Here is a 288,358-nt window from a genome sequence, read left to right as displayed (position 1 = left end):
TTTTACCCCAAAATGGCCTATATGCTATAGATAGCATTTCTTGAGGCCCATACATACAATAGAAATATAGAACACGTGTGCTTATACTCATATGTACACACTGGGAAACAAGAAGGCAAAACCTTTGTTAGGCTTACAGATACTGAGCCAATTCCAGCTGACTGGACTGGAAGTTCTGTGTAATATGAAAGAATTTTTTTTTTTTTAATTTACATGCTGCTGTTAGGTATTTCCTCCTTAGAAATATTTGAACATAACATTCGTAGTTTGTGACATGTGACAATGAATGAGGAGGCTAACTGGGTAAGGAAATGGCACAAAAAATACTCTGCCACTGCTAAACCCTAGCTTCTTTCCACCTGGAACACAATGATACAACATTCTTCACTATAGCACATAGTCAAGAATGACACTAAGACAGATAACAAGGCCAAAAAAAAGAAAACAATGCAGTACAAATGCAATCTACCCTACTAAAAAAACAGCAAAAGAGTTTAACTTAGTCCATGCTTTTTAATGAAAAGCCAAATTCAAGAACAGTCTCTGTAGCTAAGGCTGGATATGTCACATGTTTTTATTGAAAAAAATAACTCCAGCCCTACAAAATACAGCTGAAAGTGATTATGGACTACTGAGTCATGGTGCATGAGATGACTGTTCACTTTTGTAACCCTGAACCCTTGTCATAGCAAATATGAGGAAATAATGAAACAGATGTCTTGCAAACATACTTGTAGGTCACCAGAAACTTCCTGAACAATCTACCCCTTTAACAGTACAGTATCCCATTTTCAGTCCACAGGGAACAAATTCAGAGATTCTGAGAATCTTTAATGTGAAACATAGCAGTGCAAAGAAGACTCAGTTTGGGGAAGCTAAATAAATCTTAGAGAATCCCTGCTTGCTCTTGCTAACAAGAAGGTTTAGGTATGAGTAGAAATAACTGTCAGGAAGGAAGTTTTGTAAATTTGCATACGGAGACTCCTCTAAGTCAAAGATTGCTTTTTCAATACCTGAAAAACTGGAGGAAAATTGGTCATTTTCAAAGACAATGTAGTATTTCAGGTTTCATAAACTTTCCGAAAATACTCTCTGCTCTCTTCTATTTGCAGAGAATATGATCATCATAATTACATGTGACAGAGCTAGAATCTAGAGCTTCTAGTATACAAGAAAACTGTGCGAGAATGCAAAATAATCTTGATATATCGGAGAACTGATTTGAAAAAAAAATGGCATTCCAAAGCCAGCTACATAACTCTGAACTTCAAATTTACAAGCCTGTGTGTAGGCTGAAACTGGCAGCTGCACAAATACAGAATGTAAGCCAACTGCTTGGGCAACAGTTTCCTAGAACAGCATGTGAGTTCATAGTGGTTTGCAAAGCTGACCATGTGAGTAGTGCCGTATAGTTGGAAAAAAGAAAGAATGCAGATTCAATAGAAAGAAGCAGAAGCTCTGAGACTGTGAAATGGTCTTTTCCTTCTTTTCCTGCAGCAGTAAATTATTTGGGCATTGATAGGCCATTTTGGCACCATGCTTCAGGTGGATCAATAAGGATGAAAGCTACAGAGGTATTCAAAGGCCTAAACAGCATGATCTACAGGGGAAGTTTGAACAGCTGCAGGAAAGAAAAATGAACAGGAATATAAATTCCCAAATTTGTAAAGGCTTTTGCTAAAAGTAAAAAGAAAATTTGTTCTACATGTCCAAGCTGAAACACACATTTGCTACAGGGAAGATTTGGGTTAAACAGTGCGATAAATGGGTCAAAAATAAGGACTGTAAGGAACTGGAACAGATTTCCTGATGTTGCTGTAGTGTTTATATCTCTGGAGGTCCTTAGGACCAAGTTAAACAAACCTTAGTTAGATATGCTAAAGGTATAGTTTAACATGACTTAAGGCACAGAGTTAGATCAAGTGACATCTCAAGATACTGTGAGTCCAGGGCTTTATATAGTTCTGTGAAATGTTGATTAATTTTAAATGGAAAATGCTATTTGAAATGAAAAATTGAGGAGTTTTACCAAGAAACTTTCAGAACAAATAATCCTCACATTTTCTTAATCATCCCTATTTTTTTAGTCCAACTACTTGATACACTGAATCTCATTTCATGATTCTTTTCAGCTATTTCAGAAGTGGGATTTTTCTTTTCAGCATAGACAAAGGAAGGCAAAACTATTCCGTATGGCTGCACTTTTGATCTTGAGTTTGAAAAAAACAGCTGACAAATACATTCTGTTTTTCCTTCTCTGTGATGACTGTAGTACCACTAACCAGATACTCCAACCATTAAGTTTTCATTATTCAGTTTCCATCTGCACGATTAAGATATTGAGACTAAGGGGTAAATTTGGAGTAGCAATTTCATATGCTAGGAACAAAAGAAACACTGGGAATTCAGACCTGTTTCAGCAACTTAAGGCTCTGTGAGAATCTGTTTTAAAATTCTTGAAAGCAAGATGGGATAGTACAGTATGTTTTCAGGTGCAGGGACCGGATTAGAAAATTGCTTATTGTCATTCTCAGGCATATAATCAGCTATTTAGGAGGCATTTACAACATGCACTTCAGTGCACACAAAGGCCTGAAATACTCTTCCAATTAGCTGTTGTGTGCTGCAGGCAATTTCAGACCATAGATTGATGCTGTGCCGCTTGTCTGTCTTTGCAGAGAATGTAAACGGAGAGGAGCAGTGATTCTCACAGAGACAGAGTGGCCCACAGAATTACAGAAAGGAGAGCTCTTGTGCATATGGAGCCTTGTTAAAGAGACATAGAGTGTCCTGAGCTTGGCTATGGGGAGGACTTTGACCAGAGGGAATATGAAAGCGTTTTCCCACTTGTCCCTGCCATGTACCCTTGACTGAAGAGAGGCTTTTCTTTTTCTTTGGGGAGGTGCTGGTATTAGAAAAATTTTGATGGGAGCCAAGGGTCTATATGTTACCCCCATCTCATGATAACCCTGCAAAAGCTTATAAAGGAAAGAGCATAATGCAGAGCTTGTGTTTGCTACTGCTACTGTGGAATAGCACGGCACATTTTTAAAGGGAGTTCCTGGAAACAGTTAAAGGATGATTTGATACTGAAACTGGATTAAAGGGGAACAGACAGGATTACAAAGATGGAAGTGCATAACCAAAGAGTGTCACAAGCCTGCCCCCAGAAGAGCAAGGCTTTCTGTTTTCGATACAGATTTGGCTATGAGAATTTTTCTTGCAACTATTCCGTAGATAATCCTCAATATGATATTCTACCAAAGATTTACTACGGAAAGAAATAGTCTAGCCTAGGATAAGGGTCTTCGTGGCATTTCTGTGTCTGTTTAGGCTTCCAGACACTCCTTAAAGGAAACATACATTCTTTTACTATCTATTTATTATTTTACTAGTTACCTCATTACAAGAACATCACTAAAATGATGGACAACGAAAAGCATGAGGGTGGAATTTTGACCATGTGATGACACAGTGGGACTCTAACTGCACTTTGGGATGCCTGTGAATCACAGATGGAAGGTAGATTTCATTGCATTCTAGAAATGTTTCTAATCAGTTCATGGTGGCAGTTAGGGAGCACTGCAAATTGCAGTGATGAAAACTATGTCATACCTGGTATGGCCAAAATGACATGAAACATTCTAAGGAAAAAAATTCTCGACCTCATTCTGTTATGAAGTTGGAAGCATGTCAATGAGCATGAGAAATTCCAGTTAGTATCAAAGACAAGTACTTCCACTGAAAATCTGACATGTATCTCTTTGTCAAGCTTTGTACTACCACAGTGATGCCTATGCCAAAAAGCTTTTCATAATTTTGCTTTTAGCTTACATGTGTCAAGGAAGCAAGCTGTAGCTCAACCTAGTTTCATAAACTTAACTCTTTTCTCTATATTTCCTATTTTAATTTGATCATAGTAGATACTACGGATTGTTCTTTTCCTGAAGATCACTTAAATTATTGTTTTAATATAACTTTTAAACAGTAACAGTATCTCTTCGGAGCTGAGGTAGACTTCTAACTGTAACAAAATGCCATTCACAGAGAGGTAGAGGAAAGACAAGAGAAGAAAAAGGGACTATTGGGACAATAGTCCCAATTCCCGACGAGAATTATACAGCATGTGACAAAGAACGTGGATCGACTGTTGTATTTTCTTTACTTACCACAAGATGGCATCAAATAGTTTTTACTGGCTAGGGACTCTCCACTAAAGAATTACTTTTGTAGTCCACAGCTTTGGAGAATGCATCAAAAGGGGGGAGTTGTTTGCGTTTTTCTAATAAAATGCAAAAGCTCTCAAAATAAATTCTAAATTTATCAATGTAATATTAAGAATATTATTAGTTAAACAAACTACTTGGAGAGCTTTGTATGTAAGCTGGTTCCAAAAATGTGAGGGAGCACAAGAACCCCGATGTTAAAATTTATCAGGTTTATACTGCTTCAGTTATTAGCACTGGCCTAAGGGATATGCTACTGAATATGGCTAAACATTCAAATGAAACTTAGGAGCAGAATATATTGTTATAACATACCATCCTGCTCCGCAGCAAGGTCACCACAATTTTCATAAATGTAGCTTCAACTAAGGAGTTTGATTTCAGCTCCAGATTTCCTGAAGCTGCATAGATACTTGGACACTGAATTTCGTATTAAAAGAAAATTGCTTCTCTGGCTTTTCTTCATTGTAGTTTTCCTTTATAATTTTAAATTTCTTTCAACGAGCTTTTCTTGGGCTAGAGGTACACACCTGTAACCTCTTGAATTCTCAAGGCCAGGAGCAATAGATATAGAGGAAGGCTTTTAAGAATAACATCTGTCACAAAAGTAATATCTTTGAGGGCTGTATTAGTGTCATGACCCAGACTGGACAGACCAGGGAGTCGTGTTTAATTCAAAATTCCCTTGGGTTAAATTAAGGTGAAATGACACCAAACAATCAGTTAAAGATTTTATTAATGACAGAAGCAAACTGAACTGGGGAGGTATGGTAGTAGGTGGCAGTGTTTCTCACAATAGGAGTTGGCATAAGACTACTTCTGTAAACCATGTAACTCAGGGTAACCATATACATCAATTCAGAGAATAAGGAGATCCCTCCCATTGAGTCACGAGGTTCAGAGCAGACCCCCTTGCTTTCTAGACTCTTCCTCAGACAAGGGTCTTAGGGCAGCTGGATCCACTCTTAGTCTCAGACTAGGTCAATGGTTTATGTCTTGAAATGGATGAGGTGTAGGGATTGTGGCAAAGGAAAAGGAAAGAGAGAAGAAGACAGAGAGAGAAAAAGGAAGAGAGAAAGATTTCACCGGTCCTGGGTCCAGCATTGGTTCAGTCAGCCGAGGGGTCCAGTTCCAGTGAGCTTGCACACCTGGGGCTTCAATTTGTGTCCTTTTATCATCCTTGCCCTTCCTTCGGGTGGGCGCCCAAACTCATCAGGCTAATGAGCAGTTTGTGAGCCTTTGGGCTTGGGGGTCCTGTGGGGACTAACTTCTCCTTCCCTGCAGATGTGGCCATTGTTTGATCTTTGTATCAGAACAGCTTATCAGAACAGGGAGCTGCGCACCCTCCAGCATGCCCTCCCCATCCTGTTGCTGATGTCTGAGCTGATGGGCTTTTCACCTTGGTTTCTTGCTGTGCAGGGTTTGTCTTTAAGCAGAACTTGTCCCACCACAATATTTGAGACATTAACTCTTTCAGTCTCTCACATTTAGGAAAGCAAAAATCTTGATGTAAGCATGAAAGCAAGAAATAGCAAGGAAACTCTTAGAAGTCAAGGAGAAGGAATTAAATGCTAACAAAGAAAGGAGAAATAAGAGGAGTCTCTGAGCAACAGAAACTATTTCAGTTGGTTTAAATAACTGTACTGGTATTTCAGAGTTTATCCAAACTTCAAGACTTGGGATTGCCCACATATAACACTCAAATTTTATTGTCCAAACTGTTGCAAAATGTTAGCAGGGACTGACCATCCATGACAGGTTTGGTCTTTACTCAGCCTACAAAGATAAAACAGAAATGGAGAAACTCTAATCTGTAACACAGAAGTAATATGCGGAATCATTACTCCCATTATAAAAGGAAGTAATAAGGGAAGTCCCCTAGAAATATCTTTACAAACTTGAAAGAACAGGGGTTTTGGGGAGGGGAAGGCTTGCTGTTGTTAATAAATCAGGCATCTGAAAGCAGATGTCTGGACATTATATGCTGCATTAGCCATTTTTTGGAACAAGCTACATCATCTCCTTTAATATCCTTTACAACTGCTAGAGCTATTATAATTATACAATATCAGGGTGCTCTACTTCTCCTTAGCTGTGTGGCACAGTGATTCTGTTCTCTTTGTCCAGTCAACTGCATTAATGAAAAATGAGAATATCTCACTTGAAGTCAGTATTATTGTAGTGATATAGAAGTAAAAGAAGACTTGGACTGTTAACAGCCAGAATCTGAGAGCTCTTCAGTGACATACATCTTTGTAGACAAAACCAGATACTGCCAAGAATTGCCCCAGGCCCCTTTTAGAGGCTTCCATTGTTTACAGGTATAATTTTTATGAAGATTCTTTATTATTCTTATTATGGGCATAAGAGAGCTTTGTTTAATCTCAGGTTAAACCTTTGGACAGTACTGGTTGCTGCAAGCTGGCTCCAGTTTGAGAAGCCTGTAGTTCTGAAATCCAGCACCACCCCTTATATTGGTTATTGCAGATTATGCACAGGAGAGGCTTCAAGTAATAGGTCTACCTGCCGCACAGTATCTCAGAAGCAGCCCTCAAAATTGGACAAGAGGGTGCAATGGCTCATGCTTCAAGAAAAGAATATTTGTGGCTGATTCTTTGGATATCTACTGAGAAACAAAAGGCTTAGCATGAGAAGTAGGAGAAAAGAATAAAAGTCAGATTGGCAGAAGATTCAGGAGGCTTCTGATGCCTGTGGCTTAACTGTGTCATTTTCAGTTGAACTAATGCACACATTTTCTATATTTAGACAGCCTTATATACTAAACGACAACACTCAATTACATTTATTTACTGACTATTAGTGCACTTAGAAGTATCTCTGCATGAGTAAGCAAATGTATTTCTCAAAATTGCTTAAATCTTTGGAGAGATATAACTGCAGCATTTCACCACTGGAATTTACATTTCTTTCAGCAAGTAACAAGATTCTAAGTGGGAAACAGAGACAGAACAAGAGAGGGAAATTAATGTCTGACATTTATACCTAATTTTTGAATGGAAAAACACCTCTTCAGCAGTGTGTCTATTCTGAAGTTAATCTGTGTTAAAGATTATGTAAGTGCTTTTTCTGATTGAAAATATTTTCCCTTGATCTTGGATGGTAACACCTTGTATAACTAGCATTAGATTTAGAACAAGTAGGAAAATTTATATTACAAATAAAGACCATTTTTCACTAGTGGGTCAAAGCAAATGATGCAGTTACTTAGATCATGCTATCTCCCATATCACTGAATCTGTAATAAATATTGTGTTTCCTGGTTTGTTTAACATGACAAGAACATAACTGTCAGTTGAAGTCCCAATGGAAACAGAAAAGCTAATTGTAATTCTTTTAATCAAATAGTTGGCAGAATGCAACACTTTTGTTCTGTCCAGATGAGTGAGATAAATACATTGTTATTCTTCTGGCAAAATACTCTATACTATTGAAAGCAATATAAAAATAAAAAACAAGTGCAAAACTTCATCACTCTATTTGAACAGACAATTCGGTTCCTATATGTTGGATTTGGTACTTTTCCTTGTAAAGTTGGTAGAAGTATTTCCATCGCTTTTGGTAAAACCAGGACTGAGTCCACTGTGATAGTGAATGACAATATGTCAAGAGAGGATCAGATGGCCGTTTTGATGTGCAGAGGCTGCCACTTAGAATTACAGGGTCATTCATACAGTTCAGCTTGAAAATAGGACAGACACATTTACAATGAGAATCCATGCAATATTTTAATTAAGGGATAATGTAATTTGCATACAATTCTGTCCCTAGGATAACAGTCTCCTGTTGCTGGATGGAAGCCAAGAAACCAAGACAGTTGCTGAACATAAACACTGAGATGCAAAGGTTTCCGAAGAGTAGACATTTATCCTTGGGATATCATTTCATTTCAACTGTGTCTGTTAGAGCTGGTGGTTAAAAAATGAAATAGATCAGTGAACATGGATACATCATAGTGACAATTTTTTACTGCTAACCAGACTATGCCCACAGGAAGGATATTCCTCCATATTATTTGTTGCAGAGAGAGGCTTTTTTCCTTCATATAGAAGTAATATGTTCTGACCCTGGACCTCAAGATGTCCTGAAGACTGCCTTACTTTGACAAAAGCTTTTGCCATTTTCTTGGGGTTATTTGCAGCTCTGATCTACAGCCTCGCAACACAGATGTATACAGCATCTTCCCATCTGCTTTACCTATTTAAAATGACACCACATGGGTCTGCTTTATTATTTATGTAGGTCTGACACTTAAGGGGCTCCACCATAAACAGGGACCTGATTGTCTTACAAATACATCACAGAAAGTTCCCAGAGTTTGTTCTCTACGTAATTTAACTGTTTGCTAAATGTCTGTATGCCTCCATATGATTAACAGCTGTTTGTGTTGCTATGGCTCTGCTGAAAAAAGATCTCAATTTTATCCGTAGATAATCTTGGTATTCATGAATCTGGGCATTAGTTATGAATTCTGTTACTAAATCTTCTTGCTTGAATAATAAATTTTGACAACTGCATGAAAACAAACAATAAAGCAGAAGACAAATACCTCTTCATAGGCATACAAAGAACTAGAACAAAGAAGCCTGAAGTAGTTTGGCCTGCTGATCAGTTCCTGCCAATAAAATATTTGTTTCAAAGCATAGGAATAAGAAGTGGGTATCTAGCTCTTTTTGGCTTTCTTAAAAAATCTCTGAGGCTTCATATCTTCTGTAAATGTCAGTGACAACAGCCTGGCATTAAACAATCCCTTAAAAGAACTGGAAGTTAAACAATTTAACATGGCTCTAAGGAAAACATAGACTGTCTCACTGGAAAAAATTTTCTGGCCAGAAGATTTGCAAGACTGTGGAACAATCTCCATATGAAAGTGATGTAGCATTATTTTACCTTAGATGCTTCCAGCTAAACTGAACAGATCTCTGGTAAATAGAACTATGTGAAACAAGCTCTGTTTGGAAGAAGTGCATGTAATCTGGTAATGAATTCAGTGGGAGTTTTGCACAGTCTTCAGTGAACCCAGGTTTGCATCTTTAACATAGTAGACTTACCAATCACAACTGTAGGGGTAAGAGGCTATTTTTATAAACTAAAACCAAAACAGGGCTTTCCTTTTTGTACCCATTTTCACTGCATAAACTGTTCCTAGTGCCAGAAATTCATGTGCAACATGAATAAAGTGGAAAGCTGCACTCTGGAATATTTTTTTTTTTCAAATAAATTCAGATGCTTTTTAAAGGATGACATTCAGTTTGAAAATGCTGGGAATGTTTTTAATAGCTTTCAAAAGACATTTTTACAGCCTTCTTCTGGAAGTCTTATAAAATAAGAAAGAGTCAATATTTGGAAAGCAAAAGTAAATAACTGGCAAAAACATTTTTCCATTCTTATTTATGATTGCTTTGAAAGGTATAAACAAGATGCCTAGAAACCCCACTGGCCTTGATTTCTCACTTGCACTGTCATACTGACAGTACACAAACCCTTTAAAATGGAAATAAGTTAACAGACTGGCTCAAAAGGTTCTTGATGTAAACGAAAATCAGGTCTACTGAGTTCAAAGAAAGCTGAGGAAATTAACCCTGGAATCAAAAAAGTTAAATGCATTCTCCTGAAATAAATGCTGATTACACAGAGGAGAGAAAGTTCAAATGAGACTCTGAATCTCAATGCATAGGAAGCCAAACATGAGCACAGGTGGGTATCACTGCAACTCATGGGTTACTCTAAAACAGACAAGCAGTCCCCAGTCCCCTACCTATGTCTATGGATTTTACTGCTACGATTGGGGGGGGGGGGGGAGGGGGGGGCGGGGGCAGGGCTGGTGGTGTTGTTCCATATTTTATACAGTGCTTTTTTCATTTCACAGAAATGATCAAAATCTTGTTTTGAATCACATCCAGAAGAACTTGGGCTACTATCCTAAGAGTATTTAACTCATTGAGACATTAAATGCATTCCTGACTGCACTGTTCACAAAATTGTAACCATACCAGGCAATCTAACAGGGGAAACATACTAAATTCAGGATGACACTTCTTTTTTCTTTCCACAAAAAGTCAGAACACAGAGCAAGTGGCAAGCGTTATTAGTTCTCTGACTGTTTATCGACTCTTGGGGGAAAAAAAATACAGTTCAGGAATAAGGAGAATTTAGTATGATCTTTGCCACCAGACCAAACAATAATCAGCAAGTGTCCAAGAAAGATCAGTGCAAAAATGGATAAAATTTTCAAGAATTTCTTAAGGAAATGTTACAGAGGCTGTCAGGCAAACTATTTCATTTATTGCAAATAAATTGGCTGTCTTACTTCTGAATTTGGACTGTCCTTTTCACTTAAGCCTATATGCTTCAAATATCAGAAGAAAGGGTTGTTACATAGTAATTAAAACTAAAACATTATTAGTGACAGTGGGAGAAACTAGGAATATTAACAAACCTCAGTAATCTTGACCTAAAGCAAAATCACCAAGATTTATTAGCATGCTTCTTTTTTTTTCCTTTATAAGAGCATAAAAATATAACATAAACCTCTATAAGGCCCCTGTAAACAGACAAAAAAAAACCCTCACTGAACTACACTTTGGCAAATCTTAGATTACCAAAGAAGCAAAAATTAGAGCATTATCATTGGAAGTTTGATTCTCCTACATGATTTAGCTGCATACATTCATATATATGTATGTACTTGGGGAAGGGTTTTCCTAGAGTAATAGCAGTCATTCAGAATGGTTTATTTAAGGAAATTTTCCCAGCCATTTCAAAAAGTAAACCTACTATATATTCCTAGCGATAGCATTCTGTATTTCTGGAAAAGTCTTGGACTCTGCTCCCCACTTATGAAAAGAAATCATAGCAAGAGTCCTTTTGGAGGCATATGCTATGCATTCTCAAACAAGCAACAGATTTCATTACTAATTTGTTTTTACCATCTACTAAGCTAAGCTATGTAATAAGTTCCTCACTATTTGCCAGGAGTTAGATAAATCATTCATGATCTCAAAAATGAATTTTGGTGGTACAAAAATAGTAATTCAGTAAAATCAGAGCTGAAATGAAAGGCATGTTTCAGTATTACAATCTGCCTATCTTATAAAGAGGCACCACCTGTATATCTACTTGTAACAGGGGAAAAGAATTTAAGATTAGTAAAGAGTTTAAAGAAAAATCTCAGAATAATCAGCTGAAAGATCCCTGATCAGACAGATGTTTTAAAAAGTAATACAATACAAGTAAAAGATAACAAGTTAAATGGCATTTTGAGGGAACCCATCAATGCCTACTGCAAGACCTGGTTAATATTAAAGAACTGGTTCTCTCATCAAGGGAAGGGACCCAACAAACTGAGTTAATCAACTGAACAATCAGCTGTCCACAGTAAACTTTTAAAATAAAATTCCATGTTGTGGAAGGCATTTATTGGTGTGATACTTAAATCCACATTTGTGTAAGACACATTTGTGTATGACTACAACTTTGCTGTGAACTCTGTGATACTTACTGCTTACAGAACTGAAAAGAAAAAAACCTTTTCAGTAATTCAGGAGTGAGAAGATTCTATTTCACTTGTAGTTTGAATCAAGCAGTCTACAAAATGAAGTCATTTATAAGACTGTAATTGGTCCATTGGTGACAGATGAGAATAGCTATCTGAGCCTTTCTCCTTTGAAGCTCATTACAGAAGATTTAACATAATGAGTGACAGCATACTCATTAAGAAATAGAGGTGTTCGGAAGATTTAATCCAAATGAGAAAAGTTTGCAGCCATTAACATTTCTGTAGAAAATGTTGCCACACAAATCCCCACAGGAACCTTAGATTCAGATTTGTTGTTTCTGCTGGGTTATTAATGAATGTGTGCGGCTGATGCAAATGAGTCATGCAGAGCTGCAGCAGATTTCTGTTTTCTTAAATGTCTCATTACAGTATGTGTCAATAAGGCAAGGTTACAACTGCTAGGCACAGAGACACCAACAGACATTAACATCTGAATTTCAGCAGTAATTTTTAAAACCCTAAATATTAAGCAGTGTTTTCCATACAGAAATTAAATAGAATCTGAACAGCATGGTTTATTGCAGTGCAAAGTGTTTCATTATGTAAGACTCAGTATCTAGAATTAGATTGTTCAAATTTGGATTTTTGTTAAGATTTCCAGAATAAATAATAAAAAATAAAGCTTTGATTGCCAAGAAAAAACGTCTTTTTAGTAATTTCAAAATGTTATTTTTTTGATGCCTGCATTTTCAGAAAGGATCGCATTTTGTTCACACGCATTATAAAATCATTAAATAATCTTTTCAAGATTAAATAAAACAGAAATGTAGCACTTTCAAAGAACTGTTTCAGCATTAGTCCTGTGAGAAGTGTACTGCACTGTAGAAAACATGAAGAATGAAATATATAAGACCTGCCTGTATCAGGAAGGTTAAACTACAGATTTTTTTTAAAATGTCAACAATGTTATGCAAAACAGAGTCATTGACAGTCTCCTGCACTGAGGAACCCTACACAGTTCTGTACATGATAAGCTATTCTTTTTAGTTAGACATATAAGAGGATAGATTAGGCTGTGAGTGACTGACTTTATAAATACCAAGAAAAAAAATAATTTTGTTATGCCTGCTGGAACAATCTTCCCTCTCTTACTACATGCCTTTAATATGTCTTCTTAATCCTCTTCAGAACCATGAGAATCCCAAGGGATCTCACACACAACATGCTCTGTTTCCTTTAAATATACACATAGCTGTGTTTCACAGATTTTTTTCATAAAGGATAATAGGATAAAATTAGACATAAGACACGTTAACGGTTTTCATGGAAGCATGACAAAACTGCAAAAGAACAAGGAAATTTGAGGAAATCATTAGTATTAACATTTCACTTGGTCAGTCTACATGCACATTTGAAAGCACTGAAACCGAAACACGAAAGCACAAGAATTCAAAGTAAAGAATGGTTAAAATGTATCAGTTATATTATTTGAAAAGTACATTTCCACAAGAAATGGAGGAACAATTTTCCATACATCCATTATTTATTAAGTTCAATTTATTGAATTTTGCAAGTAAAACTAATAATTACATGAGAATCAATGCATTTTTAATGCTATTTCAAGTATAGTTATTTTTTACTGCAATAAATCTAAGGAAAACCAAGATTTTTAAAGAGAATAAAATGTTTCAAGATGCTATGACTTTAAATTAATTTATGTTGAACACAGTGGGTACCAGAGTCAATTCCCGTTGCCATGGCAACAGACACTGAAAATTTAAACATCCAGTGACAGACTGAATTCCCTGCAAAGAAGCTATTCTGCATTAAAATGATATATTGGTGAAACATTAAACAGATCTACATGCAAACTATTTATTTTAAGCAGACAGCTTGATTATAACTTATAAAGAATATCACTATTCAGACACTAAGTTTATTTCAGTTTAAATTTCTCTAAGATTTAAATAGTGACCTGAAGACCAGTAAGTAAAAAGATCAAGTAGCTAATTAACAAAGATTCTTCAAGGAAGATTTTTTTTTTTAGGGGGAGTGCAATTGCTTTATCTGTCTGTCACATACATTTGATTAAACCACCTCTGCAATATATATCATTCCATACACAAAATGAAGCTTATACATACTGTAAGCTGTGCTTTGCATATTCATTATATGCAGAGCATTTGGAAGCCTGATAACGCATAACTATTTCTTAGAAGGTTCTTTAAATTACTGGATTTGAGAATGAATATGCTCTGCTTGCACTCCACTAGAGTTTTATATTAACCAGGGTCATGTATTCTAAATGCAGAAGAATTTTTTTGTACCTGAGCAGAAAGTTTCGAGTCATAGGTATAAACTAAATGAAGGGGAAAGCATTTTGGTATCTGCCAGTCAAACCAGGAAAGGTAGGCACAAAATGAAATTACTACCACAGTTTATACTCTAAAAAAATCAGTATTTGGCAATATATAGAGCAGAAGAGGCTGTTTTTGAGCTGGTGGGCAGAATCCCTCCCACAATATGACACCTTCCTTTAAGTAGCTGTCCTTTAAAAGAATCACATTAGTGCAGGTCACTCTGACAAAGCTGTGCCTTTTTTTGTAAAAAACAAATTGGAGATAGCTCTAACCTAAGAGGATTTAATTAACTGTTCCTACTTCATGGTGTATTTAGTTCATACATAATGCTATGGAAACATTACCATGACTTATGTCTAATTTTTAATTTCCTTCCTAGTATTCCTCAGACACTCTTTGTCAGTTCCTGACACTCCCAGTCTTCTGTGAGATTGGACAGGAAGTTCAGACCTTTGATAAATCCATCTTGGAGAATTCCAAACATTTATGAAAATAATAATGTAATCCTTCTCAATATCAGCTTGTTAAGGCATTCATAAATGGACTCCTTGCATACTACCTTAGTCATTGTTGAAGCACAACATTTGGAGAAACACTAGCATTCAGTGTTGGCCTCCAGTGCACCAACAGGCTCTGCAACTTCTTTCCACCCATCCATCTCCTCTCCTCTGGGTTTGCCCACCTGTGCTCAGCCAACTCTGACATGGTGCAGATGTGCTCCCAAGTTGCTGGGAGCAGAGCTGCATGAGCAGCAGCTGGGAGAAGCCTTGTGGGGGACTGTCCCTGCTTGGACCTGGCTTGAGCTATGCTGCAGATATCCCTGTACTCCCGTGCCCAGCCATGAATGTCCCTGCACCCAACCCTGACCCACAGACTTGACTTCCCAGCTTTGCCTGGGACCTGCCTCATCACCTTGTGTGCGTCGGTCCTGCTGTCTGTCCCTGGCTACTGTTACTGCTCCCTGCTCTCCCCATCGCCCTGGGCACTGTGGGACTGTGCACTGTCTCCCTGCCAGTTTCGCTGCCACTCTCAGCGCCTGGCTCCCCAGCCCTTGCACATCAGCCCCCTCCTGCTGCTCCCTCATACCCTCCTTACTGAACCGCTGGTCTGAGCTTTTACTGTGTAAGTTTCTTGGGCTACTTAAAGGAGAAAACACTATTATTTATTTACATGGGATTCTGTAGCAGCACAAGGAAGAAATGAAGCATGAACAAAAACATTGCACAGTTACTAGATTCAGTTATCCAGCTGAATCATACACATGCCAACACATGCTTAGCCCAGGTGTCTTCCTAATGCCTGTGAAGCACTCCAGGCATTGCACCCAGTAGCAGCACAGTAACACCAACCACATCACTGCAGTGACAAACCCAGAATAATGCTCTTTCCCAGTTGTAATGGAGGTTTGGGGCTTGCAGCTTCTTTCACAATTCAGTCAAATTTTTGTTTGCCTTGTGGACTTCTTCCTTGGACAGTGTGAGCAAGGTCTTTGAGGAAAGGTCACCTTTGTTGTCTTGCCATGCTACTGCTGGTAATATATGGTGGGTCTTTTTTAACAATTCATCCCTAGTTATGCAGCAAGGACAAGACGGTAGCCAACTACCTCTTTTCAGGGCTTTCAGCAAACACAACTTGAAGAGAGCTGCCCACACAGAGAAACATTATGTGTTTGTGCTGACCTTTTGGGAATGCATTGAAAAGATGAGAAAACTGAAACATTTTACCAGCAGAACAGGGCAGCTCTGGGCAGAAGCAAAGTAAGGCAGCAGATTATCTGGAGTAGGAAAACATCTGGTGTCCTTCAGTGCTCCTGCTGAAGGCGAGGTCAAGACTGGTAGGGTACCCCTGTGGATATGAGAGGGGAAGGAGAGCATCCCTTCTCAGAAACAGATGCTCTGATTGTGCTCTAGAAACTACGCCAGGAACAGCAGTGAAAATAAGCTCCATTTTCTGCTATACTGCTCGCCTTTTCCTCCTCTTCTGACTACTGTTTTCCTTCCACAGCAACTGTAGACAAGCTCTGTCCCCTCTGCCCCATCTCCAGGGCAGAAATGCTGCCCGCTTGCACCACTGAGAAGCCTTCAGTAGGCAGGATCCGTCTTCACCACCTCTGACCTGCTGCAGAGAGGAAATCGTTCCAACTTAATCTTATCAAATGACTCTCCTTGGTTTTTTTTTTTTGCTAAAATGAAAGATACATTAAAGTACAAACACCATCAACATATCTGTTTTCACCTGTCAGGGCACTGCACGGGCTGGGGGCTGAGGGGCCAGAAGCACCAGGGGCTGCCCTAGCAGCCAGGGCCTATCCCACAGCCAGGAGAAGGGCAGAGAGGGGCATGGGGGCAGCGCCAGGCCTGGGCATAGGCCACCTTCGTGGGGTCAAGCTGAGGCTGGACCAGGATGTGGGCCCATGGGTGAGCCCAGCTTGGTGCAGCCCATGGACCACCAGGGCAGGGCTGTGGGGAGCTGGAGATGGTCCCTTCTGTGGCATTGCTGGGGCAGGGGCTGACAGCCCTGGGGGGCTGAGCTGGGGTTCTGGGCCATGGGCAAGTGAGGGGAGCCCCAGGGGGGCTGGGTAGGGACAGTCAGGCCTGTCGGTGCCCTCAGGGCCAGGACAGTAGTGACTAGCATAGCCTGCCATTCCTAGGCAAAATGTACAGTTGCTAAACAATGCCATTACTTTCTTGCCAAGGAAAAACAAGGCTATTCAATGGATTTTACATCAATTTTCTACTTATATTTAAATACAACATTTTTTTCATTAATGTTGCAAATTTTCCTGAAGGAAATTTGTGCCATTCAAAAAATGTTAAGGCTACAGTGTCCTCAGCAAAGAATACCAGTCCTCCTGCTCCTTTTCTAGACTAGTTATCAAAGGTATAAAAACTGACAAATATGAAGCCTTGTTTTTATACGTGTCATGGATGAAATTTCATTCAGGGTTTACTGTGCCAAAAATCTAGTCTGCCAATGCTTTTCATTTTTTAATTACACTACAAACATTGCTATATAGCTCTCTTAATAGTGTAGTGGATTCAATTTTCCCTAGCAAGCTCACACATTCTTATGTCTCACAAAAAAAATTGTTTACTAAGCCAATAAATTAACATAGATATTCTTCCTTTACTTTCAGATTATGAACAAGACTGTGATTTGCCATGACAGTCACTTATGGCATGAAATATCTCATAATAACATTAGATGGCACACAAAGAACAGCAACGATGACTTTTAATTAAGATAAAGATATGGGGTTGTGCAATGTAGTAATGAAAGTTGCATCTCAGAAACTAAACATCCATCAGCGGCTCCTGCTGGAAGTTTTCAAGGCTGTTGTAGGAACACTAAATCCAACAAATCCTCTTTTACAGTAAGTACATTAACCTTAAAGACTTCAAGAGATTTTGGGGCCCTTTTGGCTAATTTAATTACCAAACATTTGGACAACTTCCTCTTCCAAAGCTATTGCAATTGTCCAGAACTGCTGAGTAAGCCAGTGAAGTATACACTGATAAAATGCCCCCTTTTTTTTTTTTTTTTGCAGTTAGACTTTTAAGATTCTTCAACATAAACCAGCCCAAATTCAGTAATTGTAAAATTAGCCCAATCATTTTTAAATGGAATATATATTTTTTCTTCTGACTTCCTGGAAGGGTTCCATATTTTCTTTGTGTAATGAAGAAACAAATCCATCAGATGACTGAGAGGAAACATCAGCTTCAATGATTCATTCTAGCTCAAGAATGAGCATGTACAAAACAAAAGAAAAGAAAGCGTTTTCTGGAGATCTATTTTATAGCAACAAAAACATATCACTCACAATAGGCCTGTGACAAAGCAGAAGTAATAATAGCATTGTGTGTTTTTTATCTTTCCTGTGACTGAAAATAATGTGCATTATTCAGGGATTGCTTACTCTCCACTGAAATGCAGCCACTTCAGGGACATAACACGTTATTACAATGTCCCTTGGGAAAATGGACAACAGCAAATTTTCAAAAGTAGAAGTGCTTTCAATGAAACAAAAAGCAAATGGTGAAAAATATTATAATGGACATAAAAAACATGAAGTTATTATCCTTTTCATTGTTTTTGAACAGATAGCTTGTTTTACTGAAAGCAAAGTGAGCTATTTTCACAAAATCAAATGTAATCTACAGTTATGTAGATTTTGTGGAAAACAACTCAGTTTTTATATAAAATCAAAGATCATTATTTTTCTCTGTTTTATACTTTTGCCTGATACCATCCTGCTGATACTGCAGACAGCTATAGAGATATCTGAAACAGGTGGCCTTCAGAAATTCTCTTATTAAGACATGGAAGACGGCATCAAAAATCCACTGTCAAATTTTATGATCCTTATACTAAAATACGTCACCAGCAGAGACTTCCTTTGTAGTCATGTCTTTCTATATGGAACATTGCACTTTGACCCATGACTGAGAGAAAATGTCTCAGATAATAATGTTTCTTAATCAGCTGGAAAACTTGCAATTAACCCAAGAATGATACTCCCTCCCCTGCTTTTCCTAAGGCTGTATACACTACATTTGATGAACTTCCAATCTGTGCAGCTGGCACACTTATTTTTCTAGCATATCATTAAAACCAGCTAGTGGCATAGACTGTTGTCACAGGATAATTCAAAGTGTTTCTGAGCAATGTTTGTTGCAAGTCAAGTCAAGATGCTGCTGTCTAAGCTGCAGAGACTGATGGTATGATAACGTTCAATTACATTTTTGGGTCATTGAAATGGAACATATATTTCTTTATGGTTGGTAAAATGAACATTTATTATGGGAATGATGCAGAATTGAATAGTCATACTCTTGATCTAAACCTTGGTAAATAATGTAGAAACTAAATATGTTCTTGTCATTTTGTGAACTTGGCTCAATGTGAAACATTTGAGGGCACTCCGATTCTCTTTTTTAATGTATATTTCTCTTCTGTATAGAAGATACATATATATCTGTATAGATAAATTATGATAGGGTGCTAAACCTGAAATAAATGGTGTGAACAGGTCACTGGACTGTTAAATTAAATGAGTAAGTAGTGCTAGCCAACCTCATAAAAATTCTGACTTCTCCAATACGCGCCTGACAATATTTGTTCATCCACTGTGTTCCTCTACTTAGGCTTGCATGCATGTACAACACAGCAGACAGAAAAACAATGCCAAAGTAAGCTAAAACAACATCTATTACCTTATCACAGAGAGGCAGCATTTCATGTGTAGACCTTGAAGTTCTCTGCTATAGTGGCTTAGCATTATAAATCTCACTGGCTTAACAAGTTTGGAAATTTTAATTAGTTTATATAAAGGCACTGTGTTCCAGAGGAGAGCGTTTGGGCTGGCACACCAGAGAAGAAGGTACTTAATATAGCCAAAACTGTCTTTTGGGGCAGGGGTCATCACAAGCACATTTAACATGAATCAAGGCTTCTGCCACTTGAGATAATATGAGACAGCACCATAAAAGGCTTAAGATACTTCTCATAGAACAGGCAGGATCTGTGTTTTAAAGACATAGTAAAGAATTTTGTCCATGAGCTACAAAATACTATACAAAATTTTGGAACGTGCAACAGTGAGTGAATGAAAGAGCCATGTGTCTTTGGAAACAGAACTGAGACTAGAAGGCTTCCATAATCACTGTCAATTCATTGTGACTGTGTTAAATACCAATTTTATCATCTGGCCTTTTTGGATTTTTACTTGTCAGAATAGAAGGAGATACTAGGCTGAAGTTACTCTCAGTATGTCGTGAGTAATGGGAATGCAGCGATTTGGAGCTGTCCACATGCTAACTTGTCAAAAGAAGAATAAAGTAGAAAGCAGGGGCTAGAATTCAAATTTTCATTTATTCTGCAGAAAGAGAAAAAAATGGTGAAGGCAATTCTCCTAACTAAGGAAAAAATTTAAAACAGCTTATCTGAAAAGAAGGCTTGAGATGATTAATTTGAAAACAAACTGCAAAAACTGTGGCAGACTTTAGCAAATTATATATATTAACACTAATTTGAATAAATCTATAGAAACTTCAGCTACAGCTAGACACTAGAATCAGAATTTTACTGGTAGTTTTGAATCTTTTCAGTTATATGTCACAATGACAATGTTGAACCTTAAAATAAAACTACAAAATGGTAAAAGAAATAGAGTGGTAGGGATAAATGCAGGCATGGAAATCCCAAGGACCAATTCGTCTTTTTTCCACATCAAGATGTTCCAGTGATACTCCACAATGTATGTCATCCTTGTACTGATGAACCACCTCTCCAGGCTACAAGATAATTCACTTTCCATACTGTATTATCAACAAGGAGCTGACGAGGTGTTCAGAGTCAGATCTGAATCAGGTTTTAAGCTGAAGCTTAGTGTCTGGGCTCAAGGCCAGATCATGCTAGGGTTCATATTCAGAGACATAAATCTGATGAGCTCTTTTCACAAGGTATCAGCTAAAAATGACACCCATTTGAAGTAATGGAAACCTCACAATATCTGCCAGTTGTGCTGCTTGTGGGTTGTATTCCTACCCTTAGAACAGCACAGAGGTTAAAACTCATAAAGAGAACTTCAGCCCCAGTTCAGCAAAACACATTATGATGTACATGCTTAAGTTGGTCTTAATCAAAAAAGCACAAACTAAAGCACATGTTTCTATTTAGTCATTTGCTAAAGTGCTTTCCCGAATCAGGGCCCTGATTCTGGGAAATTATGTTCTTGCAAAACCACCTCATTTGCTTTCTATATCAGTCAGCCAAAATATTGCCTTGTTTAACAGAGGGTTTAGATTATGAATAACAAAGAATTATCATAACAATTTATCCAAGGAAATTGTCTGCATGTATAACAGGTTTCTTTTAAGAATACCTAATAACAAAGCAAACTGAAAGAACTTTGTACAGTATAAAGCTTGTATTTTAGCTTGTAGTCTAATATTGATGCCATTTCCAAAATGCTCTGATTTATCCCAGACTCCCTTTACAGCATATAATGGGTATTTACATTTTCTCTGCAGTTGCTGCTACCATTTCAGAAGAATGGATGACACTCATACTGCCAGATTTAAAGACTCAGCTGGAAAATAATACTCCACAACTCCAGTCACAGTATTTGTGTATTAACGAGTTGCTAATTTAAGATCTGGAGCTCATCTTTCAGTTCCAAACTTACTCAAAACCAGGCAGTGTTTAGAATTAGTATTTTAGATTAGCTCATTATTTGTTTGTGTCTTTACTCTTGAAGATCTGTCCTTGGTTGAATTTTAGTTCTATATCTACTTTAACAGTTGGTGGTCTTGATTTACTCTTCAAGTCGTGTACAGTATACTTGATATGTTTATCCCACAAAAGATATGAAGTATTATTGTGTTTCATTGATGCAGTAGCAGCATAGTCTCATACCTCACTTTTATGGAAAGTAAAGAAAGAAGAAATAAAGAAAGCAGAGGCCGAGGGTAAGATATTTTCAAAAGCAAGAAAAAGGAATGGTCATAGCTGTACAGTGATTTCCTCAGAGTAATACAAAGAAACACACTCTTGTAGAATAATTGAACAATAAAAATATTTAAAATACAGTAAAAGCATAAATTAGGGGACGTTGATACAGAACAGATTAAACTAAATATAGGAGAGGAAATACGAAGTAAAGAATTGACACGGCAGAGAGCTGTGCTGATTAGGAAGTGGGCAATTTAATTTCTTCACGAGCAAGAAACTCCAGCATGAATTAATTTTCTTCATGCAGAGTCCTGCTGTTTTCTTTTCTTTCCTCAATCACTGTTTACTACATAAAGTCACACCTCACCTATCTTCTTTGATTGTTTAATTTTAGCAGGATTTTCTTTTCATGGCACTATTAGTAGAGCTAAGCTTTACTCTGCATGTAATACATAAACACATCACTTTGGGCCCCAGGACCACTGAGGTTATTTCAAGTTTGAAACAGTATTGTTCCAATATTTTGCTTTCAGCAAATCATTTCACTGAATTTTAATAAGGTATCCAAGCCATAATCCAATGTTACTTTTGCAACAACTCCCACCTTCTTCAGTGGGTGTCCTGGATTTCTAATGAATAAATTAAATCCCAAAGAAAAGCAGGCAGATGAGCTCGCCTCAGTAAGTAAGATTAACTTCTACTAAGCTAGCAGGGCTACTTTTACGATGTGACTAAAGAAATCCGATGGGACCATATCATGATTATGGGACAGAACAACAGAGAGAGCACTAAAAGGCTTTAGAAAGTCTTTAGAAATGTTTGGAGAATACAAATTACTAGAGAAAAGTGATCAAATTTTAAATGGTAGGCACCCAGGGGCTCGAAAGTTTTGGACTGTGTATTCAGAAGCTAACAATGTTCCTCTTTTGGACCATTTACAGGAAGATCTATACACACTTACAGACTGCCAGTATAGAGTGACCTTTCCTACTGAGCCCAAGTAGCCCAGACATGTTTACATGTTTACAGATTCATTAGTTTATTAACTGAATATATAAGCAAATATATAAACCACAATAAATTCTCAACAATTCAAATGAGAAATTACTTATGGTCAATCATAAAATTAAACTAATTAGTATAATAATCCTACTAGTTTTCATAAACTAAAATTTCATTAAAAGACCATTGTAATGACAGCAGTTTACATGTCAGTCCACCAAGTACCACAGAATTATGTTCCTGAAATATTAGAAGAAAAGTGAGCCCTATATATGCAGAAATCTGCCCCACATTACTGAAAGATGCTTGTAAATTCCCCTTTTCTGTCATTCAATAGATCAACATAGCCCAAACTGTGGAAAGGCTGGTCTTCAAACTGGTCAGAAATTCCTCTTCACAATGTGGGGGTAATTTTTTATACCAAGTCCTGTCTCAAAGATGCCTGTCATTGCCAGGAGACCTTAGCTGCCTTTTGCCAGACTGCTAGATGTAAAATTATGGTTATCCTTACATAGTTTTAACTTACACAGCATCTGAGAGGTTTTCTATTGTATGCCTACTCAAAGTAGGTGTCAGTCAGTCCTGCCATTATAATTGTCACAGGAAAATATTGTGCTTGACCTCTGAAGAAAATGAAGTTACTTGCTTCATTTGCCTTTCTCAACCCTCCCCCACCAGTAATGGAAAATGACAAGATATAAGCATTCATTTCTCTGCCTTGCAATCTGGCATCAACATTCTGGAGATGGGAGATGCTGTTAATGGGTGGGGGTAGAGGGGAAACTACATTCCTGAGTAACCAGGAAAACTGTATGAGGAACCCCCAAGAACACAGTCTGATTTTTTGCTCCAGAAGTCCCTCCCTCTAATTTTCCCCACTAGAGAGAGGGAAAACAGCAGGAAGTTTCTAGGGTAGTTTTATCTAATAGTCTGGGAGCTAGCTGTAAATTTAACACCACGTTCAACTAAGTCACCTGGGCTAAGATATAACAGGGTAACTGCCAAATCCTGCATTTTGCTACCTCTCAGGTGACAAACGGTCCCTTGGGAGCAGCCCACCACTCATGCCTTCACAGCAGTCTCTGGGTTCCTGCAAGCGTTGGATTTATACTGAAAGATGGCACTGACCACAGAATCACTGAAGCAGGTTCCTGGCAGCTTTACACTTCTTTGCCACTGGACACTACAAAAAATTTGACCTGAAGCACTTTATATCTGATTTGTAAATTAATGGTGAGATATTTTCAGACTAACCTCTGAACTTATGTGAAGGACAATGCCTGCAGGAATAGAACTTGAGCACAACAATAGTGGCACTTTCTGGTGTGGTATCTTATAATAATTTTGATTTATTCCCCAAAGAGAATCAGCAACTCCTGTGGTGAGTGGAGACAAGTGGTAAAAAACATATTTCCACATAAGGGCCAGCCCTACCCTCGGGTGCATTAAGCACAGTACAGCTAACTGATCAAAAGTGATTGTCCCACTATACCCACTGTTGGTGTGGCCTCACCTCAAGTAGTGTGTGCAGTTCTCATCTCCACAATATAAGAAGGATATAAAAATATTAGAATGTGTCCAAAGGAGGGCAACAAAGATGGTGAAAGGTCTAGAGGGCATGACTTATGAGAAACGGCTGAATATACTAGGTTTGTCCAGCTTAGAGAAGAGGCGGCTGAGGGGCGACCTCATTGTTACCTATACCTTTCTCATGAGGGGGAGTGGAAAGGGAGATGCTCATCTCTTCTCTCTGGTGTCCAGTGACAGGACACAAGGGAATGACTTAAAGCTGCTTTAGGGGAAGTTCAGATGGGATATTAGGAAAAAGTTCTTTACCAAGAAGGTGATCAAGCACTCAAACAAGTTCCCCAGGGAAGTGGTCATGGTCCTAAGCCTGCTGTGTTCAAGAAGTGTTTGGATAACACATGGTTTAATTTTTAGGTTGCCCTGTGTGGAGTCAGAAACTGAACTCAGTGATCCTCGTGGGTCCCTTCCAGCTCAGGATATTCTATGATTTTATGATACTAAGAGCTCCTCCACTCTTCAAAGAAAAGAAAGATCCATGTAAGCACCAAATAGCTGCATTACCACCACTCTAAATAAAAGTACCTCTGTTGTTTTCCAGCATTTTTTCTATGTGCATAAGTAAATCTGGTCATGTAGTTAAAGACAGTATCACAGTGAATATACTACAAAGAACCTAATTCTGCTATTTCCTACATATTCAGTGATTCAAGTGAAAACTCATTCCTGTTAAATGAATTACCTTTTTCTATACTGGGTTTTTTTCAAGAATTGTTTAGTATAACAGACATTAGCATTTTAAATATTCAGATATCTGAGGAAAAAAATTATGATTAATTATCTGTTAGGACCACCTTTGATTCTCTGCAAGGAAGTTTATTCTGAACTTCAAAATGCTTTCCCAGCAAACAACTCTAGCAACTATAATGGATGCCTTTGCTTAACACATAAAATGAGGTTTATGAATCAAACACCCACTCTGAAGCTATGACATTAGCCCAACAAGAATTATTCTTGTTCTTTAATCACCTTGCTTGTTGCAATCTCAGTATAGAAAGGGAAGGAAATAATTCTATGGCAAATAATTTGCAGCCACTAAAAGAAGTAGAGCAGGCACTCAAAAAGGATTGACAAGTGACTATAAATTGTTCGTATCTCTTTGAAAGGGAGTCCTTATAGAAGCAACATCTTATGTTTCTAACTGATTCTACAGAGCAGGTGAGCATCTTCTTGCCATCTGCTGTAATTCTAAGTCAAGAGCCCTTGAGGAAGTCACTGCTGCAACAGTAGGCTAATGAACAATTGCGGACATTAGTGAAGAACTGCATGAGAAGAAATGAATTATTTTTCAGAGGTTTTTGGTGTGCAATCCGTTCTGTGGCTTCAGAATATTAAGGCTTACTGCACAACAACTTCAGCATTTTTTCCAGAGAGCTTCTAGTTGAGTAACATTTTTTCTGTTTGCTTTGCAAAATAGGTATTTAGTGGTTATGTCTTCATTTCAACAGGTGCTTAGCGCTCAGGCCAAAGGAAAAGACAAAAGAGTACTTTAAAAGGTACTTCCTCTTTTGTACTAGAATTGACTGAAAAAGGGTGGAAGGGTGATTTTCAGCTTAACTGATGCAACTGCCAGAAACTTTTAACCGTTCCTTCACGTAGTAACCAGACTTTCAAATAAGCCCATCTTGGGTAAAACAGAAGCCAAGTTGCCTGGTTTTTCAAGAGTGAACCTAGTCTGTCCTTCATGACGGATATACTCCTTCTGTTCCTTCCTCTCAATGACTGCAGGGCGATTTGCAAAGGAGGGAAGGGACACACAGACGGTACTAGCAATTGGCTTAACATCTCCATATGCTTCACTGCTCCTGCAAAATTTAAGGCAGGATACTGCATCAAATAGCTGTGTTCCCATATTGCTCTTGCCTCCTAATTTACTCCTGAAGTGCATCTGATTTCTAGAGGACTCAGTGAAATGCACTGAATATGTATCATCAGGATGATTATTCTCATGTGCCATATGGGTGGTTTACAGCTGCCTGCAGTAGCTGGCATGGTAATAGACTCCTGACATAAATTGCCTTTAATAAAAAATAGGGGATTCAACATAGAAGCTTATCAAATTTTCAGTAATGCCCAGGAGACAGAATATCTTAGTTCTGACCAGAACTTTGTAAGCTAAAGCATGCAGACAGCTAGCCTTGGAAAGAAAGGATTAGAACAAAGCTATTTTAATCCCATATGTCCTGGGACAAGCAGTTTAATGACCTCCATTTGCATTGTCTGTGAAATGGGGATAAATAATATTTATGTTACAAACCCGTTAAGGTATATATGAAGTGTGGAAACAGACTCCACAATCAGTGAGATTGTAAAGTAGGTATGTTCATTTAGCGCTGGGCAGCACGGGGGGTAGTCCCACCAAAGTCGTGCGCGCCTGACTCGGCAGTTCACTTCAAATTTATACAGTCAAGAGTTACATATACATAGAGTTTCGCAATACGCCTATACATAGGCATGACCTGTCCCTGCTTCATATTAAAATTAGTTTTAAAAAGTCACAAGGCTGGTCTTGGCTGGTTTTTGGGGTCGACTGGTGTTTCTTACCAGGGACTATCTCCTGTCCCAGCCAGCCTCAACAATGCAAACGTTAAGCATCACTTCTTATCCCTTTGGGCCAACAATGTAAACGTTAAGCATCACTTGGGGCATGTCTACCTCTAACGAAATTTCTTTTAACTTCACTACAAGCTAGATAATTATTAAACAGTTCCTATTTACATCCATATATCTACTATATCTACTAAGGTTCCTTTGGCTCCCTGTTTCATATAGAAGTACCCTTACTGAAAATCCTATATAAAAATCATGCTTTACTAACATTTGCTATTAGGATGAAATTGGTTCTCAAGCTGTTCTTGGCTTTTGCATGAATTTGGTTTCAAGCCAAAGAAATATTTTTTTTCTTCTGTTTAATTTGTCTTTGCTTATTTACTTTAAGGCTTGCTCTTCTGGATGAAGGTTCAGCCAGGAGCTCCATGAAAATGCATATGTTTCTTATTTGCTCTATATGACAGTTAGCTGTGCAAACTGAATGTTGTGTCAGCGGGCACCTTGCCACTTAGTGTGGATGGATGCTTCATATTTGGCTTCTTTTATTTAGTGTGGATGTTGTCTTTCTCCTTATGACAGTATTGCATTAAAGCATAAACATCTTGGATAGAAATACAGAATTTCAAAGAAATTCATGGTCAGCATTTTAGTTTTTAGTTCCGTGTAAAGTAGCATGTGCTTTTATCTATCATACCTCTAGTTACCGTTTTATCAAGCTTCAGGTGCATGATATATTAAGGAAATAAATAAGTTCCCCAGGCTGACCTGACTCTCTTGAGCAGGGCATAGGGACAAAGATATTTCAAATGTTGGGCTTATGCATAGGTCTGCCTTATTTTACATTTAATTTACTCAGAGCAGCCAGAGCTGGAAGAGCACTTACACAAATATACCCTTTTATAATAGCTTGGTGTGCTCCTGGCATATATTTGTGATGGAAGCTAGGAGAGTGTAGAAAAGACCCATTTATGTATTCTGCCTAGCATTATACTCCAGGGATGTTTCACATGAATACACTAGACTTCTGAACCCATTATTTCACTGAAATTCATTAAATCAAGTCCAGAGCTGACATATGAAAATCTTGTTTGGCCCTTTTTTACACTGTTAATTTTTTGCTCTTTCACTATCACTATGGGATATTTTTATACATAAACTAGTCATGCTACTGTATTTGTTGAGACAGCAGCTGTGCTTAGAGAAAGATTTTAAATTAACATTTAAAGACTATCAGAGTAAACTAAAACACTTTAGAGTTATACAGTTGCAAACAAGGACAGAATTGTCCTTAACTAAGTAATATTTGAACTCTTATCAGATTAGGCATCTACTGCCACATATGCAGTTTATGAAGAAGAGCCACTGCGATGCTAAAAATGATACAGATGTCAAAAACATGTATTAAGTCTACTATATATGCATAGTACCCGAATTCAAGAGTATTTGAAATGAGGAGCTTACAGATTTAACTAAAATCATAAATCCTGAATACGCAGTCCTGTAAAACACTTACGACATTGAATTTGCCTTTAAATTTCATGTAACAACCAATTTGCTGGATAGGGGCCTAAAAAGATCTGCATTGAGTTCTGAAGACAGGAAGAATTTATTTTTAATTTTTAAGTTGTAAAACAAATCCTGAAATCATTTTTCATTTCTAATTTACTTTTTAAGAAGTGATTGTATTCTAAATGTTATCTTAGCCTTTTTCTTTTGTTGCTCATTAAGGGGAGGAAGCAATGAGTTAGAAGAAGCTGATACTACATGTGATCTTTCAGTTATCTGGCAAACATATGCCAAAGCATTTTAGGGATGATTTATGCTCACTGCTGCCCTAGGCTTGAGAAAGGATTAACAGTCATGCTAGCCTGCATAGTGGTTTTCTTATACTGACAAGTCTCCATTAGGTATTACATTTAAATGCTCATTTATTTCACTTGCTGGCCTGAGGAAATATTGAATTGTGGTTACTGTTACCACTGTGTCAGAGGGCAGACTTCTCATCACAGTTCTCCTTATGCTGCACTTAGTAATGTAGGAGACATTTTTGTCAGGTCTGGAAATAACATAATATTATTTTGTCAACCACAAAGAATTGTTGCAAAGAATAATAATTTATAACTATATTTTAAAAGATACCTCTTTAACCATAGTGTGTAAACTTGAGTTTCTCAGAACACAGAAACATCTGTAATATTTTGATTGTGCTTTAAAATCTGGAGCGGGGTGGGTGTGCAGGTGTGTGGGTGTGGGTGTATTCATTCTGTATGGAGACAGTTTCTGCTGCCTGTGTAGCTGCCATCACAAGGTTTTTCTTGGACAGCCACATGGTCCATATGTTCCTACCCTGGATAACTACCACCAAAACTTGTATCACTCCTGAAAAGAAACCCTCATTATAGGAGGAAAAGGGTTTTGTTTAAATTATGTCACAAATTACTCCCTTCTAAGGTTTCATCTTCTAGTAAAAAAGCATTTCATTCAGATTGACCTACCTTGTTACTGCATGAGCGTGTAGTCTCAACAGAGCTAAAATTCTTGCATCAGTGTCTGTGATTCAGTACATAAAGCACTCTCCACTAAACTTCCCTGCACTTGACCATTTTTTTTCTTCTTTTTGGCAGGTAGAAAAATTGAGAACAGACAACAGGTGAGATAAGTGTCGTATTTCTTCTAGTGTGGCAAAGAGAGCTGTCTGTTGCTAGACAACACATTTCAGCTCAAGACAAGAGAAGTAAGCCGCCCAGCCACAGGACTCAAGTGTTCGATGGAGCTGACTGAGAAGGCTGTAAACCTGCCACTACAAATCACCATGCAGAGGAATTATCAACTCGGGGGTGGTGGGGGGGACCAAATACCTCAACCTTCCTTTACCCAGGATTCTGTGCCATTCAGGAAAAAGAAAAAAAAAGGTAGAAAAAGATGTTTTAACAAGGTTTATGTACCACACCTGATTATTTACCTTCAGATAAGCTTTTGAAAATGTTGCCCTTAATCTTTGTGAAATAATTTTATATTTTGGACAGAAGAAATTACTGTCAAAGTGCTTACTACTATTAATACCTGTATAGAATTTTAACCAAGGTTGGTTGGTTGTGGTTTTGAACCACATGTTGGCAAACGTTGCTGGTCCTTTGCATTTTCTAACTTCTGACTAACAAAAATACCCTCCGACCTGAAAGTATCCAAAGCGAATCTCTGCCTGAAACTGCTGACCCCTGAAAAATGTGGTGGATAATGGAAACCTTAGCATAACCCCCTAAGCAGAGATCTGCTACTAGGTATCTCTAGAATAGCCTCTGTTAGGTGAAATTATCAAACTAATGCCACTGAAGCTCTACTCATTTGCATTTAGTAGTTTTCCTGCTTCATTAGTTCCCAGTCCCTCCATCAGCTGAGTGATTTTCTGTTTCAAACATGAGATGTTCATATTTGTGCTATTGTTTTTTGTAAATGCCAGGAAGGAGAAATGTGAGCACAGACCTCTTTTATTTGCAGATTTACTTGAAGAAATCCACTGTGATTTGTGCTGCAGAGCCTGGGACTGCTGTGATTTATCCTTGCATACAGGTGGCTTTTACCATAGCTGTAGGTGATACAGTATGTATTTAAAGGGGGGTGGGGTGGGGGGGGAGAGAATCCTATGGATAAGGACACAATTTGTGCTCCTGAAGGACATAGTTGGATGCCAGACTTTCATTTGTCTAATCCTCTTACATAACCTATTCCCTGCAACTCTTCTGTTTCTGCTTCCTTTATGTGACATGACAGCCATGATGGGTTTGGAACAGTAAATACATGCTATCAATGCTTAAGGATTTTTTTCCCTGTTATCGTTGTATTTATCAGTCTAAGTGTGATGCTGGATATATTCCTCTTCCTAGGCAGATAACAGTAGCACAGCAGCACAAATGTCACCCCCTCTGTCTCCAGGGATGATCCTGTAGTACAGATTTGGCATTTTAAAAATTTGCTTCATATGGCTCAATGAGTTCAAGTGCATTCTATAACGTGAAGCAGTAGCTTGAGTAACAACTGCAGTATATGGGTTACATACATCAGCAGTTTTCTCTGATATTTTTCACATTGAACTGAAAAGAAAAACAGCTCTTTTTCTCCACTTCCTACTACTAAGTAAGCTCATTGTAGGAAGTAAACTAGGCAGGCTTACTGAGTTCAGACTGTGTGAGAAAGCAGTTTCTCTTCCCCTGGGGAAAAAAAAAACAAATGCAAGAGAAAGGAGCAATTCCATTAATTTGGAAAGCAGTTCCTGTCAAAACTTTCCTAGTTTCAAACAAGAAAAATAGTGATTGTTTCTCTTTTTTTTTTTTTTTTTTTTTTTTTTATAAAATCACTGACCTAATATTCTGGATTAATATAAATAGCTGATGACTCCATTTGCATTGCCTTTCATGAAGCTCTGTTCCTGGTATTTACTCCTCCTGACTGGAGCAATAAAATTTCTGCTTAGGGTCACACAGGAAGTCTTTAGTAGAGCTAGAAGTGGAAAGTTAGTCCAGTGCCTTTACCATAAACCAACACTTCCATCCTTAAACATACTGGCTAAGTGCACCACATTACAAATTGCTGTATTGGTCACCAAGATAAAAGCATTTCAGGAATAGTGAAAGTTTCTTTACTACGGCAGTGGAAACATCATCAGATTTCACACATTCTTGTTAATTCTGCCTTCCAGTGTGGCTCATTTCTGTGGCTTCTCCCCAGAAAAGGCACAAATCCACTTGTGCCATTGTCCGAGCAAGCCTGGGGCTATTTGAGTTTGCTAAGGCGTTCTGGTGTAGGGATGTGACTGCTTGTGAGCCTGGGGCTCTGCCATCTCCTGGGAGCGCTGGGCTGTTCTGACTGGTCTGGGCACCAGTGAAGCCTAGCACAGACTTCTAGCAATACCTGTTCCAAAACCCACAAAACTGGAAAAATAGACAATCATTTTTCATATTCTCACCCTTCTCCTTTATCTCCACCACAGTGTATAGCAGTATTTTTTTATTCGCCTTTGTCTAGTTTAAATAACAGAAGTTCGATTTTCTATTACATAAATATTGACACTTTATAATCCCTTTTCCTGAGCAGAAGGAAAACTGTGGAGATAAGCCATCGATGAGCTCTTAACTTCCATCTAATGACTTTCGTTTCAACATTAAAGCCTTTATCAGTGGAATGTGTACTGGAAAGCAAGGTTCTGTGCAGGGCAGCCAGAACTCAGCATTTGCTGCACTGACCTGCCAGAGGCTCCTAGGAATAGCAAAAAAAAATAGTTGTTTACAGAGCAGTTGAGCTACTGAGGGTTGTTTTCAATGAGTTGGTTAAAAATCTTTATTTCATTCAAATAGGAATGTGACTGCAGTGTCTGTCTGCTGGAATACTATTATTTATTTTCTTCATTATTTCTCTGAAAGTACTTGGCAGAATACTTAAATTTGCAGTCAGTGTCCTACTGATACATTCATCTGCAACACTGATGTCTTTTCATCTGTTCTGCTCTGTCTCAACTCTTTAAATTCAATCCTCTGTTTCCTCTGCTACCATGGTTGACTTTTTCTACACTGCTGAGAGCCAGCCAGATGGTGTTTTCGGCTGGCTCCTAGAAGACAGATCTCATTAAGCCAGGAGTCAGTGCCTTAACAGGTCCTTAACCATGTTGACTTATGATAAAGACAGCAAAGCCAGATCAAATATCTTAACCCAGTTAGATGCTGCTCTTCAAGACAAGTTTGCAATTTTGTCTCATTCCTTCAATAATAATGTGTGTGATACGTGTGTGTGTCTGTATGTGTACACGTGCACACATGTGCCTACCCCCAATGCTTTTTTCCTTGTGAATGCAATTTTAGCTTTTCATTTATTCTACTGAGGCACAAACTGCTTTATCCAGCTGTCATATTACTTGCTCAGATGGAAAATGCAGCTGAGTGAATTGTATAACAGTACATCTGATTTTTTGATTTTCTGAATGTTACTATATTAATTATGGACTGTAGGTATCAACACCACCCTTTCTAATTTTCATGCAGTATATACAAAATAACTATAAGAAGGTAGGTAATTAATTCAAAATCTTATTATTCTTAGTGGTAACTAAATTTGGTCTAGTTATTTTTACTGCTTTAGAAACTGTTGAATAATTTGGAGCTATGTTCTTTTTTCTTTAATGTTTTCTACTTAAGGCATAAGGTTTTAAAAAGAGCTACATTTCATGTTTAAAATAACAGGTTGGAAACATTGTTGAAAATCTACCAACACAATTTTTATTAATCTGTGCCTCTGTGGATCATTTCCCAAGTCTGTAAGATCTGGTGACACTCAGATTGCTGTCCAAAGCTAAGTTGTGCCTTAACATAAGAAGTCAGCCTCCTGCTCATAGAGGCAAATTATTATTATTATTGTTATGTTTTGCTTTATTTTCAAACAATTAAAATAATGAGATCTGTTTCTCTACTTTCCAATCCCCTAAAACAAATCCCAAAGCAAGAGAAGTCAGCTACTGCTTTGCTTACTTCCCCGCTTGTAACCTCTAAGACTTACATATTCGTGCCATCAGGGCAGCATGCTTTGTCTGCATTAAGTGTATTTAAGCTTTTAAGAAGCAGTTCTCTAATCTGTACATGATCTAGTTCATTCTCTGTCATTACTTGTAAACTGATCGCTGGCTTGAACTGATCTCCTCTGTGTTTCTCTGTAAAGAGAGATGCAAAGTTAAGTGTTTAACAATGCTGTCACTGTTACAGTATCTCCTGCTTATAAACTGTCTGGTATCAATTTGAAGTGGCCCAGTGGTTTCTTTAACCCTTTGATTAAATCATTCCAGGATAACATTTCAAACGGTAGCAAAGCTCATGTCATTAATATAGAGGTATATGTGCTGTGCACTGTTTGCTCTCACTCCAGCCCGACATAAAAAAGCAGGCAGCTTCACGTACAAATGGATGCATACAAAATATCTTGTTCCACAGAAGCAATTGATTGCTCTTCTCCTGCACATTGATTTTACTGCTGTGTAAGCCTCAGACATCCATTTTGAAATGCTTTGAGACTATCTGAGATTTGCAACAGGCAAGGCCCCAAAACCTTTCTTCTTAAGATCTGTTAGGTTAGTTGTATGTAAAAATCAAGGAATTTTTTAAAAAAGAAATATCAGATTCAAACTTAAAATTAAAAAAAGCTATGACAACACATCATGTACTTGTCATATAGGGTTGTGTCACACAGATGGGAGAGACTGTAGAGCTACTCTGCTGACATGTAATCAGCTACATGTATTGCACCAGGAGGCAGGGCAGACAAAACAATAGCATCATTAATACCTTGGATAAAACTAGTCCTGCTTGTTCTTCATGCCCTTTTGATTAAACAGGGGATAGAAAGAAGAGATTCAGACTGATGTCTGTGTTTTTAAGAGGAATTTGTGTTGCTGTGCTTGACCTGCAGACATCTTGATTGTCCTGCAAAGAAAATCACAGGGATTGTAACCAGAGCTTTGTAAGAATGAAGGAAAGAAATATCAGAACTTACCATTTATTTCTAGATAAGAACTGATAATTCATCTCAAAAGGTAATCATAAAAATCAGATTACCTCATTTTTAAATGTTTTTATTAGCTAAATAACAGCATTTTTCTCTGAGCTTAAATGACACAAACACCAAGATCTGAAAAAGTTAATATATAGACAGCATGCTTAGGAGGACACATACTGAGAGAACAAGAGGATCAACCTGCTTTAGACATTGCATTTTCACTGGCTTACATGCTTGTGAAAGAGATTAATTTTCTTCTTTCATTACCTTTAAAATGGAGTGCACTGGATCGAATGTTTCTCTTCTCTGTTTAGAAGTATTTTTAAGCTAAAATAAGCATGTATGAGTTTTCAGTAGAAAACTGTCTGCTGGAAAGTCTCTGAATATTAAAGTCTTCTCACTGAGCACAGCTATGATTCAACTTCAAAACTTGCTCATGTTTAGTTCCAGTTGGTATTTAATATGCTTTTCTGATTTTTAAGTCTTTTGCTTATGTTCTTGAAAAGGACATGCTTTAATTTCTTCTTCATCAGCCATTTTCTCCCTATTGGGACCTTGGTATCTTACAAGTTTCTGGGCTTGCTCTGCCACTGAGAAGGAAAAACTGGAATATTTGTGTCATAATTTTTTTTCTAAGGCAGAGTGACATCGTCACAGACATCCTGTTAAATTCCTTGCTGGTCACCAGCTTTATGTCTTGAAGTTGGCATTGTGTGGAGTGGTTTGAGTAATATGTTATGTTCTCATTTTGCAAGCAACTAATTAAATGTTTAAATTCTACATTTCTGTTATTCTTACTATATTTTGGTATATTATTTCTAATATATGACAGATTTGCTTCCTAGATATTATAAAGCTGAGATCTAATATTTTTTTCTGTATCATATAGCATGTTTCCCTGTAAACTGTGTGTCAAAATATGGGAAATATTTCATTGCATTACAGTTTAGTAGAGTGGGTAATATTTAAACCAGTCTTACAACCCACTGTGTGACTTTACTGAAACAACTCTTACTAGTATCTACAAATAAGATTCCTATGTTTCTCAAGTTTGCATGAGGTTTCTACAATGTGACTTGTCTCCTCCAGGTTCTGTGCCTGGTTGTGTCATCCTACATAAAATACAGCAACAGTTAGAGAGCAGTGTAAGAAAACCACCTTTCAAGGATTCAGATTCTCTTTATCTAGTCACCAGCCTTCTTCAAACAAAATGTCTATCTTTGTAAATGAGTCTCCAAAAGGCATGTGTTTAGGATGGATGTTTAAATGTTTGAGAACAGGAGAAGAAAAAAAGAATTCTTTGTATCTGCCCACAAATGAAGACCTATATGCAACATAATACTCAGGCTGAGTGAACCCTGAACCTGCATGGAGTGTCCCAGAAACAAATTATGAAGCAACATGATTCAGCTTACATGGAAAAGTTTATGAAAGGATAAGGTGATGTGGTTGCTTTTGATAGCTGTTGGTTTTAATGCATTTTTAAATAAAGCAAAACTGTTTAAAGACAACCTGTGGAATAAACTAACTGTGATTATGGGGAAAGAGGCTAGAACAGATGAGCTCTGTGCTGAGACAGACCTTAGAGGTACATTTCTGCCACAGAAAACAAACACTGTAAATGCAATAAGTTAAATAAACAACAGGGTTATAATGAAGGTGCTTGTGGATTCTTGTTTCAAAGAGGAAAAACTACAACTCTGTCCTCTGGAGTCATAACACAGAGTAACCAAGTAATGTAAATTAAAGAGGAGCTGGTAGAAAGAATTTCACAAGACTGAAAGTCTGCTTCCGAAATGTCATGTACTATCTCCCTCATTTCCATATACACCAGTGCAATGTGTTGGTTCTAGCAAATTTCTGCACACTTAGCACCTGAAGAAAAAAATGATCAGTTTGATGTGACGTAACTGCCTGCAATCCCCCTCTTCCTTTTTTAACTGCTCTTCCTCTCCTTTAACCCACACCAACGGAATCAGAGTGTCAAGTCACACATTAATCCCAACTCCAGGCAGTGCTAGAAGTGTCACGCTTAATGGCATCTTGGCCATACAGGGTCTCAGCTCATGTTTCAGCCTTATAATAGGCTGAGTTTTCCTACAGTTAATGTATGCTATACAGGCATTTTAAAAGAAATTACTGTTCCAGTCTCCAGTCTCATCTGCATTCTCTCTCTCTCTCTTCCTCCTAAATTGCAGCAATTCAGATTGCAAATAAAACCAATAAGGGATGAATGTGCAACACTGGCAGGAAATGGGGCAATGTATTTCATTTACCTCCAGGACAAATTAATGCACGTGCTTAGTGATGATTATTTAACCATCAACATTACTAGCTATTGCACTGTGGGTTTTTTTCCTGGTAACTGATGCCTCACTGGTGCAAGAAGCAGCTGTTTTGTAAGGGGAATGCCATCATGTTTTCTCCCCTTACCCAAAAAGAAGCACTTTGCAAAACTGGAGATAGGAATGGAAGTAACTTGAAGGAAAGGTGAGATGATATAGTGTACAAATTCCATAGTACACAAACAGCTATAGCTGCACTACATTCTCCAAGTTCAAGCATTTTCTTATTTTTGGCAATTCATTCAGAGATTACTGTGCAGAACCTGAAAAAGTTCTACACTTTCCACAGCAGTCTTGCCCAAGCCTGTCTCTGCTTCTTCTGTAGAAGCACAGTTTGCATTTTGACAGATACAGATGAGGTTTTTGCTGTCTTGGGGAAAAGTCTATACCCTTCCTCTTCAGGGGTCTTCTTTAAGCTCTGACAAGCTCTTTTTAGAGGAAGTAAGCACACATGCACAAACAGCATTGAGAGGAAAGCTGTAAGCACTGCAGAAACTTTAGAAGCTCTTACTCATTGTTTCCTAACTCTGGACTTCTGAAAAAAGACCCCACATTTTTCATTAGTTACACATGTTGATAAGAACTCTTTATAGCTAATACCTTAGTAAGAGTGAGGATGTTATTGCAGCCTAAAGACACAGCCTTGCTATTTCCTAACAGAGGATGACTAACCTTCATACACTGTACAGCAACTAAATATACCAACTGATGTTCCAGAAGATGATGCTGCCACACATACAGTTCTTGACACTGACTGATGAGCATTATACAATGCAAATTGGAAACAAGAGGCTACATTGTCAAAAACAATCCCGTGAACATTAATTCACATACACATAATTCTTTCTACCTACCATTAGCATTGTAGCAGTAAATAAACCAGAAAGAATTGACTAGCACAAAAATCTACATGAGATTAATTTACTATAAAATAATTTTGACCTTTAACAAAGGGATGCACAGTGTCATCTTGCTGTGTTCTTTTCAGTAAGTGAAACAATCTTAAGAAACAAAATTGAAGAAAATATATCTGGCCAGAAAAAACCTAGTCTATGTTATAATAAACTCCAATGATCCTTTGAAATGCTCTTGATATGTTTCAAGCTACTCTTTAGTTACTGCTCAGAGATGAATAAAATACTGAACTCTTTTCTGGATCCAAGACAAATATTGTGGATTTCTGGAAACAGAACTATAGGAGAGGGTGTGTGTGGAAGAGTGTCTTTCTGATTTGGAAATAGGGGAAAATGCTGATATTCATTATCAAGACAGACATGTGGGAATAAAGCAGTGTTTCCTTAACTAAACAGAAAAAATGAGGGGAGATTATAAAGCAGAAGTCAGAGAAGTTGTAAACATGAGCTGGAAAACAGATACAGAAAACTAAACTTAGAATGGTTTCTTCAGTTTAGTTTGAAATGTTGGTAAAACTGCACGGGGAATAATATAGCTGTGATTCTATGCGTTATTTTTAGGTCACTCAACCTGTGAATAAAGCAAGAACCCCTGGGGAGAATTTTCTTTTGTAGACCTGGCCTCCTGCTAAAATACTTCTGTTCAGCTGCAGTGGCATGGGCTTTCTACAGGCTTCTGTACTAGTTCCACTTACTCTCTCAGAAAATAATTCATTTTAATTATGGATATGGGAATAGACACAATGCTTACAGCATCTCAGGGAAAGAGAGAGAAAGCAGATGAAGCCTGAGCAAAATACTGTCCTGTAAGTGATGAATTAAGAATATTCTAGGTCATAAAAAGGAAAAATCAGTCTTATCTCTGACCTTGTAGCACTTTAATTTGGATGAAATATCATACATGTTGCACCTGTAACTAGCATAGCATCCAGCTGTATTCTCCTTAAATCTTTTTCACAATGGTAGTTGATGTTCTAATTTGTTCCTAGCTGTGGAATTTTCCATGACTTCAATTCTGCAAGCAAAGCAAGATTTTTCTGTTATTATTAAAATGGTGGTGGTGGGGGGGTAACTGTAAGGTTAACTTATCAGCTTCATCCACAGCTGTAACTTCAAGGGATGACTGAATTGGTTAGGACAGGACAGGGCTGAATACAAGGCTAGAAAATGAAGATGATAGAATTGCCTACCATGAAACTCTACAAGCAAGCAGTAAGTCATAACAGCAACAGCAAGCAGGATTGTCCCTAGGACTAAGATATTAGTATGAGATTTAAAAGATACAGGAAATGTGGATGCTACCAGTAGTACTAGAAGCTGCATGACCTTAGGAAGGCCATTTGACCTCTCATTTCCTTAGTTTTCAGTCTCTTTCTGCATGAGATTTCATTTTGCCTCCTCTGTTTAAAGTAACAGATTCCTTATACTTCTTGAGTGCTAAGCAGTTAGTGCTCTAACATATCATGAACTGCAACTAAAAGAAAAAAAAAAAGGCTTAAAGATGCATCCAGCTTCCATGGGCTACAAAAGAGTAAAGCTGTCAAATATTCTTTTTAGCACAGGCCTGCCCACTTTCAAAGTAAGTCCTCTTCCTCTGCTCTGCTCAATGGCAAACCTTCATCTGCCCCGAACAGCTAAGATGGGTCATGCAAAACAAAAATGTTCAGCAGTACATGATTGCATATTGGCTGGGCAAAAGTGCATTACTAGGGAGGACAGCTACATATGCTGTTTGATCAAAAGGGAGGGTTTTGATGCCAAATTATGAAGCCTGTAAGTAGACTTGTATGAAATGACTTAACAAAGTAACTCCATTTTGAGACAGTGAAAACCACTATTGCCATACTTTCTTGGCCAGCTAAATAGTTTTAGAGTTAATGCTCCATCTACACACAGGAATATAATTTATTTTCTGAACATATATTTTGCTTGCTATACGTGGCTGCATACACAATTGCAGATTATTAGGAGAGGCCTTCAACTGTGGAATGATTGACACAACCAAGTAATTTTTTTTTTAAGTTTTTCCTTTAGGTACAATTTATTCACACACACAGACACACACAGACACACACACGCTCTGAGATGCAGAGCATCCTAAGTCCTTCCATAGAAAATCTCATTCACCTGATTTGCTATGTCCATCAGGAGAAATAACCTTTATTCTGCAATATCCTCAATATCAAAACATCATCCCCTCCAGAATCTTATACATGAATAAACCAGCTTGCACAAATCCCTTGCACTTAAAAGAACGGCATTTAGGGTGTTTTCTTCCCTTAGGTCGTTTATTTTGTAATAGGTTGAGATGAGGGGAAAGAGGGAAAGAGACATAAAAATATGCTTTCCCCTCCTGGAAGTGGTGCTGCAAGTTAGAATCCCCAGGGTATGATCCAGGCAAGCAGTGGACTGCGGAGGTCAGAGAGGGGCCTTGTCCCTGTTGTCCCCAGTGCCTGGGCAGGTTCACCACCCTGGCCACATCTCCCCAGGCTATACGCAACCATCAGGCGTCAGTGATACAGCCTTTTCCTCAGCCCCCTCTTGGTGTGAAACAGCTGTGCACTGCAGTCTAGTCACACCGGAGATACTGCACTACAGCTTTACACATCTAGGTGCATGGAGTGGAGAAAAACAAAACAGCACCAGCTCCACAACCTTGAGAATAACCTCGTGACATGACTGACAGCTGACACTGTATTCTCCATTTTATCCCTATTCTGTAAGCTCTCCTACCTATTTCCTATTCATTCTATCAAAACTTCAGTTCTCTTCTGTGTTACTGTTCTTCATGCTTTGTGTTCTTTACTTCCCCTCCTTTCTTCCATTTTGAACCATCTGTGCTTTGTTCATAACAGCATGTGGTTAAGCCTGATCCCTGGAAGCTATGTACCAGTATGAGTCTCACTGACAGTTTCCAAAAGGAAGATGCATGCCTGATTGCTCAGTGGAGAGATATTTGCAATGCTCATGAGGGCACATTTTCTCATTTTGGCCACAAGTTCTGGCTTGGTTGCCATCATGGGCTATGCCCCTCCAACAGAAAGTCTGTTTGACTGATGAAGTGAGCAATTAATTTGCTCTTCAGTGTCAGTCTATGCAGGGTATTTTCAACAACAGGGTTGGATTTAGCACTCAATCACAAAGACTGAGGGTATCAGAGAATTTTATGAGGTGCAGTCACTTTTCATGCATAAGCATGCCAGCAATATAGCAGAGGCAAAATTACTTAAGAAATGATTGTTACACAAGACACTTTTCTAGATTATTAAAGTCATGTTCCCACTACAAAAGTCTCTTAAACAAATATGAAATAAAAACAATTAAATTTTTATATAACTAGAAGCCCCATGTAGTAAATTGTGTAATATAATTACTGAACTACTGCCTAATCTGTTAAATGAACCAAATTCCTAAATGAGTGTATTGGTTTTGTTTGGCAAGGTTTTGGTAGCGGGGGGGGGGGGGGTTACAGGGGTGGCTTCTGTAAGAAACTGCTGGAAGCTTCCCCTGTGTTCGAGAGAGAGCGAGCCCATACTAGCTGGCTCTAAGACGGACCCGCCGCCGGCCAAGGCCGAGCCAATCAGTGATAGTGGTAACGCCTCTGTGATAACATTTTTAAGAAGGAAAAAAGTTGGGACGGAGAGAAACTGCCGCCGGAGTGAGGAGTGAGAACATGTAAGAGAAACAAGCCTGCGGACACCAAGGTCAGTGAAGAAGGAGGGGGAGGAGGTGCTCCAGGCGCCGGAGCGAAGATTCCCCTGCAGCCCGTGGGGAAGACCCTGGTGAGGCAGGCTGTCCCCCTGCAGTCCAGGGAGGTCCACGGTGGAGCAGATCTCCACCTGTAGCCCGTGGAGGACCCCACGCCGGAGCAGGTGGGTTCCCGAAGGAGGCTGTGACCCCGTGGGAACCCCGCGCTGGAGCAGGCTCCTGGCAGGACCTGCGGATCTGTGGAGAGAGGAGCCCACGGAGCAGGCTTTCTGGCAGGACTTGTGACCCCGTGGGGGACCCGCGCTGGAGCAGTGTGCTCCTGAAGGACTGCACACCGTGGAATGGACCCATGCTGGAGCAGTTCGTGAAGAACTGCAGCCCGTGGGAATGGCCCACGTTGGAGGAGTTCGTGGAGGACTGTCTCCCGTGGGTGGGACCCCACGCTGGAGCAGGGGAAGAGTGTGATCAGCCCTCGTCCTGAGGAGGTGAAGCGGCAGAAAATAACGTGTGATGACCATAAACCCCATCCCTGTCCCCCTGTGCCGCTGGGGGGGGCTTGGTGGTGAAATCCGGGAGGGTAGTTGTGCCCGGGAAGAATGGAGGGGTGGTGGGAAGGTGTTCTGAGATTTCATTTTACTTCTCATTACCTTGCTCTGGTTGATTTGTAATAAATTGAGTATGTTTTGCAAATTGAGTCTGTTTTGCCCGTGACGGTAATAGTGAATGATCTCTCCTGTCCTTATCTCAACCCGCGAGCCTTTTGTTATATTTTCTCTCCCCTATCCAGCTGAGGATGGGGGAGTGATAGAGCGGCTTTGGTGGGCACCTGGTATCCAGCCAGGGTCAACCCACCACAATGAGTAAATCTGCTGGGTATTTATATATTCCAAGGCAAATAACCTTGTGGTTATATCATTAAAGTTGAGAATGCATTGCCCTTTAAATTGGTGTTAACAGAATGTTTGTTAAGTTGCACTACAAATTTCCAAAGCATCAAGAATCACATTACTATGCCAGTGTCAATTTTAAATGCATCCTCATGTTCTCTTCTGCCTTACATCAAGAGGAAACCCACAGCATGCACATCTGCAAGACAGATCAACAACAGTCGTGCTGTTCCTGGCCTGCTATATTCTCCTGATCTAGTAATGGTGTGCTATTACAATATCTAAGCTATAAAATACATCACTGGTATAAACAGCTATAAAAAAATTCTGTTGATTTGAGGCAGTATGCCTAACCCTGAAATAAGCTACAAGCACTCGGAGAGGTAGCTACAGAATATAGCTTTCCTATCAGCTTTCCCTGGACAACCTGACACACTTTGTAAGTCAGGTAACCCACTTCCCTCAGTTTTAACTGTGGAAGAAGAACATACAAGCACTATGCTGGTACCAGTATGAACATAGGCCATTTTGGGGGATACTAAAATCTCTGAATTTTTGAAATATTTCTAAATATTATCCAAAATTAGTGATGCATTTTAGCATGAAATGTGATGAAGAGTCAGTTTTAAATGTTCAAGGTCCCCAGTAGATATACAATCTCAAGCACAACTGGTGTGAGTTGAAAATCACTAAAAAACTACAAAAGTTTTTGAACAGATATTCATCTAGTAAGGCCCTGCACAGTACGAGTTACTTCTTGGCTAACAATGCAGTTTGTATGAAACTGGCAGAGCCTTAAAAGCAGAAATATTTGCAGTTTTTGAGTCGCATAGTTCATATTCCTAACTATTTCGAATTTTGGTCTTGCACGTTGAATATATTGCCTTAATCAAGGCACATTCTTTCTCTTAAATGCTGCAGTGAATCTACCCATCCAAAGAAACTTTCAGCCATGTTCATTTCAATAATTTGGTCTTTTTTTGGACTCTTTCCTAGCAAATTCATCCTCCCAAATATATATATATATATGTATATTGAACAGTAGATAATAGATAAATTCTAGCCATACAAGCAGAATTGGAACTGGTAGTCTTTCTTTGTTCAGTAGTCTTTATCCCTAGTATTGCTTTCATACTTCAGCTAATAGGGCCAAACTTCACGGCCTTTGGAACAAGCTTCAGTCAAGGTAGAAGGGAGGTGCAGGTTTGCTGCAGCTTGTTTCTTTCCCCTAAGAAAATTTACTGTCCATTTCTGTCCCTGCCAGCTACTGCAACCTGGCAACTTTTTCCTCTTTTCAGGCAGTCAAGCCTCTGACTTCCTAGACTTCCATGTCAGAAATTGTACTAGTGTTGCAGCCTGACAGTATGACAAGGATGACAAAATCATGACAATATGACAAGGATGACACTGAGTCTTTCCTTTTATAAATTAAAACAAACAAATAAATAAAGTTTTAACTGGCAGATGAAGCTGCCTGTAATTCTCCTGTATGTCTCCTACATTGTCTCAGAGTGGGACCTCAGTCTGAGGCTGAGGGTAACAGAAAGAACAGACAGAAAAATTATATTTGAAAAGAAAACACCTTGGAAAATAAGAAGCAGTTACAAAATATCTCCAAAAGGTTCATTTTTCTCTGCTGACAGAGAAAACTCTCTGTCTTATGGCAGAACTCTCTTTTTTTTTGTCTTGAAAAATCATGTGATTTTGAGACTTTATCACTTTTTATAAGATTTTGCTAGGGATTTCATCACATAAACTTTTTAAATAATCTAACTTGTCATTGCTGTATGTTTCTACAGAAATCCACACAAAAAAGCAACCTGCAATTGGTCTCTGATTTTTGATCCAGAAGCTTAGCTTTGTGCACAACTTCTCATACATTACCCTTGTTTTGATGTAAGAAGATCTACCGCTGGGAACTGTGGCACTGGAGACAGGTCTCCAGTCTAGCTGATCACAGAGGAACCTTGGGATGCACCACAAGGCTCCCCAGAAGGTAATCTGGATGCTGCTGTTCTGCACCATATCGGGTATGAATATTTATTCAAGGAGTAGTTAGTTGTTTCATTTTTATCCCTTCAGTGAAGAGAAGCCAATATAATGAACTGAAAATTATATTTTTATTTGGCTGGGCCTCTGCCAGCTGCTACTTGTAAGTATTCAGATTTCATATTTGTTTTTCTTTGTCTATGGCAGATCAAAGCATCCTCTGGTAGACTGTAAAGTACATCTATTAAAATCAATGGACCTATGCCAGCTTATATCTGGTGAGGATTATCCTAAACCACTGCAGTTCCCTTTATCAATTGTAAATTTTTGTGAAATTCAGAGCATTAAAGCATGATGTTTGAACACTATTTACTTATGAAACCATACTGGTTATAATCTTCAGAAGTATTTCAATGAAAAAGTATTCATTTTAGGCACAGTGACCCCGCTCTGAGGCAGTGTAATGGAACAGGTGGCTTTCTGGACTCTCTTTCACTCCATGATTCTACATGCACAACCAAGGCATTAAGATTTTACTGAGGAATTTCTGTTCCTGCTAATAATTTTGTTATCTTTTTACTACTTTGTGCTGAACAGGCTGTACTGACAGACGCGTCATAACATCAGGACTCTCTGCTCAATACTTCAGTTACAAATACTAAAAAACATGGAAAGAAAATGGTTTAAAAATGCATTGGAACTGGACAGATTTTGGGTTTGTTGACTGTCTTCATCCCATGATATCAGAGGGATGTCTGAAGAAATCTGTCCAGCTGATTTCCAGAGAAAGTAAAAATTATAATTTAAATTCAATATAGCACAGCAATATAACCACATAAAATTTTGTAATAGGATTCTGGAATTAAATTCTCCAGCATGGGTTATACCCGTGGTGATATATCAAAAACTGAGTGAGGGTGGGCACACATGTTTTAGATACGTTGTTAACCTTACAAGTTTGATCCAAAGCCTGTAATAGTGAATTCCCCTTGTCCCAGTGATGTGATCTTTCAAGACAGTTTGTTTTAGCTAAGTGTAGCTGACCTTGTGGATAACCACGAACAGAAGTCTGAACTGGCCTCAGCCACCCTTCAGCTCCTTCCAAGCTGTAGGAAAACCTGGCCATTTATCCTGCATGTTCATTAGTCTAGTAATGTTATTTAATTAAAAGAGTTTTCAAATTATTTTCATGAAAGGACCTGGCTATGGGACATGAACAAATATGAGACATTCCAATTCTCTTTATCAAGATAATGGTTACAGTGTTCCAAGGAACTTCCAAGGAACAGCAATGCCATTGAAATGAAACACATTTCTAACACCTTCTAACTTCATAAAAGCAAAAATCAACAAAAATTTTTGCAAAAATAAGTAGAAGCTAGCACTGATAGTGTTAGTACAGTCTACGATACAAAGACATGGAAATGACTGGACAGTTATCTACAAAATCATGGCTTTTTGTTTGCATGTATAGTGTTGAAAGCAGCTATATTTTCACAAACTCTTTCTCTATTTTAAGAGTCTTTACCATGGAAAGCTTGTGGGCAGAAATACGCCTGGATTCTAACATGTCAAGTGCAATGCTTGTGTGTTTTCTTGGAGTGAGACCAGGCTTACTTCAAATCTTTCCAATGTGTGAACAGAACAGCTTATTTCACCTTAAGGAAAATCCATTATAATAAAACAGAAAACCGAGACACAAGCTCTTCAGGAGTTTTTCACTTCCAGAACTCTAACGAGAAAATAAATGGGCACCCATTAGGGACTACTTAGAAGTCCTCAAATATATTTTCAGAGTATTTGACACAATGTTAAAGCATTTCTCAGTTCTTACAGTGTTTCATCTGTTTTTAGCTTGGTTGGGTTGGGTTTTTTTGAGACATCAATTAGCAATTTTGTCAGTAAGAATGCTGCTTCAGAAAATGAATCTTTGCTTTCTCAATCAATGAAGCCTGCACATTGTATACTATGGGCAACACATCTCTTGCAACATGTCTCTTTCATTTCTTACACAAAGGCCATACTAATAGCACACTAATTCACAGTTATGAATAGAATAACCTTCTACACTGTTATTTCCCACTGCATTCTCCTCTGTAGTTAAAATGAAGAGTTTAATGGCAGGTTGTCTGAATTACGCAACCCCACCCCTGCTGTTAATAGAGTTTAATGGAAACGTAGCTAGTTCATTTTATGATCGGCAGTATAAAGTTCACAAAGTGACTGACTGTGTTAGCGTTTTGTAACTCTGCCATCCCAAACAAGAGGTTCACTATTAGAAATTGTGGTTTAATAGAACTAATATTTTCTTTCCTAAAATTGTGATTGTATCTGTGGTATGAAGGAAAGTTCAAGTAAGGGAAGGCTGGCTCCAAATAACTTGTACAAATGCAATATTTTACAGGTTTAGGACAAGACCTAGCAGTTAAGTGCAGCACTTCACTTAGTTGAATTAAAAACTCAGGATTATGCTTAGCCACCTGGGCTCCATATATAATGTGGGAAAAGAGTTAGATGTCCTAAAAAATCTATAGCAAAATGGTGACCTGAAACATCTACAGTCTGAACAGGAAATTCTCTAACTTTAACCTACAGGTAATAGAAGGAAAGGAAGAAAGAAAGTCAGGCACCTTGAACCTGTAATTTCTCCAAGGTTTACACGCTGGAATCAGGGCTGAAGGCCCACCTTTACACTTAAGAATACAGAGATAGGAATCTTCTCAAAAGGACACTGTAGGGCTCTTTTTTTTTCTTCTTTTTTTTTTTTTCTTTAATTAATGGATCATGACACAACTTTCCATCAAACATACATGCTTGGATGCTGTTGCCATATTCAGTGGTAAGACAACTTCCCAAGAGACCTCCTACCTGGAGATTATTACTACAGCAACACATGAACACAGAGAAGCTTCAGCCATACCGTGTTTTGATCAGAAGACAGACACTGATGCTACTTACGTGTTTCACTGAACCTCTACTTAACTATCGGCTCCTGAATGCAAGAAAAATAGTGTAACAGCAGTTTTCATCCACAGGCATTTTTTTCTCCCCCTCACTTGCTTCCATAAGATCCAAAAGATCTGCTTAAGCACATGTAATTCTTCTATCTGATCAACTTGCAAGTTTTGCTAACTTTGCACTCAGGGCTATTGGTCTTTCTGTCTACTCTACTGTTTTCCTGGGGGGTCTGGGCAAATATCACTCTACCTCCTACATCCAGAGCAGTCCAGAACCATGGCAGACCCATCCCTCAGCACACTTTCCAATACCTCAGTAGAAACACTGTACAATCTACAAAAGAGGACTGACTTGGCTGGCTGTGGAGGAAGCATCTAGGTTCCTCCTAAACCAGTTCATGACATGGAGGAGATTTAATAAGACTGTGACAAGTATTTCTCACCAACCTTTGAAAAAAAAGACAAAGCTACAAGAATTGTTGTTAGTTGTTCTGATGGCTCAGACAATTATAGCCTGTCATCAGCAGTCTACCTACACTTGCATAACTGTGGCTCCTGCTTGAACTTAACATCCATAATAAGGAGCTGCCATGACAGAAGTCTTTAAATCTCTGCTGCATTGGGTTGACTGAAGATGTGTTTTTGTTCAAATGCAAGCAAATACCATTTTGACACAGAGGCTGAGGAATTTAGTACAAGCATTTATACAAACATCTGCTCTGAATGCATAGAATATTTACATATAAAAGCACTGCTGAAATGTTCCCATATTTCCATTGTTCATTCACTTCTAGGAATTTGCACCAAATGCCAAAGGAAATTCAAGTAATTAAAGTAATGTGGTACTTCAAATAGCAATTATGTTAGGATAGATGTTGCAAGTCTTCATTGCCATGCAAATATTCTCATGTAATACAGCAGATCTTTCATCAGCCAATGACTGAATTGGATATAATTTCTTGATTTATAAACTATAAGGAAGGTAAGCTGATAGCAAATCTTACAAAAAAGAAACATTACTGTTTCCAAGAGGACTAGAAGAAACAGAGGGGAAAATTTTGAAATCTACAAGACAAGATTAGGTGTCTCACAAGGGATAGGTATCTTAATTTCATGCCATTAAAAAAAAAAAAAAAACCAGACCAAAAACCCCAGTTTAATTGTGGTTGAAAAACTATCCTGCATCTTTGACCATGACAGGTATTAAAAGCAGTAACTGCATTTTTGTTAATATTTAGTCCAGCATTTCCCCATGGAAACAGGCAATTTATAATCACGTTTATGTTAGAGTTAAAATGGATTGCAGAATGGAGTTAAACCTTTTTGTTTACATTTACAGGACTCCAGATACATAATATGAATGGCTACATCTGACACAATGTTAGAAATTAAAATGGATGAAAAATAACTTAGCTGGCTCTAGCAATCCTATGTTCAATTATTTCAGAAGAATCATATATCAAGGCAAAAATTTACTCTTATATGTTGTTATCTGCTCTGTTGCAGGATAAAGAGAATGGATTCCATTTCTGGAGACCTGGCTTCACTGTCCACAGAAATAAGGACATAATGTATGAGGGAATCTCAAGTAGGCTCACATAAATTGCTCAGCTTTCTGCATGTGAGCCAGGAAAAAATAGGTTTTGGTGGAATGCTGTTGGAGTCACATATTCCAGATTTACTCAGTGGCTTGCTGTAATTTTCCATAGGTGATGATTGTTCACTTGAGGGACAATGACCTCTGCAAAGATATATCTAATAATTAACCTAAAGACCATCTGCCAGATCTCAGCACTTTCTCCTGCTGTTTTCTTAAACTGGTTGGATGTGCTTCCAGGAGGAATCTTCTGGCAAGCAAATATCAATCAGATGTAAAGGAAGTGAACCAGAAAATGAGTAAATACATTACAAGAAAGGGAAAGATGTGTTCCTGTTTTAAGGATTAAATGCATTTCTAAGGCTCTGTTTAGAGAGGATGGAGTAAATGTCTGAAAAAAATGGTTAGATATCTTTCTTTACAGACCACAAGCAATGGATGAGTTCCTTTGTTAGATGTTAGAGTGAAAGTAGATGTCAGAACAGGTTGCCCTCTTTTCAAGAAAGAGCAATTTGCACATCATCCTCAGACATTTCATGTTGATGGGATTCTGCCTCCTTCATCCTGGAAAAGGGGGATAGTTTGAGACCTCTGCTGTCTGACATGATTCCTAGTGACTCTTTTGCTCTCTAAGGGACAAATAAGTTCTAGGTTAATGAGGAATAAAGAAAATAAGTTAACCAAGTCTTAAAATAATCGAATCATAGAATTATGGAATCATAGAATCACAGAATGGTTTGGGATAGAAGGGACCCTCAAAGATCATCTAGTCTGAGCCCCCTTGCCATGGGCAGGGACATCTTTCATTAAATCAGGCTGCTCAAAGACCCATCCAACTTGGTCTTGAACACTTCCAGTGATGGGTGTGGTGGGTTAAACCCAGCTGAACGCCAGGTGCCCACCAAAGCCATTCTATCGCTCCCCCTCCTCAGCTGGACAGGGTAGAGGAAATATAACAAAGGGCTTGTGGGTCAAGATAAGGACAGGGAGAGATCACTCAACCAATTACTGTCACAGGCAAAACAGACTCAATTTGGGGAAAATTGTCTTAATTTATTGCCAATCAACCAGAGTAGGGTAATGAGAAATAAACCCAAGTCTCAAAATGCCTTCCCTCCACCACTCCCTTCTTCCTGGGCACAGCTTCACTCTGGGATTCTCTACCTTACCCCCCTCAGCAGCACAGGGGGACGAGGAATGGGGGTTATGGTCAGTTCATCACACATTGTCTCTGCCGCTTCATTCTCTTCAGGGTCAGGACTCATCACATTCTTCCCCTGCTCCAGCATGGGGTCCCTCCCACAGGAGACTCCCTCCATGAACTTCTCCAACGTGGGTCCTTCCCATGGGCTGCAGTTCTTCATGAACTGCTCCAGCATGGGTCTCTTCCACGGCATACAGTCCTTCAGGAGCACACTGCTCCAGCGTGGGTCACCTGGGGGATCACAAGTCGTGCCAGAAAACCTGCTCTGTGGGCTCCTCTCTCCACAGGGCCACAAGTCCTGCCAGAAGCCTGCTCCAGCGTGGGCTTCCCACAAGGTCACAGCCTCCTTTGAGCATCTGCCTGCTCCAGTGTGGGGTCTTCCACGGGCCGCAGGTGGATATCTGCTCCACCATGGACCTCCATGGGCTGCAGGGGGTCAGCCTACCTCACCATGGTCTTCCACACAGGCTGCAGGGGAATCTCTGCTCTGGCACCTGAAGCACCTCCTCCTCCTCCTTCTTCACTCACCTGGGTGTCTGCAGGATTGGTTCTCTTACATCATTGGTCCTCAATCCTCTCTCCGGATGCTGTTTCTGTGTGCCCTGCAACTTTGTTCCCTTCTTAAATATGTTATCCCAGAGGTGCTACCACCGGTGCTGTTGGGCTCAGCCTTGGCCAGTGGCAGGTCTGTCTCAGAGATGGCTGGTATTGGCTCTGTCAGACATAGGGGAAGCTTCTAGCAGCTTCTCACAGCGTCCACAACTTCTCTGGGCAACCTGTTCCAGTTTCTCACCACCCCTGTCGTAAAAAATTCTTCCTAATATCTGATCTAAATTGATTCTCTTTAATTTTAAAACAGTTGCCCTTTGTCCTGCCACTACAGACCTTGGAAAAAAGGCCTCTCTCTTTCTTATAAGCCCCCTTTAAGTACTGAAAGGCCACAGTAAGGTCTTCCCGGAGCCTTCTCTTCTCCAGGCTGAACAACCCCAAGTACCTCAGCCTTTCTTCGTAGGAGAGGTGTTCGGTGTTTCAGCCCTCTGATCATTTTTGTGGCCCTCGTCTGGATCCGGTCCAATAGGTCCATGTCTTTCTTTTACTGAGGACTCCAGATCTGGATGCAGTACTCCAAGCCGGGTCTCACCAGAGCAGAGTAGAGAGGCAGAATCACCTCCCCTGACATACTGGCCGTGCTTCTTTTTATGCAGCCCAGGGTACGATTGGCTTTCTGGGCTGCAAGCACATAGTATCAGCCCGTATCTGTATTTTCATCCACCAGTATCCCCAAGTTCTTCTCCACAGGGCTGCTCTCAATCCCTTCATCCCCCAGCCTGTATTGATATTGGGGATTGACCTGACCCAGGTGCAGGACCTTGCACTTGGCCTTGTTGAACTTCACAGGGTTCATGTGGGCCCACTCCTCAAGCCTGTCAAGGTCCCTCTGAACGGCATCCCATCCCCCCGGCATGTCAACTGCACTACTCAGCTTAGTGTTAGCTGCAAACTTGCCAAGGGTGCATTCAATCACACTGTCTATCTTGTTGATGAAGATCGTAAACAGTATTGGTCCCAGTATGGACCCCTGGGGGACACCACTCACTGCTGGTTTCCACTTGGACATCAAGCCATTGACTGTAACTCTGTGGATGCAGCCATCCAGCCAATTCATTATCCATCTAACAGTCCATCCATCAAATTTCTCCAGTTTAGAGGTAAGAATGTTGGGGAGGAACATATCAAAGGCCTTAGAGAAATCCAGGTAGACATATCAGTAGCTCTTCCCTTGTCCACTGATGCAGTCACTCTATCGTAGAAGGCCACTGGATTAGTCTGGCATGATTTGCCCTTGGTGAAGCCATATTGACTGTCTGTAATCACCTCCCTGTCTTCCATATGCTTCAACATAACTTCCAGGAGGATCTGTCCCATGATCTTACTGGGCACTGAGATAAGTTTGACTGGTTGATAGTTTCCAGGGTCCTCCTTTTTACCCTTTTTAAAAATAGGTGTGTGCTTTGGGTTTGTGTGGCAGGGGTTTGGTAGTGGGGAGGGGCCGCAAGGGTGGCTCCTGTGACAAGCTGCTAGGAACTTCCCTGCTCCAAGTCAGACTGGCCTCTGGCCAAGACTGACCGAATCAGTGATGGTAGTAGCACCTCTGGAAGAACAGATTTGAGAGGAAACCTGCAGCAGGGAAGGGTTTTGGGATGTGAAAGAACCCCCTCTGCAGACAGCAAAGTCAGTGAAGAAGGAGGGGGAGGAGGTGTGCCGGAGGAGGCGATGTCCCTGCAGCCCATGGTGAGATGGCAGGCTGTCCCCCTGCAGCCCATGGATGACCCCATGCTGGAGCAGGTGGATGACTCCATGGGAAAGCCCATGCTGGAGCAGTCTGTGCCTGTAAGACTGCAGCCTTCAGAAAGGACCCATGCTGGAGCAGTTCATGAAGGACTGCAGCCTGTGGGAAGGACTCACATTGGCAAAGTTCACAGAGGACTGTCTCCTGTGGGAGGGACCCCACACTGGAGCAGGGGACAAGTGAAGAATCCTTCCCCTGATGAAGAAGGAGCAGTAGAGACAATGTGTGATGAACTGACCACAATTCCCATTCCCCATCTTCCTGTGCTGCTGTGAGGAGGAGGTAGAGAAAATCAGGAGTGAAGTTGAGCCAGGAAGGAGGGAGGAGTAGAGGAAGGTGTGTCAAGGTTTGGTTTTATTTCTCATTATCCTGTTTGATTTGATTGGTAACAAATTAAATAGATTTGAGGGTTTTTTTTCCAAGTTGAGTCTGGCTTTTGCCTGTGACCATGACTGGTGAGTGATCCCTCCCTGTCCTTGTCTTGACGCACAAGCCTTCCATTATATTTTGTCATTCCCATCCCCACAGGAGGGGGCGGAGTGAGCGAGCAATGGTGCTTTGTTGCTGGCTGGGCCTAAACCACGATAGTGTGATACTCCCTTTTGTCCAGTCACTGGGGTCTTCACCTGGCTGCCATGACTTTTCAAATATGATGCGCAGTGGCTTAGCAACTATGTCTGCCAATTTCCTCAGGACCCTGGGATGCATCTTATTGAGTCCCATAGACTTGCATATGTACAGGTTCCTCAGGTAGTCTCGAACCTGATCTTCTCTTAAGATGGGAGGGACTTTGTCCACCCAATCCCTGCCTTAAGGTTCAGGGACTTGAGAGATGTAGGAAGAATTAAGTACCCTGGCCTTCTTCCTGTCAGTTGTCACTTGTTCTCCTGTGTTATTTTGGGGTGGTGGTGGTATATTTTCTTTAATCTTCCTTTCTGACCAACATACCTGTAGAATCCCTTCTTACCGTCCTTCACATTCCTTGCCAAATAACTTCCATGATGCCACCCCTCCACATCCCTGCAGTGTGCCTATATTCTTCCCAGGATACGTGTGCCTGGTTCCATTGCCCATGCATTTCTTTCTTACACTTCACTTTGACCAGGAAGTCCTCACTCAGCCATGCTGGTCTCCTGCCTTCCTTGCCTGATTTCTCACACATGGGAATTAGAAGATCTTGTGCTCTAAGAAAAACATCAGCTGCCAGCTCTGTTCTGCCTCTGTATCCCTGAGGGCAATTTCCTAGGGGGTCTCATCCACTAATTCCTTGAACAACTGAAAGTTTCCTCATCGAAAATTTAGGGTCTTATTGACTGATAGCTCAGTAAAGGTACAATACTATGGTGAGTTTGGCAGATTATTTAATTAGTTCTATATCCACAGTTGGATATCTTCATTTTTAGTCTTAGAGAAATTAAGAGTTTACTAGATTCTGTGGAACAGGGTAGAAATGGGGAAAAAATGCCTTATCTTCTTTACACTGCTGTTGCAAAGCTCAGTTAGTTAGTATTTAAATACTCAATAATAAACCTAAAGTACTAAGTAAATATTAAATAGAACCATTTCATTTCTTTCACTGTCTCTCTTGCCAGTGTCGTAACTTCATTCTTCTTCATTAATTTTGAACAGATGAGTAATTTTACTGAATGAAGCAAAGCAAGAGCTGGCATCCATCCTGCATCCCTCCACTGTTGTGGCACACACACTCTTGGTCACGTTATGTATTTGTGGCTGAATAATGTCCCCCAATGTTAATTCTAAGGCTACATCCTTGTCCAGAATATTAAGTTTTATGATGTTGCATTGACTATGTGTAATAATTAGCTTGTAAGGAACTGACCATGGGTTAGTCCATGACAAATCCAGCTACCTGGATTTTCAAAAGGTGTGGATGCATGACTCAGCCGGTTAAAAAGTGCTTTAAGCCTGGCACAACACCGGCAAATTTACCCCTAGATAAATCATGACTAAATGTTGCCACTTTTTCAATTGCATATTTTTCAGTGTTTGTTTTGCACATTTTGAAACAGAAATCTGCTTATTTATACACAGCTGCCACAGCATGATTTGCTCTGGCTTTAAGAATTGCCTCTCCGTTCATGTGTTCCTGGATGCAGTTACCTTTAAGAACCAACGTTAGCATAGAATAAATGGCCTTTAAAAGTTAGTTAAACAGTTGTTGTTTGTTCAGTAGATTTTGCTGGCAGATTTTATCTTGTTCTAGGCAAACAATCATTTATATGTATAGTCAATTAGGGATACATATGCAAAGGACAATCTGGCATCACTCCTCCCTTTATCTTCTTTCATCTCCTCTGTCTATAGCTATTTTTTCAAGGTTTTGTAACCAAAAAAACCCCAACCCCCACCTGATCTCCCTTCTTTTCAGTGTGCCTGTGGTTACTTTTCTGAAATCTGGGATTATTTTGTAGTTTTATCTTGAAATTGAGTAATGGAAATACTACTTAAACTCTTATAATATAGCAGCAGCACAACCCTCCAACAAGCAGAAAGGACTACTGCTAGACTTTCTCAAAACATTTTAAAGTTTACTGTTACTTCTCTTTCTGTAAACAAGTATTCTTGCACTAGGAAAAATTAACCTTTTAGAGTGAAGTATCTCACTAGAGACCATATCTGCAGCTTAGTCATCAGGTCTCTCAGTAAATACAGCAGAATTTAGTGGTGAGCTGGGATCTACCATCAGTCACTGCTTAATGCAATTAAATACAAACAATGAATGTCAAACCACTGTTCTCCTACACCAAATTCTTAGGAGACAATTTAAAGATAGAGTTGAAGGTCTAGTTCAAATCTAATTAACATTTTTTTCAAGTCTCCTTTCGTTATTACCATAGGTATCTGACATTTTTTTCTCAAAACAAAGAAAAAAATGTTAAGTACATGAAAAAACCCAACCTTTCAGTGAGACCTGTGTAGACATCCCAGAGGCAAAGAGGCAAGAGTAAAGTTATTTAAAGACACACGAAAAGCCTCAGGAGAAATGTAGATAATTTTCCAAGGACCGTTATCTGAGTTGGCACATTCAGACTAATGACAACTAACTGAATTACCTGCACCAGGGCACCAGTAATCACTTGCACAAATATTCAGCCATGTCGAATTTCTCTTATGCTTTAAGATCCAAAGACTAGTGTATGTCTAGGGTAGCAACACTCACATAGATGAGATAGCTACAACTATAAATATTTTCTGTTCTGAAACCATGTCTTACTAGAAACCATACTCAATGATACGTAAAATATGGCACCACCCTAGTTAATACAGGGTTATGAATAATTTGTCTTCAAAACATTGATATGATTTATTGTTTTATTCTTTAAGTATTGGCCTAGCAGAGCTAGAGATGAACATCTTTCGTTCATGGGAAAGGCATTATATAAGCAGGAGTGCCCCCAAAAAGCTTACCTCATCTGCAGTCTGCAGAGACCACTTATTGCACACAGGAGTTACAGTTTTGCTAAGTGTGCTAGCTGAGGTAACTGGATTTGTGGCATATTTCCATCTGCCTGGATAAAATTAAGCCTTCGATGTAAAGATATTTCTTTGTAGTATTTTTGCATTATATTGAGGTATAAAAAGTGCATTAACTATAGCTGTGTTACGTATCTATATAATACATATCCAGCTCACTGGGACTCATTTTTAAATTGGAATTTATCTTAGTGTTTGAAAAATATCTTGGAAATAACAATGAGTAAGATTGCAGCCTGAAGGAGATCATGGGCTGATTTCTATCCTCAAAAGAGCTCTTCAAAGACTTTCATCCTTTATGCTGCCAGCATGCTACTCCATTTGCAAAGTAAAATCTCCATGCAGATCTCCAGTGTCTGATGCAGTCTGTGCTTTTATACATGCTAAAGAATAAAGGGAAGGGTGGCATTTTGTTTTGCCTAAAAAAGAGGAAAAAAGGAAGTAAGTATCTCTGGCAAAAATATAGTAAATGGTGCTCAAAGCAAAGAGGTCAAAGCCTAGAATCAATCAATCTATCTAAAATACTTCATCAAGATATATACTACAGACCTTTATGATTTAATATTTATTATAGCTGTTTGCCAGTAACAATATTGTTGTTATTGAAGTATAAGCAAGAGGACTGCATGACTGAAAAGCTTTTTGGACACATTCAAACAATACTTTCTCATGTATCTATAAATGGCAGGTGGTGATTGCCTGCATTGCTCAGACATAGATAATGAAAAACTTCAAGATAAGTTTGCCACAATGCAAGAGCTCAGGACATTAAATAAAGTCCAAATAAATCTTTTGATATAACTCTTATGTCAAAGGTCTAAATGTAGTTGCTTTAGCACGTACCTAATTTCCAAATGGTTAAAGTCCTTGCTGAATTGGGACCTAATGCAGAAGTCTGTAGATTTAAAGAAACGATTTGCAAGCTAAAGAAAACCCCACACTGTTTTATTTCCCACAAAAAGCATTATATTAAGTGATCTTTTATGAAAAAAAGAACATTCAGAATACTCCGGTTTTAATTAGGAAGTCATTAAAGTAAAAGTAGATACCTAATCACGCAAGATGAGAAATACTTTTTCAACTCAGTGAAGCCAGTCTTACAGGAAGCTTAGTACCTTACAGAATCTAGCGTGTGGTTATTTTTCTGCACTTTACACTAGGAGGTTACAGCATAAGTCACAAAATGAAGTTTAAAAGTTATTTTAGTTTTCTATGCTAGGAAATCTCATACTCTAAGAAAAGGACACTGTAAGTCTAGTCTTGGATTTCAGAAGAGGAGGAGGCAAAATTAAACACCACATTTTAATGTATTAATTTTTATTGCCTTTATGAAGCAATATGAAATCACTTGGCAGAGAGGTCACCACGTGGGTAATACAAATGAAACTAAAGTTAAAAAGCATTCAAACAACACTCAAAATAATGAAAGCAATGTGATCAAATGGGTGTAAAAACAGTAGATCTATTTACAGAGCCATTAAACATGAAGATTAAGGTAGATTGCCTTATGTTTACCATAACGAAAAGTAAAAGAGTTGGCAGATTCTACTCAAATTAATGACTTCAATACAAAGGTATTCATAAAATTTTAATTTAATATCCCTTCTCCAATTTTAAAGAAAAAACTTTTAAAAATCAGAAATGAAACATTAAAGAATATCCTCTTAGTAGGCCGCAGGTTCATTCTACTTCCCACTAATTTTTCAGAGGTGATAATAAAATTCTTCAATGCTTTTCTCTTTCTTTTTTTCAAATACTTTGATACCTTTTTATTAATACCTGTAAGCCAGATGTTCTGCACTTACAGAAAGGACTGGCTTTGTAGGGCCCTAATATTCTTATAAAATAGGACCTTCTAACTCAGGGAACATTCACATGCTAATAAGGACTATTTTCAGCTCCTTCTCCAAATTCTTGTCCATTGGACAATTCTTGTCCAATCTCCTTTACAGAGATTGCTTTGAGAATATAAATTAATCTACGCCAATTAAAGAATTTGCATAAGAGCAGCTAGCATGGGAAACATTGCTAGCAGAGGATGTAGTCCCCTGTGAGTGAGAGACTCTGAAGCTGCACCTTTCTGTATGCCACACCATCCCAGCCAGAACAAAAGGTGGAGGCAGGCCTTTGGGCTGCTCCTGCCTTGGCAACAGATGCGTATATAGGCTTGCCATTTCACGGAAGCACCACTGAATCACTTCGGTCAGGGTAAAGTCTGAAAACCTTAGACCAGGCCTTTGCAATTACAGTGTTCAGTTTCATGAGCTAGATCAATAACGTAAGGGAAGTCTGGCACAAACTTACACGAGCGCTTGGTACAACGAAGAGCTCCACAAAGAAATGCTGGCGTGACTCTGCAAATCATCTGGAGCCAGCAAGTCATCATTTCTGTTCAAAGAGCTTAATATTTCCTGTCATCAAAGAACGAGAACATCTTTGGGACACATTAATCACTAATTGCTTGCTATGTCCTATGCCCCCACAAAGGCGAGTTTTCACCTTCTGAAGAAAAAGGACCAAGCACTTAAAACCAAACAAAAAATCCACTGATGTGTTTTAATTTGGGAAATGTGAATAGGTTTTCAAAGAATTAATTCACGAAGTCTGTGTATTTTGTACGAATAGGGAAGATCCTTCATCACAGTAATACATGTAGCCTTTGTGGAACTACTGAAACATCCATCCCAGGCCCAATTACCCAAATTTGTTTTCATAAAGAAGTCAGTAGAAATGCTTACAAAAAAAGGTACTAGTTTAACCTGAAGGTGGCAGAATCACGTCTTACCATATGTATTTTTTATATTTTAAAGCACGATTAAGACAGTGCCACTTAACAGATGAATGCTTCATTACAATGGCCCTGAAATAGAGTACAGATTTGGGTCCCAATTCTTCCAGTTGACCGACGCAGATGGATCTCTCAGAGGTCTCCTGCATAAACCTGTTCAGCCCGAGATGCTGAGCAACGTTCACACGCAGTGGGTACGTGCTGTTAAGATACAGCTCAGTACAAGACATGCCCAAGCTTCAGCTTGCTGTTCTATGTTATGCATTCCACTGAAATCGTCATCTTACTCAAGTACACTGGAGTACAACAAGCCTCCAACAAACAATCGGCATCTCTGGCTCGCATTCGTTGTGACCAGTAACTGACTGTGCTATTCTCGGCACCCGCTCTTCCTCGGAGGTTCCCTTGCTCTGGCTTCCCATCATCTTGAGCCAGTAACTCCCAGGCGATAGCCACCGAAACTGCCCTCGGCTCTAGACGGGGCAAACCCTCTCATCCGAGCAAAAGCCTGCCTGCGTCCTCCTCTGAGCCGCAGGCGCCCGCCGGGCTCTGTTGCTGTTCTCCAAGGCAAAGACTGGACAAAGCCCCGCGTCCCGGGGTCTCGCGGATCGGCTTTAAGCACCCCCCGCCCCCGCCCGAGAGAGAGGGTCTCGCGGAGCGCTGCCCTCGCTTCGCTTGCCGCAGCTTGCGACCCCGCGGCCGCAGCCTCTTCGCCCCCGGCACGAAGGGGCTCGGCCCCCCGGGGACTGACAACACGTGGACCCACCGGCTCCTGCTCGCCAGGGGCGGCGAGAGCGACCGCAGCCGGCCCTGAACGCAGCGGGGCGTCCCGGCCCACAGCGGGGGGATCCCCGCTCGCCCCACCGACCCACCCGCGGGGCCAGCGCTGGCTTCCCGGGCGGAGCCGCGGCTCTCCCCGCGGCGTCCGAGGCAGGACCGGCGGGCAGGCGGGGTCGGCGCCGCTGGGAGGGCAGCAGGCCAACGGGCCCGCCCGCCCCGCGAGGGGACGGGGACGCGGACGCGGACGCGGGCGCGGGCGCGGGCGCGGGCGCGGGCGCGGACGCTTGTGCTCGCTCCCTCCCCCGCGGCTCGCGCCCCGCCAGGCTGACCCCCAGCCACTTCCCTCAGTCCCCCAGCCGCGCCGCCGGACCGCGGGCGCCGCGCCCCGCCCCGCCCCGCCCCGTCCCGAGCGGAGCCGCGCCGCGCCGCGCCGCGCCGCCGCGAGGACGGGGAGCGCCCCCCCGCGCCCTCCCCCGGAGAAATGCGCAGGCAGACGTGAGAGGCGCCTCGTTCCCCGCGCCGGGCGGGGCGGGGTCGGGCCGGGCCGCGGCCGGGGGGCGGGGCGTCGGGGGCGGGCGGTCCCGCGGGGGGGCGGGGCCGGCGCGGCGGCAGGAAGGGGGGTCGCGGCGACAGCGCGCGGCAGTCCGCGGTGTCGCCGGCGCTGCCACACCGCTGAGGCAGCGCGGCCGGGAGTCGGCGGCGCGGCGCGGTGCGGCGCGGCTTCCTCCCGTGAGTTTCACGTGCTTCGCGTTAGCCCGGGCGCGGGGGCTGCGGGGAGGAGGAGGAGGAAGAAGGGAGTTGGAGTTGCGGTGACCAGCCCCAGCCCCGCGGCGGGGCCGGGGCCGGGGCTGGTGCCGGTGCCTTCTCCGGGTGGAGGGGCCCAGCGGCTGGTCGCTCGCCCCACCCCCCCACCGGCCGCGCTGCCCCTTCCCAGGCACACGTGCCGCGGCGCCGCTCGCCGCCGGGCGGGCCGCGCTGCCCGAGGCGCGGCGTCTTCCCGCGGGTGCCTGAGGGAGGGCTGCCGGCCGCGGCGCGGGGGAAACTGCCCGGGGGCCGCGGCTGTCCTGCCGCCGGGGCTGCGGCGGCTGTCGGGCTGCGGCCGCTGTGGGGCTGCGGCCGCGGGGGTGGCAGAGATCTGGCAGCGCCTGACGGGGGGGGCGCGTCGAGGTCTCTCTCGGAGCCCCCTCCTCCGCTTGCCGGGGCTTTGTGTCCCGTGTAAGGGAGGCGGGAGGGACGAGCTTCCCCGGGGCGCCGGGGGGCGGCCGGGGCACGGCGCGCTCCCCTCCCGCCAAAGTTTCCTGCGGCGCTCGGCGCCGTCAGCCCTTGCACCGCCGGCGCGGCGCGGGGAACGCGCGGCCGGCTCCGGGCCGGGCGGGGGCCGGGGGGCGGCGGGGCGGCCGTCCCGGGAGCCAGTTCCTCCCGCTTGTCATGGGGTCCGGCTTAAAGGGACAGCAGCGGCTCGGGGGCGGTGCGCCTGGGCGGAATCTCGGCCGCCTGCTGCGGTGATGGGGAAAGATGGCTGAACGCGGGAGAGGCAGAGCCCCTTCGGACTTTGGCGCTGTTCTGCTGAGGCTGTCGTTTTTTCACCTCTAGATGTCCAGCCATGGAAAGCAGTCAAGTGTTGACATTTGGTTAGTCTTGACTTCCAGCTGTTTTGAGCTGTGCTGTTATGGTTTCCATTAGTCCTTGGGAGTGGCTTCTTTTTCTTTTTCTTTTTCTTTTTCTTTTTCTTTTTCTTTTTCTTTTTCTTTTTCTTTTTCTTTTTCTTTTTCTTTTTCTTTTTCTTTTTCTTTTTCTTTTTCTTTTTCTTTTTCTTTTCTCCACTGCTCATTCTGTTAATTCTTTTAAAAACTCCCGCATTAGATCACATGTGTTAGTTTTGAAAGATACATGTTTTCTGTGCCAGTCCCTCACAGTTTTGAGTGACACATGTTTCTGAACATACCAAGTAACTATTCACTTGCTAGTGTGTGGCTGTGCCGTGAGAATTGGTGTATGAACGGTGGGTCCCAAGTCCTTCTGGAATGGTAAAACCACTGTCAGTTCTCAGACGGTCTTGTGGACCACCAACATGGAGGTGCGGCATTGACAGGTTGGTGTGTTTTACCGTAGACTGTTTTCAGATTGCCTACTGTAGGCTTGCAGATAAGAGTTCTTACAGGCTTCAGTGAAAAAGAGAAATCACTGGCATTAACTGGAGTTTTTAAGCTACTTATTAAAGACTAAGTGTTTGTTTGACATGGAAGTGGACGTCATCTTGTAAGAAGACAGGCATTTTAATATCTCAAGTCTCTTCATGACATTTCACTTGATATGAAAAAGGCCTTTTGTTTCCTTTTTGATTTGGGGTACTCCTTCTGTGTCTTTAGAGGTGTTCCAGCATTAAAATAATCAGTAATAAATCTAGCTTTCAGAAAATTACAGTTCAGTCCAAAAATCTTAACCGAACTTAATTTTTTTAGATGATTTTTATGTTAGACTCTTATTTATATTTCTGTTTTGTACTGTAGATCTGAAATCAGGAGTCTGACTTGTACGGTAGATCTGAAATCAGGAGGTAGTTTTTAAAAATAACTTTACTGGAAGATTGATGCATGTTTGCCAACTAGTGCTTGCAGAAAAAATGGAAAGCAGGCTGAATACAATCCTCACGTACTTAGCTAGTTTATTTGATGTGGTGATCCCATCACTGGTGCAGGTGCAGATGGGAGATCTAGGAGGTAAGAGCTACAAGTAGCCAAAAGCAGGTGCAGAACACACAGCCTCCCTTTGACAAATGGAAGCAGAGATCTGCACAAGCATGTGTGCAAGCAGGCTCAAAATAATCTTAGTGATCTGGTCCAAAACACAAACCCATCATTTCATTGCTCTGTCTGCTTCCTTGTCAAGTGAGAGAACCTCCAGGCTGCTAAGTGTCAAATAAAACAAGATACAATTGAATCTGCTCTTCTGGAAGTTATTTCCTGGCATGTGGCTGATAACACAAAATGTTCAGTTTGAGAGGAGTTTTCTTCTTGACTCCTTACATATGAATCCTAAGGAACTACATCTTGAAGGCAAACTTGTTCTCAGCATATTGTTTCCATTTTACATGTAGTCATGGCTCAAAGGGAGCTGAGAGGTTGGGATTCGTTCTGCAGTCCTCATTTCACAGATTGACAGAAGTATCCACATTGCATACTCAAGAACAATGGCTTGCACAATGAAATGAAGACTATTTTTAAAAGTCATTTTATAACTTGCCAGTTTTCCATTTAACACTTCATTGGATCTGACCATTACTGGTGATATTTGAGATGAATAAATCTAGGGTGCTTACACATATAACAGTTCTATCCAAAATTACAGCTATTAGTACAAACAAAGATTTGAAGAGTATCTCAAATGAAGCCAAGCAAACTAGAAAAATTATTTCTGGTCTACACTGGAAAAAAATTTATAAGAATTAGGATTAAACACTTTATGGAGTAGGTTATACCGTATCTGCCATATTCCATATGGTAGGTTATACCACATGAATCATCTTGTATCTTGAGAATGATATCTGGTGCTGGCTGCTTTGAGCAAGTTGTTGCTGGAATGTTTTACCAGTCTGGCCTAGAATGACAGCTTATATAGTGAAAGTATTCCGAATAACTTAAGAAACCCTCTCTACTTGGGGCGTTGTGTTTTCAGTCTCATGTTAAAGCAACAGAAAGAAACATTGGACATCCTCTAACTAGTGAGCCTCGTTGAAATTCTGGTTTTTGATCCTGCAGAACTTGGATCAAACAGATAAATACAGGGTGTTTTCCCAAGGCAGAGCTAAGTATTTTCTGACTACATAGAACTGTAGTTTAGAAGATGGAACCATTGAGACATTTAATATTTGTAGGATAATGCATGGTAGCTTTCCTATTCCCTCCTTTTTCCTCCTTTCCCTTTTTCCCCCTGCCCTGCCCCCCCTTTTTTTTTCTTTTGTAAGGCCACAAGAATATATAAAATTGAAATGCTTTGGGTTACTGAAAGGCAGTGAGGATTTGCAACATACTCCTTAATGAATAACCCCCTTAATTTCTCTGTGGTAAGTGGAGGACTCTTTTCTAATTTTTTTAAAGTCCTGTCAGTCTTACCTGTACTCAGATTCAGTTTCTTCCAATTGGCCAAGGTAAGGAGGAGGGGGTGTTATTTATATACTGCCCGGGGCTGTTGAATCAAACTAAAAGTATTTTTGAAATAATGATTCAACATGTTCCTACAGAAAGATCTAAAAATTTTACTTGAAAAATATTTTGATTAAGTATATCTTAATTTTATGTGTTATTTCATAATCTGTGTTAAAACATGTATTTCAGTGCGATTTTGTAAATTTGCTATTAGAAGTATGTGGGAATGAAAGTGTGGAGAGCTTTGTATGTTAAGATTATGATAAAATTCTGGAAGCGTAAGGTGGAATCAAGAAGATTATGAGATACAAGTCGTGACCATGTGAGGAAAGAACAATGCTGACAAAGAAAAGTAGTGTAGGTATAAACAGTAAGCAAAATGCATGGTTAGTGCTGGCTTTTGAAACTTGCTGTTCTTCAGGTATACATCTAAAATTTTTGGGTTTATTATCATTTTTGAGAAATGCAAGTTGCATAGAGAATCTCTTTTCCATCTCTATGAGAGAATGTGAATGAAATGTAAAAGTAGCCTCTTAAAAGATATATGCAGATTATATGTGAAGAGATGCTGAAAGAAAGCAAGCTTTTTCAATTCAGTTAATAGAAACAAGCTGCCTGACCTCCATCTGAGGAAGATGCTTAACAGTCATTAGTTGGAAGAGCTCTGTCATAACAGCACTCCATGCACTGTGAGCACTTACTATACTTTTTACAGTAAGGGGTTTTCTCACCCTCCCTCCACCCATCAACGTATTATGTTATTGTTAATGAAAATACTCAATTAGAGGAATCCACCATTTTATGCAAATAAAAAAAAGTGTGTTTTGCTGAAACCGAAAGACGGTAAATGATAACCGGGGCTGTTCCTGCTGCAGTGATGAACCTCCTACATTTTATGCAACAGATGTCACTTGGCAAATGGTCTGTTTTAAGATATCGTGGCTCTTCAACAGCCAAACAGGGTGTATAACCAGATGAAGTGAAAGAGTTTAAAGTGCAGCAGCTCACAATGGATCACTGGATAGAAGGGAACATGACTTTCATTTTGAACAAAACCAATTTCAGTAACTTTTATGTGTTATCTCATGGATTTCTTTCCTCCTTTCATACTCATGCAGTCCTACATTTATGAAGACCAGGAGAGATGGGTATCTGATTAGTCTGGCCAGGATTACTTGCAGTGACAAGGGGAGCAAGGGATGCTGGCTATCAAGTCCTCATCATGTCTTTTGACTGGTCCTCATCTATTCTTGACTGGTAATGATGCTGCCTATCTTTGCTGCATTTATGTTCACTTTTGACAAAGAATGCCAAGGGTGATGTTGAGTCATATCATATATTTGCGGTTCCATGTGTATGGTACGGTCTCACACTCCACCAATGCCTGCCAGTTCCTTTCTGTTATCAATATTCTTTCTTGGATTTTATGACTCCACTTGATCACTTCATTTGCAGCAGGTGTGCCATTCTTCTTACTCCTGCTCTGTTGTTTTAATCTGTGCTGTTGTACATTCATGGTCCTGGTGTACTAATACAATATTTATTATATAAATCTCTACAAAGGAAGGGTATCTCAAAACATTATAGACTGTTTTAAAATCATCTATCTCTCTGTCATGGTCCCTCATGTGTAGGGTTAATCAAGACTTAAGTAACTTAAAAACCCAAAAGTTTGCTTCTGACACTCCCATTGGATGTTGCAAGTGGCCTACTCATTTTCAGAGTCTTCTGTGTTAGTGTATGCCTCAGGTCTTTCATACTTAGCAACAAAAAGGGATTATGAATAAATGTTTACGTTGAACTTAAGATTTGTGAAAACTTTTTTTTTTTTTTTTAGTACAGGACTAGATTTAACCCTAGAGGACCACTGTAAAAGTATAGAAGATGTGTTTCACTTTTATCCCTTCCACTCAAGTATGCAAATGAGTTTTTTGTTAGCTGTATGTTTGCTTCTGTTACAGGCCTGTAAATAATGTTTTTCAATCCATGTGATAAAACATTTATTCATCTTGGGGGATACTGTGGATTATAATTTTTTTTTTTTTTCTGGCTTGTTTAAAAATGTCCGTCTAATTTACAGCCTAAATTATTCACAGCCTTCATATACTCATTTGTTCTTGTTTAGTATTATTCAGTAGCTTAATTCTTAGTTCTTTTCCTGTGATTGGTATATACTTTGGTTTATTTATAGAGAGCAATCACGACTACTTTTAGACTTTATGTTGCTAGGCTGAATGATCCAGGCTGTCTTTGTCTCATTACATACTGGGAAAATTAAGAGCTTGTTGGTTTCAGCCTGGAGAAGAGAAGGCTGAAGGGGGACCTCCTCGCAGTCTACAACTTCCTCAAGGTGGGCAGTGGAGGGGAGGTGCTGATCTCCTCTCTCTGGTGACCAGTGATAGGACACGAGGAGATGGAATGAAGCTGTGTCAGAAGAAGTTCAGATTGGACATTAGGAAAAGGTTCTTCAATGAGAGGGTGGCCAGTCACTGGAACAGGCTCCCCAGGGAAGTGGTCATGGCACCAAGCCTGTCAGAGTTCAAGGAGCACCTGGACAATGCTCTTAGTCTTATGGTTAGGTTTTAGGACGTCCTGCAAGGAGCCAGGGAGTTGGACTCGATGATCCTTATGGGACCCTTCCAACTCAAGATACTCTATGATTCTAATAGCCCTTTCTCCTTCTGCTTACAGTTTGAACACATCTTTCTTGTACATAGTGACTGCGACTGTACTTGATGTTGCATGTGAAGACAGTGACACTAGGATAAGCAGATCTGTAATGAAGTTGAAATTACTAAATACCTCTTAAAATTGCTTTTTATTGTTGCTCTTTGTTATTTTGAGTACATCATAGTAGCTATGATCATGTAATCACTTGATACTATCTGTTCTTTCCAGCTGATAAACAGGTAGCTAAGAGCAGGCAGTCCTGAAGTGTTTGACATAAAAGCAGAAATTAAGAAAATAGATACTTTTGTTGTTTTGATCCTCAAAATTACCCATTTCTTTCTTATGGCACTCTGATCTTCCTGTGAATGAGTAGTACCTCTTCAGCCCTGCTTCAGCAAAATTCTGTAGGTTCTTGCCTGTATTTTGTGCTAGTTTCCTTTATGCAAATACTAAGGCTGTATTTTTGAAACACTCTTTGTTAATGAAACTCTTATCACTTCACTCCTTTCAATGCTACAGTTGTCTTTGTTTAACTACTCATACTGATTTCTTTTTTTTTTTTTTTAACATCTTCTAATACAGTTTCTTCCCGTTTTAAAAATATTTGGTGTTGTAGTATGGATGAAAATATACCGAATTCCCACCCCACCCCCTCCCCAGACCAGCTCTACTGCATTTTCTTTTCTCTGGGGGAAGGACTTTCTATTTCATCGAAGAAAGATGGTATAATCTGCCAAGATAATATAAGTAAATTCATATTTAATTTTTTCTGTCACTCCATTTTTCATTTCCCCAAGTCTCTAATTATTCTTTACTTCAGAATCTGTTCCATTTCCCCTTCTCTTTGATTGTTTTATTAAGAGCACCTTCAGTGAAACTAAAATGAATTCATGTACAGGTGCATAGACGTTAAGCAGAAGTAGCTCCAAGCTACATTTCTAAATTACAGGATGATGGTCAGTCTTCTACACTTAAAAAGGCTGATACTTCCCACAATAAGTTTCTGAGGTCTGTAACTTGTAACGTCAACAACTTATTAAGTATCGGTGGTAAAGTCTTCCATGTCAGGGGAGAGGTGTTGCTTTGCTGTGAAGAGAATAGAGGACTGAGAAGCTGAGGTTAGAAGAGAAGTTGAGGAGAACTAGGTAAACTGAGGAGAAGAGGAAGAGTTGAGATGAATGTAAGTCTGCTGAAGCAAGCCAGTGTGCAAAGAAATGTGGCATCTTTAGATACTCTGGGGACCATGACCTGATGGGGATGTACAACCAGGAGAGGGAGAAATCCTGTGAAGTCTGGGGATGGGCTGACGGCAATTTAGATCAGCTGAGGAACTGGAAAACTGGAATAGGGGAAGGGTTTATGTGAACTATTGACCAAAAAACTGAAGTGAAAGACTGAAAGATTGAAGAACAGGCTAATGTGAAGTGAGGTAGAAGAGAGAAGGAGACAGGAAAGACAGACTGGAATAGGTCATGTATCTAACCTGTGTTGCAGCAAATAGATTACTTCTTATGCCTTTGTTAACAGGTATTTAAAATGTTACATCAACAATTACTGAGCACAGTTGGATGCTTTGTTCTGTGAGGTTCATTAATGTGCATTCATATTCCAGCATCAGTGATACACAATTATACTTGCCTTCTTCATCCACAACTTTCCAGGAGGCCACAGCCTTTTCTTTTAGAAGCAGATACCTGTCTATTATCTGTGATTCCTCCCTGTACCCCTTCACAGTTGAGTCAGCTCTGTGTGAAACTACTCCTTTACATCTGTTTAGGTACTGAAATTGGTTGTAGGCCAGTGTTTTATTCACAACAGTGCTTAGTGCTTTGGGACTGGTTTTGATTCGAGAGTGCCAGTGATTATTTTGTTTTACAAGTCAGCTTCCTTTAATAGAGTTCTTTTCTCCTTGAACCTTGTTCATGGGCCCTAAAGCAGGATATTTCCAGGAGTGAAGAAAAGGAACTTGAAAACTGATCAAGTCAGCCTTGTATGTTTACAGCAGTCCATTTAAAGAGGAGAAAAAAAATTATGAAAGCTAGCATTCGTTTTAAATCAGCAGTGCTCTGTTGCAGACTTCTATGCTATATTCTTTAGTTTTCTGTGGATTATTTATATTCAGACTGGTTAAATGCAGTTGGTTTTAATTCCTTTCATGAGCATGTTCTACCCTGAACTCAAGTTAAGGAGCTGGATTACATAGTACTAAGAATCCCAATCTCATTAGGGAAGAGATTAAGGATTTCTGGTGGATTTTAATGCATCTTTTTTATCCTGACTTAAAATAGCTTTTGCTTTCTGCTTGTTTACTGACATTTGGATTGAAACAGTGTTAATGTATTTTGATCACAAAATTACTCATTTTTTTTAAGTATGTTAATTTAGAGTGGTCCTTTCGGAAGTACTTTCTGTGATATCTAATTTTAGACAACCTAGCTGTTTCTATATAAGCTATTCCTGCATAACATAGCTTTTATTACGTGACAGTTATGAGAATGTTAATTAAACAGTGATTTCCAGTTTTGTTTCTTTTTGACAGCAAAGATGTGCTTACTAATCCTTTTTTTTTTCTTTTTCTTTTTTTTTTTTCTTTGACTGTTTCACCAGGCTTTCTCCCTGTGAGGTTAATACAGAATCACAGGATGGTTGAGGTGGGAAGGAGCCTTTGGAGATCATGTAGTATAATCCCTCCCCCTCCCCCCAGTTAAGCAGGGACAGCTAGATCAGGTTGCCCAGGACTGTGTTAAGTCAGGTTTTGAGTACCTCCATGGATGGAGACTCTACAACTTCTCTGGCCAGCCTTTTCCCATGTTTGACCACCCTCATAATAAGCAAGTGTTTTCTTTTGTTCAGACAGAATTTCTTGTGGTTCAGTTTATGCCCATTGCCTCTTGTCTTGTCAGTGGGCACCGCTGAGGAAAGTCTGGTGCTCTCTTCTTTGCTTTCACTCCACACCAATCAAGCTGATATTTATATGTATTGATAAGTTCCATGCCCTCCCCAGCAAGCTGCCTCCTCTTCAGGCTATAAACAGTCCCACCTCTTCTCATATGGCAGATGCTCTAGTCCCTCAGTCATCTTTGTAGCCTTTTTCTGAACTTGTGCCAGTATGTCCATGTCCCTCTTGTACTGGGTTGCACAGAACTGGACACAGTACTCTAGGTGTGGCCTCACCAGTACTGACTGGAAGCTGAGGGATCATTTCTCTCAGCCTGCTGGTTGATGCTGTTCCTCAAGCAGCCCAGGATGTCGCTGGCTCCCTCTGCCATGAGTGCACATTGCTGGCTCCTTTTCACCTTGTCCACCAGGGCCTTTACTGCAAAACTACTGTCCAGCTGGTCAGCCCCCAGCCTGTCCTGCATAGTGCATGGAGTTGTCCCTTCCCAGATGCAGAATGCCGAGTTTCTGTTGGTTGAACTTCATGAGGTTCGTGTTGGTCCCTTTCTCCAGCCTGTTGAGGTCCCTCTGGATGGCTGCATGACCCTCTTGTGTATTGACCACTCCTCCCAGTTTGGTGTCATCAGCAAACTTGCTAAGGGTGGACTCTGCCCCACCATCCAGATCATTAATGAAGGTGTTGAACAGGAGTGGAGCCAGTATTCACTCCTGGGATATACTGCTAGTGACTGGCCTCCGGGTGGACTTTGCGCCACTGATTGTTACAGCCCTTTGAGCCTGGCAGTTCAGCCAGACCACCTGTTTTCTAGGCCATACTGTGTGAAATATGGATACTTGGGTGACTAAGTCTGTTTAGTTAAAATAACAGTTCTCCAAACCCGTGTGTTAAACGGCTATTTTGCAGAGTCACAGAGAAGGAGAAAGCTTATCCGGAAGTTCTGAGTCCACCTGCTGCTACACGCTAAGGGTCCAGCTCTAGCAACAGCTTGAGGTTGTTTTTGCTGACAGTAGCTTTGCAGGCCTGAAAATGTGTTCCTTTAGGATGTGATCTTAAAATCTAAAGTGGGCTTAAGTTGTTAGTTAACAAGACAAAGTGATTTATGTGAAAATACCTTCTAATTCCCATAAGAAATCGCCCATTTAATTTGCTCAGGAAGGACAATTATCTTTTGTATTTTCCACAAGTCACAAGCTGTGATGATAGTGGCAGTGAGTTATTATGGTCTTTCTTTTGTGGAATGGGCCTTAATAACTCTATCATGGAAAAGATGTTTTAACGTTATAGTTTGTATGAAAGGAAGGTAGTAACTCTTAGAGATGAGAACGATCCGTACTTCTCGTTGTAAGAGGTCAGTATTACGTAGCAGTGGTTATAAAGCAGTCTCTGCGAGGCTCATCAAGGCACGGGGGTCTCCCCCCCCCCCCCCCCCTTTCCTGGCATCCTCGGGCGTTGACCAGCACAGACCTCTCCCAAAACCTGGCCTTGTAGTTCCCCGCCCCGAGTGTGCGTTGTCCCAAAGCCACGCCGGGGCGGTGGGGCTCGAAGGGTGGCTGTGAGCCGCAGGCTGCCGACAGATGTCGCTGCGGGCTAGGGCAAGGCCCAGGCTGCCTGGGGCGGAGGGAGGCCCGCATCGGGCGGTTTCTGCGGGACTGGTGGGCGGCGCGGCCTCTTGTGAAATGCATGTGGCAGAACGTACCGAGGAGTATCGGCCGAGTGTTCGGAAATCAAGAGCCTGCTCCCCAGCACCTGGGCCAGCAGCAACAACAGCCCGAAGCCGTCGTAGTTCTGCATTGATGGGGGCGACCTCAGAGGCCAAAAGCCCAGCAGTATGTGCCACCCGTCCCCTTGCTGCCAGAGGCTCCCCTAAGCCACGTCCTCAGCCGATACTAGGGCTTTGAGCTTGAAAGGCTCTTTGGCTAGTTCTTAACCTAAAACTACTGCGTGGGAGACTGCTCTCTGTGCTTGTTCAAAGGTGACTCTCACCTTTTCCTCTGGAAAGAACTGACCTTTTTTTCTTTTTTTTCTTACCACATTATATAATTATCTTAATATCTGGGCCAAGTATGGTATGAATTGCCTCCGAAACCCACAAGGACCGATAATCCTCTGTGTTTCTACTTTGCTCTGCGTTTCTGCCATATAAAGTATGGTTTGTTTAGCTGATTTGGGCATTGCTCTGCAAAGTCTCTGCTAGTTTATCCTTCCAAATTTTACTTTTGTGGAAGCTCTCTGAATTTTTGGGGGCCTGATTTTCCAACCACTAACGTTACTCGATGCTTCTCTCACTTCTTGCTCAATGGTACCAGTGGTCCCTCCAGCGATGTGAGTAACATCATCCGCATAGCTGAACTATTTACATTGTGGGGAAGTACTGAAATCTTCCAAACGCTGGGCTGCCAGCCCACAGCAAATTGTGGGGCTGTGTGGATACCTCTAGGGCAGTACTGTGAATGTGTACTGCTGACCCCAGCACCAGCATGCAGATTGCTTCTGTGGTTCATTAGCAGGTGGAGTGCCAAAGAAAGCCTTCGCTGGATCCCATGCAGCATGCCACAGCTTCAGATACAGCATGCTGGAGGAGAGTGATAACATCGAGCACTGCAGCTCTGAGTGTGGGGCAGCCTTGTTTAGTGATCGTTAACCAGCTGTCATTCTCTGCGAGCTGTCAGGCATTTTCTCTGCCCAGATGGGGCTATTGAAGGGGGAGAATGGGCTCTCTGAGTAACTCCAGCCTCTAAGAGCCGTAATCGTCTGGGTGATGTCTATGTAGCCTGTACTGTTTGGATGCAGCCCATTTTGAGGGAGGCTCAAAATTAGCAGGAACCTTAACCGCTTTTCCCACAGTGATAGTATGACTCCCAAAAGAATATTTGCCCCCTGTTTTCATGAAAGTTTTGCCTGCCAACAAGTCATGTCTAGTAATGTATTCATATACTTTAGCTACCCATACTTTTGTCATAAAAGGCAGGTAGGAACCCAATTTTAAAAGCAAAGGTATTTAACAAGCAGGTTCTTCTACCTTCTTCTCCCCCAGCTCTCCCAAGGGATTAATTTTAATCAGTTTATTTTTAAGGTAAAGGGATGGGTCCCTGTAAATTACAGTGACCTCAGGCCTGTAACCATTAGAGCCATCACTTGCTGATGGTTATGACTCCTCCAGTGTACTGTCAGTGGAATATAAGGTTTGTTACCTCCCCATGTGCCCCAGCCACCCACTGCACTTTGTGAGAGAAAGATCCAAATCTAGTCAGTTGATAGAGGTTTTGTACATGAACCACTAGATTGCGGTAACTAATTGGTCCTGGTGTACTCTCCCTTTCTCCGCTGAATGGGGAAGCAGAGGGTATAATTGCTATATCTGCTGGCCTGATTTCTTTTTGTGGTCTGGTTTGGTTATTTTTTTTTTTTTTTTCCCTTTGACTTGTTTATATTTTTCCTGTAAATAGAGAGTGGTTTTCTATCAATTTTGTCTTTTGGGACTCTGGCTGGAGTAAAACTAAAAATATCTCCTTTTGAGTAACTCTTTTCTGTTGCAGAGGATGTATCCACAAAGCATATACAAAATATCTTCCCCTGACAAGCAAGAGGGTTTTTTCTTTCATGATACCCACCAGCACACAGCACAGGCTGGCATGGGGCGCTCCAGCAGACTCCCTTGCAGCAGCTGCCCATACTGACATACGGGCTTCCCAAGCCTTACGTACAAGGCCTGATAGATCAGATGCGGCTTGGCCAAGATCGCTAGGTCCTCAAGTGCAATGTCTTCCAGAGGGTTACCATCACACCTCATGGTTTGTTGAATTTGAAATTATTGGGTCAGGGTTTAAAGAGCAGACAGTAAACAGAACATTTCAGAGCAGGCTTCTTTTTAGTATAAAAAGAGGGGTCTTGTTCACGTTCATAGTTGATTCACTTTTGAAAGCAGAAGTGCAGACAGTGAGTATTTGTACATTGACATTGTATGGTGAAAAAGCTGATGAAGCTGGGACTGTATCTGACCTGAAACAAAATCAGTAATGACCAGATATGGAAAACAGCATGTTGCAGTGAAACTTTCTCATCTTTCTTTCTTGAAAAGAGTTGATCAAAGCAAAGGACATCATAGTTGTCTGCCTCAGTTTTGGACCATGTTTGGCTTATATCCTGAAAAGTTTGATACTGGCTTTTTCACCCCATGGGATACAGAATGCTCATTGCTTCTTTTTAACTGCTTTTATCTAATGTGATATATTTCATCTTCAGAAGAAATTGAATTGACCAAAGTGAATAGCTGCCCAATCTTTTGTTTTCACTTGTGTCAAAGAAAAAAAAAAAAATCAGAACTGCATTTAAAGACCCATTACTCTTTTTATGTGGTCTTCAAAAGATATCTTGGATTTGGAAGTTGGTCTTCTAGCAGTAGTCTCAGTGTCATGTGATACTTGGCTTTTTATTCCTAAGGTTGTGTGAGGGTAGTACAGACAGATAATGCAATACTACATTACCTATATTATTATATCAATTCATGTACTGTTGTTGCACTCATCATACATATCAGTGGAAATTCTGAGCATGTATAGCAAATTGGTGATCAATTCAGTTGTTCTGCTTGCCTTAGTTGGCTGGAAGCAAAATTGCATACTTAGTCTTTTTCTCTTTGTTTTTCTTTGTTTGTTTTTAAATAGGCATCAGAGCTAGCAACATGTTAAGGAATTGGGAATGGTTATTGGCCACTTGCAAAATTCAGATCAGCTTGTTGAATATACTTCTACCATTGTGATAACCTTGTTTGTGCATTGTGGTAATGATTCTTTTTAATACTGTGTTGTTTCTTTACCATCCTTTTGCCTGCTGGTAAAGGTATTCCATAGTTGGCTAATGTGGCAAGGAGTTGTCTGCTCATTTGATTACTTGTGACTATTTCTTGCAGTAGTTGCTAGTTCAGAAATTAATTGCAAGCATGATTTTGATTGATCAGAAGCAATCTGTTTTGGAAAATTTGCTTTGAAGTGATGTAGCTTTCCTCAGATGTCTGTACTTCATCTCAGACCACTGCTTGATCATGGGAGAGGTTGTTTGATCTGTGGAAATGCTTGGTTCTTTGGTCTTCCCAAGGCTATACTGTGGCTTTTACTGAGGTTTGTCTTTATCCTGTTCTTCCTGCTTGGGAGAAAATAATTAGCTTCTAGCATAAGTTCTCCCAGTTTCTAGATAATAAAGAGTAGAAAACTTGCTGGTATTCTCAGTGGATTCATTATGTGAATGTTTTATTCTTACCATATTGAGTTTTGCAGCCTTGAGCTTCAGGAAGATGCCTAAAACATTAACTTCACTTTTCCGTAAGAGTCTAAATATAAATAAATATTCCTATGTAACTAATCTTTGGCTTTACTGAAAATATCCTCATACTTCAAAAGAGGATTTCTTTGCACTGCTGTTGATACAAAACTTGTTAGCTGTGCAACACTTAGAGATGAGCCCATAACTGTAGAATTAAGAGTGCACTGTAGTTGGGAGGTTTGGTGGCATATTTTGAGCAGGGATGTCATCAAGATTGTGTGAACTTTTTTAAGCTAACATGGGATTTAAATGATTATCAGGGCTGTAAAAGAAGCATGTCCTATGAGAACTGTGTCACTCAGTTTGTAAGTTCTGTTTAAAATGTATTTTATAATACAGTAGTTAAACTAAATATTTGTGTAGAATATGATTTTTTTTGTTGTTGTTTGCTACTTTTTTCTTATTTCAGGATAGTTGCCATTGCTAGCTAGTTTTGTTGTTGTTGTCATCCCCCCCTCCCTCACCCCCTGCCCAGTTTAATTTATTTTTGAAATGACCTTGCTCTAGATCTGGAAACTGTGACTAGGTAGGAAACGGATCTAACAGACCTAGTATAACTCTGTCCCTTCAGGGAAGTCAATTTTCATTACAAGTGTTTCCTTTATTGCCATCTCTGACACTTGAATTATGTAAAATTAAAATTGGAAAAATAGATTACTAGTGTAAGAGCTGTGACACTGATGCTATACCTCAAAGATAAAGTGAAATAAAGCTTCAGCGTAATGTACCAATATTAAGCAAGTACTCTCAAGTCACCATTAGTGCTTAGACACCTTAGAAAATCTGCACTGGGTCTTTTACAGTTGCCACATCACACTCCCAACAGAGCTGGAAGTATTGTTTTTGTATGAGGAAAGTACCTCTAGGTGAGGTTAGCAGTGTTCTATAGTATCTAGTGTTAGAGCCTAACAATGTGAATGAAAAGCAGCTGGCTTTGGTCAAGCATATTCCATTGGTTTTATTAGTTTCAGGAGACCTTCCTCCTAGCGCTTCATAGCCTAACACCTTTGCTTTTTTCAGGATCCTGTATGACCTTAAGGAGTAAAAGAATAAGGTGGTATCAAAAAGGTTTTAAAAGGAGTTCACATTGGAAATAAGATTTACTGAAAAAAAAAAAAAAGCTTCAGAAACTGCAAACTAAGTATTTTTCTTATGAATACAGAAGCAACGTCAAAGTGTTGAGGATGGCATGTATAAAATATTGCACATACATTACTTTCCTAATGTCAAGCTGAAGTGTTTTCTGAAAACAACTTGCAAACAAAAAGGATTAATGATTTAATTAATCTCAAACCCAACTCTCTTTATTTGCATAAGTGCAGTTTCCTGTCATCTTTGGGCAATTTGCAGGTTTTTGCTGCTATAAATAGTGTTCTCATTATTTAGTTACTCTATTTGACCTCTTTTATTCAGATTTTGTTCTGACTATCCATTTAGTGGACATGTTTGTACTAAATACATTTGGAAAATAGGCTATAAATCAGTATCTTGTTATACTTAAGTGCTTTTTGAAGAGTTTGTATTCACTGTGAAATAGAACATGAAAGTTTCTCAAGGTTCGTGTTTCTTGGGCTGTTGGCAGTTTCAGCTATAAGATACCATCTATAGTTACTAAGGTTTGTTGGTAATCTTAATGGACAAATATATGTGTGCCAGAAAAAGGGGTAGGCATGGATTAAAGCCACCTTTGTTGTTGAAGTTCTTGATGCTGCCCAGATTTTCTGGACACAAGTTAATGGAGCCTTCTGGCTGTGGGCAGAGCTGCCTGCCATTCCTGCCCGTTACTGCCTGTCCCCATGGCTCTAGATCCCCATCCTCCCTGTTGGCTCTTACCCAGACTGACTTATTCTCTATCTTGTTCAGTCTCTCTGTTTAGGCGGTCTTGGTTTTTCACTTCTTCAACCAATTGACTTTCAATGTAGACCATATTTTCCTCAAAGTTGTTCCCATTAATTTCTTTCTCCCTTGCGCTGGTCAGGCAGTCTCTGATTTGAAATTTGGGCGTTTCTCCTCTGTTACAATGGCAAGGAAGTTGGGGGAGGGGGGAAATAAGGGAAAGATAATTTTCCTGCTTTTAATTCAGGTAACTGGATCTGTAATGTGACCTTTTCTTGTCAAAACCTTTTATTTTATGTCTGGTGGGAGAGGAGTGGTATTTTGACAATACTGCCCACAAGTATGAGAATGTTAGAGCTGTTGAGCTGTTACAATTTGTACTTGTAGTCTTGTTGATGTGTTTCAGTTTTTCCACCAGTCCCATTCCGAACAATTGCTTATCAACAAATAGTATTACTGGAGGATAATCTCATGTGTTTGCCACATTTCTGAGACATTTTTCTCCCCCCCACCCCCCCCACCCCCCCCTTTGTTTTTTCCCCTTTCATTTTTGGAGGCTTTTAAAATAACTCTCAGCTTCATAATTATGTCCTCAAAATATTCTTTCAAACCAGTTGGTTTGGAAAACTGTAATTGGCTTTTCTAAATTGGGCTGGTTTTCTGTAGTTTTTTGTTGTTTCACATTTCCATTCTGTTTATAGTTCATTAGTTTTGTGCCCTCTTTTGAACTTGATTTACTTCTGTCATGCAGTAGTTTCATTTAATACTGGGTACTTTTTTTCCTTGAGCAACTGAGTTGTGGAAATCAATACAGAGTTACTGCTTTATTGAAATTTAGAAGGCTACTGCTGAAAACTTTATTTAGGCTGACCTAAGCTTTTGAATTTGTGTTTTTATTAGATGCTTTCAGGGGCAAATATTTCCAAAGAATGGAATAAGTTTTCTAGTAACAGCGCTAAGAAGCTCTATGTTCACAACAGGGCTCTGTCTTCCTATAGTTATTGTGTGTTTTGGTAAACACTAAAGCTTTTCCTTGGATGATGTTCAAATCATGAAGATCTCCATCTGTGTCGTATTTCATCTTTTTCATCCCTGTCGAGACAGCTTGACCTACATACAACCACAGTAGTTTGTTTAGGAATATTTTTTGAGTTAGTATATATGTGTATATATAAATTGAATATATAATATCTTTTCAATTATAATAGCATATATTCAGTTATTAGTAATGAATTGACTCATAGACTGTGTCCTTGAGATCTTTGAGGTAAGATTTTTGTAAGGCATTACAGTATCTGGTTACTAGTTTTATTTGAAGTTGGAGGGTGTTGTTTTATTTGTTTGTTTTTTTTAAATGAATGGATAGTAGTTGTCAAAAGCAGAAATTACCACTTGCTGACCTTGCTCTGCACTGCAAGTTGAAATTTCACTTGGGGCTAGATTGGCATAGTCGCATCTGAAAGTGACTTGCTTTGTTTCACAGCTGTGTTACTACTTCAGCGAAATCAAAGTCTGAAGAGTTCTGTGAGTCATTTACTGTGAGTATGGCCTGTTTCTTTTAAATTCTTAATGCAGTATGATGTGGGTTGACCTTGGCCAGCTGCCAGACCCCCACCCAGCTGCTCTCTCCTTCTCCCTACTCAACAGGATGGGGGAGAAAGTAAGATGGAACAGCTCATGTGTCAAAACAAAGGCTGGGAGATCACTTGCCAATTACCATCATGGGCAGACAGACTTGACTTGAGGAAGATTAAATTAATTTATTGCCAATTAAAAATGGGGTAGCATGGGTTCTCCATAGGCTGCTGCTTCCTTCAGGGCATGTCCACCTGCACTGGCATGGGGTCCTGCACAGGCTGCAAGGTGGATGGATACCTTCTCCGATGTGGGGCTCTCTAGGGGCTGCAGGGGAATCTGCACCAGTGCCTGGAGCACCTCCTCCTTTACTTCACTGGCCTTGGTGTCCACAGGGCTGTTCCTCACACTTTTTCCTCACTCCTCTCTTGCACACTCTGCTGTGCAGCCGTTTTGTCTTTCTTAAATACACTTTCCCAGAGGCAGCACCATCTTGGCTGCTGGGCTCAGCCATGCCCTATGGTGGGTCCATTGAAGCCAGCTGGAGCTGGCCGTGTCTGGCACGGGGCAGCCCCGGTCTCTCCTCACAGAGACCTCCCTGCAGCTCCCTGCTGCCAGCACCTGGGCATGTAAACCCAGTAAGACTGTCAATGACAAAATCAAAACTTGATTAAAAATAACATGGATAATCCATTTTGGGGACACTTGTAGTGCCTGTTGGTTTGCATAGTCCTATAGAATGAGTTACATAGAACTAGTTAAATGGTTCAGTGTTTCCTGATTGTGTTTGCAAGTACATCTCCTGCAGTTGAAAATGCCTGGTGAAGGGTAAAATAACTATTAGTTTTCTTTACAGAATCACAGAATAATCAAGGTTGGCAGGGAGCTCTGGAGGCCATCTTGTCCAGCCACACTACTCAAGCAAACCACCTAGAGGACGTGACCAGGAACACATCCAGATGGCTTTTGAAAATCTCCAAGGATGGAGGCTCCACAGCCTCACTGGGCAACCTGTGCCAGTGCCTGGTCACCCTCAGAGGTGATTTCTTCAGTGCTTGAGTGCCTCTCCCAGTCGCCTTGATTGATCAAAGATTATAAAGAGTGGGCTTGCAGTGACATCAGCCTGCTTCTTCAGCACTTACAGGTGCATCCCATCAGGGCCTATGGACTTATATATGCCATTGGCTTAAGTATTCCCTGACTTCCTCTGTGATCAAGGGTATGTCTTCCTTGCTCTAGACTTGCCCCCTGGTGTCCTTGCCTGGAATGTGATAATGGGGAGATATTTAGTATGACATTCCCTCTCATTTTCTAACATAAAAAGAGACCAAGAGATTGGTTCAATTAAGGTTCAGTATTTGCCTCTATGTGGACATAAAGCATTTTACACAGTAATTCAATGGGTTTTATTTATTTCAATGGTAGTTGTTGCTGCTGTTAGCAGTATTAGCTCCTGCTCTGGGTTAGCTTTTGTCTAGTACGTGAGAGAGTACAGCTGCAGTCAGTTGTCTGCCTTGGAGCAGTTTTTTTGTGTGTCAGTCTGGTGTTGATCCACAAGCAAGGAATATGCTTTTAATGAAAAGGTGATATTTAGGCCAAAGCACATTCACTAGGCAGGTGAATGGGCAGTTACTTCAACCCTTGTAGTTCGTCAGCTGCATTTTTACACAAATGAGTTGCTCCTTGCCTGCTCTTCAATTTCAAACACAAGCTTTGTTTGTGTGTCCTCAAAGAATGTCCTCTGAGCCCAATTAGAACAAATATTATTACAGTCAGGATTTTTGTCTTTGATTTAACATAGCTTCCCAAAAAGGGATGGTAGCACAGACTTTGTAAAGGAGCAAACCAGTTCTCATCTTAAAAGCAATTCTACTATCTTGCATAACTGAATCTTCTTAAGGTCATTTCCCTTGCTATGCATGAGCTGTCAGGTGTTGTTTTGTTTTATTTTTCCTTGCTGTTAATCTTTGAGGTGTCTGTAGCAGATCTTAAATATACATTTTAATAACTTTCAATGAACTATACCCTTGTTATTTCCTTCTTTCAAGGGAGGATTAGGGAAAATTTGATTGTTTCAGCTTAATTGCATGATATTAGATCGGATTAGGCCTGGCATATCCAATTTTGTGACTCTCATTAACTTACTTGCAAGCCACAACTTTCTTTTAGAAGTGAAGCCTGTCATGTATCCACATTTAGAAAAATAATTTATTGATTAGTAATATAATGAAACTTCAACATTTATGTAAAATACAAAGCAATCATGCTGCACCACAGATGTGAAGAATGGTACACCTAGTAGGACCATACTGTGATGATACTTCGACATGAATTTTTCATTTTTATCATATTCTGTCTTTTGTAAGTTCTTGTGAGCTGTGTCAAACTGTCCTTTCTTTCTCTTATTTTGCTAAAATTTTAATGCATCTCTCTAGTATATCTTGAGGTTCATTTTGTAGACCAAGCACAGCAGCTGCATAAGAGGTACCCTATGGTTTTGGGCCTCCATTAAGCGCTGTGTTGTCAGCTCTCAAATAGAAATGCTGAAACTCTCGGGGGGTGAGATATTTGGGTTTTGGTGTGGTGCATGCTGCCTGAAGGAATGCCTCACACATCTTCCTCCTTTTCATCATTGGGAGCTAATAAGAGCATATTCTGTGAATTTCTGTCTCTGCTTGGGTATTAGGGGAAGAGTTCATCAGCTATTGTTGTATAGTGCTACCTGACAGTACTACTTTTCTCTAAAACAAAAATATGATTTACTCAGCTCATGTTCTATGTTTAGTTAGCTCATTGTTTTGTTTCCAAGCAGTCTGTGATTGCTCATGATCTTTAGGGGTGGTAGTGTCATATCTGTTGTTTATAGTTTTGTTAGAGCTTTGTTAGAGTTTTGTTAGAGCTTTGTTGGTGAAACTCAAACCGATTGTTACAGGGAGTATTTTGTTTTTATTTAAATTGGTGTTAAGGGCAAGAGTTGCATATGTTACCAGTAGACAGGGGTTTAGGATTATAACTATGTGGGGGTTTTGTTGTTGTGTTTAAAGGAGAGCTAATATGTTAGAGGGATCTTTGCTTATCTGCATATAAATCTATTAAAAAAGGTGCTTTGTTTGAAGGCCTGTTAAAGTGCTGCTTCTTTTAGCATGCTCTGTCTTTCCAATTTAATTTAAGGAAAATCTTTTCACTGATTCTGTTTACTTTTTGTTTTCAGCACACTGCCAAAGCAAATTCCACTTAAATGACAAATCCTCATCAAAAGCAATTTTCCCTATGTTTTGTGCTCTGGCAAGGAATTATAAATTTGCATTCTTGATGCCGATGTAGTTTTCTTTTTTATATCTGTACTTTTCGTGTTTATATGTAAACCTTCCTAGAGAAAACATTACAGCTCTAGATATTGCTCTTTTGATTTTTTTGTGAAGATCATCACTGTAACTCATTTCACTATCCACGGTACAAATCCTTTATTATAATTGACTAAATCAAGCATATCTGTCTTTTTGTAATAAATTTGGCCACGTTGAGTCATCTTGAAATACAAATAAACCTTCCCTCATAATCTGTACTTGCTCACCTGTAGGGCCAAGATGGAAAAACAACTGGCAGCGTAAGGTGTTCATTTCACTGCGAAGTCTTGCCTCAGCTGAGCTAATTCAGGGAACGTGGCTTGCCTTGCTCAGCTTGTTTACCAGATGTTCTGCAAGGCATTCCCTTGTCCTAATTAAATATTAAAGGTTCCTTGATCAAAATTTACCTTTTATATTTCTGTGTAAAAGCTAGACAGGAGCTACTGGACGACACAGAAATAACACACTCCATCTGTAAAATATCCAGTGTGGAGATTTGCCAGTTGTAAAGTGCTGTGCAACTGTAAATCTCTTCAGCATGAAAACGAAGTCAGATATTCAAATCCTTCTTACATGCCCCTCTCTTAGACTTTTTGTGGTTACAGGAGAGGAGATTGTAGCCACAATGTTAGATTTTCTCATTTTTCTGTTCAGTTTGGGGTTGCTTATCTGAAAAAGTAACCCACTTAATTTGGCACAGTGGCTCTTTTAGTTGTCTAATAGTGATTGAGAGTGGGAGCATCTACAGCAAATAATTTACTCTTGTGCTATAAGCAGGCTGAGGTCTTTTCATAACTCATTTTGCTATATAAAAGCTAGAGGCATCTTAAAGTGTGGTGATTGTGGAAAGGTCCTTCTTCTAGAGATAAGTTTCTGACTCAGGAAAACAAGGTATGCACATGTCACTGAGACCTTTTTGAGATTTGGAAGCAGTGTAAACTCAGTGTGGTCCTTGAAGTGGAAGTGTTTTACTGCAGGACAGTACAGTGGAATGAGGAGTTTAAAAGAATCAGTATTTTGATTCTCTCAAGCATTTAGCTGACCTTTGGTGCACTTCAGTCTGTTCTTATGCCAGCATAGCAGTAAAGAAACGGTGGCAGTCAATGACTGAAGGATAACCCTATTTTAGGGCAAAGCAGGAAATTTTGCTGTAAGCATTGAATGAAAAGCTGTGTTGTCATTCCATTGGCAGAGCTGCAGAAGGTATCTGATAATTGAACATGCATGTATATAGCTAAGGGGGTGGAAGGAGGTTAATGTGTATTTCTTTTTCTGTGTCTCTGTGAGGAACAGTTGGAAGAGCAAGACTAACATTTTTAGGTGATGGAAAGTTGAGATTTACTTCAGAATTCTTGTCTGAAATGCAGAAATGTAGAATGAAACAGAGTTTGAACAGTAAAGAGAGCAGTCTCGACAAGTGCTTCATTTTCTGGTCTCAAACAGGGTGATGTGAACTGCTTCACCCTTACAAATATAAGTAGGTACTATTGTGTACACTGCTGTTCCTTTTAAAGAAATATATCAGAGTTACAAGAAGTTTTGTTTTCTACAGAAAAAACTGCTTGTGTGTTTCAAGGATCCGTGTTTACAAGCATTAATTGCATGTAGGTATTGTGGTGCAGTGTTATATGTAGACCTTGATCTTCAGAGCTATGCTTGAACTGTAGAAAAGATCTACTGAGCATCTTTCTTCTTGTATTATTTCAAAAGTTCACATATCAATACCAGTGCCTAAGTACATGTTGTCTGTAAATACGTTACACCATAACTATTTTAGAAGTAGTAGTATAGTCCTGTCTCTTTCTGATTTCATTTTTGTAGTTAATCCCTGTGTATTACATAAAGTAAATTTGCCTAGAACTCTAATTAAAGGAATGCACAGACTGAGAAAAAAGGATGTGTTCCAGACACTTAAGGGGAAAAGATTTGTGTAGCTGGAGATGGACGGAATCACCTGTTGAAAACAGAGTTGTGCTGCTGCTTTGTTGTTTTTTTTTCTTTCCCTTCCTTGCCTTGAGAGTGTCCTTGAAGAGATGGGTGGTGTCTGGTCATTCCAGAAGTGTGTTCCCTCAGCATTACGACATTGGAAAAGATGTTTGTTATGAAGATAAGTGCAGGAATAAACAACATCTGAAAAAAAGGAAGTTGTGTTAGCATTCTGCTATTAATGCTGCTTCTGTGAAAGCCTTCTAGGACTACCCAGTTCATAATATGCTTGAAGTGGGACTGGTGCTAAATAAGAGACAGATTTGCATAGGTTTGGTAGTAGAACTGCATGAAATTATTAAAATACTTTGCTTGGCCTGTAACAGCTGTATATTATTTCTGTGTTTGTGCTCCGTGATATGACCAAGTTCAGGAATTGATGCTATAAAGTAAGGAGTTACTGCTTGAGAGTACTTCCCTCCTTTTTACCACTAGTGGTGGTGGTGATGATATGAATTGTAGTTCTGTTTTGGCAACATATCACTGTAGAAAATTAGAGAAAACCTTCAGCTGGAGATGTACAGATATGAAATAAAACACAGTACTTTCCTAATTCAAAATGTTTTGTAATTTAATTTGGTATTCATAATCCCTTACATTCCACCATACTAATAGTATATTTTTTTTGTGTAATACCAATTTAACATTTCCTGCTTTGACAAATAACATTCTGATGGTTTTCATCAATATTCTATTATATGGTAAATGTTCGTCACTATATAAGCTGGTATTTGTAGCTTGTCCTGTACCTACCTGTTTAACAGTTACTGATTTAAATGGCTTGTGCCCAAATTTCAGTATGGATGAGAAGGTAAAAGTTGCTGAAAATGCTCTGGAAAACCGCGGTAAATGTTGTGTGTGTGTATTCTTGATCTCTTTCGCAGAAATTGTGTGTGTGGGAAGATCTGCAGAAGAGATGGGAGTAAGTAGGTTGGAATGCCTCTTAATAAGAACAGGACTTCAGAATATGCTGTTGTGATTGCTTGAGCTATTCTCTTTCATTCTTTCTATTGCTGTAGAAATGAGATTCCTGGAAGATTATGGAGTGTTAGTCTAATAGTCTTAGAAGCTTAAGCATATGAGGAAACCATTACATGTGTCTGCAAAAATGAAGTCAAGATTGTTCTTCTACATACCAACCTTAATGTTTTTTAGTACTTGACTTTTTGACCTTAAGAATTTGAGTGCTGTGCTTGCATCATTATTTGCAATCCGATTTTAACCTATGCTGATATCCTAACCTTGTGCCTGTATCCAGTCATCCAAAAATAATATGACTGCCTTTTTTTTTTTTCTTCCCCCCCCCCCCCCCCCCCCCCCCCCCCCCCCCCGCTTGGAATCCACGTTTTATTCAGCTTAAACAAAGGCTCTTAAGAAGCATGCAAAACTGTCATTTGGCATATTCCCCCCCTCTACCCCCACCCCCCCCTCACCACTCGCCTTTCATATTGATACTTGTATCTGACCTAAATTGCTTGGGTTTCTGTGGGGATTCCAAAAGGTACATTGTATATACAAACCCTCTTGGCTGACAATATCGACTTTCCATACCAAATTAAGTCAGTGCCCAAGGAATGAACAAGCTAGTCTTTAATTTTCCGTAGTTTTTAAAGCGGTTATGTGAGTTAGCTTGAGATGGAAGAGGAAATTGTAAAATTTGCCCAGAGAAATACTTTCACATGAGATTCTACTTTGAAAAAACTGAGATTTAGCTACTAAATCAAGACCTCTGAGATGATGGATTTATTTGATTTATTTATTATACATCCTCTGAGGGGACGGATGTAATTTACTAGATATGTCAGATACTGTCTGTTCCTTCACTTCCCAAAACAGAAAGGAGATTGTGAGAAAGGTGTTTTGGATAAATGCCTCTTTAAAAGATGTATGTGTCATCTAGTAATTTAAGAATGTGTAAGTTTTAATTTTCATCCTTTTTAACTACATTTTCAACTTTGTAGTCAAGAGATAGTACTTCAATTCTAGAACAAGCTTTTATATTTGGCTTCAGGCTGATCTATTTAGGTTTGGGTGTTTTTATTTTTTTATTTTTTTAATTATTCACTTGAGAAATGTTATTGGAGACAGTAAACACCCTTGCATCTTTCACAGCTTGGCTTTAGAAGAAGTTTCACTGTTAATATTGCTGTGGCCATTTTGACTTTTAGGCTTCCTAACAAGAGCTAACTAGCTTGTTATGTCAGTCTCTAAAGGTGAAGTTGGAGGGAGCAGAGTGGGTACAATTCTCTGTTGAGCTACTATTTTGAGCTGCTATCTGTCTCTACCTACGCATCCACATAGATGGGTGCTGTTAGTGTCCTTTAGGGACCTAATATGTGTCTGAACAAAGAATCAACAAAAAACCCCACCTAGTTATGGCCTTCTACATTGCTGCAGCTGGAGAGAACTTATTTGAGTTGTATATATAACTTTATGATAAAGACAATTCTCCAACTGTTTTCTACTTCTGTTCTTTACCTTTTCTTTTCCCTAAAGTGTGCATAGCATTATATGCATAAAGCAACACAGACTGTGATGGAGAGCAATACACTTCTTTGTACCTTAGATCGATGGTTTTGAAACCAGGTGTGTGTGCAGAAAGTTTGCTATGAAAAGCAGTCTATATATGTGAAGTATCTGAGGCATTTTGCACTTGTATTTGAAAAAGGGGCCACAAAGTGTGCTGCTTTTTTTTAATTTATTTTTTAAAAAATGTTGCAAAATCTAGTCGACAAGATTTGTCATGTTGAATGACGACTAACTGTGGAAGTGGTTGGCCCAGCAGCATTCTTAATCTCATGATCGGAGTTTTCAACCTAACTTTGGAAAATGCAGCTTCTTTGCAAGGGTTTGATTGATGTTGGAATTGAAACAGTGACTTTCATTAAGCAACCAGTTTACAGCAGCTCTTCTAGACACTCCAAATCGGGCAAATCCTAACTAACTGTGTGTCTAGAATCTGTGTGTGTAGGTAGGAAGCAGACATCAGCCTTCTGCTTAGGAGGTGATGTTGATTACCTTAGAAATTTTTGTATTGGTAGGCTGCAGTCTAAACAGAACTATGCATGTTTTAATCAGCTCCTTGTACTCAATACTGAGTAGCAGTGGTTCATAACAAGGTCAGATTGCTGGCCATACAGTTCAGCATGGTATGCTGTGTTCTTTTCCCCCATATATGGAATATGAACTGACTGTCTCAGCTATGATGTAAAAGAACTTGTGTAATGAATCATCCTATGAACTACTTTTTTCTTTGGAATGGGTTTTCCAATGAAGTTTTTAGACTTCTAAGTATTCTAGAAATTAATGAAAGCACCGTAGCATTACAGTTGTGGTTTGTTTTGTTTTGTGTGGGTTTGTTTTTTTTTTTTTTTAAATATCTAACAGTTGTGGGGAGGGTGAGGTTAGGATTAGACTGGAATAGAAACTGTCAAAGATTACCCAATAATCTGATCTTCAAGGGAAAAATAAAATTAATTTGAAGATTGTAACTTACAGCTTTGAGCCAAACCCAATAGATAAAACGATTGATTCTGTCTTTTCTGGGGAAATAGTATGCTTCTAAAAGAAGAACTGTTAATTGATCATGCTGCTCAGGCAGAACATTAACTGCGGAAATGACCAGTAAGGGGAACTTGAGTGCCTAGAGAATTCAGAACTAGAGTGTCTGCATCATTGTTCTCCAATTTTTATCATATTTGTGTTAAAGCAGTGAAACTGATTTCACAATATCCCTATCATAGTTAAGCCAGACCTACAGACAGCAATTTCCTCCCCAGCATGCCCTTAGCAATTGAAAACCCAAACTTGTTGGAACTAAAAACTAAAGCCAATGTGACTTGGAGGTTTCTTTGGTCCTTTTTGCCTTTCATCCGCTACACTTCCATTTTGGTTTTGTGTAGTTCAGATTGGGTCATTCGTCTTGTGGTTATTCTTTAGTTTTGAAAAAAACAAATAAACCTCAGCTGAGCTATTTGTATGCAAGATGCAGAGATAATACTGCAGTTTTCTGGAAAGCATAGCCAAAACTTCTTATTCAGTTACCTGTTGGCTATATCATGTCACCGCTGGTAATATTTACTTAGGCTTTGTCCTTCATAAGTGGTGTATTGGCAGATAGTCACTGAAGTTGAGACAGATGTGATACCAGGATAAATACCTCATTGTGCAGCATGTCAGTTTATATTATACCTGAGTCTTAGTATTAGGACTGCAGGTTCTGTTGTGATCAGTCTTTGACCCTCGGGTACAGTAGAACCCTATAGAGACCCTCTATATTTAAAACTATGCTGTGACGTGAAGAAGGGAACATCTCAATGTGATAGTATCAACGTGTGCAAATAGAGAAAACAAAATACAAATGCTTATAAAATTGCTACCTGACAGTATTACTTCTGGACCTGTGACTCCTGGCAGATCTTGCAGATGTCAGAAAATTTCATTAGTGGATTCAGGCTATGACACTTGTCATTTAAAAAGTCACATCACAATTAATAGATTCAGGATTCAGTGATTTTGTTTTTATTTTTTTTTTCTGCAGTGTCACATTCGTTGCCTCTGTGACAACCTTCATTTTCTTCTGAGCAAATGGAAGCCCAGTAGCACGAACCTCAGGAAGTTGTTAAAGCAATTAAAGGCTTCTCTCTCAGCACATTGCATGGTTACCATAGTATCCTCTGCCTCCAAGTCTTTACTGATGATGTCAGTATGCATACAGGGGCTATTCACAGCATCTACACGAAGATGATTCAGCCCTTGCTAAAGAGCATCTCTCCATATGTTCTATTATCTAGTGTCATTTTAGGAATTCATGAGACTGGAAGGTAAGTGGCTTTTGCCTCACATTTAATAATTTTTATGTATCCTTGCACTGTGAGGTGTCAGGATTGCTTTTTTTAATCCTCTCTTGCATTGTTCACTAAATGCATAAAGTGTGGTTTAGCTGAACCAATTGCATAGCTTATGTAATTTAAACTTGGCAAAGTCTAGCTAATCTTCAACAATGTGAAAAGAAAGCAAACTGAAAATTCCTGAAGTTAAAAACTGTTTTTTTAAGTAATTAGAGGTTTTTTACTAATTATAATTCCCAGACCTTTTTTTAATCATAAGAGAACACAAATTATGTAATGGGAGCATTACCTGAGAGAAAAACGTACAAGGTTTTTTTATTAAAACAACAAAAATTAACCCTCAACTCAGATTACCTTTTCTTTTTTCTTGTCTTCTGTGTGTGGGTAGTAGAAGAGTGGATGAACATACTCTCATGCAACTACTTGCCATGCAATTTTATTTGTATAAGGAAATGAGAATTCTTACTGAAATCTACTGTTATTCTTTAGGAAAGCAGAGGTTCTGTTTTTTATCTTGACTAGTGGAAAAACGTAATAAAACACTGGGCACTGGAGGAACTGATTTTAGGAGAAACTCGGAGGACTCCTGCGTGTTTTGGCCTTGCAAGCTAAGTTTATTTGTAAGCCTGAGATGCTAAGCTGTTAACTGTTTGGTTTCACAGTTGGAATTTTTCTCCTTCTCCCAGTCCCCTTCCTGCATTGCTTTAGATTACTGTAGTTGCAAATGGCTGTGCCCAGTATATGAAGTGTCTGATTCTGTCTTTTACCAAAACAACAAAAAACCATGCCAAAACAAAAAAACTCAACCCTGCAGGAGCTAAGCTGAAGAACTATAATAAATGTCCTTTTTAAAGTTGTCTTTTAATGCCTTGTAACTTCATTTTGGGTTTATTGTATTTTGATTTCTTTACCCTGAAAACTCTGCAGGGTTTTACTTATAAAAAAACCCTATGTATTTAATATTTAAAAGTAGAAGAATTTTGGGATGGAGGTGGGGAATGCGGAAAGAGCTTTTAGTGTAAATGGAACCAAATTTGTAAAAAGGGAGTTTGGTGTTGCAGGAAATTCTACATGATGACAGTATGTTTTGTACAAGCCCACCAATTTACCATTCCCACCACCACCCCCTTAAGTATACAGTAAGCAAATAATTTTTCTTCCCATCTACCTAAGTTTCTTTTGGGAACGGGGTCCTTTACTGACATTTCTTAAGCTAAGTGCTTAGTATGCACTGACTAATATTAAAGACACTTAGGCAGTCTAATGCTACATACAAGATGAAATGTGGAAATACTGTTAATCACAATAGACATGATGTATTAGAAGAATGAGGAAGATAGTCTCGTGACAATATTATGGCTTTTTGAATATTTTTAAGTCCATGTAGACTGAGGATTTTTTCTTTCTAGTACAAAGATATATGTGGTATTTTTTATCTACTTGGCTGCCTAGCTATTAGTTTGGATATTAATATAGAGAAGAATAATATTTGGGATAAACTAAAGAAGCCAACTACCCTTCCAGTGCTGATATCTATTAACTTTCATGTTTAATACTTTAAAAAAAAAAAAAAAAAAAAAAAAAGTCTGTTTATGTATTAAATACAATCTCTCATTGGCCACAGTGTACTCCTTTATTTTATGTCTTTAGGAGTTGTGCATCTTTTCTGGTTTACTCTGGAAGGTTACCTAGCGAGAAAGGACAACAAGATGCATAAAATGTTCAGGAACAGAATATTTAACTATATTAACTATTAGAATTTGAATTAGTTTAAACTTGCCTTCCAGGATTTTGGGGTAAAAAACCACCAACCCTGAGAGTTCTATAGTCAGAGCTTTGAAACTGCTTTGGTTAAATGTCACAAGTTTTGTATAATTATACAGAAGAAATTAAGAATAAAGATCCATTAATGATGTCCCCTCCTGAAAGCTCTGGAAAATGAGCTAACTCTGAGGATGTTGTCATTTTCCTGTTGAATTTCATTTGAGCAGTTCCATGTTATGTGAATAATGAACCATATTTCAAGTTGTTTATGTGTGTTGGTTGTCTCATGTCGCTTCTCATGAAGTTGAGAAGCTTGATGGTGGGCTTAAATGCAGACAAGATTATGATCCCAAATAGTAGGAATACCATTTTTAAACCAAAAACTTTTAGAAGACAGGTGAAGATTTCAGTTGGGAAAAAGATGCCTATCTGGAGTACATGTAAATGGAACAGACTGTGTATACAGTGGTGATTTGCAAATCAAGTCGTCATATATATGAAAGAACAAACTGAATGCTTTGAAAAAAGTAAAGTCTTATTATTCAAAACAAAATCATATGCTAAATTTATCATAAATCAGTGTAATTGTCACTTTCGAAGTAAAAATTAATACAATGTTTTATCATAGAAAGTGTAACCTGTTTATTTTTCCTGAATAAACACTTTAAGTGTGCAATAAGAAATACTTTACATACAAACATAAATACTTCATCTTTGTCAGTACAGTTACTCATTAACATTGAATACCAGCTGTATTTAAATGTAAATGGACCCTGTTCCAGCCGCAAGTCAAAGTTAAATATAACTACATTTTGGAAAGTTGTTAAAGTCAGCTATTGATTCCAAATATCTCACTCAGATAGAAATGGAATTTAAACTTCTACCCTATTGAATCTAGATATTAGTAATTACTGTTGTAACGTATTTAACCCCTGAAATGCAATTAGCAGTTTCAAGTGTTATTTTTCTGTAGTATGTGCTAGCAGCAATGACATTTTTATAACTTTTAGGATTGTATTTCTTGTCCCAAAAGACACCATTGTATTAATTACCTTTTTTATGATTGTATTTTCTCTGAAGCATGCCCATTTGATTTTAACTATGGTCCCAGTTAGTAGGAACAAACTATGAATCATCTTGAAGTTGTGAAAATGACAATTAGCTATTGATTGTTACTTCCTAAATTTGCTTTTAAGCTGCTTTGATTGTGTTCTTTTGTGGATGCAAACAATGTTATATGGTTATCACTGAATGGAAACAAAGGTGTTTGTTTATTTAAAAAAAAGAAGTAATTTTGGTCATTGGAGAGAATTTGTTGAAGAATGGTATCGTAAAGGCTAATGATGCAACCACAGATTATTGACAGTTTGCTGATGATTTGTGTACATAGATGGAGATTAAGTTCAGTTCTGGTTAATTTTAATTCTTTATAATTATATCCTGAGCAGTTCTTTAAGTGACTTTAAAAAAGCAAGGAAAAGTAAGCTGTGTTCAGCTAGTTGCAGACATCTGGCAGTTCCTGTGTGGGAGGAAGCCTGATTTTATATTTTTCTTCTCTTGAGCAGTTCTTTTATCCTGGTACAGGAGGAAGAGTGAAATTCTGTACCCATTGAAAACTATTTAGTGTTGTTTTTGGGGAGCAGTTGTAAGTTTGGTGTTTTTTTGTTTTTTTAACTTCGGCACTTTAGACACAACCAGCCAGTGAGTAATACATGTAGCAAAGGAATAGTGATTGTCCAAGATACAGCTGTTTCTTTAATGATTCTTTCTGTCTAATGACATAGCAGTTGTTTGAGGTTAGGGGTTTCTTTTTTTTTTCATCTTTATTTATAGGCTTTTTTTCCCCACCAGGGCTTTTGACTCTTATGTTCAGATTCCACATACAAACAATTTGTTACAGAAACAAGACTTCTGTTTGTTCTTCCACTATAATTCTGTTAGGTCATTTATAGGGGTGCATGTTTGCATGTACACTATTTGTATTTTAATTCTTTTAGAGGTACTTGAGATCTTCTGTTACAGTGGTGTCATTAATCATTGGCATGTTTTCTCCATTCTGAGCAGAAAACAAGCAGGATTATAGGAGGAATGAGGGAAAGGGTAAAGACTACTTTTAAAACGGAAACATGCCTTTTTCAAGTCTGTAATACTGGCCATACAGAAAGATGTTACAGAATTAGAGGGAATTTCAAAAGGATGTTGAGAATGGAGAGATGGAGTTAATTACCTGAAAAATGGTCTGATGGGGAAGTTATTAAAGAAAAATAGGCTTGAACAGGGCAAATTGGGAACCCTTTCTCTTTCTATTCTATAATAAGAAAACAAGCTTGGGTAGCCTAATGCTAATAAATTTTGGTAACGTTAAGTCAATTCAATGTCTGGCTATTGCTGAAAGGAGTGCTCTTGCTCTTGCTTTCCTGGGCCTCACTCTCCTGGTGCTCTTCTCTCCCTACACAGCAGTCATAGGGTGAGTTCATTGAGCTGGCTGATGCAACAGAAACCTAATCTGTAACAGAACAAATGGCTTTTCCACCAAATTAGCGAGATAGACCTATTCTACTTGAAGCTATGGACTCACAAAGTCTGTCACAGTAGAGAAAACAGGATCAACTGCCCTGTGGAGCATGAGCTCTGAGCACACTCTGCTTTATTAGCTTAGCCATAAAGTGGAACCATACCCTAAAACTGTGGTGGGCTTTTACGGGATTTTTAAAATCTCTCTGTTCAAACGCAACTTGTGAAATAGAAGAGCCAGTTGACACAGGAGATTTTAGTTAGTTGATTTAAATGGATGGTTTCTGAATGTTTTCCCTAAAATTCAGGAAAGTTACTATTCAGTTAGAAATCTTAGATATTGAACAAGGGAATTCAGTTCAAGATCTGACATCAGGAGTGTGCTGTTTTGAAATGATGACGCACCCCACCCCCACTCCCCAAATCTTTCAAGCAAGGGCAGGGTAGAAGATCACTGCAGCAAAACTAGTGTTAATATTTATTTTCTATGTGTTTGATTAAAATCTGAAGTATTAGGTTATGTGATAAAAGGTGGTCTGCACACCCACAAAGGAGTAGAGAGACAAAGGTAGGTGGGGGAACCTGAGTAACATCCTTCCTTGGCTATGCCTGGGCCCTTGACAGGAGTCATCAGCACATTAAAAGCCTGGTCTCCACAAACCCAGAAGAGCACAAAAGCACAAAGGTAGGCAGTGGGGGGTACCCCAAATTAGGGGCTCAAAGGAAGGATACACCCTGTCTGGGAACCCTCCCAGGGATGTCCCAGCAGAGTTTCAGCTCCAGTGTTTAGCTGTGAAACCCATCAAGATGAATAACACAGGAGCACCTGAGGGGAATTGCTGCCCAGGGGTATGGGACACATGGGATGCAAGTATTTTGGGTTTGCACAAAGCTGCTTACGAGATGTGTAGGAGGGGAACCAAAGGCAGGGAAAGGGGTGGACTGAGGTGACCTGAAGATGGACAAGGGTGGGAAAATAGAGAGGTGAAGGGTTAAAAAAGGGCCAGTCACGTGCAAATAGTGTGCTGGTCACTACACTTGTCTGGCCATGCCCTGCGCCTGGTCAGCGCAGTCTGTCCTGTCTACTTGTTAAATTCCTTTCTAACTCTTTCCCTGGTGAGGGCTCTGCTCTGTGTGCACATGTGTGCCTGGGGTCCAAGTGCAGCCACTGGGGTCACAGCACAGATTGGAGGGACCACATCTCAATGGTGCAGGGGCTGGAGAGACCAGAGTGAGTGGATTTAAGTGCCAATAACTGGAGTGGAACCTTGGGTCATGAGGGCCTGTGTGTCCCTGGCACCAGCAACTGGGGACAGGGAGCTGCGGCTGCCTTGCCTTTCATGGCCAGCTCGGTCTGGCCAGATTTTCCCCTAACACAAAATTTTAAGCTGTTTTGCATAGTTACATCTTTAAAGCATGGAGCTTCCGCCTTTTTTCCACATAAGTTAATTATAATGGAGGAAATGCGTAGTCTTTCAGAATCAATCAGTGATGTTTACTCAATTGCCTCCTGTCTCTTACGACATTATTTGTACATCTGTACGTGGAGTGGGGAGATGAAGGCCATAAAGCTTGTGCTTTAGTCAATAGGAGAAAAATTGTGCCCTAATCTTGCTAAGATTTGCTGACAGGATGTATGTAATATTTTTAGTCATGTCAAAATAAATGAAATTACTTAGAGATAAGCAGTCACGTAATTCTGTAAGATTGGATCATTTAATCAGGAGAGCTACAAATGTACAAAAATCTATATGCAACAGTGGTGTGTCTGGGTTTTTTTTGCGTTATTCCAAAAATCTCCCTTCTGCTGTGCTCCTGAGATATAGAATTTATCCTCTGTATCTGTACAAAAATGAAGAGCAATCTGCTAAAATCCCTTTCACTAGCTTTCTTTTAAGCACCTTTCTTTTGTCTGGAAGCATGTGTACAGGTTTGTCTAAATGTGTGTAAAAAAAAAAGATAATAAAACAGGCAGAACTGTTAGTTAGAACTGGTATTCTCCTGAATGGATTCCTCAAGTTCTGGGTTTTTTATAAATACTTCCAGTCCATATTGACTGGTAACCAGTTTTCATTCCACTAGTGTATTGATTTCCAAAATTATGTTCTTCTGTTGTAAAAATACTGCTTTCTGGTCTTGGGAATATTGTGATATCCTGTAAATTTGATTATTTTGCAATGGTGGGTGGCTTAGGTGATAGTTCTTTAAGAAGAAAAACTATAAAGGCAAATATACAACAAAAAATAATAGCGTACTAAGAAAAGCATTTTAGCATTCTGTAGAGCTTGTGTTATCCTGAACTGGCTATTTTGTGTCTGCTGTGTTTATCTACAACACCTAATTCTGGAGAACTTTTTAAAAAGTGAAAGAATCCCTTGACAGTATCTAGCTTGTTCTGCATGAGGCGGAAGTAGGATTTCACTGATTTTTTTAGGATTTAATTTGGGGCTTGTATATTTTTTTGCTTGTATTTTGGTTTTCAAGCCTCCTGTTCCATATCCCCCAAGTTGCAGTGCTGTTGGTTGTTGGGTTTTTTTCCTGAATAAAAGTCAAAATTACGAAGCCACACAATTATTTTGCCTTCTTGCTCTCAATCTTTTGACTATTTAACTTCAGAATAGAAACAGTGCTGTGCATCTAGCAGAGGCATTAAATTATGATTCAATTAAGTACTGCTGTTCCTGCAGTTCCATCATGTATTACCTCAGAAAGGTTGTAGATGAGTGTTTTGGGTTTTGGGGGGTTTTTTTCCCCACCATTTTAAAAAATAAACCAGTGATGTCATTTTCAATGCAGTAGAATTAATATGAGGGTAAAAGGATTTCAGCTGGAGGTGTTGCAATAAATAATGTCGGCTGAAAATAAATTACGTTGACTTAAGTGAAAGCTGCACAGTTTATACTGGGAGTGAATTTGATTTTCGGTTTTCTGAATGTAAATCTGTGAGTAATTTACAATGGGAAGGAGTGGGAGCCAGAAGGGAGCTTTAAGTCCAGAACTAAACCAGACTGGGTTTCTGCAGGGACGAAAGCGTCTTGGATCTCTGCAATATTTCTGTGTCTGACTTCCATTACTTATACAGCAAGTCCAGGACACCCCCCCCCCCCCCCCGATAGAATTAGGCTGATGAGTCTTTTTTCTTGATGGTATGTAGGGAGTCTCTCTCTTACCAACTGTTTGTGTCCTTACAACACACGTGAAAGAAGCTCTAGTGAATGAGGAGCATAGTGGATCAGTCATTCTTGTTCCTTAAATGCTTCAGCTGCAGAGAAAGACTGCTGCTGGGCTAGTGAAGAAGGATCAGATTGCTACGATGAAAACAGTACTGTTAGAATCACTGTACTACTTTTAGACTTCTGTTTTTTCTTTAATTAAACATTTAATGTAACATGAAGGCTTGAGGGCTTTTGCTTTATCAACAAAGACAACCATGAAAAGAGCACTGTAGTTTATTCTGTAGTGCTTTCTTTCAGAACTGCACTTAGGGAAGTGACACATGGAGTTGAAGGGCAGGAAAGGAGAAAGTTCTTCAGAAAAGTAGTGTAGAACTTCAGTGTTGCAGTGACTTGGTGTTTAAAGTGGGCTTTATAGTCAGTCATGAAGGAGCATAAGATTCCTTGAGGTTCCCCTGAGTACCCTAACAGAGATCTGAAGAGTTGTGAAGTACTCCTTTAGTAGTATGCCATTCCTCCCTCTCCTACTTGGGAGGACCCTACCTGGAAACAGGGTTGCCTCAGGGGTTCCCTGGCTGACAACTCTGAGACTGGCTGCACTGCCACCTCAGAGTAATCGCTGCTGTAGACCTTTGGGGTGTGATGACTGTTTCGTGCATGACCAGAGCAGGCTGGGGTGAGGTGCTTTTTTTATGCTTCCCCCCTCCCCTCCATGCAGCTGAATTTACTAAATGATGAGTGAATGGGTTTACTGATGAGTTTACTTAAGTAGGTATTTGCAACATACACGTTAACAGAAAGCTGTTTTTTTTCGGGAAGCTGTTTAGCTTTATCTATATTTCAATATTTTAACCTTTTTTCTGTGTAAACAGTGCACAATGGCAACTCATGCGTAACCTTTATTTAAAAGAGTTTATCTTGTAATGTTATAAAATAGTGGAGCCATTGGAGGTATAATGGATGGTTTTGCTATAGTAATTATAACACAGATGGAGCTCATAACTGAAGTTTATTTGAATGGCAGTCAGTGTTACTTGGTGCTAAACATAAGCACCATCTGCCTTCACCCTGATTGAAAGGGTGTTCTCAGGAGAATTTTTTATGATTATCATGAGGTAATTTTAACTTCTCTGCTTAGCAAAATATCTATCTCCTGCCAGAAGATACTAAAGATAATTGGAAGACAAATCTACACTGTTGGGTAAGACAGAAATTTTAGGGTTGTAGTATTTATTAAAGTGACAGTTCTTAGTCATGTCAGTAAAATGATCAGTAGCTTTTTTTTGAACATTTAGTATCCACTGTTGCATCAAGTAAATGCTGAGTTTGTAATACAATAAAATAACAATGAGAATGTTTCCAATTTTAGGCAATGCCATGGACTACACTTTGTAGATTTTACTTAAAATTTTTTTTCGTTCTGCACATAATATATTGTAAAATTCAGAGTTTATCACCAGAAGAGAACTTTTCTGCATTTTTGAGATAACTTAAGATCAAGTTTAGACTGAAAAAATCTGTATAAACATTTACTTGTTTTTTGGTTGTTTGGTGGTTGTTTTTTTTCTTCCCAGTAGGGAACGGACTTAGTTGTCCTTAAACTTCTCCCTTGTCAGTTTTATTTTTTCTTATTCTCTCAAATCTCAAGTTTTGTTTTACTATGTAATATAAAACCTTTCTGTCCTTTTTGTGCTTTCCTGGACATCCTTAAAAATGTGTGTTAAGTAGAAACAATTCAGTCATGTCTATTAGATCTGACAGCCTGAGACAAAAGATCAAAGACGACAGTGAAGTAAGTATTTATGCTTTTCATTTCAAGCAAAGACTGAATTAACTCAAGTACAATGTTTTAAACTTCAAAGTAACCATTTCTTTGCTGATCAAAGCAGACAGAAAATAGCCACTGTAGGCAAAGGTTCAAACTGTTGGGCTGCAGTTTCCCTGTTTGAAATGCAGTTGGTTTTACAGATTTTAGCTTGTAAGTAATAGTCTGCTATCTGGGCTGAGAAGCCAGACCTGTTTGCTCAGGCAGCTTGATTTTCTCAGCTCAAAACATGTTCATGACCATCACAAGCTGTGGAAATGAAAGCAGTGTTTGCTATTTCTACTTTTCTTTCTTACAGCTTAGTCCAGTTTTCAAAATGGGCTGAACTTAAAAATACTGACATATTTAACTGGGAAAATCCTCCACTCTGCTCTAAAGATTAGATGGCTTCTTAAAATTAAAATTGCTGCTTGCCTTGTTTTAATTTGGGCTTGTTGAGTCTGCTGACAGACTGCATTATTTAGCTGCGATCTTTGTTTTCTCTTTTCAGTCAGCACAAAGCTGCTTAATTTTACTGCCCTGCTGGAGCTTACCTCTTTCCTGTCCTGCTGGGGTAGGCCAAGAGCTCTGTGCACAATTGGGAAGGAACTTGCCTAAGTTTGAACAAACTGCTACTTAAAACCAAACAGAATACAACCAAAAAAACTCTTCAGTGAATTCAGCTAGCTGTTATAAGGATGAAGATGTTTCTATTGTCTCAGAGGCACCATACACAAACAAGCATTTGATTTCTTATGGGTGAAGTACAACAGGGTATGGAAGAAAAATCTGTGATTGCTGACTTTTAGTGGGAATAGTTATAGCTATCAGTGAAGCGGTTTTGAAAATGTTTGTTCTGGTAAGACTGTTTAGAATGAGAAAACAACTTGACCTCTTTTGAACATATTTTAAAAAGTAGTCTTTGTATCGCTTGTGTAAATACATAAACTTTTATGAATAACTGGTAGATTTGCTTTATAAATCTACTTTTTTCGAAAGAAAGTTGTGAGATTTTAATTTGTCAATTAATTTTATAGGCATTATTATTTATTTGCTGACTCTTAGTTTGTACAACATTGACTGACAAACCTGGAGGTAGGGCTGCTACTGAATACCTGGTTTCCCATTACGTTTGATAATGGATTTTTATGACTACTTTGTTTTCTGTCTTTAGAACCTGCAAATGCTTCACAGGAAAGCAAACTTCAGATATACACTGCGTCTGTTTTCAGAGCAGTGTCTTGGAAGGGCAGTTGTAGTTGATGTCTTTTTGCTTAAATTTCTGAAACTGGATGATAAGAAAGCACATGGTGCAAATACGCTTCAGTGTAAATCTGTTGTCTGCAGCACGTCAGCAGTAGCTGCTGAAGCCCCCTGGAAAGCTTTCTGTTTGGTACTGCCAGTTTTGTGGCTTTTATTTGTGCAGTGCTAAATACAGCTTATATTAACACAGCTGTGTGTTTTGGTTTTTTGGCTTCACAATGATCATCAAATTATATCGGGCCTCTCTGACTGCTAAATAATGTAAGAATGTAGAAAATCTTTTTCTTTGCAGCTTAATGCAGAATCCGATTTGATTCTCTTTAGGCAAAGTACAGTGCCAAGACTGATAAGTGATGCAGCTGTTCTGTCATGTTGTACATCTGATACAAAATACCTATGAAAGTACTGGATAAGTAATTAGAGATTAAATAGAATTGCCTATTTTGAGAAAGGGATGAATAGGAAAATTCAAACATGGGGAAAGCAAGAAACTATATTAGAACCAATTCTACCTGTTCTTATTAGAGAATGCTTGCAGTATCCTGTGTTTCTGTCTTCCTCTTTCAAACCTAATGGCAATTTCTTCAAAAGTATTAAAATCTGTTAAAACTGTTTGAAAACAAATTTGAGATGACTCAGCTGCTAGACATGAATTCTGGAAAGTTCTGCCATGTGGTGGGTATGTGGCAAGGAAATGAAGATCACTTTCCGTCTAGCAGTTATGTTAAAAGCACATGAAGAGTACATGCAACTTAACAGCGTTAGGGATTTTTGCTGTGCCACCTTTATTCTGCCTACATGCTCTTCCTCTGCACTGCCCAGCTCCTTCACTTCTGTAGAAGTTAAGCTCTGTGTTTGCAGCTGTCTCCTTATTTAACTGCCTTTAAAAGGAGCATGGAGCCTGAGTAAAGAACAAAGCAGTCTGTGGCCGCTGTGAGACATCTGGTTCCAGGTATAATAGTGACACTGGTGCCTGCTGCTTCAAAATTGCTTCTTTCCACTTGGTGCAGATAGTTTGTTGTACTTCAGCAGGTTGCTTATAGGAAACTATAGCTATGTGACACATTGTGAGATTTTATTGATCTATTTTGTACAGTTACAGCACTAATAAATAAAGCCTATACCTGATTGAAATCCCATGCAAATACAGTGCAACGGTGCAGCTCAGGCTTCTGGCAGCCTGGCGCAGTTTGTCTCATGGTGCTTGCGGAGCAAGACATTGAGGTGCTGGAGCATGTCCAGAGAAGGGCAGTGAAGCTGGTGAAGGGTCTAGAAAAACAAGTGCTATGAGGACTGACTGAGGGAGCTGGGGTTGTTTAGTCTGGAGAAAAGGAGGCTGAGGAGAGGCCTTATCGCTTTCCACAACTACCTGAAAGGAGGTTGTAGTGAGGTGGGTTTCGGTCTCTTCTCCCAAGGAACAAGCCATAGGACAGAGGAAATGGCCTTAAGTTGTACCAGGTGAGGTTTAGATTGGATATTAGGAAAAATTTCATTACTGAAAGGGTTGTCAGGCGTTGGAACAAGCTGCCCAGGGAAGTCACCATCCCTGGAGGTGTTTAAAAGATGTGTAGACATGATGCTTAGGGACATACATGCTTCAGCGATGGACTTGGCAGTGTTAGGTTAACAGTTGGACTCAATGATCTTAAGGGTCTCTTCCAACCTAAATGATTCTATGATTCTATCTGCCTACCTTTAGTGTCTGTGGCTCTCTGGTGTCTGCATATGACTCCTTAAAGGAGATGCTCTTGGCTGTTCCCGGGCTCAGAGACAGGCATGGCAATAACTTAGACTGAATGTGGGAAGGAAGAGGCATAATACAGGAGAAAGTTAGGAGGTTCTTTACAAGGTAATGACCATTTTTTCCCATTCTTTTCAGTATTATCTTGCTAATGAATAGTTTTATTTCATCATATAGACATCATACATAGACATCTCCTAAACTTCTCTGTCATACAAGTGCACAAAAAAGGTGTATCAAATTTTCTGATAAGATGACAACCAGTTACAAAGTGTTTGCATTGGCTCAGCTTTCAAGTATTATCTGAAAAAACAGCATTAACGTGTTATATAAAGATTTAATAAAGTGCTGTGGTTAATTCGTATATCAAGTGGCAGATGTGGGGTCTTTGATAGTGATGTAAGACACCATTTCTCCCCTGAAGGCTTTACGTAGAAATGACATTTATTCACTGTGGAAAACCAGTCTTCTGTAATAATTCTGTATTCCTCACAAACAATGTGACTATAAATAAACTATTACATACTCATACAAAGATGGTTGTGAAAATGAGTTACCAAAGGAAACTGGGAGTGCTTACTGGGCTGGCATGGGTACCTGTTAGAGTAATCCAGCTTCACGTACAGAAAATTGACAGAGTTCTTAAGCCTGATTTTCAGAAGAATGTGCATATCTAAAATCAATACTCTTACTTTTAGTTCACAAACAGTTTGCAATGCCCTAATCATTGGATACAAAATGCAGTTTGGACCATGGAGTTTCAATGGTGAAATTTCCCATGTCCCCCTTTCCAATTTCCCCTCTAGTATCTCTGGCACATATTTGTATTTTGTTGTCACACAGGAATTCCTACTCCTGAGAAACTTTCTTTTTCTCAGCTTAAAACATCCAAATTTAAGTTTGCCTTGGCATTGGTGAATCCTCTAGACAGAAGGCAGAAGAATGCAAACCTCAATCGTCACAGCACTGTGAGCGTAACCCTCTTGAATAGGTTGTGTTGCTAACGTGCACTGGCACTTTTATGGATTGCTGTACCAGATTATGTCTTCGTACAAAGACAGATGTCCCTAATGTTACAAAAAAGTTTGCTAAAAAGGTGACTTGAAAGGCAGTCTAAAAGCCAGGTCTGTCATCTGGGTTTTTGTGACAGTAAGGGTTTATGGGTTTAGTTAAAAACTTGGAAAGATAATTCTGCTTATGATGCAATGTATAAAATGTAACAGCTTTACAGATGCTACCAAAAGTGCTTTGAATCACAAAAGTATTTATATTATCCCTTCCCATTGCTAAAGGCTGAATTGAAAGATAGAAGCCCACTTCTGGAGGATAAGGGAAGATGGAAATACAAAGTAAAAACATTTGAGTCACTGAGGCTGTCATCTTTGATGAGAGCAAACAGCTGTATTTGGAAAAGAGCTGCACATCATCAGACCTGCAGTCCTATCTTGCGGAAGAGCCAGAAAGGACTCTCTGAATAAAAAGAGGGAAGGTAACCATAGGATGTGATTTGAACCTGGGAAAAAGACAAATCTCTCTTTTTGCTGGTGTGGAGGTTGTGCTCTGAGCTATGCCCTTGTTTCTTATACTTAAAATGTCTTGATTCCAGCTGAAAGAGGCCATGCCAATTACATTGTTTAATACAGAATTACTGTCTTTTTTTGTTATTTGGTCACCTGGCTTCCACCTTTGACTTGAAGTTTGATCTTCACCTCATTACACCATGTTCTTTAGTACCTTGATTTCAAGCCTGTATTGCCAGAAGGCAGTTCAGGTAAAACCACAGATTTATGGTATGTTTGTAACTGTGGAAATTGCAAATTTAATTTGAAAAGGTAAGGGCAGGTAAGCACTGTACTCCAAGGTGAGTTTGGAGTATGTTGTATGTTCCCTGCCAAGCTGTACGCATCTGTACAGGCCTTATAGTATCAGAAGCAGAATTAATGTGTAATACTAAAGTCTTTCTCCCCTTTCCATGACAGTTGTTTGGCTATGCAGTTTCTGTGGGCTAGCTGGTGTAGTTGGTTTTTTGAAAACACTTTATTACAATTACTATCTTATTTTTATTTTACACCAATTTGTCTTATTAGTCAGTGAAATAACTTGCCTTATTTTGAACTGTCAATTAATGTAATCCATTGGAAAAACAAGTGTTTCTTCACTTGAGATAGTAATAGTGTTAAAAACTTTAACTGTTCTCAACAACTGATACAGGTACTGACCTTTCTGATAGTGTGCTTAAGTCTGCTGATAGCTGACCTGCTTCTCCATTATCACAAATTGAGCAAATTTTGTTGTACAAAATTCTTGTCATATTTCACACCAAGTCTGGTTTCTTTCTATTTTATCAATTATTAAGGAGAACTTACAATATGACAATGAAATATTTATCGGAACAATTTTGAATGTTGACCTAAAAAATTAATCTTTGAAATTTTTTTACTTTGCTCTCAGATCTTTTTTCTAGCTGATTACTTTCAACTACTGCATCTCTGAAATCTTTTGGGATTCAGTTTTTGGGACTCAGCTTGAATAATTTACTTCTGAGTAAAAATGCATGTCTGAAACTAGAAGTAACTTATGCTAAAAATCTGTATAATGTTTTGCTTAGCACATAAGAGGTAGGTGAAAGAAAAAAAAAGCTGTAATTAGCTCAATATGTAGTCTTTACGTGATTTTTTTAATTGAGCATTTTGGAAAATTCTATACTGATTTTTATTTTTTCTTTTCCTGCAAAAATGCATGTTCTTGTCCCAAGAGGAACAAAATGTTAAAAAAATAGTCTAATTACAGAGTAGTAGACATGTAAAAAATGCTACAAGCTAAAAAAGATTCTGTTCAAATTCCTGTTCTTTTTTTTTTTTTTTAGAGCTTTTCTACTGATAATTCTGTACAGCATATGAGTGACTCTTATTTCTTCTCTTATTGACCCATACCCCCCCCCCCCCCCCCCCCCCCCCCCGGGTTTCACCCTCTGTCAGAAAAATCAGTCCTGTGGAGTGGGGAACTGGGAGTGGGGGATTTGGGACTTATTGCCAACAAAGCAGATGATATAATGCTAGGAGGAGCTAATATACTACTTCGAAAAATTGTTATGTGGAGGTAGGTGAGCCTGTGATGCATTTGGTAAGACTTCTAATAAGCACTGCAATATGCAAGAAGCCTTTCAATCAACTGTTTTTTCATTATCAAAAGGTTCGGTAGTGTGCCCTTAATAAGCATTAATAAGTTAATTAAAAAGTATCTCCCTTTACTAGTCTAAAGCTTTATTTTTATTACAGGTTCATAAAGTTCACTGAACTAATTTGAAGGTTCTGTAGTTGAACTAGACAAAATACAAACATGTAAATTAGTTTCTTCACAAATCTTATTCTGGAAGAACAGTTTTACCTCTAGTTTGTAGTTGTTTCATGCCACTGCATTAAAATGAAATATTAAAATGTATTCTTAATTAACTAATTAAAATTAATTAAGAATAACAGTTTTATACAATTTTTTTATAGCAAAGTAGTTTTCTTAGGTTTTAATTGAACTAGCCAAAACAGTTTTTCTTTATGGGAACTTTATTATTAAAGTAGAAACCAGAAAATATAGTATCTGTTATACTACAAATAAAAATCATTCCAACATTCCTGCAAGCATACTGTGTGCGTACCATTTGGTGATTGTTATACAGCCTGGTTCATGACCAGGTTTCCAGTGCATATGCACATGAGTGAGCTTTCTCATGAGTAATCCTACTGAGTTTATGGGATTAGACTTGCACTCATAGACAAATCATATCTCTGCTGATTCGGTCTCTGTAGGCTGTATTTTTAAGAGTGTTCAGTATTCAGTATGAGGATTGCCTTGGAGAATCTAGCATAAAGGAATTGTGAGACTTTCTGAAACTTGGCTTGTCGACATTTGTGCAGAGAGCTTGAATCTCCTTCCGCGTACTGGCTAGTTTGAATAGTGGACTGTCAATCTTACATATTTCCTTTTTTGGCTAACTGAAAAACTTGCACAAAAAAAGAGGCATCTCTTCTGTGAATAAGAAATGTTTGTGATGCTTTGTCATTTTTTTAATGTATCAGAGTAAAGAGTCCGTGGGCTGCAGTAGCTCTGATACCCTTTCATGGGTTGTGATTATGGTTTGGGGTTTCTTTTGTTTTGTTTTGTTTTTTTAAAGGCACTCAGTTGGTCTTAATCTTGGTAAAGTTTGTCACTGTCATCTCTTCACAAGCCCAGAAACATGGTGGATATCAGTGCCTCTTCTCTAGGACTTATGACCAGAAGTGCTTGTCTGTTCCCTGTGTCCCAGTTTACCTAGGAATCCATGTTCTGGCCGTAATGCCAGGCCTTTCCGCCATGTCTAAAAATGTCTTGCTTATCAGGGTAAACTGATTTTTATGTAGGAGATTAAGAATTAATGCAACTGAAGACATTCTGATTACAAACTGAAATAAACCTGTAAGTGATGAAGAAAAAAATAACTTAAATGTTTTTCCTCTCACTATTAATTTTATTTAAAATTTAAACAGATTAGACCTGCAAAATAGTACAAGTAAATGTCCAGGTAAAAGAATGCTACCTTTCTTTCTGACACTTGTCAGACTGTGACACTCTCCTCAGGATTATGTTAAAGCTAGCTGTAATTGAAGCGAAACAAAACAAAAAAAAAATTATGGTATTTGATTACTACTTTCTAGGCAGAATACCTTCTTGAGGAAAAAAATGATGAGCTGAACTGAGCAGCAATGCTGCTCAACAGCAAACTTGAAAACTGTTGAACATTTTGTAGAAGATCTTTGGAAAAGCTTGCATGCAGCTTGTTCACCAGCTTTCATGTCCCTGTTTTGTGAATGCCTCCTGTTTTCTGTTAGAGTGCATCCAAAACTTTTAAGCCAAAATTATAGCTGTGAACAGCAGAATAGCATGCCCTGGCTTTCTCTGAGTTCACATCTAACCTTACCTGCCACCACACCTTTCTCATTTTGATTGCTCATCTACCTGCTCGGTACCTTCATTTTCCTTTCCCCAAAAAGTCCCCACCAGTGTAGCAGATCTCCTGGGACTGTCCCCTCACTGCTGCCTGTGCGAGAGGCAGGACTTGGTATTCACAGGGCTGAACTGACAGAAGGGGTTGAGCAGGAGGCCAGGCTGCAGCCCTTCACAAACTTGGAGTGTGTTGAGAAAAGGATGCACAATGCTGCTGCATAAACCTTTCTCTTAACCAGGTTAAAAATCTTTACTGTTATAACCTGCTGGTAGCAAGCATAGGAATTATATGGTTTCATTTTATGTTTTTAAATGTCTAACTTTATATTAAAGTTCAGTATGTCGTATTCCTGTAAAAGGAAAGAGTCATCTGTGGCTATATATGTGTAATTTGTCTGACTTCAGGTGTTAGTTCTCAGCAAGTTCTAACTTTGGCTTCTTGGAGTGCTTGCAATATCAATGAGGATGTTAAACTCAACCTCAAAACAGGAAAAATGGTGAAGTAGATCAGATCTTTGTATCCATTACTGTCCTTTAATTTTCAGTTATCTGCTATTCTTGCCATAGTTTTATTGCTGCTTTGTGGCTGAGTCTGAGATGAACTTTTACTCTGGAGTTGTTCTGTAATGCTGAACAATTACCTAATTAAACAGTCTTTGGTTGTCTCTAATGAGTTCTTCCTAACTTCAAACATTATGGTCTGATATTTGGAAGGCCAGTTTTAGTCATAGGTAAGTCTGCTTTGAACTTATATAATATTCTAAAAGTGTGTGGGGATTGGTGGGTGCAAATCGTCTGTTCTCTTTTATTCCCACCTCTATTTTTAAAGCATGGTGTTCCTGACTGACAAGTGGTGAATATTCAGAATTAATTTTATGTGGGAAGAGGTTTGGCATGGCTTTTATCTGCCACCTTTTCATCATATAGAATTATTTACTTCAGATTAGTAGAGCAGTATTATTACAGCTCCAACATACATCTTATACTTGAGTTGGTATATTAAAGGTTACTGTTTTGGACGGTTGCTATGTCATGGTTTAATCCCAGCCAGCAACTAAGCACCACACAGCTGCTCGCTCACTTCCCCCCTACCCAGTGGGATGGGGGAGAGAATCAGGGGGGAAAAAAAGTTAAACTCGTGGGTTTGAGATAAGAACAGTTTAGCAGGACAGGAAGGAAGAAAGTAATAATGATAATAATAACAGTATTAAAGTGAAAAATAATAATAATAATAGGATTGGAATATACAGAACAAGTCACGCACAGTGCAATTGCTCACCACTCAGACCAATGCCCAGTTAGTTCCCAAGCAGCAATCCCCCCAGCCCAACTCCCCCCAGTTTATATACTGGGCATGATGTCACATGGTAGGGAATACCCCATTGGCCAGTCTGGGTCAGCTGCCCTGGCTGTGTCCCCTCCCAACTTCTTGTGCCCCTCCAGCCTTCTTGCTGGCTGGGCAGCAGAAGCTGAAAAATCGTTGACTTACTCTAAACACTATTTAGTAACAACCGAAAACATCAGTGTGTTATCAACATTCTTCTCATACTGAACCCGAAACATAGCATTGTACCAGCCACTAGGAAGAAAATTAACTATCCCAGCCAAAGCCAGGATATACTGTGCGCTGAACAATTTCAACCAAAATATGTGGCTGCAAGATAGATGTGTTATACAATTTGTAATTACTCTGTCATTTATTCCCCTTAAGGGTAAAGACTGTAACTTAAGTGTCATGAGATTTATAGATATATAGATAGATATTATTTTTTTTTAAGAGATTTCCAGAATCACACCTTTTTATTCTAGTTGTGTATTAACTTGCCAGTTTATTTGGATCATTAGGAAAATAATGGAACAGCAATAAATGTGGCTTTGGAGAGTGTATCTTAGGAAATCTTCTGAGGAGTTTGATGGAACTGATGAAGAATGAATGAGGGACAAAGGGTAGGCTTCTGCTTGAAAGTACAAAGCAGTTTCCCTGAGGTGTGTTTTCTGCTGGGGTTTGCACTGTCTGAAGTCTGCTCTGCACTATAAACCCAGAATTTACTCATTTGCGTTTATGGGATTCTTCTGTGGTTGTGATTTAATTCCATATCTTTCCATGAGCTGGACAAAAGGCTTTGTTTTAAAGCATAGGTGGAAAAAAGAGTTACATTAAGTCTGCAAGCAAATGTTCTTCCCCTCACACCTGCTTTTTTGAAGTATTTGACCTTGTAGCCTTGTAATCTAAGTGTTTTCCTAAAAGCCTGACTCGACACCAATATCTGCTGTCTTATGTTGTGACCTTTTTAAATTATACACAAACAGGGAAATTTTATTCTTAGGTGTTTGATGGTTTGCCATTTCTCTTGATTCTGTTGAATCTGTTTTGGAGAGAGAGTTGAGGGTGAAAGTTTCTTGGGTCTGTGTCCCTGCACTGCTTCTGGTATGGTATTGTTATGGAGGCATGCACAGTCAAATCCAACATGTGTTAAAGCTCAGATTTATTCTTCAGTAGAAAAGTTAGAACTCTGGTAACAGTAGTGAACTACAGGCTCAATGGTGTAAGGGGGATTGCCTACACAGGCAACTTAAGAATCCCCGAGATTTAAAGTGATGGCTCCAAAATGCGCCTATCACTCACCTAAAGGCTGAGGGGTTTCTCCTTCAAGGAGTTACCTTGGGCTGTGCCCTGACCCAAGGGGTAGTCCCCAACTGCAGACCCGCTGCTCCGAGGAGGACTGATTCCAACATGTCCTCCGGTGGGACCCCGTTTATAGCCCTGTCAAATCTGACCTGTGGTCATTTAATCCCTATAGGCCAGGAGGGTCACCTCAGTGCACTTGGCGCGTCTCGACTGGCCAGTTCAAATTTCAACCTGCGGCCTCCAGGGCTTCCTTCCCCTTCTCCCTGCCTGGAGAAGTTTCCTCTCCTGCTGGCAGGGGGAAGTGTACTGCCACAGGTATTCAAGTATACTTTGTTATCTGTCTCAAGCTTTTTGTTACTACTAAAATTTGTCGGAGTAGCAAAATAACTTAATACTGTTTTTTAAAAAATTATTGCTATTTTTGAGAGGTTGTGGGATTTCTCTTTGTGTCCTATTCCAGTAAAGGCCAATCTTCTTCAAAGATACCCCTCTGTTAAATAAATAGTAGTATATTGTTAAATAAACTAGTAGAAAGATTGGTAAAAGATCCTAAAAGTATAGGTTTCTGTCTTGCTACTTTTATCCTGTATTTGACTACTGACAAAGGATAACAAAATATATCCAGTTAGAAGAGTGAACTATTCCAGGGAAAGGTAATTTTGACAAATGAAGGTGCATCATGCAACTTTATTGTAGCCCATAAGCTGTATTGTCTAGGCTATTCTTAACTCTGTTCTGTAAAATGAAATCTCTGAATAGACTGATACTAGGGAAAAAGCTGTAGGGTTTTTGTTCAAGATCTGACCTATAGTTAAAATTATCTTTGAAAGGTGTTTAAAGGCTTACCTCCTGTGATGTTCAATTTGTTGCCATCATCTGTGAAACCATTCTGTCCCATGCTCCAAAGGTGGATCGATTCCTGATAAATTCAGTGGTTCCAAGTCCTTTCTGGCTCACTTGCTTCTTCCATAGGAGTTGTTAGTTAACAAAGGCCATTCAGAGCAGTGTACTGGCATAAATCAGTTACACGGTGCTTAACGAAAGACTGTTTTGGCATGACAAGTCACCAGTAAAAACAGCCTTTTTAATTTCTGCCTTTTCAGAGAATCAAAATAATCACCTGAAAGATGGAATAGCACAGGAGAGAGATTGTGTTCTGAAGAAAAAGGCAAACAATGCAAAATAGATAAAATAATTAGCAGGTAATTTTTTTTTTTCTCCTCAAAGTTGATTAAACTTTGCATTTAAATATATACCTACACATTTACCACTGTTCTACTGAGTGTGGGGAGAAATCACTTGCAACACCAATATAGGGTCTGTAAGAGTACTAATAAGCAATGAGACAAATACTGAGACACAGAACTGAGGCCTTTCTTCAAAACTGAAGGGATTCATTACAGCTCTTGAACTACCTTCCCTTTCTATCTCTGTAGTAGAATTTGAGAGTCCAGAAATCAGTGGGATTCACATGTACCTAGGTGAGGAAAGGTACCAATTTTTGCTGTTTCCTAAGTGAGATTTCTGTTACCTCTTAATTTTTTTTTAAATTTTCAATAAGCAGTGGTTGAACTCTGACAGCTAAGAAAGCTGATTGTGTCCCAGCATGTTCCAGTTTCTCTTGCCAGGTGTCTGCAGACCTTAGCAAGGGAACTTGTGTAGTAAAATGCAAAGCTTAATTTTTTTGCTTTCTGATATACAGGCTTAGAAGGGATTAAACCAGAATTCTTGGGTTCTGTCCTCCAGGAATGCTTTTCAACTGATTTGTTGAAATTAGTTAACGTAAGGACAAGCTAAATCTTGTCCTTAGTTTTCTTTTTATTAAAGTAGATTAAGATTCTTCCTTGTTCTTAAATCACAGCCATTGTGCAGGAATCAGAAAACAAAGCTTGAGATTTTTCTAGAGTGGTATAGGAAAGGCAGTGTGATGACCAGTTTTATACCCACGTCTGTCAGAATTTTGTGGAAAATAGCAATAAACCAGTATGAAGCAAAGCTATTGCCGTTGCTTCTTGTATTATGGTTCTCATATGTTCTGTGCAAGAATGTGGGTCCTCTCCACGGGGTACAGTCCTTCAGGAATGCACTGCTCCAGTGTGAGTCCCCTGCAGGCCACACGTCCTGCCAGAAAACCTGCTCCTACATGGCTACCTCTCAATGGGCCACCTCTCCTGTCAGGAGCCTGCTCTGGTGTGGGCTCTCCAAGGGCTGCGGCTTCCTTCAGAGCTCCAGTGTGGGGTCCCTCCTACTGACTTCTCCCATGTGGTTGCACATCATATTATACAAAGTAATAGATCGCAGTATGTTCTCAGCATTTGTTTCTCACATTGGCTTTGGTTTCTGCTTTTTTTCCTTTACTCTTCCTTTTGCAGTGTGCTCTGTTTTTCTTCCATTTTCTCCTGTGAACTACTCTCACTTTCCCATGTGTAAAGGTGACTTCTAGCAAAGAAATTTGGGGTTCTTCTTGATTATGCATCTATGTCCTATATATTCCACATGTATAGCCACTTTATAGAAAAACCTAGTGCCAGTGTAATCACAGGTAATTGTGTTGTACTTATCTTTTTACTTTTAAAAAATTCCACTTAGTGTTAAGACTTGTTCTGCTGCAATACTGGTCTATTTTAGTGTGTTCAGTTACCTTAGTAATACCTAATAACTTAGTATTAGAATTAATGTATTTTGTGATATTGAAAATCTGAATTTCTTTCTAGAGATGCTAGATTTCGAGCATTTTTCTTTGTTTACAGAATTATTACTTTCATGGATACTAGTTTTGAAAAATACAGTATTCAAATAGAAAAAAGTTTGTCATAAAAAGAACAATAATAGTTGAGAATTCACTTATCTGGTTTTAGTATGGGTCTTGTATTGCTCAGTTGTTAACTAACACTAAATTGAATTAGATTCAATGACTTGGTTTTCATCTTCCACTCTTCTCATTATCTTTAAGAGGTGTTGTTATCTGAGCCATTTGGAATAAGGGAAGACTACAACATTAGTTTTGTAATGAAGTCTAACAAACTTCTGTTGAATATTTTCATTAAATGAAGTTGCTTGTGATTTTTATGAAGCTACAATGCTGTAAATCTCAGTTTAACTACATAACTTACACTGAATCTGTGGGAGGGTATTCCAGATTTTAATCTGAAATGGCTGTGACAAGTGTCCTACTACATACAATTCAAGGAAAAAAAAGGTTCTGTATTTTTTTTGGGGGGGAGGGAGGGAATGCCAACAACCCTCTCCCCTACATTTCTCTCAAAATACTCTGCTAAGAGTATTGACTTATAGCAAAACTGTAACATAACATAACTCTACTTCACTGATAACATGCATTTTTCTTATTTTTTTTTTCCTAGCACCCATACCTTTTGATATTTAGTAAGGTTAACTGATTTTTGAAGTACATTCCCAAATAACAGTAAGCCTCCTTTTCTTTCCTTTATTGAAAGTAGTTCCCTTTTTCTCATCCGTCTAATGGTATGCCCCTTTTGAAGAAAATTTATTTAGGTGGGTTTTTCCAGAGCGGGGTGAGGGGGTATCTTGGATGGTGTTTGGATTGACAGGATGTTCCAGCATCCTATTCAGGTGTTAAGCCAATAGGAACTGTGGAAATAATCACTGCAGTGTACTCAGAAGTGTGTTGTACCGAACCAGGAAACACCATTTGCAGAACACCATGCATAAAGGTGCATTACAATTGCATGGCCAAGCAGAGCTAGAAGCTCACTAGCATTAGAAGTTCTTCCCACCCCTGCTGCTCTTCTCACTCCAAGCTACATACGGCAGTTTCTTTTTTTTTCTAGTGCTTGTGTTCATCCAGTACCTTTGGGAAACAGTTCAACTCCCTAATCTGACAGAAAACTACCCTAGGTTTAACCCCCCTGCAGTGGCCAGGAACAGGAAAAAAGGATTGAAGTGTCCTATTTGATGACAGTGAGCAACTCGCATGGCTCCACAGTCTCATCAGCGGTGTAGTATGGCTGAGTTTACAGATACTCCAAGCAGCAGATGTGCTCCATTGCCTGTTGTCTGTGCTATGTGAATTCAGCTGCTCACCTAATTACCTCCTAATGTATTTTAGTTAGAAAGAACAGGTTTAAAATAGACCAATAACCCTACATGGTGGGTTGACCTTGGCTGGCCACCAGGTACCCACCCAGCCCCTCCATCAAAAAGGCATGGGGGGAAAAAATGTGATGAAAAGCTCATGGGTCAAAATAAGGACAGGGACATCACTTGCCGACTACTGTCACAGGCAAAACAGACTAGCTTTGGGGAAATTAAATTTAATTTATTGCCAATTAAACAGAGTAAGATAATGAGAAACAAGAAAAAAAAATCTACAAACACGTTCCCCCCCTACCCCTCCCTTCTTCCCAGGCTCAACTTTGCTCCTAACTCTTCTATCTCATCCCCCTGAGTGGTGCAGGGGGATGGGGAATGGGGATTCTGGTCAGTTCATAATGCTTTCTCTGCCTCTCCTTCCTCTTCATCCTCTTCCCCTGCACCAGTGTGGGTCCCCCCCATGGGATACCGTCTTCATGACCTTCTCCAGCGTGGGTCCTTCCCACAGGCTGCAGTTCTTCACAAACTGCTCCAGCATGAGTCCTCTTCCACGGTTCAGTCCTTCAGGAATGGACTGCTCCAGCATGGGTCCCCCATGGGCAGTAGCTCTTGCCAAGAGCCTATTCCTGCATGGGCTCCTCTCCACAGGCTGCAGCTGCTGCCAGGAGCCTGCTCCAGTGCGAGCTCTTGAGGAAGTACAGCTTCCTTCAGGGTACATCCACCTGCTCTGGCATGGGGTCCACCACAGGCTACAGGGTGGATATCTGCTCCTCTATGGTCCATCATGGGCTGCAGGGAGACAACCTACTTCACCATGGTCTTCTCCATGGGCTGTAAAGGAATCTCTTCTCCAGCACCTGGAGCACCTCCTCCCCCTCCTTCTCTGGCCTTGGTGTCTGCAGGGTTGTTTCTCCCATGTTTTTCTCACTCCTCTCTTCCAGCTGCTGTGCAGCATTTTTTACCCTCTCTTAAATAAGTTATCACAGAGGCATCACCAGCGTTGCTGGTGGGCTTAGCTTTGGCCGGCAGCAGGTCCATCCTGGAGCTGGCTGAAACTGGCTGTGTCTGACATAGGGGCAACTTCTGGTGTCTTCTCACAGAAGCCAGCCCTGCAGCCCCCCCCACTACCAAAGCCTTGCCACGTAAATACAATACACCATATTAACAAAGTTCTACACATTTTGACTGAAAAAAATTGTGCTTTGCTCTTGTTTGAGTATATACCTTGTACACAGGGAATTCAGAGAGCTTGATTTGAAGTCCTTAGTGAAGGAGCATGAAATGAATTTGATTCGTAGTTCATACGTAGTGTGTAGTTGAACTTAAATATTTTAAATGATCTTTCATTTGCTTTATCCTTGGAGGCTAATCCTAACTGCATAAAACTTTCTCCCTTTTAATATTTTCTATTTTTACATTACAAAGGGAAAACAAAGGGCACTTCAGTGAACCTTTATCCTTATTACATTGTGCTACTGATAGTGATCTGGATATTAAAATGAAAGCAGAGGCTTCTCATGTGTTTTCCCTTTTAAGCAAGTAATTAGTACCATCCAACTTGTTCATTTTTTTAGAATATGAAATTAGCAATTTGTCAAGATGTCATCTTTCAATGAAAAATGTTGATCTTCCTTGACAAGAGAATTTTACATGTTTTGATACTTAGTGTTGTGGTTTAGGTCCAGCCAGCAACTAAGCACCATGCAGCTGCTTGCTCACTCCTCCCCACCCATTGGGGAGGGGAGGATTATCAGAAGAAAAAAGGTAAAAAACTTGTGGGTTGAGATAAGGATAGTTTAATAGGACAACACAAGGAGAGAAGTAGTAACAACAATAATACTAATAAAAGAATATATCAAGAGAGTGGTGCACAATGCTATTGCTCACCACCTGGAACCTGATGTCCAGCCTGTTCCTGAGCTGCGATCCCTCCTTCCCCTTGCCCCCCATCATGGTCAGCTGTCCCAGGGTATATACTGAGCATGATGTCATATGATAATGAATATCCCTTCGGCTAGTTGGGGTCAGCTATCCTGGCTCTGTCCCCTCCCAGTTTCTTGTGAAAATTAACTTTATCCTAGCTGAACCCAGGACATTATCCACCCCTTGCTCTATACCATCTACATCATGCCCAGATCCTACATTTCCAATTAATCACCACAACTTCTCCTGTCTTTAAGATAGATATATATATATATATAGACACATACAGATATCATTCCCTTAGTCTATGGGCCATCCCTCCAATGTGTCCGTTGAGTTCATTTAATCCATGACTTTGGGGCTCCATCTGTTGTAACAGTCTTTCAGGGCAGGAGAGCTGGTGTGTGGTGTTGGATTGTTGCGTGCTGCATCTGGAGCTTGTGGCTGGTTTATTTGGCATGGCCAATGTCCACGGACTGTGGGTTGAAGAGGTCAACCTTGAGGAAGTTGCTGGGTGCTAGTTGCTGAAGCTAGTTCAAGTTCCATCACCACTGCACTTTGCTCAGTTTCAACAAAGCCCATCCTTCAGTTATTTGAGTGATTCTTACTGTAATACCATTGATATCGTATATAGCAACTGTAGTAGTGATGGCATACAGTGGCAAGGTTATTCAGCAGTTAACATCATACAATTTAATTCACTGATTATTGTCACCCAGAATCAAATCCCCTTGAGGTACACATCAAACTTCCCCATCGTTGCGCATCACCCACCAAGTGCACCCAGGTCATTGACCAAAAGCAATCCCGCAAATGGGTTTGCCTTTTCCCGAGGCAGGACTAACCCAGACTGTCTTCCCTAACGTATTCTTCATGTGTGCTATGGGGGACTTTGTCCCCTTCTACAGTACGTGGAAGTTTTGACTGAGCAGGGCCAGCTTGATTGGAAGATCCTCTAGTGTTAACTAACCAGGTGGCTTTTACTAATTGTGTATCCTGGTGTTTGAAGGTCCCACCCCCCATTGCTCTCAGTGTAGTTTTTAGCAGTCCATTGTATCGTTCAATTTTCATGGAGGCTGGCGTGTGATAGGGAATGTGATATACCCACTCAATGCCATGCTCTTTGGCCCAGGTGTCTATGATGTTGTTTCAGAAATGAATCCCATTGTCTGACTCAAATTTTTCTGGAGTGCCATGTCACCACAAGACCTGCTTCTCAAGGCCTAGGACAGTATTCCGGGCAGTGGCATGTGGCACGGGATATGTTTCTAGCCACCCAGCGGTTGCTTCCACCATTAGCACATGGTACTTGTCTTGGTGAGTTTTTGGGAGTGTGATATAGTCAATATGCCAGGCCTCCCACTGTTTATATTTCAGCCATTGTCCTCCATACCACAGGGGCTTTAACTGTTTAGCTTGCCTGATTGCAGCACATTTCACATTCATGGATAACCTGTGTGATAGTGTCCATGGTCAAGTCCACCCCTCGATCTCGAGCCCATGTATATGTTGCATCTCTTCCCTGATGGCCTGAGGTATCAGGGGCCCACTGAGCCATAAATAGCTCACGCTTATGTTGCCAGTCCAGATCCACCTGAGCCACTTCAATCTTGGCAGCCTTATCCACCTGCTGGTTATTTTGATGTTCTTCAGTGGCCTGACTCATAGGTACATGGTCAGCTATAGGATGAACTCTTACAACCAGCTTCTCTTAACTGGGCAGCAATATCTTGCCACAATGGGGCAGCCCAGATGGGTTTGCCTCTGCACTGCCAGTTGCTCTGCTTCCATTGCTGTAACCACCCCCACAGAGCATTTGCCACCATCCGTGAGTCAGTATAGAGATAAAGCACTGGCCATTTTTCTCTTTCAGTAATGTCTAAAGCTAGCTGGGTGGTTTTCATCTCTGCAGACTGACTTGATTCACCTACTCCTTCAGTGGTTTCTGCAACTTGTCATATAGGACTCCATACAGCAGCCTTCCACCTCCAATGTTTTCCCACAATGCGGCAGGACCTGTATTGCCTCTCATTTTCTGGCAGTTTATTATACAGTGGGGCGTCTTCAGCACATGCCACCTCCTCCTCTGGTGACATTCCAAAATCTTTGCCTTCTGGCCAGTCTGTGATCACTTCTAAAATTCCTGGGTGACCGGGGTTTCCTATGTGAGCCTATTGTGTGATCAGTGCAACCCGCTTATTCCACGTGGCATCAGTCGCATGATGTGTCGAGGAGACCCTCCCTTTGGACATCCAGCCCAGCACCAGCAGTGGGGGTGCTAAGAGGAGCTATGTCTCAGTACCAACCACTTCTGAGGCAGCTCAAACTCCTTCATGTGCTGCCAATATCTCTTTTTCAGTTGGAGTGTAGTGAGCCTCGGATCCTATATATGCCCGACTCTAAAACCCCAGGGGTTGGCATCAGGTCTCCCCAGGTGCTTTCTGCCAGAGGCTCCAGGTAGGGTCATTCTGTCCAGCTGCAGTATCAAGCACATTTTTAAGATCTTTTCCTGCTCGGAGTCGCCCGAGAGCTACCGCATGAACAATCTCCCGCTTCATTTTTTCAAAGGCTTGTTGTTGCTCAGGGTCCCATTTAAAATTGTTCTTCTTCTGGGTCACTTATAGAGAGGGCTTACAATCAGACTGTAATTTGGAATATGCATTCTCCAAAAACCTGCAACACCTAAGAAAGTTTGTGTTTCCTTTTTACTAGGGGGTGGAGATGTAGCTGCTATTTTGTTGATCACATCCATGGGGATCTGATGATGCCCGTCTTGCCATTTTATTCCTAAAAACTGGATCTCCTGTGCAGGTCCCTTGACCTAACTTTCTTTTATGGCAAACCCAACTTTTAGAAGGATTTGGGTTCTTTTCTCCCCTTTCTCAAAGACTTTTTCTGCCACGTTGCCCCATACAATGATGTCATTAATGTGTTGCAGGTGTTCCAGAGCTTCACGTTTTTCCAGTGCAGCCTGGATCAGTCCATGGCAAATGGTGGGGCTGTGTTTCCACCCCTGGGTCCGTCGATTTCACATGTACAGTTTCCTCCAAGTGAAAGGAAACTGTGGCCCGCTCTCTGCTGCCAGAGGGATTGAGAAAAACACATTAGTAGTTGTGGTGTACCACTTGGCTGCCTTTGATTCTAGTTCGTATTGAAGTTCTAGCATATCCGGAACAGCAGCACTCAGCAGTGGTGTGACTTCATTCAGGCTGCGATAGTCAACTCTTACTCTCCACTCTCCATTAGACTTTTGAACTGGTGTTACGTTAAAGGATGAGTGAGTTTTGCTGATCATTCCTTGGCTCTCCAGTCAACAAATCAGCTTATGGATGGAGAATCTTGCTTGGTGCAATGTTGCCACCTGTGCACTGTTGTGGTAGCAACTGGCACCTGTTGTTCTTCAACCCTCAGGAACCCCTCAACCATAGTGTCCTCTGAGAGGCCAGGCAAGGTGGACAGCTGTTCAGTTTCCTTCATCTCCAATGCAGCTGTATCAAAGGCCCACCAGTACCCTTTTGGGTCCTTGAAGTACCCTCTCCTGAGGTAGTCTATGCCAAGGATGCACGGAGCCTCTGGGCCAGTCAGAATAGGGTGTTTATGCCACTCGTTCCCAGTTAGACTAACCTCAGCTTCCAATATAGTTAGCTGTTGGGATCCCTCTGTCACTGCAGAAATACAGATAGGTTCTGTCCCTTTATAGCTTGATGGCACTAGGGTACATTGTGCACTGGTATCCACTAGAGCCTTATATTCCTGTGGGTCTGACGTGCCAGGCCATCGAATCCACACTGTCCAGTAGACCCAGTTGTCCCTTTCCTCCACCTGGATGGAGGCCAGGCCCCTCTAATCCTGGTCATAGTATTCATTAGTCACTTTTGGTAAACATGAATCAAAAGTCCCTCCAAGAGGATCAGAAGTGAGATCAGCCTTTCTACTCTGCCTGGGGAACTACTGTCTGGAAGCTGGCGCTGCATTTTACCGGGAAGAATCCCCTTTTGTGACTGGTTTTCTTTGCAAGTCACGTACCCCTGCCTCTAGGGTTGAATGAAGTAGGTTTTCCATCTGACTCATGTCCTCTCTGTGGTCACACAGGTAAAACCACAGTGTACCCCGTGGTGCATACCTTCTATATCCTCTCTCTTGAGCAGAGGAATGCTTACTCCTAATAGCTGAGATATGAGCCTATACGGGGTGTGTGTGTGTGTGTGTGTGTGCAGAACTTATCCTTGAATCACTGGAATTCTCAGGACAGTTTCTTAGCTAGCCTGTCTGGCAGTTTCTCCACAGCCAAGACCCAGGCCTGTAGGGAGGATTCCTTCCTATTGCTGGAGCTGGCCAGCCACTTCATCCACTGCTTTTCCCTGACCTTTCCGGGACATTACTGCCAATGAGTTGGCATAGGTTGGTGGTGCACTTTGTAGAAACTTCTGCCACATGGGTTGTGTACACTGGACTTCCATCTGGATGTGTGGGTAACTGCTCATTATATGGATCATTATAAATCACCTCCAGCACGGCTAATTCTCTCAGGTACTGGATGCCTCTCTCCATGGTAGTCCACCTGCCTGGGTGACATGTAACATCTTCCTTGAAGGGGGTACCTTTCCTTCAAGCCTCACAGAAGTTGTGTCCAGAGAGGCTGAGGACTTGTGTCTTTTTTCCGATTGCCTTGTCAATGCCCCCCTCCCTAGATAGGGATCCTAGCAGCTTGGCTTCCCTACCTTGTAATTCCAAACTACTGGCCCCATTATCCCAGTATCAGAGCAGCCATGTAATAATGTGCTCACCTGGATGGCAGCCAAAATCTTTTCACATATCTCGCAGCTCACTCAGGGATAGAGATCAACTGATTATTTCGGGTTCTGCCTCTTCCTTCTGTTCTCTTGACCCTGGCTCACCTTCATCCCTCACTAAGAGAACTGATTTTTTTGTGTGTTTCTTCTTCTGTGTGGGGGTGACTGATACCAGCACAGGTTGGTTCTCTGGTTCAGCTGCAGTGCCTGTCGCCGGGACTGGGGTAGCTGCAGTGCTTGTCACGAGGGTTGGAATAGCTGCAGTGCCTGTTGGTCTGTTTTCCCTCCCTTCCCCCTGAGGGTTTGCATAATATCAAGCAGTGTTTGGTAGATACTGGCCAGGGCCCAGCACAGTGCAGTAAGTTGTGCCTCTTTGGAATAGCCACAGCATTTTTCTTTTAAATACTCTAGTGCTTCAGGGTCCTTTAGTTGTTCAGGAGTGAAGTTCCAAACCATCAGAGGTGAGAATTTCTCTAGATACCTGCCCATATTCTCCCACATGCCATGCTACTCATGACTATCCAGCCTTGAGGGAGATCTCTGCGTGGTATTCTTGAAAATCTTTGTGTAACCCTAAGCAAGACCTGAGATGCATTCAGGAGACATAGCAATAAGAGGATGCTGGCTCGAACATCCCAAGGATATTCAAAATTCTCAAAAGCTGTTGTAATCAGCCTGAAGGAGAAAGGGGAGGTGAAAGAACAGGAGAAATTATCCCCCCCATCTTCCCCATAGATTGGGTGCGATTAGTAACAAATTCTGCAAGAAGGCACCCGAGGTGTGGGCGTGACACAATGCCACATACAAATAGCAGCTTAACCTCAGGACCAGTGATGTAATCAAATCATAAGTCAACATGACCCAGTGCAGCAAAATGATAGTCCTGATCCCTCTCTCAGAGGTGATAAACATTACCACAGGGAATGCATAGTGCATATAAGAATTTACTTAACACTACCATGTGAACAAATGCACTAACATTGTGACCAGTGACTATTTAACTAATATAAGAAATGCATATAACAAATTTGTTTTAACATGCTCTGGTCAGATCTGTCCTTATCTCAACCCCTTGTGCCCCATGTTGGGCGCTGAAAAGGACTGTCGTGGTTTAGGCCCAGCCGGTAGCTAAGCACCACTCGCTCACTCCTCCCCACTCTTGCTTCCAGTGGGATGGGGAGGAGAATTGGAAGAAAGAAGGTAAAAAACTCACAGGTTGAGATAAGAAAGGACAACACAAGGAGAGAAAAAGTAACAACAATAATACTAATAAAAGAATATATGAGGAGAGTGATGCACAATGCAATTGCTTACCACCTGGAACCCAATGCTCAGACCGCTCCGGAGCTGCAATCCCTGTTCACCCTGGCCAGCTCCCCTGTTTATATACTGAGCATGACATTGTATGGCATTGAATATTCCCTTGGCTAGTTCAGGTCAGCTATCCTGGCTGTGTCCCCTCCTAGCTTCTTGTGAAAATTTAGCTTTATCCTAGCTGAACCCAGGACACGTGTCAAAGCAGAAGGATTACAAGGTGATTTGTTGTGAATAAAATGCTTTTCAAATGCAATTAAAATACAGAATGGGAGAACTAACACATGCTCTTTCTGGTCTTCAAACGTCTGAAAAATGTCTGTGACTCCCACAAGAAGAAAAGGATGTTTCACTGTTTTAGTAGGGAGTGTTTCAAGCAGTTGCATGAGTTTATGTTTCAGAGTTATAAAAGATTTTGTTATCAATTTAGTAATGATTATTGAGTTAGCAAATTGTGACTGTTCTTAATTCTAAAAGATGATGGGGGAAAAAAAATTAAAAGCCTTTCATTCTTAGACTTTCCAAAAAGACATGCAATTTTCCTGATGTTTGACTGTAGGGTTTTCTAGTCTGTGGATGTGCAAGAATGAAAAATCAGGTTATAAAAGTGGGTTTGTGCTTGAAATCTTCTGGTCTTTTAGTAAGGTAAGGACATTTATATTAATATGAGCAAGAAGGGATTTTGTGTGGTGGTTTGCTTACATATATTTCTGTTCTATCAAAAGTACAGTTCCTCATTCTTAAACAAGTTTATAGCTAATAGTTTACAGTATGGTGATGGAGAAAATTACTAAAAATCTTACCTTGAGTTGTGTATCACATTTTGAAAATCTCAGCTTACAATTCAGAAATTGATTTAAGTTTCCAGGATTTCCAAGAAAATTAGTTTTATTTTGGTCTGAAACACACAGGCTTGGACCTCTGGATTATGTGGTATTAATTTTCCTTCTTTTTCAGTTATTTCTTTGTCTCACACCTGAGAGTGTGCATTGTTTTGAGGAGTGGTATTTGTCTGTCTTACTTTAGGAAAGGGGAGAAAATGTGACTGGGTACGTAGTCCTAGGACAGTTCTACTTGTTGGCAGATAAGCAAGTTTTAAGCAAAGGCTGCTTGCTAAGATCACATTGTGAAATAGCAGTTAAAACTTTTTTGCATCTTTTTTTTTAGTACACATTTTCTTCTGTTTTCACTGTTTAGAAAATTATTCTAGAAGTTGATCTGACAAAATCAGGTCTGCTTAGGCTTTGAAGTGTACCTCTTTCAGTCATCTTGGAGACACTTGAGGACAGCAGCTGTGGGCAGAGCTTGGAGCCTGGGATGACAGCAATTTTGACACCTGGATTTGTGCTGGGTTTGCTTCTCTTGTTTTTTCTGTTTTTCCTCATGCATTTCCTGATGCTCACAAAAGAGCTCTGAGGCTTGTTTTAATTTCTATTTATTCTATAAATTAGTAGAGGATGCTAAGCTTTTTTTTGCCTAATCCCCCTGGAAGTAATGTCCTTGTTCTTTCTTTGCATAAACACATCTGATAAACTGTTTTCTTACATCCTTTTGTTTCTGATTTCCATGACTACAATGGCTGTATGAGTTGCCTACTAAGTACAATTTGAATGTTGCCTTTATTGTTCAGTGAACAGGGTTTGCTTATGGTTTGAGGTGATAGGGTTTATGATATCTTTGCAATTCTCACTCCTTAGAGTAGTTAGGACCCCGCAAGTCATGTTGTGAACCTGTTGATCTCCAAAAGGGAAAAGGCAGGGTGTAAATGACAGTTCTTCATCGTCTGTTTCTTTGCTGTATAAAACTTCAATTTATTTCAAAAGAAAACTGTCTAGTAGGTAAAGGTCTCCATACCTCCTGAACTGAGAAAGGATTTGAATGATTTTGCTTTATTGATTTTCTCAGTACAGATAGCCTATCTTCAGATAGTAAGTAGAACTTACTTTCCCAGTAGGAAACCTGTAAAAAAAGATTCATTTAACAAAGAGTACATAAATGATTAACAGGTCAGCAAAATCCCTCAAAATAAGTTTAGATATTCACATATTCAGCTGTTTTCATAAATCATGTTGCCCTTATAAACTGTCCTTTTAAGCACTGCTAAACACGAATTTTCATTTAATACTGCTAGTCAAATAGAAAAAAAAATACATTGTCCAATTTCAATATATTCAGAAAGCATGCAAAGAGTAAATCCATTTAGAAAGCATCCAATTTCACTGTTGTAATACATACAAAAAAATTCAAGTCACAGTTCTTTATTCAATGTATAAATACTGTGCTTTCTCTGATGGAGTGGACAATAGGTTTCCTATCATCATGAAATATTTCTTTTAAAAATATGCACCATACTTATGCTCAGCAGATCAAATTTTAGGAAACTTTGTTCATAAAAACAACAGTAAGAGCAATCGTTTTCCTCTTTTTTTCCTTTGGTATCCATATCTGAAAAATGTTTCAGTAGCAGAAGATAGGAATTTGTAAAATCTAAGTTAAACCAAGAAGCAAACTATATTTGACAATTTAAAATTCTCATTTAAAAAAAGTGTCTTTACTATTACACCAAATCTGGTGTGGATTGCTGCCAAAACAGGGGGTTCCTTTCCAGCCCCAGCTACATGCTCACACCATTTCTTTTGGGATAGAAATACAGCAGCTGCCTGCTGGCACATTGACTGGTTGATCCGATCAATAATTAACACACCACTGGGGTAGGCAGTGGGGAGGGCATCAGCTTCCTGAACCAATGCAGAGCAAGAGGAGGAGGAAAATACAAGGCAGCCTACAATTATAATGGTTTAGGTATATGGTGAAAAATTATCTTTAACTCTTTTTGGAGGAACAGGCCAATGAAGTCTAGTTTGAAGTAGCAGCTTCTATGCTAAAAAAAACTCCTTAGTTTTTGGATGATTTATAGTCATGTTCTAAATGTTTTTCTGTAAAACTATGTAAAAAAAATGCTACAAGGAAAGTAAACAGTTCTCCACAAACAATGTAACTAAGCTTTAAGGAAGAATTTTCTAAGGTGATAAATGTATTATTTAATCCAAAAAGTTTGGTAAAAACATGACACAGAAGTCATGACATTTTTGATACTTAATAAAAACCAAAACCTCTAAATATAGGGCTATATTTGTGTGACCATACACTGCATTAAAAGTTACATAGGCCCTGTTTTCTGTAATCATGGTTTCATTGGTGGCCAAAGAATTTTAAGCTGTAAAAGCAGCTTACCTGAGGAGAATTTTCTTGGCTTTCCCAGCATTTTGATACCCATTCATTGCACTGTGTGGACAGTGGAGTTGTAAAAGTAACTAAGAAATCTGAGTTTGGACATAGAAAGTTCTCATCATCTGCCACCACAATCCAAAAGGAAAATCCTTGGTGCCTTTTAACTTCTTCATATCATGGAGAATGCTAGAACTTGCATGGTTGTAACCCCTTATCCACATCACCTGCCATCTATTTCTCTCAAATTGGTTTGCTACTTTTAATTGTGATACTGAACTGGCCTTATGTATTGTTTTTAAAGGTTGAAAGAATTTATTGTCACAGACTCATGGAATGGTTGAGATTAAGGGACCTCCAGAGGTCATCTGGTCCATCCGCCCCTGCTGAAGCATGGCCACCTACAGCTGAGTGCCCAGGGCCATGTCCAGATGGCTCTTGAGTATCTCAAGCAATGTAGACTCCACAACCTCTCTGTGCAATCTGTCCCAGTGCTCTGTCACCCTCACAATGAAAAAGTGTTTCCTGATGCCCAGAGGGAACCTCCTGTATTTCAGTTTGGGCCCATTGACTCTGGTCCTGTCATAGAATAGAATCATAGAATTATTTAGGTTGGAAAAAACCCTTAAGATCATCGAGGCCAACTGTTAACCTAACACTGCAAAGTCCACCACTAAATCATGTACCTAAGTGCCACATCTACACTTCTTTTAAATACCTCCAGGGATGGTGTTATGGGTTTGCGTGGTGTGGGGTTTTTTGGTAGCAGGGGAGGGGCTGCAGGAGTGGTTCCTGTGAGAAGCTGCCAGAAGCATCCCCGGCTCCAAGTCAGACCCGCCTCTGGCCAAGGCCGAGCCCATCAGTGACAGTGGTAGTGCCTCTGGGAGAACAGCTTTAAGGGAAACCGGTAGTGAGTAGGGAGATTGGAATGTGAGAGGAACATCTCTGCAGACAGCAAGGTCAGTGAAGAAGGAGGGGGAGGAGGTTATGCCCCTGCAGCCTGTGGTGAGACGGCAGGCTATTGCCCTGCAGCCCATGGAGATGAATGGTAGAGTGGAGGCTCCCAAAGATGGCCATGACTCCATGGGAAAGCCAGAGCTGCAGGATTTTGTGACTGAAGACTGGCCCACAGAAAGGGCCCATGCCAGGGAAGTTTGTGAGGAACTGCAGCCTACGGAAAGGACCCACGTTGGAGAAGTTTGTGAAGAAGTGTCTCCTGTGGGAGGGACTCCATGCTAGAGCAGGGGACGAGTGAGGATTCCTCCCCCTGAGGAGGAAGGAGCAACAGAGACAAGTAAATTAAATTGATTTTATTTCTTTGCTAAGTTGAGCCTGTCTTTTGCCCATGACCATAAGTGGTGAGTGATCCCTCCCAGTCCTTATCTTGACCCAAAAACCTGCCTTTATATTTCTCCTTATACCACCATGGCTGGCAGGGTGGAGTGAGCAAGCAGCTGCGTGGTGCTTTGTTACGGGCTGGGCTGAAACCACGACAGATGGTGACAAGCAGTTCCCTGAGCAGCCTGTTTCAATGTTTGATAACCCTTTTGGTGAAGAAATTTTTCCTAATATGCAATCGAAACCTCCCCTGACGCCACTTAAGGCTGTTTCCTCTTGTCCTATCACTTGTTACTTGAGAGAAGAGACCCACCTCACTACAACCTCCTTTAAGGTAGTTGTAGAGAGCAATAAGGTTGTAGTGAGAGGCCCAAAACCGAACACAGTATTCAAGGTGAGGCCTCACCAGTGCTAAGTACCAACGGACAATCACTTCCCTAGTCCTGCTGGCCACACTATTTCTGATACAGGCCAGGATGCCATTGGCCTTCTTGGCCATCTGGGCACACTGCTGGCTCATATTCAGCTGGCTGTTGACCAGCACCCCACGGTCTTTTTCTGCCGGGCAGCTTTCCAGCCACCATTCCCCAAGCCTGTAGCATTGCATGTTTTTTTTGTGACCCAGGTGCAGGGCCCGGCATTTGGCCTTGTTGAACCTCATAAAATTGGCCTTGGCCCATCAATGCAGCCTGTCCACACCCCTCTGTAAAGCCTTCGTTCCCTCAAGCAGATCAGTACTCCCGCCCAGCTTGGTGTCAGCTGCAGACTTGGTGAGGGTGGGCTTGGTGCCCTCATCCAGATCATTGATAAAGATACTAAACAGTCTGTCACTTGGCTTCATCCTCTTTGCACGCTCTGAGGTGCCTGTGAGCCTTTTCTTCTCCAGGCTGAACAGTTCCAGCTCTCTCAGCCTTTCCTCTTAAGAGAGATGCTCCAGTGCCTTCATCATCTTCATGGCCCTTCCTTGGGTTTTCTCCAGTATGTCCATGTCTCCCTTGTACTGGGAAACCCAGAACTGGACACAATGCTGCAGGTGTGGCCTCACCAGTGCTGAGTAGAGGGGAAGGATCACCTCCCGTGACCTGCTTACAGTACTTTGGCTAACACAGCCGAGGATACCATTAGCCTTCTTTGCAGCAAGGACACATTGCTGGCTCATGTGCAGCCTGGTGTTCACAAGGACCTCCGAGGCCTTTTCTGCCAAGCTGCTTTCCAGCTGGGTGGTCCCCAGCATGTACTGGTGGCTGGGGTTGTTCCTCTCCAGGCGCAGGACTTTGCACTTCCTTCCCCTTGTTGAGCTCTGTGCGGTTGCTGTTAGGCCATTTCTCCAGCCTGTTGAGGTCCCTCTGGATGGCAGCATGACCCTCTGGTGTATCACCCACTCCTCCCAGCCTGGTGTCATCAGTAGTATACATCTTTGTTTCTGATAATTGCTCTTGCAACGCCTAGATACCTGTCGTGGTTTCAGCCCGGCCGGTAACAAAGGACCACGCAGCCGCTCGCTCACTCCTCCGCCCCCCTCCGGTGGGATGGGGAGGAGACGGAGGAGAGAAAAGAAAAAAAAACCTGGAACCTCGAGGGTTGAGATAAAGGCAGTTTACTGGGACAAACACAAAGAGATTACAACAACAACAACGGCACTAATGAAAAAGTATACAAAAGGAGTGATGCACAGTGCAACTGCTCACCACCCGGGACCCGACGCTCCGCCACTTCCCCCACCGAAAACAGAGACCACCCCCCGGCCCGCTCCCCAGTTATATACTGGGCAGGATGTCCCATGGTATGGAATAGCTCCTTGGCTAGTCCAGGTCAGCTGCCCCGGCTATGCCCCCACCTCCCAGGTTCCTGTAAAAGTTAACTCTATCCCAGCTGAACCCAGGACAATACGTAACTGTTTTGTGAGATTTTTTTTACTGATGTTGAGGCTCAAGAGGTTGTCTAATTTGACAGCTTCTTGCCAAATTCTTTTTGTGTGCATCTTTGACCAAAGTGCCATAAGTGGCTGTATTTAGTGCATTAATGAATCCCTAAGCTGATCCCACAACATACTGGTTTTTCCTGTGTTACTGGAAGCAAAGTGCTTCGACTTGGAGGCCTAGTTTCAGTTCGTTTGTTGAACTGGCTATTGTTTGTGTACACAATTGTTGCTTAAGCTTTAAAGTTTTGTCTAAGATGAAATGTGGACTCTCTGCTCTAGCTGAAAACAGAACTTAGGTAATCCTTGCTCAATTCCATGATTGCAATGCATAAGAAACAAGAAAAGGGTTTCAGTTACGAGAAATTATCACCTGTGACAGACTTTCATATCAATCCCCATAAGCTATGACCATCTTTTTTTTTTTTTCTCTTTGAAGGTTAGCGGTTGAAAGTGAGGTTCCTGCTTCTGTCTTGTTCACTTGGTACTGTATATAAGAAGTTCTAGTGACTAAACTGAAAATGAGAAATTATTATAATGAGCTTTGTGAACCTGTGGTTAATACAGAGCTTTCTTTTTCTGTAGTTGATTTTTGGAAATGGATCATTAAATTCGTATTCTTTTAAAAGACTCACTGTTTAATTTGTATAACAACACATTGTAATATAGTTACTTCATTTTGCATGCTATTTTGAATTGTATTTTGAATTCCACCTTCTTGGCCACTTTTTTTTCTTTTCTTTTTTTCCCCCCCCTCAGCCTATTTAGTAAGATGTCTTCATGCTAGTTGCTGTTGGCTGTTTTGTTTTTCTTCACTCCCTTGTTTTATATAATTGTTTTCTGCTATGTCTGGGTAAGGCATGTGGGATAAAATAATGTACTTATATTGCCCAATCTAATTTTCATCTCCCTTTCTCTCCTCTCACTCTAGTCTTTGTCATTAATTATGTCTTTTTTAGTTCACTTTTTCTGTTCCTTTGGGATCTCTTACCCCAAATTAAAAGGAAAACAGTGGTATCAAGATGTCCACATAAGTAACTATGTAACCTTACTATTGAATCTCTCATCCTCAATTTTTTTCCTTGTTCTCTGGTATTCTTATGTATTGCGTCATACTTAAAATTACATTGAAATCTCTTCAGGATAATGCTACCTTTTTTTTCCCTTCTTTTTCTTCTTTTCTCCCAAATGTAAAATTTGGTTGTGCGGAAGTCTAATCTTAAGTACCAGGGGCATTAAACTCTTACCCATTTTATATCTATCCAGTTGATGAAACTAGTTAAAAACAAAGCTTCTGTATTAAATTGTCCCACTTTTTTAAGTAGAATGTGCAGATGTTAGGCACACATGTATTGATCTCACTGCAGATTTAATTTCTTTGCTTTTTTAGATAATTCCAGATTATGATTCTTTTTTTTTTTTCACCTCTCTTGTGGTCAGCATTCTAAAAGCCATGAATCGTCAGATGTTCCTCTGTAACATTAAGGTGTGTTCTGGTGATTTTTGCTGTTACCGTGCTTAACTGTGCAGTGAGAATTGAAACCTACTGCAAAGAAACCCTCATATTTCAGATGCAGAGGGACTATTAATAATCACATTTCTCAGTAGCTTTCTTTTATTAATTTGTATACCAGGTAGATGTTTGTAACAGACTTGATGTAACCAATCTCAGACTTCTGAAAGCTGGCAAAAATTAAGCATTTGTTTTTATTTTTAGTGACTGGAAAATATCTTTCCAGATTCCAGAAAATTAAGTCAGAATGTTGTAATTCTGTGTATGTTAAAATCCAGGGTATTTCTTCCATCTCTCTTCTTAAAATAATCATTTCTTGGCTTATACAAATAAAAAAAGTACTAGAACTTCCAGCCAGACAGCTAACAAAGATGCTGAGCAGTTATTGTTGCATAATTATACCTTAAGGTTAAAAGTAATGAAGCCTTCTCTTTTTATAGTTCTTAACTTTTTGTGAAGCATATCACACTTGTCTTTTTTTTTTTTAAATGATTTTTGATTTTCATCATAGCACAGACCTTTAAATACGTTGCAGCTTTCCATAGTTCACTAGTGAAGATGATTTAGATCACAGAAGTGAAGACATGGAAATTTACATTGAAAAAAGGAATTAGGCTTGTATCGTTGCTTGCATGAATGATTTTGGACAGCTTTGGCATGTTTTTGGCGAGCTGAAAACTAAGATGAAGTCTGTTTTTGGTTGTTTGTGACTGAATCTTTTGTGTAATCCTTCAATGAATAAAATATGCAAGTTTAATGATGATTAGTGTAATCAGGTTTTTAAGTCTTACAAATAGTTCAATGCAAATCTAGTGTAGCTGCTAAACAACAGGCAAGTGGTCAGCATGGCTTCTTAGTCTATGTATCAGCACTTTTGTTTCATAAGAAGCCTTTTTGGTACATGTATCCTGAGATGGAATTGATTTTTTGTAAAACACATGAATTTAATCATGTTTCATGTCAGAATTCTTCTTTTTTATTTTGTTCTTATAGCAGTATTTTGACTACGTGTTGCAGGGGCAGGGAGACAGTTGGGTTTGGGTAGGTTTTTCCTATTAATATTGATCTTAAAAGAATTACTAAATAATACATTTTAAAGATTTTTATTTTCATTATGACTTGAAATTTTTCTTCTGCCAGAAGTGGAATGCTCGAGAAAAATACTAGATGTCTTCAGTACACATGGTGTGACTTTCTAGCATACTTATAAACAAACTTAAAATTTTGAAATTAAAATGCTGCATAAACTAAAATGAGAAGTAAGAACATCTGAAGTAAAAGCAATGAGGAGAGTAATAGTTTACGCTGATATAACCTCAATATATGAAAGGATAGAAAATTATACAACTAATATAAAGCAGTCTGATCTCAGTAGTTCTTGTTGCAGTATTTCAAATAATTTGTATCAATTTTCTGAAATTGATATAAAAAGTAACTAAAGTACATGAGAAACAGATACCTTAATGACATAATGGTGTATTACAGGTTGTATTAAAAGTAAAATATTCTCCCAGCCTGCAATATGTGCAGAAGCATTTAGTGATAGTTGATAAAATTTACAAACCTTTTTTCTTGTCATGTCAGCGTTAGGCTTTTTTTTGCTGCTCGTAGAACACATTATATTAGTGTTAGTATCTGTGAAATACTCCATGCTTTGCCTTTTGCATATTGAGGGCTTTTTATTTCTTCCTATCATGTAAAATGAGTTTGAAAGTGTGTTTTGTGTATCAATATGAAATATGTCAGTTTCTGACCCTGCATGGATGGGAGGGAAGGAAAAGAAGGGGAGGAAAAGGAGGAATCAACAGACTTGGTGCAATCTTCGCTGGGTTGGGCTAAAGCTTGTGAAAGAACTTACTAATGTATTAAAATGCCTCAACAGGGATTTGCTGAGAACTAATGCTGTAATGTGTTAGTCATGCTTTATCTGCTTCTATTTTTACAGGTTCTGAAGGATGACTGATGCTGGTTTCTGTGATGCCACTTGGAGTCTCTGGCACTGTGGATTGATAAGTAACGTGCAGATTTAACTGCGCAACCTGGGAAGAAAGCATCAGGAGTGCTACTAGTTTTCAGCTCCTTAAGTGGACAGAAATACAGTGTCATCTATCTGCAAGGGAAGATTCTTCAACATATTTTTACAGCTAATAATAAAGACAACATAGCATCATCTATCTTCTTGATTTACAGTGCATCACCTTCCAAGACAGATGATCTGTGCGAAGCTGGAGGATGCCCACAGAGCACATAATAATGAAGTGGTGAATTGATACTGCTCCTTCTGCCACCTAATTGTCAGCATCACAGCCAGTAGAACGGCACTGCCCTTTTTCTGCTCACTTAATCAGGGCAGAAACAGCAGGGTGGACATGGCTGGCCTCGTTAACAACCTGCTAATACTGTTTTTGGTTTTTCAAAACATCTGTTTGGGTTTCAGAAGCCCACTTTCTGTCTTCAAGAGGTGGGTTATGTAGGAAGACCTTATATGTTGAATGCATGCAGTCACTTATGATGATGGAAGTATGAAAAAGCGTGTCCTAGATAAAAATGTATATGGTATTTGTTCAGTTTTGCTTGCTTACTCTGAATTTTCTTTCTGCAATTTTGAAAAGGCTCTCTTGTCATATTGAAGACAGAAACTCTTGTTTTATCCATAGGTTGCTCTATAAAATGTGAATTTAGGATGATAAAACAACAATTAATAGAACTTTTTAGATAACACCACAGGTGTATTTGAGACTACACAAGGAGTAAATACATTTCAGCTCCTCAAGTCAGCTTGCAGCATAAAATGATGTTTTAACGAGAAAGCATCAATGAGCTTAAAACAGGCCAGTCCTGGGAAACGGGGTGGGGGTGGGGGGATGTTGAATGCAGAATTGCATAGGTGAACTTTAAGCTAGTGTAGAGAAGTAGCATCCTAGCTCTCCAAAAAAGTGGTTTACTGTTTGTGAGGTATATTGGGCACTGTAGTTATCATGTCACTTCTGTATTTATGTATTCATGTACATGAATGTACATGTTCAAAATTTGTATCAATGTTGCATCATGTTTCAGGTGTCTCACCATTTAGTTCCTTACAGTGCTTACATTTTTTTTACAATTTGTTTACACATTGCATTCAGTACAGACTTTGATATTCATGTGAAGTTGTAAAACTTACTGTTTTACTTTGCTACTTATAATAGGAGTTGCTATAAATATGGTGTTGGAATTAAAAATTTTGCCTTTACACATTATTTAAAATTAATCTGTATTGAATTATATATCAGGTACATAGTCTTAAAAAAAACCCAAAACTGTTGTGAATGATTAACAGTGCTTGAGGTTTTCTAGTGAATTAGTTCTCCATTTGTACATCCATGTACCTCAGACAATTATTTAGATGAGATGACAAATTTCGTTTTCAGCTAATGTTTTTTGAACTAGTCTGTCTGATTGCTCCGAGGAACTACTTCAGTAAGTGCTTGATAACTAAGATGTTTTCCTCGGCTCAGGAAGGACTGATATTTCCAGATCACTCCTGGAGTTACTCAGCACTGTCAAACTTCTTTACTAGTTCTGAAGACCCTTCTTTTTAGAAAGATGTAACAAAAATCAGTATTTTTAAAAATCTTCCTTCTTTCTTTTGAAGGTATAAAGATACCACCAGATCTCTGTCCAGTGAATGCCTTGGAAGCGACCGGCTGGTGATTTCGCTTGGTCTGTCAGATTTTGCATTGGACATTCGCATGCCTGGGGTGACACCTAAGCAGGTGAGAGGAATACAGTTTTTCTATTTGTCGTGGTTTAAGCCCAGCTGGTAACAAAGCACCACAAAGCCCCTTGCTCACTCCTCCCACCCAGCCCAGGTGGGATGAGGAGAAAATATAGAGAAAAGTTTGTGGGTCAAGACAAGGACAGGGAGGGATCACTCCCCACATACGGTCACGGGCAAAAGACAGGCTCAACTTGGTGAAGAAACAAAATCAGTTTAATTTGCTAGAAATCAAATTAAAACAAGTATACTGAGAAGTAAAACCAAATCTTAGAACACCTTCCCCCCACCCCTCCCTCCTTCCCAGCTCAACTCCACTCCTGGTTCTCTCTACCTCCTCCCACCGGCAACGCAGAGGAACAGGGGATGGAGGTTGGGGTCAGCTCATCAGCCATTGTCTCTGCTGCTCCTTCTTCCTCAGGGGGAGGACTCACTCTTCCCCTGCTCCAGCATGGGGTCCCTCCCATGGGAGACAGTTCTCCATAAACTTCTCCAACGTGAGTCCTTCCCACAGGCTGCAGTCCTTCAGTCACAGACTGCTCCAGCATGGGCTTTCCCATGGAGTCATGGCCATCTTCAGGGGCATCCCCCAGCTCCCATGTGGGCTTTCCAGGGGCTGCAGGTGGGCATCTGCTCCCCCTCTCCCCTCCATGGGCTCCATGGGGACAGCCTGCTGTCTCACCATGAGCTGCAGGGGCATCCCCTCTTCCGGCGCACCTCCTCACCCTCCTTCTTCACTGACCTTGCTGTCTGCAGAGGGGTTTCTCTCACATCCCACTTCCCTCTTTGCTGCAGATTTCTGGTTTTAAATCTGTTATCCCAGAGACACTACCACTGTTGCTGATGGGCTTGGCCTTGGCCAGAGGTGGGTCCAACTTGGAGCCGGAGAAGCTTCTAGCAGCTTTTCACAGGAGCTGCCCCTGCAGCCCCTGCCCTGCTACCAAAACCCCACCACACAAACCCAAAGCACTTTTTGACACTTTTTTTTTTTAATAAGCTGGGAAAATAAAGCCTTGTCTACAATACCACTCCCATAAAAAGAACAAAAAAAACAGGCTAACTTTTATAGGTATATGTATGTCCAGAGAAAAGTAGGAAACAGAAAAGTAATCTCAAATAAGTGAAAAATATTTTCATCTGATTAATCTTATTTGTAAAATGTTGGTTTCATAAACTGAATTACTGAAGTTTATTAAAACAAGGAATATGAGTTTTATTAAAGTGAAATATTTCCAGCTGTGCTAGTAAGACATACATTTCTTTAGAATTGCAGTTTCCACTAACTCTCAGATGATGCCTCAGTGAATTTAGATACATTAAATTGAACATTGCTGCAACATTGGCAAGCTGAGCAAAACCAAGCAAAAAGTATTTTATAAGGGTAATACTTTTGACCCAGTATTTTATAAGGGTAATACTTTTGACCCAGTATTTTAAACCCTTAAAATACCCCAGGAAGGCTACTGTGAACAGGTTATAATGGTATGCTCCTTCAGGTTTGAAGATGCTTATCTTCTAATGAGCCAAGTGAGTAAAAATGAAGACAATAATTAAGATTTTTAACATTAACGTTAGCATTTTTAAGATTCGCATAAAAGTCTGAGAATCTACTGTCATTTTCACATGTAGTTTCATTAAACAAGAGAAACAATGATTAATGGGTTTTGTTTGCAATGCAGGGAATCATATATGTCATTAAGAGACCCTATGTCTCTTTTAGAGGGCTGCAGATGCTTGGAAAGAGCAGGATATTGTGCTGCAGTACATGATGACTCATTGTTGCAGATAGCACTTTCAAAAAATACTGAAGGGAAAATGAGGTTTTCAGTTATTAGGGAGCACCCCTCTGGAACATGTAATTTAGAGTAAGTGGTGTCATTCAAATGAGTGCAAAACAGAAATATAGTTTCTACTAAATTTTATTTGTCTGCAGCAAAATACTAAACTTCTTTTTCAGAAAGAGTGAAAAGTACTCTCAGCTCATCCAGGTGCACATTTGTAATTATGTTTTATTGATTTTACCTGAGGATCCATTAGCTGAAGATCTAGGAAACACATATGAAGGGATGAGTCACTTCAGATTCCTATTAAAAAAAAAGAAAACTAAAACCCAACACCACCAACAAAAGGCTGTGGTAGTTAATAGAGAGGACATACTACTTTTCACATTCACATGTACCTATAGCCAACAGCCTTTGTGTACTCAATAAACTGAAATGGTACAGTCTAGTGTAGATTTGGGCGAAGAACAGAGGAAGACAGCAACAGAAAGCAACTTGCCAAGTTAATTCCTAAAAAGGTAAGTGAGAATAATCAATAACTAGCCTTATATACTTTTAAGTCTAGCTTTTATTTTCCTTTCGTGGCCTCACTTGCCCTTCTTCTCATTTCCTTTCTTCCTTGCACAGTGTCCCACACTAACTGTACAGGAAACTTTGTTCCTATTTAGACAAGTTAAACACTGATATACTCAGCAAGAAGCAATGGCAGAAAAGACAATCATCGTTCTCTTGCAGTTCACAGAAGGAGATAACCAACAGCTTTGTAGCTCTAGTGCCATTAGTGTATTTTTTTTGGCAGAAAGAACATGGAAGGGAAAAATCCTCTTTAGAGAGGAAATTCTTCTGTAGAGGCTTCCTTCTAGCTCACTATCTTCTTCATGTACCTCTTGGCCCTAATTGTGCACAGATGTATTTAGCAACTGTGGATCTGCTGTGAGTTCAAGTTGTCCACACTGATGTTTATATAAGACTGTAAGTTGGGAGTTAGACTCAATGATTCTTATGGGTCCCTTCCAACTCAAGATGCTCTGAGATATATATATATGTTTCTGCTTCCAGGGTCTATCTGCAAGTTTATCTCTATTCATGAAAGATGCAAAAATAAACCAAAGAGCAAGAGGACAAATGAAATTGCTAAAATGCTTTATTAAGGGCTTTCTGGAGGTATATCACTGTTTTGATTATGACTAATTGCAGTTCCTGAGTTCTCAAGTATAACAATTTATGTGGGAAAGGCAGGAGAAGAAAAAAAAAAGGAGGAACAGAAATTAGTGCAGAAGATGTAAATGAGTTAAATTCTAGAGAACAAAAGAGTATCTTTAGAGCAGTATGTTCTGTGCTATCTCTTCTTTGTCATACATTTTTTGTGAAAAGAAAATCTTGTTTCAGCTGGATTGCTACAAATTCTCAATTTACCGTTTGGTCACAGGTTAGTACTTTCAGGAGACCTCATAAACAGAATTCTTCTGGCCTCTTTCTCTCTTGGTGTTACGCACACATGTCAGTCACATTTCTTATCTAGAGTCACAGCTAGCTAACACAAAGATGTCTAATGTAACTAACCAGTTCTTTGTTTACAATTGATGACCGGTGTGACCTGCAGTAGACAGACACTCAGGAGTTTCATGTAATGTAAGAATTGTTCTGCAAGGGCTGGAGTTACTGGTTGTTTAGTCAGAAATATCTCCAGGCTGGAAAAAGAAAGGGACCTTCTGAAATAGTACTGCTGCTGAGTTGAGTTGTTCCATAGCATCACTGTAGGCAGTTGTATTTAATTTTATTTTCCAAGGTCTTTGATAATCCAGCTTCCCAGATAGTTCTTATTGAAAACAGATACTGAAAATTAATCTCTTTGGATTCCAAGAAGTCCAACCATATGTATGTATTCCCTGAAACTGACATGAATTTTTGGTACTACCAGTAAGGTTGTACCTTAATTATGAGCATTCGCGTTGTTGTTTTGGAGTGATCACTGTAGGAATCACTGAATTCTCTTAATGTAGGGGCATACAGATAACATAGAGCTTAAACTCTGTAAAATATTCACCTGGTTCATGGAAGAAATATGTACACATATCCAACAGGAGGAGGAGGGAAAAGAAACCCCTAATTATTTTGTCTGGTTTGCATAGGTAGCACCTTATAATGGTGGAGGTGGCATAATTCTCAGTGGAATGATTTGCAAATGGCTGGAGTCAAGTTTAACATCTGTCCTTGTATTGGTAGGTTAGTTGCATAAAATTAAATTCATATGTATCTCATGTTGTCAAGGCTGTGGGAAGGGTTGTCAAAAAACCTGCATTTTTTTGCAATGAGGTCCTAGACTCGTAGTGACTTTGGGGGTTTGGGGAAGAGGGGGTGGGAGTTTGCCTTACATGCTGTAGCTGCAGCTGCCCTGTGGGTGAATCAATGAGAACCAGCCCCTTATGTGGCTTAGGAGTGTGCTAACTGTGCAGAATCTGCCCTGAAGTTGTGCGTTCTTTTGGCACAAGTAGCAAACATGAACATTCATGTGAAACTGTTCCAAGTGCTCCTTTTGAACAGGGGTGCTGAAATGTATATTCAAGCAATATAAACCTGGAAATCAGTGAGGTATAATAGTTCTCCAGCTCAGTTAATAAACGTTGATACTTTTGAACAGTACCACCTCTCATAAGTGGGGGAAACAATATCTGCGGTACTTAAATACTCTGTTTTTTTCTTAATAATTATTCCAATTGCACAGTAGGGAAAAATGCAACTAACATATCATGTGAAAAGTAATTTTGGTGTGCTGCGGAAGGGTGGAGGACATCTAAAAGCTGTGGAGAGGAAGACTGAAGGGCTTTTTCATTTCTCAGGGAAAAGTTCTATAATAATTTTTTTATACTTAAGGTAATTATAAGAAAATTATCCCTCTGCACAGCAAATTGGCAGTATGTTAGGACTTATTATTTAAATGGGAAGCTGTATGTTTTTTCTTCCAAGAAGGGATGGGACCAGCTCATTTTGAAAATTTTAAATTTCAGCTACAAACCGTTAAGCAAATTGAACGCTATTTTGTGAAAGCATTATTAAGAATGTGGGGTAATCATGGTTACTCTGCCGGTAACATGGTTTTGCTGCTGTGAATATCTGTGGTTGTTACAAATCAAATAAAAAATAATGATAAAAAATTATAGTGCAATTAAAACTGTATCTGAAGTAATTTTGTTCATAAATATTAGTTTGGTTTTTTTAATTAATTACTACTAAGTTTGAGGCTGAACAAACTTTTCATTGGTAAATTAATTTTGGTACAGCATTGGCTGAATTCTTAAATGTACACTTGAAACTTCATGAATATTACTAAAGGCACAAAAAAGTGGTAAAAGATGTTGTTATTTGGTATCCAAAACAATATATGGATATTGTTAGTGTGGAAGGGTTGTGGATGGAGGGGTTCTTGTCTAGTGGAATTTGCAAGTCTTTTTTTTTTTTTTTTTTTTTTTTTTTTTTGAAACTGCTTATCTTGAGCTTCTACTAGTAGGTCAGCAGTGACTTGTAATACCTACATATTCAATAACTTTAGTTTCTCAGTTTGAATGCATTGGTTAAAATTTCCCTTCTCATATTCAGTTTGCTTGGGTATACCATACAAGATAAAAATACATAAAATGAGAAGGAAATTTGAGCGTTTGGACACCCATAAATTACTGGCACCTCTTTCTTTACTGTTGCTATGACAACCAAATGGAGATCATGACCCAAGATCCCCCAAAACTTGCTCTAACTCTGGAGAAATTTGTGTGAATTACTTGGGGTAATTCCTCAAAATAACTTAGGGTGAAATTCTGTAAAAAGTACAGTTTAGTTAATTACATGAACCTGGACCCTGGCACAGTGAATATCAATACCAGAGATTTATGAGACGTGATGCAATTATTAGTCAGTAATGGCCCTTATTAATAACAAAGATTCTTCCTTTAAAGGAAAAGGGGGGGAGGGGACAGGGCATGGGAGGGAAAAGTGCGGAGCTTTTCTCTTCCTCCCTCCCCAGTATGCTTTCAAAAGGCAGTCTGTTGCACATCTAAAGTTCTATCAGTCTTGTCTTTTCACTTTTTTTGGAAACATCTGAATTGATGGGGTTGAGCCTAGTGGACCGATCTCACTTTTTTTTCCTCCCTGCTTGTTTCTTACACAAGATGAAGTCTACATAATCATTTACTTCTGAAGATGGATCAAATATGCACACTCATGCTCACAGACCTGCTTGTGGTGAGGTAGAGAAAACAGGACAGAATTAGGGTGGATTCTGCAGTGTGCCTTTTGTAATGCTTTAGTGTCAGGATGTTCCTACTCTTCTTGTGTTTGAAGTCAGGAACATTGACAACTGGAGATAAGCCAACAGAATCTGTTTTGTTGAATCCAATAGCTGTTTTTTCATTTGCTCATTTTATCTTATTAGCTAAATACAACCTGGCTTGTACATCAGAAACAAATGTGATTATGCCAGGATGAGTTTTCATGCCAGTAATGGTAAAGACTTCAGAATGACCACATTGATTGACTGCATTATCCATTTGGCCAAGCAATCTCTTCTCTGACTATACCTCATAGGAGTTATTTACAGAAAGACCATAAAAGGTAGGATAGGAGAGTAGTAATGCAAAGATTAGAACATACCCTCCCTGTTTACAGTAATCAGGAGAGGATGCTGGCTTGGATTTTTAGTCCAGACTATCTTATTTAATAAATAGTGATAGTTCTTTATGTCATGAATTTGTCAAATAAATTTTAACCAATAGACAATCTTGATTTTTTTTTTTTTTTTTAAACGTGCTTTTTTCCTTTTAAGAAGTTATTGGAAGCATTTTGGAAATGGTTGTAGTTAGGGTAATTTTGTGGGTTTGTTTCCTGGTTTCTCTGCTTTTGAAAAATACATTTTGATAGGGAAGAAGAAGAGATAAATTCTTTAAAAACAATGTGGGTAGTAGGGTGGAACAGTAGGACAGGGTAAGGGATATGAGACTACACTGTGAGTAGTATGGAATTTTAACAATTCAATGCTTTACCTGTACCGATCGTCTATAGGCTTGTCATGTTAAAGTAACTGCTGGCCAGGATCTCTCATTAATGAAATGAAGTCCTTCACATTACTTTGGGGGACAATCTGAAGTGGCTAATGTAAGGCAATACAAACAATAACAAACAAATGAAAAATACAAAACTTTGAATGTTCCCTTTTGTCTCCCTGCCCCCACCACTCCCCACCCCCCCCTCGTTTCTTCTTCAAAGCAGTGGGTCTTGCAAATTTTTTCTTTGTTTTTTTTTTTCTCTTAAAAAAAACTTTGCTCTTTTTTAGGATTAAAATCATAAAGGCACATCAGATTACCTAGGAGCATGTCTCTAAACTATACAATGTAGAGTACATCAGTATTGAAGAGGGATGACAAAGAACATGGAAGAAAGATGTTTAACCAGGGCAGTTGCTACTTGTAGACGTATTATACCACTGAGACAGAGAGGCACGACTGAGTTCTGCAACAGCTCAGATAATGAGTAGCACACTACTGTTTTAATACATCTATAATTTCCAGCTGACAGTCTTTGATTAAAAAAAGAGCCAAAAGTAATAGTACACCTAGACTTCTAATAATCTTTGTAGATGTTATGACACAAGTTATAAAATCTCAGCCATTGCATCCTTGATAAGTCCTAATACTCTGTTCTTAACTATTTTAATTCTTAATTGGGTAAATCATACTTTCATAAAATACGTGTCATCCTTATTTTTAGTCCACACTGTTTCTAAAATTATTTTGTGTTTAAAGACAAAGAATCTACTGTTTATTTCTACTACAATGGGAATTGCTGCCATTGACTTTCAAAGTTTGGCATTTGGGTATAAGGTTCTAAATGGAGTTTTTTTAAAAAATACTTCTGAACCCAGGTTAAATAGAAAAGGTAGAATATGTCCTTTTCTATTTCTAGAAGGCTTTAGTATGTTCATTCTGTAAATGCATATAACTAGAGTACACAAAGGCATTCACATCAGTTGTATCAGCTGACCTCTGTTCACCCCGCCTGTCTTCTAGGAAAAACACCAAAAATGGTTTCTTAGCTGTGCACATCACTGCTTTGTCTAATCTCGTATTGTTATCACCATTGTACCTGTCCTTCCTTCTCAATTTCATTTAATTGTTTATACCTATTTGCAGTGTCTTCTTTTAAATTAGGTTTGAAGTTTTTCATAGCAGGAATTTCATCTTCATTTGTTTAGTATAGTTCTTATGAAAGTCCTGTCAGATTTTGAGTTCATGGGTGTAGTGAAATTCCAGTAGCTGACATCTTTCTCAAACAGTCTTTAAAGTTGCAAAAAAAAAAAAAAAGGTTTTAAATAGTTAATCATGTAGCTATCAACCTAATAGCTGCATTGCTGACCTTATAGCCTAATCTCTGTTACATGTAAATAAACCATGGCAATGAATTTATTTCTTAGAATAGTAATCTAGATATCCAACACCATCTTTGGCCAAATATCTCAGTAAAGCAGGTGGTGTTTTCTTAGATGGTGCTTTTGTAGGACCTGTCCTTCATCTAGCTGACAAAGATGAGACCAATTCCATTTTTTGTTTGCGTAGTTCACATGTAATTTTGTGCTGTTTCAATGATTTACTGACTTTTTTTGATGTACAAAGTAAGACCTTTCCTTTCAATAGGATTGCCATATTGTTCTCAAGGACTTTGTTTTATAGTCCAAGTTCTTGTAGATGGAAAACCTGGATTTTGTTTGTGGCCATTGCTCTGAGTTTATTGTGTTCGTATTTTAATCCAGCAATACTTTCAAGGTTTACATGCTGAGTGTTTAAACTCAAACCAAAAGTCTTTTAGGCAACAAAGACAACTGCAGCATCATGGAGAGGGCATTCTTGATAAGTTTTCTACCTGGAGTGCCCATTGCACTGTATCTTATGCAGATTGTTCATCCAATTGCTCCAGGAAAATAGTAGTCCTTTACAGTGCTTAAGCAAGAAAATCACGTATCGAGTTGTTTGTTCTTTAATTGATTCTGTTCTTTTTCTTTAAGGGATATGTGATGTTTGTTAGAATGCCCAGGGAAGAATATTTTCATTGATCATAATGGAATTAGGTGCAAGAATCAAAAATAAAAGTATTTCTATGATTGCTGCTACAGTGGCACAGCATTTTTACACTTGGTGGTCCAGTTATATAAATCATGGAATAGGGTGAAATACTGCTATAGGTAGAAATCTATTTAGCTTTAGAATATCTTGAGTTGGAAGGGACCCATGGAGTCCAAATCCCTGCTCCTTGCAGGACTACCTAAAACTAAACCATATGACTAAGAGTGTTGTCCAGACCCTACTTAAACTCTGACAGGCTTGGTGCCGTGACCACTTCCCTGGGAAGCCTGTTCTACTGACCACCCTCTCATTGAAGAACCTTTTCCTAATGTCCAACCCGAACTTCCCCTGACGCAGCTCCATTCCATCTCCTCGTGTCCTACTGCTGGTCACCAGAGGGATGAGATCAGCACCTCTCCCACCACTCAAGTGCCATTAATTCTTAGATTATAGTAAGTTTATAAGTACTAAGAAATTAGTGTGTACCAAGAACACAGTGAATCAGAAGCTGAATAATTCTTTTCACTTTATGCAGCACAGTCATTGATTCATGCTGTTTATTTGGACATCGGGAGGGCACTGTTAACCCTTCAGATTTTTAGTGGACAGGGAGGGGACAGTGTTTGTTAACCACTGCAAATAAATTCAGTGCTAAGGCTTATAAGTATGTAATTTTTATATATTAGTTTATTCAGCATTCTCACATTGATCTTTAGAAAGTGTAGAGAATTTTGGTGCTTTGTTTCTCTTTTCATTCTGAATATTCCCAATTTAAAGGTAATTTCTGTTCTTTTGTCTTTTAATAGTCTGATACCTACCTCTGCATGTCAGTACCCCTGCCGGTCGATGATGAAGCCTATGTAGGTGAGTATTGGTTGACTGGAAGAACCTAAGCAAGCCATTTTGAAGAACCTCAGCATTTTCTTTTTTTCTTTGACTCATATTGACTTAATCTTTGGCTGTCAGAGTTTCCAAAATGCAGTCATCATGTCTAATGCAGAAACAAATGAGAGAGAGCTACTTAGAGTCAAGAGAACAAACTGTATCTGGAGAGATTCATGAGTAATATTAGTTAGGGAGCTGCATGCAGATGCCTCTGGCTGTCAGTACCAAAGAGGCCCATTTGTAAAGTATTGGCGTTCTGTCTCTGGCCGGATACTTAATTCTGCTCCACTGAGCAGACTGTTTATTTACCTGCTGGTACAGGCGGTAAATCCTTTGTACTTACAGTCAGTGTTGGCCGCAGTAAGATTTTACTTATCTGGGGGAAAAAAACAAACCCAAACCCTCTCGCCTCCTTTTTTTTTTTTTTTTTTAATAATGTTGTGGCATGAATAAGATGGCAGACAAATAGAAGGAAGTACTGTAATAGTGTACAAACGCTGAGATCATATAGATGAGCAAAACAACACCATCTGTTCAGAAAGTCTTTGAGATACTTTTTATTTTGCCCTGCTTGTGAACATACAGTTGTTCAGGTAGAGAGAAGGCTTGTTGGTTTGGCTGAAGATAGCTTCAGTATCAGAAAATGCTATAAACAGAAATAAAAGAAAACAATGAGAAGTTAAAACCTCTATATTTTTCTTCCCTTACTCTTTTGTTGCATTTTAGGATATCGGCACTTAAAATAAATATAGTGGGAATCCTATGTAGATTTTGTTGTAGTGTATTATAAGACTATTTTTCTACATGGATTTCCTTGTGGAAATCCTTCAGAAATAGAGTATTCTGGTTAGATTTTCATGTTATATTATAGTAACTACAAAAATGAGTAAATTTTCTTCAGTGCTTTCTTTGTATATCTGTTTTATAAAGAAGTCAGAACCTGACCTCACATGTTGGCTGTGAGTTTGACCCCAGAAGTTAAAATGAGCATAAAAGGGAGGTTTTCATTCTCTGATAAACTATACTTGCTGTGCAGTGTGTGCAGTAGACTCTTCTGCTTTTAGGTGGAATATAGAAAGGCATAATACTAACCTGCTGCATAAGCAATTTTTATATAGTGCTTCACCGAGTTGCAAAATTGTGTAGTTAATTCATAGATTGCTGCACATTTAGTTCTCTGCTTTGGTGTTTACATGTGTTAAAGCTACATAAACTTCTTTCAGTGGTGTATATGTTTGAAAGGACCTACGAAAAGAATTTGCTTAGAAGTGGTATTTATGCAGTCTCAATGTGAATCATGCAAGATTAGCCATTTTTTTTCTCCGAAGACTGAGAAACTTTTAGGTTTTCGGTGTTTACAGGGTCTTCACAAGATTTTTGTAGGATTTGTTCACCTTTCCAGTGATCACTGTGCTTTAGTACATGTGAATACAAAGAGAATAAGGTCTGGACAAAGAAACCATTCTAGTTGTCAGGTGGAGCTTTGAAGAGCAAGAGGAACTTGGTGAGCAAATTTAAAAAAACGTGTTGTTCTGTGAACATGAAGTTTTCCCATGATAGCGTTGCTTACAACCTCTTGTATCTGGATGCCTTGAAAATAAAACAAAATTGCTTGCTTTTGTTTTTTTCTCTTTGGTCCCTTCCACTAGAATGGATAGGCATGTGGTCAATCTTAAGCATGTGATCAGTTCCTTCTCACTTCAGTAAAGTCACTGGAAAGTGTTTTCAGTGGAAAAGATTTGTCAGATTGGAGTCTTCGCAATCAACAGAAGTTACCTAATTATTGGAAGAGTAGAATCATAGAATCATTTAGGTTGGAAAAGACCCTCAAGATCATCGAGTCCAACCACCAACCATGCCCACTAAACCATGTCCTGAAGTGCCTTGTCAACGGACAAGTCTGAGTAGACTCAAACATATACAATTGTAGAGAATAGAAGGAATGCAAACTGACCTATCTTATGAAATACTTGGATAGCAAATTAAATCTTCTTCTCGGGAAAGAGATTTTTACAATAGATATCATCATCTAAGAAATGAGATGCTTAATGGAATTTTTCCTTAAATACTTCTTAATACCATTAAGTGTTGTGAAGCTAATAACTTATGTGCATGTGTGTATTTTGTGTTGCTTAAATAAACATAGTAGATTGACACACAGAGAATGAAATACTTCTTTTTAAAACAATAGTGTCTACATTTTTATGGTTTAAGCAGAATCGGCATTCATTGCATTGCAAATAAATGGTGTAATTAACATTCATTAATTACTGTTTTACTTTGTGATAGAGGCATCTAAAAACTAACATATGAACTGTCACTCTGGGTTGTTGTTCAGTGATGTATTGAGAAGACTATGTTCTGAAGAGCTTCAACATGAAAAGATGTGATTACACAGAATTAAAACAATAACCTGGGTTTCTGAGACAGTGCAATGATAAAGCTGAGACCAGAAGCTACATGTTCTGCCTCTAGTTCATTTTATTTGCACATAACGCTGCCAATTAAATGCCTTCTCTTTTCTGTGTTGTTGGGGTTTTTTTCCTTTTACACTTTAAAAGGACACTTTTATGACCAAGTGTCCTTACACTTTGACCAAGAATCACTTGTTTATTCCTTTTTTACTTTGTTTTCCTATTTTTTACCCCATTTTCTTCCATCCTCCAAGACCATGTGGAAGAGAAGGTTCTGTTTATAGAACCTGTAGCAGGATAGGTTTTTTGCATACCGGTAAAATATAAGGACCTTGGAAGCGAGAACTTCCTTTTTAGCATTGTATGTGGGCAGTACTACATTTTTAGTAATTTGTTATTGATTTTATATTTGAGGACTTTGAATTCAGCCTTCAGCTTTGCTATTCCCCTCAAGATTTAAAACCAGTAGATGGTCCAGCTTGCACAGGGACAATGGGTATAACTTCATATTGCAAAGCTGGAAGGATACTGTACCAAAGTTTACCAACTTGGTCAGAGTCAGTTCTCAGACATTATCAAAAGAAGGAACTGATGAAACTTACTTATGAAATGTTACCAACTAGAAGGAGGAGTAGAGCAAGTTTTGCCCTAGAGGTCTTTTTCAGGGGTGCATCTATGTATTTTTGCAGATCCAGTTAGTTTTCTGTGTGATACACTTTAGTGGAGGGTCAGACTGTCAAAGCTGAGATTTCTGTTTGAAACAGTTGTTTTTCTGTCCCAAAGGGCTATAAATGCTGACAACTGGGGGGAGGCAAATGTTTGTTTGTGGGGTGGGTTGGTTTACATTTAGGTTAATGTTAGGAACATACCTTTTGATTCTGTGAAATGAAATGTCTGTGAGATTAATATGTAAAAGAATTAATGAGTGAGATTAATATGTAATTTTTCAAGAAAGTATCTTTCCAGTTGCATTTTATAAACATATTGCAGTTTACTTCTTCCACCTCATGTTTGATTAATGTTTATCAATAAGTAGCTAAACTAGAAACTAGATTGAGTCTAATGGTACAGGCATTGATAAAAATCACTTTTTGATTACCGAGCTGTAGTGATAGCTAAAGGGTGCTCTACAGACACTTGTAAGAATTGAGTCTGACAGCAAGCCACTCGGCCGAAAAATTTGACTGTCATCTTTAGCTTCTTACGTTCATCCACATGGGTGACTAGTAAATAAATGTGTCTTTTTCTTACTGACTCATGGTAAGTGTCTGTCAGATTGTGCTGTAGAAATGAGATGGAGCCTATTACGTTTAGCAACACAAATTGAAGTAATTAGATGATTTATTACTCTTTGTCCATACATGAGTCTGAGACACTGCAGGTTTGTTACTCTAGGAGGGCATATATAAACTTCCTATTGGCAAGTAATGATGACTTCACTGTGTTGAAGGCCTCTGATGTCTCCCTAATCTGCCAAAACATGGACACCGATATGTTGATAAATTTCTTTAAAGTTAATTCCATTATAGGGAAGACAGCAATTTTTTTTAAAAAATAAATAATATCAACTTCATATTGAGTTGTTATTTGTAAAGATGAACATCTTTGAAATTAATTTTTTAAGTAAATACATTAACTAGAAACTGTTAAGATTAAACTGATGTCATGTTCTCTTCACTCCTGTTTTTCCTGGAGTTCATAATTCAAAGTAGTACTTGGTCAAGAAAGTAAGTCAGACTTTATTCAGATTTAGTATATATACACCAAAACTGTTAACTGTTATTTTAGTAATCATTTTGTAGCACTCCTCCATGCATAAAAAGTATTTAACTATTGAGTAATTTTCTGGTCATTATTGTAAAATGTGGAGGCTCTCAACTAGGATTATAAGGCTTTTGTTTGATATTTCTTAAGCCTTTGGTAGTGACAGGTACTACATTTGGCTTGAATTTTATGCTAATTTGTATGGCTTTTACACATAGGATTTTTTATATGGCTTTTTTTTGACCTTCTGTTTGGGAGGGTATAAGCCTCAGTGTGGTGCTAAGAAAATAACCATACAGGAATAGAGTAACCAACTGTACAAAGCTCTCTTGAGCTCACAGGCAGACTTAGAGGTTTTTCAGCTCTTCTTGCAGAAACAATGATGAGATATGTGAGCTAAAATAGTGTGTACAAGTGGCTTATGCAGAAATCTGATTTTTGGTTTGTTAACTGTGGTGCATCATTTTCTACTAGTAAGAGTGTATTTAGTAAGCTATTTGTAATATGTTTTATAATAGTGCTTAAAGGTCCCATCCATGCACTAACCTTTGTTTTTACCTTTATTGACGGCTGCCCTTGTAGTTGTTATTTAAAGTATGTTTTGTACAGGTATCAAGTTCGACAATAAACTTTATTAGATTTCACATCTGTGAACTGCTTATAAACTCCTTCAGAAATTTAATCTCTCGCTTAAATTGGTAGCAGCAGCTTAAAACACCTGAAACACCTGAAAACTAAGGTAGGAAGTCCACATAAAATGACACATTGTCTGTCCCATGTGAGAGTTAACAATAATTTCACTAATTGTTACGGATAAAACCATCAAAACAGAAGGTCTTTCTGTAGCGCAAATTAGATTTTTAGCTGTGAAATTAGTATTATTTGCTTGTAGGGAAAAAAAAGGTGTTGTGTAGTCTTTAGACTTTAATCATGGTGGCAAGTTTAGCACTTCTGAATTCATACGTGGTGCTCGAAGTACCCTCCCAGGGCATGTGCATGCATCTCTTACTTCCCAAATCAAGCACTCAGCTCTGGCGTGCTCATTTTCTTAAAATCTGACTTCATGCCTTACGTTTTCAAGCTAGACTTTGACTCACATGCCTTAACTTTTGGCTGGTTTTCCTCACTTTTCACAACAGGCCTCAGCTCCAAAAATAGGGTTAGAAGCTATTTGATTAGTTTTTTTTCCCTTACAAAACTGGGTCAATAATCCACATCATCATTCACTTCAGGAACCCTGCTTCAGCAGCATGTTAAAATACTGAGTTCAGTCTGCACATAAATCCACAAACTTTGGGAGCAGAATAGTGTTTCAGTGGTTTGCAGCTTCACCATTTGCTCATGTTAAGACTCTTACAAGAGCTAAAAGACACTTCCTTGAAGGTTCCTCAGTGCCTATGTACATGTAAGGGCAGGACTGATTCCACTGTTTTGGAATTTGTGCTGTAGGATAAGGTTTAAAAACCCTCCAAGGGTTTGACATTATTAGTGAGAATAAATCATAATCCCATCTTGGAACTGTTGTCCCAAGAAAGATGCAGCAAATATGTAAACCGGGTGGAATACTGGAAGAAGATATCACTAACACATAAGATATTAGTTACTCTTAACTGTAACTTACTGTTTGTATTTTTGATGAAGAAGTAGAAAAGTATGACTAAATCACAAGTGCAAATTTTGAATCTAGATTGAAATTAGACTGGTTTCAGTAAAATTTTGTGGTTTGGGATACATGGATTTTTTTACTAAGTGTCATATTTAACTTTCGGGGAAAAACAGCAGCAGCAATTTTCAGTGGGAACTTGGAATTTCTTTTCTTAATGACTATGTGAGGTACAGTGTTTTAGCCTGGGAGACAGGCTGTTGAATGGGAATTTAAGTAAAGCTTGTAAGTAGAATGCAGAAGGTAAATATATGAGTGGGGATGTACATGCCATGTTCCTAGTATTGCAGAGAAAGAATGGCACAAAATGCTCTTGCTGATGTAACTAATGGTGAGAGTAAGGATAGTTTATTTGTTTTATCATTTTGTTTTTCAGTTGACTTTAAGCCTCATGCCAGCATGGACACTGTCCATCATATGTTACTTTTCGGATGTAATGAACCCTCTTCTACTGAAAATTACTGGTAAGAGTTGCAACTTGCTTTTGTTATTGTACTAACTTTCCTTTTTAATTGCTTCTACATAAACCTTTTCCAGTGTCTTAACTTATTGGAAAAGTAGAAAAAATTGTAAGGAAGAAGAAGTGTATAACATTCCAGTCTTTCTACACTTAAAGTGTTTATTTTTTAACTAACTCCTCTGTAAGGTGGAGAAAAAGATCTGTTTTCTGATTCTTCATGACTAATTGACTGTCTCCGAGGCAGAATCAGGAGCTATAGTGGGCAGGGTGCTATTAGATACCAAGAAATCTACGCTTCCTCTATAGTTGGCTGCTTTTCTGTGTGTGAAGAAGTATTGTAAGGGTAAGCTGAAGAAGCTTCTCTGAGTCAAGTGGTTTGGTAGTTGACTTGCCTTGCAAAATGCCTAAGCAGTAAGGGCAGAGGGAAGCTCTCAATACCACTAAAACAGGTATGGGCAGCCAAAGTGAAGAGAATGTGAAGGTGGGTGGAAATTAATGGTCTGTCAGTAATTTTGCAAGTTTTCTCCAGGTTTTCAAGAGAGAAAAGGTAAGGTAGTTTTGCTGACACTGCAAAGCTTATATGTGGAAAAATTTTAATACAGATTTTCTGATAGAGTTGTGTAATCACTATTTATCTTTTAAATATTTACCAAAAAGGTAACTAGAGCTGGAATTTAGAGCTAATAGCATAGTATAATATATTTTCCACTAAAAAGTATGAATTGATTATTTGGAATAATCTCTACATGTTTTTGGGTGATGATTTGATTAATATTTTAAGCATACAACAAACTTTCGTCAGAAGTTTTATCTCCCTTCTACCTATCAACCAACAGTTCTAATACTGAAAATGTTGTAATCTTGTCTTGCAAGAAAAGCATGTGCTTAAAAAGTTCAGATAAAAGTAAAACTGTGAAAGCATAGAATTTCTATTGATTTCTTTTCCCAGCAGACAGCTTTTCTGTGTTTTTTGTTGTATCTTATATGTTAGAATATATTTTTTGAATAGTTTAATGGGAAAAATATACCAACATGAAACAATTGTGGCCTGTTAAAACCAGTTTACATCTTGAGTGTCCTATTTAAAACTGAGTAGATTGTACTTGTAGTATGTTTTGTTTTCATATGTCGGGCAGTAGTTTTATTAGAGCCTTGAAATAATCCGTACATGAAAGAATTATATTGTTATAGATTGATCACGTGCTTGCATTGAGGTGAAGTCACAAGATGATGCTTAACTCACACCTAGCTCATGTTCTGAAGATGTAGGTGAAATGTTTAGTTCCTAAGCTTTCAAATATGAAGAGATGGATCAAAAGCTGGAAAGTCATAAAGTTCTTCAAAGCTGAATCAGACAAAAGTCCTAGGTTTGAGACGAGGGTTCACGTAGTTTTAGCTCCCCGGCTGTACTGTCACTTCCTGGAGAAGAACAGATGCATTTGGGCCTGTTTGACACAAAAGCTTGTATAAATGCTTGTTTACTATGTGTCTGTGTGTGTATATATAATTAGTGTAGTATATATGTGTATAGACATATATGTGTGTGTATACACATATATGTGTATATCTATAAATGTGTTGTAAGTATGTTCGATTAAATGTCCAGATGTGTAGAAACTGTTGCACATTTTGTAAGTCATTGCGTAGAGTACGTATAGTTTAAAAGCATTTTCCTACTAGTTTAGATTCACTAGAGGCTTCGAGCCATTAGAACTAATTTTGTTAAAGTAATTCTGGTGACTGTGTATTAATCATGAAACATCTTTGGGTTTTGTTTTTATTTTGTTTTGTTATTTGTTATTCTTTTTGTTACCTGCAGACTATTAAGTGATGACTTCACTTGCTCTTCCATCTACTTGGGGAAAGAATGGTTGGTTGAGAACTGATATTTGAGGACACCACTAAAAGACTTGTTTAGCAAGGATCCTTCCCTCATTGTTTATATGGTCAACATTTTGACATAGCCATTTTTATTCAATTAAGGCATACTACTTTGATTTTTTGCTTTATTGTAGTTTCTACAGCAAAATTCTGGGCAACATTAGTTAGATGGTATGTAATCAGTTGCAAGAACATTAAAAATACCAAGTCAAGAGCTATTTTTCATACCATCATGATGTGGATTAGGTGTATTATGGAAAAAATAGTGCTTGAGGAGCATTCAGAATGCAAGGACAAATTTAATTTCCCTGAGGCTTGAAATTTTATTCAGGCCAGTTTTGAGTGTGGATGAATGGGAGAGGGGAAGATACAGCATCCAGAAAACTCTGGATTAGCTGCCCTGTGGCCATAGCAAGCGCTGAGCCAAAATCTGTGTCGCCACTCTGGCCTGCTGGCTCTTCTGGTGATGTGATGCTATTCATGCAAATGCCCCTGGCTTCTTGAAGGGCTGTCTAACGGTGTGGGACCTGTGCTGGTGCTGCAGTGACACGTTCACTTAGAACGTAGAATCTTTATCTGAACAAATGCTAAAGGGGTGCACAGGTGTTTCTCCCTTCTTGAAATACCCAGGCCTTTCCACAGAAATATAGGTTCCCAAGGCTTGTTTGCTCAGGTTTTGTTCAGTGCACCAAAAAAGGTTTAGCTGCTTCTGTTTCTTGTTCATAATTAGCCCTAAAAGCAGTTCAGCCACTGTGACAAGAAGTTTTGCCTGACCTTATAAACTGTGCTGAAATCAAAGTAGCATGCCTGAGCTGATTCATCAGAAGTTCGGATTCTCCAAAGATAATCAAGAACACACTTGAATGATTTAAAAGAAGATGTTGAATTACTCAGAACTTCTGAGTCGCCTAGCAAGACAGGTCTCACGCTGTGTCAAACCTGACACAGAAATGAGCTCCCGTAAATGAGATGATTCATAGTCATGGCCTTTATTTTGGGATCAGGCTGGGCAACTTTAAATAGTTACCTAATCTAAGCAAATGTGTTAAGTACAGATTGTAGATCACCACCCAGTAATTCCTCTGTCAGACTAGCTGCTTCTGTTGGCAGGAGAGTGTGGTTTGGGAAGCTTCTGACATCAATACTTCAGTAAAGGTTGCAAAAGACGTGAAGACTGGTTTAGTGAAATACTTGTATTTCACTGCTTAGGAGAGAGTGGGAACAATATAAAGATATGTATTCCTGAGTATAGTTTCTTACCATTGTCACTGCTGCAGAATGTTCTGCACCATTCAGCTCAAGAACGAAAAATGATCTTTTTTCTTACTCAATCACCTCAATTATTTTTTTTTCACAAGTCTTGGTTAGAATATAGTGTAATAGAGAAACAAATGTAAAAAATTATTTTTTCCCAAACACTGCAAATATCCTAAAACGATACCCTATGGCTTGCTGACATAGTGAAATATTTTGCTTCTGGTCCAGGTAACTAGTCAAAACCCCGGTGCCATTAAAAAACTCAGCTCCTGAGCTTGCTGAAGATGGAGAATAATGCCTTTCAAAAGTCCAGGAGAGTTCACAAAAAGCAAAGATCTGAGCAGCAGTCAGTAAGCTCTATTTCCACACCCTCCCCTCCCCCTCTCACCCCCAAATTTTGACCACAGTCAAAATTAGTTGTTAGTACAGTACTGTATAGTATGCAGTGACAGTCCATTTTTAAGGTATTCTGTGCTACTCATTCTATTCAGAATCTCATGATTTTTTGCACGTAAAGAAGCTATGAATTTCAGTGATGGGTTAAATTTTTTTGTTGTTGTTTGTAAATTTATACTTTTTACTAGCTTTCTGCTTTTAAATCTGTTCCATGAGTTATCTTAACTCTTCTTTGTAATCTCCTGTAGGTTTGTTTTTTTCTGAAAACTCAAATGTTTCAAGATCAGCATTGATGACTAAATGAGAGGGTTGACCATTTTTTAAGCGTAATGAAAGAGCAATGTGTGTATTTCATCTTTCTCCCCTGCAGTCTTCTCCCTCCATTGGCCAGCGTCTCAGGAGGAAAGTTTAGAACAGCCTATGCAGTTTTTGTTACCAAGCTAATATGGTTCTAAAAAGTAGCATCATATAAATGAAGGCTATGTGGCCCAGAGTGTGGCAGTGAAGCTGCAACTGTGCTGTGGCTTCTGCTGTTGTTCCTCCTAACTAATCTCTTCAACACATTTCCAAACTCAGCTCAATACCTGGTTAGATCCCTGAAGTCTTCTGGTTTTTTTTAGATTGTAGCAGTGGAAACCTGCACAGCTTTTACCTGCAGCTGTATGAATTGTTAGGGGTGAAACATTTCACTTATCCTGAAATATGTTTTGCTTGTCCATTGGGGAATGTGTGAAGGGGGAGATGACCAAACTAGTAGTTGTGAAGGTCTAGAAACATGTGTTATGAGCAAAATTAATGCAGAGCAAGAAGTGGCATGTTCCCTTTTCTCTTGGTAGTCTGATGATTGATTATGGCGATGCTTTCTGTCAGAAGAAAACACAGCAGCTGTGTTGCAGTAGGTCTCTCTGGGATCACAGAAACGCATAATGTCCCGCTGAGGTGGTTTTCCCTACATGCAGGAAGAACTGGTTATCTCTGGGAGAGCAGCCTGGAAGCAACATCATCATTTCTTCTGAGAGGTGTCACATATGGCTCAGGCATCCTCAAGAGACTGCATCTGCTAGAAGTCCTGGTCTTTTATGCTTTTATACTCTTCCTCACACTGTGTGAGACTATTTTCCCCAGTATTTGAGGTGACTGAAACCGTGCTTTATGTGTACAAATGTTTTCCCAGGTCTCCTTTTACCAGCAATAATAAACAGAGAAGGGGCTGGTTGTTTTGAATTGAAAACCTGGCATGGGTATCAACCTTCATTGCATCTGGCTTGATTAGTTGATGTAGTCTGAATAGTTTCAGGTTTAGGCTTTCTAAAAGTCATAGCCATGTATGCTGCACCTGTGGAATGACTTCTACATTCTGTGCTCAGTGCTGCAATGCTTTGCCACTGAAGAACATACAAATACAGTCTGTAACTAACCCTTTTCCTTAATAGAGGATCAAGATGGAGAAGTGGCTTCTAGGTGGCTGTTTGGAAAGCCCCTCAGAAGGGCTCTGGTTATCCGTGTATATCATCCTGTAGCCTACATCCACAAATAGCTGTGGCTATATGTGGCAGTGCCCTCTTGGATGTGGTCCGGGTACATTTTACTGTCCATACAACTGTGTCTGACTGGCCTTTTACAGATTTGGTAGTGTCTATGCCGTGAGTTTATCAGTTCTTGTGGATTCAAGGTATCTAGAGCTTAACAGTCTTTGAGAGTCTTTCACACTCCATCCTTAGTGTCAGTGGCAAGGTGTTAGCTGCACAGACTAAGGACAACTGTAGAGATCTGTTATTGTAAGTATTTGTGACCTGTTTGTGGTCTGTAACTTGGCAAACACTTCTTTTTTCTTTCTTTTTTTTCTTCAGGTTTTTTTTTTGGTGTGTGTGTGATTTTTCTGTTTATAAAAAAAATAAATTGTGCAGTGGAATAAAAATTAACTTCAAGCAGTGAGCTTGCATTAAGTACAGGGAAGCACATGAGTGCCTCTTATGTGCTGGTTCATGTACAGTTTCTTGTCACCTTTTTTTTGTCAATGGTTTTTACATTAATTTTAACTCTCAGTTTTGACTTAAAGCTTTGATGTCTTCTGGGTTTTTTCTGCTTTGCACATGAGTCCTGTCCCTCTGTGTAAATATGGCAGCCATTGTTATTCTGTGGCCCTTGAGCTAATAATGCTAGAAATTTTCATATGGTTCATTCTCACAAAAGGTTCCTTTATTTCTTTTCATTTCTGGCTATTAGGCTGGCAGGGACTATCAGAACTGTCTATGGTTTTGACCCTGTTTGCCTAACACTATCTTAAGGCAGAGGGAGGAGAAAAAAAAGAGAAGATGGAGGATCTAAAGATAACCAGGAAAGCATTTAAAGAACTGTGTTTATTCAACATACATCCAAAAAAAACTTCATAGATCTTAAAATTAGTGGGTTTGGATTAATTGACCTGCCCTTTTCTGATTTCAAAATCAAAAAATTATATTCCCTTTTGTTTTCTTTCCTCATATTTTTAGGGACTGTGATGAAGGAACATGCAAAGACAAATCTAACATTTTGTATGCTTGGGCAAGAAATGCTCCACCCACCAGGCTACCCAAAGGTATTGTGCCTTTAATGTGAAGTTCCTTGTATACAGAGGCAGGGGAGAAGAGGACGTGGAATTAAGCACCTGGCATGTCTAGGAACTTCCTATAATATTTTTATTACGTCTAGTTGATGGAAACTGTATAAACATCAGCCTCATAACTATGAATATATTATGCTAGCTAATATACTTGGGGTTTTTTTGTCATCCTGTTTGCTATAACATTATGGGTTTCAGTAGAGGGGAAAAAAGGCTCAGGGAGAGATGATGGTCATAATAAAATGCTTTATTTTTATATAGCATTAAACTTGCGATTCCTACTGCATGTTACTATTTATATATCTTTCAGTAGCACACAAACTGCATTAAAATATTTTTGTGTGTTTGGGAAAGCACAAACAAGTTCAGTGTAAACACTGATTTTTTTCTGTGTCTTAAGTGTACTTGACAATTTTATGTGCTTTTCATTTTTCAGTACTTTGATGCGGTTGAATAAGATGCTTATATACCCATTTTCTTGTATGATAGATTACTTCACTGAATTCAGTCAAAATTTACTAAGCTACTTGGAGTGATATGTCTGGAATACAGGGAGAAGTGGTTCTTTCTAATAACCACTAAGGGTCCTAGAAATATCTACCATCTATACAGCCTCAGTCTGAAAATACCTGGAATTCTAATTTTTTTTTTCTTTTATCTTTTACTGCCTCCTTTCAAAACCAGGAGCAGTGCACAGTATCATGAAGAGGTTTATTTTTAATAATCCATTCACACACTTATCAGCATGAATGTTATTCGATTTCGTTATCAGAATGTCAAATTTAAAAAAACATTGTTTGAAGGATTCTATGGAAGCCTGGTATTTGCTTTGCTGTTAAACCCCAGCTAGTAGTAATTTTCTTGGCTTTAAGCTGTTCATAAATACAAGGTTTGTGGAGAGTGTTCATAATGATACTACATTTGTGCACAAAGAGGCTGCAGTCCCATTTATAAGAAGGCTTTGCCGTGGGCAGTGTTTAATCTAGTGGGATTCACTGACCGAATAGGAAGAAATTGCTTTCTCTCTTCTTTTGAAGAGTGTTCATTGTAGAATCAGTTTAGAGAAATCCCTTTTGGTGATGGTGATATTTTGCCATTTCGTTATTTCAAATTCTTCCATTTTCATCCGCGCCTGTGCTTACTTCTGTCAACAAGTAATGTAGCTTCATAAATTCCACAAGATTTTTTCTGCATACAGAAATTTGCATCTCAAAATATTTTACTACAGGTCTTTTTATCTTTTCATTCTCATTGTGTTCTTAGTAAGTCAGTGTTAATCAGTTTGTATCATTCACAGGTTGTATGAGAAATTAAAGTTTACCAAATCCTACAAGGCTGGTAAAACTTGATTTTTCTAATTTTTTTTAATATAGTGGTGTATATATATATAAAATCTGTATTAATATTCTTGGATTGAGAGAATTCTCTACTGAATGCGGATATCTGTTCATTAATAACTAAATTGTGGTCCTAGCTTCTTAGTCTGTTTGGGAACATGTGTTGTGATGGTGGTTTTCCCAGTTTTCAGGACATTGGTGTCTCTGAAATTTTCTACCCCTTCACTCTACGTCATTACAGTGATTTGTATTTTTAGATATGGTTGGCAGTAATCTTACATTTTATCATTTCTGAAAACAATGCATTTTCCTTCTCTTAGGTGTTGGATTCAGAGTTGGAGGAGAAACAGGTGGCAGATTTTTTGTGCTCCAAGTACACTATGGGGATATCAGTGCATTTAGAGGTATGTATTTTGGAAATTTGTTCTGTAAGTTTGTCAGTTACAGCATCAGAAGTATTTATGTTACTTGTAGAAAAAAAATTTTCCTGTTAGTGCCGCTCACAAAGGTAAAGATCAGTGAGCATATTTGTAATAAACTATGGATGTTAACTTGACTTGTTTGTAGACTTGCTTTATCTCTATAAATGTTTGAAAGGTGAACAGATTTCTTTTCTTCAAAAAATGTAAAGCAAATTACTTAAAGTAATGAAGAAGCAGATTAATAATTTTAAGTGTAGGAAGAAGCTTGTTTTTCCCTGTATAATTCAGTGTGTTCTTTAGGAAAGTTGAAACGAATACCTGTGAACACCCTTAACCTGTCACCTTACTTGAATAGCTGGTGAGAAAGATGACAAACACTGGTCAGTCAATCACAGAAACTGTGTTTGGAAAAAGTTGTAACTAGTGGGGACAGTGTCTTTTTGTATTTAAAAAAAAAAAAAAAGATTAAACACTCATTTCAAGCATGGCAGTATGCTTGTTGTTGTCAGGGAGTGTTTCATAGAATCACAGAATGGTTGGGATTGGAGGGGACCTCTGGAGGTTATCTGGTCCATCCGACCCTACTCAAGCAGGGCCACCCACAGCTGGTTGCCCAGAACCATGTCGAGGCGGCTTTTGCATATCTCCAAGGATGGAGACTCTACAACCTCTCTGGGCAACCTGTGCCAGTCCTCGGTCACCTTCACAGTGAAGGTGTTTCCTGATGTTCAGAGGGAACCTCCTGTGTTTCAGTTTGTGCCCTTGCCTCTTGACCTGTCACTGGGCACCAATGAAAAGAGCCTGGCTCCATGTCGTGGTTTAACCCCAGCCAGCAACTAAGCACCACGTAGCTGCTCACTCACTGACCCCCATCCAGTGGAATGGGGCCGAAAATTGGGAAAAGAACTAAAACTCATGGGCTGAGACAAGAACAGTTTAATAGAACAGAAAAGAAGAAACTAATTATGATAGTGATAACACTAATAAAATGACAACAGTAATAATAAAAGGATTGGAATATACAAATGGTGCCCAGTGTGATTGCTCACCACCTGCCAATTGACACCCAGTTAATCCCCAAGAGGCGATTCCCCCTGCCCGCGCTTCCTGCAGTTTATATACTAGATGTGACATGACATGGTATGGAATACCCCGTTGGCCAGTTTGGGTCAGGTGCCCTGGCTGTGTCCTGTGCCAACTTCTTGTGCCCTTCCAGCTTTCTCGCTGGCTGGGCATGAGAAGCTGAAAAATCCTTGACTTTAGTCTAAACACTACTTAGCAACAACTGAAAACATCAGTGTTATCAACATTCTTCTCATACTGAACTCAAAACATAGCACTGTACCAGCTACTAGGAAGACAATCGACTCTATCCCAGCAGAAACCAGGATACTCTATCCTCTTTGCACCCTCCCTTCAAGTATTTTGGTACATGAGTAAGATCCCCCCTGATCCTTTTCTTCTCCAGGCTGAACAGTTCCAGCTCTCTCAGCCTTTCCTCTTAAGAGAGATGCTCCAGTGCCTTCATCATCTTCATGGCCCTTCCTTGGGTGTTCTCCAGTATGTCCATGTCTCCCTTGTACTGGGAAACCCAGAACTGGACACAATGCTGCAGGTGTGGCCTCACCAGTGCTGAGTAGAGGGGAAGGATCACCTCCCGTGACCTGCTTACAGTACTTTGGCTAACACAGCCGAGGATACCATTAGCCTTCTTTGCAGCAAGGACACATTGCTGGCTCATGTGCAGCCTGGTGTTCACAAGGACCTCCGAGGCCTTTTCTGCCAAGCTGCTTTCCAGCTGGGTGGTCCCCAGCATGTACTGGTGGCTGGGGTTGTTCCTCTCCAGGCGCAGGACTTTGCACTTCCTTCCCCTTGTTGAGCTCTGTGCGGTTGCTGTTAGGCCATTTCTCCAGCCTGTTGAGGTCCCTCTGGATGGCAGCATGACCCTCTGGTGTATCACCCACTCCTCCCAGCCTGGTGTCATCAGCAAACTAGCTGAGGATACAGTCTGCCCTATCATTCAGCTCATTAATAAAGATGTTTAACAGGACTGGACCCAGTATTGACCCCTGGGCTGCGTTACCAGTTGTCATCCTCCAACTGGACTTCACACCACTGATCACCACACTCTAGGCCTGGCCATTCAGCCAGTTTTCAATCCACTTTACTGTCTGCTAATCCAGCCCATACATTATAAGCTTGGATTAATGAAATTTGGACTTCATTAATGCACGTGGAGATACTGGTGATCTGAGATTTTTAGGGAAAATATTAATTTTTTTATTTATTTGTATTTCATGTTGTACTTTGTTCTTTAAGCCTGAAATGTCTTGTTCTGACACCTTTGAGATGCATAAATTCTTATTTTTGCTCTGTGAATCATGTCCTGGGTGGAGTTCTTGGGTTAAGGCCTCTCTGGCCTTTAAGAACAAAAAAACTGTGGGTGATCATTCTCTTGGAACTTGGCTGCGATACATTACTGCATAGGATTTAAACAAGAATGTGAAGTTCCTCATGGGCTAAATGATAATCAACATGTTGGACTTGAAAGAAGAATTGGGAAGTAAGCTGAATAATAGCAAAAAATTAAGGGTGGAGTATGTATTACATCAAGAGTTTGATCTATGCCTATGGCCTCTGAATCCTTCTGTGGTACCATGGTAAATGATCCACAGGTTGTACTTGGTTTTGAACGGAGAAGTTACCCTATAGCTGGCAGCTTCCCGCTGTCATGCAGCCTCTCTTCTGTACACCTCTGGAAGGGTTTTGGCAATGTTCATCCAGAATTTTCAGCAGCACTGAAGCTGAAGGTATGGTTTCTACCATGACATGAAGATATAATGTAGCATAATGGCAATAATGGTAACTGAGGAGGAGGAGGAGGAGGAGGAGGAGGAGGAGGAGGAGGAAGGAATAAACTGAATGTGCCAGCACTGTTTAAATGGAGCACATATGCAGATGTGCACAATTGAAGTTGAAAGAATTGATTTTTGTGAGACAGTTCAGATGGACCTGTACAGCTCCTGAGATTCTTCTCCTGCTAAAATAAAAAATAATTAAAGTTACAAACCTCTAAAGAAAGCATGTTAGTTAAGAGCCTGTTCTTCATTATTGCTTGGGGACAGTGAGAGTTCTTACTGTTCATTTTTACTTTTAAGTATAATTTATGTGTAGATAAGTTATTAAAAAAAAAAGAAACAAATGAGATCCATAACCTCCATTGCACATTAGTTGAGGATGTGTTCAGAAATTTTTATTAGTAAATTAACTTGGTAGTCAAAGCTTCTACTGAAAAAATTCACTTGCCCACTTAGAGAAACCATAGTGGAATAAGTTAGGACTTGAAATTAAAACTTAATTTTACACCAATATGCTCCCTGCAGCAGACTTCCTCATTTTTTGTGTAGAAGTCTGTGCAGGACTTAGAATAACCAATGTCATAGATACAAGCCTGCAAAATTATGAAAGTTTAAGAAGGGTGAACTGATAGGACTATAATTTGGGAGATGATACTAGTGTCATATACTGTTTCAGCAGTTAAAAGAGTATGACAGAATGCCCTCTTTTATTTGCCTTTTACTAGGTAATCTGATATCTTATTTTTAAAGTGAAAAATAATATACCTATTCTGCTGGTTTTGTGAGAAAAAAATGTTTTCAGTGTAGTCTGCCTGTGAAAATTCCAATAGAGAAAAATATAATTTAAATCTCCTAATAATTTAAATGTCCTAAACTTTGGTTCTGGTGTTCAAGAATATTCAATGCATAACCTTCGACTGGTCTTACAGGTATTTTTAAACTTCAGGAATGATGTAAAGGCATCTTTTCTGTATGAATGAGATGTCTGTTGATAACTGTGGCTTGTCAAAGTATAAGAATACAGTCATTAGAGTTATATGTAAGAGCATGCAGTTGTTGCAATTCGGAACAGAGGACAAATGATGAAATACAGTCAGTTAACTCATGTTTTCAGTAGCACATCAAAGATTCAGAAGCACTGTTCAGAGTTTAATTTTCTGACTTGCAAGTCATTGCAAATATAAAATATTTGGCTTGAGGTAGTAATTATTTATGTATTAGCACCCAATTCTACTTCCTACCAATTTTGGGGGAAAAAATGTCATAGTTAAAATTTATCTAACTCTCATTTTCAATTTGTTGTAAAAAGGATATTTCTTCATTTCATTAACTGGTTATTAAACTAATTCTGCTTTCCTTTCCTCCTTAGCTATAATCCAGAGCTAAGTATTCATATTTAGATATGTACTTTATGCTCAGGTATCAAAATAAAACTTATTGTATCTTGTCTAAAATGCACATAATTAAAAAATAAGCTGGAAAACCAAAAATAAATCCTACAAAAAAATTGGGGGTATGGGCAAAGAACCATCTTAGAAAAATAGTAATTGCTGTATTTTACTTTCTTCACTTTTTATATTTAAAAGCAAAAATTAATTCCAAGTTATGGTTGATAGGATATACAGTTACGTAACAAGTAAAAAGTTATCAGAAATTTGTCTTTTTTATATATTCATAAGTGTTTAGGGTTCAGATTCAAATAAAAGTAAATCTAGCCATCTGTAGATCTATAAAGGCACCCAGTCATCTTTCAAGTTGGGCTGTAGGGATATGCAATGCAGTTGTCGCACTGTTCTTGATTTATTCTTCCATATAAGTGCCTTCAGATCTGATTTGAAAAGATGTGGGGGGTTTTTCCAATCCCTAGAATTTCTTTTTTCCTGCCCTCCCTATAATCGAAGACTAATGTTGTTTCTAACTGACCATACTATTATCTTTGTCCTTTCCAGCACATAAGGGAAGATAGATGTTATCCCCAAAAATCAATGTAATTAAAAGTTATTAATAATAATCTCTTTTAACTTGTTCTGTATGAAAGGTAATGACATTCTGTCATTTTCTATGTGTGTAACTGTTGCATTTTTTGAAACAATTCATAAATTTTGTCAGTATGCTTGGAGCAAACTTTTGGGGAATTCTTTAATTTTTGTTCAGCTTTGGCTCCTTTCTCATTCCCTTTCTTGTTCCCTCTCTTTTCTTGCACAAGGCATGCATAATACTTGTGTTCTCAGTTCCTTCTCCTAACCCCCACTTCTTCACTGAGAATAGATTTATTTCTTCCCTCTATCATTTCCTACAAGAATTGTTACACACATCACATATAATATCACAGACATACCTGCTTTTGTGAGGGGCATGTGGATTTCTTAGTGTTGGGTTTCTTTGGGTTTTTTTTAGTTGGGGAGAGTAATTAATTTTGTCCACCAAGCTGGTAGATGTCTTAAAAATAACTTTTCTTCATAAGACTGTGAATTGTAAGCTGTCATTTGAATTCTAGTCTTATTTGAACACTGCATTCAGTGTGCTTCTCTTTGATAACCGGAAGGCTTAACATTGGTGTCTTGCATAACATTAATTTTGCATATTCCCAGATGTTCATGTTTATGATACATTTTGATACCCTTTTATCAAATTAGTCATCTGTGACCTTTACAAGGTATTTATTTGTTAAAAAATTTATACTGGACCAGGATCAACAACTGTTTGTCTCTTTTCTATTTGGAAAGTAAGTTGTGAAGATGGCACTGGGGAGCATATGCTTGCATTTTGTTTTTCACAAACTGAATAAAGGTAGAGTTTCATTCTGCATATTACTTGACTTTTAAAGAGCATGTTGCTGAATTGATTTTGGATGAGTGAACAGATCTGCAAGAGCAAGCACCTTGACTCTCATGAAAAAAACAAATTCAGCTAGTGTTCTTTTGTGTATCAAATATTAGGTATCAATACTGAATGCAACATACTGAATTTGTCTCTTTCTTTACCAAGGCTTCAAGTTCATTTTTATGCTGCATGTCTTTGTCTTTTTAAATATAACTTCTACAAAGGTAATTCCCAGTGGGCTTTGGAATTGTCTTGCTCAGAGGCTGTGCTTCAGCTTTGAGGCTACTTCTTATCTTTAATGAGGCAAAGCCAATCCTGAGACCATATGTGGAGTTTCTGGTACAAATCAAAGGGCTGACTTTGAAATAACGGGGTTTGGAGCTTCATAAATAGCACCACTCTGTTAGAGTGAAAGCTTTTAAGTATTCTAGTAGCCACACACAAGTGCTATGCTGTTCCAATTAAATATTAGAAATAGAGCAATGAAGAAGCTAAATAAATAGTTTGAACAGTGTGTTCTATAATTTATAATCCATGTACCCAGAGTGCAAAGAAAATAGGTTTTGAAGAGTGTTTATTTTTCTAATTCTGACTAAAAAGTCACAGAATTTTAAGTATCTAGGAAGCCCTAGAAGTCTCAACTTCTGTGGCAGATTATCATATATGTAAGTAATGAATTCAGGATTGTAGATCTGGATAGACAGACTGGCAGGAAGCCTGTCAGACCCTCATTGGAAGTTTTATCAAAATCAGCCTACAGAAAGAGAATGTTTCTGTGTAGGATAATTTGGCTTCTCTTCATTTATGAGTGTTTCATTTGACAAACTGTGAGTATTTCTAGTATTTGAAATATTTCTCTTAGAAAAAATGGTTAACAAGAGTAGCATAGGTGATTCTTTTTAACTAATTTAAGCATTTATTGGCAGCTAAACTTGGAATTACCATTTGTCCTAGTTTCAACTGGGATAGAGTTAACTGTCTTCCTAGTAGCTGGTACAGTGCTATGTTTTGAGTTCAGTATGCGAAGAATGTTGATAACACTGATGTTTCCAGTTGTTGCTAAGTAGTGTTTAGACTAAAGTCAAGGATTTTTCAGCTTCTCATGCCCAGCCAGTGAGAAAGCTGGAGGGGCACAAGAAGTTGGCACAGTACAGAGCCAGGGCATCTGACCCAAACTGGCCAACGGGGTATTCCATACCATGGGACATCCCATCTAGTATAGGAACTGGGAGGGGGGGGATCGCCGCTTGGGGACTAGCTGGGTGTCGGTGGGTGGGTGGTGAGCAATTGCCCTGAGCATCATTTGTATATTCCAATCCTTTTATTACTACTGCTGTAATTTTATTAGTGTTATTATTATCATTATTAGTTTCTTCTTTTCTATTTTATTAAACCATTTTTATCTCAACCCACGAGTTTTACTTCTTTTCCCAATTTTCTCCCCCATCCCACTGGATGGGTGAGAGAGTGGCTGCGTGGTGCTTAGTTGCTGGCTGGAGTTAAACCATAACACCATTACAAATTTGTCATGTACAATTTCTAAAAATGATGTATTTAAAATCTGAAGCCAGTGTTAGGCTTTAACATGCACCATTGACTTTGTTTGACATAGGTAAATAAAAGCAGGTATTATTTAATACAATTGTTATATTTGCACACCACACAAAAGGCAGTCATAAGGTCATAAGCACAGCTTCTATTTTCATTTGAGTTAGAGACTCTGCATGGAAAATTGGCTTTCATTTGAACCTGTTTCTGATGTATATAAAATGCATTTTCCTGTCTTTGCTACATGGAACATAGTAGCTAGTAACTTCTTTGTCCCAGAGCAGTGCATATTTTCTGAATAGCTGAAACTAAGAAATCACAGTAGTTAGATCAGCTGGACTTACAGGCTGGAAAAGAGCCTTGAAGGTTTTGTTTGGTTTGTGCATTGTTTAAGGATATTTTTTGCTTAGGTCACATAGCAAAGTCGAAAAGATTTTGCACTGTTAACTGGTGTGGCCTCACTGCTGTCAGTGTTCTTGGGTGGAGGGTTCATCAGCTTTGAATGTTTCAAGGAGGTGAGCTATAGGAAGGAGAAGCAAGGAAAGAGCATTTCCAGCATACCTCTTAGTTGTTAGGAAAATGTTTAGCTCAGTCATGGCTGAATATAACCAGAGACAAAATTATAACGTGCTGTAGGAATTTCTTAAAAGTCTAGACTAATGTATCCATCTAGATTCTTGTGCCAGAAGTTGATTTATGTTTTTCCCAATACTGATTAATAAGATTACATTGTATAGTAGCAATAATAACTTTCTCACTGCCTTCAGTTCATTTTGAAATTGCTTAATTTCGATGAAAATACTGATTGAAAATCTTTTCAATGCTCTGAAAATTTAAATAGTGTGAAAACACTTTTAATACTAGCAAACTGAAATATACTGGAGTCATTTCCCTCCTCCCACTGCACTACTTTTAAAAGAGACACAATGACATAGTAAGGGTTAGATTTTTCAAACCTGACTCATGTTTGGCATATGACAGGTTTGTTTTTATTGTTTTGGGATAGTTTTTCAGCAGTGTTTAAAAGACAGGATGGTGATGTTTTCAACTGCAAATTGCAAAACTGGGAGCCACAAAACTACCAATTGCATTTTAAATTTTATTACTTTAAGTAATAAAGTAAAATGTTCGGAGAGGAAGCAAGCATTTCCCAACTTCCATTAAAATTGATGTAGTGCAAACTTTCTAACAATGTTAAACTTATTAAAGCTGAGTTCTGGAGCACCACCTGTGTTATATGAATAGCCAAAAATTTAGTAAAAAAATTTAGTTTGAAACAAGGAAGGTGAGGCAAAAAAAACTTCACAAAGACCTTTATAGCCAACATAGAGGTTTTGAGATGGTGAGTGAAGCTTCCTACAGTGAAGAGTAGAGGAGGATGACCAGTATATACACATATCTTGAACTTCTTCTAAAACCATGGACAAATAATTTAATTTCTCTTTCTCTTGAATGTTTTCCTACCATTCCCCTACTTTTGTCCTAATAGCTGAGTCTTTCTGGTGCTTTTGTATTCATCACTTGGCCACTTGGAAAGCAGCATTTTTTTTCTGTGATTGAAAACTAGTGCTTATTCTGGCATGGCATAACTTCAGTTTTTCTTTCTATCTTTAGCCAGTGCTGACCGTATCTTGCCTTTGTCATTTTTCTCTTACCTACTCTAACTTAGTCTTTTATTTGGTCCTATCCTTTCTCTCTCCTTCAACTTTTTTCTCCTCTTCCTTTACCTCTTTCTCTGCCACCCCCTGCGAATGACTTACCATGTAGTGCGTGTATTTATGGAAAGTTGTGGGTTGGTTTTTTTTTGTTTTTATTCCATTTTTAAGAAGTAACTTTAAAAAAAATTTGAAGACTATATTTTAAATGTACTTTAAAGACTGTTCTTTAAATTGGAGAATTTTTATCTCAAATTTTAGATTAATTTTTCAGTGTCTACTATTTTTCTGTACAAACATGCATGTTCACATAAAAATGATATGTAAAAATGTATGTTATTATACTGAAAATCTCTATTTTCTGCAATATATTTTTTATTTGGCTGTTTGTAGAACAGAGAAAATGTGGGTGATACAGCAGCAATAACTGACTGACTAGCTTTGTGTTTTCATGCACATGTGCATAGTTTTAAAATACTTGTACTGTAATTGCAAGTGAACTTTGTCAGTACTCCACCAAACCCATATTCAATCCTTTATAGAGACTATAGGTCCCAAACTCTCTCTGTTTGAGGCAATATTACATGTAGCTTGACACAGACAGTCAGAAATTCCATCTGCGTTGAATGGGTATGCTTTTGTTTCTAGATAACCAATAGAATTTTCAGCTGCTTTCCTTCTGATTCATCACACTTGGTTTCAAACATTTTCACGAGACATGGTTTGCAAACATTCAAGGCAACTACAGTGGTGGGTAGTCTTGATGAAAGAGCTACTGTTCTAATTTTTTCTTCTGCATATACAGTGAAGACTCCTTTTTTTTGTTATTTGTAAAGGTACAACTGTGATTTTCTGATTCAGATTTTTAATTACAGAAGTGTTTATTGAGGCACACAGAGCTGGAGAAACTAAGAATTCTCAGGTGCCATGATGATGAGCATTATAAGAACCTAGTGAAATTGGGTTAGCAACTTTTTCAGTTGCATAACTTATGTACTAACTTATACATTTTGTAAAAAAGGTGACTGTTTACTTTGTGAACATACTGAAAATGAGTTCTAGTATCAATGGTGGTAAAAACCACCAAACTGCATATTATCCCTTAATAATGAAATGTGGTGTGACTAAAATAGCTAATAGTTTGAAAAACTAAACTGATACTTCTTAATCTGTAAAGTCTCCCTGTTTTGTCCCACTCTAGTCATTATCCTTTCTTCTGTTTAAAAGCACTGCTTTTTTCAGTTTGGAATCTGGCTATTGATGGGAGGAAAATCTCTCCCACGTCACCACTTGTCAGCAGATCCACAGCTACTCTGGTGTCTTTCTTACCTGAAGCATATATCGTTAGACGGTATTTTTTCAGCATTTTCTGTTCACTTGCTTTGGAGTTATATCTGTCTTCTAACTACAGCTTTTTTTAATATAAATGTAAGAAAATGAAACTTTCTTGAAAAAGAATGAAGATTAAACTCCCAGATCACCAACTAAAATTAAGTAACTAGCAAGATAATAATATCTTTAAATTAAAGTGTGAAACACATTAGATAATGTTGATTCAATAAATTAACAAATGAACTAACTATTTTTACTGTCCTTCTAGGGTATCTCATGTTAAACAGAACTGCTGTCTGTACTGGTATCTCAAGTTCACCTGTTGACTTGATTACAAGGATTTCTGGCTGTTCCATTATTAATGGCTAAAATCATTGTTTTTCCACAAATCTTTCATTTTTCTAACTTTTCTCAAAATACAGATTTGTTTGAAGCAAACCAACCTTTTCTGCTATTGTTTTTCATCCACCAGAGTTTTGCTTTATGTTAGGATTTTGCTACAAATGCAGTACTGTGATGTTCAAGTTTGTGCAAATTGGGGTAATGTTTCCACAGTATGAAAGTTTTACTGCAGACAGTGAGATTAAAGCTTACTTTGTCTTCTGCTATATTTATAAAGCAGAAGAATGTTGTTAATGTGGAATAATTTTGCATGGGTTCAATTGCTAATGATTAAACTGTTTTGTGATCTGTACAGATAAACACAAGGACTGCTCTGGTGTAACTTTACATCTCACACATCAAAAGTAAGTATCTTTAAAAATTCTTACTTATTACAATTTTTTTCATTGGAACAGAAGGCATGGAAACTTCCCCTTTAGATTCCTTTGAAAACATTTGCAATAAAAATAATACATACTTTGCAATATTAAGAATTTTGAAGCAATGTGTCATCTGTTGGCAAAAATTTTCATTTCTGCTAAGAAACTTGATAAAATGGTGCTATCAGCACTGAGTTAATCCATCTTAAGACGTTCATATTTAAAAGTCTTGGACAAGGAGACCAATTATATAGATGATCATTTTGTTCTATTTCACATATGTTGTAGAAGATGCTTTAAAAATTGTAGGTCAGTATGAAAAAAAGGACAGAAAGGGAAGTGCTGTGTAACAGCTACTTTCTCAATAGACCAACAGTTAGAAATTAGTGGTGTTGAATGGTATTGCATATTGTGTCACTTGCAGTTGGGTTTTACAAAGGACTTGTTTAGCAGAGCTTGGGTTTTGAATTACAGGCAGCCTTTGATTGCTGGAATGTATCTTATGATGTCTGTGAACACTGTAATACCACCAGGCGAGAAAGGTAAGTCATAATTTTACAAAGTGATTATATAATTTCAGCATCTGATTTATTTTTATTGCTTATTGTGGAAGAAAATTTAGCAGAGACTTGCTGAATTGTAGGTGAACAGATTAATGGCTTTATTAAACAATTGATGAAAAAATAGCTATAATTTTAAAATTGTACCATGTTTCCTGATGACTATGTTGGCAAAGGCAATCAGTGTTGTAGAAAATGTTATACAAAAGAAAAATGATGTGTGCAATACTGAAGTTTCTGGGATTCTTAAGAGTATTTCTTTGATTTATTTTTGTCTAAATATTTTACCAAAAAAGCCCTACATATTTTCTTATTCCTCCCTCCAACCAAAAAACCCATAATTTTTTTTTTACTGTTCTTCATCTGCATTTGTCATTCATGCTATTTGTGATTTACTAAGAGTTCAGTTCTAATAAATGAAATTCCCTCAGTAAGGAGCTGCTCTTTAAAGATTTTATTCCTATGTTCCTAGTTGGTTAAAAAGTCAAAATCCTGAAAAAACATTGTAAAACAAAATTTCCAAACAGATTCTATCCAGAATCTTACTCAGTGGATTTTATGTGAAATTCAGCTTGGATAGTCCTAATATCATTTCTTCAAGCTAGCATGGAATGTTGTGTTTTAAGGAAGTTGAACACTGACTTTACATTTTCCTACGCTATAATGGAATTTTAAATTAGATATCCAAGAACACTATTTGTCCCATTTACAGTTTGCTTGCTAAATAGGATGAGGTAGACAAATGCTCAGCTGACTCCAACTGTTTGGTGAATTCAGCAACTTGAAATCTTTTTTTAATTTGAATTGAAACTTAACATGATCTTCAATATGAAAACATCAAATGAATCCCTGCCCCTGAAATATTTGATCAATGCAGATACTCTACTTTTTCAGCTGGAGGGGTGAGGGAAAGGGGAATCAGCAGAGGCATTTCTCTGTAGGCTCTTCCTTATCTACTGTTACTGCACCTAACACAAGTACTAGCCTGCAGACATTGTCTGTACAGCACTTCTCTGCCAAGGTCTGCATCTAATACTAAATCTTTAAGGCTGAGCCTAGAACCATATGATCTTAAAATCAAGCCTTCACTATAAATTTTATCAGCTTGGAATTATATCAGTTTATTTTAATTTTCTCCTGTTTAAGTGTCCCTCAACATAGTCTGTAAGCAAATGTATTACTTTGTTAAATAGCAGTAGTGTACGCTGGAAAAATCTACTGAGTTTCAGCCCCATTCTGTATGTACATCATCACAGAAAGTAATTTTCAAGTGACTTGCACTGTATTTTATTAATTTTTCTTTACAGATGTCTTGAGATAGACACTGCAGAAATATAAGATAATATCCAGTATCTTTTGAAATTGTCTGTTGTCCAGTGTAGGTATTCCTTTTATAAACCACAGTGAATGAAGTACAGTAGTGTAACTTTTCTCTGTTTGATAAATAATGTGTTTTTCTTTGTTTATTGCTGTCATATTTTAACAGTGGTTGATGCAGACATTGCCTGTCATTACAAAAGGTTTCCAATGCACCTTTTTGCCTACAGAGTTCATACACACAGACTAGGTAAGAGTTTTATTGCAATATAGGAATGTCAAATAAGGAACAGAAAAATACTGACACTACAACATTTTTTTTAGAAGTATGTCTCATGTTCACATATGTATTGATATGTTACAGGTAAAGTAGTGAGTGGATACAGAGTGAGAAATGGTCAGTGGACGTTGATTGGTAGACAGAGTCCACAACTACCACAGGTTGGTTGTTTTTTTAATTCTAACTGTAAGTTTTAATTACCTTTATTTAAAACTGAAAAGCTAAATTGGCAGTGATGAACCCACAGATTTGTGTCATGGTGTTTCCACTGGTATGTGTTGTTGTGCCACTGGAAGTGAATACTGACAAATATTATTAAGATAACATGATGCAAAAACCATTCTGAAATTACTCTTCAGATGTGTAGCACTGTCATTCTTGTATGTGTGTTTATTGACGTAAATAGTATGAGACGCTTTCACTGATTATGGTGAATCATCCTCTCTTTCAGGCATTCTACCCAGTAGAACATCCTGTAGATGTTAACTATGATGATATCCTAGCAGCTAGATGTGTGTTCAGTGGTGAAGGCAGAACTACAGAGACACGTATAGGGTAATTTTTCTCTATTTGCTCCATTTCCTAATCATTTTTTCCCAAGGTATTCATTACGTGTAGAAATGTATTTGTATCATGTCTTCTTCCAAGATAATTCTAACAAATTTAAATTCTGCCAGAATGGTCTGGTTTGCTGTCTAGTCTGCTAAAGATTTAACTCTACACAATGATCATTGCCTTTACTTACATGAGTAATCATTTTGCTGAATTGTTCAGCACATTTCTCAGGTGAAGCTGTACTGCCATACACCTTACTCAGATGTTGGGCTGTTCTGCACTTAGAGAAGGATTCAGAATATCAATTTTAAACAATGTATTTTTTAATAAATTGAAGCTATTACTTTTTAAAACAAAATAATGAAGCTTCACAATTTCTCATTGTTTCAGAAAGAAAAGTTATCGAAGCTTATAAAGTTCTGATAAATTTTGACCCATTGTAGAATCTAATCTTAAAAATTCAGAAAAATATACCAGTTACCTTTTTTTGATATGAAAATATACAGGCTTCTATGAAAAACAATAAAAGATTGCGTCTCAGTAGAGGGTTGAAGATTCAACACAAATTTATCAACTTTCAGTGGGTAGTTAAAATACTGATGAGTAGCAGCTGAAGCAAAATAAATTGTTTGAGAAGAGGTTTTTACGAAGGTCATAACACTAAGAAAAATATATCCAAAACCTTAATTTAACTGTAGGCCTTTTTTTTGCAAGTTCTTAAAGTTTCTGTCACATTTTTGTAGCATTCCCCAAAGTAGTTCCTGTTTGTTGAATAATCCTTACAGTTTAAGAAACAGTCCTAGCACAATTGTCTTTTCTTTCTGTTTACTAATATGCTTTCAACAGGGAAGTAGTAGGAAGAGAAATTAAGGAAAGAAGAAGACCTTTACATTTTTATTACATAATTTCTACCTATGAATTTTGAAAAACAGTGCATAAGCATTTTAGGCAAAAGTATTACACAAAAACTGATGCATAATATGGAAGTATGTCTGGTTGGAAAATATATATCATCATAATGTGAAATGAATGGATGAAAAGGAATGCATTCACAATAATGCTGGGTCTTTGGAAAGATATACAGCTAAAATAAATTAAATGGAAGTTGTTTAAATCTTGGAAAATGTTGCCCTGATGTTGCAGTTGTCTTGCTCCCATTCAGAAGGACTCATTGGTCCAAAAGAAATATTAAAAGAAACTTTGAATTCCAAATACAAACACTGAAAAAATGTGAAATGCAAATGTGAAAGGAAAGCTGTGAAATAATACATATCAGAGAAGGATCAGATCAAGTCTGCTTGCTCACTTTCCTGGTGTCTGTATTTAATTTTCCACCTGTGTTTTTGTTTTTTCTTAAACTATCTGAAAAAAAAGATCTTGATTGTTTATGTGATTTATTTTTAATATACATAGGAGGCAGAGCTAAAACAAACTCACACTTCACTTTGTCCATTCAGCTTTCCAAAGCTGATTAGTTAAAGCTTAACCATTCATAATATATGCTGACTGTAGTTAAAATGTGACATATTCTCAATGTTATACTTTCTTAACTGTGTAATAATTCCTGTGATAGTCAGCTAGTACTTTTCATATGAATCAAGTGTCATTTTTGGACAAGTCTATTACTTAGTATCTAACTTGAGGAGGGAGGATAGATGTTCTTGTTTTGGTTTTACACTTTCCTTCCTGTGCTGTTTGTTTCTTTACACATTTGGTCTTGGTTTTTTTCATGTTCTTTAGTTACACTAACTGCTTACCAGTATCTTACATTATCTAATGACACCCGTGATTCACACTAACCTTTTTCATCCTGCTTCCTCTCCTAGTCTGAGAAATTCAATTATGTATTGAAGCATGCCTTTTAAATGTCTGGAGTTTGGCAAACCAAGGTTCAGAAGTGAAACCTGATTTTGCTTGTGCAGTTGACTACATATGAGTTCAGGGTAATTACACAAGCACAGACTTGATATCTCTGGTGTAAAAAGGTGAGGCAGGAGTCATCTCTTCAAAAATTTAATAAATCGTCCATTTCAGTTCGCTGGATTTCTCCTCAAGCTCAAATTTTTGCAAATTAAAGGGTTGAATTATCCTTTGTCAAATAAGGACAACAACTATTCCTAATTTATAAAGCAAGATTTCTTCTCATTTTTGCTACAGACCAGTAAATACTCCATGCAAGCAGCCACTGCAGTTTTATAACAAATAACTTAATGATGTTCAGAGTAAACGTTAAAGCTGATACAGTGTCAAGTATATAGCTTAGTCTAAGGGACAGCGAAGAAGTGGAGCCCATTCAGGGTAAGACCCTATCTTTGTAAAGGAAAGTGCCATTGGCCATGGTGGCTGCTTGTTTTTCCAGTTGCAATGTAATGTATTGTTTAGAGCTCTTAAGAAAATAGTGCAACCTCTGTCTTTCTCTTTCAAAATATATTTAACAGGTATTGTACCATTCAAGAGAAGGTTTATGTGCCTGTAGCAAAATGTTCTCATTCAGTATTTAAGATTCTTTAACTGCATTATCTTGCTTTTCGATGCTAAATTCTCTGTTTCATTATGCTTCACTGTGTACTGTCAATATACCAAGATCTGGATACAGTTCTAGATATCTGTGGCAGTGGTGTGAAGGTAGTTAGCAGGAATTTTTAAATTTTTTTTCTTTTTAACTTGTGCATGAGCATTTCTACTCATTAAACTCATTTACAAAACAGGGTTTCTCAGGCATTCAAACATCTAATGGAAGGATTCTGGGTTTTCTGTGAATTTACTAAAACTGTAGTTGACAGAGTTTTTTCTTTTTTTTTTAGCTGTAAATATTTAAAATTATCAACTTCAAAATGTTTAGACACATTAACATGTCAGGTGAACCAGAGTTCGTGCGGGTTCCACATCCCCTTTTCTACTGGAGTTTTAAAGAGGTGGCGATTACAGTGACAGATACTGGGAGTCCAACAGCGAAGTTAATGCTTTCTAAAAGCTTAAGCTTGCCAAGTCAGAGTCTGATTTTCGTGATCTCCAAGGGATGCTAAATTTTCAATGCATGGAAAAATACCAATTCCCCTTTTGAAACAGTCTCATCTCCCATGTTCCCCCTGTCTCCCCTCTGGCTGGTGTCATTATTGTTGCTATGGTGAGTAAATGAATGCTGCAGGATGCTGCTGGAAAAGTCAGTGCTGACGTCTTTTGCAAACAGCTAATAGGCCACCCCCATATCTTTTTATGAGTGTGGGCTCCCTGGTTAATTGTGAAAGGTAATTAAAAATCTTAAAGTAAACACCTTTATTTTATGAACCTTTCTTTATAAGTCCTAGCATATTCCATTGTCAGGATTGTAGCTATAAATAAAAGGTATCAACCTATATGGGAGAGATAAAAACCAGAAACAGATCACAGCTGCAAAGAGGCCCTGTATTGTCTGCTTCACAAAGTAATATTTTTCAAAACAAATTATTTCTTGTACCAGCTGTTTTTTCTATTGAAGACAGGCTTATGTAGCAGTACAGAAGAGCCTCTTCTGTTTTAAGTACGTGCACATCATTTATCAAAGAACTGAATTTTTACAGTGTTTAATCATTCCTCTTGCACTCATGTTTTACTTACAGAAGCTTGTGATCAGGTTATTCTCAAGATGGCAGTGCTATTTTCTCTTTAAGAGATATTTATGGTATCCTAATATGTAATGAAATTAAGTTTTTCTGCATTAGAACCAGTGTGATTGGCCAATAAATGGATGCATTTGAACATGGGGTGGGGGGGAGAACTCATAAAAGATAGCTGCTGAAGTGAAACATAGATGTCATTTGCAATGATTTTAAATTAGGTTTGCCCCAGATTGACAGAAAAGTATATGAATGGTGTATATGGCATATGGTGTAATGAATTATAGAGTTCCATTGTATTTCATCAGACCATGTGCATGGTTCATGACACACTGGGGACTATGAGGAGTATACTGGGAAGATGAGGAGGAAGAGCAGTTTAAATAGTTGGTGCAATTTTCTGTAGAATCAAAACCAAATTGTTAGGAATTTCTGAGATACCTGGGGAGTTTGTGCAAACTGATGTTCTCTAGTATAAACTGAAAGAACCTTTTTATATTCACTGCAATGAAGCTATTAAATGTTTTAGTGTGGGACTTCTAAACTTTTCATTGCAACTTTTTAATATTCTGGTAAACAAGTTAGATTAATTGAATAACAGCTATATTCAGCTCATTTTTTCCTAACTGCCACATCTTTTCTGTGTTGTGTAGGGGAACAGCCAATGATGAAATGTGTAATTTTTACATTATGTACTATATGGAAGCCAAGCATGCTGTCTCATATATGACCTGCACACAGAATGCAAACCCTGAGATGTTCAGAAATATACCGCAGGAGGCAAATATTCCTATTCCAGTCAAGTCTGATATGCTAAAGGTGACGCATGGACATCATGAAGGTGAAAAAAACTTGTGATCCATTTTATTCAAGTCTTTTTATGTTCACTGATGTGTTTATCTGTGTTGCTTTGATAGGCTAAACTTTCACAAAAAGGAAATGCAGTTCTAGATAAAATTCAAATCACTAATTATAGACCATTCTGCCCCTGGTTTTGATGGAAATGTGTGCCATAGTCTTTTGTCCATTTCTTCCTATTGTCATCTTTCAATTTCCAACATATTTTTTATAGCTACATGACCTGTGTACCCGAAAGATTGACCTCTTTTCTATACTAAATATCAGTACTTTATATTAACAGCTTTATCTTCTATTTCCGACAAAGTTGAATCACAACTTTTCCATAGTTTTCTGGATCCCACTGCCCTGTTATGGGAGGAATCAATTGTTTATAATCAACACTAGTAGGCATGTAAATTGCAGCAGTGGTATTATCCAGAAGTAATCTGACTGATATGTCTGTGGCAAAGTACAAATCTTAATTTTTTATTCCAGTTGTTTTACTGCTGCACTGTTTGGTACAACTACTATAGATACATAAAAATACCAAATGTTCATTTCAGAAGGGCTTTTTTTCCTGAGTGGGAAGATACTCAATGTCATTCACATGCAGAGGTTAACCTCATATCCTAAATCCCTTTTTCAGAAACCAAGGGTACTGATAAAAGTTCTTTGCTGCAGCAGGCCAAAAAAGAAGAGGAAGAGATTTTGGATCAGGGTATGTACTTGTGTATTTCTGTGTCAAGTAAAGGACTCACTAATGTAAAATTCTGATATATTATATCCTGATTGTTACTGAGTTATGAAGTTTTTAATCTCTTTATCTTTAATTGATCTGATTTGCAATGTTCTGTACAGCTAATATGATTGAATGCTGTATAAGAAATAATTAAAAAAATCAGTCTAACACTGATCTCTAGCCTTGTAGGTAAAATTTATGAGTGCATTTTAATCTCATTAGATTTTCCTGCTTCTGGTTTAACTTGCTAAAGATGGTTTTAATTTATCTATAAGTGCAATCCTAAAGAACAGACACAAAGAAGTAGTCCTATGTATGTAAGTATTCTATAATCTGCTATTAGCTCTTTGCCTATTTCTCAGTTTGTATTACTATGTACGTATTAGGGAATAATGTGTTCTTATGCTGCAATATTGGTTGTACATGCAGTGAGTTGAGTGCAGGTGATGTTTTATACTGAATTATTTTTCACTGCATTTGTGTGTATGTGCGTATGCACATAAACACTCTTGCAAAAATTTGTGCAGTGCTTCATTGCAGGAAAAAATCCATGACTATTGTAAAGCTTCTAGAAATACTCTGAATGTTATTTAAGTTTCAGAGATATATTAAAATAAGACTGTACTTTAAAGTTCTTGTGGCTCATATGCTATTAGGTAAATATTGTTCAAGATTTTTCTTGATTCTGAGGAAAAGACCTTGTCAGCTACAGTTTCATACTATTTTCACTGAATAGTGTTGAGGTTCAAGGACTAAATACATTAAAGCCAAATTTTCTTTTACCTTTAATGAGAGCAAAGATTGGGCCAGTGTTTAGAGTTTCTGATAACATCTCCCAGAGGGGTTAGATTTTCTATATACTCTGCCATTTTGCAGAGTTAACTCAAATAATTAAGCTACACATAAAAACTGTGTAAGAGTGTAAGAGTATCTTGACTGAAAGTACCTTAAACTACTAGAGACAATATTTACAATTCCATATCTGAAACTTATCTTAGTCAATTCAAGATGGACTTTTTTAGAAAGAAATACAATTCTAACTTTTTTTCAGCCTATTCCAAAGCAGGATGAGCTAGCTGCTTACAAATTTATATCAAGATTTATGCTGACAAGCTGCTTCACCCTAATGTTACTAATAAGTGCATTAGCATTTGGTTGCAGATAGTTATCTGTGTGTTTCTTGAATTTGTTAATGTTTGAAACAAAATGTTGAAACAAGGCCCTGTATTAAAATCTTTTTCTTTTGTCTTTGATATTTCAAAGCTACTTTTCTGCAATGCAGTCTCGTTTGCTGAGACCACTATTTAGTATACATCCTCATCTAACATGTTTCTATGGAAACACACTGCATTGTTTTGTCCATTTGAAATCAGTTCATGGCGTGAAATATGAAAACACAGTAGTTGCCATGAGAGAATTTTGTTTCATGTTCTTAACTGTTAGTTTAAGATAAATTCTCCCATCATTTACAGGAGCCTAGCTTCAATTTTACGTTGATACAGCTCTAACTTCAGTTGAATTATGTGTGCATAAGCAAAAAAAAACAAAGGGAAAAATCAGATCAGGTTTGGGTTTATTCTTGTCTGCAAAGAGGGAAAATTGGGTGGCTGTTTTAGAAAGTGAGTTTTGATCCTACAAGCACATGAGCACCTGGTAAGATACACCAGGAAAACCAGCAGCCGAAAGTGGTCTGCTAAAATGTGCCTGTAAAAATTACATACAAATTGGAGTCTAGTTTTGTGGGGTCGAATGGTTTTATGTAATTGTATTGTGTTGTGGTTTAACCCCAGCCAGCAACTAAGCACCACGCAGCCACTTGCTCACTCCCCCCCCACCAGTGGGATGGGGGAGAAAATGGGGGGAAAAGGTAAAACTCATGGGTTGAGATAAGAATGGTTTAATAGAAGAGAAAGGAAGCAACTAATAATGTTAATAGTAAAATGGCAACAATGATAAAAGTATTGGAATATACAAAATAAGCGACGCACAGTGCAATTGCTCACTACTTGCCGACTGATGCCCAGTTAGTTCCCGAGCAGCGATCCCCCAGGTCAACTCCCCACAGTTTATATACTGGGCATGATATCACATGATCTGGAATACCCCGTTGGCCAGTTTGGGTCAGCTGCCCTGGCTGTGTCCCCTCCCAACTTCTTGTGCCCCTCCAGCCTTCTTGCTGGCTGGGCATCAGAAGCTGAAAAATCCTTGACTTAGTCTAAACACTACTTAGCAACAACTGAAAACATCAGTGTGTTATCAACATTCTTCTCATACTGAACCCAAAACATAACACTATACCAGCTACTAGGAAGAAGATTAACTCTATCCCAGCCAAAGCCAGGACACATTGCCAATTCGTCCATCTCCTCAAGTGACTTTAGTGAGTTAGCCAATATAACCAAATTTGAACAAGGTCTTAATGACAGGAAAATTCTACAGTTTGGAGGGAGGGGGCAGTGGACCCCTAAGCTGCAGAGAAGCAAATACATACTTTCACTGAGGTAAAGGTTATAACATAAATTTTTCCCTTTATGGTCTGGCATGACATACTTTGTATGATAAGCTTATCTACAAAATACAGATCCATCAAAATTCAGGCTTTGATTAGTTCTATTGCTATTGAGCTGTTGCTCAGTAAATTTAGCCTTTGATTTGCCCTGAAGATAGTACTTCAATGTTTTCTCCATAATTCTGTGGTTTATCTTGCATGTTTTTTTCTCGATGACTCATTATGTTGTAGCAACTTAATTTTCCTTCCTTATTTTCAAGTAACTGAAGTAAACACTGTTACTTCACTAGAACTGAGATAATTGTTAAGTTGTTATATTGCCCTAGAGATACTTACAAATCTGGGGGATAGAGGCATGGTCAAAGAGACAAATTTTGATGTGACTAGTATTAAATCTAAGCGTTTGCCTCAAAAGGGGAAAACAAAAAAGCCTGCCATGTGAAAGTGTCTTCCTGCTAATAATATGTCTATCACATGATTGCCTGGGCATAGGTTTAGAAGATGTACTTCCTGCTACACATAGGCAGTTTGTTATACCAGCACCTGCAGGAGTTATCACTGCTTTTATGTCAAATTTTCAATTTCATAACCTTCAATCATCAGAAGCACATTAATAAACAATGCTGAAATAAGTAGTAAACATCACAAAGTGAATCACCACTCATCATGAAAACAAAGCTAAATCCCTGTAGTGTTAAAATTAAATGGAACTTACCTTAATGAAACTGACCTCATTATATTGTTTCTGAAACAGCAGTGTCACTGTTTGGAAACTGTTCATAAGAAGTTAATTATTGTAGGAAATGCGATTGATTTAGACATTTGTGCATATTGGAATGTTTCCTGTTCCTGCTGAAGCACAAAGTCCCTAGCAAAACAAATATTATTTATGTTTATTTTTTGTTCATTATTAGAAGTTTGATTAAATTGTATTCAATAGATACAGTAGTGAAAAAAAATACTATCTACTATTCATAGCATTCACCATGTCTGCTAGATGTCTCTTCTTTACCTGTGGAAAAAAGGCCTAAATGTGTTTCATTTGTTTGTTCAACACTTTCCTGGCTGTAGTCTGTGGTGTCATATAACATAGTTTAGGTTTGTTTCAGAATGCGAGCAGTGAAGCAGCCTTTACTATTAAGAAAGTCAGCTACTGGTGTAGCTGAAAGCTGTATAGACAGAATAGTAGGATTAGTTTCTTAATAACAAGGAAGGAATATACAGGTGATGATTAATCAGATGTGCAATATTTAATTTGTTAACCTGTGGCTTGTGATTTGAGATCTCATTTTGTTTGTATTAGATGTTATCATAAACTTTCTTTTGAAGCAGAAAGGACAAATTTTTTTCCTGGTAAAGCCCATATAATTATGTTTAATTGGTTTGAAAGAAAAAGTTGAAGGCTGGCTTGAACTGAAAATTCACTCGCAGCACATAAAACAAAAATGAGATTTGATTTTTTGTTTTAGAAGGGCATGTGTGTACACATGTATACATTACTTACACATACATGGGAGAGAAAAGAGATGGGATTTTCATCTTACTTCTGGTATTAATGTTTAATGTGACACTTACAAAAGTACATTTTTGCTTGTGCCTGTCTTAGGGAATTTAGAAGTTAGTACCGAAAAAGTAACATATATTTTTGCCTCTAATGGTGGAATCTGAAGTGAGAGTCAAAGTTGTGATTCTTTTGTTGTCAGTATTGGTCAGATGTCCTGCCAATTTTTTTTTTCTCTCATCCCCCATTATTTCATGGTTATCATGAGCACAAGTTATTCCAGGAGCTCAAATGGTGAAGTTCAATACAAGTGTACTTAAGATTTCTCTTTGGATGTCCCAGCTAGACTCATGTGAGGTCCCTTTTTCACAGCTGAGTGTTTTAACTGAAAACTCATTAAAACTCCTACATTTAAAATAATATTACAGCTTAAGTCAAGCATTCAGAAGTGGGGTTTTATAAAGTTGGGCTTTTAAGTCTGCGATCACAGAATTGCTGCCCTGGTGGTGAGATAGGTTGCATAGGAAAACACGTCACTGGACTTCTGCCATGTTGGTTTAGAGGTTAGGATGTGCATAGTGAGTGAAATAGAAAACAACATAAAGAAAAGAATATGACTTCATGGTTTAAGGCAATCTGATGCTCTTTGATTAAGTGTTGTCATGGTTTAACCCCAGCTGGCAACCAATCACCATGCAGCCACTCACTCCTCGATCACCTCCCTCACAGTGGGATGGGGGAGAGAACCAGGAGGGTAAAAGTGAAAAAACTTGTGGGCTGAGATAAGGACAGTTTAATAGGTGAAGCAAAAGCCACGCAAGCAAAGCAAAACAAGGAATTTACTCATATACTTCCCATCAGCAGGCAGGTGTTCAGCCATCTCCATGAAAGCAGGGCTCCATCACACATAATGGTTAAATGCCAAAACTTCAAATCACCCCTCCCTTCCTTCTTCTTCCCCCAGCTTTATATGCTGAGCATGATGTCATATGGTCTGGAATATCCCTTTGGTCAGTTGGGGTCAGCTGTCCTGGCCGTGTCCCCTCCCAACTTTTTGTGCACGCCCTGCCTGCTCGCTGGTGGGGTGGGGTAAAAAGCAGAAAAGGCCTTGACTCTGTGTAAGCACTGCTCAGCAGTAACTAAAACATCCCTGTATTATCAACACTTTTCAACACAAATCCAAAACATAGACCCATACCAGCTACTATGAAGAAAATTAATTCTATTCCAGCCAAAACTGGCACAAGTGTGTTTTACTTTAGACTCCTATCAGAGTTGCTGAATGGTTCTAGGTAGCTGGCTACCTTTGTGAAGTCTGATTTCCTGATCTGTTTTCCTAGTCTTTGAGGATGGACAGAACAAACAACTGAAGCTTGGGTGTACACAGCTCCTACTGAAACTGACTGGAAATGTGTCTTAAATGTAAGAATGAAATATAATGCTAAGTACCTTGTAAAATCACATTTTGAGATGTTTATAGGTGGACACCCAAAATGAATGGATACTAAATGACAGTTCTGGCTGTAATCTCTAGTAGCAGTAATTATGGACCTTAATTTCATAGGAGACGCTGTGATAATGAAGTAATGTAGTCTAAGTGTTTCATAAACATAGATGATGGAATAGAAATGTTAAGAGAAGTCTTAAACACATGTTCAGGAGTGCTTGGAGGGGGATTCTTTGAATGAGGTTAAATATAAATATGTAGCGATGGCCTATTGATTGAGGAGATTTCTTTATAAGAAACATTAACATCATAATCCGTACAAAATGGGGGCTGAATTAAGTTTACACATAATTCTGCTATTTATTACTTGTTGGATGCCTAACACATCTTTTAATTATTTTCAGTTGTTGTATGCTATATTTGCACATGAGTGCGTGCACACACACACACAGACAGATAAAAACTTAAGCACAACGTATTTGTTACACTGCTGGAAGTATTTTGCTAGGTTGTAGCTGAATGCGTGAATTGAGAAACTGAAATGTCTGTTCAGTGTTGCATATTTTGCTGTTTACTTGTGAGTTTCTGTGAAAAGCTCATTACAATAAAAATGTACTGAACTAGGCTTTTTTTTATCTGGGATAGCAATTTCTGATTGATACAAGTGCCTTATCTCTCTTTTGTTTCCTTCTTAATAAAAAACAAGGGAGGGGGAAACGTGAAGGGAGGCCTTCTTGTGGGATAAGTGTTGAAAGGAAGAGGAAAGGAGAATCAGCATCTAGGCAGGTCCTTGATTTTTCAGGTAAAGAAATAGTGTATTTCTGTGATAGTATTACATGGCAAACTTATGGCAGCAGAGTCAAGCAGTAAGACTTAATGCATTTTTATGCCAGCATGTGTAGTCATGAGTTACATTCCTGTCTAAAATCAGTTTGTCATAATTTACTTCTGCTCGTTTGTCTGTGTTTGTAAGAAAAGAGAGGACTTCAATTTGGTAGGTGGTTAAAATATATTAGGTTGATGGAGAAAGGATGAAGCTTGAAACAGAAGAAAAATTCACTTTTCAGTATTGATGTGGGATGCCTGCAATGAAGTGTTAGAGACATTTTTAGATTAAGGCCAGACATAGGAGAAAGTCTTTAGATGTTTTCAGGCTTGGAATGCATGTTTGGTGCTCAGAGATTATATAAGATCCCTTAAATAGAGTACAAAAATAAGAGAATAGAGACAGAATTAAACCTTGGAAGAAAATGCTACTGAAAGGTATTAAAAGCAATATTTACAGTTAGAGAAGTATAATTAGGAAGATTCAAAATTGCAGAGGATTTTCTTATTGTTTCAACACTGAAAGATCCTGCTCAAAGTTGTAAATAAAAGATGAGCCTTTGATTTGGTTGGAATAAGGTTATTCATAATCCCTACAAAAGCATCTTCATTCAGCACAGTAAGGAAAGGAGCATCAGATCTAAGCAAAAAAATTGCAACTGGTATGGGGTTTTCCTAAGCAGGAAAAGAATGTAACAAGCATGGAAAGAAGCCATTTTAAATTGTTTGTTTCAGTATCCACTGTTTGACACTTGGTTTATGTTCTCTGGTTCTTAAGGTTATAGAGGGACTTTCCCTAGGTATCTTCTGTAATGTAAAAGTCTACTTATTAATGAAGAACTGCAAAAAATGCTTATAATATCATTAATATGTCTGAAGGAGTGAAAAGTAGGCGTTGTATTAGTACAGGAAGAGTTCAGAGAAATTATGAAGTCATAGCACAAATATAAAACACACCAAAAAAGATTTTTTTTTCTATTATTTTTGTTGTTGTTATTATTATTGGCAAAATGATTTTCTTTTTTATAATTTTCATGTCTTTTTTTTTTTTTTAACTAAAGCATGATGATGCTTTAACAATTTGAAGATAGCAGAACTACATTTTAATAAACATAGTCTCATAAAAGTCATTTTGTGAGAAGGCATGTATTTACAATTATGTACTGCATGAAATGGAAATTTGAGATGGAACCGGCATACTGTGTGCCTGAGATACAAATGTGTTCAATACATCTGAATGAGCACAGCAAAGTCCTATGTAGTTAAAACTATTGTGTTTATGGCTCATTATTTAGCCGTAGCTGATAAATATATTTTATTATAACAACATAATTGGTGTTTGTCAGGAACTTATTACTGGTCAAGAAGGAAAGGAAACAATAGGGCAATTAGGAAACTGCAACCCGCTTGGATTTTGAGTCTCAGGTTCTGATTTGTTGATGAAGAACATGGGTCTGTTACAAAATGTAATCCTTAGTGAAGATTCTTTCATCTTCTTTCATTCTTTCTCTTACCTTTAACACTCTCTTTCCCAGTTACGAACTCCTTTAACCTAGTGATTTTATAAACTATGCTTGGACTCTCAAAACATTTGTACATTGAAACATTTTGACAGTTGAAGAAAACAAAGAATGAATTAAAAACAAAGAAAGTGCATTTACATTGCAATAGTAGTAAAGTCCTTCTTAGGAACATGCAGACATAGAAGAAAACACCTAATTATTTTATTTTTAAACCTTTTTCTTCCCATCTTTTTTTAGTTCTGTAAGCTGCTTAGAAATGCCCTGACAGAGGATACAGTTCCTGTTCTTCAAACATGTCAGTTTGGCTATGCTATAAGAGCGCATCACTTAGGGCACAGTGATGGTGACCAAGAATCTCTAGAGCAGCTTAACCCTTTTCATTTCCTTATATCTATGCCTCCTTTCACCAGCCCCTCAAATCTCTTCAAAAAAGAAAACAGCCTTATGTAATATTTTTCAGTTCTCCGGAACCTTTCTAGTACTTTCATCAAGCAACAGATTAACTCAGTATGATAGGACTCACATGAAAAACAATAGCAGACTAGAAGCCATTTTAAAGTTGGTTTGGTCTGTTATGTCAAACTATGTCCAATGTCACTTCTAATAAATAGATACTAGATTTTGTTCACTTCTGTAATGTGTTTCCATGCCTTTCTCCCCTTCTTTACTACCAACAATGTTATCTTATGTATGCCTGTTAGAATGAGCTTAGTAGCTTCATCTAGGAGCCAAAGAAGGCAAAGAAAATTAAACTTGATTTTGATAAATGTTTATTTGGAAGGCATTTGTTCATGATGGCACAGTCTGGAAGGTGATACTTGCAGCCCAATTTCCATATCTTCATCAAGAAGATAGTTCTTCAGCTGAAGCACACATTTTCTGATATGACTCTTAACATACTACATAAACATTACCTGAGATTTAAGATGAGACAAAGTCATAGCTGGAGTACATGTCATAGCTGGAGCCCGTATCATTTGGACCCTGATTTCAGCACTTCTGAAAAGGCAAAGCACTGACTATTTTTGACAGATGTACATGCTGAACAGAAGCACATCCTAAGACAGAAACATGCAGTCTCAGAATACACTCCATTTTATTCAGAGATAATTAGGAAACCCAGAGTCAGCTATGAAAACTTGTCTCTTAATACAGCCACAATAGGATGGAGACATGAGTTTGGAAGGACCAACGTACTGGCTCCATGTCAGATCAGACATGCTTAAGAACAGGAGACTTCCAATACAAGTGTTCACACCAACTGAGCTACAGCAATACATAAATAAACTTTGCAGTATCAGTCCCCTATCAAGAGAGGGCTGCTTGCTAGATTTTTGGTCTTAATCCCTCCATTCTGGGTATTTCCTAGTAAGACGTAATTTTGCCAGAAGGCTGCAAGGCTTTGTGTTTGAAATCCTGTTCAGTCTGATTCCTAACAAAAGTCTGGAATGCCAGTGACAGACTGGGGAGACTATTGGAACTTTCGCAGTGAAACTGCACAGGCATTATGACACAAATACATATTCTGGAGATGAGAATTCTCAGACACCACCAGGGTGTTCTTGCCTTTTTTCTAAAATGCAGTAAAATGAGTTTTCACAGATGTATCTTAACAGACTCAAGCTCTCTGGACAGGCTTACTATGGTTGAACTTCCCGTCTATCTCATGGCTTGATCCTGCAGCACCATGGCTAGATACTTCATCCAGACTGGAAATTATGTCCAACAGCGTAGTGGTGTGCTCCGTGGCAACCATGGACAGCGACTGCGCGCTGCAAGTTGGGGAAGTCATGCTCTAGCAATGAAAAAAAGGACTGCTTTTAGACATGGATAGTTCAACACCATTGGGATTCTACGCAGACCTTGGTGGTCAACATACTGAACTGTTTAATTAGCCTTAAACCAGTCTGGTCTTTTACTGAGATCAGGTGAGGTTCAGCTCACGGTTTGCAGTGAAGTCACCAATGTTACAACTTTATTTGTTTGTATGACTGTTTTCCGAAACGCTGTTCTGTAAAAGAATTTTCATTGCATAGAACTGCCATAGTAATTAAGTTTGAACTTACTGGAATATGCTTGTGCATTGTTTCATTCTGGAGATCTTGGTCTTGACAGCTATCACTTCCTCCAGAACAGAATAAACTGTAGGTTTTTGTAGCCAATCATCTTTTACTGTATTACGTAGAGGGAGGCGTCAGAGTAGCTTGCACATAAGAAGAGCATGTAAGTATCCTTTCTGAAACCAACCTAATCAGTCAGCTTCCCGGACACTGCACTGCTAGACTTCAGTTATTTCAACAAGAGCAAGTTGTTCATTCACCCATGTCTTCTTCTAGCCATACCCAGGCATTCTAAAGGCCAGGCTGTCTCATCTCACAAAAGGCCAAACAAGTAACATGGTGCATCTTGCTGGTGTTTCTTTCCCACTGAGTATCTTCAGACAAGAAATATCCTTCAGCTGTTCCAGCTAGTACAAAGACAGCTGTAAAGCAAGCAACATGAGATTGTGCTTTGATGTTTGCTGGATATTGCTTTGCAGAGAGCAACTGTTAATCAGAAACAACACAAGTCTGCTCTTTGCTTGTTACCTGTAGTGAATTCTGAACTACTTCTTAAAAACGTGCTGCTTACAAATTTATTGGAATCTCCCTGGGGATCCACAAACAAAGCTGAAAAAAGTTGGTCCCAAGTAATATGGGACCTCCATTCAATGTGTGGCGTTTAGGGAACAGTTGCATACATTGAGTAGTCAGGAAACTTTAACTGTTCCTTTTCACATCTGCACACATCTTTTGTGTCAAGATGCCAAGAAATTGACACAAGACTTCAGCCTACTGTTTGTGCCAAGCATATGGAGATGCTGAGCAGATACGTAGGCTTCATGGATGTCTTCTGAACTTAAGGTGTAGAGATTTCATATCATTTTCTCAAACACGTTTATTTAAGGTAAAGATCACAGTTTCAGACCAGCTACATTTCAGACCATTTTCACTCTCTGAAGCACACCCTTTTTCATACATTCATACAGATCCTAAATATTCTTAACTGTTGTGTTTACAACACCCCTGCTTAATGAAAGCACTAATAGGATGAGCTCAACTTGGAAAATATCTCATCTATAGCCACTCATGGTGATGTACTCACACCACCTTACTCCATACTCCACTGCTTGACAGTTCCTCATGTATCTTACGAACATGGGCTCAGTGCTAGGAGAAAACCCAAACTGATCAGCCTACTTGGAGTTGAGTCCCTGATTTATAGTTCCCATAGTTCCAACTACTGGAATTTTCTGTGCAAGCACCTTGTCCTAGAAATTGTTCCCTGTCCTTCTGTTGTTTTTTAAGTTAGATTCCCCTGCTCTCTTTTCTTCTTGTCCTTCACTGAGTCCTATCCCTTAGCAGTTTCTTTTGTAATAAGAGAAGCTAATTTGAGACAGGTAAACTGAAGCACTTTTTTGTTTGTGTTTTTTTTTTTTAAATCAACAAGCAATATCTATTTTAGAGGGTGAGTTAATTATTCTGTGGCAACCATTACATGACAGAGGTAGAATGCAATGTCTTTGGCTGAAGCAGGAAGCTGGCAAACTTCTTTATTCAAATAGAATGAGTATATGAGTTGTGAGTTGGAGCTGAAACCTTTATACAAACTGTAGCATGTTGTTCTTTTTGTGACCAAGAATTACAAGTAAATTGATCAGACTGTTGATACAGAACTAGGAAAGAGTGAACTGGGTAAAGATCACTAAAATGGCTTTTAAAAGGTCTGCAGTTGAAAATAGCACCAGGCTTGCCTTACACAGTTACATTAGAAAGAACACTGCTTTTACCATTCAGACCTCTGCGTTGGAAATGATTGCGTATAGAGAAGTCAGTGGGCTTTGCTAATCTGTGGATCTCCAGCCATGGATAACCCCAAAACATTTGTACATATGGATTTGTTTAATTTTTAAAATGGTGCAAAAATACAGATAAGGCCAATGGAAAGTATTTTAATACTGAATGTTTCCTCAATAAAGGAAATTCCAGATGTGTTACTACATCAGCACAAATTCTTGGATGGTTTAACTAGAACTGCTGAACCTGATTAATGTAATTATAAACTTTTCTCAGAATAAATGTGGTTTGTATCCAAAACTTCTATTGTTTCATACCTTTTGAATATTTGGATTTGTTCTGAATCAGGAGTTGGACTAGTTGAATGACTATATTAGGATTATGAAGCATTCTAGCTTCACGATTGTATTTGAAGCAAACAATTCATATTTGTTATATAGCTTAACAATTTTCTCTCTTATCTAATTTGCTTTGTTCATTTCATTGAAATTGGCCCTGTTACTTGCGTAATTATTTTCTGACAGATGATTTCATCAGGGATATTTCTTTTCCAAGGACAAGGAATGGAATCCTACTCAAAATCATTGAACTAGGACTGTTTATAAACATGACAGATCCTCTTAGGGTCATTTCCAAAAGTCTTAGTTTCTTCTGTCCCAGGCTGCAAGTGGTGGTTTCTTGTTCTGAGTGGGTTTTTTTTGGTGAAAGCTTCCTTACTTATAGTTTTGCTTTTCTAAAAAATGTCTTCTATAGCCTGTCGTAAAATAATACAAATTCTTAATAATGAACGATTTGTACTTAAAACGAAATAAAGTATACCTACTTGCGTTAAATCTTAAAGTATATTGAATGTCTCTTTCCATTCAAATGGTGCAGTTGTGTTTAACAGAACTGATAATAGTTTCAGGCAGGCAAGGTATTTGGTTAATAAATTCTAACAAGCTGCGTACCTGCTGGTTAGCAGAGAACCCCAGGAGAGGGATATACTTGCCATGATGTCATCACTTTATTTAATCCTGCAAAAAGAATTCAGCATTGACTTCATCAAAACCTGTTTGGATGGTTTGAATATTTTGTGAAGAAAGCTGTGGTTCTGGAATTTGCATACCTAATTTTCGTTTGTCTGCTTTGAGGTATTGCTGTGGAATTTACTGAAATGCTTGTTGGTGTCTAAGAAAGCTATAGTGATAACTGCATTGCTAGCAAGCAGCTTGAGAAAATAGTGTTCCCTGCATTGCCAGATGATACTGTGACTAAGGGGTGTTACTGTTTGGAGGAAGAGGAGGAACAGGACCCAGACTGAATTAATAAATGAAAATTTAATGGATCACTCTGTTTTACTATTGTGTCTTCTTTCTACAATATGTTGTATGGAATCTGTTTGCAAATGTGAAAGTTTTTTTTCTTACAGCCTAAGTTTCTGATGCAACAGATTTCAAAGAAATATATTTTGAAATGCATCATCACTATCCTATTGTCTTTTTAAGTCAACAAATTGATAAAACTATAGAATTTTTACCTTATTGTTTTATAAAAATAGTATGTCTGCAGTAAGCTGGCAAATCTAGATAATTCCATCATAAATATTCTTTTACCAAAATTTGCACACTTCTTTTTTCTTTTTTTTTTTTTTTCCCTTGTTCCCAAGAACATCTGTGCAGAGATGATGATTTTTTGATGCCAGAGTGTCAGGTAAAAGTGGACATTTATATGTAAATTAAAGTTGATAAAGAAAATTAAAGTTGATGAAGATTTGACATTATCTTTTCAAACCAGAGACTTGGCTCATTCGATCCCTGAGGCTGAAACAGTTCCCTCTTACACTGCTTTTGACAATGACTGTTTGAATAACTTTGTTACATTATACTTTGCTGAAGCTTTCTAATACTACACGATGTGTTATAATTTTTTTCCCTCCTTTCCTCTTATGTTTTCTCTTTTCTGTACAGGTGATTTCTATTCACTCCTTTCCAAGCTGCTAGGAGAAAGGGAAGATGTTGTGCATGTGCATAAGCATAACCCTACAGAAAAGGCAGAGTCAGATTTTGTAGCTGAGATTGCTAATGTAGTCCAAAAGAAGGATCTTTCCAGACAGATCACAAATCATGATGAGAGGGACAATACTATTCTTGTCAGAGACAGAATTCACAAATTTCACAGACTAGAGTCTACCCTGAGGCCACCAGAGAACAAACATTTCTCTTTACGACAGCCTAAACATGGTGAGGGAAGCTGGGAAAAAGGACATACAGGAGGTGGGTTAGGGGTTAATTTTATACACTGAAATGCAATGTAAGAGCTGTGATCCACATTAGCAAAATCTGAAGGGAATATCAATTGATGCTTGGAAGTATTTTACGTGACAATTTTCCTAATTATGGAAATATTCTCCCCCTATTTTAGAGGTATTTCAGTGGGGTTCTTTCCCCCTCCATGTGTGAATAAAGAATATATACCAATGGCACAATACCACTGGTTTTTGGAACATAGAGTATTTTGTCTACTCTCAAGACTTTTACTTAATCATGTGATATCAACTATGCTAAAACAAGGTAAAGACAGGATATAGTAGTTATGGGAAGTGAAGAATTTTCTTAATACAAGTAACTACTATACCATGGTCACTGGGATAATCGATGCATTTTATGAGTTTCCTGATTACCTTGGTTTGTCAGATACAGGATTTTATAAAATTTATTGCTGTAATTCTTTAGGATGTTTTTTCTCTCATTCAGAAAGAGTGGTAGTTAATCCTGAAAAATTTGTGAGAAGTAAAATTTTCTGCATATTTATTTCAAATTGGGTTTGGCTATCCAAATATTCTTGGACAGGCTGTTTTATTGTACTGGGATTATAATTTGTTCCCTTCAGGTTTCTATGACAGCAGAAACCATGGAAGTGTTGTGTTTGTTTTACTTGCATTTTGGTCTCTGTGATATTGATTGTGCTTAGTCTTACTTGCTAATGTGGAAAGCCAGATAATGCAGCATGTGACGAGTATCTCATAAAAGAAACTGGTATGCATGAAAGTCATCTGTATGCATAAGCTGTAGCAGCACATGCTTGCTTTTATGTTGCAACCAGCCAGCTTGATGTTTCCAAGTGCTGTTGTGCACAAATATACATCATTCATCATCCATTTGATTTTTATTTCAGTTCAAAATGTTAACATGTATTATCTCCGCTTATGTGAGATTCTGTTATAGTATTCAAATTAAGCAAAATTCTGATTTTGTATTTAACAGAAAACCAAAGATGAGGACTTTCCAGTGTTATGTTATGCTAGTCAGTTAAATGAGAGCCTGTTGAGTTATTTGAATAGTGGCAAAAAACAGGTGGGATGTTACCTTGTGCCTGACATCAGTGTAAATCATAATTCCATAAGTGACACTGGAATTAAATGCTTGGAAGAGTAATGTGCGTGACATTTCTGCAAAACCAGTTTGTTCAGTTCAGACTAATAGCATGTGGTGTGTAGAGGGGATGAAAGAAATTTCCTTTCTGTTTTAACTGATCCAGAGGAGGGAGTGTCAGTGAACTGAATAAATGGCTTAGTTGGCACACCATATGGCATGAATTCTAACTACAGAAAGCATTTGCTCAGTTACTTTAGTAGCTGTATATTCATTTTGGGGGAATTTGGTGGTGGAGGACTAATTAATAAATGGATTTCAAATGATGCAATTTTGAGTTACAGCAAAAAGGAAAACTGAAATGTTCTTAATTAGCATTGATTTTTATTTTTTTTTAATGTTTGTCATACTGCTAACTATGGAAATTCTGAACTGCAGAAGCTGTCAGCGCCATCTTTTGGCAAAAGAACTTATATAGCAATAAAACCTTTAAGCACATGTTTAGTTTCTGTTTGGGAAGTATTTATGTATTAGAAGAACAAAACCTTCCATAACAGAATTTTCCTCTTCAGAGGAAGAAGTGGAACATAAAGTGCTTTAACTTGTCTGGGTTTAATAAAAAAATTTACACCCTTCATAAAATTCTTTACTGTATTGAATTTAAAAAATTCTCAGTATTTTTTAGGACAAGACTCTGGTTGCTGTTAAATTAATTTCATTTAACTGTTTAAAAATTATCGGAATTAAAATAGTTTAATATTTTTAGTCTTGCAAGTATTCCAGTTTTAAACATGTAACTGGCCTGAAGTAGCAAGTGACCAATAATAAGGTTATTATGAATGTTACATTCATAACTTTACACTACTGCTCTTCCTGCACTGTTGTTATCTTGTTACCCCAAGACTGGCCACTAATCAGTCAGCTCGTTCAGCGTCACTGCAACCAATAAAATTATACGTCCTAATTGAGGCAAACACTGTAAATAGCAATTTTGCCAGTCAATAAGGCGTTATTCTTTCACTTATAGAGAGATTAGATGCTGATTTGCATGTTCTAAATCTATGTAATAGTTTATAGTTTTACTGATGAAAGGAATCACTCTAAATTACAAGGTAGAAGATCTGGTACTTAGTTTAGAAATCTCATTTACAACAAAACTGGTGATTCTGTATTTTTTCTAAAAAGTAATTGTAAAATAATTTAATGGGGAAAAGTAATTCTCTTTGGTTTCCTGTCTAACTGTTCCATGGGCTTCTTAGTTTTGTAGGGAATTAATAATCAGTCTAGATAAATGATGTCTAAATTTAGTAACTAAGTTTTTGTAAAAAGCTAGTTGCACTAAGATAAACCTATATCAAAGGACTTTCAGTATGAGACTTGCAAAGGGAAAAGAAAAGATAATAATAATAAACCAATTTTGGAAAAGCATGAGAAAATTTAAAGGTTGTATAGAGGCTGAAGTTCTTCCGATTAGACTGTATTTCACTGTACATTAATTTTATTGTTTTGATCTATCAGAAATCTTTTATTCCTTTAAGTCTAGCTTAAATATTTTGTATTTTATAGTGCATGCTTTTTGAGAAACTGAATTTTACAGAGGCCTAAATTTAGGCTTTCTGTGCTTAGTCTTTTAATTTTTCTAGCTTTTTTGCAAAAGGCTCAGAGGCCAAGAGGCACTGTAACATTAAACATATATAAGCTTTCTGCAAGTTAACTTTGATATAGAATGAGCAAGTGAGGAAGCAGACACCGGATTTCCACACTTCTATTCCTTTCAAAATCCTAACATCCATGAATATACCTGGTGCTGCACATGCTGTGACCAGCTGAACTGTACAGAAGTATGAATATATATAATTTTTTTCTTAACGGCTTCTCTTTTAGCTTGATTTGTTCAGCTAAATTTGCAACAGAGTAGAATTTCTTGTTTTAGAAGTTTCTGGTTACTGTCTTGGATTCAGTGCAGTTGCCGATTGCCTTAGGTTTGGCTTAGGTTTGTGTTAGCCTGAAGAGTTTCTCTGTCACATTCTCTAGCTATGGTATCTAAAACTACAAAGGTAAAATATCTCCTAGTTTGTGGTAGGGGTTTTCAGCACTGGTTTTATCTTTCCCCTATGTAGGTTGTAGAAGATGGCTTTCCCTCCACCCCATCCTTGCTGTTACTCCTCAGACTACATTTCTTTCAAGTGAAATGGAAGGGGGGGTGGGGGGTATGCTTATCAGAACAGCTGGGTTGCACAGGTGACCTGAAGATTTTGGACATTGTTTCCCTCTTCATTTTTCCTTTCATTAGAAGATCACTTTCAGCTGAACCCTCTCAAACTCCTTGGGTGCTGTGTGTTAAGGTCCGTGATCTGCCTTGTGTCAAAGCATTGATGCCCTGGCACTTTGTGAAAGAGGGTATGTGTTTCACCTGCCTAGATGGTACTCCAGTGATTGGTGTTTAGGACCACAGCAAAACACACAAACTTTGGCTGAACTGAAAGTTGTGAAGTACAGCATAATGCTGTCAAACACATTGAATACTCGTGAAACAGCTCCAGTTTCACATTGCTGCAAAGAAATTGCTTTCTATTCACCTTCAGTTTGCCTATAGATACCTATGTACAAAGTCTGGATGTTAGAAATACCTGAATTATACTGAACAAATTAATTTCTGAAAGGAAGGAGTGGTGGATTTCCTAACACATAGAAGGCATTTTAGGATTTGTGGGGTTTTGGTTTTGGTTTTTTGTTTGTTTTTGTTTTTGTTTTTTTAAATCAGAATTGGTGATATTTGTCTTGCCATTATATTTTTTTTTTTTCAGAATATAGTTCAATTGTCTCTTAATACTGCCAGAGCAACCCAGACCAACATCTTCCAAATAGCATTAAGCACTCTATCTGTGAGAAATTAATCCTGTAGCTAATGCTCTGCAACTCTTTCAAATTTTGGACTGTTCATGCCTTTAATCAGTTTAAGTCTATTTTTACATAAAACAGAGATTGAATGATACATCTTTTTAGTTACTCAAAAAATATCCAGTATTTAATCTTAAAAACAGTTGTGTTACGGCATACACAATGACAAATATTCTGCCCTTCTTCATCCCTTTCATCAGATTTAGACATCTATTTCCCATTCATGCCTATAATACTTGGATTGAAATATGAACATTATCCAGCACTAATGCATATGTTGGCTGAAAGAAATGTCATAGGCAAACTTCACAGAATTACTGTTTTATTTGCTTCTTGTTGCTGTTTTTCTTCCTTGCCTGTATTTCTTTTCTTAGTGTTAAAAGCTTTTTTGAAAAAAAAGTAATGAATCAATGACTTCTGATATGTAGTTGGTTTAGTGATTCATAGTCTTTGTTATGCATTTTTAAATGGAACACAGGTTAATATTTACATTTTCCTGCTGATTTTGGATAATAGTTGTATATTTCTGTAATCTTTCAATATAGAAAGTATTCACAGAGCTCCTAAAAATTCTAGAGTCTGTCTACCTGTATCCATATAAGATGGAGAAAAGAATGGAGTCAAAAGCACCTTTGAAGTTTCTGTCATCCTATATGTAGCAGGATGCCAGTGCTTGTGCATGCTTTACTGTAATAAAACTATGCGTGGAATTAAATTGCAATGCATTAATGGAAGTACTGCATGTAAGAAAATGTCCATGTAATTCCCAGCAGTCTGTACCAAGTGCCAGTTAACCATATTTTTTTTATAAATATGCTACCTGAATGTCTGTCTTTTGTTTATTTGTTTCTTTGATCAGATTTCCACATAGAAGAGGCTGTGGAGTGGCCTGGATTAGATCTCAAACTAGGCCAAGTTTCTGGGTTGGCTCTGGACCCTGAAAATAACCTAGTTATCTTCCACAGAGGTGATCATATTTGGGATGAAAAGTAAGTAGATACTCTGCTGAATGGCATGTTAGAAGGTCAAATTGGGGTGTGCTGTTTGTATATCTTCTCAAGAAAAGACAAGACAGATTGCAGTTCCTTTTCCATTTCAAATTCAGTTCTTTGGCTGAATGTGCCTTTGGGAGACTCAGAATGGAAGTGGTGACTGACAGTTCACGATGATGGGGTTACTAGGTCTTTAGACAGTAAGAATGTGTCTCCAGAGAAAAAGAACATAGTACATTAGGTCCTTAAACTGTATGACCATGTTAGTATGCTATTCACTGAGATTAATTATCCCTGCTTCTCCATGTTTCTAGCAGAACTAATTAGCCTGGGAGAATGATATTTTATTATGGTGTACTACTATTAGCACCTGGGTTTAAGATGTGCAAAGCTAGCTCCAGTGTATCTTCATTCTTTTTTGTGTTTATGTCCACTGAACAAAATTGGATTGTTACAGGGCACTCTCTCAAAACAGGCTTTGTTTTACTCATTTGATAAAAACTACTATATTGAATAAAATTTACTATATTTAGTGTCACTCAAAAAAAAAGTCCGACTTTATAATGGCCATTTTTCTAGTGTTTGTAAAGTAATATACTCAAAGGTATATTATTTTCAGAACAGAACATTCCAAATAAAGTATAGTGTCCTTATTTGTACAGTCTCCTTATGCCTTTGAACTTTAAAATAGTATGTCTAACTGTTTTGATGGACACTTTGGAAAAAAATCCATGAACTTTTTGACAAAACAGTGGGAGGAAATAGTATCCACCTGTAAAAGAATATTAAGTAGTAACCTTTCTATAATGTGCTTTTTTTGTCTTCTTTCTAAGCATCTGTTCTCCATGTATATAACTATAAGGCTAAATGGTAGGGTTTTTTTCAACTCCCGATGAATTCATTTTAAGATAACATAGTTTCTGAAAATTAGAGAGGGGAGTTTTCTCAACCTTATAATGACAAATTATGCTTAGAATACTGTTTTATGAAGGAAATTAAGTTCTTTGTGTTTTTAGCTAAATAACATAATGCAGCAGATAAGGCAGTCATTTATGTCTTGTGCATTGTATCAGGGATCTCCCCAGCTCAAGTGTATATAAATACAGACTATAAAATTTGGAAGGATGATGCATGCTGCAACTAGTATTACTCAAACTTCAAGTAAAAGCTGATATTGATTTGCTTTTTTTCATCCTCCTACACATGAACATAAGTGCTGTTCTTTGTATCATTGAAGAAAGAATTGAAAAAATATTTGAAAATAGGCTGGCAGTTGTATTCATTTCTTACTTCTGAAATGTGTATTTGTAAGTGTCTAGCAACTCAGTTATACCCACAACCCAGAGCACAAAACTGGAGTTTGAGACCAAGCAGTATTTGGAAACCCTCCAGATCTTAAATAAAAAAGGAAAACGTTAACGTTCCCTAAAATAGCAAGTGAGCATAATGAATCAACCGTGTTGAGAGACAAATTGAACTTCAATTTTGTTATGATGTGGGTGCAGAAGATTGGAGCTGTGGTCTGGAATCCATATACCCACCAGCTGTGCTGTGTAACACTACAGGTTCACTTAACTCATCCCTGTCTTTGATAGCAGACATTGTTCATATTCTGAGTATTTCCAGCCTGTGATTATCAGACTTCCCAGAAAAATGCTTTGTCTTATATTTAATATTAGTAGTGTTAATCTGTACATCACCTCTGTGTGGGAGCTCGCTGTATTTGAAGTTGGAACAAAGTGAAACTGCCTGGGCTTGTAAATATGATCAGAAGCATTCAGTCCCAGATATGTAACCAAGGTGTAAGACAAGCTGCTGTTAACTGAAGCTCGTTATGGGCCTTCCGTAAAGACAACTACACATGAAATCCTAATTAATTTCAGAGGGGTTTTGTTCACAAGTTTTGGGTTGTTGGGTTTTTTTTCTTCTTGTGGAACATGGTTAATCAATGTATAGGAAAGACAGTGTTGGTAGGAACCCTTAAATCAGACAGGCTAAAACTTCTGTAGGCCTGTGTATGTAGAGTATTGTGACTTTAAAACAATATATTTGGAAAACATCCCTGTGGTTAAGCTATTGTTCCATATTTGTGGCACAGAGAAGAGGCACACAGATGTGTGCTCAGCCAGTCAGCCTTCCTTTTTTATCTTTGGGTATGTCATGGGCGTATGAAATAGTCTGGGGACCCTTTCATGGGTTGTGCTGTAAAGGAAGGAATGTATGTGTTCTCCTTTTTCAATAAAAAGGAATTAAAAAATGAGTATTTGAGAGAGGTTTATCATGACTATTGTATGCTGGAGGGATAAGAAGTTATCAGACTTTCAAGTAAATGTTTATCATTAGCTGCAAATACACAGTTAATTGAGTATAATAGTCCTTATGAAATCATAATCATGATGAATCAATCAAGCCTGAAAGCCCAGAATTTATTTTCTCTGTTTCAATGCTTCACCAGCATAGTATAGAAAAAAATTAAACAAAAATTATCTGTGCTGTTAGGCAATGCACAAATGTTTCCAATGCGTTATTAATACATGCCATAAAAGCTGGATCCTCATTCAACTAAATGTGGCTGGATGAATGGACTGCACTGTTTTATAAGGCAACTTCAGTCTGCTTTAGAATGCAAAAGCAGTTATGCAATGACAATCCCTGTAATACACTAGCGGCTTTTCAGTGGCTGTAGCATTCCTTCTGTGCATGATTTTTTTTTAAAAAAAAATCCTTTTAAATAAGTCAGGTTCTTATACCACATCGTCGTCTCAGTTTCAGAACAGTCTTCACTATAGGCAGTGTATGCTGTTCAGAATTAAAAAAAATTAGAACTATTCAGCTGCCTAAGCAGTGAATCAGCTGGAAGTTATTTTGCATTTTGTGACGAAAAGTGTATACTATTCATGCAATTTATAAAAGACATAATAAAGAATATAAACTGCATTCTTGTTACTGCATTCTTAACAAGCTAGGCAGGTTAATTTAGGCTGAGCACAGTACCACAACGGTGATGGATATTGATCAAGAATAGAGCTCAGGGTTGTGCCTTCAGGGGTTATGAGATCAGGTGGTCTGTCTAAATTTAACATGTAGCCCACCAGAAGGATGTTAGATTTAGCAATAAATTGTTTGTATTAGTATGAAGTTGCCAGCTGAAAAGTAGAAAAATAGCTGTGGAATTACATTGGGGTTTGAAATCAGAAGTAGTGACATAGGCAGCATATTTTAGTTGTCCTTTGATATCAAACTGCAGAATCTATTAGAAAACCATGCTGCAGAGCAGCATGACATATAACAGCAAGGTGTTCAGTTGTTTTGTTTTGGTTGGTTTTGGTCTTGCTTCTTTTAAGCTAGCAGTAGTAAGCATTGTTAGTGTCCTTATTTATCAGTTGAAACAAAGGAACATTGACTACCTGGGAAATTGGTCTCAAACGCTGGGAAGGAAACTAAGTTGTCTAGATAGTGAGTTTTCCAGAGATACAATCTTTTTTTCTGTGGGTTTTTTTGTACAATACCTACCATCACTAAGATTTACTTCTGTGATTAGCTGTGCTGGTTAATAATAACATTAATGATATTAGTTCAGACTGTCCAGTGTTGGTTCTCCAGTTGTGGTCATCCACACCTAGAGCAAGTAAGTCCTTAGGAGTATTAGACTCATTTTTAAATAAAACTGCTTAAAACCAAATTTTGTTCAAAATACTTTACACTCTATTTACCTTCACTAAATGCTGAACATATATTTCAACGGGTTAGAGTAATAGCCAACTTCTCCGTAGGGGTACAGACAACTATATTTTTTATTTCTCAAACATATGATAATTTTATGCCTCGTAAATGTCTTCTAGAAAGCTAATCCCAGTTCTTAATGTCTGAAATAGTGACATGTTTAAATGTCGTTTATTAATATATTCCACATACCCTGAAAATCGAGTGTAGACTTCTTGGGGTAGGAGAAATACATGTCATATCCTACACTCTCAAGCTGTGCAAGCACACTCAGAAAAGGTTAAGAACCTTAAGACCTGAATCTTACAGCAGTAAGCTCTGGCAAAATATTGAGTTGTGTTTGAAAAAAAAAAAAAAAAAAAAAAAAAAAAAGACACGCAAACATGCACACACTGCCTTAGACATATGAAGTATACCTGTTTTTACTGGCAATTATGACCTGGTGTTTAGCTATATTTTTACTTAGGCTGCATTGTTTGATTTCCCATTTTTTATTTGCCATAGCAAAGAAGAGGAAAAAAAAAAGGAAGAGGTTTTTTTCTTGCTTGCTTTAGGATTACCTTAATTGTTGCTGTGTTAATTTGGTGCTCCTTTAGTTTGGAAGTCATAACTTCAGTACAAAATATAGACATCCAATGCTGTAACTCTTATGATCATACAGTAATGCAATAAGGCTTACTTAAAGAAAAAAACGAAACCAGTAACCCCACACTGCAATTAAACTACAGAGCTTGGCTTTTAGTTGCATGTGTATTGTTCATCAGTGGAACCTTCTAATGCTGGCTTTCTATTTCACTATTTTTGTGTAGTTCTTTTGACAGCAAATTTGTTTATCAGCAAAGAGGACTTGGACCAATTGAACAGAACACAATTCTTGTCTTGAATCCAAGTAATGCAAAACTGCTTCATTCCATGGGCAGAAGTCTGTAAGTTATTTTTTCTTTTATTGAACTAACATTTCTGTGTATTTTACTCCAGAAAGTCCCCAAACCCATTTTCATGTATGTTTTGTGTTGCACTGTGTAATTGTAGCCACTGAATTTATTTAAACAATAAATAAATAATTACAAAATCAACAACTAATAAAAGTAATTTGCCATCTTTACCACCTTTGCTTTCTAGCAATTCATACGATTTCATCTACTAGCCAGACTAACAGAAATGCAGAGCTCATGAGTATTGTATATTGTCCTTAAAGATACCAAATATTAGCCTGAGTGAGATACCAGAGATCAACTGAATTTCAGAGCTGAGACACACTTGTCAAGAAAATTCTGTTCTGTAAAGCTATCTTTTTCATTAAATACTACAGATAGTTAGTGTGTACAGCATTTGTTGATCAGTAGATAAAAAGTGAAATCTTTACATCTACATCATTCTTCCTGAAAAATGTTTTTAACTTGATTCTTCTACATTTGCGCTTGCAGATTTTATTTACCACATGGTTTGAGTATAGATAAAAATGGTAACTACTGGGTCACTGATGTAGCTCTCCATCAGGTATGTTTCTGAAGCTTTAATAGAAGGACTTTAATATTTTGCCACAGAATGTTTTTGCTTTCCTAGAGATTTGATGTAAATTATTTATCTATGCCTGTTAAGATAAATATTAAGAATATGCCTACACAAATTGACCCCTGTGGCCTTCGTGGAATATAGTTGTGTTGAGTAATTTTCTACATGGACATAGTATTCAGAAATAAAACTATCTGTTTTAAAGCAGTGTTTCTTTTGAAAAAGAACAGATTTTTCTGCTGCATCTTTGCTTATCAATTGTCCTATGTACTTAAATCCAGAATGTGAAACTAAATCCTTTGCTGTAATCACAGGAAATTTATATTTTAGGCAGAAATTTCATAGAATCAACACTACTAAAAAACTGGTAATAGATGTCATAGTCAATATATTAAGATTCAGTTTGGTATATAAATTTTATATACAGTAATAGATATTTTTCCATAGGCAGTCATCCTTCTTATGTTTCACCTTACATAACTGAAACCTATTCTCTTTTCCCGTTGACTAAAAAAAAGGTTTTCAAACTGGGAGCACATGACAAAGAACCACTACTGATCTTAGGAGTGGCTTTGCAACCGGGCAGTGACAGAAATCATTTCTGTCAACCAACTGATGTGGCTGTGGATCCGATCACTGGCAGCATTTATATCTCTGATGGCTACTGTAACAGTCGAGTCATTCAGTTCACTCCAAAGGGGTTGTACGTGATGCAGTGGGGAGAAGGTACAGGTCAGAGCTCTTGGTACTTTACCCATACTGCTGTTATCATGAACTCATGATTAACCATGAGATTGCTGATGTTACTATTACTTTATTTACAAATTTCTATTACTGAAATACCTTCCAAGCCCTAGCTGAATGTCAGCCTTGTCATTGCATTCCAATTTTCTCTCTTCTATTCATATAGCTACTTGTAGTAGTTTTATAGTCACTAAAAATAAAAAATGGGAAATTGTTAGCATGCTTTCAGTACAAGTATTGGAATGTCCTATCTTATCAAGAAAATGTGTTCTTTCACAAAAACCTTATTTTTTTCCTAAACATTTGGTCAAATAGTATAAGCCTTTACCATTTTGCAGGATTTATGCCATGATCTCATCTGTTTTAATTTTTATGAATAATAACATTTCTGCCTGATTCAGATTTATGTATCAGGCATTAAACTATGCCAAATATTGTAGGCAAATAGAGAATTCATAAATTCAGGATTTACAAAGGCAACACAAAAGACTACCACAGTTTATCTACCTAAATGAGTAAAACTGCTAGAAGAAAGCAAGCTGACTTTATTCTTTTCCCAGTGTTACATTGTGTTATGTGACATATTGCTGTTTCTAAGTGAAACTGATAGTTTCAGTGTATACTTTAACACAAACCTGGATATTTTGTATTGCAGAGACTTCCTTAGGCAGAGCCAGACCTGGACAGTTTCATATCCCTCACAGCTTAGCCCTGATCCCTGACTTCAGTCAGCTGTGCATTGCAGACAGGGAAAATGGTCGGATTCAGTGTTTCAAGTTAGAGACTGGGGAGTTCATAAGAGAGATCAAGCACAAATCCTTTGGAAGAGAGTTGTTTGCAGTTTCATATGTTCCAGGTAATCTTTTTCCTGTTCTTCAGGTTTCAAGTAGTTGCTTTAGGCCAGTGTGTCGCAGTACACAGTGTTATTTCATAAAGAGTGCTATCCTGTTATCTTAGGCCAGATACTTACTGTCTTTCAAAGTTGAGCTGACATAATGGAAAGTTTTAGAACTATCCTGTTTTACTACTTGTGGGGTGAGGGAAGCTTGCATATGATCTCTGCTTGTGAGAAATGACTGATTAGACTCCCTAAATGTGATGTCAACAAGTAGATGATCTTGTTTGCTTCCTAGTGACTACAGAGTCAATAATCAGTTAATGATAACATTTTAAAATATTCATTTCAAGCTCCATTGAAGAGAGCAAAATAAAGAGGTTCCAAACTATCAAGAAAAGTTTTGTGTTTCATAAAAAAAAAAATCTGAAAGCAAGCAGTTTGAAAAAGTTGTGGGTTTTAATATCACAATCTGGTTAACAGTTACTGTCTTAAGTTTTTGGGTTGGATTTTTAATACCGGTAGTGAAGGTAATGTAAATGTCAAGAACTGGATGAGGAATTTTGGCATGTCAGGCTCCCAACTCTATAGTTGATATCAAATTTAATATCAGGGTTACTTCTCTTGCATCTGCCAACATAAAAATGCTGTACTGGATGATATACTTGATACCTATAGCTCTGTCACTTGACAGTAGCAGCAAGAGAGGCTTTCTAAGGAGAATGTGTAAGCCTGGCTGCATTTTGTGGTCTGTTCCTCTCTTACTCCCCATGCATCCATGAGCACTTTATTTAAGGCTGTTAGGTGGTAGCTCCTGACCTCTTCTTTGTAGGATCTTTCTATAGATGTATTGCCCATGAATTTTCCTAATCCCATTTTGAACTGGTTTGTACTGTCTGCCTCCTTGACCTCCTACAGTTACAGGCTCCAGAAGTTCACTATTCACTTTATTTTTCTAATTTGAAATAGTGACCTAGCTTCACTGAGTGCTTCTCAGTCCCAGTATTTGGGGAGTTGGTGAATAACAGTTCCCACTCCCCATATCTGCTGCCTCTTAGCCTTCTCTTCTCCAAACCATAGAACCCCAGCCACCTTAGTCTCTCCCCATATGCCATTTAATTGCTTCACCCCCTTGACTATTGTAGTTGCCTTTCTCTTCTAGCATCTTTAACTTCATTAGGACCTTCTTGAGATGCAGAGAGTAAAACAGCACTTGGTACTCTAAGATGTGGGCATGCTGAGTTTTTGTATAGTGGCAGAACTGTCCCCTCCATTCCTAATTCTCCTCCTGATGATGCCCAACATTCTGTTGAAATATTGGCTGTCACTGTACATGGAGCCAAAAATTTCAGAGACCTTTCAGTGATGGCTCAGAGATGTCTATCCTGAGTTGTAGCTGCCAGTTCCAAGCTAAACATCACATAGGCGTGATCTAGATTACATTTTCACAGAAGCGTCACTCTACATTTTTCTTTGTTGAAGCTTTTCTGCCATCTGTTTGACAACTCAAGTATTCTTACAAAAAGTCTTTCTGGACTTTCTCAGTATCATCAAGCTTTTAACTACTCTGCAGAGCTCAGTACCTTCCTCAGACTGGGAGATGTCACTGTGCACCCCATTTTTCAGGTCACTGATGAGGACTGTTGAATGAAATTGTTTCTGGCTCTGAACCCTGCAGGATCACGCTACTCAGACTTTTCTGTCCTGAAAGATTATAAGTTCTGCCCTTAAGCTTTTCTCTTTGCTTCCTGTTCATTAACAGATCTCTCATTCAGCCCTCTGACAAGTCACATTTTTTAATAAGCTCTGATTCATAACCTTGTCAAAGGTTTTCTGAAAATCCAAGTACATCTACAGAATCTCCTTTACCTATGTGCTTTTTCTGCCCATTCACAGGTGAGGCACAATTTCCCCTTATAGAAGCCATACCAACTTGTTTCCAGCAGGCTACACTTACCCATGTCTTATTCTTCATTATGGATTCTACCATCTTACTGGGGCTGGAAGCCAGAATGGTTGACGTGTAGTTCCAAGGCACCATTTTGAGCCCTTCTTGTAGATGGGCATTACTTTGGCTGTCTGCTAGTCTTCTGGAGGACTGGCTGTTTGCAGTGCTAGGTTACTCAACTTGGCCTGAGGTCTGTAATTTCACATTTGACTTCCTTCTATACTTGAGTGAATGCCATCCAAACCCGGTGAAATATTAACCTCCAACTTGTCTAATACCTTTTGTATTTCTCCTTCCATTTGAGCGGGCTCCTCTGACCTCTTTGCTACAAAAAATAGTGTCAGAATGTCCACAACATATTCAACAGAAAAAACTGACAAAAACTGAGCTTCTTTGCCACAGGCCTCTCATCCCTGAGTCCCCCTTTCACACCTTTTCCACTTGTGGTCCCACTGATTCCCTAGCTGACTTTCTGCTTTTGATGCATTTAAAGGACTTTCCATTACCAGATCAAGCATCTGTAGCAAGGCATTCTTCAGGTTATTTTTTTTAACGCCTTCACATTCTTTTTACTTTTAACCAATCTGTAAAATATTGCCTTGCTTGTTCTTCTCATTTGGACAAAGTGTGCCTCTCTTAAAATGCCAAACTTTCACCTTACTTAACTTTCCTTTTGTGATTTGAGGAAAGTTGAGTTTCTTTTCTGTCTGTCTGTCTCTTTCTCTCAGCCAGCCGTTTTTCGTCTATATTATTACAGTTCATCTTCACTGTAGTTTGTTACGTGTGGGTTGTTAAAGGAAATCTAATATTGTTGCAGGTGGTTTCCTCTTTGCAGTTAATGGAATGCCTTATCCTGGAGAGGCAGAACCAGTGCAAGGATTTGTGATGAACTTCTCTACTGGAGAAATAATTGATACTTTCATTCCGCTTAGAAAGGTGGAGTATTGCACAGAGTGCCTTGTGCATATAATTACATATATGGAATGTTGCTAACATCCTACTTCTCCAACTTTCATAAGACTATTACAGGAAATAAGATGTTTTATAATGTAAGGTATTCAAAAGGAATTCTTTATAATATTAACTTAATAAAGACACTAGAATTTTGGGTCTTAAGTTTCTACATGTGGTACACATTCAAAAATTATACTACCCTCAAGATGATTCGTACAGATAATACCTTCAGTCAGTATAATCCTACTTTATTGCTGTCAAGACAGTTCTTAAAAGCTAATTTAAGAGAATAATGAACAACTTGAAATACTCATATATTTAGGTGCTAGTAATTTGTCAAAAAATAGCATATATTCATAAGCAGAAATAATATTCAACTGTATGTCTACATCCCTTCTTTACAGAAGATTAGTGTGGAAGTTAAGGCTAAATGTTGTTCATACAGTATTGTATGTAAAAGTTATGTTTATTTTTTTAAAAAAATTTCCACAGATTGTCTTAGACTAAAGAATGAATGTTAAGATTCCCATTTCTGGGTAACACATATAGTCTGTTATTTGTGGTCCAGTTTTAAATTATATTGGGGGGGGGGGGGGGGTTCTGAGTATAACAAATAGCTGTGTTGTATATAAACTCTGACGAAAACTAAGTATGTGGGCTTGAAACCAAGATCTATGATATTTTAAATATAAATTTTACAGGATAAAATTGAATGCAAGAATATGACTATAAATATTATAAATATTATAGATAGTATAAATATAAAATTGTTTAGCATGGATACATTGTGTAATATCCATGTTGTTAATCCTGGAGAAGGCAAACATGTAATAGAAACGGAATTCCTTTCCCTTCACTCCTGTTAGGCCTTCACACCAGCACCTGCTGCATTTTCCAGTCTAAGGACTGAATATGACCAGTCTCAAGTTCAGGGTTAAGGACGCCTCATGAGTGTGTAGACACTGAAGAGTAATCTGTTGCTGCTTATCTTCACAGAACTTTGTGATGCCACATGATGTTGTTGCTTCAGAAGATAAAACAGTATTCGTTGGAGATGTTCATGCCAGAGCAGTGTGGAAGTTTGCATCCTTAGAAAGTATGTTCTTTTTGTTCTTAATATCACAACTTCACATTTTGTATCTTCAGATCAGTACCATTTATCTGGTACCACTGCCCAAGAACCTGGTATCTTAATGACAATGATTTAAGTACAAGTGCTGCCTGCAGAAGTTGTGTGCTACTGCTCAGTGTTAATTAAAAGACCATTCTTCAGCATGGCTGAAGAAGAGTCCTGAGTACATGAGTTCATTTGTTGCAGGAGAGATCAAAATGCATTTGCCCATGGTAGATCTATCCCTTGCAATGTCATTTAACACCTGCTTAAACAAAAGCATGACTCTTTAGCTTTTTAGTAATTTTAATGTATCATTTGCTGAGAAGTCAACTGCTTCCTTTGAGGTATATAGGAGACTCCCAGGGGCTGAAGTAAAAACACAAGTCAACTTAAAATTTACATTCATTTCATTGGGATTATGTATCATTAGAAGATGAATCTAGTATAATTTGAAGTCCTATTTCCATGAAGTGGAAACACTTCCTAGTTTTAATCTAGTAACACCCAAGGCAAGCAGCCTGACTTCAGGGAGAGGGCCTGATTCAATTTAGTAGGATTCAGAGAGAGATTAGATATTTTACGGGAATAAAAATATAACCCACTGTTACATTATATTGGATAAAAAAATGTATGAGAGAGATAAAGCTCAGGCTTCAGGGTGTTAGTCAACCAGTAAGAGTCTGCTGTTACAAATTAACTTCTGACTAAGCTAGTTACTCCATATTTGTCTGTTTATAATTCATGATTTTCCTTTGGGGCATCTGATATCAGCTGCTCTTAATAACAGGAAACTGGACCAGATAAATTGTAATACTGACTGGATTCTGGCTTTTTCTGTATATACTAACCTGAACAAGAAGACTTCTAGGCTTTTATTCAAAGAAACATAAGAACAAAAAAATGATGAAATTATTCATCACTTACAGGTTAGATGAGGAAAGTCCTTGTATATAATTTTCTTTTAAGCTTTTGTTGCAGTATAAAACTGCAGTAGCTGAGAAGCCCTGATTCAGCCAGCCTTTAATCCATCATGATTTTGATTATAATGAACAGTTTTATTTTTGTGGGACTTTCTGAACCTTTACATGTGCCCATAAAAATCTCTCTGTGGCATTGGAGTTAATTATTGCAAACACCTTTCATGAATCAATCTTTCTTTTTTCCATGGCCTTGTGAGCTACTGAATGGTTTATATTGACTCTCCTTAGTGAAGTTCAGGTGCTGATGGGATTGTTTACTGTAGGATTGTACTGTACATTTGAGAAAGCTAGCAGGAAAATGTCACTGAGTGTCTTTCTGAAATGTCAGTTGTCCTGAAGAATAATTTTGTTTTACAGAAATGGAACATCGGTCAGTTAAAAAGGCTGGTATTGAGGTACAGGAAATAAAAGGTTAGTCTGATTCATAATGGAAATGAAGGAATCACATTTGTATTTTCACAGAGACTAGGACTGCTTCTGCCAGGTTCAAGGGGAAAATACTAACTAGTTTGACCATTTTATTTTTCACCACCATTTCACCCACATAAAATGAGCAGGCACAGGAAGCACTAGAAAGCAGCTTATAACAGTGTCACCTGGTAGATGCTATTTTACAGCCAATCTAAACATTTCATTTTCAGTGATGACAAGTGCTTCACAACCACTAAAATAAAAATTTAACCAATGGATTTGTTCCGTACCACCATCTGGTGTGGTCCAGATTGATATCTGTGTCAACTCCCTTCAATGCAGAAATAGCTCTGAAATGTAACTGTGATAGTTACTCCCCAGCATCCTTCCCCCTGCTCCACAACGCTTAACCACCAAAAAAGGGTTATTTGAAATGGCAATTGGTGTATCTTGCTGCACAGTCTTTCAGTACGCAGCCTTGCCAGTCACACCATGTGGAAAAAATGTAATTTTTTCTATTTAGATTTATTTCCCTAGATTTACTGCTTCCTTTTTTTTCAATTTATCTGTGTGAAAATGAAAAACAGACACACAAAAAAAAAGAAAATAAAAACATGTAGAAACTTAATATAAAGAAATACATATAGAGGAAATTGAAAGAGGTAAAATAGCAGTTCAAGAAGATGGAAAGTAATTTTAACCATTTGTATTCTGTTGTGTAGGTCTTTTGTGTTGAAAAGGAAAAGTTTATTTCCCTTTCAGAAAAACAGTATCAGGCTATGGAGAAGCCTTTATAAAATGTTCAAACGTTCTTAACTTTTTTTGGTTGAATTGGGTTTTTTTGGTTGAATTCAGAGCTTGTGTGGTTTGCTTTAGCCATATATATGCAGGCAGAGAAAAATACCAAAAGATCCCAACTGCCAATTGCAAGCATTAGAATAAAGTAGAATAAAGGTGGCTGACATTATAAAGCAATGAAATCCTTATTGCCAAAACTGTTTTCCTTCTATTTTATCTCTGTTAGTACATCAGCCCTCCTGAAGCACTCAGAAGGGAAGTGTTGACATTACAGCATCCACAGTACAACAAATCTAGGAATATATTAATGCATTTTGGTTTTCTTTAGAAGGATAGCATAGTAGTTCACACTTCTAGTGTTACAGACAAAAATGCGATAGTATCACCAGGGTAAGAAACAGTTTCTGAGTAACAATCTCTAAAACTGCTTAGGGTACCTAGACTGAAATTATTATCTTTCAACTCCACTTGAAGAAAACAGATAGCTATCCTCTGCTTAATAAATGGACAGGAGTGGCCTGCACTTTCACAGTCTCCTGGTGACAGACTGTTACTATTGTTTGCACTACTGTGAAGTCGGGGGAAAATACATGAAGAACTGTAGCTTTGCCCAGAGAGATGGTGGAGGAAAATTGCTCTTGGCTGTAACTACTACTTGAACAGACAGCATGTATCATTGTATTAGTGATAACAATGATATCGTTATCGTTGTATTAGTGTTAAGTGTAAACTGAAGCATTTGCTATTTTTTCAGAATAGACCATCATTTTAAGTTTGATACAGAATCAAAACAGAGTTGATTCAGAGTGTTTCTGATGCAGCTACTTCTTAAGACATGCAGTTAAGTCAGACTTGAAAACGTATAGCTAGATGGTTTTACTCATTAAAAGTTAGCATAAAGCATGTGATCCTTTACACACACACAAAACATCATAGAGAAATTTACTGAAATGGTTTTTCTCCTTGTAGGTGGAGAGGTAACAAATTGGTCAAGGAATGATTGGATGCTTTCAAAGGCTCTCCAAATTTACAAAGCCAAAGTTCTGTCACGGGGTGTAGCAGTTCTGAAAATTTAACCCTTTGTCACAAGTTTATTAAAAAGAACTTTAAATGCTTTCCTTTTTTTGTTTATGATAATACAGCATATACTGGATTTCTGTATTTCTTGTGGAAGAGTTATTATCAAAAGGAGATATTTCATTGCTAGTACATCAGACACCTATTTGTAAAAATAGATCTTTGGGGGATTTTCCTATATTTTAAATGATAGATACTTTTTAAGACAAAACTCTCCCTGACACCTTTCTTTTCCTGATTCAAGAAAAGGGGAGGGCATCTTTGCTAGTGAGTGATACCATTCCGACTCTCTCTGCCTTACATTTGGGATAACATCAGCAAGAGCTAAAAATGTCTTCATAAGTGTTTGTCGTTTGTTTCCTTGTTACTCAGCACTTCAGGTATTCTAGCTTGTTCTTTTCTTTAACGCCTTGTTCTGTGTTTCTTGATGCATATGGATTACATACTGAAATTGTCTTCTTTTTAAAGAAACAGAAACAATTGTAGAAGCCAGATTGAAAAACACCCCAGAATCAACAGACCACCTAAAGAAGCAAGAAAAGCAACATTTGGTCCAACAGGCCAGCACTGGAGTTTCCTTTGTTCTTATTACAACTCTTCTAATTATTCCTGTTGTTGTCCTGCTGGCAATTTTACTATTTATTCGGTGGAGGAAGACAACTGTCTATGGAGGTAACCATGAGTAACTCTAGAGAACAGGCTTTTATTATTCCAGTTCAAAACATCACTGAACACTGAGGGACAAGGATATCAGGAGAAAGGCATACTGTCTCTTTACCCTTCTGAACAGTTACTGTGAAGCTGCATGCAAACTAAGAATCGACATGCACACAGCAACTGCACCCCTCTGTGCCTTTAATATTATATCTCAAGCCACCACCTTTTCAGAACTTGTATCTAAAACTTTAATTGGTGTCAAGCCAAAAATTGGTATCTCAGAAATAACTAGAATATATTTATGTTATTGCCTAGAATACATACATTTTAATACCTTGAGCACAGTTTGATTTTCAGTTTGGGATCTTTAAATTGTTGAGAACAAGACTCTATGGATATTATAAAGGTATAAGCAAAATGCAAGCAGATAACATTTACAAGAGATTACATATTATTGTTCTCTACTACCTTGTGCATTTTGTGAGTCAGACATGTTTCCGTAATGCACCTTCATCCCTTGCTGTGAGAGCTGTAATTGGTACTTACAAGGCTATGTAAATTCGTTCTTAATTTGTATTATGTAATAACAATATTTTTGAGAAACTCGTAGACTGCAGTGGGAGTTTTATCATTACACTTGTTATTTTGTATTACATAAATAGTTTTATCAAGATATTGCCATCAAGACAAGAAAATGTACATGGAGCAGACAAATAACACAGTTCTGCCACTGGCCAGGACATGCTATGACAGAGTAGGTAATTCAGCGATATAATATTGCTTTGCGACTGAATTGGATGTATTTTATTCGAAGATTTCAGTGTGTAGCTTCCTGACTCTGTGTTCAAACATGTTTAGCACATCAAATGTGCTAACAGTCTAGAATACTGCAGTACTGCTGTTAATGGATACCATCTATAATAGCATCTTTGCATTCCATTTGGATTCAAGCAGTGCTTGAATTTACTGTGTTAAAGAGTGTGATACAGTTACATTGGTAAAAGTAAACTTCTTGCACACATTTATGGAAACTGAGTAATACATAGGAAAAGACAGTTTGGTCATGGCATTTGATTTTTCTTCAGATGAAGGATGGATAGAATCACCAGGGAGAAGGATATAGTTTGTGAGGGGGGAGAGAAAGTTCCACCAAAATACCTGAAGAAATTCACAGATCACTGTCTTTCAGAAAGCCAGTCTTCTCTATAGGGAAACTATACCATTTCAAATGTCAATCTGTATTTTGCAGTGTGCTGGAATGTAGTTGTGCACGTTATAAATGACAAGGTTCTTGTCCTTCCTGTAAACTCTTCACAGTAACATAAGTGAACAGTTGAGGGAATGAAATTCTCAGAAATAACTAATATGCAAATCTTCTTAATGGATGAATTGGCATAAACTGAACATCCATGGTGATAATTTAGTTAGGAATTATAATTTCACCCTTAATCAAGAAGCTGGAAAGTATCAGTTTTGCTTCTTAAAGCTGCTGATCAATTTGTTGAATGTCTGTGGTTTGTATCAAAATACAGATAATTATTTAATCATAGAATACAATTTTTTTAGCTTATTTTTAAAATCTACCTTATTTTTCAGCTGATGGAGAACATAAACTTGATTCAAGTTCAGGCAGAATTTTAGGCAAACTTAGAGGTAAGTCTAAGTCATTGAGGAACATTTAAGAATGCAGTAACTGGACTTCTTTTTTTTCTCTGTTCACTTGTAGTTGAGTAACAGATTTGATGGAACTTTCTCAGAGGAAGAATTGGGGGCAAACCTCAGGTGTTTTGTGGAAATGTCTTTTATGACACCTTTCATCTGTCATTATCTGCCTGCTGAAGAGATGTGTCACTACCAGTGGGAGAGCAATAGCTGTTATAATGAGTTATCTCATTATATGTGGATCTGGTGAATGAAATGAAGCCCTTTGAGATTAAGGGCAAATTGGTGGGAACACAAATAGCCTGCATGAAGACTTGATGAAACAATGGATGCTGAAAAAAATAGTTTGAAACTTCAAAGATTAATTTCCTTCCTGTTTCATAATCTCTATACTAAGCTTTTGTGGCTCATGTACTGATCTTTAAGAACAGTTTCTGGAAGGACACTTAAAATAATCTCCACTATACTGTTGAATGAGTGGATAGATTTTTATTCCCCCTGTACAGTAAAGCAAACTTTATGACAAGCCTTTCCTTTCCACAGGGAAAGGCGGTGGTGGCCTTAACCTTGGGAACTTCTTTGCAAGTCACAAAGGCTACAGCCGAAAAGGGTTTGACCGACTGAGCACTGAAGGAAGTGATCAAGAAAAAGATGAAGATGATGGCACAGATTCAGAGGAAGAGTGTTCAGCACCTCCGCCTCCTTCAGCACCTTCATCATCCTAAAACCGGCCTTTGAGTTCTCCATTATATGATTCAACCCAGAATGTCAGATTCCTTTTCCCTGAAGCACGTTTAAGATTTTGTGTATTTAATTGTAAACTGTACTAGTCTGTGTGGGGCTGTACACTGGTTCCTTTAATTTTTGTTTGGCTTTAGTTCTGGTTTTTAAGTGGAGGAGTGTGTGGAAGTTCCATATCAGTGCCGTTGTTTTTTATGTGAACATCTTAATAAAGCAAACAGTCTTCTAATTGCAGCACTGATTTAAAGCAGTAGTATTTTCTCATCTGAATTTGGGGATCTTGTAAATAAGTCTTACTATCTGCTTGATCAAAGTATTTTTCCCATAACTATTCAGTTGCCAATTTCTGTTTTGTGCCTTTCCTCTTCAATGTCCTTAACCTGTTGCAGTACAAAGAAAATACAGTGCCACAAGAAAATGAAGCTGCTAAATCTTATTCTATTTTTTTAAAATCACTAACATTATATTGCATTGAAGGAAAGAAAAAAGTCTCTATTTAATTTTTTTTCTTCTTCTAACTTGATGTGTTTCTGGGATGTCTTATTTTTAGATGGTATCACTGTTAGAACACTATTTTCAGAAGCTGAATGTAATTTGTGTAATAAAGTATTCGCAGAGCATTAGCTGTCGGAGTGTACTTTGGAATTTTTGCATACTTTTAAGTTTTTTGTATACAACTTTTGTAAGTTACACAGACCACTTAATACAGTATAAATTTTAATGTCTTCTACCCGCAGAAAAAAAGTGCTATTTTGTATGGAAGCTGGAAAAATATTTTGCTATGTCACAAGGCTTTTTTTTAAAGACTAATAATTTACATACATGTACAAAGTCAAGCTTAAACATTTAAAGAGGAATTTTACTTGTATAATAAAACTGCAGGGTATCTACTTTAATAAAACATGGTCACAGCTAAGAGGAAACCTGTGTCTCAAATTAAATATGCAAATTAGTCAGGGTAGGCATCTCTTTCTACCTGATTTGTAGTACTGTTTTCTTGTTTCTCCACATTTCCTTTTTCATTCATGCAACAGGAGTCCTCAATCTCATAATGTGCTCATTCATTGAACAGGAGACTTGTAGAAGACCTGCTAGATAATTATCCTGATTTTATGAGTCATCTGAAGTGTGAATCACTCTGTGACATCATCATGATTTTTCAGCCTAGTTTGAAGATCAGAGCATGATTAATCTCCTTTTAAAGCCTGTATTACCAGAAGAGTGTATGCAGCTGTAATTGCCTCAGGGTTTTATGAAACAGCTTTCGTTATCGTCATTGCAGGTATTGTAATAAGCTATTGCTGATGTTGAGCTTGAAAAATAGGCTTTCGGTTTCTTCTGGCAGCAGGTTTTGCAAGGTGTTTTTTGAGGGAATAAGGGTAATGATAGCGGAGCAAAAGATATTATTTCCTCCCCAAGCAAGGTTTTGTAAATCTCCTTTTTCCGGAACAAAAACTTAAAATCCTTGACAGTTTTGGGTTTTTTTTCTCAAGTATAGCAAAATCTGCAGGACAGCTTTCTAAAATGCTGGAGTACAGGCTCAGTTTCATGTGATACGTATTTAGTGCATATTCTAAGTTGATTCCCTTCCTGCTAATTCCTATTTTCCTAATGTTACAAGGAAAACAGCCTGTTTCTGTCTTGCTTTTGAAAGCAAGGCAGTGTTATTTTTAGCTGTGGCCTTGATCCCCTTGTATATGAATGAAAACAAATAAGGTGGTTGGGAAGGATCTTCTAAAGCTGTCTGCAAAGATGACAAGTCACCAGTTTACAGGAATTTTTCAATGTGAGCAATTAAAGCTGTGGTGGCACTGCTAGCATAGGTGGTGTATATGCCATCAGTTCTAAAGGATCACAGGCTCTTCAAAGCAATCAGTAAGGGTATATTTTTCTAACATTTGGATGGCTCACATAATGTCCATCTGATGTTGGGTATTCTCTGCTTCCGTGGTATTAGGTCGATGATGACATGCAGCTGCCTCCTTTCCTTTATTTGATCCTTATCTTCAATTTTTAAAAATGCTTTGTTGAGGGGGGAGTAGCCAAACACAGTTTAACTGCAAGTACAAGCTAAAACAGATTAATGGAGCGTTAGTCATAATCTCTGCTCTCTGGAATTCAGAGGTTGGTCTCTACAATAATCCTGGGCTGCATAAAGAGAAGCAGGTCAAGGGAGGTCATTCTCCCCCTTTTCTCCACTCTCATGAGACCCCACCTGGAGTACCACATCCAGCTCTGGTGCCCCCAGCATAAGAAAGACACAGGAGGGCTATGAAGATGATCGGGGGGCTGGAGCATCTCCCCTGTGAGGGTAGGCTGAGAGAGTTGGGGTTGTTCAGCCTGGAGAAGAGAAGGCTCCAGGGAGATGTAATTGCAGCCTTTGAGTACTTAAAGTGGACTTATAAAAAAGATGGGACTTTTTACCAAGGCCTGTAGGGACAGGCAAGGGACAATGGTTTTCATCTAAAAGAGGGTAGATTTAGATTAGATTTTAGGAAAAAAATCCTATACGTTGAGGGTGGTAAGACACTGGAACAGGTTGCCCAGAGAAGCTGTGGATGTTCCCTCCCTGGAAGTGTTCAAGGCCAGGTTGGATGGGGCTTTGAGCAACCCGTTCGAGTGGAAGGTGTCCCTGCCCATGGCAGGGGGGCTGGAACTCGATAATCTTTAAGGTCTCTTCCCACCTAAACCATTCTATGATTTTATGATAACTGTGTTGGCAGGCAACCAACTACTTTTCAGCAGCAAGCAACTTCAGCACCTGAAGTTGCATGCTCTAATTTCATACATGTACAATAGCAGAAAATCTGAACCTGCTTGAAAGCACTGAATGTTCTTATCTCATATTAAAGCTGCATATTATGAAAACAATGTACCAGAGACTTCATACTGCAATAGAAAACCCATGTAAAAAGGAAGACACAAACTTTCTGTAATCATAGCTCTCATTTTAATAAGCCAGCAAACCATCTTTCATCCTAGCAGGTTCCATGTGCTAATATTGTTATTTATGTACTAAATGTTGAACACTGGTTTTTCAGTCTCAGCTAGTGGATTTGGAGTGCATGTGTTTAATTTAGTTTCAGCAATTGTCCCTGTTAAGACTATGCTTTTTAATGAACAACATGTAATTGCACACTTTGAGACTTCAAAGACATGACACTAACATTTGTGAATTGCTGATTAATCTTTTCTTAAGCCTTTTCAAGATCGAAGAATCTCAGCTATTGTAGGGGCTGAATATTTTCATTAAAATTAGGCTAATGAAGTACCAAAGCACCCTTCCCTATGGTAGTGCTGTATCAAGCATCTCCCTGTTTTGAATAGTCTGACATACTGGAAGTCATTCAGAGTGATCGGAGGGAGGCTGTGACCCACTGGCAAGAAATGTCGGGTGACTTCCAGTAGCTCACTGAACTAGCTGTAAGTGAGGGCAGACTGGGGCAACTGCAGGCTGCCATGAGGATACACTGAACTGTAATGTGCAGGTTGTCACCCAAGCCACCTGAAGGTGTCCCAATTAAATGAAACTATCACCCCAATTAAGCACGTGTCCTCACCACAAGTATCATTAGGTGTAAATTGATTTCTTGGGAGGCATCTTGATGAAATAAGAGTTTTCTAATAAAGCAGTACACTGTAGTAGTTAATGAGGATTTATAGATCAATGCACTAAATTGCAACAGCTTCTTGCTTGCCAAAGCCAGATTTATTTATGTTTTATCAGAAATTTTAGGTCAGTAATGTCTGTTATGCTACAGAGGACTAGGATTAAGTGTGGGTCATGGTACAGAGAAGGAAATTCTATCTTGCCATTCAAACACACTTGTGGGAACTTGTTTGAAAGACTACATATGTATTAGCAATACAAGTTGTGGGGAGCAGATCACTGCTGAGCAATGCAAAAGCAACTTTGTTATTTAATTGCACATTAGGACATACTTTTAAATCTGTAAGACTGTGTTATGATACAGTGCACAGTTTGCATGGATTCATGTGCTACAAAAAAAACCAAAAAAAAAAACCAAAAAAACCCCCCACGAACCAAATGTCCAGGTCAATTAAAATTAAGAGCTGAAATTAGGCCACAGTATTTTCTATGTAAAATAGATACCAGTAAACCCTAGTTTTAGCACCCCGATTTCCCTTTACATGTTTTTTTTAAATTCTTAAATGTGAAAATATTTTTTCTCCATTGTGAATTATCAAAATTTGTTAGCAAAATTTACACTATAACTGGTCTTCAAACTCACCTCCAATACCTGTGAAAAGTTTAGATTAATCTGTATCACTAACCATTACTGGCAGAAGAAAAGAGGGGAGCTAATGGTGCAGAGGAGGATTTTAAATTTCCAGTGGCATCTACTTATGCAAGCAAAACCTGCAGACTTCTTGCTGTTTCTGGACATGGTGGTTGGAAAACCTAAAGCAGCATCCATCTGGCTTTGCTACACACGTTTGCAGAGGTAGAAGGGAGGGGGAGTCAACCTGGAAGCTGCACTAGAATTTTCTAAATACTACAGGTTGTGAAGGCACACTTGCTGAACTGCTCCTTTCTTTAGCTCCTTTCCACTAGTGTTTCTTATTAATTAGTCGCATGTGAAACACAACATCCTGCAAATGAAGCTCTGTCTGATTTCATTGTACAACTTTTAAAAAAAGACACAGATGATGTAGAGGCTTTTTTTTTTTCCTAGGAACTGTGCCAAAAGTACCATTTTAAAGATCCAGTGGAGCAATTTGTTTCTAGCAAATAGTCAGTGGTAACAGTTTAGCAATCTAGGGAAATTATTATTAATTACCAACTCCTTTTATTTTTCAAACTAAAATGTATGACAAACCTAAATCTTCTCTCTTTTTTAAATTAGAATTTAAGACTTTTTTTCAGAATGGGTGTAGGGCAAGCCACATACCCAGTCATAACAGGTTAAAGTTGGTGCTACTTACTATGTAGCTTTTAGGAGCAGAACCCTGCCCTGGCCACTGCATTTGTCAATGCTTTGATACATTCTCCTCCATGTTTGTTACTGCTTTCTTCAGGCATGGTACATCCTAAAACTGCAGCTCAAGAGAAAATTACTTGCATTAAAAAGGACTGAATCCCACAGTTCTGCCATGTTTCCTTGAGTTGGGTCCCAGATCACGCACTGTGCCACATGTAAGGAACTGGAGGAATAGCCTTTTTCCAGGCACTTAAGATCCTGCTCACAGCAACCAAGGTTTGACGAGTACTGAAAGCTGCCCAGTTCTTACAAAGCTGCAGAGCTGTACTGAATGCTTACCACAGCTGGCAGTTATGGTATAAACTACCTAATGCACAAGCAGATTATTTTTGTATTGTAACTAACTAACATGAATGGTCAATCATGCAGCCTTCACACAATGCAGGTCACATTGCTCTCAGAAGTATATTTATGCTTCCATAATTATCATCGGGTTACAGTTTTTGCTGTAACCAGATGACAGTTTTGCTGAGAACGTAGTTTGGGAAAGGAGTCAGAAACAAACCACTGGGCAGCAGTTTCTACAAGCACCGTGTATTCACAGTGCAGCAGTGGCAGATTATGCACTAGGTGCATGGGGCACGCTCCTGCAGGGACAGGCTGCCAGCCCACGCCTCTGGCAGCAGGGAGGCAGAGAACATCATGGCTCAAGTGTACATTCCAAAATAAATCCCTAACATCTGCAGAGTCGAACATACAGAAGTTAAGAACCTAAAAAATTCAGTTTGTCAGTATAATGCCCTAACTATGCACTAAATCCTGTCCTGTTTCTCCTATTCATTCTGGTCTCCTTTTCCTAGGTCTTTGAGCTGTGGGAGTGATGGATGATGTCTCTGACTAGACAAACATTCAAAATCAGTCTGGGGGGGAATCCCATATATTATTTACTGCATATCACTTAAATTCTGCACAAAATATAGAAGTCGTTTTCTTGTAGACTTTTCTATTGGGGCTTTCATCTCTATGCCTGCCGGCTTTGTGAAGAGTAATGAGTATTTTTTTCAGTATCCCTGGGAACTGACATGGTGCTATTCACTTTCTACTGAAGGCAGAAGTGAGGAATGGAGAGCTGAAAGGCATCAATTGTCGTAAAACATCAACTAACTTTAAGTACTGAATCTGTGAAATCTGATTTATTCCCTTTTAGCCCACTTACTTACGTATCACTTTACACATTCAAGGCACTCCTTGACAGCACCTGCAGCTTGGAATACCCCAGCTCTGCTGATGAAAGCTCAAAGATTCTTGTCAAGCACCTAGAAAAGGACAATGTGAGTAACGGCTGGTAAATTAAGGAAAGTTGTACCCAAGTGACCTGTGCACTAGCAATCTGTAGCAGGGCAGCACTGCCTGGCAGACTGGGAATGCTGCAGTTCCTACAACCTGTCTTGTTTATTAACATACCTATTCCTGCTACCAGTGCAGCAAGGTTCCCGCAGATACTTTCATCACCATAACACTTTGCATAGTGCCAGGGTGAGATGGACTGTACATGACTGCAGCCAGGAGCCCTGTGGGAAGATAAATGCATGAACCTATCCCCAGAGCCTGCAGCAATGCCTACTACAATAGGACAAACAAGTGCGCTTGCATTTGCAAATGTGGTCTGTGTCAAAGTACAGAGGAGTAAAGGAAAACTGACTGGGGAATGGTCTCTCAGGATTAATAGTTCCTGAATTAAGTGCTTTAAAATTAAACTACTGTCTGGTTACTTCTAGCTGGTAGAGCCCTCCTTTTCAAATTAAAGCTTTTTGTGTGCTGCTTTCGATTCCAAATGTCTACATAGTTTGATTACCAAGATTTAAACAGTAGGCCAGCAGATCTTCTACTATGTGTAGAAGAGTGTAATACCATTTCCCTAAGTCACTGCTAAATCCTGTTCATTTGTGTCAAATTTAGCCTTCTAATTTAAAACAGTGTCTAGTCTTGGTGACTTCTAACATGGCATTTCCTTCTGTTGAATTCACAGGTGGGCAGCATATTCTGAGGCGAACAGACGATGACAGCTGCTGCTGTGCCTTGCCGAGTTTCTACCACTTGGTGAGACTCTAGAGCTCATGTTTTATTTTTAGCTAGTCCAGTAAGTTAACTGAAAGCATCCACTCCATTCCAAGCCCCCAAAAATAATCCATTACATATTTTGAAAATACTAAGAAGGGCACTATGCAAAGATTTTGATGCTAGGTCATTAGAGTAATGATGTCTACTGCAAAAGGCCATTGATATGGATGTTGCACCCAAGCAAATGAGTGAAGGACACTTATCTCATTCTCATATGTAGTATTTCCAGAAGATTTGTTAACTGCTTGCTGTGAAAAGCAAATCATGACTCATTGGTGCCTTCCAGCAGAAAATATTCAGTTCTAGGGAGAAGGAAAAAAATTTAAAACGTCTGTAGCTGGAAAGCAAGAACACCTTAACACAGAATGGGCAATTGCTATACAAAAGTTCAGAAAGTATTTGAACAAGAGATGAAAGGTTTTTATTCCACAGTACAACACTCTGAGTGTTTGTGCTGAGTCTTTTCAGTAGCAGATGTTTTTTACAGTGCTTTTCATCAAACTGTGAGCTGGTTGGTAGAACTACTAGGAAACCCAAAGGATAAATGTTCATAGTTCTGTGCTTGGAGGTATGAGGAAATTTGCACTTTTTCTTTCATGCTGTACTCCCTTCCATTCCTCACCTCTAAACAATTTGCCAGGAGGGGGCACAAACGCTATTAGAAAGAATTTCTAAGAATTCTGTTATGAAATACTCTTTTGCTATTGTCCTATCATACATCAAACCTGTGTGCCAGTGAAACAGAGTACGGATGGACATTTGTGTATTTATCCAAGCTGGTTAAAATACAAAGCAAAGGTAGCAGGTCACAAGTCACTGCGGTCACAAACATACACTGAACAACGCTTTCCTATGGCAAGGGTGCAAGGGGTTTCTCTGAGCTTCCCCAAGCACAGTGTGTTGCTTCGAGTGTCTCAGATTTCCTGGTGTTTTTTTTTTCCCCTCACAGTTTCCATTGATAGATTTTCACATCATTAGTTTGAAACCCCTGTATTTTATTTCAATGAACCTCCCACACGCAAAGAAGGTACGATTTAGGTGCAGTGAAGAGGCACTAATGCCTGCTTGTTAATACAGATCAAAATTACTAGGAAGCCTGAATTATCAGCATTACACAGTATGTTAAATGTTTCCTGGTTTTCCTATTCCCCTGTCACTGTAGGATTTCCTTTCTCTCCAATGTAGCTATAACAAATGCACAGCACTTGCATTGCCCCAGAGCTTCCCCAGAAAACAGCTCTGCTGTACTGTGCACAAATAAAGGGCTGATCAGTTGAAGTGGGGGAAGGAGGAAGGAAGGAGGAGGAAGGAAGGAGGAGGAAGGAAGGAGGAGGAAGGAAGGAGGAGGAAGGAAGGAGGAGGAAGGAAGGAGGAGGAAGGAAGGAGGAGGAAGGAAGGAGGAGGAAGGAAGGAGGAGGAAGGAAGGAGGAGGAAGGAAGGAGGAGGAAGGAAGGAGGAGGAAGGAAGGAGGAGGAAGGAAGGAGGAGGAAGGAAGGAGGAGGAAGGAAGGAGGAGGAAGGAAGGAGGAGGAAGGAAGGAGGAGGAAGGAAGGAGGAGGAAGGAAGGAGGAGGAAGGAAGGAGGAGGAAGGAAGGAGGAGGAAGGAAGGAGGAGGAAGGAAGGAGGAGGAAGGAAGGAGGAGGAAGGAAGGAGGAGGAAGGAAGGAGGAGGAAGGAAGGAGGAGGAAGGAAGGAGGAGGAAGGAAGGAGGAGGAAGGAAGGAGGAAGGAGGAGGAGGGGGAGGAGGAGGAATGAAAAAAATTAAAAAAAGAAGAAAAGAAAAAAGAAGACAAAAAAAAAAGAAGAAAAAAGAAAAAAAAAGAGGGACTGCAGAAAGGAATTTTGCAGAGAGCTCACTTAATCTCCGGTCTTATCCCTGACGCTAGTTTGGGGGGTTTTTGCACACACTATATTTATAATTTCATGCGTGCACACACACCATCTATCTAACAGTATAAAAAAAAAAAATCAATCCTAGCAGAAGTTTTCACTTTAGTCAATAATCATAGTGAAAGAAACAAAGGTACATATGGAATAGGAGGGATTAGTTTAAAAAGCCTGACCCTCTGTTAAGGATTAACATAGGAACAATTTAGGCTGCCATGTCATTATCATGACATGAACCTCCATTGCCCATGGCACACAGCATCCAAACAGATTATTGTCCTTAAACTACTATTCCAGGGAAAAAAATACAGTATGACCACTGTGTTCATTATTGGAGGAAAACAATTAAAGGCAGATTACTGTTCACAATTACTATTTACATGTGGGGGTTTTTCTGCTGTGACTAGTTTAACAGGATTTCCTAGCCTTTTTTTTTTTTTAAACATGACAAAAGTGTTTCACCAAGCCCACTTTCTTTACTTCTTGACTGCACTAGACTGATGACTGTAAAGGTCAGCTGTTCTAGGGGACAGCATGGCTTGGGGGGTAACAGCAGCTAACAGAAAAATGGGCTTCTCAGCTTGTGCATGTTTGTCAATGCCAATGCAAAGCTTGTTCATCTTCAAGTGTTCCATGGAGCTGGCATAGAGAAGGAAGGAGCCTGTTAAGCCAGCATCCCCGACTGCCTCCTAGTACCCTGTTTCTGAAACAGTCTCAGTGGAGGAAAAGTATATTTGTAGGACTGGACTTTCAGAAGACACAAAATACTTTAAGTATTTTTCATTTGAATTTTAAGATAGGATACTGTCATAGTGCTGAGCTCTTTTCTTACACAGCTGCAGCCCATGATATCAAAGACACACTGTACATTACATATGAATTTCTGTATGAGTTATGTACCTCATCGGCCTTGCGGACCACATCTTGTTACCTAAGATTAACTGAAAGAGCTAATAAATAGTATTTTCCTCCACCTGTGCTACAAGTCACAGCAGCAGAGATGAGAGGAAAAGCACACATTCAAGAGCAAGATAAGCAAATCTTCCACAATTTCAGATAGAATGTCTAAATTCTTCTAAATTCAGTTTTCTGCTAGCTTTCTTCCTCTTCATTTCAGTCCCCTATAACAAGAACTGACTTGCACTCACCAGTTTTGCACATGAAATAATTCCTGTTCAGCTGACTCTGAAATATAGTCTTCTCAGCAGTAAGTCCAGGACAGTAACAACTTACTCAAGAAATTCAGAGAATAAGTAATACCAGTGCTTCACCTTTCCTAGACCATTGTCAATGGAAATCTCCAAACCTGTACTGGCTCTGGTAACCATATGAGAAGACTGTGAAGAAAGCACAAATGAATGCTGAAAACTCTTAAGATCTTGACACACCTGAGAAATTAAAATTGCTCAACCTAGCAGAGTTTTGATGAGCACGTAGCTGAAGGCTTCCTTGTTTCATGTGCAGAACATTACATGTACTTAGTTTTGGCAGCTTTACTGTTTTGTGAGATCTTAGAGCTGTGGGTTAGACTAGAAATTGAAAGCTGTAAAAGTCAGTTTGCAGCTTCTCAGAAAGAAAACTGTTTTATAACAGGAAAAGGAAGATGTGAGCTTCTCTACAGCGAAGGCAAAATTTACATCAAATTGCTTAGATTATATTCATCCCACAGTATCTCTGCACATTAGGAATGAGTCATCTAAGGATTAACAAAAAGGTCATTACAGTGAAATGATGCATTGTGTCCTGAGTGGAAAACAGTAAGGTACAGCCACACTGCCATTCTACTAACAAAATCTGAAATTCAAATCCATGATGAAAACATGCGCTTTCACTAAGTTGTGCCTGTACTTTTGGTCACTGAGTGAGTGCTTCTTAACGCCCACATAAATTAACCACTGACACCTACAATGTTCTTAAAGCCATACAGTAGTAGAACATGTGCTTTTACTAGGTTGTGCCTATGTTTCTGGTAGCAGAGCAATTCCTTCTTAATGCCCATACAAATTAACCAGTGGACACCTGCAGTACTTTTATATTCATAAAGTAGTAAAGTAGATTTAGCTAAAGAATTTTGAACTATTATATTTTTTTCAGTCTGCCACAGACGTTCCAGACTGTTTGGCAATGAAATATGACATAAGAATATGCTTAAGTATCCTCTATCTTGGTCTGAAGTGTCCAACAAGGTGAAGGCCATTGCTCTGGCTTTGCAGTGTTTGATTGAATGCAACGCTCTTCTGTCAGCTCAGACCGATGTTTACCATCTGTTGATTCTTGGTCTTTGCAGGCTGCAGGTGCCATTTGTACAGCAGACACAACATCTCTTGTGTAGGCATTTATTTCCTCTTCAGCAATAGAGTCTTGTTGGCTTGGATTCCAGGATCTTTCTGATAAGCCAATATAGTCATGGTCAACAACTACGGCACCTTGTAAAAAGTAATGGTTGCCTGTAAAAGAAAAGTAGCCATTAAATCAGATCCCACAAGCCATACTTAAAATGTTAGTGAGGTGCTAACTTACTTTGCAAAACGATTTCCATAAGAGGACAAGAATGTTTCAGTGACAGCAGCCTGATAAGGTGAATTTCCTAATTTCACTGAGCATCAAATATTTGGCTGCATCTCATTACAACCACAAAATAATGCTTGCAATGCTCCACATTAAGAATTCTTCTTTGCTAGGTCAATGACTATCTTGATGTCTGTCATAGTCACCTACTGAACTAATACCTTAAATGAACGGACATGCAGATTCTTCCATTTTGTGCACACACACAAAGAAACATGGCTGCTCCAAGCTCTGCTGGTAAGTCTTAATGCAACACAACAGCGGTTTTTAAGAAGTAAAAAAAGAACTACAACAGTTTTATAGAATTTAAAGACAATAATGGTGATTGCTACTGTATAGTACTATTGAGCTTTTCTTCTATCCAATACATGGTTACAGTGTTTGACTTTTCCACACGAGTTCAAATAAAATGAAAACAGTCTGACCACACAAATTAGAAGTGTAACTGTCAACATGGTGTTAATACTTCTGTTCTGGAAGATGAGGTTGGGGCCTATCTTCCTGTTTACATGAGGTCCCTAGTGTGAAATTAAGTGTTCTGTTAAATCAGAAGCGCTCTTCAACAGATAATTATGTCTATATAGGGGGCTCCAAATTCCTTTGCAAGGTGTAAGTCCAAAGAGGGACCTTTGTGGGAGCTACTGCGGAGGTCAAACCGCACTTTTCTGGCCATGTTTCTCAACAGATGTGACCTAAATCTGCCTGTTGGCACTCCTGAATCATTTGAGCACTGGAACCAGAGGCATTCTCCTGAGTTTAAGACTTAAAACAAACTATACTCAAACAAGGAAAACAAAACATTGCTTCAGACACATAAATGTATGTATCCATAAGGTGTCCTGCAACCTCCACCTGGCTGTAAAGACACCCCGGTAGCAAGAACTCAGAACTACACCCAGACTGCGAGTCTGTGATGCCTGTACCAAGGGCTCTATCAATGCACTGACCCAGGATTTATTCTTAGACCAAGAGTGTTACAAAAGGTTATGAAAAAATACCTTGCTTCTGATTGTCCATTCTTACCTGCAAAAGATTTTTTCCTCACATAAAAAAATGAGTGCTCCATTTCCAGGCTTTGCCTTCCTCTTTAAAGCTCCCAAACTTATATGTCTAAAGTGTGATACACACAAGATACACTTCAGATTTTTGGAGCAATGCAAGCAAAATGCTTAATAACACAAAGTTGGTAGGCAAGGCCACAAATATCCTCACAAAAGATGTACTTTTTCCACATTTATTTCAGAGAGAATGCTGCAAATGCTTTGTTCCCATCCAAGGTTATGTCACCAGTCTGGTGGGACAGCCACTAGACTTACATCACAGCAATAGGAATAATAAATAAGTTGCAGATAAAAAGTCCACCCCTGCTAATAAAGAGAAGTCCTTTGTTACAAAGATACACGTGTTTCTTTATGGATTAAAAAGGTGTCATTCACCACGTCATTCACTGCCCAGTTTCATTCCTCTTATCCAACAGAAAAAAATACTCTTTCTTGATGGCTGTTAGGCTGTTTGATAAAGGCTGGCAATTATTTTGGCAAAGCCTGGTTAACCTCTCTACACAATATAAATATGTATGAATATCAGTCTATAATTTTAAGATTTGTAAGTATTCATAATCCATTGATTTTTTTGCCTGTGCCAGACAACAAATCTTTAGTCACTTCCTGGGAAAGGGAAGAAACTATGCTTACATACTGCTTCTGCAGTATTTAGTAGTAAATATATTAAGCTCTGATCCTACAAAGACAATTACATCTAACTAATTAAACGGTGACACTTTTTACCAAAGTCATTATAATAGCTGGAGATTATCTGCAAGCTTGACATGCATGTGACTTCCTCCTTATGGATCAGCAATTTAATGAGGAACTGCAAGCCACAGAGTGATTGTCCAACAGTAAAAGTAGCGTCCTGGAGACGTGACATGGAATCAGTATCTTGGTTATGAAATCTCTAACTGACAACTGGCATAAATAACAGCTTCTCACATGAAATTCCAGAATTAGTTTCAGCTTTGCAAATCCCTCAGCTTTAAGAGGTGATGGAAGAAACTACCATCTCAATGCAGTTTATGCATTTTCAAGAACCAAAGCTTAGCCACACATGCCAATAGGGTGGGAATTGTTCTACTTTTCAAGAATCCTGAACCAAAAAGCAGCTTGTTCTGTGACAGAAGTCTTCTAAACACTAAGTATTCATTTTCCTTAAAATACCTGTGGTGACTTGAAGGCAGCAACAACAGAAAAGAACCAGCTGTTTGATTAACACAGCAGCATTGCAAAAGGACACACAGAATGTGTAAGAGCAAGAGTGGCAGTTGATTACCCAAGTCTTTAGGAATTTCTAGTAGTCTTACTGTAGAGCATGACAATTTTATTTGTTCTGGTGAGAGAAACACATTTACTTCTTCAGTAGCACAATTTAAAATAAACTCTCCAGAAAATCAGTTCTTTGATGTAGTCCTTCTATTTTAAGGCTCTAGAGGACACTCTTTTGTTGTTAAAAAAAAAAAAAAGTTTAACATGTACCATCTGCACTAGTCAGACTAAGCAAAAAAAAAAAAAAAAAAAAGGAAAAAAGATTCCATGATTCCATTGCACAAGCAAAATAAATGTGAATCGTGTCTACATCAAAACAGAAACACAGTCAGAAAATGCTTTTTTGAATACAGTTCAGCCTGATCATACTTCTAGCATGTTTTTACCAGCCAGCATGAACAGGGCCAAACCACAAATTAGAAGCAATTTTAATGGAAGCTATTTTTAAACAGACTTTAAACATGATTCATTAGCTCTGTTCCATGCTCTGCATAGATTTGATGCCACTCACACTCACTGCTTTCCTTACTGAAAACTGCAATTATTAAATTATTACCCAGTGTTAGTTTAATTCATGCTGGTGAGTGAATGATACTTGTTCACTCTGATAACCTAACCTAACACCAAGACATGACAGAAAAGTTAAAAAACCCAAAATTTTTTATATATATAAAATACACACACACATATACAAACCTTTTTCATTGGACCCTCTTATGTATGGCTTGAGGTGAGACATCTTGATGGGTCTTTTCAGCCTGGATCCTGCGGCATCTCTTAATATTGCACAGCCATTATCTGTGATATAATCTATAATACAAGGACCAACCCATTCCGACTGGAAACGACCATCTTTCCACCAGTTTTTTCTTTGCCTGAGGACTTCATGACCAACTTTAAGTCGAAGGGTATTTAATTGCTTTGGCTTCCTTTTGACAGTGATTTTGTTTCTGATTTTTTGTTCATCTGATGTGTTTTTCCCCACCTGTAGAAAGAGACATATGAATCACATTTTCTTTTTCCAAAAGTAATCATATATTTTCGTAACACTGGTTAATAATGCAGAAGCATAACATTAAGTGAGTTTGGATGTGTGTAATTCACAATATGTAGGGCTGGAGAGTTCTTGAAGAAATTGATTTTATCTTCATAAATCAATAGTCCATAGGCAATGGTTTTCAGCTTCCATAGATATGCAGCCCTCTAAGTCAGATATGAATCTCTTTGTAATAGGTCTCTTAAGGTTACACCCTCCAAATACATATGACAATCATTACACTGAATCTAGGGATCACAGGTGAAAGGGAAAAAAAAACCCCAACAACCCCCCAAAACCACACAAACCCCCACACTGCTGTTAAAGATCAGTTATACTTTATACTTCAAGCTTTTCCTTTTTTTTTTTTTCAGTCTTCTTACTAATAAAATTTGAATATATGACTTTTTACCTGGCAAACTGAGGTTTTCTCTTCTTCTAGTGCTTGACTGGCTTTTTTAGTCGCTTCAAATATTTTGGCAAACATACTGTATTCTCCTTCCATGCATATATTCATTGGCTCAACAACATGTGGGTTACGATTAAACATTTGGAAATATGGGGTGTTTTGATCTGGCTCCTATTTAAATGGGGAGCAAAAAGCAAGCAAATTTATAGCATACAGCTTGCAGATATTTTGGGGGACTTCAATCAAAAGAGGAAGAACCTTCACATACCAAATTTGTCAAATTGAAAGTATAGGCAATAGCAGACAAATGTTCATCCCAATCATCTGGATGGTCAGTGCAGTATTTGTTAAGGAAAGCTTTGATTGTCTTGCATGTTGTTTCATTTACATCATCTGTCTGAGGATAAGACAATACAATTTGTTTCATTCCAAAGAGTGCAAACAGTTCTTCATTTATCTTCAAAAGAAAAAGAACACAATTACTGAAGGTTTCCCTCTTCTGTACCACAGTTCAAGTAAACAAACTCAGTTTTCCATCTCTTTTGTTGATACGATGGTGACCGAACAAAAGTCTTACATACACATTTCCACCAAACAGTCCAGGGTTGAAAGTGAGAGCTAATGGAATCAGTACAGCTTAAGAGTCAGTAATTGATGGTTTCTAAACACATTTCTGCCACTAACTCAATGTGTCATTTCCACCATATGATAGTCTCATGATTTCATCATCACTGAGAGGACCAAAGTCAAAAGTTCTTCATAACCACTATAGGCTAATGTCAAAAATACCCTTAGCTATCTGCTATACTGGACAATATGGATGAATGAAATACAGCATGTCGGAGTGTGAAAGCTTGTGCCAGTTCAGTTGAGTGACAAAACCTGTGTTACGACTGCCAGGAAATCATTTTGCTGTGTTCTTTATCCAAAGAATAAAACCCTGGGAAACGTTGCATAATGTTACAATTGCAAATATTTGGTATGTCATTTTCTGTAGGTGCTAACTTCTTTTTACCAGCCATGTAAATACTTACCTGATAAACAAGCTCCTTCCCTTGATCAATAGGCATTTTTTGAGGTGGCCCATATAAGAAAAACACATTTATGATTGCCTTAGCAATTTCAGCTGCTGAAGTGTCATGCAGGGGCAGGATAACAGTCCATCTTGTAAACAAATCTGTCATAATTATGATGTACTTGTAACTTCTGTTGGTAACATTAAAAGGTCCCATTAGGTCTATAGTGACTGCTGTCCATGGGTCCTCTGCTTTGATAGGGTGTGTTTTGGGTGCTGTGATGACTGTGTTCTTTGCCACTTGGCAATGCTGGCAAGCATACACCTATTGCAAAAATCAGGGAAGATACCATCAGTAAAAGGCAATAGTGAAGGTTTAAGACAATCAGCAGGATCATATATCTCTACTATTCCTCTATAATTTAGGTCAGACCAAGCAATGTGAAACAAATTCACTCCATCATCTTTCTTATAATTTTTTACCCTTAGATTTTTCAGTCCCAGCATAAAACCAGAACAAAACCAAAAACATTGAAGGCTGGGAGAAGGACATTTGCAGGAATTCATAGCTGAACTCTCCCCACCCTGGAAGCACTGTGCTCTTTCAAGTCCACAGGATAAATTTTAATATCTGTTATCATCTGTAAATACTGAAAGAAGTATGAAGCAGCTGGGATTGAAAGAAAGTCCAGTCATTCCCGTTTTGGTTCTACTGTATATGCTATGGCACAAAAACATTGGCAGTATACATAATCTTCCATACCTAACATGGACCAGCTTTATCTACAGAACAGAACCCCTTTGTCCAAGTCTGAATTGAAAGCAAAGACTCATTTTCAGTTCATGTTTCAGTTGCACCGAACCCAAGAACCCAACGTATCCAGGTGATGCAGCAAGCTGATAGCAACAGTAATTTGGCTGTAAAGGACATTTACATACAGTTTCCTCCAGGATCACATTCTGCCTAGGGATCATGCCCATGTATCTTTGGTTGAAGGAGAAGAAACTTTCCCAAGCTGTGATTTGTTTAACTATTTCCTGAACACACCTAATTGTAAGGCAGAGGTACCATTTTCATATTCTTAGCTGCCAGCAGCCACTCTGGCCACATATCCTTGGGATGGTACACTGCATCCTAACAAAGATATCCAAGACTCTTTGTAAAAGAAATCCCTTTCAAAGACCAGATGTGCCCTGCATACTTAAAAGCAACATGGCTCCCCACCACTGGGTAAAATACAGCAATATGCAAGCTACATGGTCAGTAGTAAAAGAAAAAGGAAACACTATACTTTGCCAAGACCTTTACATTTTGATTGTAAGCTTACGTTTCCTCATCAGGAAGCACTATGGGTGCTTGCTGTAACAAAGTCATATGATTACAAAACGTTTGTAACAGACTACATTAAAAAAACATCCTGCAGCTATGAGGCCATACCCACTGTTTGACATCATTTGTTACAGAGGTCCAGTAGTAATTAGATTCCACTAAAGTTAGCGTCCTTGATATGCCATGATGAGTACCAGCAGCATTTTCGTGGCATTTCTCAAGCACCTTTTTCTTCTCTTCATCTGAAACAATTACCAGGCGCATTTGTTTTCTGTCTTTTCCGACATAGAACAATTTATTTTCTGAAAGAAGAAAAGTACCAGCAAATTATATGCAAGTGTTTTGTCTTTTGTTTAGTTTACTGAACTAATGGGCACAATTTGGTACAGAATTTATTAAATCAACTTCAATTCACTTCTGTGTAAATGTAGCTTTTTGTTTACAAATGTGTTAATTATTTCCTCCAAAGAGCCAATTGTTCACCTATGTCTATTTATTAATCTGGACATGAGGCCTTACAAGGGCAGGTCAGAATGCAAACAATGTTCCCACAGGAAGCCTGACTGAAACACAACCTAATGCCAGGGGTGGGAAGGGGAGGTAGGACGCATTATTAGACTTACTGTCTGCCTGCCAGCAACCTGACATTGCAATTTGCAGCTTTAACTCCTCCCTGCCTCCACTATACATAGACTTGGCAGGTTTGATGGGATTAAGAGAGCACAGCACACTACAAAGGCTCATATACCTCCTTACAGGGATGCAATAAAGCTGGGAAGGGCTGGGAGGCTCTGTGGGGACAGATGGTAAAGCCATCCTTGTACTTCTGCCCAGCCACACACAGCATTCTCCAGACGGGTCCAAGCATTCCTTGTCTACAGCTGCAGATCTGGATTTCCCTTTCTGTAGTTCTTTGAATTATGGATTGCAATGGCTATGCATTTCTGCAGTATCTAGAACAAGGTTTGGCTTTGAGATATGTATCTAAACCCCTCCTGGAAAGGACTAAAATAGATTGAGTTTGCATTTCTGGAAACATCCTGTTATATATTAACAAGGGTTAAGCAGAGTGATTGTTTCTTAGAGAATGTGTATTAAAATCATAGTATGCTGCAGAGCAAGATCCCACTTTCTTTTATTTGCATCAGCAGATCTTCACCCAAAAATCTATTTTCAGAGCAGTTTCAGAGAATATTTTTACCTTTGAAAACAAATTTTTTGGCTGCTCTCCTGATTCCACTTCTTTCACTTGATAATGTTGTGGGATGATACTCCCCTGTTCGCTTGTAGTATGCAATCTGCTTCAGGTGGAGCCCACCATTTTTTCCACTACGGACCATTGCTAACCTGAACAAAATACACAGTATTTGTTAGATGGAGTAACTGTCAGAGAAGCACATCTTCATTTTTTACTGGTTTCTTTGTAGTTCAGAGGTATCCTGATAATGTAGCACCTCAGAGAATGTTACACCATCTACTGCCCTGCTCTTGATAGCCCCATGCTATCAACTTAATAAGGAACACTGCTTGACACACTAACTTTGTTCTATGCAAAATTGTTTTTGTCAACCTATATTTTAAAACTTTCAAGCAGTGGGGACTTCCACTATATTCATTGGACAAGGGTAAAAATGAGACCAGAGAGAAAGAAATTGGTCTTCTCATTATTAAACATTTGGATAGCTCTCAAATGCAGGCGTGCTAGAGATCAGATGTGTCCAAATATCCACCCTAGATGGAAAAAAAACCCACAGACAAATAGAAAAAAACAACTCCTCAGACAGAAACTGACAGAAGTTTATTTTGTTCATTAATTCATCTGACAATTAGATTCTGAAGTCCCAAACCAGACTCTGCATGTAAGGTAGCAATTCATTCGCTGACACAGGCTGACTGCTCTGTTCACATTAATAAACTAAAATATCATTAGTAAAATGCATCGTTGGTACAGGAGAAGTTTGGGTCTAGCAAAAATAGCATCAAAATAATTAGCAATTAATGACAAGCTGAAATATTCACAGGCAGAAATAATATTCATGCAGGACCTATGTGACTGCAGTGATTTTTATTTTTTTTTTCCAAGATCTGTTCCAGCAGAAGTGAAGATGTAGCTGGAACAGCAGTTTCATCCTGCTCTAATTGATGTCTACAAGGGCAGGATCAGGACTGGGGTCTGCCATGTCATAATTTTTTAATGAATGCTGGTTATCCACATCATTAAGCAAATTTCTTCCTTATCCTGCCAGTGTCCAAAGACCAGACAATGTGACAACACATAGCCTTCTAAAAAGAGTAATCAGTTTGTCTACCATACCTGTTAAGCGGCATGTAATTATGGGGAAGTGACAGTATCCAGCCATTCTGGAATTCATGCTATCTCATTATATGATGTTATTTGAAAGCCAGATGTGTGAGTCAGGATGTTTATTTTTCAATTTATAGATTCTCACCTACCTTTACTATACTGAGGGTGGGAAGGAGGTAAAGAGCGATTATGCCTGCTTTTATTCACCCCATTCCTCCCAGAAAATAAAATGCTGTACATTATTTATAGAATATCGTATTCTACATATACAGCTGGGCTAAACATTGCTGTGTTATCAATGTCAAATGCACGCCAGGAAATTCACATTCAAATAGTGGCAAGACCTTTGCCCCACTGAATACTTAATTTTGCACAACCTAGAGCTGGCTTTCAAAAACAGCCAAGTCTCTTGCCATACAACGTTATTGGTTTAAAGTAAAATTCTCATACCCGAGAGAACTAGTACAGATAAACTTTTCACCACTACAATCCTGTCTGCAAGGAAGGAGTGGAGCCAGAACAGAGTAGTGTTTCTAGTGATCCTGGCTGGCACAGCAGTTTCTTATAAATTTACATCTGACAGGACAAGCCAAAGCACCCAGTGAGTTGGTAAACTGAATAACTAACAGCAGAAAGGAAGGTGAGGCTAACAGAAAAAAAAATGTGTTTCTGTTTTAAATAAGTGAATTAACTAGCATTTCTGACAGTAAATAGAGTACTGATGAAGGGCAATTAAAATCTCCTATCTGCCAGGGGCATGCATTTAAGCTTCATTCAAGGCTCTTCTGAAGGCCAGCACTGCAGTTACGCAAGCATAGCTGGAAGTCAAAACTAGCCCGGTATGATTTATCACTTAACCACTGGGATGACGGACCATTTTGGCTCAACACAGACTTTCACACATGACAAGAAAAGACATTCCAGAACAATCTTTATTTTTCCAGTACTTTTTGCTCATGAAACTCTTGCCTGAAACAATGAACATTCTTCATGGTTATCAATTCTAACAAAATGAAGCTGCACAACAGTAAGATACATCTGAGCAGGACCACAGCTTATACTTGGCTTAAGAGAAATTCTATCCTCATTCCTGCAATGGCTGTTTCTACTACAAAGGTCTGGAAGAACCTACATAAGCCAATGAAGAAGGACTGCATTATGTAGTATCCATATACATTTAATATATTTAGTAGGATCCTGATCCAGCAAACTGTTAAGTGCCTCAACAGTCTGCTGGATTGCTGTCTAAGAGGACAACATTAAATAAGCCTCTTTCCTGGATATTTAGTTTCCTATGTCACTACTCATAATATAGTTTGTTTGGCCTAATCTTTAAAAAAAACCCCACAAACCCAAACTGAAAATAACAAGTTACAAAATCTTCTGGTTTTATTATTTCAAATAAACCATATTACTCCAGATAATTCATATGCTGTCACTATAAATACTCATAATGTATCTGGTAGTCTGTAAAAATCAAAGACTTTTACAGTGACTGATCAATTCTTAATCCTTTGAAGCTGGAAAAGAATACACTGCTTGACAGTCAAGGAAAGTATTTCAGCAAAGAGAATGAAACTTCCATATAACCAGGGTTCTTCTTGCTTTAGCATGTTAGCCAAAGCAGTCGTACCTGCTAACACTTACCTATCCTACTTTTTAATGCCTCCCCCATCACAATCCTAACCGCAAAACTCTTTAAGTCCAGCTTTTTCTTACTTCCTCTATCTACAATTCCTACCAGAAAGACGAATTCCCTATGGCACCCTGAATGCACCTCTATGTTCTAACCGAAGTGCTTCCTGTAAATAAGACGGACACACTCGCCTATGTCCTTTCGCAAGCCTGAGCCATTTTTGACAGAGAGCCGTGCCACTTCAGAACACCCTCATTTCCAGGGTATCACTGCCTTCAAGCTTCACACCACCTAACAGGCCGTTGGCACCACGAGATCACACGCAGGCCTCGGTCTGGGTGGAAGCCGCACTGCAGATGACAACAGTGCTGCCTCAGAGGCGCGGGCGAGTAAATTAAACCACTGCCCTAAGCCCTGACCGCCGCCTCGCAAACACCCCTTCATCGTTTACTGCCACCGCCACACGCGGACAGACGAGGCGAGCAGGCCGGGCCCCCGCAGGACAGGCAGAGGGCCGGGGCCAGCGGAGGCGCGCGGGCAGGTGCGTCAGCCGTACCTCCCGGAAGCGTTTCCCCCGGGGAAGGCGTTCCGCCCGCCCTCAGCATCCTCCGGTCCGGCGGCCGCACTGGTCCCGTCCGCCGCCAAGACTACGGCCCCCAGCATGCAACGGGCCGCCCGGCGCGGCCGCCCGCCGTACCCCGGCCTCGCACGGCACGCTGGGAGCGGCAGTCCCGAGCCGCGGCCACGCGGCGCTGCAAGCCTCACGCATGCGCCAGGAGACGTCGACGCGATCTTTTTCCTCCCCCCCCTCCCCGCCGCCGATCCCCACCCCCCTCCTCTCGGCTACGCGGCGAGGTCGCTGGTACGTCGGGCGCGGCGGAAGAGCCCCCGGGCACGCACCTGATGCGGCAGAGGTACCGACACGGCCTGTCCCAGGGGCCGCAGCCCGCTGGCTCGACCTCTCCCCAGCCGGCTAACCGCAACGGCGGCCCTTGCGCCCCGAGACTTATGTGGCGCTCCCGGAAGTGGTGGGAGGGAAGGAGGGGGCGGGCCGCCGCGGGGGGGGGGGGCGGGGCGGCCCGCGCGGCGGCAGGCGGTGGCGGCGGCGGTGCCTCCTTCTCCTCCTCCTCCTCAATGGGACGTGAGGGCGCAGGCGGCGCCACGTGCGGCGGCGCCACGCGCAGGTGAGGCGGTTTCTCCCCGGTGCCGCTCGGGGCCTCCCCCTTCGCCTCCGCCATCCCCCAGCCGCACCGGCGGATGGGGAGGGTGGCGGCCGGATCGGCCCCGCCGGCCGCGCTCACCCTGCTAGATGGGGGGCGGCGGCGGATTGCGGCGGGGGGACGGACGGGGGGGGGGGGGGGGGTGTGCCGTGCCGTGCCGTGCCGTGCCGTGCCGTGCCGTGCCGTGCCGTGCCGTGCCGTGCCGTGCCGTGCCGTGCCGTGCCGTGCGTCGCCCCCCGCCCCGCCCCACCCCGCCCCACCCCGGGCAGCGGCGTGGGGGGGCGGCGGCGGTTGATGCTGTCCCGCGCGCCCAGCGCTCCCGCCCCCGTCCCCCAGCGCGAGGAGCCGGCGCCCGTTCCCGCCCTGGTAGCGGGCGGCGGGGCGGCGCCGGGGGCATCCGCGCTGCCTCCTGCCGCCTGTCGCCTGGGCTCCCCGGGGGGTGCCGGCGGGGCTCGGCGCGGCAGAAGGGAGGCAGGCGGGGTGCCTGCGGCGGCCGCGCCGCTGGCCGGCTACGCGGCGAGCGGGAGCTCCCGTGAGAAGCGGTGTCGGGCCAGGCGGCATCTTCCTCCTGTGGTGGGTGGGAGTCGCTTGGCCGGCTCCGGCTCCGGCGCCAGGGCCTGGCGGCCGGGCGGGCAAACCCCCTTCTCGTCCGCTTTTGTCTTCCGCGCAGACCTAAATCGTGCTGCTCGGTAAGCTGCAACCACCAGAAAAACTTGGTGGGCACGGCCAGTAAGCACATCTAGCTTTCTGCCTCATTTTGCGGCTTATTCTGATCTCGGAAACGGTTTTACTGAAATAGCAGTGACGTGAGTTTGCAGCCCGCTGTGCTCTCTGAACGGCAGGTGACACATTCTCACTACAAAGAAGTAGATGGGGTGAAAGGCAGTGCTCCTGAACGGGAGTCGGGGGGTGATAAGACACCTCTTAAACCACTGCATTTGGGGCACTCGTTTAACATCCCAAAAAGCTGATGATAAATTCAGTGCAAAATTAGTTGAGGCAAGGAAGATTGCTATCTACAGTGTAATCAAGCCGGGGAAGAAAAGCAGCCGCAGTCCCAGAGCTGAGAATTGGTTACATAGTAACCAGAAAATAACCTGTGGGGAGCTGAGGTGGGCCAGATGTGTAGTAGAGTGGCTTCTCTTTGTTCTAGTGGTGTTCTCCTGAACCCGGGGACTTCACTGAGTACTGGTAAGCTTCGAATATGTGGGGTTTCTGGCACTTTTATTGTTGCCCTGTAGTAGTTGATTTCATGTTTAGCCACTCTCCTCACACAAGCAGGAAGACTGGGGCAGATCAGTATCGCAACCACAGTGAAGTAAGTGGTTTCCTTTCTCATCCAAACCACTCCTATCTGCTGCCCTAAGCTGAAACGCTGCTCTTCACAGTTGTTTGTTACAGTATTTCTGCAGTATGTTGCATCTTTCTTTCCAAGTGTTGTTTACTTTCATCAATTTTAAGCTGCTCAGTTTCCATTTTTTCCGCATACCTTCTGCATCATTTTTCTACTCTAGTCGTAAGCCAAACTTTTTTTTTTTTTTTTGTCTAGGGTATCAAAATGCCCATAGACTCTTCCTTTGTTTCGGTGCACAAGTGTTGATTCAACCAATAACAAAACTATTCTGGCTATGTAGAACTGGTTTTGGCATAAGGATTTGGCTGATGTAATATGCCTCTTTTATGGTTCAATATGTGAGAAATATGAGTTTTTATACTTGTTGGCTTGCCTTGATTGGCTTATTCCTTCTGTGGAATAGAGTTTCGTCCTTATGGCAGTTGTGGTTAGAACAGATCAGGCTTCCAGAAGCTGAGCCTAATGAACTTTGGTACAGAATTTTTTGCAAAAACTTTCTCATCTGTGCAAAAACTTTCTCATCTCTACAAAGCTGAAGTAACAAGTTCTTTGTGAGAATTTGGAGAAGCTGTTTTGACATCTTTGAGTGGGATCTCTAAAACTTTGGAAACCAGCCTTTCTTAAAACATTCAAGCTTGCCACAAATGAAGATGTCTTTATGTGATGTGTTTGACAAGGTTTGATTTAGAAGGGAACTTGGAGGTTAATGAATGTGAAGGTTATCTGTTCCATGGGTGTACAGGAGACACTTGTAACACATGCCAGATGTCAGTTTATAGTAGTGTTTGTCAGTTTAAAAAAAATACTGCCTTCCTATCTTGAAGGGAAGACAGTGACACTTACCAGACAGAGTTTTTCTAGACTTTTAAGGTTGTTCTGACACTTCTGTTGAAGGATAGTAATGGTTCATTTTGCAGTTTATGACTGCTAAAGGGTTGGAAGATGCCCTGTGATAGTGCAGTGTTTGGGGCTAAAACTCAGAGTTTTAGCAGATGTCATTACACGTGCTGAAAAGTCACATTTCTGCTGGTGAGATATTAGAGAAAGATAAGTCCTGTGAGCAAAGAATTTCGTAAGGGAAAGAAGCATTGAGAAGTTATTTAAGTTTGGTAATTCTAAATGACTGGAAATATTTTACTTAACTAACTGTATAATTACTAGGAAAGAAACCAGACATGAGGAAATCAGACAAGTCATTACTGTTTGAAAACTATAACAGTTGTGCTTTAAGACTAGAAATTTCATTCACCAACAACCTAAAAGGCATGTCTTTCCTCACTGCAAAGCTGGTTCAGCTTTGCACATGGCACAGTACAACTCTTGAGTTTTTAGTCCCCTGTAATATGGAGGATCAGATTGAAGTCTTACATTAGGCACAAACATTTGGGTGACATAGTTCTTGGAAGATGATTCAGGTCCATGGGAGAAGATTTAGGCAGCTGCAGTTAGTTGGCTAGCCTAGCTAGCAAAGCCTTGCCATGTAAACCCAATACAAGCATTTATCTTGCGGCTCCTCTTCATTCTTCAGAATGTTTCTTCAGGTCTCAGCAGACCAAAACTGAAAGGTGAGTCTGTTTTGGGCTGGGAGCTACTATAATTTTTCTGGTGTAGTAATGCATAAAATACTACACAGTAATGCTTTTGGAACAACGTACAAAATACTCGCAGTGTTCCTGCAAACAGAAAGTACTTAGCATATTCACAGTTCTCATTTGGCATAGATTATGGATCTTCATCTGACAGTCTGAGAGCTGTGCTTGGCTTGTAGGCACAACCAAGTGAATGGCTAAAAGCAACAAATAAAGGCTACTTTTCATCATCTCTTTTGGGAAGTTCTTGTCATGTCATCGCCTCCTGACAGATTTTGGAGACTACCCTACTCCATTGACTGTAATGGAGGAGATTAGGACTAGCAGGTAGAGCTCATAGTGGTGGCACACTGGACTGGGAGTCTAGGTGGGACAAAATGGTGCAGCATTCTTGATGTGGGAAGAGTAAGGTAGTAAAGGCGCAGCTGTCTCTGTGCTGGAGTGCAGTGGAGCAAGTTGTGGTGGAGTCCTGGAAGAATCTGGGAGGAGGGTGAGTGGGTTGCAGCCCCCTGGCTGGAGCAGATCAAGTCAGCTGCTTTTGAATGGAGTAGAGGGGGAAAGAAGGGTTGTTTTTATTTTATTCAATCCCTATGTGGATGCCTACTGCTTTTGGCTCATGCCTCACTGCCTGCCAGTGGAGAGGGGAATGTGCTCTGCCTTCTTCTGATACTTTGCAGATTACCTATCTTGATTGGGGGGGAAGAGCAGACTAAATCTTGCATCTGGTTTTCTGTGAAAATACTTACAGAATGAAAAAGGAACTTTGGAAAAGCTTGTGTAATGATGGGGGAAGTTGTTAAGTGTATTGTGAAATCTAGAGTTAGTTTAATGCAAGATCATAGTGGGTGACAGTTCCTGTAATGCTGTGTAGTGTAGCCTTCATAATTGCAACTTTTTCCTTTGCTACCTTTTTTAGCCGATTTCTTGTCTGTTCTGCTGTACATCAGCACAATTCCTTGCCTTCTGTTATTGAGCAGAACTGAGTTACAGAATATGGTGATAAACTTCTTAAGGCTGTTGTTGAAGTTTGTATTTGATGAGGAGAGCTAAAGGCTTTTCCCAGTTTCATGTTTCTTAATCAGCCTGTTGTACCACTGGACCTTGTAAATTCCAGTAATTACTGGAAACCTTTATATCCCTTTGTATTTTCTGTGATTATTGTTTCCTTTGGTTTGGGTTGGGTTTTGGTTTTTTGTTGTTGTTGTTGCTGTGCACAAAGTATTATCAGGCTAAAACTGTAACATTCTTTGTGATTGAGGGGTATTGGGATAGAGCTGCTCTACATTTTTTTTAGATTTAGTCCATCTCAGTAATGGGCTGACAGCTGCTACTTACCACCTCACAGGATGTATGGTAGAACAGAACACAGCTGTGTGTGAATATTAATGTTTTGTATTACTGACTACATGACACAGTAAACATTGACTATTTAAGTAAGTTGCAGAGGATATGTATCTTTTGCTCTGTGAGGTACAGCAATAAACAAGTCGTGTATGGTTTGCTTACAAGTATTGTCTTCAGCAGCTTTTGTGTGGACATCCTTTCCCCCTTTCTGCCTTCTGCCTGTCCTGTATTCTTTCTCTTCCTGGTCATCTGTCAGACCTGATGAAATGCTATTCCTGAGCATGAGCCCTGTTAGTAGTTCTAGAGTCTCACATTTAAATCCAAAGTATTACCAAGTTTCTTTGAATTGTCTGTGGAAAGGTGTTACACATTCACACAGAGCACTTGGGATTGCAGTTGCTGCTGTCAGGTCTCTCAGAGTTGAGACTCTGCTGGTTCTTTCTTCTTCCCTTCTCCCCTTTGCTTCACCCTTGCCCCCTCCCCATACTTTCTGCTCCACCAGCAACCCAACAAACTGGCTGTCTTTGGTGGTTTGTTACACCGTAAATCATGTTGCAGAACTGGAATTTTAAAACAGCAGGAGTGAGGCAAACTTTTTTGCTGTTAAATGTACTGTTAATGAAAATGTTAGGTAAAGCAGTTCTAGCAGGAAGATGTTGAAAGCTTTTTGTCATCTCATGTAGACTATCTGAAAAATTGCTATTAAAATCATTTGGGTTTTAACTACTTAATTTGGATTGGAGGAAGCTGGTAACAGATGCAGTTTGAATATACCTACAGCAGTAAGAACTGAAACTTTAAAAGGAGCAATATAGAGGGACGGTGCAGGGGTGTGGGTTGTTTTGTTATTGTTAGGTATATATATGTACAGAATCATGTAACAGATGAGCAACACTTAATGCTTCTTGTACAGTTACCAGTTTGCTAAATTCCACAATGAAAATGTCACAAAGTGTTTTGTAGTTGTTTTGTTAGAATGGCATTTCTAAGAGTTGTCTTCCTGAGTGGTTCATGATTTAGAAATATTTTATAGCAATTTAATGTATGATGTGGGTGGTTTTTTTCCTTGAGATAACAGATAAGAAGCATTTTTACTCTAGTTTTGTTCCATTAGTTTCCATCAGAGTACTGTAGAGCCAGTGTGTATTTGTTCTTCTGATAGCTGTAGCGACACAGAAGAAAACCTGGTGAAATGCTGTTTATACAGGAGTTGTATATGTTTTTATTAATATTCAGAACATGGCTGTTAAAACTTTGAGCCCCTTTTACATGACTGTTCAGACCACTGCTGTTAAGTTGAGCTGATTTGTTGCTGACAGTTACCGGCATGCTAATCTTTATGGTCTAAGTAAATATGGGAAACACTAGGGTTGAATTCCTGAGCTGCTGAAACATGTGGAATGGGGACAGGAAAACTGTGGGAATATCTCTTAACACTTAGTAAGGTCTACATTTTGGCTTATTCTTTTGGAATATATTTATGGAATTCTTTTAGAGTATACTTGTGGAAATGGAGAAGTGTTCTGTTAGAAAAAATGTCTGTAGTACACCACTGGAGTGAACAGTGGACTTGGAGTCCTTAGCAGGCTACCAAAAGCTATGATTCAAATACAGCCCTATTTGTATGTTAATATTTTCTGTGTGTCATTTTGTATATTTAGAATGTTATTTTGTATACCTTCCACTAATAAGTGATAATAATATCAGTTAAACTTAAGGCTTTTTACTTCTCCTTTGCAGTGCACTATTTTAGTGCTATCTAACTTATTAGGGAGAAACTGAGATGAGTTTATTTTAAGACGAGAATGTAAAATTAGCAGATTTACTCTTGTCTTTAAACATTTTTCCCCCACTTTTTTTTTGGCCAAGACATATGTGGTGGTCATGAATAGGAAGTTTTAGGACAGGCACAATGAACAGGCCATACATTTGGTTGAAAGTCTTTTTAAGAAACAACACTGTTAGTTAAATTATATTTTTCAAAAATAGCAGAGATTTTTTTATCTGTAAGTTGTAAAACAGAAGCCTTATGTAACAGTTGAGGGAACATAGTCTAATTAATTTTACCTGGAAAGGTCATTGCACAGTAGGAGATTGTTGCCTGGATATTCTTGATGCTATCTCTTTGGAAATCTGTCACTGTATATTCCAACATGAAGCTTTGGGGTTTGTCTTGCTTACACCCAATCTTCTGTGGCTGAGGCATGCATGTAACCTTCTAATCTTTACTGTCTGCTGAAGTTTGTGGTGATGCACCAAGTACAAGAGGATCTAACAAAGAGCCTCCCTGCCCCTATATTGCTGCTGCTGCTGCCTCACTTCTTAATGCCCCTGGAGCAGGGGCAGCAAGATGGAATTCTGCATAGGGTACCACGTGTTAGAAGTTCCTGCCCCAGAAGTACTGTCGATGGTGATGGGAGAAAGACAGCTCCATCTTCTTGCTCTGTCACTTACTATTTCTCTTTCATGTACAACTTGAGAACTACGTTTTTATCCAAGAACGGTCTTTTTTACATTTTACATTTTTTTACATCAGATAACTGTACATGTTTTTAGGAGACTTGTGTAAGTTGTTTACTGTAGTTGCAGTCACATACTCTAATATTTTTCTTTCCATGTCTCTTTTCCTGGACTCTTCTTATTTCACACACCACAAGAAAGAAGGGGATTCCTCAGTTTTTATAGTAGCCAAAGGGTTTGGAGGGAAAGAATTTTTAGTTCCTGTCTCTGAAAGCATTTATTCTAAAAAATAAACAATTTTTTCCCTATATCCTGACTCAAATTTATGCTAATGACAGTAGCTTACAGCATCTGCTGGCTGGGAGATAAGCTGGTAACCATCAGCAGTCAGAACACCAATTCATATGCAATTCAATGAGTCCATGCAGTAGTTTACAAGCCTGAAAATTGTCAGTAACTTTTCTTGATCCCATGTCTTTGGTCTTATTTTTACAAACTGCCTGAAAACTCTGATTCCCAGTCACAATAGCATGGAGTGGCAATCTAGCAATTCATCAGCCTTCAGATAGGTGAACAATGTAATAAATCTTGCAGAAAATAATCTGTTAACTCCAAGCAGACTATGTGACTGCTCCAAGTCTGTTTTCTGCAAGTGAAGCTCCACTTGACAGGTCTACTTGCTGCCAATAACACCAACACTGTCCAGATTCTTGAATTAGGAAGGTAGAAAACCACTAAGTTTCAGATAGGTTTGCTAGGGAATTAAGCTTGTCACGTTATATCTTTGTGTCATTTGTAGACAAATATGTTATGCTTTCCCTTCAGTCTTTATTTGTACGGTTTCTACTTGCTTTGAGAAGTAATCACTTCAGGTTAGAGAGACTCAGGTAGTGCCAGAGATCCTCATGAAATAACTAGTCATTAATTGCACATAAAGTTCACAACTGCTGCTGCTCCTCTCACAAATTGCACTACAGTAATAGGTAGGGGAAAGAAAGTTTAAAAAAACCTCTTTTGATGACCTCCTGCTTATCTGCTTCAAGTGCTTGCTTTTCCTTCTTTATGGGAAAACCGTAGGTTTTAAAAAGCTGTTAAGACAGTTGTTTCTGATTTACAGAATTTGGGTGGTGGGAGGGGAAGCTGATGCAAGAGGAAGTGTTAAACTTCATTTTCAGGCTTTACCAGTGTATGTTGGCAATAACCTCTGCCTTTCTGAAGCTTGCTAGAAATAGGATTTGGAAAGCTTGCTTTCTTAACCCTGTCATAAACAGGATTAATTTATCTCAATACCTAATTTCTAACTCTCATGGGAGAAAGAGGAATTAGGTGTTTGAAATTTCATTTTGTTCTTGTTGCTTGAAGGACATATGGCTGCAATTTCACATTCTAAGAGAAGGTAATTTTTCATTAGTGGAATGGAAGGAGAGCAGATACGTAACAAATACATTTAAGAAATGAATCTTTCTAATCTTCTGCTGTCACTCCAGGATCCTTACATGTCTGTTGCTCGGACCTTAGCTTCAGCTTCTGGATCTGAAACAGCTGTATTGTTTACCCACGCCTAACCTATTGCTCTCTGACTTAGATTCTTTCTGGGTAACTTTTGCTCTATTTACCATTCTTTTTCACAGGAAGCTCAATGGTTGATCAATCTCCACTGGGAATTTACTATTGCTTCACTTAGTTCATAGAACAGCCAAACTTATTCTGACAGATATTTAAAGATAAATTCAGTTCTGCTGAGACATCATTGTTGAGTGGCACTTACATAATGATCTGACTAAAAAAACAACTTAACCTAAAGCATTTGATCGGCTGAGCTTTTAAACAAGTAACTGCTTATTAATTTTCTTAGTAATAATGGATTATAATTAATGGTATAAAGCCATGCACAATTTACAGCAAGAACAGTTACCTAGGTAAAACAACAGAAAACTGAGCTCTGAGTCTCTGTTTCTGCATGCAAGTTATTTGGCCAAGATATTATTTTCACATGACTGGTTAAAAGGGTACAATATGTGTTCACTTCACTGGTATGTTAGTGCTTAGAAGTACTTTGGACAGAAGGCAGTGCTAGTGTACATCTCTGTAAATATAAATTTTTCAGTGTGAAAATAAAGCAATGCATTGCTGGAAATAAATAAGCAAACATCAAGCTGGCACATACATTCTGCTTTCACACTGAAGAGTCCCTCAGTTTTTGAAAGAATAGGTTTCTATTTAAGAATAGTCCTAATGGAGGCTTTATCGTTTTCATTAGCATTTTTGTCTGTGTGCCATTGCCATTTGATCAGGAAACTTTTGGGGGGAAATCACAAATATTGGAGAAGATTTTTGTTGTTTCATTTTTTGTATAAAAGATATATTCTGCACTTTACCCTTCTTAAGTTAGGAAAAAAAATGCATTTGACAGTTTTTACTTTGCTGAGTTACATCATCTATATTTAGAATGTCTGCATCAGTAGTTTGAAAATATCTTGAAATTTTTCCCCCTGCTCTAAACATACATGTGAAAGTGTAGACTGTGTAGTGTGCAGTTTTATTTCTGATGCTTTGCTCAGAGGTATGTAAATGTCCAAACAGTTTTTCTAAATGAGAAGGCTTTGGTTTTATATGCCTTGGCATCAAGTGTTTTTTCTTTTTGTTTTTTGTTTGTTTGGATATTTCTTTTAGGTTAAAAAGTTGTATCATCTCAGGGAAGCAGTAGCCTATTGTGGGTTTCTTGGAGCAGCAACTCAGACCAATAATGAGCAGATGATACCAGTTAAATCACGTCTGGCAGACAACATCATCACAGTGGCAACACCGCACAAGCAACATCAAAGAGCAGGGGACTCTTGTGTTCCCGAGTCAGTGGGAAACATGCCCAGTATCTCAGCTGCCAAAGTGGCTGCAGTTTCTACATAGATCTCTATAGATCTTGTAACCATGTCTGTTACTACAACAGCGAATGATCCTCCTAGATTCTTTGTGGGTGGAGAAGATGGAGAAGAATTATTGGATTCAGCCAGATCTACAGATTATGAACACTTCTACGACCATGGGGAAGAAGAGGAGGAAGAGTATGACTCTGTATGTACTGTAGGGACATGTGTGTACCATTCCGTGTGTTTTCTAGCATTATTTTACTTTGAAATGGTATTAGATCACAAAAGTAATATTGAAATGGTGTTCTGAATTGGGAAATTGTTCATATTCAGATAATGATCTGTCAGTTATGTTTGGAAGTGCAACACACTTGAAAAGTAAGTATACCGTGAACTTTGAAGTAGATATGCTTGACCTTAATACAGAGTTTCAGGGCAGCCGATGTTGATGTGTTGGTGTATAGAAAGTGCATGCTAAATTAATCTTAAGTTATACCTTAGTTTATTATCCTTGCAGAGTGTTCTGAATTGTATTTTAGCACTGTGCTTACCGATTTTTAGTTTGCTTAAGACAAACTTAATTTTATTATGCATGAATTGTCATGTCACGCCATTTTTTTTAGCTGTATTTTACTGTTCTTTTAGTCTGTAACATTTCACTTTAGGGAATAGTCAGATTGAGTTTTCAATGATTGCAAGCATGTCTAAAAAATTTAAATGCAAGGAAGTGTTAATAAAACAACGATTAAAAGTAACTTGGAAATGTAGAGAAGTAGTGCAAAATTAGCAGCTCAGCTCAACTGAGTCACTGTGTTTTAGCAAGGGAAGGTAATTGGCTATGTTTTAATAGAAAACAGTAAGATGAAATAAAGGATTGTTCTGGGGGTTTGTTTTTTTGTTGTTGTTTGTTTCTTTTTAAACAGAGGAGTAGGTTGGCTGTTGCACTTAATACCACTTGGGGAAAGAAATTTTTAGAGGTTATAACATGAAAGAAAATATAGAGTATACAGAAGAAAAGTAAAACTGTCTATGCACAAAGTAGCTCAGAAATCTACAATGGTATTTTCTGGCTTACTAGTTTTCCTTTTCATAATTCAGTTGTAATATTAGGTAATGAGATGAGAAGCCTTGTAACTACTAAGTAGATGTAAAAAAATTACAAATGTGTAGTTTAAAAATGTAGTTTAAACTTATAGTTACAAAAATTATATTTTAAAAATGAATTCCTAGTTAATTTCAGAGTAAGCCATAAGTATGATTTCATTCAGATTTGACATTTCTGACTAGATTTTGATCCTGTGTATTTGCTCCTGATAAGATACTCTCAAAAAGTAGTGTAGAGCTATTGAACAGTTTCATTTTTTGAGGCATTTTTTCATAAGGATGCAGTGTGCCATGCTGTCATGCTGCATTTTGTTAATTGCTAGCAAATTACCTGATTAAACACTAAATTAAAGGTCGTACGTGAATTTTAACGGAAAATATCTGCTCTAGTATTGTGCTGCTAAGTGTGTTCTGAGAAAACTTTTGTGTTCTGAGAAAACTTAAAAATAATAATTGCTTTTTTCCCCTCCTCTTCAGCCACCAGAAAGACAAATTGCAGTTGGGATTTGTTCAATGGCTAAGAAGTCTAAGTCCAAACCAATGAAAGAAATTCTTGAACGCCTCTCCATGTTTAAGTACATAACTGTGGTAATATTTGAAGAGGATGTTATTTTGAATGAGCCAGTAGAAAACTGGCCTTTATGTGACTGTCTGATTTCTTTTCATTCTAAAGGTAAATCTTCTAATAATACCATAAATATTTTTGACATATAAATACTTTAACCAGTTTGAGGGTCTTTTTTTTTTTCTTGTAGTTTTATTGGATTTTCTGAAGAAGTGATTCATTTGTCTTGTTTAATATAGTACAACTAACTTTTGAAATACAAGCTTTTTCATTGCTTGAAAAAGTCCTGTCTGACATGGTATTTAAAATAGCTATTCCATTGTTAAATATTTGTGGAGCCAGTGGAAATGGTGATCTAATACTTACTTGGTCCAATAACCGTGAAGGCATACTTACTTTCTCAATGGGAGTGTTAGGTCTCCGACCACTTGTTCATGTATCTCTGCTAATACCTAGATTTTTTTGTAGGGCTGGGCAGTGAAGCAAAGATGAGTAGGCTGAAGTTAAAAATCATATTTTCAGGCAGAGGTAATAAAAGTCAGAGGAATTAATTTCAGAACATGTAGATTGGATGAAGACCTTTGTTCCTTGCAGTGGACTGTCAGCCACTGCAGATTATTATAGGTAAAAGAAAGCATACATGATCATCTGGCTCTATGGAAGTGGAGGGCATGCAGAGTGAGGAGGAGGGAATTGGAAACAGGACCACTACTTTTGGCAGCCTATACTGAAATGAGGCTGTAGTTGCTTGTCTTAAGCTGATGTTATGTGTGTCTGTAGCTGAGGGAGCATCCTCTCAACTTAAGCCATATCTCTGGCTGTACTCTAAAGCTTGAATATGAAGGTTCCAAACTATTTACTGATGTTGTTTCTTGTAGTTCTAATTTATTTGCCTTAATAAATTTTTTAGGATTTCCACTGGACAAAGCAGTTGCCTATGCAAAACTCAGGAATCCATTCATAATCAATGACTTGAATATGCAGTATCACATACAAGACAGGTAAGAAACACTAATAGCAAACTACTTTTAAGTCAGAGAATCTGTTGTTATTGCATAGCAACAGTTTGAGCGTATTGTACAGTAGTCTAAATAAAATTACAGTGAATGTTATGCTTTATTAATGTATGCATAGTTTTCTGGGATATGTCTTTAGGAGTGTTTTTTCTTTTACTGCTTTTATATTGATACATCTGAAGGTTTACCAAGGTAGAAATTTGGTGATATATTTGTCTAAAGCTTAGCAAATAAAAAAGTTTAAACTCTGAAAATATGTATAGCATAGGTATATATAGCAACTGTAGAATCTCCTGTAATTGTAGAAGTCATGTGAATTACCAAAGGTCTTTGTTAAGTGGATATTTAACAGAATTTGTTGGTATTCAAAGACTGTGTGGTTATTCAAAGTGATTTTTCTTCTGGAACTGCAATCATGCATAGCAAATATTAACAAAACAATAGTGAGCAAAATACATAAACACTGAAGCCTTCTAAACAGTGAGTAGACTTGCTATTTTGGATGCCTTCAACTGCTGTCCTGTATAAACTTTTTCAACCCTTCATGTTAATAATCTCCTTTAAGAAGAGAATTGCTGTTCTATATATGTAAATTGCTGTTGCACTGCCAGAGTGGGGAGGACAGGCCTGGCATAGCAAATTACATTTTTATTGATATTGATGAGCTTACTGCAAAGGTACAGCTGTGTCAGTGACCTTTAAAGCATTATTTTAATAAGTAGAGTATTATATATGTAATCTTATCCTGTGTGATTTTAAAAACAAAATTGTATGTATTTTTCTCCTCCCTTATTCATGGACTGTAAAATATAAATATTGGCAGGATTTGCTGTCTTACTGTGCAACTTCTGTTCTTTTCTTCTAGGAGAGAAGTATATGGTATTCTTAAAGCTGAAGGCATTTTACTTCCTCGCTATGCAGTTCTGAACCGTGATCCAAACAATCCCCAAGGTAAAAACTGATGACTGAAATACCAACCATTGGCATCTCTTTATTTCCATTGGAGAACAGTACATGCATAGCGGAATGCTATATCTCACTTGCTAGACAATTAATTCATGTGTGCAGAGGTTGATTTCTCCTCCAGAATTTAAAGTATTGTTGTGGATTAACCCCTGCTGGCTGTGAAGGCAGTATGTGAAACAGAAAAGGCTCTGAGGCTGTATAAGCGCTGTTCAGCAATAACTAAAACAGCAAGACTATTTTGGTCACAAATTCAAAACATAGCACCATACTAGCTGTTGTGAAAGAAATTAACTCCATCCCAGCCAAAGGCAGTACAAGTATACTTCTGAAAAGCATGATTCTGAAGCCTGGGGTCACAATCCTCTTACAGCCATCATAGAACAACTACAATATAAGGGCCTCCAAACTCAAACTGAGATTCTTATGTGTCACCAGAGAGCAGCATTCATGATGTTACATTAACCTCAATAATTAGTAATTTTATCTAAGAAAGTAATATTGACAGAAACAAGTCAGGCTATTTAATACTTTCCCTTCTAAGCACAAGCAACTTACATGTAAGGGAAAACTAGTCCAGACAGATCTGCACATGATATACTCTGAATATAAATTGGAATTAATTTTTTGTGTACCTGAAAACAAACTTAAAAGCTTTTTCTACTAAAATGAGAACTTACAGCAACAATAGGAGATTGCAATGACAGGTCAAGGCACAAGAGTAAGAGATAAGAAAAAATAAAGAAAATTGAAGTATTACTGTAGTGAAGCTCTTAAGAGGTAGGGAATTTTAGGTTAAAATGTCTGCGTAATCCAGGGGGAAAAGGACTCATTTATGCTACAAAAGTCAAATAAAAGCTACTGCAGGCAGCCAACTAGTAGTGAAGATTCCTGGCCCCTGATTCCAGAGGACCTAATCCTCTGTGCAAGGTGCATCAGTCACACAGTATGAGACTGTTCTTAGCCAGTTAAAAGTACTATTGCATCTGGCACTACACCATGTTCACTGTCCATCTGCCATCCCCCTGATATTTCAGAGAAAGGCACTGAAGAAAGACACAAACAGCCCTACCCCCGTCTTCAAAACATTTCCAGAAAAATACCACCCATGCAAGCTTATGCACCTGTAGGAGACAATTGCCTGTCTGACACTGAGGGAATCAACAGAAATCCTGGAACATAGTATTGAAATAATATAATATAGACATGGTACAGCAGACATGTTCAGCACATGATCATCAAGTCTTTGTGCAGTCAGTAACAAATCAGTGAACCAAAAATATAATATAATCTTTTTAATTCAACTTACAACATTACCCCAAATCCCTATCATTTCATTCCATGAATATATTATTACATCTCTGTTGTTCACTCTTTCTTCAGAATGCAACTTGATTGAAGGAGAAGATCACGTGGAAGTGAATGGAGAAATTTTCCAAAAGCCTTTTGTAGAAAAGCCAGTTAGTGCTGAGGACCACAATGTTTACATTTATTACCCAACATCTGCTGGGGGTGGAAGCCAGAGGCTCTTTCGAAAGGTGAGGGTATTGTACTGAAGCTATTGAAAAGTTGTAGGTATCTAACACAATTGCGGAGTAATTCTGTCGTATGCATATGTTAGCTGGGACCTGTTTTGTCATGTCCTGCTTGTGTAGGAATAGTGGCAGATCAGAAGAATTAATTTCAGAACATGTAGATTGGATGAAGACCTTTGTTCCTTGCAGTAGACTGTCAGCCACTGCAGATTATTATAGGTAAAAGAAAGCATACACTGTGAGTGCGCTTTTAGAATCTTACAAAAATCTTTTGGGAACGATCAAAACCTACTTGCTTCATTTGGTACAGGAAGTGTTTCCTCAGTACAAGTGTGTTACTTTAAAGAATTTAAAGTTTCTCAGGCAGTAACCTATGAGTTTATTAATAGAAAAATATTCATTTCAGATCGGCAGCAGAAGCAGCGTTTATTCCCCTGAAAGCAGTGTGAGAAAAACAGGCTCCTATATTTATGAGGAATTCATGCCTACAGATGGCACTGATGTGAAGGTATGACAACTGCGCGTTCTTAGTTATATTTAGAACAATCAAGTGCTCCAAGAGCCTGTCACTTTTAAAGATTAAAGTATACCTTTGTGTCAAGGATTAATTTTAATGAAGTTTTGATACAACTTGTAAGTACAGAATGTAATTCTTATTCTAGCTAAACACAGTACTTGTAATGTAGAGCAGCTTTGCCTATGTTGTTAGAATCGAGTGCTGGAGGCTTATTACCCAACACATTGTCTTTCTTTTTTGTATTGTATTAGTGCCAGAACAGCGTATACTTTCCTGTGTAAACAGATGTTGCCTAGATATTTTGTCTGAAGGTTACAAAGAAACCTGTAATTGTAGTAGATTTTACCAACTATCTTAGTATTCTAATTAATAAACAAAAATCACTAAAATTATATGAAGTTGCAGAAAATAATGCATTAACCTTATCTGCAATTATTTTCACTCTTGTTCATTTATTTTCTTAACAGCTGTAAAGATAGTTATCATAAAAGAATGCTAAAATAGAGCAATAACAGAATAGGTGTTAAGCCAGCCAGTTATGGAGATTATTTTTTTCCCTTTGTGTTAGTTTGGGTATTTTAAGCCCACAAAACGTATGAAACGGTTTACAATATGCATGAGAGCTCACCATATTTATACAAAAAGTAGAGGTTTAGAGAGTGTGAGATCTAATCCAATCTTAGGCCAAAGACCCCTTTATCAATAGCAGTCAACTTCTTCCACTTGTTGATATATGAGGGGAATGCTGGTTTTATGCTCTCAGACAAATTCTAGGTTTTTTATGTTACTATGTTTTCTTTAGCTGTACTCTTCAGATGGTTATACTGTGCAACACTTTGCAATAGGTTAATCTGAGTTTACAGATGTCTGTGTTAAGAGCTTTACAAACTGTTTCCACAAAGAAAAATTTCTTGCAACCTGAAGAGATATGAATGACTTGAGGGGTGGTGGACAGTTTTGACTACTTGTAGTGTAGTCATCAAGCAGCAGCTGTGGACTTTTAACACCCCAAAAAAATAATGGATTTTCTTCAGGTAACGAGACTGTCAGCTTTATATTAGGCAGCTTCACCCAACTTGTTGAATACTTTTTTTTAATCAAAGTTTAGAGTTTTGTTTTTAATTAAAGTGACAGTAGCCCATTTTTGAAAGCAGCTGACAAGACTCTTCTAGCATATGCCCCAGTCCTTTCAGTGAGAATTGAAACTATGGCAGAGTAGATAGCACAATCATTCTCTCAAGACCCTGCCTTGTCATGCTAAAGCTGGGCAGATCTTTGCTTGACTTAGTCCTGCCTAAAATTTGAAAATATTTTTAAAGGAAGGGAATCACTTAGTCCTGCAGCCAGATTTCTATTATCAAGTAAACTGAAATAATTCTCAAATTAATCTGCTCTGCAAGTTCTGCAGATCTTTTGGAGAGGAAAACATTATTTTTTACCTCTGTACCACCATAATGAAGGCACTAATTTTTATTCATCCAGTTTTATAATCACTATTTTTCTTTATCTGTGCTCCAGCTGTTTTCTCCTCTTGCTTTATTCTAGCTTGTCAGTAAATGATGGGTGTTCTCTGAAGGCAGAGAATGCCATTGAGGAAGGTACTTTAGAGTGACCTTTTCAATGATGAAAGCAGCTAGTATCTTTTGAAGTCATTATCACATTTGAGATAAATTTAGCAAAATATATGTGTATATGTAGTGTACTTAAATTACACTGAATAAAGAGTTCCTGTTTTTCCATAAAGGTATACACAGTAGGTCCAGACTACGCTCATGCTGAGGCCCGGAAGTCTCCAGCTCTGGATGGCAAGGTAGAACGAGATAGTGAAGGAAAAGAAGTGAGGTATCCAGTCATCCTGAATGCAAGAGAGAAGTTAATTGCTTGGAAAGTATGCCTTGCCTTTAAAGTAAGCTGATTACTTTCCTATCTGATCAAACATTTAGTGTTAATTAATTGTTTATTACATGAAACTTCCGTAGGGTTTTAGTGCACAGACCCAGCAGTGATAATTGCTGCAGAACTCCTAGGAAGGTGAAAAGTTAAACTTCCACATCCACACCTTTTTTTAATCTGGAAGAATTCTTCCTTTAATGCATTGAGAAGTTCTGGATGGGTTGCTTATGTTGCGTAAGTTTCCTGAATTCACATGTTGCTATTGTGCTTTGCTAGTCCATAGCGTATCTGTTCTGTGCATAATATGTTCACACATTTTGTTAATGGTTTGTAAGTTAGCAAAACACAATATCAGTGGAGTTTTTTGTACCTTTTGTTACCTAATATTTACATTGGGCCCAATAAATTTTAATTTGGTACCATCATGACTAGGTCCTTATTTTAAGTGTCTTATAGTTTCTATTTTTGCCTAGTTTTAAGATTCCTTTGTTCAAAACTGCATTCAATCTTGTACCTTTCTTTCATCTGTCTTATTAAATGCTGTCTTTCACTCTGTCTCATTACCTGTGTGTAACTAAGATGGCATAATGGAGCCTGTAGGTTGTGAACCTCCATCACCTAGCAAAGTGGCTTTGAGATCTAAAAAAGTAATCTGTTGAAATAGCATCTGGTATCCTGTACTAATAATGTCAATATTATATCAATGTCAAAACTAACCTGTCAAATTTAAATTTGGACAAAAAATGTTTTGATCAATATTTTTCATTTCTTGCCTGCCACCCTTAAAAAGTATGTGTAGGGGGAAACCACTATTGGAATGGGGAGTTTGTAGGCCCGTCATTGTTTATGCTGTAATCTTGAAGGTTAAGTTTGTGCACATGTGAACTTGCCCTTCAACACTGATACTGCAAGGCATATGTAGGAAGGCTAAAATCAAGTTGGGGATATAAAGTTAAAAATAGGAAGACGTTTGCATGACATGAATGAACCTAACATGGAACTGGCAAAAGGTACTAAGTATAAAATCTGTCATTTTTGTCATGTTTTCAGATGAATACCATGTTAAAATATAAAGTTCATTTAGAATAAGCAATCCTAAGGAAGGTGATCAATGACTTGAACTTTTATTCTTAAAAACAGCAAACAGTTTGTGGCTTTGATTTGCTGCGTGCAAATGGACAGTCCTATGTCTGTGATGTGAATGGCTTCAGTTTTGTGAAAAACTCCATGAAATACTATGATGATTGTGCTAAGATACTGGGGTAAGAGTTTACTGATTTATTTCAGGAGTTTTGCCTATTTGTTCTGTTGTATGTGTAGTTTATGTACTACTTATTCCTTGTTCCTAAATTAATTCTTTAAAATTAAATATACCATAAAATAAGGCATTAAATTAAATAATAAAATAAAGAAAATATTAAAAAGAATCCTAAATAAACTCTTTATTCCTAAAATCATCCAAAACATCTGAGTCTGAGTGTTTTGTGAACACTTAAAGCTAACTGAATAATTATTTTGAAAGCCAGATTAAGTTCTTAAAGGTAGTTGTGATTTTTTTCAAGTAGAGAAGCACCACTGGATGGATATACTTGCTGCTGTTTAATACGTGCCCAAATTAATGTATATTGTTCTTGATCTGAAGCAGCTGTATACCTGCATATTTGTGCATTTCATACTTATAAATCCAAACAGATGTAGTATCAAGGTGTCTTCTGTCATACCATCTTCTCTCTGCTACTGGGAGCAAAAAAAGGTATAACAAGGGATCACGTAGAATTGGGTAGTGAACTCTATGCCAATGAAATGTTGCCCTCAAAGCAGGCTGATCCCATTTTGACCCCATTACTGGCTTTACAGCAAGATTGCACTGATGAGACACAGCATGAGCTTCTGCGTTATCAGATGGTCTTATTAAATGGAGGAAGAACTAAGCTGAAATCCTAGACAACAACTGTAGTCCTGTTGTTTTAGGCCACTATTTTGAGTTACAGTTACAATTATCAGACCCATTTTGATTTCTCTTTATTCAAATAGATGTAGCTGTTGAATTCTCTGAAAAAAAGTTATCTCATCATTTTTTCCTCATGCTTTATTCCTTAAGGTAATATATTGCAGTGTTATTTTCAATAACAGCAGATTTTTTTCAAGCTTTTTAGAAATCAAATTTTGGCTTATGCTACTTTAAGATGCACAGGTTTTTTTCTGCTGTGTTACTGCTTCTTGTGTAGATAGTAATCTGAATTTCAGTATATTTTGCTGAAATACTTGGGAAATAGAACATTAGCAAGATTTAACAACCTTCTGTAGGTGGAGGCAGTGTTATTTTGTAGTTATGACTACAGACTTTACCTATTTTTCCAGTTCTATCACAGAAACTTTTGAGAAATTACCACTAAAGGTACCAGTTACTCTTTGATTAGAATGGCTTGCTGATTATCAGTGACTTTCAGTTAGGCAGTGGAGTCAGGTGTCTGAATATTTAAATGAACAAGACTAAATCATGTCCAAAGAAGTCTTTTAGGAACTGGAGTTCAAAAACTGAGGTTTCTTACAAATCCAGGGCCATTAGGCTGTTATCTCTGTAGCAGTTGTAGTAGCTTTAAACTGTTGTTTAAGTAGGTTTTTATTATACAATTAAAAGAAAAATATGCATCTAGAGACTCATGACTGCTAGTACACTAAAACCACATTGATAAAAGTGCATGTATATATTATCTATTTGGTTTGGAGTTTATATGTGGTGTATAAGCCATGCTTTAAACTTAGTGGGTTTTTTTTCTTTTTAACCCCTTTTTTAGAAATATCATAATGAGAGAACTTGCTCCCCAGTTTCAGATACCATGGTCAATTCCTTTGGAAGCTGAAGACATCCCTATTGTGCCAACCACGTCTGGAACAATGTAAGAAAATAGTAGCTACACTTGAATTGTGTGAACTCCTACTGTAACTTTTGTGTGAATTTTTTTTCTCTTCACAAGGTGTCCCCACTTTGGCCTATGAACGCTTGTTTTGTGTCATGGAAACAAGGAAGGAATCACAATTACTATGCCAGCAATCAGAGTTTCTGACCCTTAGTCAAGCTGAGTACAGAACAGCAGATTTTCAAGTGTAGCGTCTTATATACATAGCTTCCTTCACTGCTAATCATTGTTCCAGCACCAGCTTAATATGCACTTCTAATGAACATGCTCTCTCATTTAATGAACCTCAAAATCATTGTTTTAAAAACTACTTAAAATAGATTTTCTGTAGTTACCCAAGTCTTAAAATCAATATTTATATTTTATACCTTACATCATTTTCAGTTAACCTTATATTCTTGCATATTCTTCCATCACTTCTGTAGTTATGTCAGATAACTATGACTTTGTCAATTTTCTTGATTTGTGGTGGTTTTAATACTAAATAAGAGACCCTCATATATAGAATTGTGAAATATAATTCTTTTGAAATTTCAGGATGGAGCTTAGATGTGTTATAGCTGTAATACGCCATGGGGACCGAACACCAAAACAAAAAATGAAAATGGAAGTAAAACATCAGAAGTAAGTAGAATCTTGGTAAAAATTAGTTTGTGTGCTTTAAAGCAGAGCTCACTTCCTGGGGATGTGCAAACAATGAATTGAGCAGGACTTGCATCATACAAGTTGGATTTTGTTTTGTTTTGTTTTAAATCTAACTGATGTGGCAGCTAATGAACAAGTATGCACCTCTCTAACAGAACTGTCAAATTACTTGTGCAGACTTCCTTCATCACATCCTGTGCCTTGTGAACAGGATCTTCTTGATCTTAATGAAAATGCATTTGTCTCTATAGCTGCCTTTATTCAAAGTGATGCAGCAGAGAATATTTCTGGTTCACCATTTGGTTGTGTGTGGTGGGTTGACCCTGGCTGGGTGCCGGGTGCCAGGTGACCACCAAAGCCGCTCTATCACTCCCCCACCTCAGCTGGACAGGGGGGAGAAAATATAACAAAAGGCTTGTGGATCAAGATAAAGACAGTTTAATAAAGTGAAAGCAAAGGTCATGCATGAAAGCAAAGAAAAACAAATTATGTTATTCTCTACTTCCCATCAGCAGGCAATGTCTAGCCTCTTCCTGGGAAGCGGGGCTTCAGTACGTGTAGTGGTTGCTCCGGAAGACAAAAATTCCTCCCTTCCGTCTCCCTTTACTTAGCTTTTACATCTGAGCTGACGTCATATGGTATAGAATATCTATCTGGTTAGTTTAGGTCAGCTGTCCTGGCTATGTCCCCTCCCAAGATCTTGCCCTGTCCCAGCCTGCTGGTGAGGTGAGGCAGGGTGCAGATGTTGGAGAGACAGCCTTGATGCTGTGCCAGCACTGCTCAGCAGTAGCCAAAACACTGGTGTGCTATCAACACCTTTCTAGCCACTGATGCAGAGCACAGTGCTATGAGGGCTGCTATGGGGAGTATTAACTCCATCTCAGCCAGACCCAATACACTGTGACTTCTGCCTTTCTCTTTTTATCATAACAGTTCTTGTGTGAGCTGTGATCTTACTGCACCATCTTTTTGCTTTTTACTTTTTCCAAAGTTTGATGACCCTGAATTTCTGGTAGATACCTTCTTTATGTTAGCATTCATAAAGTGCCTTACGTAACTGGCCTGGAATTAGGTGCAATTTCAGTAGAAAGTAGCTACTTGTTTTGGAACTAGATTCCTGCATTCAGAGATACATGCCGTAAAAGTGTAGGACTGCTTATTTGGTATTTTTGGTCCCTACTTCTGTTCAGGATCATTCTTGAAGATTAAGAATTGACATAGCTGTATATTCAAATATTATGTCATTTGACATATAGAATATCTTCCACCCCTTGTTTTTTTAACACATAGCAAGTCAGCAAGGAATGTTTTTAGTGCTCATTTCTCTAATGTGTTGAAGACTTTCCTGGGAAATAGGATTTGAATAAATGTTGGTTTGACCTCTGTAGTGCGGGTCTTAACATGCTTTTCAAATAGTGTAAAGGTGCTAATTTCAGACAGCTTTAAGTTTAAAAGCGACTTGTTCAAGTAATATTTTAACTTACTAACTGCGGTTTTTAATCAGTGTTCTTTCTCCTAAAGGTTTTTTGATCTCTTTGAAAAATGTGATGGATATAAATCTGGAAAACTAAAACTGAAAAAACCAAAACAGTTGCAGGCAAGTTTGTGTTTATTTTCTTGCTGTGGTATTTTATAAGTAGAAAATTATTTATTTACCTAAATCCTATGTTTCCTTTCTTTAGGAAGTGCTTGATATAGCAAGGCAACTCCTTGTAGAACTTGGCCAAAACAATGACTCTGAAATTGAAGAAAGTAAAGCAAAACTTGAACAGCTAAAGACTGTGTTAGAAATGTAAGTGTCTGATTTTCAGGTTTCATAGCAACAAAATTGCATCTGCTGTTTTGACCAGTTACTACTTGGACTGCGATGGCTATCAAATATGTAATGATATATTAATTCAAACACAAGGATTATCAAGAGAAAGGATGTTGTGTTTGACATTTTGAAGAAGAACTGGTCCATCTCTCTGATTTTGCTCCTTATCTTTTTAATTGAACTAATGCTTTATCTAGTGTCTAAGTATACTTTCTACATGAAAAAAGTTACTTTCTTTGATCTCAAATTTTATCTTCTTGCATGTTTTTAAAATGGAAGTATTTGAGTGCAGGGTCTGCTTCTTGCAGTGTGTGACATAACGAGGTCTGATTGAGACAGTAAGAACCTTAACCATGTGTACTGTCTACTTGCAGGAAGCTTGGAGGATTCCAAATACCTAAGACTTTGTATATTAAACCTAAAATATTTAATAATTAAAAAAAAAAACAAACAAAAATAACACAACAAAAAAAAACCACCTAAGGCTTCAAGGCTTGTTAAAGATCTGGGGTCTCAGAACTCTAAATGGTAGTAGATAATTTGAGTTTAAAAAAAAAACACAAGACAAAGACAGTTATTATTGAAATTTAATATGATTGTTTGAAATACTGAGTTCTACTTGAGAACTTAATTGGCTAATAAAATAGCTGTCTACACTGCCAGGTCAGATTCTGGACACTGATAGCCACTGTAGTTGTGGATGTGAATAGATAAATTACTTGTGCAATCTGCAAATACCTTTTTTTTTTTTTTTTTTTTGTCTGTCAGTGTTAATGTTCAGTGTTGTGAAAAAAAAGTAGTAGATAGTATTTTTAAATGTTTCATTGTAGAATGGTTGATATTTCTGTAGTCATTCTATGCTTCTTGAGTTAGGTTTGTTCTAAGCACTGCTTCAATAAACAGTGGTCAAATCCACAAATGTTTTACTCCCTCTTCCTCTCTCACTTTCCCCTGTTCCTACTTCAGGTATGGGCATTTTTCAGGCATAAATCGCAAAGTTCAGTTGACATATCTTCCTCATGGTTGCCCAAAGACTTCCAGTGAAGAGGAAGGTATTGTATTACTTTGCACCTAATCACTTAGTACCATGTGTATGTAAATAGTCATGGACTAGTGGTATAACATGTCTTCCTTCTCAAGAAGGAATATGTTGTTCTGAATGAATGTCTGTACTCAGTGTCTCTTAATCTCCTAAATCATACACCTAAAACTATGTAGTATATTTATATTTTAACACTGTTCTTTTGTAACAGAGTAGAAGGGTGATTCACCAGGAACTGTTTTGGGATCAGGATGTGAAAATCCCACTCAACATTTACTGCTGTCTTGAAAACTTTTATAAGCTTTTCTGGTCCTTGACCCATAGTTATTGGCTGAAATAACTGTGGGGTACTTAGTATCCAATTTGTTTTAATTTTTCTGTTTCAATTTACTTTTTGCTTCAGATTTGATGCTAAATATTTTTCACTTATGTTTTCTCCGTGATTATAACTACTTCAGGTTTCTCTGTTTAAGTGCCCATTTAGTTCTCCAGTTCAATATTTTCTTAATGTTACAACACTACTAAACATATATAATGTTGCAGAGATCCTTTACTGAAGCCCTGCACAGTCCAAATATTTTTGTTCACTTGCAAAAAAAAAAAAAAAAAGATTTAGAATATGCTTCACTACTAAACTTCTCTCTCTGTGTACAATTAGATAATAGAAGAAATGAGCCATCCCTGCTTCTGGTTCTAAAATGGGGAGGAGAATTGACCCCTGCAGGCAGGGTCCAAGCAGAGGAACTTGGAAGGGCTTTCAGGTGTATGTATCCAGGTGGACAAGGTAAAAAAATAAATATATAATAATAATAAAAAAAAGTGTTGAATGGCATAAAACACTTTTGAAGGTAATCAAGAGCAAAATGAGAGTTTGAGCAAAATGTTTGTTTGGTAGGAGATTATGCTGGATTTCCTGGATGTGGTTTACTTAGATTACATAGCACTTACCGACATGATCTCAAAATCTACGCTTCTGATGAGGGACGAGTTCAGATGACTGCAGCAGCTTTTGCAAAGGTACACTGTGAAACTGTATTTTCAATTTTAAAAATTCTGATGATCTCAAGTTTGTTTTTTCTGTTGACGGCTGGGAGAGATTTATGGTTTATTAGAGTCCAAAGTGTATAATGAGGCTGTGTTTTAAAAGAAATGTATTTTCAAAGAGTATTTAGTTCGATGTGAAAAAGCATCCAATTAATGTGCCAAGCGTTTTAAGTTCTTTGAGCAGATGCAGACAGGTTTTAATTGTACAGCCCTAACAATATAACTTAGTCTTTTCCAGTAACAACCTCCAAAATCATAGAATCATAGAATGATTTGGGTTGGAAGGGACCTTAAAGGTCACCTAGTTCCAGCCCCCCTGCCATGGGCAGGGACACCTTCCACTCGACCAGGTTGCTCAAAGCCCCATCCAACCTGGCCTTGAACGCTTCCAGGGAGGGGGCATCCACAGCCTCTCTGGGCAACTGTTCCAGGGTCTCACCACCCTCGAAGTAGAGTTTCTTCCTGAAATCTAAGCTAAATCTACCCTTTTTCAGCGAAAACCCTTACCCCTTGTTCTATCACTACACTCTCCCTGGTAAAGAGTCCCTACCCATCTTTTCTGTAGGCCCCCTTTAAGTACTGGAAGGCTGCTATAAGGTCTCTCCAGAGCCTTCTCTTCTCCAGGCTGAACAACCCCAACTCTCTCAGCCTACACTCACAGGGGAGGTGCTTCAGCCCCCGATCATCTTCGTAGCCCTCCTCTGGATCCCCTCCAGCAAGTCCATGTCTTTCTTATGCTGAGGGCACCAGACCTGGATGCAGTACTCCAGGTGGGGTCTCCCAAGAGCGGAGAAGAGGGGGAGAATTTCCTCCCTTGACCTGCTGGCCACGCTTCTTTTAATGTAGCCCAGGATGTGATTGGCAACATTTTTAGTTCACACCTTGCTTATCTGTTTAGTGCTTACTTTCCTCAAATTTTGCCAGATTTCTGTGACAGATTGTGTGTGTGTGTTGGTTAAAGCACAGACATTAGAACTGATTTGAGATAATGTATTTATTTTACATGAGCAAAACCTGCAAGTTTCAATCACTTCAGTGATTTGAACCAGAAGATTTGGGGTTCAAAAGGCAACACTTTTCACTGAAACCATGTTTCTTTCATTGGTTTGTAAATTTATAGAGGAAATTAGAGAGTTTGAAGCTATTAGAAATGTGGAATTAATAAGCTACTTCGCATATATTTTAGTGGAAAATTGTACAGACTATACATTCATGCTTTTTTTGGAATTAATAGAAGATCTTTCTTAAAGTTTTTACAGGAGACTTTTTACTTTGGGCCTGTCAAAATGGATACCTAATAAGTAAGACATGGTAGCAGTACTACATCTTGGCACTTAATAGTAATCTTTTTTTACATGTATTTTTTGACGTGAAATTATAAAAATTTTGTAGTGATGTTTAAAAAGCATGAACTTTTTTTTTTATTACAAACATGAATTTATAGGAATTATTCATATAAAAGACAGAATTCAGAACATCCTACATCTGTAATGCTTGCCAAAGTATTCTTTTACTTCTCTTCATGCTAGGCAAATTACTGTTTTGCTCCTCCTCCCAAGTAGCCCTTTGCATGCATAATACTTCTAATTGTTAATAATTTATTCACTTAACTTCCTCATTTCAGTGATCTTTTAATTGTGTAAGAGGACACAGACAGTGCAAGTGTTACATAAATACTTTTTAGGTGAATGAGTTTCAGTAATAATAGTGATAGGTAGGTTTAGGTTTCATGGGGCCATTGTAGGTCATGTAGTCCAACTCCACACAGCACAGAGCCAGTTTGGATGAGGTTCCTCAGAATCATACCCATCCAAGTTCTGAGTATCTCTAGGAGTGGAGACTTCACAGCCTCTCCAGGTTTTTAATTCTATCCATCGTGTTCAGGTTGTGTCTCTGTTCCTCCCAAGCAGCCCTTCCCTGTTTCCACCTTCTGTATGTTCCTTTTTCGTCCATGCTGACCTTCTGCATGATTTTCCATGTCAGAGTGGACTGCTCTCTTGCTTTGAGGAGGTTGTCTCTGGAGATCATCCAGCTGTCCTGGGTACCTTTGTCCTTCAGGACACTCCTCCATAGGATTCCATGAACAAGCTAAAGTCTGCTCATTTGAAGTCCAGGGCTCTAATGCAATTATTTGTCTTGTTCACTTCTACAAGGATCTGTCATAATATCAGGTTTCAATTATCAAGGCTGCCATTGACCTCCACGTTCCTGACACTTTTGAGTAACAGGTCCAGAAGAATGCCTCTGCTCAATAGTTCATCAGTGACCTGTGTCAAAGAATTGTCCTTGGTGTTTTCCAGATATCTGGATTGCTTGTCCCTTGCAGTATTGCCCATGCATGAGGTACCCAGGTCTAAGGGATCCCATGGAAAACAGGGCCTGCAATCAGGAGGCTTTCTGCAGTTGTGTTAAGGCTTCATCTGTTTCCCCTTTTAAGTTGGGTGGTCTGTAGCAGAGGCCCACTGTAATGCTGCCCTGTGCTTATTTGTCCTCTGATCCTTACAAATAAGATCTCAACTTGCTTGTCACTAGTTTGAAAGCAAAGGTCCTGGTGTTCAAGCTACTCCTTTATATGCAGCCCAACTCTGCCTCTTTGCCTTCCTGGCTTCCAAAAGGCCTGTTATCTGGCTATAGCAAAACTCCATTCATGTGAACTATTCCACCACATCTTTGTAATCTGAATAAACTTAAAGCTCTGCAAGTGTTCAGACTTCTTATTTCTCCTGTTTGTTTCCATGCTGCATGTGTTGGGGCAGAAGTATTTCAGCCATTTGTCCTGCTTTCTCCTTGGTCAGCAGACTTGAGGAGACACCACTTCATTTCCTTCCTTATCCTAGACCCCTTCTGTTGCCAGAAAAATCACAAAAGTTTCCAGCCTTCTCCATTTTGGGAGTCTCCATTCACCTCTTGTTCAACTGTAGCCTTTGATTGTCCTTCTGTGCCACAGAGAGTTTGGGCTTTTGGCTTTGTAGGGTCTCTGCAAAGACCCTGTCTATCTCCCATTTGTCCTCCCAGATGCTATTCAGTGTGCTAACTCTTCCCATAGCTGCTATCTGGTGACTCAATGCCTTGAGCAGAGCATGTCCCCCATAAGTCAGGCTGCTGTTGCTCCCAGCCTCAGGGAGAAGGCACCATGCCCTCCGTGCAACCCAAGACCTGAACAGGTATGGCCTCCCAGGAGCAATGTTGGCACCACTGAGATGCTAGGGTCACTTCAGCTGGTGTTGGGGATCATGATTTATGACCCATTTATGTCACCATCACTGTTGCACCAACTATAGCAACCCTGCCCACCAAGGCAGTGTTTTAGGGGCCATTTGTATGCAAGTATCTGCATTGTCTGCCAAGTCCCTGTTTATCTAACCCATACGCAAGTGATACAATCTTGAATTTAAATTAGTGGTTTGGGTGGTTTTTTTAAGATACTATATTCTCATCTTTGTGTGTTTGCGTGATTGTATTATTCGCTTCAGGGACTACTGGCCTTAGAGGGAGAGCTGACTCCTATTCTTGTCCAGATGGTAAAAAGTGCTAATATGAATGGTCTGTTGGACAGCGACAGTGATTCTTTAAGCAGCTGTCAGCATCGTGTTAAAGCAAGACTCCATGAAATTCTCCAGAGAGACAGAGAATTTACTGCTGATGACTATGATAAGGTTAGCATATGATTAGTTTCCTATAAAAAGAAATAAATAGCCATTCAAATTCTTGTGTAAAAGTAATGAGCAGTGATTTTATGTATCTATTTTGAAAAATTACTTGTGTGCTTGCAAATAGTTTGAACTACAAAGGAAGCTGTACCAATTGCGATATTAGATACTTTGAGCTGTCTTGCAATTTGAAAAATCAGAATGCCTACAAACTTTGAAATAGGAGTATATAGGGACCTCATTCATAAATCTTTTTCAATGTTCCATTAAAAATATTTTAACTATTCAAGAAATGAAACAATTTTCTTTACACTTTCTGTAATCTTTACTTTGCCAGTGTGTGGTATTACAAAATGTATTGCCTGCCTACTGCAGTTGTTTCAATATTTGATCCACTACAAGGCCTTTTTTTTCAATTCAAAGAATACTAAGATGCTGAAAACCAGTAGAATACTTTCTAATTAGTGAAAGGAAATATCATGTTAAAGTAATGCATATTAATATAGTTTATGCTGACTTGGTACAGAACACACATGATTGTTCCTGGTTTTAAATATAACTACAGTTTGTTATTGTTAAGAAACTTCTTTCTCTTTCAATTGCCTTTACTCTTTCTGGTAAAACAACTAAGTACAAGTCCTCAAATGAGGTTTAAGCTTAAACTGCTGTTTTCTAAAAGGTATTGAGAACAATTATTGAAAAATAATTTTACTAACCTGCATGTACGGATCTATGTGGATTCATTTAAAAATATAGATTAAAAGTGTCATCCAAACCACTGCCAGCAGTGGATTCAGCAGTACTTGGAAAAAGTGAGAGGATACAAGGTCTCAGGGGTTTATTTATTTCCCCCCTTCTTTTTGCTGTATAGATATAATGGGATTTGAAATGTGGCTGGAACTAATAGAGCATACTCTTCTAAGACAGTCACTGGAAGTAACTAACCTTTGGGATTATGAAGTGATAATTACTTTTGGGGGATTTTTTTGTTTGTTTGTTATCTTAACTTACTTGCAATTTGGGAAAACAACATGGGGTTTTTTTTCTGTGCCAGAACACGTTTCCTATTAATTTACTTGGTCATAATAGGTAGGAACTGCTTACTATTAGGTAGAGGGCAGAAGTTTTCCATATCCAAATTATCCTATGCATTTGAGCAAACTGGGGAAAGTGCAAATATGTATGTGTGTTATGTATATAAATTATTGTTTAATACTATTGTTTGTGTATTTTGGATTACACAGACTTTTCTGAAAAAATTTTGAGGCTAAGCCTCACTTACATGGATTTTGACTGTATTGTTTTAGTGACACTCAACCTGATGGTGATAATTTGTAGCTCCTGCAATTTCTATAATTAAGTCACTCTAAGGACATCTTGTATGTTCTTGATATATGAGCATTTAAAAGGTTTCTTTTTGTTTGTGTGCTGCAGTCCTATAGAGACAGAAACCTAAAACAGGAAGAGACAAACTTTTTTTCAGGTATCAGTTACTATTGCAAATCTGGTGGTTCTTTCCAGTTATGCTAAGTAGGGTACTTTGTAGAACAAAAAGTATTTTACAAGACATGTAGCCTAACAATAACATTTCTTATATAATTTTTTTAAGCTTTTGAATACAATAGTTACTTGAAAAGAAGCTATGGAAAGTTGCTAATTGTGTACAAAGTTTTAAATGTCTTTTCAATTTTCCTGTCTTGGAACAAATTTGAGGAACTCCTGAAATTGCTCACATTTACTGGATAGAATTAGTTGCTCTATGAATTTCTTGTTACCTTTGAATCTCTAGTAAATCTTACTACCTTTTAATATATATTCATAATGCCTCAAAAGGAGTAGATAATTGAGAAATGGTTTCAAAAATTAATAGCAACCTACTTGAATGCTTTTTTCCAATACTTGGAATCTTTCAGACGTTCCATCTTATCTCTTAGTTCTTTCAAATCTGGTCAGCTTGTTTAGATAATTCTGTTTTTATTTTAAATTGCAGCTTACTCCATCTGGAAGCATGTCATTGATAAAATCAATGCAGGTTATTAAAAATCCTGTAAAGACATGTGACAAGGTCTATTCCTTGATCCAGAGCTTGACTTCGCAGATCAGGCAAAGAATGGAGGATCCAAAGTCTGCAGGTACTTAAACTTCTCTTGTTTACATCTGAGAAAAAATTGTAACATAACTTTTCTTCATTAAACTAGCTTTTAGCAGAACTTTAATAAACAACGGGTTAGGGATTTTCACAGTCTGATTCCATATGCATAATTTTACAGTAAAAAGCAGGAGGAACATGTGGTTGTATTGCAGGTAAGGACTTTTAGTGGTGTTCAGAAGTTCAGGCTAGTCCTCAAATGTTTGCAGAAATTCTTGTCTTAATTATTCAAAACTCAGTAGTCCACAAAAGTAATAGGAAAAGCAGATGGTACTAAAGCTAAGTTACATGGGTACATTTTCATATTTAAGTATCCTTGCTGAAGATCTGTTTCTTGCTGTATGATGTGTAGTAGTATTGCATAGAATGATGCTCAGTATTAATGGTGGTGAACCAGTGACACAGGAAAACTAGAGCTGGAGGTGACCACAGTGCTTTTTTGGTACTAGCTAAATACTGGAATACTTGCTATCAGTGTTCTCTGCAGCATGTAGTTTGCAAGCAGCTTCTGTTCTGAGGTTTAGCAGTAGAAGTGTCACCTGTACATAATATCAGTGGGTTTTGTCTATTTGGTCTAATCTCCTGTCCTGGAATGGGGATAATCCAGCCTTTCTACGAGGCTCTTGGCTTTTGCTATTGACACATGCAGGAGAGAGAGTCAAATGGGATGTGTGGTCTGTTCTAAAACAGAGATGTTGTCATGCTCCACTTCGTCCCTTCTAGAATTTTCTCCCAGTTTTTTTTTTTTGTTGCTTTTTTTATGTATGATCTCTGCTGTAGGACACTATTCTTTGCTGTAGCTTTGCTTAAAGGGTCAGTAGCGCATTTCTGCAGCGAAGCTTTCTACTATCTGGATGTATCTATGTAGCTGTGATGCTTTCAGCACTAAAATTAACCATATGTGTACGTCTGTTCCCTCCTCTTGGAAGTAATAAGTTAACTTATTTGATCCCTTCTATCTCTCTGCTTTCAACTGCTACTACCATGTAATTAAAATTTCCCTTTTGTACTTGGGTGGTCTTGATGACTTCGATGACTTGATGTGTCTATCCAGATATTCAGCTGTACCACAGTGAAACACTAGAACTGATGCTGCGCAGGTGGGCCAAGCTGGAAAAAGACTTTAAAACAAAAAATGGAAGATATGATATTAGCAAAATTCCCGATATTTATGACTGTATAAAATATGACGTGCAGCACAATGGCTCCTTAAAATTAGAAAACACAATGGAATTATACAGGCTTTCAAAGGCTTTAGCTGACATTGTGATCCCTCAGGTAAGCAATTTCAGTTATTAAATAGAATAAGTTGTAGAATAAATGCTTTTTCAAATTTTGTGAAAACATCTGCTCTGCCTTTTCTATTGAAGGTTCCTGTATTGTGCAGTAGTAGAAGCCTTTAACATTACCTCTTATTTTCTGGTAGCAAGCTGATTATTTTTTTGTAAGAAAAATTTGATTCATAATTCACTAAGCTGTGTTCAGAATGAATTTTTCTAGCAAATTAAGATGTGAACATGTTTGCTTCCTTTACTGCAGTGTAAAGTGGTTCATCTCAGCCATTCTTCATAGATTTAAGTAGAACCCCTGTGAACAACTGTGCATTCTGAAACTGCATTTAATTTCATTCTTCCTGCTTTTAGAAATTTCATTTTCAGGCTCTTTGCAAATTACGGTTAATCCTAATCTATCTAATTTCACTTGTCTTAAGCATTTTAAATTTTAAAAGACCTTTCTGCTGCTTCAAAATGCTGACACTCCCTGATGAAACTGTACACATTAAGTATCATGGAATTTCAGGCCAGAAACAGACAAGTTAAACTTCCACATACTACAGGCTGTTAAACTCAGGTTAGCTCTAAAATGTTGTAGACTGCAGGACATTGAATTGTTTTGTGATAACAAGACAGAGCAGACTAAAGCTTTCCCCATGTGTCCCTGCAGTTAGAGCACTGTTTTAAGAGTGGTATTACCCATATTATATGCAGCGAGTGAGGGATCTTCTTCCTTTCCCCATCTCTCAAACTGCCTGACAGCACGGAGGACAAAAAGACCAATGATGCAAGTATGTGTTGTGTTATATGGGTCTGTTAAGCTTAAATTTTGAATAGAGTGTTAGAGAAGAATAGGTAAAAATGAGAACACATACTGAAGGAAGAAGAACAAAGAAAACTTGATAAGTGTACATAATGCAAAGGAAAAGTGCTTATGTTGCTCTCTAGGGTAGCAAGAATATCCATCAAAATTATGAGAGCACTTTCATGTCATGTGTAGAACAGAGCATGAAGCTTCTGGAAGAGAAGATTTTAATATATTGGAGATACTGTAACAGACATAATATTGTTCTAGTTGTATTTAACTACTATTTTCAGTATTATTTGAGGTGAATAGGAGAGCTTTCTGTGGGGTGGTTTACCCCAAACTAAGATAGACATATTAAATAGATAATATGCCTATGTCTCTTTATTGACTATTTTAAAAAAAAAAAAGTTACTTGAAATCAGGTGAGATGAAATGCATCATAGATGTCTAAATCTGGAGAGTGCAGTGGGGGGGGAGGAGGAGGAATAATTCCCTAGATGTTTTGCCTAAGAAAAAGAGCTTCATTGTAGCCGAAGGTGAATCCACTTTTGTGGTTTAACTAGTGAATGAAAAACTGTTTCTCTGTGTCAAATCAAACAGCAAAAAGGCAAACCACTTGTTCCTTGAAGGGATGCCAGTAATCAAATGTAATAAAGATGTTAAAACAATTTGCAGCCAGAGCAAACTAACAGATGACTAATTGGCTTTAATATACAAGCTTTGAATTAGAAGGCATTTTAATCTTTAACTTAAAAGTCAGTTTCTTCTTACACAGGAATATGGTATTTCTAAGGCTGAGAAACTAGAGATTGCCAAAGGTTACTGCACTCCTCTAGTTAGAAAAATCCGTTCTGACCTTCAGAGGACTCAAGACGATGATACTGTAAATAAGCTTCACCCTCTGTAAGTCTTTTACTTTTTTAATTTCTGTAAGACTTAATGGAGATATTCCATAGCTTTCATATTTGAAATGTCTTACTAGCTCATAGTAATTTTAAAAGTATGATTTATTTATTTGTTGACAGCTATTTCTAAAATAGGGACACATCTCATTATGGTCTAATAAGTTTTGGGTTTTTTTTCTTTCAAGTTACTCCAGGGGTGTTATGTCCCCTGAACGCCATGTTCGTACACGGCTGTATTTCACCAGCGAGAGTCATGTCCACTCCCTGTTATCCACCCTTCGTTATGGTGCCTTATGTGATGTAAGTTGAACACTTTTTCTAATAAAGCTCTGATATTTTGAGAGGAACCAAAAGGACTCAATTGTACTAAGACTGTGTCAATTGAAAGCTTAATTTTCTTACATGGCTTTGAAATTTATCACACTTTTTCAAACATTTGATTTCTTATTATATATGCAGAGACATATTTCAAATTGCTGGTGTGCACACTGGTAGAAATCAGCAAGCCCTTTAAAGTAATGCTGAATTCCACTGGTGTGTTCAGCCGTATATGTTATGGTCTCAAAGAGATTTGAAAAGGGCAGATAATCCATTTTTTTCTCTTATGTTGTCAGCTATAATTCTTTCAACTCTTTTTCCTTCAAGTCATCATTAAGGCTTCTCTTGAATTCACTTTTGGACTGGCTTATTATTTTTGACCCTTGGCATATTGTCAAGACCTCCCTACCTGACTACAAGAATGGTCATGTAATGCCAAGTTTCTCCTGTTCAGTGGATTGTCTTACTTTCCTATATTGTTGTAGAATACCTTGAAGGTGGTGCATTATTCTCCATCTGATTGGTTTTGAAACAAAGGACTAAAAAAACCAAGGCGTCCAGATTTAGAAATGACTTAATTGAGCTCTCGGAGAGGGTAAATCCAGCACCACAAAGCCTACATGGCTGCTTCTGAGGCATTGCTTGATTAATATACTAACTTTTGAAATGGTTGTTTTGACATACTTGCTTCTGGTAATAGATAACTAAACTCATTAATGGCAAAAGCATTTTTAGTCCTAGACCTTGGTGACATGCTACAGCAAACACAGTCCTAGTTTTAGGCTGATAAACTTTTACATTTCCTTTAAGGTGGATTACTAAATCTTATTTTTCTAGAGCATGAAAAAAGGTGAATATTCATTTTAAATAGTTTGGGATGTAATGGTTGTATTTCTTCTATATACTAGAAGCCTTCGCTTCCTCTTTGTGTTTGACTGGTAGAGTGGTATCTAGAAACATTTTCCACAATATACTAGTTGAAACTAGTTTATTGCAAAATTAACAGTTCCCATAAGGAGAGTTTAAAATGGTGTCTCTGTCTATAAGACATATATCATCATTGGCAAAAGAACGTGAAAGATACACTGAAATAAAATATGAAAAATTCTGATATCCATGTTTCATTCCATGAGTAATTTTAAGTCACTTTTTTTCTTGTTGTATCTCTGTTTTTTCCTTAGCTGTGAAAAGCTTTGTACTTCTGCTGTGAATATAAAATCAATGTAAATGGGGAAAAAGGGAAATCATCAGTCTTTTTAAAGAAAATTGTTGGGGTTTATTTGTTGATATTTTTTTTGCCCTTCATAAGGAATCAAAAGATGAACAATGGAAACGAGCTATGGATTATTTAAATGTTGTCAATGAACTCAACTACATGACACAGATTGTTATCATGCTTTACGAGGATCCAAACAAGGTATTTAAAATGGTTAAGTATCTTCAGAAACGAGTAGTACTAAGCTATGTACTAAAGTATAAACCTATTTAATCATTTCATTCAGGAACTTTCTTCAGAAGAACGTTTTCATGTAGAGCTGCACTTTAGTCCAGGAGCCAAAGGTTGTGAGGAAGATAAAAATTTACCAGCTGGGTATGGATACAGACCTGCCTCCAGAGAGGTAATAATTATGCCTTTCTTTAAAGCAAAAGTTTGTTTTCCTGGATGTGGACATACCTAAAATAAACACTGGGAAATTGTTAGGTAAAAAATACAGAAGTGATTTTTATTTTGGTAGAAAACTGTCTAGTAAAATATAGATGGTCCCAATGTATTATTCCATTTTGAATGGACACTGAGGTTATGGGCACAGATAATTTGGACCTTCTAATGCCTTTGCCAGAATTTTTGCTAGAAATATGAAATACTCATTGTAAGAAAAGTGATATCAGCATCAGTGTCACATCAGTGATATTCTGGCAACTGAAAGAAACATTTAAGAAAGCAAGGTAGTTTGGCATGTTATGAATACAGATCGTTGAGGAAGGATTGATATTTTCAAAGATGTATGGGCAGGTCTGTGGAGTTACCAGCTGCTTTTTGAGAAATAAATGAAATCAAAGCTTCACTGGAATTATTCTGTTGGCTTGTGGGGCCAGGATTTTACTACTATGTCAACAGAAAATTGGAGTAAGATATGTTGGATTAACAGTGTGGTTAATTAGGACCACGCTATCATGCAGTTAGGAGCAAAATGTAGGTTATTAAAGTTATTTCTTCAATAATATGTGATTTACATCTTGTATTTTTAGAATCATCTGGCTTTATGTTTACACAGAAGATTTATTTAACAGCCACTTCTGACTACATGTTGCAAGGTGTGCAGCTAAATTGAAAATGAATTATGTATCATTTGTAGAATGAAGGCTCAAAGAAAACCTCTCATAGAAATGATAGTGATGAGGAGGCACACGCTCCTAAAAGAGATGAAGCAGACCGGTCAGTAGTGATGTTCAAGCCAATGGTATCAGACCCAATTCACATACACAGAAAGTCACCCCTTCCAAGATCCAGGAAGATTGGTTCTGTTGAAGTAAGTATTTATGTTCCAGATAATTTCTTTCACAGAAATTAACTTTTGCTTACTTTTAACAAAACAAAACCAAATGTAATTCTGCTTTTGATTACACAGAACCAGTATGATGTTATGCCTCACAAAAGGGTTGCTCTTACTCTATGGGAAGTACTTCATGGCAGTAATTTGTCTGAAGGAATTTTTTTTTTAAATTAATTATTATTTTACAATAAGTCTTATTTCCTTTTATCTTTTTAAGCCATTTTAGAAAGGCCGATATTTGAAAATGAAGACTTTTTCAGTCTAAACTTACATCTTCAAACTAACATACATTGCTTTTGTATTCACCCTTACAAAACAGCTGCTATTGGGAATTAAGCAAAACTTCAGGGTCATCACGCTGAGAGGGAACAGAGGGATTGGGGGTGGTAGGGGAGGTACAGGAAGTGTACAGGAGAGACATGTCTTCTGCTGTATTTGCTTTCACGTGGGGTGAAAGTGACTCCACTTGTCAAGCATTTGAAGGTAAGAGAATAAACCGGAAGCTTTCTTTTTCTAAGTGGGTGGGGTTTGTGTTTCATGAATTCTTCAGATAACATCTTGAACAGTCTAGTCTCCTGTGTTGAAGGCCATGACATCTAGGTGTGCTTCACAGGTATAGCTTTAATGTCACAGAGGTGGGGTGATGCACAGCAGTATCACTGATACCATTCGTACAGTTGAGCGGCAAAGCTTCAGATGGTACATAGAGGCACTTCTGTGATATTAATGCTAGAAGCAGACTAACAGCTTCTTATTGCCTCATTTTCAGTTGCTTAAAACCATCAGAAATGAAGATTCATACTAAAAGCTTTTCCTTTCATGTTTGTGTTGGGAATGGGCTGTTTGTATGCAATGAAAGTATTACAGATTTGCAAGTAACTTGGTTTATTGGTAGCGTGGAGAGAAAAAGATGCATGGTCCCTTCTGTAAGGGTATCTGTATAACTTCACATGACTTCCATAAAGTAACAGAGATAATAAATATGAATGTTTTATATTTTCTATTTCCAAGTTTTATCATAAACAAATGCTCACAACATCCATATTTTGGATTTTTAAAAGCTGATTTCATTATGATCATGCAAACTCCCCTCCTAGTTATGAGTTCAAATACACATAACTTAATAGTCTATTACTTCAGACTTAACCATTTTCATAAATTATGTAGAAGTTACTTTCAAAAGTTATCAATAACATAAATTGCTAAGTTTTGACTGTGCAGATAACATGTTCAGATGGAATTGTTTCAGCATTCAGTGCCTGTTTATTTGCTGGAAGAAAATAGCCAATTTAAAGAAAACATACACTGAAACTTTTTTTTTGAAAAAGTAAAAATGGAAGTTTCATCTGGCCTACTGAAATCTGCAAAACCAGTATTTGGAATACTTAAACCAAATGGTATTTTGAAGTGTTTAAAAAAAGTCATTGCAACTTAAACTGCAACTGCCTTGAACATTTTTTTTTTCCTTCCTCCTGTAAGGCAATTCTCTCTTCACCTATGTCTGTTAATTTGTAAGGACACTGTCAAGTGTGAGATTATATTGAAGTTTTAATCTGGGGTATAGTCAGCAATATTTACATAAGGATCACAACTGAGATTGAGTCATGGAAAAAGAAAAAAAGCAGAGTTCTAACAGTAAAACAAGAAAGTATGGCTTATCGACATTGGAAATCAAATTCTATATAGCTAAAAATGTTGATTGCTAATGATACATAACGATGTAGGGCATGGGGGACTCTTAGCCTGACACTGTCCTCCCTTGAAGTCTCGATAGGTGTCCAGCATTAGATAACACTTAGGGCTTTTTTAAGGTTGGAAAACTACTACCAGTCAGGTTGGTGCTACTACCAGTGAGTAAGTTGTAAAGTCTCAAAGGCAATTCTAAAAATTAGAACCTTTTAGATAAGGTTATAGACTAGAAAACTATTAAGTAATAAATAGGAAAGTTTAATGTACTTAGAGGGGGAAAACTATTAAACAGTATGTCAAGGATAACATATTCTGTTTCCAGTGTGCGGGAAATTCTTAGAGTTATGCATCAATTATTGATAATGATTACTTTTCTCTCATATCTAATAATTAGTCTACGAGAAATATGATCAAAGAGTTGTCTTGAAAGATATAATTGGATGAAAAGATAAAAGTGGAACTGATAACTTCTAATATTGTAATATTACTCTTTCCTGTTTGCTGTTTAATAGTTTTAAAAGCAGTATATAAAAGGGTGCAAACAGATTGGGTTTTTTTCTTTTCTGTTCATTTGGCTCTGTTGAATCTAACTTTGCATGCTTTGCTGTTTTTTGCCCCCTTTCTCACTTCCAGGAAGAGAGCCCCCTGAGTGTGTCTAGCCCAGAGTGTATTGGTACCTGGCTGCATTACACCAGTGGTGTGGGTACTGGGCGTCGAAGACGCAGATCAGGGGAACAAATCACTTCTTCCCCTGTCTCCCCTAAATCATTGGCTTTCACATCCAGTATTTTTGGCTCATGGCAACAGGTTTTTAAACTTTACTTCATTAAACATTATTATGCATTCCAAGCAACAACCAACTGTCTTTAAGGACATCTAATCCCTTGTTATGGATTATGAGTGAAGCAAATTCTTCCACTTCTTAAAATTACTTCCCGAGAATGTTTGGGGGGAAAAAGAGCAAGTGCATGTTTTTCCACTGAATGTGTTACACGTTTTCCTAAAAATTTGGTTTCTTTATAGGAATTGCAAATGATACCACAGTAAAAAAGACTTAGTCTACTGCCTAATGAAAGAGATTTCTGCTTTGGTTTAGTTGTCCTTTAAGACTTTAAAAACAATTTTGCTTAATTTGGTGGTAGGTAAATTGAAAAGCTTTTTTTTAATAATTGCAACCAATACCATTTAAAATAATTTATTTGGTACTTCATATTGCTATTCAAAACTTGTTTTGCATATATCATATTTTCAGTGGCCGGGTATTAACTACTGCAGGGGAAAAACTCTAGCACTAATAATTCTTGCCTTCTGTATCTGGAGGTATCTGAAACTCCCAACACAGCACGTCATCCATTGACTTGTACAATATTTCAAAGATTTTTCTAATACTGGGGGGGAAAGGCAGGAAAAAAAGAAACAATAAATTTTTTTGAAGTACCAGTGAAGATCTAAAGATTGTTTAGTATGTTGAGATATTGTTTACATGTATGACAATGGATGGTGTTCTGTTAACCATATCCTTTTTCTTTGAAAATTTTCATAATTTCTTTTTATTGTGCAAAATTCTAAAACTATTTACATAGGAAAAGTTGATATCAGTAAAGGCTGTGAGCATCTGAAGATTACGCTGATTGAGCCCGTGCATGGATCAGTGATTGTATGGTGTCCTCAATAGCTTGTCTGTCTTTCCTTCCCTCCCCTCCTTTTTTCAATACAGGCGCAGTTTAGGAGAGTGCATTTGGTAAAATGAAATAAAATGTCTCAAATGTCTGTTCTCATATCGGTCTTGGTCTGTGTCCTTTCTCATTCTGAATGCTTGCTTTGCACCACTCCATTGCAAGGAACTCATATGTGTAATGGACTCCCTTCAGAAGGGGATATTGCATGATCTTTCATGTTTCCTTTACATTCTTTTACTAACACTTATCATACAGCTTATTAACACTTGTCTGTCTGAAACAGGCTGCTGTATCAAGTTAAATGGACATTTCATGCTGCTGTTCTACTTTCCCTTATTTTTCTGTTTTTTATATCCAGGTCTTATCAGAAAGCAATAGTAACTTACGAACACCAAGAACTATTCTGGAACAAAAGCAGAGTGGTCTAGGTATGTGCCTACAATTGAAATTTTCTTTGATGTTAGCAGCTTTTCATCTGCCTGTTGTTCTGTACAGTTGTACATTCTTTGAATAGCTTTTATGTTAACAGGACCCAATAGTATTTGTTATCAATAATATATGCTGAGTGTCTGTCTATGAACTGGACAATTTTTCTGCAGCAAAGTTTTTAAATAAATTATAACTGAAAAGAACAAATTGTTTGAGACTGTTCACATTGACTCTGTACTGCTCACAACAGGTACACAGCGTTATTTTTAACATAAAGTAGATGTTTAAGATAATGTAGTTCATGACTGAGTTTCTGGGTTTTGCAAGAATCTTTTGGATTGAAATGGCCTGCACTGGAAACTGTTAAAACACTTTTCTCAAAAATTAACTTTTCCTACTGTGAGCAATTGATGGAATTGAAGGTGTTTTACTGAGGGGAGGGGGTTGGGGAAAAAAACTCAAGTTTCTTGGGGGGTTTTGCACACATTGCCTCTCCTAAAATCAATTTCTTCCTTTCAGCATTAGAATGAATCATGCAATAATTCAAGGAGTTGTTTCAAATTCTTTTAATTCAAGTGGTGCTTTTCTGTTGCTTCTTTGAAACAGGCATACATATGACTCAAATGCAAAAATAGGAAATCTTGCACTACTGTAAATCAATATTGCATTTTTTTCTGTGTGTCTTGGGAAAAATTAAGTGTGGAAAATGCATAAGCTATATGCATAAACTTAGAAGTAGCTTTTTCTGTCTTTGTAAAGAGCTGTATTTTTGCTATGTCTAATCTTTCTGTGATACTTTTCTCCCTATTATATTTTTCCCTTAGTAAAATGCATACATCAGGTGCTCCTGTTTATTGAAGTCATGTTTTTTATTGTGTGCTTGCTGAAGTTAAATAACTTTTCTTTTGCCGATGTGTGACACAATATGGCTTGTGGAAGTTGATGTATTTCTGTGCATAGATTAAGGTATTACATTTGATGTGAAAGGCTTTTGCCACAGACCAGGCACCAATTTATTTTGGCTGTGATTGGTCACATGTGCTGGTAATGTTTCCTCCCACTGGGTCATTAAAAGTAATGAAAGGAAGTATTGCTGGATAGATAGTTGTTTTTCAGAAAAGATCTGCTGCTACTTATCTAAAATGTAAAAGATAAGTTCTGAGTGAAAAACCACTTCTCCTTTCAACTAGTAGTGAAAACTAAAGGAAAAAAATTGCAACATTTTTTTCCATTTTGTTCATTGTTGTTTGTAAATATCATTTATGGTTGATTACAAAAGTTATTTTTATATTTCTGTCTGTGGCCTTCAGTGACTTGTTTAAATTCCCATCCTAGTGGCAGGAGTGTATGAGTTGTAACAAAAGTACTCTCACTTGCATGGACATGTACAAAAGTCTTCATAGGAAAGGAAGTCAAGCTAGACTTGATGAAACTTTTAGGTATTTTCAGTTTGTAACATTGTCAATGATAGTAGCTGAAATACGAATAGAGTATTTCCAATTTGGTTAACATTTTGTTGGGGTTAGAAGGGAAATATTTCCATATTAAGTCTGTGGAAATGCATGAGTACTTCATTGCAGTCTGTCATCTCAAAGGTTGATTTGGATGAAAGCAATGAGCAGTATTTTTCCAGTGTATATTTGTTTCAGAACTGCAGCTTTTAAAACACACAACTGTCACATCATCATCATCATCATCATCATCATCATCATCTTGGTTTTGTTTTGTTGTTTTGGTTACGTATACATTGATGCTAACTGGTAACTTTTCTTTACCAAAAGTGAAAACAGGACAAGAACTCACTTTAAAGCCAGTCCTCTCTTTGCACATATAGCAGAGGGTGCTGTGTCATGAGTAGAAGCACAATAAATTATGATAGTTTCAGCCTACAAGTACCACTCTGACATTACAAGCATATTGTGAACCTGTCCAAGGCACTGCCAAAAGCTGCCTTTTGTGTGGTAAGAGCCATGTGCTTGCATGCTGCATGCATCCCCAATGTGAATGGACGAACACCTGGTTGTTGTATGTATTTTCTCTAACTCCCATCAGGGTCTCACTGTGCGGGCCTGTTTAGCACCTCAGTGCTCGGGGGTTCTTCAAGTGCACCTAACCTACAGGATTATGCTCGTACTCATCGTAAAAAGCTGACTTCTTCTGGCTTCATAGATGGTATGTGCACACTCTCGCACATGCACGCACAAATCCATGTGCCACATTAAACCTCTAAAGATAAATCCTAGGTTACTGATTTTAATGGAATCCTAGAATCCTTTGCCTTAGTATTAATTGTATGAGTTTCTGTTGCTTCTTTATTGCCTGTAGCTTGCTTATGTTTAACTTAATAGCATAGTTAATTCTTGTTTTTGTCTTGAACACTAGCTCACAGACTTGTAATGCGTGCCAGGAGATTTCAGCAAGTGCATTTTCTAAGTAAAATAAAATTTTGGTTTTGAAATTCTTTTCTCATTTTAAACTTCAGGTTTTATCATTACTTATTGATTGTGAAATGAAATAAATTACTTGGAGCATATACATGGAATGAAAGAAATTATAAGCTAATAAGTTAAATACTGACGGTGAAAATTTTAGGATTCCTGGCCTTTTTTCGGTGGGGTTTGGATTACAAAGGAGCAGGAGGTTTTCAGTTTTAGATAATCTGGGGTAGAGAAGAAACTCTCGCTAGATTTCAGAATGCTAAGATGCCAAAGTACACCATTATAACTCTGAAGATGAAACAGTATTCATGCTGTTTTCCTCTCAGTTCACTACTCAGTGTTCAACTCTAACCTGATATAAGCTTGTATGCCAGAATCACGAGCTCATTCTGCTTGTTTTCATACACTTCATTACACATCTTGTAGTTACAAGAATCCAAATTTTCTTCTTTTTAAACTCTGTTTAGATATTAGCCCTTTTCCTTGGTCCCTTCTGCATGCCACTCAGTTCTAATACCTTCTCATCCTTTCTTTTTTTCTTTCTTCTTCTTTTCCTTTTTTAAAATGTCCCTCTTTTGGTAGCTGTTACAAATTTCAGGTACCTGTTTTTCTCTTTCTCAGACACCACACGCGGTTCTGCTGTTAAAAGGTTTTCTATCTCATTTGCTCGACACCCAACCAATGGTACGTTTTGCTTTTATTTTAAAAACAAAAACGAAAACAAAAGGTTCCTTGCTTCTTCCCTTTTATTTTTATTTCAAATACGGGGTGTACAGTATCATCTAGCCGTCTGTCATTCCTAACTTCAAGGACAACTCCAAATATATTTGTGACCATTAGATATCCTAAGTCCCTTCTTTACCATTCATTAGTATAAATACAGTATCAAAATTTATTCCTTAGAAAAATCCTTGAAAAAATCAAAGTGCTACTGTTAATCATGATCTCTGTAATAAATTATCCTCCCCAGTTTCTTGTGTGATCAGACTGTATGGTGTAAGATAAAAACAGAATTAAATCTGATCTTTATTGGGCATACACTTCTTGATAGCTGCTGCTTCTTCTTTGTCTTTCTCCTGCTGAGCTGTTTCCCTGAGCCTCCTGATGCTAAATTAAATCACTGAATTGACATGGATTTTATTACCATCTTCCTGAAGTGATGCTAAATTAAAAAACTAAAGCAGAAGCTTTGATTCCATTCCTGCTAAATTGCTACATGTATCATTGAACAAAAATTTATTTTACCTTATCATACTTCTCTGTTCATCAGATGTGCAAATTACTTAAATATTGCACTAAAAATCACAGCAAGAGAGCTGCCTGTTGCTTACATTGACCTCTTGAGCTTCAAGAGTGAGAGTTAACTTGTCTTCAGTCTACCATAGTTACAAAAAAAGTCTGGTTTAACACACAGGACAGAGGTACGTCTTTCTCTTCCTCAGCAAAATATTTCGTGCCTACCATTCTATGTGATTAAATAGGCACAAAATGTCTCCTGTTCATGAAAACTAGACTTGGTTTTCAGCACCCCCGAGATCTTAATGTAGCTTTTCCAGATTTCTTAACTGCAGTTTTAAAATGTGCGTGACTGCTGGCAGAGTACAGTCTTATTAACAGGTGTTATTATTGAAACTGCAGCGGAAATCATCAGTATTTTCATGTTAGAGTCAAAATATATTTGCTTAGAAACAAGGATTAAAAAGAAGACTGAGTTTTTGTTTGGCTTTGCTGAGAAGCAAGTAGTCCTTTATTATATGCATTTGGAATCCATAGTGACTTTTTGTACTGCAATGCTTCTTGAAGGGAAACTGCTGTAGGAAGGCTGAATTAATACCATTAAGACTGTTTTTCATCTAAAAGGCCAATTCTGGTGTCCTATTTCAAATAGGAAAGTTAGGGGTCCATTTTTTATCTTTAGACTCAAACCAAATAGTATTTCCAAAACATACAAGGTCTGAAAGTAAGGAGTATCAGTGTCTAGTAATGTGATTACTTTCTGTTCCATTTAGCACTATCTTTTTGTGACTGCATTCTTTAAAAAAAGATCTAAAGTGCTTTTAATGAATGCATTGATCGTTCTGATTCATTTAATACAGCAGTTTTACCACACATCTTTTACACAATTAATGCATGCTGTATAAGCTCCTATGAAACCTAAGTATATTGCAGGTTTCCAAGGGTTCTCTACTAACATAAGAACATATTGATGTTTTGTTTGTCCTCTGGGCTGTCATTTTGATTCTCCTTGTCCCTTTCACTGTGTTTTTTCTTATTTTTATGTTGTTATCACACCCTCTTAACTCATTTCAGACTACCCCCCCATCTTTAGTTCAAGGAACATGGTGAAACAAGTATCTTCTGACAGTGCTTTACCTTATTTTCTGGGCCTCTGTGCAGAACACCCACACCTCTTTAGGTGCTGGTCCATTTCCTCTGTGGAATTTCTAGGCTCCAGTGGTATGTCTCTATCTCTTTTAAATGTAAGACAGCAGGGTGGCTTTTTGAGATGCTGCGTTAACCCTTTCATTGTCTTGCCTTTTGATGGGGACAGTGCTTTAAGAATAAATATAACCAAAGCTCAAAGGCTGTTAGTTTACAGGAAATTGCTTTTTTAAAGGGATACTGTCAGGTGGCTTCATCATTAAAATTAAAATTTATTTCTCATAACATCATGAAATATTTAAATAAAACACTGAAGATAGGTTTCCAGGGCATCTTTTAAGTCATATCCCTTAGATACAAAGATACTACAACAACATGGTGGGATATGGCTATCTGATAGCAGAATTCTCAAAACTGAACAAAAACCTATGGAGGGGAAATTCCTGAAAGAAGAAAATGTTTTGGGTTTTTTTTCTTTTTTTATAGGGCATAGGTGTATTTTGAAATTCCTTTCCGGTTTTCTGTAACACTGCACTATGATGGTAATAGTTATTAAAAAGTTAACCTGACATTGTCCCACTATGTTCTCTGCAAAATTAAAAAAATAAATTCTCATTCAAGTGATAGTGGCTTTTCTGTCAGGGTACAGAGATAAATCTTGTATTTTACTGTAATGCGAAGAAAGGGTTTGCGCTTTGCATGCATGCATAGTTATTCAGGATATTAGTATGTATGCCAAACATCTTAGTGCTTACACTGAAGCTTAGCTACTGCCTTTATAGGAAGATAGAAATTAAGTATGTGGTGGTGTTTCTTTACATGAAAACCAAGTTTCCATCAAATGCAACATTTTATTTGTAATATAAGTGAAGCTGACATAAGTATAGTTCAGCTGATTGTATATTTGAAGCGACTGTCCCTCAAATTTGAGTATGGCCAAGGTGTATCCAAATATAAATACAGACATTTGGGGGCTGAAATTTTGTTGAGTTACTTCTCTATGCAAAGCACTAAGTGGGGTGTGAATGGGGAACACTGGATATCACAGAAATATTCATGCTTATTTTAGGGGAGGGAACAGTTCACAGTCATAATGCTATCTCTAATAAATGTACCTTGAACTGAAATTCTAAGCATTATTTCATTCACTATTGTTTCTTCATTTAAATATCTTAAAAGAAAAGTAGCAAAAGTAAATTTACAATATTGAATTGCAAAGTTGTAATGTTACAGCTGTATGTTGACAACACTAACGGACATATTTTCCTCTTCTGAAATGCAATTGGATGAAGAGCTGTTTATTGAGTTATCAAACTTGCATCACTGTAGAGAACTACAATTTTTTTCTTTTTTGCCAAGATATTTAAGTGCTTTTTAGTATGTTAGTAATATGGGTATGCATGGTTGGTGTGTGATCAATACTAATGTAGAAAAGCAAAGTCCAATAATTTTTTTTATTTTGGGTTGCTATACTTACCTGTTCTAATATATGAAACTTAGAGTCTTTTAAGTACTGTTTTTAAATGCATAAAGGTAGGTGTAAATCTGTCTTACAAAGTTAAAACATGTAACGTCAAGGTACAAAAGTGCTAACAGTGGTTTTCCTTTGATATTGAAGGCAACAGTTTGTTTTCACAGAATACTGAAGATGGTAGAACATGAATTCTGCAAATTTATTTCTTGGAAGTCTTAGCATGTTTAGCGCTTGTCTGCTAACAGTTGACACCATAGCTACTATCCTATTTTACTTGCATGAATGAGTCATCTATTTAGTGTTGTGCCAGGTATGAGAATGAGTAGGATAAATACTACCATTTCCTGACTATTTTTTTTTAACTGATTTACTAAGTTTGTCTTAGAGGAAAGTTATCTTTTTTGAACTGATTTGGGAATAGAGTGCAGCTGTAATGTTTGAAGACCACTTTATGTGTATGTGGGATTTGTATCCCATGGTATGTTACATGGTACCTTTAGTTTAGTACACCCTGGAAATTGGCACATCTTGTTCCAACTCCTGTAATATCTAGTGCCCGTGATGTCAAAAGTACTATGTCTGCATGTGCTGATTTAAAATAAGTACTTTTTATCATGCATTACTACTTGCCCATACAATAGATTAAATCCTGTCTTATGTTTGGAAATATGTTTTTTTTATTGTTTTTCTTTCAGGTTTTGAACTATATTCCATGGTGCCTTCTATTTGCCCTTTGGAAACTCTACACAACTCCTTGTCTCTGAAGCAGGTGGACGAATTTCTTGCCTCTGTTGCTGCTCCATCAAGGGAAAATCTACAGGAGACATGTACTGATTTTAGCTTGTAATTATGTTCATTTTAAATTGTTAAATATTGTCTAGGTAGTCTTTTGAGTATTTTACAGCTAACAAGTATTCTAAGAATATTGCTTTAAAAAAAGTGAAATATATACTTAAACCATAATTTTAATTTTTGCAGTATCCTTTTGCAGCATGAACACTCTCATAATTCATTGAAGTAGTGTCTCTGTTGACTGGGGTACTAAATTAAGGATTTAATGAAATTGTAATTAGTTTATTTCCTCAAATTAAGAACTTCTCTGTACTGTCCACACTGTTAGCTGAATTACAAGGAATGCTTTTTAGTAAGCATGCAGTATTTCCAGCTTTATACTGTACTGTTGTACTGGCAGTAACCTCAGCAGAGTACTGTTGCCTTTTACAAGCCTTTTACATCTTAAAACTCTGTTATTTCCTGTTTCTTTCAATATTACTTGGGGTTTCACCTGTGGAGTGCCTTGCAGTTACTTAATTTTTTAGCAGTTTGTGCAGCATGTTTAATGTTTCAGTGATCTTGAAATAAAATGCAAACTGAGTTCTATCCATGTGCACGTCTCTGGGAAGATCACTTCCCATTGTGATTCTGCTGCTGTGTCTTTGGAAATTATTTCAGTTAGGCTAGATTTACTACATACTAGGATGCTTATAATTCATGTGTCAGGTGATTGAAAATCATTCTTCTTGAGAAAATGTCTAAAGACTCATGCTTTGATCAGAAAATTTTATTTGCTAGTACTGGTACAAAGGTTACCCAGCTGTTAGGATTTTTCCTTTTTTTTTCTGTTACAGGATTTTCCCCTTTTTTAAGTTATTTTAGTTTTTTACAGTTTAGATTTTAATCAGCAGCCAGTTTGATAGGGTTAGCCTCCTATATCTGAGAAAGAAGATAAGCAATTTAAGAAAACTGATGTTACTGAAAAAGAACTCAGGGAGGTTTAGAGCAATTTTAACGTTCTTAGCTATTTAAAATGCTTTGTCACACTGGTTAGGAAATTCGTGTATCTTCAGAATCAGTTCAGACTTCAGAGTACACAAGACAAAAATATATTTTTTAAAAACTGTCATACTTCTGTGGTGGTCTGGTTGTCACTTTTTTACAAAGGAGTGGTTGGAAATTAAACCTGATAGAACTGAGGCCATAGATGCTTTGCTCTCCTTCTGCTTTCCTATAACATTTGGAAGTTGTCTAGAGAGTAATGTATCGTATGTATTTTTCATGGGCATTTTGGACTAACTGCCTGTTGCAGTGCGATCTTTATAACCTATGAGAAGTAGTACTTACGCTTTTGCCAGTCTTCTGGCAAGGCAGCTGTTGCTGAAATTTGGCTTAGCTGCCTTAGCAGCATGAAGTTACCAGGTTGCTTTCCGAGGTAAAAAGAACATTTTTAGATTTGTCTTTCATGCTTTGAAGTTTTGACACTAGAGTAAAAAATCAGTAGCTGAGCTACAAGTTGTATAACTGTGGCATCTATATTGCTGGACAGATACACAGTTGTGTGGCTACTATTTTTGATGTTTTGCTCAGATGAGAGTATTTTTATTATTAATGATATCTATTTTTTCCCCCCTCCTCCCCCCCATTTCAGCTTCTCCAACTTACATGATTCCACTGCCAGGAAGAAAAATTTCTTTAAATACATACACCCCTGCAAAAATTCAACCAACACCACTTGAAACTTTGCCTGAAAGGCTAGCAATAGAGAAACCAACCTTATGTGAGTAACTTACAGCTATCTTGCTTACATTATTGCCAGCAGTATGATTCTTTCTCAAATATTACATAGTTTCTTAGGGCAGCTGTTTCTTAACATTCCCTGTCTATGTCAGTGGGGTCATTTCACAGGTCAGTGAGAACTCAGTAGCATTGCACAAATAGTTTTAGCAGTAAAACTGCATTAATAGTTACTTTCTCTTATCCTCTGAAGTGTTTGAAAGAATTTCTGTGGCTTGAAAATTCATGGGGTTTTATTTTGTTTTGAAGTGTGACAGTATTCCCAGCTATCTCCAAGTAAGACAAGCAAAGGAAATTCACTTAAGTGGCAGAATTTCTAAGATGTTTTCTGAACATTTAGCATAGAGCTGTGTGACCAGGTTCTGACTAAAGCTGCATGATGATGCATTCAGTCATTAGTATACGCAGTCTGAACTGTTGGGTAGCTACACTGCTTTTGGATGGTTGTGCTGTATAGAAGGCCTCTAGAACAAAATCAGGTTGCATTTCTGGTTTCTTTAGATACAGTGTAGCTTTGTGTCTTTCTGTGGTAGGTAACTTGTGTTTTTTCTTGCTTTTGATGCTTTTTAGCATGGATATTCTTAAGTGTAAAACCTAATACTTTTTTTCTTTATCTGTACAGCTACCCGTGGATCTTCTGTTTGTGTATCTAATGTTAAGCTATCTCTTGAAGAGGTCTCACTGGATGTCGAACTTAGTGGGGAAACACTTTCTGAGAAGAAGTGATCGAAGAAGTGATCAGACAAAACTGGAAGCAACTTAAACAATTCTTTAGTGTGTGTTCAACAAAATTACCGAGCTTTCAAAAGCCATTCATGTCTGCAGCTCATAGTGCACTTAATCTTTAATTCATACATGGTTCACTAGTGTGCACGCTACATACTTAGGTCAAATGTCTTTTCTCATTTTCTAAAACATTTCAGGAAATATATTTATCAGTTAGATGAACTGCACACCTTTAATGGAAAAGCTGCACGTGTACCTTTTCAGTGTCTTCAAATGTTTACTGTAAACTTGTACAAAGAGAAAGTACCAGTGCAGTGGTATGTTTTACAGTGATTCTGTTGATGTCACTGTAATGAAGGCATTGTCTGTTGTCAACATAGACTTCTATTTTCAGGAGTTTATAATCTCCCTGTGAATTTCTTTTGTGGGCTGAAATGTTACACACAACTTGGCTAGAAGCTTTTTTTTAATTTAACTACATTTCCAAAGAGATCTCTTTTGCCTGGTTTTGAAGATAAGCAGATATTTTCTGCATTTGAATTACTTTATATCATATATGCTGCAATAATTAGGCATGATGGAGTGAGTTAATGTATTGTCACTTTTGACTGTCCTTATTTTTAGTCTCTGTTTACATCAGATCTGTAACATTCAAATACATCTTCTCTTTTGTTGTTTAGTATACATGCTTGTATACGGGTACCTGTACATCACCCAGTGGATAAAACTGTGTTTTATATGTTTTTATCAAAACCTTCTTTTGTTTACTAAAAAGACAGTTTTATTTGCTTTGCCATAAGTTTCTACAAAAAACGTGATATTAAAAAGCAGGTTTTGTAAAAAGAGAAATGGTTACAGCTGGTCTGCTAGTAAGTTTATCCTAAAAGTTGTAAATATTCCATCTATGCTTTATTATCATCCCTTCAGAGTAGAAAGAGGCTATGGTCTACCACAACAGTGCTTACTATTGCAAAATACTCAGGACTCATCATGGCCTGGGAATTTTCATATCTCTCTCCTTCCAGTCTAGGTCCTTGACAGCAACTCTCATTAAAAAAAAAACCACCAACAAACCAATTAACAAACCCAACAACCATTAAAGATTTTATAAGAGCTGTGAGAAGCATTAGTAAATCAGTGGAACTTTGAGTTATTGGGTTATGTAGAGTAATCATCCAGTCTCAGCAGTTCTTGTGATTTTATCTGTCGCATGAAACATTATTGAATTATTATAATTATCCCAAATGTATGAAAATATAGTCCACTTTTGTAAGTTCAAGTGGCTGATATTAATAACAGGCTTCATAAACTACAAGTTAGATAATTCCTTTCACATTTAAGTTGCAGAAGACATAGCTTCTGAGTAATGTTTTTAAGTAGGGCTCTTACTTGTCTCCAGAGTCAGTGCAACTATAATTACATTCACTTTGCCATGGGGTCTGTTTTCAGTGTTTATTACACATGAGATGGCTTCAGCAGACTAATTCTAAACATGCTGGTTAAATACCAAAAAATATGAAGGGTTTCACAGCTATATACTTAAAACATTTCATTTTCTGTAGCATAATTGTGTTATTGACAGTGTTGGTCTTGCACACAACTGAATGTACACTTGTTTACTGTTTTAAAAAATACTGTTAAAATTCAAGTATGCATATCATTCCAGTCAACCAAAGCTGTGGCATAACTTTTTTTTTATGTGCTCCTAAATAAAAACAAGGTCACTGGCAACTTCTCTCCATTCTGTTTTCTTTTAAGAGTATATGTGAAGTATAGTAAGTAGTTGACTCAGTAGTCATAGTGGAAAACAATTTACAAATAAGCCGTTAATATACAAATAAACCAAAATTTCTTTTGGCAGTGAAGCACATGACTTACAAGAAATGAGGTTTTATCATTTTATACTGAAATCACTCCTCAAAAAGGTAAATGGTAGTCACACATTCTGCAGTGCTTCCAAAATGGTTAACATTAAATACAGAACCATCGTGAGTGCTCTTCTGTTTCCTACTAGTGCTCTGGCAATAAGGCAGAACATGGACTGTACTGAGCTGATTTGAACCTATTTTTAGTCCAATTTCTTTATGCAATTGAACTCTCTCTCACATTAAACTTTTTGAACTATACAGCCTATCCCAAACAGATTTAACAGAGGTCAAAGAATAAATTCACAGAAAATCAATGGTTGAATATGACTGTAACTCCCCAAATACCCCCACCCTGGCACATAATTTAAGTAAACATATAGCATTTCCTTCAAAAATGAAGCATCATTACCAAACAGACAAAAACAAAAAAGTTTGTAAAAATTCCTAAATTTTTTTAAATCTCGTTTTATGTTTCTTTATTATGACATAAATTTGAGTTCTCTGTATAATTATGCTAGCAAGTAAAATTTTTTAAGAGAAAGCAGATGTGCTTTCATCATTCAATTTTGTAGGCATCCATATAAACAATCCTAGGGAGGTATGTGTACAAAAATTATTATACACTGATCAATAGAATCAAAACCAGTAGAGTTTGAAGGAAGATAGCAGAAGAGATATAACAAAGACTTTTAATAGCCATTTCAATGTAATAGACTGTTCAAGTGGCAGAATGTAGAACTGTTTTCTGCCATCTTAACACAGATGGAATCATAATGTTCTTTTTTTTTCCTGTATTTTTTCTTTATCAGTTTACAGTAATTATATTGTTGATAGAGCTATAAGTAACTTGCTAAATAAAAAATTGCAAAAACTTTTCCAAAAACTCAGTTCTGGAAGATGGTGGAAGAGAAGAAGGGTGCTTTCTAGTAGTTGTTTATGTTTCTTTTATTTTTCTTTTTAAACAATGGTTTATTTTTATTGGTTTTGTGGAGAGGACAAATTTCATTAAGTATTTTCAAATACTAATTTATTGTCTCCCTCAGCCCTTAAAAACAACCATTTTCTGCTCTGAAATATAAAAACTGGTACAATAACAAAGCAGTCCAGAGTGTATTACTATGGAAAACAGATGCCAAATAAAAAAAAAACAAACATCTTATCTATAAACAAAGCAATAAACCCCACCATACTCTAGACCACATACTGTATTATCTCCATTGGCTTTCTAACTATTCATTTTTAAATGTAATAATCCTGTGGTCTAATCAAATACAGTGCCATTAAGAATAACAAAGACTCAGTATTCCAGCTCTGAAGTTCCCTGCAAAATAGCTAGATGGAGGTCTGGCTCAGCCTTGAAAGGATGTGCAGTTCTGTCTCTGATCCCTGTTTCTTCTTCAATGAACAAGCTGAAGTACAATACAAGATGAAAGCCCCACAAATCGTCTGTACTTTGGAGACAAATTCTATTTGCAGTTCACACTGTAGAAAAATCTTGGAAGATATCCAAGTGTGTATGAGTGTCATCAAATGTGGGCCTTTGAGGAGGAGGAAGATGCACTAAATACAGAGAACATCCATATCATAATGGATCCACACAGAAGCTAGTATGGAAAAGACCTTACAAGAAGCTTAAAGTCTTTGCATTGAAATAAAACGAGTTCTAAGATGTACTTGCTTTAAAAAAAAAAAAAAAAAAAAAAAAAAAAAAAGAAGAAGAAGAAGAAAAAGAAATAGAATGGATGAAAAACAATTTGTCATCACACCACATAATGTATGAATGTAGTATGCAGAAATAGAGATTTCTAAGAATTACAAATTTTCATGTGATCTGCTACTAAGGAAAGAATCGGCTTTCTGAAATAACACCGAACAGGACTAGAAATAATTTTTTGTCTTTTTCCAAGCTATACTGAGATCAAGGTATGTTTTTCTATCATAAAGTTGCTAGAAATTAGGAACTTTTATGCGGAAATTATGATGTCTAGTGATGTATTCTCTTTAAAAAATTTAGCCTGATTTGGTCATAATTGCCCTGATCTAAACAGGATTGTGTGGTTAGCAGGTTCTAGTGAGAAATTCTTTGGTTTTAATCAAGTGATAAATGAGAAGTGCAGGAAAGGAAACTCATATTTTACATGGGTATCTCAAGATTAGCCTGAAAGGGAGGTATATTAGGCTATTTTTGCCTAGATGCATCTTCATCCTACATGGTTTTGAGAAATCCACTTTTTGTGCAGCATTCTTGATCTATATAACCTCATGTCCAAGTAGAATGGAAATACCTCCAAAGCCATTTTCTGATGCACCACACATACAGATCTCCATTTTATTCAGTAAAAGGGACAAAACTCCCCAGCAAGGGAAAACAGGGCAATTGAGTGATGTGCATTTTTTACCAGATAAAGAATTCTCCTAATACAATTGCAATTATCTTTGCATCCAGCAAAGCCTATTTGGTCTGGGTGCACATCTCACTAAACCTCCTGTTCTAATAAGTCTCTCCAGAAAAGAGAATAACTGCTCCTTTCATAAAATTATTATTTATTGTATACTAATATAAATACTAAAACTCTTGTGAATCTTTTAAAATCTTGTATAAGTCCATTTGGATCTCCTGTCTTATTTGTCTTAAGATTCTTGATAACTATTTAATTCCTCTTTTGGGTGAGGGCTGGGAATATATTTAGATTTAAAACATCATACCTAAAGCCTCCATAAGTTATTTTAAAAGACTACTCTGGGAAATATTTTGAACTATTTATGAATCTTAACTAAGAGTCTATAGTCATTTTTAAAAAGCACTTGCCCAGTAAATGTGGAGTTACAAACTACTGAGGTATGCAAAAGAGAAAATCAAACCAAAATAATTCAAAAGACTGAAATGCCATTGTATTTGAAATAGAAAAAAAAAGCAAAAGCTTGGAGATTTCTGCCTTTTCTAGGTTAAGTATTAGTTATGGGCCCCACAATTTAAGAAGGATGTTCAGGTACTTGAATGCATCCAGAGGAGGCCGACCAAGCTGGTGGAAGGGCTGGAAGGCATGTCCTGTGAGGAGCGGCTGAGGACTTCTGGTTTGTCTAGTTTGGAGAAAAGGAGGCTGAGGGGCGGCCTCATTGCTCTGTACAGCTTCCTGAGGAGGGGAAGAGGAGAGGGACATGCTGATCTCTTCTCCTGGGATCCAGTGACATGGTGTCTAGGAATGGCTCAAAGCTGCACCAGGGGAGGTTCAGACATGGCATTAGGAAGCATTGCTTTACCAAGAGGTGGTCAAACACTGGAACAGGCTTCCTAGAGAGGTGGTCGATGCCCCAAGCCTGTCAGTGTTTAATAGGCATTTGGACAATGCCCTTAATAATAAGCTTAAACTTTTGGTCAGCCCTGAAGTGCTCAGGCAATTGCACTAGATGGTCATTGTAGGTCCCTTCCAACTGAAATCTATTCTATTTTATTCTATTCTAAATTCCCATACACTTTGACCTCAACACGTGCTATGCATTCAATCTACAAACA

At 38.4% G+C, this 288,358-nt stretch overlaps 3 protein-coding genes across 20 annotated transcripts; 2 read left to right on the top strand and 1 right to left on the bottom strand.

Annotated features, from left to right (window-relative positions):
- Positions 1-59,883: 59,883 nt before the first annotated feature.
- On the top strand, positions 59,884-211,088 carry PAM (peptidylglycine alpha-amidating monooxygenase). Of its 5 annotated transcripts, XM_049796314.1 has the most exons (27): positions 59,930-59,969; positions 87,558-87,840; positions 129,776-130,291; positions 131,465-131,585; positions 141,281-141,338; positions 147,577-147,664; positions 153,687-153,772; positions 155,454-155,537; positions 166,469-166,517; positions 167,007-167,074; positions 168,579-168,659; positions 168,774-168,850; positions 169,141-169,244; positions 173,494-173,681; positions 174,327-174,398; positions 188,010-188,315; positions 193,174-193,303; positions 197,839-197,955; positions 198,457-198,529; positions 199,063-199,270; positions 199,944-200,144; positions 202,889-203,007; positions 204,022-204,121; positions 205,477-205,530; positions 207,874-208,077; positions 209,659-209,715; positions 210,268-211,088. In XM_049796314.1, the coding sequence occupies exons 3-27, from the start codon at positions 130,200-130,202 to the stop codon at positions 210,447-210,449; spliced, it is 2,919 nt and encodes a 972-aa protein (XP_049652271.1). In that variant the 5' UTR covers positions 59,930-59,969; positions 87,558-87,840; positions 129,776-130,199; the 3' UTR covers positions 210,450-211,088. The 5 variants fall into 5 exon arrangements, with proteins under 5 accessions (XP_049652270.1, XP_049652271.1, XP_049652274.1 ...); XM_049796313.1 differs by lacking the exon at positions 87,558-87,840 and having other exon boundaries at positions 59,884-59,969; positions 199,063-199,276; XM_049796316.1 differs by lacking the exon at positions 188,010-188,315 and having other exon boundaries at positions 59,952-59,969.
- On the bottom strand, positions 184,619-233,047 carry GIN1 (gypsy retrotransposon integrase 1). Of its 12 annotated transcripts, XM_049796356.1 has the most exons (12): positions 232,935-233,047; positions 229,295-229,440; positions 228,202-228,395; positions 226,783-227,088; positions 226,017-226,205; positions 225,752-225,919; positions 225,000-225,288; positions 221,676-221,861; positions 220,563-220,751; positions 216,873-217,831; positions 216,629-216,724; positions 211,203-212,535 (listed from the first exon to the last, which is right to left on the bottom strand). In XM_049796356.1, the coding sequence occupies exons 2-9, from the start codon at positions 229,431-229,433 to the stop codon at positions 220,702-220,704; spliced, it is 1,521 nt and encodes a 506-aa protein (XP_049652313.1). In that variant the 5' UTR covers positions 229,434-229,440; positions 232,935-233,047; the 3' UTR covers positions 211,203-212,535; positions 216,629-216,724; positions 216,873-217,831; positions 220,563-220,701. The 12 variants fall into 12 exon arrangements, with proteins under 12 accessions (XP_049652308.1, XP_049652306.1, XP_049652313.1 ...); XM_049796351.1 differs by lacking the exon at positions 211,203-212,535 and adding an exon at positions 184,619-184,706 and having other exon boundaries at positions 220,563-221,861; XM_049796349.1 differs by lacking the exon at positions 211,203-212,535 and adding an exon at positions 184,659-184,706 and having other exon boundaries at positions 215,413-216,724; positions 220,563-221,861.
- A 79-nt stretch (positions 233,048-233,126) lies between these two features.
- Positions 233,127-284,707, top strand: PPIP5K2 (diphosphoinositol pentakisphosphate kinase 2). Of its 3 annotated transcripts, none has more exons than XM_049796299.1 (31): positions 233,127-233,218; positions 242,675-243,073; positions 244,450-244,645; positions 245,448-245,538; positions 246,419-246,504; positions 247,900-248,054; positions 248,458-248,559; positions 250,313-250,474; positions 251,602-251,723; positions 253,260-253,361; positions 253,920-254,006; positions 255,549-255,624; positions 255,710-255,819; positions 256,810-256,895; positions 257,544-257,669; positions 257,781-257,902; positions 261,403-261,585; positions 263,570-263,711; positions 264,783-265,006; positions 266,586-266,713; positions 266,901-267,015; positions 268,343-268,450; positions 268,536-268,652; positions 269,391-269,564; positions 271,911-272,084; positions 273,315-273,384; positions 275,438-275,557; positions 276,445-276,507; positions 280,375-280,506; positions 282,105-282,233; positions 282,873-284,707. In XM_049796299.1, exons 2-31 carry the CDS (start codon positions 242,930-242,932, stop codon positions 282,974-282,976), a joined length of 3,750 nt encoding a protein of 1,249 aa, XP_049652256.1. In that variant the 5' UTR covers positions 233,127-233,218; positions 242,675-242,929; the 3' UTR covers positions 282,977-284,707. The 3 variants fall into 3 exon arrangements, with proteins under 3 accessions (XP_049652256.1, XP_049652255.1, XP_049652257.1); XM_049796298.1 differs by lacking the exon at positions 233,127-233,218 and adding an exon at positions 234,242-234,445; XM_049796300.1 differs by lacking the exon at positions 233,127-233,218 and adding an exon at positions 234,242-234,445 and having other exon boundaries at positions 255,549-255,628; positions 255,714-255,819.
- Positions 284,708-288,358: the final 3,651 nt, after the last annotated feature.

The sequence above is a fragment of the Accipiter gentilis genome, chromosome Z, assembly GCF_929443795.1.
Source record: "Accipiter gentilis chromosome Z, bAccGen1.1, whole genome shotgun sequence".
NCBI lineage: Eukaryota > Metazoa > Chordata > Aves > Accipitriformes > Accipitridae > Astur > Astur gentilis.
This window is presented reverse-complemented; position numbering and strand designations above follow the sequence as displayed.

Bases quoted from the DNA above. Each gene is read 5' to 3' on its own strand.
- PAM (XM_049796313.1), top strand. From the start codon at position 130,200: ATGGCTGGCCTCGTTAACAACCTGCTAATACTGTTTTTGGTTTTTCAA. The intron at 203,008-204,021 runs GTGGAGTATTGC...TTATCTTCACAG, and splicing joins CTTTCATTCCGCTTAGAAAG to AACTTTGTGATGCCACATGA. The intron at 204,122-205,476 runs GTATGTTCTTTT...TTTGTTTTACAG, and splicing joins GAAGTTTGCATCCTTAGAAA to AAATGGAACATCGGTCAGTT.
- GIN1 (XM_049796351.1), bottom strand. From the start codon at position 229,433: ATGGTCCGTAGTGGAAAAAATGGTGGGCTCCACCTGAAGCAGATTGCA. The intron at 225,289-225,751 runs GTAAAAAGTCAT...CTCTTTCTACAG, and splicing joins AGAAAACCTCAGTTTGCCAG to GTGGGGAAAAACACATCAGA. The intron at 221,862-224,999 runs GTTTGTATATGT...TTTCTTTTACAG, and splicing joins AAGAGGGTCCAATGAAAAAG to GCAACCATTACTTTTTACAA.
- PPIP5K2 (XM_049796299.1), top strand. From the start codon at position 242,930: ATGTCTGTTACTACAACAGCGAATGATCCTCCTAGATTCTTTGTGGGT. The intron at 257,903-261,402 runs GTACACTGTGAA...TATTCGCTTCAG, and splicing joins CTGCAGCAGCTTTTGCAAAG to GGACTACTGGCCTTAGAGGG. The intron at 261,586-263,569 runs GTTAGCATATGA...TTTAAATTGCAG, and splicing joins CTGCTGATGACTATGATAAG to CTTACTCCATCTGGAAGCAT.